The following is a 288,358-nucleotide window of genomic DNA, read 5'->3' as shown; positions in this document are numbered from 1 at the left end:
ACGGAAGCTTCTGATTGTGGATCAGCGTCACCGGAAACACTGACGCACCAACAACCGCTTTAGTGAGTAAATTATGGTCTTTCAGAACACTTCTCTATTATAAATGCAATCACTCCAAACTCAAATGTACTACATATGGCATTGAAATGTGTAAAGCAATATGATTTGTAATTCACTTTAAATGGCAGCACTGAATTATTTCCAAGCATTGAACTTATTTTCCAAAATCATTTCCACTGCACACTATGTTGCTTATAAAACGAGAGTCTGTCTGTGTGAGTTCTTCTTGCTGATCAGGAGAAAGGAATGTAAAGCCACGCTGGGGTAAATCCAATCCTGTGTTTATGTTTCTTAAAGATACACTCCCTGGTACAACACCCAAGAGACGCTCGAATCCCCAAAAGTTCCTCTCAGCTCATTGTTGATCTTCTAAAATTCAGTTCAGCGTCAGCAGTGAGCTGAGAGGACGTTCTGGTAATCAGACTGAACCGTGCTTTAGTTTCCAGACCTGACATGTAGATGTGGTGCTGATTCAGCAGATTGAGCCCAATTTGGACTCCAAACTGGCAACCGCTAACTTTAAAAGTGAACGTTTGATCCACATTTACACCAGTGCTGTGTTCCAGATGTTGCACTTGTGTTCCAGATGTTGTACTTGTGTTCCAGATGTTGTACTTATGTTCCAGATGTTGCACTTGTGTTCCAGACGTTGTACTTGTGTTCCAGATGTTGTACTTGTGTTCCAGATGTTGCACTTGTGTTCCAGACGTTGTACTTGTGTTCCAGATGTTGTACTTGTACTTGTGTTCCAGATGTTGTACTTGTTCTTGTGTTCCAGATGTTGTACTTGTGTTCCAGATGTTGTTCTTGTGTACCACCTCTCTCTACTCTGAGTCCATCAGTGTGTTCTCTCTGTCAGTACAGAACCATCAGAACACTACAAGTTCCAGGATGAATCACTCAGAACGCTCCAGAACAAGAAGTGTGAAACTCTGGACACTTTCCACCCTAAACGGTCGCCATCTTGGCTCCGTAGAGGAAGGGGGCGGGGCCACCGAGGTAAAGGATTTTCAAATTAAAAGCGTGTGAGGAAGCTGCAGCTGTTCCTGAACACAAAGTGTTTCTTTTCCACTGCTGCTGCTGGACAGAAGAATCAGTGTGTTTATTGAGTGTGTTAAACAAAAACATGTTGATTTCTGGGTAAAATAATTAAAGCTGCAGATATTTTGGAGGCTGATGTGGTCACATGATGAGGTCATTTCCTGTCAGTGCAGAACCGCACTGTGTGATTTGAAACATTTCGACTCTGTCTAAACTCCTGCTCTACACAGCAAGAGTCCGAACATGGAAGAGAACTATTAGTTTGTGTACTAAAGGAAGTACGTCATCTGGAACACAGAACAGAGGAGTCTTTTTTTGTTATATTTAATTTAAGGTGGTGGTGACACCTGATTAACTGTCTGGACTTCAACAATCTGACTGTTGGGACGACCAAATGGATTTGTGGCAGATAGGAAATGTTGGTTGGTTGTTTATTTTAGTGTTCCTGAAGTATTTAGTATGTTGAGGCTACGGTCTGTGATTGACATAAATCCATCCCACCATTTACTCCACATCCTCCAGCCATCTGTTGCTCCATCTTTTGGTTTTTATTCCTGCTTTCTGTTCCAACAGGATGACACACTGTAAACGTGTTTCTATACAGCACGGCTGCTTTTTCAAGATTAGATCCCAAAACAATCAGCTTTTGATTAATCAGCTGTTGGTAAAAAGGAAACTGGAGATGTGGGTGGAGATTCATACATTTGACACCAAGACATTTTGGAATTTAGACGAAGCTATTGGGTAATAAAACTAAAATCAGGGAGTGTACCTTGTCACGTTTTTATTACCATTAACACTTTGCTGATTTTTAACCAGAAAGAAAGTAATGATCATTGCAGCACTTTAAATAAAAAATCCTTTAAGGTCAATAAGATTGATGGCCAATGTACTTGCCAGTATGCTTATTTCACAGTTTGCACTTGATGACAATCTTACCCAGCAAGGTCAACACCATGCACATTGACAGTACGAGAAGTAAATGGTAGAAATGCTGACTGTAGTAAGAAAGCTATCTGCAGTCAAATGAGGTGTCTTTTTTCCCATGAAACCACAAAAACCTTTGCTCACCTGAGGTGTATCCGTTTCCATTCTTCAGTCATTTTTGTAAAAAAAAAAAAAAAAAAAAAAGCAGAACGGAGAAAGGGAGGCAAAAAAAAAAAAAAAAAAAAAGACCAACAACTATTTTTGCAGTGTTGAACTGGGCCAACAAACAGAATCATTCTCCTTCAGCATGTACGGACAGACCTGTGGACCTTCCTTCGAGACCGGCAGCAGAATGATTGCATAGTCTGATAGCGGAGAGGCTTGAGTCACCGTCTCCTCCACTGTTGGAGCTTCACACACCGTCAAACTTATGTTTTAAATAGTCTTTCATAACCTTTGCAATCGGTAGATCCTCCAAGTATTTCAAGCTTTGCAGGCCAATACAGTGACGGACTTTTATTCGACACAAGTCCTGTAGAGTCCGAGGCTGTCCTGAAAGATGAACACAAACACATGTTATTATTATCGTCTGGAAAGGAGCTCATCGCTGCGGCCTGACTGATACGTTGGTGGGATGATTTACTTTCTGCAGAGAAGTCAGTGTTTGCTGGACGATTAGTTACAACAGATTAAAGTAGTGCAAAGCCAAAGATAACACTTGTTGTGTTGTCAGTATCCCTACAGCAGGGGATCCCAACCAGCAGCTGCTGCTGCTGCTGCTGGAAAAAAAAAGCTTGTCGAGAGCAAAGTTTTGAGGGAAGTGAAACCAAAACCATGAGTTCAAAGCAGCTAAAAGATTTTTGAGTCGAGGTCAGTGATGATTTTATCTCTGTATGTGACCCTTATGTCAATTTATACCAGGAGTCACAACCAGTAGCTACCGGAGAGCTCACGAGCTACCGGTTGAGTATGCGTGTTGAGTATGTGTTTGTTATTGTTCACATTAAAGAAGCTTATTCAGCGGGTTTGGTGGAGCTCAGCTATGTGAATAAATGTTACAGTGTACAATTAAAATGTCAGTTTAATTTTTGTGAAAGTAGTTTTAGAGACTTCTTCTCTATAGCAAAGTTGGTTTCTACTGGAGAAAATATCCCAGTAGAGCCGTTTGTCAATATCCTGCTGAAAGCTGTTTAGCAAGTTACAGATTTTACATGTTTTGTTTGTAACTTTCTAAGTAATAATTTTACATGTAAACAGCTCAAATCAGAGCAAAGCGGTTAAATCACGCATTAAATTATGGGCATGATTTTGTCAGACGGTCTCGTGGTTTTAAATTCAAAGACTTGGTGCAGAGCAGCAGCTGAGAAATGACTGCTGGATAAAATGTAGTGTTCTTGTGCTGCATTTCAGTCACTACTTCCTTCAGAGACAATAAACTGCCAAAACACAGAAATACAATACTTTGAAACCATTGGAAGACAGAAAAACATACCATTGCAGCCCAAATAATGATAATAATTAAGAGATGCCCTGCTATCTTCTCAAAAACATCTGGACAATACAGATGCCAGATGTTCAGTGCCGGCCCACCGAGCCTCCTGAACTCAGAAGAAAAAGGAAAATGATTTCCATCGCATTCAAAAAGCCAAATTCAAGAGCGGATTTGTTGCGATGGTAGAAATCCATTTAGCCTCCAATTGGCCCGGTTCTGCTCCTCATCATCACCAGCACTGTGTTGATGCACACAAATTACAATATGGCACAAATCACTACATACCAGGTTATTATCATTTGTTCAATATTTTACAAGCTGCATTTAGTCTCTGCCGTACGTAAAAAAAGAAAAAGAAAAAAAAGATTGTACTATCTATCGCAGCTCTCCCGCAAGGGCGTCACAACGCAGTTCTTTGGTGGAAGTTAAACATTTCCGTGAGCCAAAGTGTCTTCTGGATTTAACATACTGTAAATATTATTAAAAAATATACACCGAGTTCACAAGAAAACAAACAACTGCAAGATGTAAAGGAATACCAGAAGTACACCGCCGTTAATAATGAGTTTTTAATGAGACTGCAGCCTGTCTGTGTTGGAAAAGCAAAAGCAAAACCCTTGTGAGGTTCCTCTTTCATTGTACGCTTTCCCAACGGCAGGAATCAGTTCCCAAAATCACTCAGCATCCACTCTGTTATCAGATGTATGCAAACGACTGAGGAAAATCCCGCATCACTCCAGGAAGTGATGTGTTATCAGGGTGATGTAGGTAAAGTGACTTCTCTCCCTCCTCCACAGGAAACACTGAGATATGACGACTCCTTCAGAACACAGTTTACCGTTTCCATGAACTCTGTGATGTTTGAAAATAAACGTGTTATCGCTCATCTTCTGTGTTCTGAGACGGCAGCACAACGTTCAGACCTGAATATCTCAAAGCGTTTTCCTAACTTTAAAAAACACTTGGGTCTTCTGTGAAATAGTTCAGAAGTACTGAGGATGATGAATGTTTCATAATGGCTGAAACACAGCGAGCTCTATTAACTTTGTCTGAAGGCAACAGCACAAAGTAGGATCTAAAAACAACAAACACAAAACAGATAGAAAAGAACAACATTGAGACAAAAAATAAATAAATCAGGGAAATCAGAAAGTTAAAAAAAAACAAAAAAAACTGCACGCTTGACTTCAAAATGTTTTTGTTGGGTTTTGAATCCACGAGGAAGAAAACACAGCACACAATGGAAAATGTGCAAAAACTCAGACTTTGATTTCTTACCTTACACACATACTTTAATGCACGTGTTATTGAATAAGAAAATATACATTTAAACTAATTCATTAAACTGAGTTGTTGATAAAACAGCTAATTAAAAAAAAAAGTATGTATATTTTGATAAGTGTGTTATAAATACTGGTCAGTGGATCAGAATCACAGCAAAGTGGGATGAATGTTGGTGGTTATCATCACACGTACACGTGATTAATACCAGTATTACATACAAGCTGCACTTCCTGCCTGCCAGACTGAACAATGGGCGCCACACACACACACTCACTCACTCACTCACTCACTCACTCACACACACACACACACACACACACACACACACACACACACACACACACACACACACACTCACTCACTCACTCACTCACACCCCCACACCCCCCCACACCCCTCCCCCCACACACACACTCTCACACACACACACACACACACACACACACACACACACACACACACACACACACACACACACACACACACACACACACACACTCACTCACTCACTCATGTAGCAGTGTGTGTGACTGTGTGTGATTGTGTGTGTGTGTGTGTGTGTGTGTGTGAGAGATTAAGGTTCAGATAGGATAATTCTGGCTGCACCGTCTCAGACCTCCAGTATGCTGAAAATTATCGTGGGAAATCTTTAAAACACTTCTACGGTATATTTAATTGAGAAAACAATTAGCAGATTACTTCATAAAGAAAATATCTTATTATTAGATGCAGCTAGACATAAAAACAATTCGCCTTAACTAACTTTAACAGTAAAATGCTGCTTTCACATGAATGCATTATATTCATTTTTTAAAAGCGAAGCAAAAAAAAAATCCAACATGATTGTAAAGTGTTGATCAACCAAAAAAAACAACACCCTTCTGTTTCATTCCTTTAAGGGTCATTTGGGCGATTATAATAATAATAACAACAATAATAATAACAACAGTGAAATGCCATTCACCATGATATTTTCTGAACAGGTTGTAATTCTGTGAATAAACAGATACCATTACAAACTGAAGGTCAGTGAGATTTCATTAGTTAGTTGCAGGAAGAAAAAAAACAACCTTAAAGTTGGGAGCTGTCAGAGATGTTATGAATTTATGAATAACTGACAAAGATTTATTCCAGATGTCGTACCACGTGTGTGACGGACTTTCCCTCGATGCTTCGACAGATCGCTCGTGTTTCTGCCCGTACATGCAAAAGACAAAGAGCACTTCTCTCTGCTATTGTCTCTAAGAGCAGGGCCTGTGTGTGTGTGTGTGTGTGTGTGTGTGTGTGTGTGTGTGTGTGTGTGTGTGTGTGTGTGTGTGTGTGTGTGTGTGTGTGTGTGTGTGTGTGTGTGTGTGCGCGCGCGCCTCTTCCTTTGCACACAGGTGCTGAGAAATAGATTTCTCTTCTGGATTGGCAAAAAATACATCAGACAAAAGTCCTGATCAGAAACGGGAGTTTGCGAGATCAAATATGCAGAAAATAAATTTACTGCAGCAATAATAAATACAAAATCGATATTTCTCCAGTGCTGACAGCAGAACCGAGACCAGAGCGGATCGATATTTGGCTCTTCAGTGATTTATCTCTGGTTTCCTCCCCATGAAGGAGTTCAGATGAACTTAGGACACTAAAATGCCCAAAAACTCTGAACTGCAGAAGCGAGCGCTGGTTAAAGCACCATAGTAACGGTCACGCATCAGCCTGAGCAGTGACATCACGCCCCCCCCCCCCCACACACACACACACACACACACACACACACGTCGAGCGGGCTGCAGTTAGCTGAAGCTCGGTGCCGCTCTGACGGACGGGCATAAAAAAACAACTCCAAACTCAAGAAGGAGCTTTTCACTCTGAGCTGCAAGCTATCGTGATCGACCTCCAACCTTTCTTCACTTCTTAAAAACCAAAAGAATACAAATAATGTACAAACTTGACTTCTGCACAGGACGCTGCATCATACCACAAACTTGGAGTGTAAAAAAAAGCATTTGAAGGTGACACTTTCTCCGCGTGGTGTGAGAGCGTCTGAGCTTTTTGGTTTTTGCCTGAAGTTGTAATCTTTGTACCTCCGACGTGGGAAAAAGCTGCGGAGCAGCAGTGATGGCTGCAGCGGCAGAAAGGAGCCGGCTGCTTGTCAGTCTGTTTTACATGAGCCCTTTCATAGCACATGAGTTAATCCAGGAGGCAGCGGTGTAATCAATAACCCGGCAGATATGTGATCTGGCTGAAGGTTTCTGGAGTCTCTGAAAGGGCTCGTCTGAGTCAGCGCGCCGCTCTTTGATATCTTTGATATCAAAGTTCAAGGGGCAGCGGAGGAATGTGGCCATTGTTCCCTCCGGATCGTACTGCTTCAGGTAACGTGCGCTCTTGTTCCTCCAACCCGGGATTGTTTCCGTGACTGAACACCGGTCATTATAACCTGGTGTTGGCAAGCAGCCATCGTTCACTCTATACGTTTCGGAAAAATTGTTCTCCTCTCAACTTACGATTAAAAAAAACCCCTCTTTTTCGTGCTTTAAGTTTCGACCCCCCCGCCCACTTCCTGTTAGCAAACACACGCAGATACAGCTTTCGGCACATTTAGAATAAAAGCTGCGAGACGTGCTCGGATGGAGGAGCGCTGAAGTGAGACTTACGCGTGACCTCCTGCAGGAAGTCCAGACACGGCCGGCTGACCCCGGACATGCTGACGGACACGGCGACCGGTGTCTGGCCCTCGTAGTTCCTGGTGTTGGTGTCGGCGCCGTACATGTAGAGCATCTGGGCGCACAGCACGTCGTCCCTCAGGGCGGACAGGTGCAGGGGGGTCTGGCCATCTTCGAGGCGTCCCAGGTTGGTGTCCGCCCCCCGCTGCAGGAACATGCGGCAGTACGAGTGGTTGCCTTTGATGACGGCGTAGCGCAGCAGGAAGCCGTTCTGGATGTCGATGTTGGCGCTGTGGTCCAGGAGGATCCGCACGCAGCTGGAGCGCTCGCGGATGATGGCGAGCTGCAGCGGCGTCGTGCCCTTGTCGCTCAGCGGGTCCACCTCGGCCCGGAACTCCAGGAGGAGGCGCACGAAGGAGTCCCGGCCGTAGTGGGCGGCCACGTGCAGCGGCGTCCAGCCGTCGTTGCTCTTGGCGTTGATGATGTCGCTGCGGTACTCCGACTCCAACATCAGCCGGGCGATGCGCGCCCGGCCGTGCATGGCGGCGTAGTGGAGCGCCGTGAAGCCGCCGATGAAGTCCTTCACTGTGGGGTCAGCTGGAGAGGAGCGGGGAGGGGACGAGAAAGGAGGGTCAAACACACCACCTTCCTCACTGGTACATCGGAAAGGTCCTCAGATACAGTTCAAATTAAAGGGTTTTTACACGAGATGTAAACAAGACGAGGAAAACTTAAATATTTCATGTGTCAACGACGGGCGTCGAGAGGTCGATAACAAAACCTCTACACAGATAAACGACGCACGGACCGTTACAGGAGAAACCTGGATTTTAAATTAGAACCGATTACTGTATGATAAAGAAATTGATATTTGAAGAAGTGCATGTTTCAGCCAGAACTTTGTGGCAAATGATAAATATTTATGAAGCAACGATTAGTGCGTTGACAGCCATCTATCAATTACCTCCCTGTAACTTTACAGCTGTTCGCTTCAACAATGTGGATTTGATGTGAAAGTTGTCTGATGCAATATGTTCATAGTCTTTTTGACTGCATCTCAGAGAAACCCCCATTTTTAATTTTGATGTTTGGACCTCACGAAAATGACATTTAGTGACACGATCGTGACTAATTGTGGTGATTTGTAGTGATAATTTAAGGTTTTTTTCTCACTTAAAAATGCTTTTCACATACAAACATACACAGACTTAGGAAAAGATAAGATATTTGTAAGTGTTTAAAGGATATTTGTCTGAATGTAAATGTAATGGGTCCGTATAGTGTGACATTTAGCAGCTTTCAGCCAACATGGGCTGAATGAATGTCTTCCAGTAAAATAGCGCCCTCTGGTGTTGAGAAAGAAAACCTTTTCATGGCATAATTCTAACATGAAAAACCAACTTCAGCAGCAACACATGAAAAACTAAAAACCCAGCCGAAACCTCGGTGCTGACCTCCGTGCTCCAGAAACACCCGAACGCATCGCTCTTTGCCTTTGGCAGCGGAGAAGTGGAGCAGCGTCCAGCCGTTGGCGTCTCGGATCTTGGGGGAGTATCCCTGCTCCAGCATCCTCCGGACCGTGCAGACGTCCCCCGCCGCCACCGCAGCCTGGATCTGCAGCTCCTCGTGGAGCTCAGGGTTCCTTCTGCAGTGATGGTTCAGCATCCTGTCACATGTCAGAAGAGGAAAGGTTCATCTGTACCTAACGTCTGTCAGGACTGTGTTGGAGGGCTTGGGGGGAACATGCAGCATGCCTGCTTTCAAGTTTCTGACTTACTCATAGCACCTGACACTCTCCATTCATCCCAAGCTGTATTTTTATTTTGTGCGTGTGTGTGTATTTATTCATTGGTCTTACTTCTTTTTTTTAATTCTATTTATCCATCTTATATTGTATTTGTAGTTTTTTCTTATTGTGTGCACCTTTTTTATTCCCCCCCCCCCTAACTTTGTATTTATGCTGCTGTAACGACTACATTTCCCCACTGTGGGATTAATAAGGTCTAAAGTCTCTCCAAGGGGTTTGTGACCCGATCGGACTCTCTGCTCTGAAAGTGGACCACCAGTTTAAATAACATGCATGTTTGCTTGTTGAGTTTTTTAAGTCAAATTTGAGCCAGCACTTTTAAGAAGGACCCTTAAATTTGGTTCTTAAAGAATTGTCCCTTGAGTTGGTATGTGGGCCTAAACGGGCCTGAGCAGGCCTTTTCTAAAGGAACATCTACCGGCGACAGTAAATTCTAGCAGAACCCCGATCCTCTCTTTGGGCTACGAGCCTACGAGCCTCTGGAGCACAACATTTCTAATCCAGATTAAGATTTGAGAGACAAAGTCAAAAACTATTGAGGCACAGTGTTGAGTGAGTTTCCGTGGAGACGATGTTGAGTCTCTGAGCTTCAGCACCAATTTCCATCAGCAAAGACCTGTCAGGGATCAGCTGCTCATATTCAGCCTGTCATTTTCACCTTGTTGTGTGTATGCCGACGGAAAAAACATAACAGTATTTATGAACTGATATGTATAAAGTAATGTGCGATGAAGCTGTCCGCACCCTCACACACATCCTTTATCACAATGGTAAGTAGGAGATCTGTTACAGGATGACAGATGTAATCGTAAAGTATTGGTTTGGAAATCTCTCAATTTCTAAAAATCTACAGTGACGTGTAAATTTCGATCCATTTCATGCTTAATTCTGTAAACACAATTTCGAAAGAAATCTTTAGGTGTGACTCGCACCACGTACGACCTCCCAGCCACCCATGCTGGTTCGTGCTGATATCTGCGTACCAAGCGTGATAATGTTACAGGAAAATCTGAACACAGGAGCGTCACCGTTGAAGTTGTCGTAGGATGTCAGATAGCCGTGTTGAAGTTTTGACTGTTTGACGTTTTAGGAGCGATGAACTCTCATCACCCCCCTCGGTGACCTTTGAACTATGAGGAAGCCTCATAATCTGTTGTGAAGTCTGTTTCCATACAAGTGCTACAATATGAGTTACCATGGTTGTAATAATGATGATTAAGTTTTATAGTTTTATATATAAATGAGTGGTATGGGAGCAGGAAACCCTCCCAACACCTTCTTCTGTCCTGCTGTTGGACAGAACCAAGTACAAGTCACGACACTTCACTTTCTGGGGATACCCTCCAGCTTTAAGGGTACTTCTTGTGTTCATGGGGACCTGTGAGAGTAATTGAGTTTACATCTGGCCAGCGGTGCACAATAATGATGCATAATTTACTGACCAATGGTAAATGAAGAAAGCGGCTCCAGCTTTCAGTTTTTTCAGTGAAGCTGACAATAGAGCTGCATAAAATGAAAATATAGAACAATGTTGGAAGGTTTTGTTAAGTTAACATGACTTGTGTTGTGATTTTGGCTTTAAATGAATTAAAATAATTTGAATTTATCATTTACTCTAGTTCAAATTTTAACAGTTAAAAGAGAATGTCAGTTCATATTTTTAACATAAATAACATTGTAGAAGATTTAATCTAAAATATAGACTTTCTCCTTACAAGTTACAGACATTGTTTATATGCAAACTACGACACAATCTACACAATACTTGAAAAAAAACAAAAAAACTGCTCGTATATTAAAACATTATTTTCAAAACATTTGAGTGCCTAAACTACCTAAAACTTAATGGGATTATAAAAAATAGTTACTAGTTGTAATTGTCATTGACATTCTTGATCATATCATAACCAGACATCAAAGTACAACTGCAATATAAATTTGTGTTAAAAGGACATTTTACTGCTTGTGAATTACAGCCAAAGTTGAATTTTTTTTGGCACATGAACACACTGCTGACTGATTTGATGTCACAGTGAGTCGCTGCATTATGGTAGTTCATTAATGGTTGTTATAAATTGACATCTTCTCTTTGATAGATATTCAGTAACCCCCTTTGCAGGATTTAAAACTGAAATAAAATGGTTTCGACACCTCAGAAAATGTAATTAAACAAATTTGATTTGACATTTTCTCATGTGCTCACGTCCACAAGCTGCCAAAGTTTACGACCAGAGACTTTAAACATGGCCGGTACTCTCTGACGTGTTAACATGACCAGCATATAAACACCCGGCGAACAATAAACAGACCCACGGTGCACCGGGACATTCAAAATGTTCACATAAAATTGGGGATTCATCTTTTGTCAGTTCTGCTCCAAAGCTGTTGAACAAACTACCTGTTAGATATCAGGGAAGCTGCTCATAAAGAAAATAAACTTGCTGCTTCTTCTTCTAATTATTATTATTATTATATCCAAAACCTAAAGAACAGATGCCGTTTCAACCGCTTCAACTTAGGATTTAGAATTTTGAATAACGTAAAAGGGAAATTGAATATTTAAATTTCTCTTGTTTACCACTCTCAGGTAAAAGTCAGTATGACAAAATAAAATAAAAATAAAAATAATAATAATAATAATAATAATAATAATAACAATATTTTTTTTTAAAGTACCTTTTGACCAGCTGAAGAGATGGACTTCTCTTAGTCATATCGGAGCTGGACCTGTAGATGCACAATCAGGAGGGTTGACAGGAGGACAAGACAGCTACTCTACCTGCAAAACACACACACACACACACACACACACACACACACACACACACACACTAGCATTTTTAAACAGTCAGCAAAACTTAAATATTTAAAATACTCTAGTAAAGTCCAACATGATGATGAATGTGTCCTAGATGTCCTCCTACTACTCAGTATAAACACACCACTATTAATTAACTTAAATGAGGAATACAAATGTCAAACTTCAAGCTTAAAATGAGCTTGTAGTTTAAACCCAAACTGATGAAGCTTTGCAAATAACCAGAAAACTTAGCAACGATTCAGGTCAGCACATTAAACACGAGTTGTTGTTTTTTAGTGTCACCGGCTGATGAAAAAAACAAGAGACAATGGAGTGGCTAGATTGGCTAATAAAACCGACAATGCAAACCGTGCACAGGTAAACAAGTCAAATAACAAACAGAAAGCCAAAGTATGAAGGCCGTTGGTGTCACACGGAGCAGAAAATGTGAGGAACACGAGACTCGGAGAGGAAAACCTGTGATTTGAGGCTGGATTTCTCTCCGGCTGTTAGCTGAGGCTGCTTAGCCAGCAAGCTAACAAACTCACTAGCAACTAGCTCGCTATGTTGTGTGAGGGGGTTTTTCCTTGTTTTTTTTCTTCCCCTTGGTATTTGAGGAGTTGTGTACAACGAAACCACAATACACCCGAGTGCATCAACGTCAAAGTTAGATATACATATTTAGCGAGAAATACAGCAGCTTTAATGACTATAAAACAAAGACTTACTTGTCAGACGTTGAAGTTAGCCAATCAGCTTCCAGACGGCCAGCCGAGGAGTCAGAGCTGCATGTTTTCTGTCCGTTTCTACTCAAACCCGAAACTTCACACCGATGTTTAATGTCTCTCAAACTTCCCTACTCACCCTCGTGGGTAACGCCGAGCTTCATTTCGCTGTTCAACAATCAACCTTTGACAACAAAGTCTCTGGAAGTAGCTACTCTTGTGACCCCAACAGCAAAAACAATGAGACTTCCGTCTCCAGCTTTTCAGAATAAAAGCATCCCCCGTTGACAACTCCAAACTGACCATAAAACTGTCTGTTTGCAAAAAAACACACCAAAACGGAATACATTCAGTGTTGATGCTAACAAAACATTTCATTTAAATGCTAAATGAATTAAGGACAGTCTCATATTACTACATGGTGAACTAAACTATTGTTTACACAGGAAGGCTAATAAAATGTCTTTAACTAAGAAGTATTCTTAGATGGGAGTTTTTCCTTCCCTCTGTTTTTTAACAGAGTTTTAAAGAGGAGTTTTTCCCTCCCAGTTTATGTGGGAATCGTTGGGTTTCTCTGTATAATGTTGTAAAGTTCTGCTGTCAGGACTTTAATGTGTTAAGTGCCATGAAATTACCTTTTGTTGTGATGTGGCACTATGTAAATACAATTGAATTGAATTGAATTAGAGGAAATAAAACCCAGTAGGAGAGTACAGATTAGCTAGGCGACACATATCCCAGTCCAGCAGGTATTACAGATACTATGGATATTTAGCACCCAGCGTAAATATATTCCTACAACTAGGAAAGAGAGCTCAGTGAGGAACATTTAAAATATTGGTTAGATCAAGCAAGAACAACAGGAACATTTATGATGAAAATCTACAATATAAAGCTCCAATTGTTACAAAAAGAGCAGATAGGTCAGTGGGGAAAATATATAATCTAGGTTTCTTAACTTCTTAACTGTTGAAGAAAATGTTCTGTGTCCAGAGGTGGATGTGCTGCCATGTTTTCTGGAAGATGTGATAAAAGCTGTACGCTAAAAGCATTCAATAGGTGTATCATTGTAAATTGGTCAGCTGTTACAGACAAGAGTAAAGCACTTCACCAAATACAGAAATGCAATTTTCCCAGGATTAAGCTTCCTTGTCCAACTTTACTTTGTGCTTCACAAGTTCCACTATCTTTACACCGTTAGTATATCCATTTACCTTTTAAATTTAGCCTTACATAATCCCAGAAAAAAAAACGTATATAACATATAAAAGATTAAGGTGCTAAAACATGACTGACAATCCAAATAACAAAACAAAAATATTGATAAAGTCTGTGCCAACATGAATATGCATAAATACAAAAAAATACTACATAATTTAAAGAAGTGTCAGCACAGCATCTCAAAGCTGGTAAAGTATTTATGAATATTGTGTAATGTGAATGTTTAAAGTGATTAATTTGTAAGATATCAAAATTCCATCGGACAGTTTCTCCTCTTTCACAGAATTTCTCAGCGTTTACAAACCTGAATGAAAGTTATCCATGAGGACAGAAGTAAGAAGAATTGGTCTGTAATGGTAGATGATATATTTCCAGACGGTGGGTATTATTTCAGCAGGTTTCAGCAGCTCCTCAGTTGGCTGAACGGTTGTGAGTGTCAAAGTGGCATAAAGAGTGTTTGGGGGTCTGTTCTATTTGGTACATTTTAATCTTTAAAAAAAAAAAAAAAAAAAAAAAAAAAATTCCTGAAAGGCTCCTTTGTTATTCACTCATCTTTAAAACTATATGTGATGCTTGTTTAGGCAGTTTGGTAAATGTTGTCTCATGAGATGACTTGAGTGGTGATTTGGTGCTAAATGAAAAATATTCTTGGGAATTAAGTTGAATATCTACAGTGACTGGTTGCTCAGGTTAACAGGTATCAGGGAAGTGGAAACCTTATTTCATGCGTCTGTACCAAAACACCGCGGTTTGACATCAACAGGTTCACTATAAATTCAGATGTCATTTCCAAAATTCACAAAATAATGGTATTCTGAATCGGGTAGAAACAGTTTAATAAACTGCACTGGGTAAATCATTGCTATAAATTATATTTTGAATTTATCCAAAACTATGCATTTTAAAATTGTTCTTTTACTTATAATATCCCTCAGAAAATGTACAAGTTAAATAAACAACAATTTGAAGATTTAAATGAGATGTTTGGGGTATATTTCATCGTCCTCCATAAAAGCTCCATAGAAGCTCCATAATATCCTCAAAACTGACAGAACATCTACTGGACAAGTTGAAGTCAGTCCGCGCTTTATTCTGAAGGCTGATGTGGGACACGTCTGTTTTATTTGGCTCAGTCAGTATCTTGATTTTAAATTTGTGACCAATTTGTTGCAGTGCTGCGGGTCTGTAGGAGCCGGTAGGTTGGCGGTGGGGAGCCGCTGGACTGTGAACGGGCAGGAGGTGGCAGAAGGAAATGAGATGGGGATTGAATTTGGTGGCAGGAGAGGTGAGGAGAGGCAAACACGCACAAAAAAAACAACGCCAACAAAGTTCACACCAAATACAGAAGACACTGATGGTGAAGAAGGAACATCAACAATATGACGGTCGAGAGGAGCATACATGTTAAACTTCAGATGGTGCAAACTTCAGTGAGTTGATCCTGATAAAACTGATAAAATAAATCAATAATCAAACTGATGGGTAAGATAAAAAAAAAAAAAAAGACAAAGTATTGCGGACTGGGTCACTATTAGTGATCTGTACAGAGTTCAGCAAAGGAAGGCGATGAGACTGAATAAAATGGATGAGCACAGGTACAGCAGGTCAAGATCTCTCTAGGCATCACATAATGCTGAAGCAGCTAAAAAAGTGTCACGCAAGAAAGTGACAATGTGTGCAGAGAAAAAAAAAAAAAGGTGCTGCCACCGTGTGAAGGATGTCAGAGTTAAAGATGATACACTGGTTGTGAATGTGCAAAAACATTGTATTCTTTATGGTTGATTTAATAAACTGATCTGCACAAATGGTCAACAAGACAGGGGAAAAAAAAATCAGATTATTGTAAAGTCAGCGTGTGTGTGAAAGGGGAGGAAGTGGAAGAGATGCTGAGAGGAACCTCCTAACTGTCACAACCCGCTTCAGGTCGTTTGTTGGTTTACTTTTCTTCCTGTTTTATCTTGGTTTTCTAAAGAGCCACCTTCCTTTCTGGAGTCTTGACTTCCTGCCCTCGTCTGTGATGACTTATCTCTGCCCTGATTGTTTCCACCTGCATCCAACTGTCTTCCCGCCTGCTCGTGTATCTTAGTCAGCCTGCTTAATGAGTTTCTCCGGTCGTTAGATTGTGTTTTGTGTAATTGTTGTTCCTCAGCCTGACTTTCTGGTTTCAACCGTTGCCTTTTGAACCGTCTGCTCTACGTCGTACTGTGTGAACACCCGGAGTAAATATATCATATCATGACAGTAACAGTCATTGGGGAGGTGGTTCATCTTATCTTATGTACAATTCGTGGAATCTCTGTTTACAACCTGTTTTTATTTACATTTTACACAGCATGAATGATGAAATGATGTACAATAGCCTGATTATTGTGGCAAAACAATTTATCAACAGATGCAGAATCATTGATGTCAGTGCAATATTTGTAACCTTCATAAATGAGATATTAAACTTATACACATTTTATTTTGTAAATTAAAAAAAAAAGGCTGGAAATAGCTCTGTTTGTTGTACACTACCTACACCGTCTACCAACTGGCTTTGTGTTTGCCAGATTTTGTTGATGTATAAAGAAGTCAGCTGAAATGGGCCACTTTTTGGTAAATGATTCATACGACCATCTTATAAGCTATGCATTAGATCAAATGATGTAGAAATTGGCATGGGTCTCTTGAATATCTATTTGTTAAAAAAAAAATGGGAAAAAGATCAATTGATTTGGAACCATGAGTCGGAGTATCAGCAGTTGCCCTTTTGAGCTGACACAACGGTCTGATAAAATGGGCCACAATCAAAACAGTACAACAGTCATTTAAGATGAAATCTTTTTCTTTCTAACAGTTAGTTGACTCTAATTATTGTCTCTGCTGTGTGGTTTCATACTGTAGTAACAATACTGCAAATGCAGTTCATTCAGTAAAAAGTTGAACAAATATTTATTTGAAAAATGCATTTTAAAATGAACTATTTATGTTTTATTGGTGTAGCTTGGTCTTTACATCTTATCCGAATACTTCAACTTCAACTTCTTTAATGTCAATCCACCATGTGACATGCAGACATACAGGTGGATCACACACACACACACACACACACGCACGCACGCACGCACGCACACACACACACACACACACACACACACACACACACAAACCTCAGGTTGAAGTATTGGATCTGAACTATTGTTACATGTCAACCAGTGTTGTGGCAACATTACAAGATCAGTGATGGTGATAGGCTGTCAAATTTTAAAGCACTATGAGGCTCCAACTTTATTTTACCACAAATAAAGGTTTGGGGGGGAAAAGATAAGTACAACAGTTACAGGCAGAAAGGACGTGAGCTGGTAAAACTACCGAAGGAAGAAAGAAAGACTGGATGTAATATTAAAGAGTTTGTTTGGTAAAGTTTTACAGAAAAGTTCTCCAGTTCTAATGAAATATTTGAAGAAGATAGGCATAAGGGGAAAATATTTAGTTTCAATGTTTCCCCCTGCTTATAGACTGTCATATATTCCAGTCCAGCAGGTGGCGGTAAATGTCTTATAAGCTGGTTGCCATCTGAAGAAGACAAGGCGTCACAAGGCAGTTCCACATTGTCAACACGGAGCTCGTGCAGGAGGTAGCAGCGACCAGCCCACCGATGGAGCCGTTATTTAACCGTGTGACAGATGTGTACAGATGTTTTCTCTCGGGATCGTGTCCCGACCAAAGTGCTGCGAATGTAGCGCGTGTGATGTTTTCCGCGGTGCGCGGCCCGGTGCGCGGTGAGCGTTCTCCCGCAGAGAGAGCGGAGCTGACCTGCGTCGCTTTGACTCTGGTGGAGAAGATAACCTGCAGCCTCCAGTCTCACAGGCTGCCGCCACCAGCGGCCTCGTACTACGAGGAAGCCCAGAGGCTGCTGTGTGAGGAGATGGATCTCATGCCGCAGCTTGTAAGTGCAAAACAGAAAGTAAGCGTAATACGTGCTTTAAGCAGTGACGTCATAAACATGCCGCCACTCCGCAGGTCCACCACTTCCAGTCCGAGGACCAGATTATCTCCCATCTGGCTGCAAAGAGCGCATCAACGTGTGTTTTCTACCATCTCCACAAATCTGTGAGTACTCAGGCCGTCAGTCCTGATTTTAGAAGCATACTTCTGTTAGATACGTGTCCAAATATCCATTTCTTGTGTCTAAAATGACGGGTTTAAATAGCTCACTGTCAATCAAATTTAGATTCATTGTCATTTATTGTCAATATACCGGACAAGTGAAATGTTTTTCGTATTATTGCACCATATAAGACAAAAACAAAATTATAATGAAGAAGATGATTTAAAACTATAACACAAGAAGCTCTAATACCTCACAGTCTTGATAGCCTTGTCCAAAAGATACTGTCTGTTTTTAGAAACGTTCATGTGAATTTACTGTTGCGTAGTATTCTTGTGAATTTACAGGGAAGTATGAGCTCTGTACGCCACAACATGCCCATCTAGTTCCATTATAAGCGATGTATCGTGAGTAAGAGCGTGCGAAGAGCTGGAACTAATTCTGCCCTACAAAAACTGACACGGAGAGAAAGATGAAATTCAAACAGAGAGATGGTTTACAGAGGGAAATCAAACATATTAAATTAGGCAGATCAGCAGTGATTACTGCACTACTCCAACATTTTATGCATCTGTGTTTTCATGCCTTGGTTTCTCAGGGAGTGGTCAGTCCCGTCTGGCAGGAGAAGTGTGTGGAAACATTTCACGGCTCCTGTCCTGGTCCTGAGTTGGACGCCTGTCTGTGGTCGCTGACACAAGTCATGAAGAAACTTCTTAAAGGAGCTCATCGAGGTAAAACCTGCTCGCTTTGTGTGCATTTTTAAACTTGGTGTTAGTTCAACTCAGATCTTAGTGACGGACTGACGGTGTGAACCCATAATAAGAGTTTTAGTCACAGCGGGATTTCATGTTGATCAGACAGCAGAAGTTCAAATCATGTTTTTAGTCTCTTCCTGTTTCAAGTAAAGTTCTCTTCCAAAAAAAACTAGACCACGTCAGTCACTTCCAACTTTATAAAATCTGCTACAATAAGAGAAACACAGCTGATGTTACATCTTATGTTAGGTCTTTAAAATAACAATAATTCAACTCAAAACATACACATATATTTCAACAAAGATACCTTTTGAGGTTTTTTTTTTTTTTTTTTTAGCAACACACAATTGTGGATGAATTTGTTTACAATTGAAAAAGAACATTTTATTCCTCCTGAAAAGTGAAGGCAAAAAAAGCTATTTTCTCATGTATCTAAATGTAACTGCTGGATGAGAACAGGATGAAAGTGAAGTAACCTATTAAAACTGTATTGTACAAAATGATTTGAATGCCAGCGAGGTAACTCATCAAAGCAGAGCAGCCTTGCAGGAAGATATTTATTTTGTCGTTGTGTCGAATCTCTCATTTTACATGCTTGTTTTTTTTCTTCCATTAGACATCCTTCAGAAACTTCTGGAAGCTTTTGACTGCAGCTTAAGTGCTTTATGTTTAAGATTCCTCCCCGAAGAGAAGGAAGAAGCACGGCGGTCTCCGGTGGACTTCACCAGCAGCCGACTCTGGGGAGCAACGTCCTGCCTCCTGCTGGATCTGCTGGAGGTGCTGACGGCAGCCGGTTTGATGTGTGGCGGAGGTTTGAGGATCCATGTTCACTCTTCGGCCCTCCTGAAGACCGTCAGCTGCTCCTCGCAGTATTTTGTCAAAAAGCAAGCGGTGCTGCTCCTGAAGAGGGCACTGCTCCAGAAGGTCGGAGAGGACTGGGCTTTAGGAGAAGCGCTGTCCGGCCAGCGGACTCGTGAGAACCAGAGCTATGACATGAGCCTGCTGACTCGGAGCGTGTTGACGGCGGTGGCTAATGACTGGTTACAGACCGTTCAGGTGGAGCAGGACGCTTTCTTTGGAGGGACCAGACAAACCCGGGGGGAGGACAGTCCCGAACCGGACTGTGTGATGCTGAGAGCGGTCAGCTTGATTCTGCTCAAGTCCGTCGAGTTTCACATCCAAACAGCCCGTGCAACAGGTGAGAATCCTCAATGAGAAACACAAAGCTGGTGCACAGTGCCTCTCACACTGAGCTGAAGAAAAAAAACAGGTGCTCATAAATCAGGTAAATAACATTAACATTATTTTCAGCTCGACCGCAACAGCGGGGCGGAGCTATAAAGAGTGTCTGTCACTGAGTGACTGAGAGATGAAAGTAACTCTGCAATTTGACTGATTGCTGCGACCCTCCAGTTTCACACAGGGTGCAACCATATATGAGGTTTTGACCAAGAATAGTGTTTCTTTCAGGAGGGCCAGGGGCGACGCATCGAAAGGAAACACTGGATTTTCCTGTTTAATCATATAACAGGACATTTTATTTGACACTTTTCAAACCAGTTTGGCCACACGGGAGTTGCATGCAATGCACTCGAAGCACATCTGTGTAATTGTAGATACAGAAAAATAACCACCACCATCACTTGAACACATAAAGAAGTGCATACAGAAAAAAGTGTGCACATCCTGTTGAATTGAAACTGTTGTGATAGAAAACATGTCTTTATTTGTTATTGTCCACATAAAAGAAGTTGATTCAGCTGGTTTGGGTGGAGGTCAGCTATGTGAATAAATGTTACTAAACATGAGGAGCTCTCAGAAGACAAAAGGTTGGACATCGTACGTGTTGTAACTGATCCTGAGTCGGTGCTTGAAAACAATGAGAACTTTAAAGTGATTAAATGTTGAGCAGTTTTGATCAAAGCAGCCTTGTTTTATATATATATTCATTTATTTTCTTACATTTTGGAACAGATCAAAAGGAAAACACGGCTCTTGCACTCATCAGGTAGCCAGAGACTCCAAATGAATGATGTGTAAACACGGATAAATTTACCATCTGCTGCTCCGACAGCTCACGGCGGAGCTTTTTAATAAGAGCCGATTCCTCATGCAGTGTGATCGGTCTAATTAACTGTAATGACGGTGCGTTTTCGGTAACCTCCGACATCCCAGTTGTGAGCGTTCACATGAGAACAACCTGTTCTGTCTGCTGTCTCAATACTGAAAAGTGACAAACAACCCGTGTCAACCACCACAGCGAACAAATGGCGTTTACAAGGTCTTTATTATTTTGTACAGTACATTTCTACGTTGTTCATCAATATAATAACTCTTATTGTTTAACAGCGCGATGACCTAAACTGACCATGAAGGGATTTATGTTTGGCTCTGAGCAGTTAACTTCCTTTCACCACCAACATTTCCATCTCGAGTGACGTCGTGTCAGACTTCAGTTTGAGATGTGTTTCAGGTGATTTCTCCCACTCGGAGAGCAGAACTTTCCCACTTGCTCATGAACGCACCATTTGATGCAGAGGAGAAGTTTAAATCCAAGGGGACACATTCAATCGACGATGCTGCTGTATAATTTTTGGGTCTCGTGATCAATGATCTTGATGATTTAAAATTTTCAAACACTTGTGCAAAATGCCAAACTAGAAATAATACAGCATAAAAGCTCCTTTCCTGTGTGAGTCGAGTGGCCGTGCTGACACCTGTTTATCCTCTCACAGCAGGAGGGCACAGTGCCGCCGAGGTTTCTGGGTATCTCCAGAGGTTATGGGGCTTCCTGAGTGTCCAGCTGCCGGAGGTCACTCACCGCTGCTGCTGGATCAGCCTTCTGTTTGCAGAACAGGACGATGACATGATGGAGGCTGCCCGAGCATTGCTCGCTATATTCCTTAATCACAGGTACAACAGACATATGTGTCATTTATTTTATTGACATGATAATGAAATACAGGTAATAGGGAAAAAGTGTTTGGTTTGATTCCTGAAGGCTGTTATTATTTTTCCCTCCAGAGATCATAAAAAAACTCTTCATGATATGCAGTAGATTCGATTGTGTTTTTAATGAACTGATAGAGTTTGTAAAGTTACCTGCTCGTCTCCTGCAGACTGTGTTCGCGGTTAGATGATGTCACCGTGTCGGAGGCCGCCTGCGCGTCCGGCTGCAACCCCCACTGCCACTTCGTGCTGCTGCTTCAGAGCGTCTCCTTCGACCACAGCATCCTCCTCGACTTCCTCATCTCTTCGGAAACCTGCTTCCTGGAGTACTTTGTGCGCTACCTGAAGTATCTCGGGACCGACTGGCGGGGATTCGCTGCAGCGTGCGACAACGCGACACAGCGTGCGACACTCGCTGCCTCGGGTGGTGCCGATAGGTCCAAACTGACAAATAGAGGTGAGCGACACAAAGGTGACGTCATTTCCTGTGTTCGGCCCGCTGATGTTAATCCTACCATGGAAAGGATGACTGCGGAGCTTCGCCTCGTGGATTACGATAGTTCTGATGAGTCCGATCCAGAGGACATGGAGGTTTCTGAGGTCGAACCGGGACCGTCCGTATGTGACAGAAGTAGATTTAGTGCCTTTGATGTGAAACGGGAGACTTTCGGACCACCAATATCTACGACGCAGAAACTATGCGAGTCATCAAAACCTTCTCTGAGTGATTCAAACTCCTCCCTGGAAAGAAGAGCAGAAGGTTTGTCGGTGTTACGTGAGGAGACATCATGTGCGAGCATGGCGCCGCCGTCAGGGAAGGTGACATGTGAAACGTCAGCGGTCCTGTGTTTGTCCGAGCTCAGCAAGGTGGTGACGAGGCTGCAGACGAAGGAACTCTTCCCGTACAACGCTTCTTCACTCCTAAAGCTCCTCGCTCAAGTAGAGAGCTGTTACCAGCAGTCACATCCGTTACACTCCAATAAATGACAAATATGATAAAGATGTGTTTTGTTATGTGGCATGTGTATAAAAAAACTCTGGCAATATTTAGGACATTTTAATCTTTTACACCTGTAGGTGTTTAATACCTACAAATGAAAGCACAGAGAGACAACAATGAGCAAAACTATGGGAGACAAAGCAGGTCAGCACATCACATGAGGTCCCCGCAGCAGCCTCAGCCCATAACAGCAGAACTAAGGTTTAACTGAGCTTTATCAAAAATGGAAGATTTTCAGTCTGATGTTATGAGTAGAGCATGTGTCAGCATCACAAATCAAACTGGGAGCCTGAAAACTAAAGCTCCGCCTCCCATTCTGCTTTTGGAAACTCTGGGATGGTGTGGTTCTATAAGATCTGTCAGGACGATGTGGTTCTATAAGATCTCTGTCAGGACGATGTGGTTCTATAAGATCTCTATCAGGATGATGTGGTTCTATAAGATCTCTATCAGGACGATGTGGTTCTATAAGATCTGTCAGGATGATGTGGTTCTATAAGATCTCTATCAGGATGATGTGGTTCTATAAGATCTCTATCAGGATCATGTGGTTCTATAAGATCTCTATCAGGATGATGTGGTTCTATAAGATCTCTGTCAGGACGATGTGGTTCTATAAGATCTGTCAGGATGATGTGGTTCTATAAGATCTCTATCAGGATGATGTGGTTCTATAAGATCTGTCAGGACGATGTGGTTCTATAAGATCTCTGAGATAAGATGGAACCTGGTCATGAAGAACTTTGTAAGTCAGCAGGAGAATTTTAAATTCTATTCTTGATTTAACAGGAAATCGATGAAGAGAAGCTAAAACTGGAGAAATATGATCTCTAAATCCCGTCAGTACTCTTGCTGCAGCATTTTGGATCAGCTGCAGGTTTTTAATGAATAATTTGAACATCCTAACAACAAGGAATTACAATAATCCAGCCTGGAAGTAACAAACACATGAATGAGTTTTTCTAAGTGTCTTTCAGACGATCTTCAAGTTTTACTAACTGATTAGTTTCATCTGGTTTTATAGAAAGATATAGCTGAGTGTCATCTGCATAACAATGGAAGTTGATGTAGTGCTTCCTGATGACATCTCCTAATGGAAGCATGTACAAAGTAAAAAGTATTGGGCCTAACACTGAGCCTTGTGGAACTCCATAACTAACTCTTGTTTGTCTGGAAGATTCATTGTTGACATGAACAAACTGGAATCTATCTGATAAGTAGGATTTGAACCAGTCTAATGCAGTTCCTTTAATCCTCGTAACATCTTCTAATCTCTGTAATAAGATCGTATGATCAATCGTGTCAAAAGCAGCACTGAGGTCCAGAAGAACAAGTACAGAGACGAGTCCATTATCTGAGGCTAATAAAAGGTTCTTAGTAACTTTCACCAGAGCTGTTTCTGTGCTATGATGAACTCTAAAGCCTGACTGAAAATCTTCAAACAGATCATTCCTTTGTAAATGATCACAAAGTTGATTTGCAACAACTTTTTCAAGGATTTTGGAAATAAACGTCAGGTTGGAAATTGGTCTGTAGTTTCCAAAAACAGCTGATCAAGAGTCGACTTTTTAAGTAAAGGTTTAATTACAGCCACTTTAAAAGCCTGCGGTACATAGCTGGTTGAAAATGATGAATTGATCTAATCTAATATGGAAGTGCTAGTTGGGGCGAAAACATCCTTGAGCAGTCTTGTTGGGACGGGATCTAAGAGGCAGGCTGATGATTTAGATGAAGTCTATATTAGTGAGCTCAACAGCACAGAACTAGCCTGAATATAAATCTGGTCCCGCGGACAAAGTTTTCCCTGATAGTAACAATTTTATTAGTAAAGAAGCTCAAGAAGTCATTACTGTTGCGAGCTAATGAGGCTCATTAGAGCTGCGACTCTGACAAGAAACCTGTGCTTGTTCTTGTTTTCCCCAATAAGGATGAATAATATGCAGTTCTGGCCTCACACAGGACTTTCTTATACGTTATGAGACTATCCTTCGAGGCCAGGTGAAGCTCTTTTAAATGGTGGAACACCACTTTCTTTCATTGCTGCTTTAAGGAGCGTGTCTGAATTGTGCCGAGGAGACGGCCTCCTCTGGTTCATCACCGTCTTCTTCAGAGAGGCTGCAGTGTTGGCGACGAGGTAATCCCCTCGTGTTGAGGTAGTAATGAAACTGCTTCGTTAAAATTAGGCCACAGCATTATCAGACAGACATCTACTGTAAAGGATTTGTATCCCAAATGCTGTCGTCCAATATTCAAAATTCAAATGTTATTAAAAAAAATGGTCCAAAAAAAAAAAAAAGTTTTGAGGAAATACTAATAAATGTTCAATTTCTCTGCCGTTTGTCAGATGGAGGGTGTGATTATAACAGTGAGGGGGTTTATTAACATCGAGATCGAGTGTTAAAGTCACTCACTATCATCACTTTATCTGAACTCGGCACTAAATCAGATAAAGAGTCAGAATTCAGTTAGGAACTCGGAGTAAAGGGGATGTGGGCGATAAACAACAACAAAGACTATCGGTTTTTGTGTTTTCCAGTTTGGGTGTGAGAGACTAACAGTCAGTTATCAAATCACTTACTAAGAGAGATTTTGACGAGAGATCTGATATATAATAGTCTGCATTTATTTGTCTGTTTTTTGTTCTATTAAATTAGTAGCATACATTTAAACATGTCATCACTGGTCAACTTGGGCAGCGGTCGAGAGAAAACTTTGAGGTCCAACATTGTTCTGCACCAATTCCACCTCCGATGTGAATAACAATCTCATTGTGTTTCTGTTCAATCTTCGTCATCAGTTTCAAATTGGATGGCGCGTCGCCCACTCTGACCGCAGAAATGCATTTGACTTTGGTCACCGGAGACAATTACCTCTCAACGGTGTGTAAAACAGCACATTTTATTGTGACCGGTCCGAGGAACACTATGTGCAATGATCAGGCTGTTTAATCAGCCACCGGTCAGGTGACCAGATTCTCCAGGCGAACGTGAGATGCTCACTGAGATGGATTTTAACAAATTTGTGAATTTTTTTTTAGCAAAATGTACATAAAAGAAGTTTTAGATCTTTTTCTTAAACTCGTGGAAAATAGGAGCGAAAACAGAAGTGTTGCACTTATATTTTTGTTGAGTGTCAATTGCTAAATTTGCTCTTCTAATTTTCACACTGGTCTCCTATTTGATGCCAATTTCCTGTTTTTACTTTCAGAGACATTCATCACATCGTCAGAAATATTCATCACTTGGTTTGTTATAACAGCACTCCAGTTATATTTTTCTCCGTAAGTGTGGAGTATTGAATTCCTACACGAATGTATGAATGTCTCCTCTTTCATAATGCAAAATTTAATATATCTTTTTCGAGGAGTTTTAAGGTTTTTTTTTTTTTTTAATATTATCTGAAGCTATCTTATGATGACAGCAGGTGGCAGCAGAGTTCTTATGACGTGAGGATGTTTCCTCAGTCCATTCCTATTGACTGGCCTTGGTTTTCCCCAAATTCATGTTCTTATTGCTCTTATTGAGAATAATGACACCGGGACTTCATTGGAGGACATCGCAGGTTATGTTTTTATGGCTTGAGAGAATCTCATTAGTTTCCACCTGATATGATCCTGATATGTACTTGTAAGATGAGACAGACAAAACCATTGATGGCTTCACTGAAAACAAGAATGTATGTTGATGATCAGCAGACAGATTTGTGGATCTCATTTGTGGACCTTTAAATTTGAAAAATTCTGGTCCGGTTCTGTTTGATTCTGAGAAGAACTTTCCAGGTACCTTTCCATGTTGCTGTCATGTTAATCATTCATTAAGATTTCCATCAAAGGGCTTTATTGATTTAACGAGACGTTGAGTACCTGTACACTGTTTGCTGTGTCAGTACACACACACACACACACACACACACACACACACACACACACACACACACACACACACACACACACACACACACACCCTAAACCACATACAGATGGAGCTCTTTGTAAACCTGCTTTAAGCTGATGTCAGTTTATAAGTAAAGTAGCGTAAATGTTATCAGCCTGGTGGAAATGACAGGATCATAAATTATGAGTTGAAAAGGCAAAAAATATCTTATGAAAGTGGTTGTTTGCTTGTTTGCATCAGAACATTTGAAGTATCTTTGCTTTAAAAGCTGAACATACTAAGGGAAGTTTATCAGCTAAATAACAGTTTAATAGTCAGTTTATGAGTAAAAACATTTTTTATGCTGTTTGCTTATATACTTCTTTCCTATTAAAGAAATGCATTTTGTACATTTTGCATTGTTTATAAAATTCAACATGAATTACCAGTTGCCTCTGTTCATGGGAGGTTCTTCTCTGAACTTTATCAGGAACACAGTACAAACAAGGTTATTAGATCTCCTGAGGGTGTGTTGTGACAATCCACTTTCCTCCCTCTACTTCCTGGATGGAAGAAAAAAACCAACCTTTCCCAGGTAATTGTGTCTGAGTTGGGTGTGACTCTAAAGAATGTCAAACAAAGACAGTGGCTGGTTGGTTGGTGGAGGGGGGAAGGAGGGAGGGAGGAGGTTGAGGGGGGCGGAGGGGGGGGGGGCATAGGGGACTTTACTGTTTCTTTTTTTCCCCACAGCAAACACAAGCAGTCAGCTGGTGTGGAAGCAACTGCCCCGACCTGCTCGTTGTGGTTGACCGTGGAAAGGTAAGGCTTTGTTTTAGTGTGACCTTGGAGCGTGAAAGCCCGTCTGCCTGTTGTTGGTCACAATCTGAGTGACAGGTCAACGTTCTTTTTATTTCTATTCTGTGGAAAAAAAAATTGTGCTGCCTGTCGGCCTGAAGGGGGCAGCTGTTTGATCCAAAGGCATCCTAAAGTCCGTGATGTTTGCTTTGTCATGGCTGATTTAGGTTGAATGAACTCTGTTCTCAGGATGAGCAACACAACATTTCCGGCCAGATCCAAATTGTTGCGGTCTGCCCACCATGAAATCAAAATGTTTGCGTTAAGATGAGCTGTTTAAGATGTTTGACACGTTCAAAAATGTGCGAGCTGGGAAACCTTTGGAGGGCCCGCGGCTACGTAAAGGTAGAAGGGCAGGTACTGTGACTGGAGACAAGTCTCCGTTAGTGTCACTGGAAGGACAATGTAAACAGCTAACGGACAAGTCCAGGAGGAGTTTGGACCGTTCGCTTGGATGAAAAACAGGCCTTTGAGCTTTCTGTAGAGGGGACTTCATGGTTTTTATTCTTCTTTAGTTTAAAGTTATTCTAATGTTTCAATTTAAGACTTTCCACAATATTGTGCTTTTACTCTGCATCTTAAAGTTTTATGTTAAGTTGTTGAAGTTATTGTCAGCGATTAAAGAGTGAATCCTCCGTGGGTTTCACTGGGAATACTGAGATTGTAATGTGGTAGGAAAAAGCCCTCCATCGGTTTGGGGATCATAATGCACAGTCTCCTCAACAGTGTGCTGGTGTCACATGAAAGGTTGCAAAAATCTGTTGTGATTATAAACATAATGCAGCTGTGTTTATGCCACTAGTGAAGCTGTCAACAAAGCATGTTTCAGCAGTGAGAAGTTGATGTGTCAGCCATATAAACACTGACATGAACTGGAGGAGTGAAAAAGATGATGCTGACACTTTCTCATAATTTCATAATTTCTCTATCAGAACAGAAAAGGAGCCCCAACATCCAAACTGAAGTAAAAAAAAACTAAAACATTTTTTTGATGCATCTCAAATATATCAGCCTGGATATTGTGTTGTGTCTGTTTTTGAGTCATGTTAACTGTAATGAGCCCACCATTGTAGTTATTAGTAGATAACTAGAGCATCATTTACAAAAAAGATAATTCTGGCACAGTATTCCCTTATATATTAACTATATTTACAGGTTGCATATATTAACTTACATATAATATTCACAAGTCCCAGCTCAGTAAACTATGCCTGCTAATAAAGCTTTCTCTGCAGGATGTGATGCGGTTCTGTTTTTACTCCAGAAACATGTTTCACTGTTCAGGAACACCAGTTTTACACTTTTACTTTGCTTGGTTGGCTAGTTTGCTTGGAAATGGTGTGATTGTTTCGTTTTCAGTGTGTATAATTTTGCAGAAAGAACAATACAGAAGATGATTGGACTCCAGACAAACGAACCAACAACGACAGATTGAGTCGAACCCCAAAAGCTCTCAGCTGTTATTCTGTTCATTGTCGGCTTTTGCAGTGTTTTCCTCTCGTTGCCTCGTTCTCATCGTCTCTCTCTCTTTCTGTGTGTTTGAGCGAGAGAGAGGGCTGTTGAAAAAAGGTGTGTGAGTGATCTGAGAATAAGGGAGGGGATCAATAAGTCAATATTTGCTTAGTAGGTGGACCTTCATGTATACACGACAGTAACTGTAACATCGGTGCCTGCAGTCGGCTTGTTTCAGGCTCTTTATGAAATTTGACATCTTTGTTATTAAAAAAAAAAAGCACCCGCTTGTTTTTTGGGGTTCAACACAATCTCTCATTGTTTGTTTGTCTGGATTCCAGTTTTCTGCTGTATTGATCTGCCTGTGAGTGTGAAAAAGAAAAAGTCACAACTTATAACTAGCAAACTAAACTGACTGAAGTCATTGGTCTTCGTTAAAGTGTAGACAAGTTTAAAGAAATCCACCACACAAAACATTTCTCAGTATTTTAATTAGTTTGAATTAACCAAAAGGTAATTAATTAATCTATTATGTAGGTAATTATAACCGTAGAAATGAGTGATTTCTGTGTATCCGTGTGCATTTAGGATTTAGTGTCTGCTCATCCAGAGAATACAACAATCTCTGTTTGTCAGGATGTCAGCAGATACCTAACATGCTCTTTAATTGCTGAGTCAGCAGAATGGCCAGATATTTCATCTTTGGCATCAGAGTTACCTATTTTACGTCTGGTGTATCCAAAACCTTTGGTTAAGTCACTTTCTGTTCTTGTAGATGCTTTTTTTTTTCTGAACAGCACTTAAATCTGGCACCGATAAGTTCATATTACTGGTGAAACCAACGTCCAAGACAACATTTAGAGGAATTTCCAGATGGAATTGAGCCAAAGTGACAAACAGACTGTTTCCTTGAAGATCAGCTTGTTACCTTTTTGTTGTGAACCGTCAGTCATATCATCTTCCTCTACTTCCACATCTTACAGACAGTGTTACATGTCTGTTGTTAGTTGCTATAATGTTATCCCCACTTATGTTTTCACAACCTTCGTCAGGGAGGAGGGATGTTGGACGCCCTGCATGAGTTGTTCTGGTGGGACAGATTGTGGCTTCCCGGAGACCTGACGTGGGCCGACCTGGAGGACAAGGAGGGTCGGGTCTACGCCAGAGCGTCCCACCTCTACATCACTGTCCCCTATGCCTTTGTCTTTCTGCTCATCAGATACCTGTTTGAAAGGTACACAGCAAATTCACGTCTTTGGAATAAACTCTCTGAGTTCAAATCAACTGTTTTTGCTTTGTTACATGTGAGACCATCAAATTCACTCTGAAGCAGAGTGGAAGGAACTCTTTTCTAGAAGTTGATCTTTTAACTCTTTTCTAGAAGTTGATCTGTTAACTCTTTTCTAGAAATTGATCTTTTTAAAAAAAAAAAAAAACTTTTCTGGAAGTTGATCTTTTAACTCTTTTCTGGAAGTTGATATTGTAACTCTTTTCTAGAAGTTGATCTTTTAACTCTTTTCTAGAAGTTGATATTGTAACTCTTTTCTAGAAGTTGATCTTTTAACTCTTCTAAAAGTTTATATTTTACCTTTTTTCAAGAAGTTGATCTTTTAACTCTTTTCTAGAAGTTGATCTTTGAACTCTTTTCTAGAAGTTGATCTGTTAACTCTTTTCTAGAAATTGATCTTTTTTTTAAAAACTCTTTTCTGGAAGTTGATCTTTTAACTCTTTACTGGAAGTTGATCTTTTAACTCTTTTCTAGAAGTTGGTATTGTAACTCTTTTCTAGAAGTTGATCTTTTAACTCTTCTAAAAGTTTATATTTTACATTCTTTCTAGAAGTTGATATTTTAACTCTTTTCTAGAAGTTGATATTTTAACTCTTCTAAAAGTTGATATTTTACCTTTTTTCTAGAAGTTGATCTTTTAACTCTTTTCTAGAAGTTGATCTTTCAACTCTTTTCTAGAAGTTGATCTTTCAACTCTTTTCTAGAAGTTGATCTGTTAACTCTTTTCTGGAAGTTGATCTTTTAACTCTTTTCTAGAAGTTGATCTTTCAACTCTTTTCTAGAAGTTGATCTTTTAACTCTTTTCTGGAAGTTGATCTTTTAACTCTTTTCTAGAAGTTGGTATTGTAACTCTTTTCTAGAAGTTGATCTTTTAACTCTTCTAAAAGTTTATATTTTACATTCTTTCTAGAAGTTGATATTTTAACTCTTTTCTAGAAGTTGATATTTTAACTCTTCTAAAAGTTGATATTTTACCTTTTTTCTATAAGTTGATCTTTTAACTCTTTTCTAGAAGTTGATCTTTCAACTCTTTTCTAGAAGTTGATCTATTAACTCTTTTCTATAAGTTGATCTGTTAACTCTTTTCTAGAAGTTGATCTTTCAACTCTTTTCTAGAAGTTGATCTATTAACTCTTTTCTAGAAGTTGATCTATTAACTCTTTTCTAGAAGTTGATCTATTAACTCTTTTCTAGAAGTTGATCTTTTAACTCTTTTCAGGAGTTGAACTTGAACTCTTTGGCAGTTAAAACTCGACTCCCATGAAGAGTAAATTTACTTTAACCTTGAGTTGCTTGAATGTGAAACTCTTTCATAATGTTAACAGTCAACACTTAAAAGTGTGAATTATTTGACATTCATGGAGTTAAAATTGCATCACACTAAAAAGGTTTTAGGTAAAACTGACTACAAGATAACAACATATTCGTCACAAATATATATTTGACAATTATTGTGGTTTGCTGCAGCTGTATCAGCAGGAGGGGAATATACTTATTGCTTTGCAAAGGACAGATACCTTTTTGATATATATATATATATATATATATATATATAAAACATTCAATAGCTCACCTCCAAATCCATCACACATCAATAACACCGTTGCACTGTTGTTTGTTTGTTTGTTTAATTCGTTACACTGTTGTGTAATTTAATTTAATATTATTCTATTTGTATTTGTATATAATGTGCATTTTTTATATTTAGTAGTTTTTACTATCTCTATTTTTTATTCTGTCATTTGTATTGCTTTTCCCTGTATATGCTGCTGTAGCAAAACAATGTCCCTTTCAGTTTGAGATTGAAAACCTTTTTTGGCCTGATGCACACTACTGTATAAATAAATAAATAAAGCCATCCATCCATCCATCCATCCATCCATCCATCCATCCATCCATCCATCCATCCATCCATCCATCCATCCATCCATCCATCCATCCATCCATCCATCATCCATCCATCCATCCATCCATCCATCCATCCATCCATCCATCCATCCATCCATCCATCCATCCATCCATCCATCCATCCATCCATCATCCATCCATCCATCCATCCATCCATCCATCCATCCATCCATCCATCCATCCATCCATCCATCCATCCATCCATCCATCCATCCATCCATCATCCACCATCCATCATCCATCCATCATCCACCATCCATCAGCCACCATCCATCCATCCATCCATCCATCCATCATCCATCCATCCATCCATCCATCCATCCATCCATCCATCCATCCATCCATCCATCCATCCATCCATCCATAAGGAGGACTATTCCAGATATTCCCACCAACCGTGACGTCACCCACTGATTTCGGAAGTTCTGTTTTCGAGCCTCGAGTTCTTTCTTGTTTTGGAGTCAGAAGTGACCGTCGTTAGACGAAGCCAGGAGGAGCGAGTTGGCGGCAGCGAGACGTGATTCACCCGTTAGTGTCACAAGTTTATTCTTGTTTAGTTTTGTCTTATTCCTTTTTTCCAGTTCTTATTGTTTAGTTGTCTTTCTGTGTTTTCCTTGTCATTCGGTTGACATCTCGTATTCTTTTAAAGTTCTCATGTTCATTTCCTTGTGTCTTTTTTCTGTTGTTTTTACCTCGTCTCTTTCCTCCTCTGTGATTGTCTCCACCTGTGTTTAATTATCTTCCTGCCCTCCTGTATATGAAGTCTGCGTCATCCGTGGTGTCCGCTCCTTGTTCATGTGAATTCCTTGTATTTTGTGAGTCCTGGTGTATTTACCCGAGTTTGTTTTCTACATCCTCCTTTTGTCTTTCCCTCTCGGAGGGCCTCCGTTCGTGTACCAGCCTCACGGACAGATGGAGCTTCCGTCCTTTATAATCACGTCCTTCCTGGATCTTTACCTGATTTTGACTTTCTAAGATTGAACTTTATAGTGCTGTTTGTGCTTTGCCTGGTCCGGACAGTAAAGAATTATTCCTGAACTGTTTTGTGTTGAATTGTGCAACTGAGTCCCATTCTTAAACATATGACAAGTGGTTTGTGAGCTGCCATCGAGAGTTTGCCGTTTCGGTCTTTGCCATCTTTCTGTTTTTGGAGCCAGAAATGTCCATATTTGGATGAGCTGGGGAGGAGTGAGCGGTGGATCTGATTAACACTATGCCCCGCCCACCTATAGTGGAAACTTGACTTGGAGGTACTGCCTGGCTATAAGTTCTGCCTTCCTTCTGATCCCAGTTAGAGTAGCCTGTTGGTCCGGTCCAATTATAATTCACTGCCTGAAGCTGCGGCTGGATAATCTATCCTTGTTCTATGACTAGTATGCAACACACCACAGGAAGATCTCAGTTGAACACCTTAAAGATTACACATCCATTTCAGGTTTGATTGCAGATTCGTTCTTATCTTTTAGGAAAGTCACGCTGTGATGAAACTGATAACTTATCCTGTACTTATTTAGTATGTTTTATGTAAATGAATGTGTGCTCTCTATAATGGCATCTTATCCATGATTTGCTGCATGTCCTCCACTGGGTGTCTTCACTGTGTTCCAGATGGATTGCGACACCGTTTGCAGTCTCTGTTGGAATCAAGCAGACTGTCCTTCAGAAAGCAGAAGACGTTCCCATCCTGGAACTCTACTACACCACTCGATGTAGAAATCCTGCTCAAGTAAACAAAGACACACTCAAATGAGTCCCACAAATTAATGTGATCGTTGAGATGTCATCATGTTGATCTGTGTTGTTTTTAGGTCAGACAAATTGGTTGGAGCTACAACTTTGGCCATCTGACAAATCCAAAAATAATATAATAATCATATCGCTTCACACACTTGAAGGAGGTAGACATCTGGAGCATCTTTAGCCAACAGCATTTTAAAATGATCCTATCTAGCCACAGACCTTCAATTGTGTAATAGTGATAGATAACATCAGTAACATGATATTTGTATGTCTTGAAATGATGCTAAATGGTATTACATTTCACATTTTTCAATGACACCAAAACCTCAAAAACTCAACAGCCACATCATATCGCCTCTTTCCAAATTATTCTCCTGGTTACTTTGGTTAAATCACAAACCTCATTGTTGACAGTATTCAAAACCATTTTTTTTTTCCATTAAACATCGAGGGTCCGTTTCTGAGAAGGAGGCCCGAGGATGTTCCTGACATACACACTCATTTTAATCAATCTAAGATTCAGATTAAATGAATCAAAGAAGTTAAAGTTAATGCAAGCAAATACAGTAAAATACAGAATGTGTGTGTATGTGTGTTCTGTGTTGTGTGTGTGTGCGTGCGTGTGCGCGTGCGTGCGTGTGCGTGCGTGTGTGTGTGTGTGTGTGTGCGTGTGTGCGTGCGTGTGTGTGCGTGTGTGCGTGTGTGTGTGTGTGTGTGTGTTCAGGCTGACATTGATGGGCTGTCCAAGAAAAGCAGTTTGTCAGTGAGACAAGTGGAGCGCTGGTTCAGAAGAAGACGCAGACACGACCGTCCCGGAGTGCTGAAGAAGTTCAGAGAGGCCAGGTCACTACTCTGTGTGTGTGTGTGTGTGTGTGTGTGTGTGTGTGTGTGTGTGTGTGTGTGTGTGTGTGTGTGTGTGTGTGTGTGTGTGTGTGTGTGTGTGTGTGTGTGTGTGTGTGTGTGTGTGTGTGTGTCTGCGAGTGTGTGTTTGTGATAGTAATATTTGTAGAATACCTCCAGCAGCCAGAGTCTGTACACGTCTCCTCTCTGCTTCCCACAGTTGGAGGTTTGTCTTCTATCTGTGTGCGTTTGGAGGAGGAGTGGTCGCACTGTATGATGTGAGTGGCTTCTAATAATCTGAACATGAGTCCATCTCAGCCAGAGTCAGAAGCTTTTATTGTAAAAAGTAACCGAAGACACGCGTGGTTAATTTTGTCACTTTAAAGCCACTTGGCTTGTTTCTGTCACTCTTCATGTTTTATGACGGTTGTTCTGTTCACCATTCTTCTACTTCTGCATTCCTAACAAAAAGTGAAAACCCCTTTTTTTTTTTTTTTTTTACAGAAAGAGTGGCTTCATGACACTAAGGAAGTCTGGACAGATTTTCCAAAGCAGGTTTGTTGTTTACTGTCGTTATACCCGATAATCTTCATGTCAGCACCAGGAAATGTAATTCAGTACCGTTCGTGTTTTTAGTTGAACTCATTCCACGAGGTCTACGAGCTCCTCCAACAGTCCCAGCTTTGATCATGGAGTCAGTGCAGCATCTCTGTCATACTTTTACATCTTTCTCCTGCTTTCTTTAATTCATTTGAATGTGAAAAAACCATCCACAGATAGTGAAACAGTAGTCACGGCCCCCGCAAGCATTTTAAAACAGCTTTTGCAGAAATTGCTTTCCAATAACACTTCAGTCTGCAGCAAATGAAAGTTGGATATTAAAGTGAAAAAACACAAATCGCCTTGGAGAAATTTGAGATGTGTGTGTGTGTGTGTGTGTGTGTGTGTGTGTGTGTGTTTGGCTGCTTTCTAAAGCCACAAATATTGTTGTTGGTTAATTGAGCGGGTGAAAATACAAACACAATATCTTCCCCAAATAGGAAGTAAGAGTGTTCTCTGCAGCAGCGACACCACATCACAGATCACTGCTGAGGTTTATTTACAGCCAATCAGCAGGAGCGATGAGAGGACAGGGGAAGCAATCAAACATTCTGTACTCTGAATCATCATCTTACATTGTGTAAGAAGTGACGTCCGCATCAGAGACTGACATTGTATCAGTCTCTGGTGCGGACGTCACTTCAGAATCAGTTGTCAGTCAGAAACTGATTCTGTGAGTGACTTATTTTGTAAAACTCACTTATTAACACAATTGCTTTTCAGGGTGTTTTTTTGCAAGTATAAATAATGTCAATAGATCTCACATCAAACTACAGTTTTTGCATGAACCACTTGAGTTTTTAGCTTCACATGTGGCCAAATGGACAAATGTGCCTTTTATAATGAATTATCAAGTCTTGAGTACCAACATAAGTTTCGCATCACCAAATAGTAGAAGTATTTGTCTAAATAAACAACACACAACAGCCTTGTCCTTTTAATAAAGCTTGATAATTGTCACTTTATTTAGAAACAGAACTGTGCTCTAGTTTTTATGAGTGGTAGGAAAGTGAATGTGACTCGTGTACTGGCTGCAGTCTGCTGTGTGGGAGATGACATGGCAGAGTGAACAATAAGCACTTCTACAGTTCCTGAAGGACAAAAGAGCAGAGCCTTGTGGGAAAAACCTTTTGTTTGTGAGACTGAGATGAACTAAAGTTTCATGTTACATGCTGTCCTTCTCTCTCTCTCTCTCTCTCTCTCTCTCTCTCTGTGTGTGTGTGTTGTGTGTGTGTGTGTGTGTGTGTCTGCAGTCCATGCTGGAGTCTCAGTACTGGTACTACATCCTGGAGATGAGCTTTTATGAAAGTCTTCTCTTTAGTGTCGCCTTTGATGTGAAGAGGAAGGTGAGTACTTGTTGTCAAAGTCAGAAACTTCCACCTACTTCAATCTCCTATGCTCCTCATGTTTACACCTTTCTGCTTGTTTTCGTTTTTTTTTTAATTTCGTTCTTATGTAGTTTGTTGAGCGTTTTCTCAGAATAAGTATGAAGTTGAGAACCTTCTATTGTTATTTAAGTCTGTTATTTTGAATTTAAAACAACTTCAGTGCAAAATAGTTAGAAACGCATGTAACGCGTATGTAAGGTGACATTTAACTGTCACATTATCCCAGATATAAACAACTCATTTAGTGAGTTGGGATGGTCCCTCCTCGCCTATACGAACCAGACCCAGATCCATGGTGTTTATGTGGGTCTGGTTCCGCTCCATAGAGAACTGTTTGCCGTCGTTCCATCGTAGGCGTCGACCTCTGGTTCATTTAACCAAAACGGGCCGACACTCTGCCACCGCTGCAACTACCGACGGCCCGTGTCCACCAAAGTATTTTTTCCTGAGTACAGAATGTTTATGAAATTGTTTTAATGAACGCTAGCTACATGACGAGGTGCTGACCGTTTATTCTGCGCTTAACGTTCGGTGTTTTTTTTCCGGTCAGCAAAAGTTGGAAAGTTTCAGCACTGCAATCGACACTGTCACCAGCCGTCCAATCACAGTGAAGGAGGGGCGGGACAAACGCGGTTAAACACCGACACTGGTCTCTGATTGGTCCGCCCTTCAGAGAGGATGTGTGAATAGTCACTGTCACCTCACATCTTTCCCATTCTTGTGAATGTGATATCTCGGGAATGCCTTGAAGAAATTTCATTTTTCATGAACGCCTCGAGGGAATTTCTTAAGATTTTACACTGAGATTCATTTGGACTCAAGGATGAACTGAGTAAAATCTGGTGGTCAAAACATGTCTGTGGCCTTACTTAACTTAAATTTAATAATTAATTAATTTCACACAAATATCTAATATGATTAAATGGTTATCATTCTTCTCTGTCTATTATTCTAAACCATAATTGAGGAGAAGAAGAAGGGGAGATTGTGACAATATTTCCCATTTATGACAGACACTGAATTAGGTTATTACCATCTACAAAATGTGGTGAATGTTTAGATCTTCTGTGATGTCAAGATTGAAGTTTTATGTAAAGCTTCCATGTTTTAGAACTTATTGTTTCTTTGCAGCAACACCTACATGAGTTTGGACAAACATGCATGTAAACTACAATTTGAGCGTAACCTGCTGGGCGGGAATTCTAGTTTGAGGCTATTTTACCTTAATAATTGGAAGTGAGCAGAGTCTGTGCGGCTTTTTTTTCATCTTTATTCTCCATCACACGTCCAGCAACAGCACTCTCTCATTGTTTATTGCTTATTTGTGTGAAAGTTACGCGTTTTTAATTTTTTTTTAAATTTTTTTACTTGTTTTCCTTTTTTAGGACTTTAAGGAGCAAATCATCCACCACTTGGCCACTCTGGTCCTCTTATCATTTTCCTGGTGTGTCAACTACATCCGTGTAGGAACGCTGGTCATGCTGGTCCACGATGCTTCGGATGTCTTACTGGAGGTCAGTTAACAGCCATAAGTTGCTTTAAACAACTCTATCACCTGACAGCATGTTGATACTGGGTGACTTGGCAACGACTCCGCCAACAATTTTAATATATTTTTTTTCTTCCTACGCTATCAGTGAATAAAAGCTATAATACAGGTACGGTGAGGCTGTTTAAACCCCTCGTTAAGGTCAAATAAAGAGCTATGATTTGTTCTAAATATTAACTTTTGGTAACTGGGGAATATACTGTAACTGGACACCAACCACACTTCTAAATTACTGCACCATGTATTAACAGTGAAGACAGAAACACCGAGGCTCATAAAGACAGCTTGGCGCTGTGGTTACCAATCAATAAAAATCAGTATGTTGTTAGTGAGAACAATGCAACTTTAATATTATATATTTGCTTAAATGTGGATATTCAATTTAATTCGTTCTCAGAGAAGAATTGTTGAAGGAGAAATTTATAGCCTGACTGTAAAAGACAGCAGCTGATATCGTGGAGTGCATATACTCCATGTACATATACAGTGGGTACGGAAAGTATTCAGACCCCTTTAAATTTGTCACTCTTTGTTTCATTGCAGCCATTTGCTAAAATCAAAAAAGTTCATTTTATTTCTCATTAATGTACACTCAGCACCCCATCTTGACAGAAAAAAACAGAAATGTAGAAATTTGTGCAAATTTATTAAAAAAGAAAAACTGAAATATCACATGGTCATAAGTATTCAGACCCTTTGCTCAGTATTGAGTAGAAGCACCCTTTTGAGCTCGTACAGCCATGAGTCTTCTTGGGAATGATGCAGCAAGCTTTTCACACCTGGATTTGGGGATCCTCTGCCATTCTTCCTTGCAGATCCTCTCCAGTTCCGTCAGGTTGGATGGTGAACGTTGGTGGACAGCCATTTTCAGGTCTCTCCAGAGATGCTCAATTGGGTTTAGGTCAGGGCTCTGGCTGGGCCAGTCAAGAATGGTCACAGAGTTGTTCCGAAGCCACTCCTTTGTTATTTTAGCTGTGTGCTTAGGGTCATTGTCTTGTTGGAAGGTGAACCTTCGGCCCAGTCTGAGGTCCAGAGCACTCTGGAAGAGGTTTTCTTCCAGGATATCTCTGTACTCGGCCGCATTCATCTTTCCTTCAATTGCAACCGGTCGTCCTGTCCCTGCAGCTGAAAAACACCCCCATAGCATGATGCTGCCACCACCATGTTTCACTGTTGGGATTGTATTGGGCAGGTGATGAGCAGTGCCTGGTTTTCTCCACACATACCGCTTAGAATTAACGCCAAAAAGTTCAATCTTGGTCTCATCAGACCAGAGAATCTTATTTCTGATAGTCTGGGAGTCCTTCATGTGTTTTTTAGCAAACTCTATGCGGGCTTTCATATGTCTTGCACTGAGGAGAGGCTTCCGTCGGGCCACTCTGCCATAAAGCCCCGACTGGTGGAGGGCTGCAGTGATAGTTGACTTTGTGGAACTTTCTCCCATCTCCCTACTGCATCTCTGGAGCTCAGCCACAGTGATCTTTGGGTTCTTCTTTACCTCTCTCACCAAGGCTCTTCTCCCACGATTGCTCAGTTTGGCCGGACGGCCAGGTCTAGGAAGAGTTCTGGTCGTCCCGAACTTCTTCCATTTAAGGATTATGGAGGCCACTGTGCTCTTAGGAACCTTGAGTGCTGCAGAAATGATTTTGTAACCTTGGCCAGATCTGTGCCTTGCCACAATTCTGTCTCTGAGCTCCTTGGACAGTTCCTTCGACCTCATGATTCTCATTTGCTCTGACATGCACTGTGAGCTGTAAGGTCTTATATAGACAGGTGTGTGCCTTTCCTAATCAAGTCCAATCAGTTTAATTAAACACAGCTGGACTCCAATGAAGGAGTAGAACCATCTCAAGGAGGATCAGAAGAAATGGACAGCATGTGAGTTAAATATGAGTGTCACAGCAAAGGGTCTGAATACTTATGACCATGTGATATTTCAGTTTTTCTTTTTTAATAAATTTGCACAAATTTCTACATTTCTGTTTTTTTCTGTCAAGATGGGGTGCTGAGTGTACATTAATGAGAAATAAAATGAACTTTTTTGATTTTAGCAAATGGCTGCAATGAAACAAAGAGTGAAAGATTTAAAGGGGTCTGAATACTTTCCGTACCCACTGTAAGTACATATATCTTTCTCTCCTGGTTTCAAAGCTTATTACTTTTTTTTTTTTTTTTTTAACTCTGAGCAGCACTTGTCAACCAGTTCCTGTTCAGATAGATGCTGTTTTGCAATACAAACAACAGAGATTCTGAGGTACAGTACATATATTTTAAGATTTATAAAACAGAAAAGAGAGATAAACATGGATCCTTTATCCATTTTGAATGCAGCTGGCCAATGATAATCCTTTTAAAAGATCACAGACAGGTTAGTCAGCGGGCACGATGCGTCGCTTTGTCCAAAATCACTCTATATTTACTATATACGTCGATGCATTTACTGTTTACCATCATATTAGTGTCTGAAATGATCAACAAATAGATAAATAACTAAATGTATTCAATCATTTTGCTATTGTGCCCTCAAACATGGTATAATGACATGAACAAACGTTCTCCATTCACAATGCTGACCAGTAGATCACTTAGATCTTATAGTGGTCGTTAAAACTTACTTCACTCTACTCCAGTCTGTCTCGAGTCAAATAGTATTATATTATTATTAGTAGTGTTAATATTTGTAGTGGTAGGACAATAAGTGCATATGTGGCAACATCAGCATCAAAAAGGGGTTGACTCCTGTGTTACCAGCCAGTATTGAGGCTTTATTTCACGTGTTTATTCATGTAAATGTTTACACTCACTCGTTCCTGCTTTGGCACTAGATTTAGATGTTTTATGTAAATTGTGGTGTCCAGTAACGACGTAGTTAAACCACCTGCCTGGTTTACATTACACCATGATACCATCTGTGTTCTTTAAGAGTGGTTGATTAACAATACGAATCTTTTTCTTTCAGTCTGCCAAACTGTTCAACTACGCCAAATGGGAGAAAACCTGCCAGACTCTTTTTGTTTTGTTCGCCATCATGTTTATGGTAACACGGCTGATCATCTTTCCATGTTGGTAAGCTGATAAATGTGTGTGTGTGTGTGTGTGTGTGTGTGTGTGTGTGTGTGTGTGTGTGTGTGTGTGTGTGTGTGTGTGTGTGTGTGTGTTTGAATGTATTCATGTTTATGCATAGGTATGCTAAATGGCAATAGGGTCCAAAATCTGCCATTAGATTATGTTTTTACATTAATTTCTTTTTAGATTTGTATATGTTAAATTAGTTTCTTTTGAATGTATTACTTATTTTTGTCACTCATCACATATTGAAGAAGCCATATTTAATGATTGTTAGTTCACCTGTTTATATAAGTGAAGACATCCATTTAAACCTTCATTTGATTTGACTAAATTGACCAACAATGAGTTCACAAATACATTCTGCTGTTTGTACACGTCAATGTGACTGGAGTCCCTAAAACCAGTAGCACCAATACTGTTCATGTTAATATGCTTCTGGCTAGAAACACAATGGTTTATTGTTACTCTACTGGTGAATGGAGTGGAAACTATTTTTGTAATTTTTGTTTTATTGTATTTTGAATGGGTGGGGGAGCATCTCTGCGGCTGTGGCTGCCTGATGTTCCTCCACAACTGTTTTGGAAGAGACACCAGTAAAATAAGCCCCTCCTCTGTTTTCCTCAGTCACTGTGGTTTCATTATTGCCACACTATGAGCTGCAATCAACCATCGTCCACTGATGCAGCAGTTTTTCCACAGCCTCCCTCTCCCTGCTGCTGCCACTGCTACTCACCTCTGTGTTACTGTGGATGATGTCATCATCACAAATGATGTCTTCTCCCTCTGCATTTACTTTTTGGAAAAACTTTCAGTGTGTCCCGGTGGTCGAGGCATTTAGACCAACTAATCGCAACTCTCATGACTACACAACTTTCAATCTTAATACAGATTCAACACAAAGTAACTATTAAAACCTTCACATAGGATGAGGATCAGGTTTTAAGACAGATTGAACCAATAAATGGAGTATTTTTTTAGAGACTAGTGCTGTGTTCCTGATGATATACTTCCATGCTCTTCCATGTCAGGACTCTTACTGTGTAGTGCAGGAGTTTTGACAGACTAGTGTTGTTTCAAATCATACAGACAGGAAATGACCTCATCATGTGAACATAGTAGCCTCCAAAATATCTGCAGCTTTAATTATTTTACCCAGAAATCAACATGTTTTTGTGTCCTCTGTTTAACACTCAATAAACACACTGATTCTTCTGTCCAGCAGCAGCAGTGGAAAAGACACACTTTGTGTTCAGGAACAGCTGCAGCTTCCTCACACGCTTTTAATTTGAAAATCCTTTACGTCGGTGGCCCCGCCCCCTTCCTCTACGGAGCCAAGATGACGACCGTTTAGGGTGGAAAGTGTTCAGAGTTTCACACTTCTTGTTCTGGAGCGTTCTGAGTGATTCATCCTGGAACTTATAGTGTTCTGATGGTTCTGTACTGACAGAGAGAACACACTGATGGACTCAGAGTAGAGAGAGGTAGTACACAAGTACAACATCTGGAACACAAGTACAACATCTGGAACACAAGAACAACATCTGGAACACAAGTACAACATCTGGAACACAAGAACGACATCTGGAACACAAGAACAACATCTGGAACACAATAACAACATCTGGAACACAATATCTGGAACACAAGTACAACATCTGGAACACAAGTACAACATCTGGAACACAAGTACAACATCTGGAACACAAGTACAACATCTGGAACACAAGAACGACATCTGGAACACAAGAACAACATCTGGAACACAATAACAACATCTGGAACACGAGAACAACATCTGGAACACAAGTACAACATCTGGAACACAAGAACAACATCTGGAACACAAGTACAACATCTGGAACACAACAACGACATCTGGAACACAAGAACAACATCTGGAACACAAGAACAACATCTGGAACACAAGTACAACATCTGGAACACAAGAACAACATCTGGAACACAAGTACAACATCTGGAACACAAGTAGAACACCTGGAACACAAGAACAACATCTGGAACACAAGTAAAACATGAACACGAGTACAACATCTGGAACACAGCATCTATCTATAAGCGTTATTTAAAGGAAACCAGACTTGATTGAGCTTCTCGACGGCGTTTGATCTCCTTTCATTCCAGATGTTTCTTCAGTTCTAACTGAACTTTGGGGGGGTCGTTGAACTTTTTTAATTTCAGTGTGCGAACCTGATTATTCACACGAATGCTGAACGTCAACGATTCACATATCAAGGAGTCGTTAACACGACTCTTGTGCCAAGCGTGGGACCGAAGGAGCCTTTCAGATGAGAAGTGAAACCCATTCGAGAACCTCTGGATTATATAAAGCTGAGAGAGAAGATGATCAGCATGAGAAAATACTCTTTGTTTTGTCTGACAGTATATCTATATATAAAGATATAGATATCTATATATATAGATATACTGTATTTATAGATATAGTATCAGAGCCTCCTTTATAGTCCACACTTTCAATAAATGTTGTAAACACCGTTAACACTGTTCTCTTGGTACCAATAAAACGACAATGATGATGATAATCTCAGGACACGAGCTGGAGATATTTACACCTTGTTTCTGTTTTCCTTTTTTCCAGGCTGATCCACTGTACCTGGGTTTACCCTATTCTCTTCTACCCAGCCTTCTTCGGCTACTACTTCTTCAACGCCATGCTGGTGATCCTTCTCTGCCTCCACGTATTCTGGGCCTACCTCATTCTCTGCATGATCAAGAAGTTCATGTTCGGCACAGTAAGTCTGCTCAGTCAACGATCGTCTGTCCATGTTGGTCTGTTGTGAAATAAAGCAGATCATGAATATAATCCCAACACCTGGTTGTGTCTGTTTGGATGCAGTCTGTCTCTTTTTCCATGAGCTGCTCTGTAAACAGCAACTTAGCTACTCAGTGCAGAAAACTTAACGTTAATATAACACACATACACTTTTTTTTTACTAACAGCAAATACATCTTTGTGATAACGTGAGTAGAAAGGCTGTGAACAAGTGAAATAAAGAAATAACTGTATTGTTTTATTGTGAGCCTGCAGCTCATTGTTGTCTGTAGCAGCTCAGGTTTCAAATCCATCTCCAGGTGGACATTTTGGTTCCCTCTGCCTTCGGCTGCCGGCTACACCCCCTGCTGGTTGCATTTTCTGAACACCTCCGTTCTCCCATCACGTCTGCTTTCATTCTTTACATTTACTGTATCTCTTCCTCTGCTTGTGCCACAGTTAACCAGAGACGAGAGAAGTGACAACGAAGAGGAGGAGGGTGAAGAGAGCAGCTCAACAGAGGATGAAGGTGAACGGCGACACAAGCTGGTCAAGGGACCGGCAGCTGATGGGAAGGACGACAAAAACGGCTGCTTCGGATGTTTGTCTCCGCCTGAGAACATCTGCTGGTCAAAGACTGTCTACTGACTCTTTTATTATTTCATCAGAAACTGGAACACAAACTAACCCAGTAAAGCCTTTGCTGTTCTTACAGCACTATGAACTCCTGACATCTACAGGCAGAGGGACCCGGAGATGTTTTTTGGCTCTTCCTCTGTTGTCAGTGGCAGCGCTTCACTCGACAGCTCCGCTGGCCAAAAGAAACGAGCTAAACAAAAAGCACAAACCCTACTGTGTGCTCATAATCCCATTTCATTTCTGAGGAACATTCCCTCATCAGTAGTCCTCTCCATATGATTGTGATCTGGAGATGGATAGGAGGGGGATCGTGTTGCTGTTTCCACCTCAATGCTCCATGGAAATTTGTATAAAAGTCTATATTTTAAACCACTCGGCCCAACTGTGGCTTTTCCTGACAAATCATCCATTTAGAGAAGAAATCTACCATGAAATATTGCACACATTTTAAATAGCTTTCTATTTCCCATCTACGGTGTCTACCAAATGGTTCTACAACTGCTCAGGTTGCATGGATCCACTGGTGGAACACATTCAACTCCGTTTCCAAAAAAGTTGGAACGCTGTGTAAAATATAAATAAAAGCAGAATGTGAGGATTTGCAAATTATGTAAACTCATAAAGACAACATATAAATTGTTGAAAGTGAGAAATTGTTTTTATATATACTATTAGACAATGTATATGGTGGTTTATGAAGCTCCCACTGGCTGAACACCACATTGACCACAAGGTCTGTCAGGCTCTCTGGCTCAGGCCTGTTCAACCCAGTATCACGGTAAAGCGTGAAATAGACACGTCACTCCACTTCAGCAAAACGTGAGATAGCCACGTGTGCGTGCGTGACAATTTCACATTTTGAAAGCGTGTAACTTAAACGCAAGTAAATGTCATGTGACGTGGGATGATGTGACCAAGGAAGCAGGAGGGGTGACATTAGTAACAGACTAATGGGTTGGCCTGTCACATATTCCAAGAGTAAATACAAAAGTATACTGTACTTCTGTTTTTCAGCTCCAGTGTGTTGGAACAGCCTCCGAGTTGACTTGTTATACACACCCACAATCAAACAGAGCCGCCCAGCAGCTTACCACTGCCGTCCAAAAAGCACAGCAGAGGATCAACTGTTCAACCTGCTGCAAACTGACATGACACAGCTCGGTTAACCTGCACTTCAAGTAACGGTGAAAAGGGAACACTGTGCAGATAGGAAATGCCAGAGCACAGCAGGCCTGAAGCAATAACAGATTTGTTTCACGGACACACCGGTAAATATCTTGTTTTCACACATGCGCTGGGTTGGTTTGAGATGGACTGCACCTCCAAAACAGACAAAGGCAGCCGGCAGCCGCAGGAGACGGAGACAAAACACTGCAGTCACATCGGGTCGGCCGGTTTCCAGAAGCCTTCGGCCTGTACAGGAAGACGCTTTAATAAATCCTAATTTAATCAAACGTTATCAGACCCAGATGTCGGTTTAAACACAGTCTGCCAGTGTCTTCATTATGACAGGGGCGACGCCCTGAACTTGCAAAGTTGTTATTGCCTATGTGGCATGATGTCAGTGCAAGTAGGAATCAAGTGAGACAGAGATGGAACCGGTGTGCATTGTGCTCTGATCAGTGATCGATTCTGCTAAAGGCCCGGCTCATTTCAAATGAACTCACTGCCAGTTGGGCTAAACGGGCCGGTGATGGTTCTTCATGAAGGCCAAGAGCTAGCCTCGCTGCGCTGACTGTGGCTAACAGTTTCAGTTTTCCACGCTGTCTGGTACTTGCCTCGTATTAGGCTCCGCCCCTAACTTGGTGAAGTATTGTAATGTAATTACAGTCTACTCTGGGTTTTTGCTTTGATGATACAGTACACAGCTGATTGCAGATCGCCCCCCTGTATATTTTAGATGCATCGACAGGTAACGCACGCCACGCCTCAGCGTTTGCACAGCTAGTCTGAGGGGTGGTTAATCGCGTTTGTCCCGCCCCTCTCTCACTGTGATGGACGGCTGGTAACCGTGACCAGCACAGTGCTAATATTTTTCAACTCTCGTTGAGCGTTCAGTGCAGAATAAACACTCAGCACCTCGTCAAGCTGCAGGCGTTCATCACAAGGAAAAAGCGCCTCGGTGGAAATGGTAGGTAGCTGCAGTGGTGGCAGTCTCGTTGGCCTGTTTCGGTGCGAGCTGATTGGTTAAATTGACCCCGAGGTCTACGCCCAGTAGGATGGAACAACTGCAAACAATTCCCTATGAAGGGTGACCGGACCCATATGTTCACTGAGTGAAATTGGGTTCTGGTGTGCACCAGGCACCAAGCCAAACATCCCCACACAGAATTAAACTGGCATTTCCCTCGGAGTCTGCTTAACTGAAGATATCTAGCGAGGTGGCTAACGTGAAGTGGTCAGACAGCGGAAAACACAAACCTCCCCCTAAACTAACCCTGAGCCGTAACTACAACTACTCGTGGGTGTGTCATGTATCAACCATGAGGATTTGCAGGTGGACCTACTTGTAAAAACGACATGAAGAAGAACAAAATGTGCTGCTGAGGTCACATGATTTGCTTTCATCGGCAAGGCTCTGCCCTTTTGTCTGCAACCAGGTCCCTCTCACTGTTTTGCATTTTTTTACCGAAAAACCTCGACACAGAACACTAAGTTTTTAGACAGCAAAGATTACGACAAAAATAGTAGAAATAACTTTCAAAGAAGTTTGCCTTGGGGATTTTTTTGTGATATGGACAATACCCAGGTATGATGATCTTAGTATTTCAGTCATTTCAACCCAAACCAATGTTTCCCCGACCATAACGTCGTCCTTGTTTTATCCCAAACCACGAACATTTCATAAACCTAACCAAGCTGGTCTGGTGCTCAGACCTAACCAGCATTTAAACATGGCATTGTCAGATCGGGAGATATCATCAACAGAAATGTTTAATGGATTTGGAAGGTAAGTTAGACATTATACATTATTACAATAAGGGTGTTAGAGCAGAACATGCTTCTTTGTGTGAAGAAACGACACATTTTTGTGGTTTAGTCTGAAGGATTCGTTACAGATGAGCCATGTGGTCGGTTGAACGTCACAGATTCACTGTGACGTGTCAGAAGTTTAGAGGCACACATTTTTAGCAACGTTATCAATAGATGATAGAATAGAATAGATCAATCAAGTGATGATATGAACTTTCCAAATAAAAGCAAAAAAAACCCCCAAAAAACTAGCCAACATCACCAACGCTGTGCCAAAGAATGATTTGAAGTGGATGTTACTGGTAAAACAAACTGATGATGTGATTGATCCTGAGTGTTTGATCTGTCCTTGGGAGGAAGTTAAGGAAGTCTGAGTAGAGACTTGTAGGAAGTTCTTTTATTTGGATAAATACATCCTTTCTGCTTTTTTCCTTCAATAAATGTCCAGCAAGTTTTATGAAGTGTCATAATTTTGACATGTAGCAAACGGTACGGTCGAACCGTTTGTGTTCTTTTTATTCTACAGCAATAAAATATTCAGAACATTTAACTGGACTCACTTCAGTTTAATTGAGTCCTTATTAATGTTAAATCTAATAGCAGTTCCATAACATTATTAAAATATTATACATGGCATGAACGATTACTCATAGATTCATATAGAGCTTCTTTGGCTGTAATTCCCTTGTTGACCACTGCATGGCGCTCACAAGGCGCTTCACTGTGTCAAGTTATGGAAATATCAGAAGACATCCACAGGTGCCACATCGAACTGAAACAGTCTGTGCATTAATGTTGATGTCCTCTTACATAATACATTTTTGAGAATGTGTCAGCGTATCATAGATATTGTTTTATTATTTTTGTATACAAATATCAGAATAACCAAGGATACATCTGGAGGCCCATGTAAAAAAAGACCCCCCTCATACTCATTTGTTGTATTATAACTATTCTAAACCTTCCATTATTTTGATTAATATAATTAAATATATATCCCCACATATATATAAATATATATATAAATATATGTAGTGAATTTAATGGGTTATAAACGACTCAGAAATAGACACAAATTCTTGAATATGAGGCCGATTTATTAATACTGCTCTTACAGTAATAAAACGAGAGTTAAAAGGGTCATTACAAATTTGTTGTGGACTTGCATGAACTTGGAGGACACTGGGGAGACATATTTAAAAAATGGGGAAACAACTAACTATAATCATTCTCTTTATGTGTTATCTCTTCCAGGAAACAGATTCATTTTGGGTTTATTTACTTGGTACACTTAAAGGAAAAAAAAGTGAGGCATAACATTTACCAATACAGGGGTGCTGCTTGACTTTAAGTTTTGAGTAATTGCGAACTTTAAATATAACAAGATATGATGAGTGTTTTGTCAAAGATGGAACAACTTGAACAATTACTGTCAAAGTCTTACCTTAAATTCATGTGTCTCTCTGAAACGTACACCAACAACTCAAACAAATATAACTCATTTATTCCAAAGTAGAACTTAGAGCTCTTTCAGAAGGAAAAAAAAAAGGCCAAACTAAATAAAAAAGTAAAATAACTATTAAAACATTGTGAGCAGGCCTGTTAGGATTTAATCACTACAATTCAGTAACTTCTATCTGCCTTAAAAGCAGAATAGAAAACAGACTTGGTTTAATTGCACTTTATGGCACTTGAGGAAAAGACCTATCACTCATATTACAAACCGGTCACTGGATGAAAGCATATTTCATAGCTTGCTGAGGACTGTCATTTTAACCTCTATATACAAATCAGGTGATAGGCAAGACATAAGCAACTACATAAGCCAATCAGCAATCTACCCAACATTGTTGAAAAGGTTGTTGCTGAACAACTTGTAGTTCAACTAAATAAAGAAAATCTACTCATCCCATGCAATTCAGGTTTAGAACAAACGCTGGAACTGCTTGTTACATCCTTGGAGGGGTGTTGGGTCTCATATTTCTTGACCTAAGCAGGCGTTTTCATACAGTAAATCACTCCATACTCCTCTCTAAGCTGTCAAAATTCAAGCTTTCTGTTAATTTTCTAAATTGGATTCAGTCGTACCGATTTAACAGCTCTCAGCAGTCAGCATTGTGCATTCAGAAAGAAGATAAAAGATCAGCAGTAAAAGCCTGTTAGGGGTGCTGTAAGGTTCTGTAGGACTGTTGTTGTTCAGCCATCTGTGTGTGATGGTGTGGAGCGTCTGTATGCATGATGTATGCATAACAATGTCTTATATGTGCTTAGAAGAGATGGTGAATAACTTGCTGCCAACGTGTCAATAACGATGGAAAAAGTTGCAAAATGGCTCATATTGTCACAACTCACCCTGAATATTGAGAAAACAGTGACCACGAAACACAAAATCCATTTTTCAAAATATTTATGTGGATGGGAATAACATTAAAAAAGTGTTGATAATATTCAATAATTAGGCATTATTGTAGACTCCACTACATTCAAAAAGTATATTTAAAAAAGATTTGAAACACATTGAAATATATCAGATCTGATTTTAGACATATTAGAAATTCGTTAACAGTTGAAGCCTCTAATACATATTTGAATCCAATGTGTTTTTTCTTATCTTTATTTTTGCATATCATGTTGGTCTCAGATGAGCAGGACTGTCTTAAAAGCTTTTAGGTTACTTCAAAAACAAGCCGTGAAAGTTCTGGGCAAGAACTCTTGACGGTGTCATCTTCATGATATACTCATCATTAAATGTTAAGCTTTGATAACTTCATTCTGTTTTCAGATGTCAGTTAAAGTGGGTAACGGATGCATCATTAATAATGCTGCTTTGTTCTGAGCTAATGAGCCCGGAGGTCTGCTTTAATAAGAGATTTTAGCATCCCCCAAAAAGACTGCCTTTGCTTCATTTTTCTTTTAAAGCTGTTAATGAATGGAATAAGCTCCCAGTCAGTTGAAAAACCTGCACACATTTCCATATCTTTCCCTGTGAAGTAAAAAATGGATTTTACATAACCAGATTTGTTAGCATTAATTATACATTTGACAACTTGTTTTTATAACTTTGGATATATGTGTCTTTTTTAAGTATGTGTGTGTGCATGTACACCTGTGTGGTGGGCTGTTCGTCCATTTGCTGTAGATATTTTATTATTTCCTCTCACCTGTCCAGGGACTAATGTCAATTTCCTCTTTTTGAGATTAATATGTTGTGCAAATGGTCCCTGTTATGCATATATTTATTAAACTATACTAAACTAAATTAACCCTCTGATGCACAACATATTTTAAACATATTTATTGCACATGTGTGAAAAATGACCCGTGTTTATTTTTAAAATGATAGGTATAATCTGTCTTTGTATTTTTTTTAAGCCAAACGACGTCATCACGCAGGAGTTTTGTTTTAAAATAATTTAAAATCAATCATTTTATCCAATACAGAAAATTTTAACAACTTTGCATCAGCACAATGTAGCATAACTAACAATAAACATATTACTACCACTGCTATTTAATTTAAAACATTTATTTTCCCCTCTCAGGTTTAGGTGACTGAAATGTTCCTATTTCTCATCTCCTCTGTGCCTCACACTCACCTGTGTGAGCAAGAATGTAAAAATGTCATCAGGACACACACTCTGTGTGTTTGTCCCTTTGTTTCCTGGGTTCTGTCATTGCCCTGTTTGTTGTTGTCTGCCATGTGCTTTATGTTTTGGTCTGTGTGTGGAGGGTGTGGATTCATCCACTGCCCGCCTCCAGTCACCTCCCACCTCCAGTCCTCCTGTCTGGCACAGATGCTGTCAATCCTGCAGCCTGCCGACTGGTGCTGCTGCTGACTGTAAGTTGACAGTCATTGATTGTCACCTGCCAGTCTCCTGTCCCATAAAATTATAACATTTACATTAGTCATTAAGATTAATTAGACCCTCAGTGACTATTGGATTACTCAAACCACCATGAATGAATAAAATGGGAGATAATTAATCTGATCTGAATATTGAAACATTCCTTCCCTACATCTTAAAATAGCAATAGATGTTACGATGTGATTCCTTTTGACCACCATACAAGCGTGATAACATAAATTCAAATTTAAAGGAATAAACAACAGCAATATACTCTTTAAACAAGGCAACATTAAAATGTCAATAAGACAGGTATGACACCAGCTGTTCACACTAGTCCTCAAAAATACAGAATTTTACTTCTTTAAAAACACATGTGGTGTGCTGTATAAATAAAATAATAATGACCAAAAATCTAAATTTTCTTTTTCTTTATGAATTTATACAATTGGCTGCCATGAAATTTTGAGAACTATCCACACGGCAACAGTGACGTCGCCACCTTGCTCGTTTGGAGCGGTTTGGAGCAGGAAGTGACCATATTTGGATGAGCTGGGGGAGGAGCCAGCGGTGGATCTGACCCATCTGATTGGAAACCTGATAATATGTTGGAGCCGACCTCTAGTGGCCCTCGGTGGTATTGCAGAGTAAGACACTTCTGCATCTGCCTAATTTTTTAGACCTGAAGCTACGAACACTTTTATATCCAGTCGGTGAACTATCTGAAGTTTACATGAATCATGTGATGGCACGCATCAAAACAGCTGATTCTACACTGGCGGCGACTTAGCGTGTGCTCGCATGTGTGACACGCAACCCCGTGACACTTCATGCCATGGTCTTATTTCCAGTGTCGCCGTGCATGAAAAAAACATTTTCCCCAGAGAAAAGGCAAATTTGTACTTCTCGCTGCCTAATTTATCTTTTACTCTGTTGCCATGGCAACGTGACTTCCTCACCTCTTACTGTTGCAGCATAACCGTGGATGAGGACGGACTAGCTGTTGAAAGTTGAGACATATCCTGAATTGTAGGACCCACAATGCGCTGTGGAAAGTTAGTACATTTACTCAAGTACTGTACTAAAGTATAATTTTGAGGTATATGTATTTCCACTTGATGTTGATTGTATTTCATAAATATTTGGCTTTCTACTCCACTACATTTATTTGACTGCTTTAGTTGCTTTTTAGACGGAGATCGAACACAATGATGGCGTTCCAACATTGTTTGTCTTCTAACATCCTTACAAAACAGCTTCAGTTGGTGTCACGTTTGAGATAAGTTGTTAACAGCTCCACCAAATTTTCCACGAAACTTCTCACATGGTTTCATTTAATTTTTTTTTCAAATGATCCAACATGTCAGCAAAAATCAAAGATGAAAGAAAAAGTCTAGAGACTGAAAACAGATTTGTGTGTCTGAACTTTCAGTGTCAGATTTTTTGATGCAGAACTTTGACATGTAATGGAGTCATTTTTCAAAACTGGTAATTTTTACTCGACCTGAATACTTCTTTAACCACTGCCTTATAGTCATAACCAATTCATGCAGAACCCTGACCTTAACCAAACCGCATTAGATTCAAGCTTTAGTCCAGATAACTATTGGTCTCTTGTAAAGGCTGGTGTTTTTATACTGGGAAAAGTCCCAATGACTTAACAAAAACTCTTATATACACACACACACACACACACACACACACACACACACACACACACACACACACACACACACACACACACACACACACACACACACACACACACACACGCTTTGAAGCTAATTATCTGCACTCTTTTCCTCCACTTGAAACCACGTGTAGGGTTTCAACCCCCGGCACTGACGGAGAGCTTCACTGACCAATGAGAGGGCAGACGTTTCTTGGGTTTTCTCGGGTCAGAGTGTACCGGGACCAATGGGACGCGAGAAGAGGCCGGCCCGCGCTGTGTAGGCGTGTCCTGAGCTACAAAGCCAGTCCAGCCTGGTACCGCAACTTCTCCTACTTTAGGAAAAGTTCAGCTGGCCGAGCGCTGCGTTACAAAGCGCTTTAGTTTCCTCAAACTAAAAGCCACGAAGCTCTTCCAGTTCTTCCACCCTGCTTTGCCTTATCATGCGTAACAGCCATGTTACCCATCTGCTCCTCTGTCTTCTCTGCGTCGGACTGACTGGTAAGAATTGGATCTCTTACGCATGAGCTCTGAGTTGTGTACGTCTGGTTCTCTTACATAGGTCAACTAAAGAAACCCGCTTCCTCCGTTAAACTGCTGAATATGTGACTACAGATGAGTTAAAGCTCGTCGGCTGTCGACCTCCTCCGACAGTTACTGTATTTATACTCCGAAATGACTTTCACTGTGTTTAAGAGTTGCAGGGCTGCAGATTTTTTTTGGGGGGGAAAGCACAAGTTGAGGTCTGAAGTTGAACGTGGCTGTGTGAGTTGTGGAGCATTAGAGCAGACGGTTAGTCAGCTCAGCCACTGAGGGATAGAAGGCTATTTTTACCCATCGTGCTCGCTGTTTGATGGAAAGTGTCTCTGCCCAACAGCCCAGGCTGAGCTGGAGACAGATGCCGTGTTCCCCCGGCTGCTGTCCGGCCAGGAGGCGCACCTGTCCCCCGACCACACTCCGCGCACGCTGAGGCGCCGCGGTCAGCGCTCCGTGGACGCCTCGAGGGAAGCGCACTCCGGCCCGGACAACATCATTCTGTCTCTGCCCGCCTTTGGAAGCGACCTGTACTTAAATCTAACGCGAGACAGTACGTTTCTGTCGAGGGATTTTGTTGTGGAGGAGAGGCACAAGGACCACAGTGCAGCCGTCAGCCGCTTATCCATGAAGCAGCTCTGCTTCTACTCCGGCTTCATCGTCAACCACACGGACTCTCTGGCATCAGTGAGCACCTGTGGCGGTCTGGTAAATCCATTTTCATTTTTTTTTCGGACTTGTTGATAGATCTCATGTTTGAGGTTTGTTCCATTTCATAGATCCAAAAGGCAGGTTGGATTACAGCTGTTTGGCCCCGTGAGAATCTGCAGCTGCTGAAGTGTCTCCTAACATTATTTTCAGCTCTTGCCTCATCAGCCATAGTTGCTAATTTCTTTAAACTCGTTGACTTGCCAGTGTCAGTTCATAGTCCCACTATGCAGCCCAAATCAGTGCTTAATCTTAGATTGTGGAGATACAAGTGGCAGAGAAAATGTGTTTAATATAATGCAGAAATACATGTACAGTATTTCATATTTTAAAACAAGAAGTTATTTTAACAATCTTAAGGCTGCTTTAAAAGAGGAATGACAGTGTGTTCAGGGTCTGACAGGATATTTTAAAAGTTACTGGCTTTTTGCTGCTTTCATCTGCATCTCACAATCTCCTCAGCAAATACAAGTTCAGTGAGAAACTAACTATGTCAAGGATTTTAACTACTATTTCCACAGAAAAAAAAAGGTCTTTAATGATTGTTGTTGCATGTTAAATTGTCCACAGTTTTCCATCTGCATTTGGTTGTGACGGATGAACGAGGTGATTTCTGCAGCCTTAAAGTTGTCGTTCTTATGGAAAATAAAAAATGGGACAATGGATTTTACAATTCACTGCAAAAAACGTGCCATGGTACATTTTAAAAATGAAGTTTTATCCTAAAACACAGAGGAAAATACAAGTTTACCCACTGTGAGCAATAAAGGTCCACATTATCTGTGCCAATTTGATTATTGTGATAATTATGTACATTGAGTGTGCAGGTAGGGTTTGGGCTCAATCATGGACTCCTCAGCAGAAACGGGCTTGAAGTCAGCTCTTAAAGACAACTGTGCTCCTTTTATTTGCTCTATATATCCTCAGTGACAGTTTAAGCATTCGGCTGACCCACAATGAATGAGCAGGTCACTGCCCAGCTGTGTACAGACGCTGTGAGACACATGGTGGGTTTATGTGAAAAAATGTTGGCGGCTGCATCCGTCCAACCTGCAGTCTGTCCAGACGAGGACGCGTCAGTGTGAGGGCCTCAAAAACATGTTCAGGGTTAACATATAGAAAAGAGAAGTTGGTGGCATCCCAGTTTCAAGGTATTTAGTAATTCAATAAGCAGATAGTATCTACTAATATTATGTTTACAGTTCACTGTGATGGCATGTGTATGTTGGTCATGTAGAAACAAGAAATGTCAATAGACCAATGTCAAGGATGCTCCATGGGTAATGGTCTTTATATTACATAATTTGTCCAGTAGAGAGCACTGATATTTTTACATTGTAAAACATACTGCTAACTACATTTATCTTTGAAAATTAAATTTAAAGAAACGGTGTGTATGATGTAGTGGCGTCTACCAGTGAGGTTGCAGATTGCAACCACCTCCAACTGTGTAGTGAAATCTACACAGGTCTCCAACCTTTATTTCCTCTGAGAACGATCTACTGGTTGGAGACCCCTGATCTATGGGGACTAAAGCCAGCAAATATTGAAATCAAATGTTTCCTTTGCATAAAACGCATCCTTAGTAGACCGTTGCCTCTGCAACACCGTGCACTGCTCAGTGATGCTGTGTAGCAGGATGAATATTTGTTCAGCACCTTTCTGAAATCCTGCTCAGTCTTTCCTAAGTTTGTTGTCAATCTCATCTGATAATCGTTGTATTATAATTCTGTCATGGATTTTTCTGGAAATAGACCAAAAAAAAAAATCAGTTGTTGCATTTGCTGAGGGCAACTTTCTGAGGGATCCTCACAATGAAGCAGAGTCGTCCGATATCTTCCACATCGATGTTTTGCTGAAGGTTTCTGCCTGCTAAGCTTCTATTTCTGCTGCGGATGTAAAAAGGTCTGTGACCGGCACATCAGTGTTTCCACAGATGATATCGGTGATCTTGTATAACTTCCCTTGCTCCTCTCCTTTGGCTTCATCTTCTATTTTAAAAAGTCTTCCATGTAAGCCCCCTTACCTTCCTCTTCTACTGTACTTTGTACCTCTCCTGCAGCCTTTCTGGCTCAACTTTCATGACCGTTGTCGTCTGTTTTCAACGGCTTGCTAATCTATGTTTGGCGTGTGCCATTTCTGATTCATTTCCAGTTGTTGGTGACATTGTCGGAGTATTTTTGTTCATGGTTTTCTTCAATGTCTGCCAGAGCTTGGAATCTGTTCTCCAGCTGAAGGACAAAAAACATTTTTCAATCTGGGTTCAAGTACTCTTTCCATATCAGGTTGTTGGTATCCTATCGCTCTTTACTCTGTTCTCCTCAGTTTATATTTCAGTGTTGCTGTTACCAGGTTGTGGTCACTGCTGGCGTCGGGTCTCCGTCTCACTACGGCATCCCAGGGAGATTGTCTGTAGATACCACAGATCATCAGTTGGTTTGTACTGGTTCCGGTCTCTTCCATTGGGGGAACACCAGGTCGGTTTGGGTTCCTTCAATAATAAAGTCATACAGTTGGTGGTACAGAGATCCTGCTGTCGTTCATGGTGCCGGAGCTCCGTCTTGTTATCGGACTTTTGTCGTCTTTTTGCATTTAGGCCATCAATCACCATTTTCAAGTCGTGTTGTGGTGTCTCTTCTAACTCAGTTTAAATTTGTTTATAGAATGTGTCTTTTCTTTCTTAATCCTCATTGTTTATTGGCACTGGATGATCATGATGGTGGTGATGTGGTTCCCTCTCATTTTTACCTTCATGAGTCGGCTGTTGATAGATTCCCATTGCACCAGACCTTTTTCAGAACCCCCCCCCCTCCCTCATGATGTTGGTTATCATCCCGACCTGAGTACACTACTGTTACCCCTTTGTCTCTTCTTGATCCTTTCCATCTTCTCTTACTAGCGGCAAGCATGTGCAGGTTATAGCGCCTCATTTTAGATGTTACTTGGTCCAAGTTTCCAGGTAACACGCATGTTTCAGACTCTCCAGAAACCAACCATTTGAAGTTCAGGACTTCCGTCTTCACATCAACACTGAAATTTATCTGCGTATTTTTCGCATGTCTCTGGAAGCCTTTCCCAGCCTTTCAGTGGGTCACAGGTCATCTGACCTGTAATGAGGGAAAAGCGGCACCTGTCATCCTGTGAAGTTTAGACGACCCTACTGGGAGACTGGGCTCCCGCTGGCATGTCTCTTGGAGTCCCTGAAGGTTGACCAGCTCCTTGATATCTTCTAGTGCTTTGGAAGGAAAAACTGGGAAGCACTCCAATTCAAATGAATAAAACCACAAATAGAGAATGTATAAGGAAGCTGTGTTCGGCATAAATTGAATCAAAATAATGTCTTGGTTAGAACTGCACACAGTTATCAACAGATGAAGTCTTTCATTTGATTGAAGTCTGAAATATGAAGGCTCAAGCAGTCAGGAAATAAACTGGACAGTATTGCAGTGACTTGCATTCATTAACTGGAGACTGACCCTAACTACCGTTAACCCTTGAACCAACCTTAAAGTTAATCTAAAACCCAAACCTTAAACTTCTGAAATTTTTTCATTGACACTTTGCTGACTTTAGCTTTTCTTTTCCAGATAGCTACAGGAATATTTATTTTATTTTAAAGAGACAGTCTTTTTTATTTTTTTTTAATTATTATTGTGATGTGCTAACCGTGTCATGGTCACTGACACTTGAAATAAGTGAAAAGCCAGTAAATCCCATACTCAACCACGTCTCACCAAAAATGTATAGTGCCTGTGACACTTAACTCCATATGGTACCTGCTATCTGTAACACTATCCAGTCACACCCGCTGTCCTTTACCCTGCAAGAGTGTCAGCCAGACTGTCTCTACAAACGCACACGCACACACACACACACACACACACACACACACACACACACACACACACACACACACACACACACACACACACACACACACACACACACACACACACACACACGGTTCATTTCTCCTTGTTGTGTTGGTTTATTGGAGTTGTTAGATCAGCGGCTTGTCTTTGGGAAACGCTCACACCATGCAAAGCCTCCCATTACGAGGGTCTTTGCATCAGTGGACAAATTGGATTGAATTGAGTCTTCTTTAAAGGATCTGGCACGCTGCTGATACGCTGAGGGAACCGGTGGCAAAATGCATTAATACAGATAGTTATGTTAAATAAAAGCTACCCTGATATGAATAGTATTTTCAAACTTCTGACAATTCATTGGTTTCTGGCATCATCTTAATACCTAAACTTTGAAGGAATACTTGTTGTATATCCAACAAAACAACAGCATCTGGGATTTGTTGAAATGACCTAATGTTTTACAGACAGCCTTGACAGTCACGTGAATTAATGCTACCTGTCTGAAGCAAAGTGGATATTAAGCCAAATCCTGACTGAACTTTTACGACAGTGGTGGCAGGCCAGAAAACATTCCTCTGAATAACTGTTGTTGAATAATAATAACTGTCGAAGAAGATGTCGTCCTGAAAGGGCCATCGGTTTAGAAGTTGGCAATATGGGTTCCCTACAAAGTCATATAGGCTCAATGCAGAGATTGGTGCAGGCTGTAATTATCCTAATTTAGCCCAAGTAGGAAAACCTGGTTAACTTTGTCCAATGAGACACCATAAATTACCCAACAACAAAATTGTATTTGCAAGAACTCGTATATTTACGAGTTCTTCCAAAGCTGTTTTATGCCAAATCTCAATCAGGAGTTGAGGTGTAAATTATGTTTTCAGCCCTCATTTTTGTCAGTAAAATAACACTCAAGTTTAAATGTCAAGACTGACCTGATTGTACAGAAGAGCAGTTTCACATCCTAGATGTCATGTTGTAGTTGCATGACTGCTGTCCATCTTTCTCCACTGTACATTTCTAAAATTAGTTATCTTAAAGCCATTAAACCTCCCCCACAGCATCAGATAACCCAAACCCCTGCAGCAATAGTTCAAACTTGGCCTAATACCAGATATGAACATAAACTGGAACGGAAGTTTATTTATCTGTGTGGAGAAACTGGGTTATTCCAGCAGCAGAAATGTTACAGCAGAGCACATAGTTATGCTCAGCATGAAAATATATTGAACGCATTTTAAAAGCTAAAACTAGAATTGATTTCTAACATGATTCACTGTAACGTTTGTGAGATTAAATCAAAGCTGAGGATGGAACGAGTGGAAACCAGCAGTGATGTCGCTCGTTGGTTTGTAACAGTTCAGATTCCAGTTCACCATCTTTGCTAGTTTGGAGCGGTTTGGAGCAGGAAGTGACCATATTTGGACGAGCTGGAGGAGGAGCCAGCGGTGGATCTGACCGATCTGATCGGAAACCTGACGATACTACGTCCCGCCCACCGATAGCTGTAACCTGACTGCACCGCAGGCCTGTCAATCAAACAGACACGCCCCCAAAAACAGGTCTTCTTGAATCTTCTTTTCTAATGAATGAGGGATTATTTTCAGATGGACCTCCAGAAAACTAATAAGAAGGAGTGACTTTAGCTAACAACACCGAGATAACTGATGGACACATTTGATTCACTTTGGATTTGATGAGAGAAGTTGAATGGGAGTCTATGGAGCCGGAGGCTTTTTGGAGCCGACCTCTAGTGGCACTCGCTGGTATTGCAGCTGAAGACACTTCTGCATCAGAACCATTTTTTCCGAGCCGAAAGCAACGAACACTTTTATATCCAGTCTGTGTTTTATATCCAGTCTGGAGGGGATTTAAAACCCCAGCTGTCTCTGCACAGTTTGTGATCTGCTTCTCTCCAGCTTGTGTCTATGAATCGTGTTATATCTTCATGTTCGTGGAGCTGTCGAAGTGCTTTCTTCCCTCCTCAGGTCCACATTATGTTCGCTAACAGCGTTTGTTAGCTCTGAGGTTCGACTGGCAGCTGAATGCACAAACGTTGGAGCAGACTCAGTCGTTGCTGTAGTCAAAGCTGGCCTCTTTATAGTGGCTGCACTTGGACCGCTGCCTCTGTTAACTCTGTAAGTTAATATAAGTTAAAGAGTAGCATAAGGTTATTAAGCATTTAATCATTCATGTTAGCTCAGTTTCTGTGCTCGTGGCCTTTATAGTCTCTTTAGGTTTCGCAGACACGGCTGCTGCTGTTTAAACAACTATGTACTAATTTTTTCCCGCTCCATTATATTTGAAATGGTTCCAGTTGTCGAACAGTTTTGTTTTTTTCTGACCAGGCTGCCCGTTACCATCATATGCTTTTCCCATCATTGTCTCACATTGGCCGAGCTCCTCCAGCAAGAGGGTGCAGCTCGTTCGACCTTCAGCTCTGTTGGTGTTACGCTGCTGCAGTGCAAAGTCACTGGCAGGAACTGAGGCGTGTCGGAGCATAAGCTGAACCTGTTGTAAAACACTAGAAACAAGTTGCTTTCTACTCAATTTAACTGCCTCACAAACTAACAAAAACATTCATAAATCAAGGGTGTCTACAAATCTATCAATTGGGTGGGACTTGAATAAACAACAAAAAAAGCCTAGCTCTGTAAATGAACTAGCTGGTTCGATGCCAGCGATGTGCCAAAGCCTGTTTCCCCATCAGTGTGTTTTCCCGAACATTAGCCTAAACCCCACTGTGCTGCAGACTAAAGGCTTAACTACTGCAAAAATAAGAAGTGAGAATCTGGTGCACACACATGTTAAAGCAGAGAAATGTTTATGTAGCTTTGTTGTGTGTCTTTTGTGGTTAACTATAATTTATTACCATCATGTTGCGTCGCTGGGAAACACGGAGAAACTGAAGAAGAACCTGAACTTATGAGAGACAGTCTTTAAAAAAAAAAATATTATTGTGATGTGCTAACTGAAATATGAAATATGGCTGCAAACCAATTCTGGCAACAAGAAATAATCCAGCAGTATGACTGATTCTGGACAAAGTGCTGCAAATGAGCATTTATTTCTTCAGAGGAAATTCTCACTGATTAAACTCTTAACATTAGCTGATATTTTGTACTAAAGTGATGTAGACGTTGCTGCCTTTTGTCAGATCACTGTTTGTATTCCACAGGCCAGTAAAGGCCTGTAACATCGGGCTGTGTGTGGTCTTTCAGATGTGGTTGCTTTTATTCATATTTTATCTTTGCTCAACTTTAGCAGCTGCAGTAACATCATCTGTATTTTCAGCTCTTCGTAAACTACAAAACTGTAGTACATATTTTTTAAAATTAAGTAGCTGTCTGCAGTTTATTTACTCTATTTATGAGCTGTGTTTCTGACTGAATTATTCAACAAAGCACCAACCCCCCTTTTGTTGGGCAGTTTTTCCCTTTACAGCAGCAGAAGGTTTTTTGAGGTGGAATTTTTTTCTGAATGGCAGCTTTTGTGTTCGAGTCCATATGTTAAAGTGTTCTTTTGTCTTTGTTTCATTAATTTAATGTCAAATATTGGTCCACTGATGTATTAGTCGAACTTGTAACAAGACGTTGGCTGTTTTGCCTTTTATACCTCCATGCTATAAAATGTTATAGCTGCACAGCTCTATGGATGGCAGTGTGGGTCAAAACCTCGTCACCTGTTGGATGGGTTGCTCTGAAATGTAGCACATATTGTCTTTTCATGGTGCCAAGAGGGTGAATCCCATTGAGTTAGTCAATGTCTTTTTTTTCTCTGGCACCACCAGCAGTTCAAGTTATAACTTATAATATCAAATATTTAAAACTCTACTCAAAGGATTCAGCAAATGTGTTGGCACAACTATTAATATCGCCCAGATGATGAATCCTGTTGCTTCAGCTCCACTGTGAGGTTGACCTTCTGGAATTTTGATAGAAATATCTCCCTCAACTATTGGATGAGTTCAGGTGAAATTTGTTGAGACATATAAAATAAACACATGATGAACTGTAATAACTTAAGTAAATTGTTCTGTGGTGATGATTTTTGTTTTAAGTGAAATATTGTCTCAATTATTAGTTGACATGGGGTTCAGACATTCATGTTACCCTGACGAACTGTAATGACTTTGGCAAACCCCTGACTTCATCTCGCTCCATCTTCAGGTCAGAATTGAACAATACTTTGGTTTATGACATCACAAAACTCACGACAGTCCAATCAGCTCGATGACATTATAGATGTACTTTTTGTTAACTACTACCAATCCAATATTTAATGTATGTTTCCATGGTAATTGGAGCACGTTGGCATGCTGATACTGGCTTTGTTTTCTTCTCTGCTCTGAAGTTGTCTCCTGACTGGATTTGGCTCAACCAGTTGGATGTTTGACATTTTAGAACCACTCAAATTGCCGTCCAAATTTGGAGGTATGTGCCCAAGCTGCTCTGCGAGCCTCAGTTGCCACGGGTTACCCTTAAAACCATTTTCTGCACAGATGTTTATGCATATGTATTGCATAATTCCAGTGTCTCCCTTTCTCAAGAAGACACTAAAATAAGAACCATATGTGTACAGTGTAGGAAATTCAGGTTACAAACACTGATTTACTATCATGAAATAGGACTATTTAGTTTGTGAGAAAGGGGGTGTTTATTAAATAGTTAATAAGTACAGTATACTTCAAATTATCTTTATCTTACTCAAATCTCTGACAAGTTTTTGGGTGTATTTAAAGGAGCGTTCTCATGTTGCTTTTCCACCAAGAGTCCAGTAAATCCTGTGTGCTTGCAACTTGCATAACTGATAGCCAGTTCAAAATTAATGCAAGTGGCATTGCATCATTTTTAAATTAGGGATATTTGAATGCTCATGAGTTACGAATAGTCGAAATTTGCTCAAAATGCGTCATGCAGCATGATGGAACACATTCACACTTTTTTTTTTGTTAAAGTTTCTTAATTTATGGATTTTTAAAATTGTGAATATGTATCATGATGATTTTACTTGTCGAGGTGAAGGTTTGACTGCATCTCCATTCAGCTTTCACAAAGTGTCCCATTCCCAAGTTTAGATGTCGGAAAACTCGAGAGGGAATCCAAATACTTATCACATGAATGAGAAACTTGTCAGAGTTTTGATAGTTAACTTGGTATTCGTAAAGAAAAAGCTGGTAGCAAAGTAGTGACGATTTTAAAAATAAAATGTCAGGCAGCAAATATAAAGATGAAAAGTTCCAACCAGAAGATAATTACATTTTCTATGGAATGACAGTCGTCCCACGTTAATTTGAGCCAGACTATACTGAGGAGTAAATGATGCCAGGCAAACCGAGTGAAAAGGGACTGGAGAGCTTTCACTTCCACTGCATCATCAGGTCAAGAAAATTCATCACAAGAGCAGACTATTTGGCAAAAAAAAAAAAAGAACATTTCATCACAGGATCTGCAGGTAACATCTGCAACTGTTAGTGTCAAAGTATATGAAATTAAAATCAGAGAGAGAGAGAGAGAGATTGGACAAATTTGTTCTGTTTAGAAGGTTTGCCAGGAAAAAGTTATTGCTGTCCAAAAGGCACATTGCAGCAAAACTACTTTTGGCCAATGAGCATATAGGAAAAAAAAACAGGATTTTTTTTTTTTTTTTTAAATAATGTGCTCTGGACAGACAGATTAAAGATAGAGTTGTTTGGCCCCGACTAAACAAAGCTTTTCAGAAGGAGACCCTGATGCATATGGTGAAGCATGGTGGTAATGTTCTGGTTTTTAACTGCATTGATTTCATCATGTCTCGTGGTTTTCATATTGTAATTGTTATAACCATTGCAATTATTGCACATTTTAAGTATGGGATGTCTGAATGTGGAGGTTTTTCAGTTATTTAAAAGTATTTTTGATGGAAAGTCATTTGATGGAAATCACTTTTCAAGTTGCCCAACGTCTGGACGTTGATACACAGAGACTTCAAAAAGAGATGATTCCTCCGTCCTGTTAGGGTAGAGCAGAGGAGAGCGATGAGTCCGCTGTATTACCTCCTATCTGACGCCGCCCCTCTCCAAAGGTGCCGGGGATCCTTGTAGTCTTCTTCTGTTCAGTCTGTCTGCCCAGTCCGTTCTCTCCCCCCGGCTGCTCAGCTCTGTGAACATATACTCACTCCCCCCAATTAGCTTATGGGCAGCAGGTGTGCCTAGTGGCTGCAGCACCTGCACTGGATAGTAGATTCCCTCTTATCACCTCCTCCAATCTGAGCTTGGGTATCCGCCTCCTGTGCTGTGTCTACCAGGCTTTTCCCCCTGGTTTGCCACAGTTGTTTTTAGCTGTACATATGTACGTTGAGAGAGCAAGTTACAACCGGAGTCAAATTCCTTGTATGAGTAAACATACCTGGCCAATAAAGCTGAGTCTGATTTTGACGTGACTTTAACATAAGGATTAATATTAGACATTCTCTGTGTTTTTCGAGAATGCCTTGAATTCAGGAAAAGACGCCGATTATTCAGTAACCGAGGGTTTCACTATCACTTTATCCACGTCTACGAGCAAATGATCCACAATAAAACATCTGTATTGTTTTTAGAACTCCACACCAGGTTGACGCCGATCAGGTCTTCAAAAACAAAACGAACAAAATTTGACCACGTTCACTTCACAGATGGGTCAGTTTCCATTTAAGATCGTTTGAACTAATGTTACACTTATACAACATATTTGTTGTGTGAACATTTTTAATGTAGGCATTGTTAAATAGGACTGAACTATTGATCCGCCACTAAGTAAGAAAAACTCTTCAGTATCTGTTTGTTGTGGTTCTGTTCTGTCCCGAGTGGGTGTTACTGTGAAGTTCGCAGTTCGGATTCAAAGGATGATTGATGGTCGAAGTATTCTGATCTCTTGGGGTTGTATGGAGCAGTATGTATGCAGCTCGTGGAGCTTTTAGACTCTTTGGTCTCAGACACACCAGATGTGGAGTGAGAAAAAAGGGACCACTCCGGATAGTGCTGAGTCACCACAAACGTGTACAGTGTCTTGTCGGATGGCACACAGACTCATCTGTTTCTTTACAACCTATTTTTTTTATGTGGTTTGAGTTTGTTGTCGGTTCTTTGTTTATACTGACAGGTAATGTTGCTTACTATGTTTTTCTTTTATTTATTAGACTCCAGCCTGTAAAATCCAACTTCCTGCACCCTGCATGGAATTCCTGAAAAAGTTTTACCAGACAGCGATTGTCCAGAGGTGGAAGCATTGAGCTTTACTTTACATGCCACAGAATGAATCACTGTTTCATACAAATGTGTTATCAATCGTGGCTGTGTGCTCATAAATTGTGCATTGTGGGATTTTCCTTTGAGGTTACATACATGCTGCTCGACCCTTTCGACTGGCGGCGCTTTTAAGGCTGAATGCAGCATCAGAGGAAGATCTGCTGACTCTTCTCGGGGTATATCAAGAAGTACTGACACTTTTTGTTTGTCTTTCAGCTACAAAATCACATTTCTATTAGTGTCATGTTATTTTATGAAACTAAGAAGGGATGAGACCTTGAATACATAATTCAGGCATGGTATTGTGTTGTACTGTTGGTCTCTCATGTTTTGGAAGATACACAGTCATTGAAGTTAAGTTCTTAAAGTGAAATTAAGACCTAGCTGTGAGTAAAACTATTTTTCAGGTCACATTTATTGTCTTGTTTTTAAAAAGATTTTTCTGGGGGGTCATTTTGCCTTTAATTTGTAGCTGCTGTAGAGATAGACAGGAAATGTGGCAAATTAAGCATTGAATTAAAAGCAGCAAAGGTCCAGATGGCCAGAAGTGGAACCAGACTCTACTGCAGGGGGGAATTTTGGCCCATGTGGTGTGTGCTCTTACAACTCAACCACTGGATTGGATTTAGAGTTTTATAGTATGTGTAAAACCCATTGACTGTGTATAAAAGTAGACGTAGCTTCCGGATATGAAAAATGAGCTGCGATACCAGCGAGTGCCACTAGAGGTCGGCTCCAAAAAGCCTCCGGCTCCATAGACTCCCATTCAACTTCTCTCATCAAATCCAAAGTGAATAAAATGTGTCCATCAGTTATCTCGGTGTTGTTAGCTAAAGTCACTCCTTCTTCTTAGTTTTCTGGAGGTCCATCTGAAAATAATCCCTCATTCATTAGAAAAGAAGATTCAAGAAGACCTGGTTTTGGGGGGCGTGTCTGTTTGATTGACAGGCCTGCGGTGCAGTCAGGTTACAGCTATCGGTGAGCGGGACGTAGTATCGTCAGGTTTCCGATCAGATCGGTCAGATCCACCGCTGGCTCCTCCCTTAGTTTGCCCAAATATGGTCACTTCCTGCTCCAAACCAAAACTCCAAACTCCTCCAGCCAAATTCCGAACTGGAAGCTTCATAACGGCCATTCACAAACCGATGACGTCATTGCTGGTTGCCGCTTGGTGAAACACAAACTGTTACACTTAAACTATGGCAGTTTGCATACTATGCATTTTTTTTTGCTGAACCACTGCTATTATGGGATGAAGATATTTTCGTGTTTGAAGAACCTCATTGTGTCCTGCCTTGTTGAATTCTGTGTTTACACAACTTTTAGCATTTACAGCTTACAGAAGTCGTGTTTCTAAGGCTCTATCTCCATCTTAGTCTCCATCTTAGTCGTCATAAAAACGTTTATTCACACAACACTTAAAAATCCTGTTGTGCTTCATATTCAAGTGGAATGTAGAAATAAGAACAGAAGTGCTGTTGGCATATGCAAATGATTTACTGTATTTCTTTTGGTAGTAATTGAAAGTAATAACTTAAAGCTGTGACGGCACGTTAAAATGAGGCTCGAATGCACAACTTCGTCTCGTTTTGTTAAACGCTTTTGTTGACTCAGCGCTTCCCTCCCTGTGTGTCTCTGTGTTTATGGATGTGATGTTTGGGTTTTATGTGCATATAAAGCAGACAAGTAAGATTTGATGACGTGTATTCACTCCAGATTCATTCTAATGCCAGGCTTGTGATGACATCACCCGAGTTGCAGGTGTTAACAGGGCCGCAGTGAGTGGAGTATTACAGTCATAACTATTCAGTCTCCGTCTGCTGTTGATCAGTAAAAACATTAAAATGACTTTCATAAATCATTTTTGGTAGCGGGTGTCAACCCATTATTGCTTTGTTTATTTTTGTAAAAAAAAAATTCTATAACCAAAGATTGTTTTTTAACATAAGTCTGGATGTTTCTGTAGGAACTTTCTGTTGTCCCAGATAACAGCGGGGATCCTTGTTAAGTTGCCAAGAAGTGATTTTCATGGACATTCCACGAATCCTGAGCGTGTCTTCTCTGCATTCATGGCTGGAGTCTTTATGCATGTGGCGAAGAATGACAAACACAAACACACACACACACACACACACACACACACACACACACACACACACACACACACACACACACACACACACACACACACACACACACACACACACTGCAAAAAACAAAATCTTACGGTCGGTTGATTCATCTGAGCTGAAATGGGATTATTTTTTGTCCATCAAATACAGTAATGGTCATTCATTCAAATTCATAACATTTTCTTTATGCGCTTAGTTTGTACATTATGTAAATTATACAGTGTAAGCTGCCATTCATAGCTTTCATTCCTTTTTCATCATGTGTTTTAATCTTTGGCGTCGCTGTGTTCCAGGCATCAGTTGTGAAACAATGTGATTATCACTATAACATATTTTTTTCCAGTTCTTCTGTAAGTAAGAACTCTTTGACTTTGCATCTCATATGCGTCACATTGCATAACAAAAGTAATATTCACTTTCACAGCTGAAACAAATTATAGCAAAATGTGGTTGCAGCTCCAAGATCTCAGAAAGCGATCAAAAGCCTTGTAATCATTTCTGCAGTTCAAAATTGTACGCTGGCTTCGTGTGCATTCAGTGCCAAACAGGTCACTCTCAAATTTAGTATTTAATGTATATTGAATAATTGTGTTGTAACTGCTAGTAACATTACATTTAAACACTCTCTATTCACCATCTACCAAACTGATCAAATTCTTTGCTCTAAGACCAAAGTTTCCTTTTGCACACATCTCTGCACAGACCGGGCTCGTCCAGATCGGGGAGGACAGCCTCTTCATCCAGCCGGTGGGTGAACACGACCCCTCGCGGTCCTTCTCCGGGCTGGAGCACCAGCTGACGCGACACCGACGCGCCGCCAAGACCAACTCTGCTGATGAGCCCGACTACTGTGGGACCATACAAGGTGAGTGACAGTCGGAAAGAGTGGATGGCAGCGATTTTATTTTGAAAGGACACGTTTCCCATGACATGCAGTAAAAACGTCCAAAACTAATGTTGTGACATCAGTAATTCAGTCAGACAACTTATAACTGAAATATTTACTACAGCAGCAGAACACAGTTAAAGTTTGGCATCAAGGCTCTCTGGCCTCATCACTGCCCAGAAATGTGATTACACAGAGATATTGAGGAGTGATGAGAAAATATCTTGAATCCCCCGGAGCCTTAGATGATGATAGAGAATGAGGCATGTCACATGGTGCAGTATGGAGCATCTCGCGTTGACTGCCCGAACTATCTTGCAAGCATCACTCCCTGTCAGTCAGACAACTCATGATCGAAATGAGTATTACAGCATTTAAATAACCCGATAGATAGATAGATAGATAGATACTTTATTAATCCCTCAAAGGGACATTTTTATTGTTTTGTTTCTAACTAAGGATGGTCTTGTTCGACAGTTTATCTTGCCGTTTTATTTTGTTATTCTTTCTTTGAGTTTCCATGGTCTTGTTTCCTGTTTTATTTTGCCGCTCTTATTTTGAAATAGCACTCGCTTGGTTTTCCTGTCGCGCAGAACGGAAAGAACAGTGAATGTATGTTAAAGCGGGAAATTGCCGATTGAGAGTGTTGATGTAGGAATTTCCAAATGGAAAAGAAAGAAGACGCAGTAGTATCAGTCATCCCGAAGATAATTTGTGTTCCTTGACAAGATATATTGGGAATATTGTGTACGTAAAGTTAAATCAGAAAAGGTGAGATGATGCTGAGGGTTCAAGGACAGCCTTAACCGTGACACCAATTTATGCACCACATTGAGAGACAGTCTTGTATCATTGCCTGAAGGTCGCAGCTTTTAGAGGTCATTGAGTTTGACCTGTCAATAAATGTGTTAATTGTTATGATAAACCGCAGGTTTATTTCCAACCAGTCTTACTGTCTGACTGCAGATTCTGGTGTTCAGAGATCTCAATAATGACTTAAGTGACTACAATATTCTGAAACTCCTATAGTCCTTGCCTTCTGTGTAATGTGGGTAATGCTCTGATGCAATGACTGTAAGAGTTTTATTGAACCTGTGGACAGCTGCCCTGCTTTTATTTTTTGTGATTATAATTCAAACATTAGGATACAGAAATCAGGAGGTGCACGGCCGGCTGAAACAACACCGAAACACAATGTGTGCAGGCAGTCATGATGTCACTTTTGGCGTGTGTTACCATGTGTAAGGTTGGCAACGGCAACAACCTCCGTTTCACACGCCTGAAAACATACATACAGTACTTTGCATGTGAGTTAGTTTGGTTAAATATTTTGGCTGAGAGAGAACTTCCTCCATATGGGTCAAATTACTGTGGACGGGAATCAGGGTGATTTTTCAGAATCTGGGGAATGTTCTTCACACTCACCTCAAAAACCCTGAAACTTCTTCCACTCTGCAGCGATGTGAATGAACTGGTGTCTGCGTCTCTGCCCTCCCTGCTGAAATGGGCCCGTGGAACATCTTAGGGAGGCCGTGCTAATAAATCATGGGTTTCAGGGCAGCATTTACTGCTACCTGTCATTCTTTGATGTTCGTTCAGCTCCGGTGTGCTGTAAGACCGGCTGTGTGGAATGCAGATGTTTCCTTATTTAATGTGGATCTCCTTTCTGCAAACTTCTTGTTGGAACCTGCTGAGACTGTTGCCATTAACGCTACCGAGCACAGAGCGACCCTTCCATCTGCACGTTTAGGTCAATAATGTGCATATTTTCCTAACCCTTGGCATCTCTGTGCCAAGATTAGACATTTTTCTAGTGAGAGGAATTTACAGTCAGGATTTAAATTTTTTTCAAAACAAAGAAAGCAAATCTGCTGCGAATGGAGCTACAGCAGTTTTTTGTTGTTGTTTTTTTTGTTGCAGAACTCACCTGAAAATAGGATCCACACTGTTCTGAAAGTGGAGTCAGTGAGTAAAGCCAGAAACCGGAATTAAAAACTTTACTAACTTCTCAGTAGATAACTTTTAGTTTTATTGGAACTTCTCTGAGGTAAACCACACAATATTCATCTAGAAACGAGCCAAAAATAACCAAAATGTAAATGGAAAGTTAGCTGACAGATGGTGGTGCTCTGTGTGAATATCCTGTCTGGATGTTAATGCAGGTGCAAATGAAGCAGAACACATTGTGAAAGTTAATTCAATCAGTGCAGCCTCACCACATTCTTTAGAATAAAAAAACCCCCATCAGCCTACGTTTGTGCTTTTTTGTGCTTTTTTCATTGTAGTATGTTAAAATGATTTCCAATGTGCTCAATAGATTAGCAGTAGCATTAGCATAGTTGGTAAGTCATGTGACCTTCACTGTACCAATCGTAGCAGTCGCTCTTCCCCTTCACCTGGGATTCACCTTGTTGATCTAAAAGTCACTCAGCGCTGCCGACCTCATGAGCGCATGATCACAATGCCAACGTACTTTAGATAATGAAAATACAAGAAATAAGACTGGAGTCACCAGATATCGTTATGCACATAAGATATTCAGACACAGATCACAGGTGGAGTGTCAAAGTGTTAAATTTCCCTTTTAATGTCCAGCTTCTTCTGCAGTGGAGCAGTTCAGTGGTCGTCAGATCAGGTGTCTGTTGGCAGATCGGGCTTCGTCTGGCAGTCTGTTGTAAAATAAAGTGGAAGTAGTGTTCTGACAAACAACTCCTGATTCGGGGTTTTGTTGGGTTTTCCGGAGGTCTTCGGTGCTGTAGTAGAGGTGGTGGTTGGTGGGCAAGTATCTGAATAAAAACCTGTGCAGGTTTACATTATGGTGGACTGATATCATTACACTTGTTAGAGAATCCACTGTGTGCCATGAAAATTATAACAACAGAACAATCTTTTTTTTTTTTTAACGATTATTTAAAAAAACAGGATTCGAGTAGATTTATAGTTATATATGACAAATATCGTGTTTCTACAGCAGTAACAGTAATGTTTACAATAATAAACTCAATGATATCTCAAAAATATTCCTGACATAAACTTACTGATTAAAGTTTAGGAAGAATGAGGAACATAGAATTGGGCATCATGCCTGATTGTTATGATGGTATTAAAAACCCTCTTTAATAAGAAAAAAACCAATACATTTGCAGGTCCTTTATGATCAATGTGGAAACATGTTATTTGTGTCTGACTGTATGCAGTACACTACCTGATCTTATTTACAGCCTGTATCGCTGCAATAGTGTACATGAGCCATAAGAAAACTACATTTAACATCTCCGACCTTACAGACTTTAAAGAACTGAGAAAAAAGCAACTCATTTCGCTGTATGTCTGAAGGAAATGTGAAACTATTTGCTGATGTGTCTCGTGGACTTTGGCGCACTTGCTCGAATTGCAGCAGATTGTTTCAGACAACTGTTCTTTGTGGACATTCGGGGTAACTGTGAGGGAGGAGCAGGATGTTTTTGCAAAGGAGCAGCATAGCTAGTGGGGAAATGAAAAATCACCATTAAACTGGTGTTATCATTGTCAGGCCGCAGACAATTAAAACTCCTTGAAGACATTCCCCACGTTTCCCCCATGCAGTCATTACCCAGAGCAGCCTGACCTTGAGAACTGAGCTGCACCCCCAAAGTTACATAACTTCAGCCAAGCTCGAGACCACCGGCACTTTTGACAACTTGTAATTCTTTCCATATGTTCATAACTGGGGCATACACAATAACTGAGACCTCCTCTTTAGAAGGAAAGAAGAAAAAGCAGCAGATCTGCACCTCCTCCGTCTGCTTGTTTTCAGCAAATATGGACAATGTTTAAACAGGGTTTTTCATGTTTTCATCCAACACTTTCCTAAACAACTTGCATTTTTACACTCATTCTTGTGTATTGGAAGGATTGGATTTCTGCAGATGTTGAATTAGTTTTAAGATTTCTCTGTAAAAAAGTGAGGTAAAGAAATGCTTATCAGGAGTCAGGGAAGTTAGTCGGCTGAAGTCCAGCAGTGGGTGGAAAGAGACAGTTTGCAGAATATCAATAGTACCCCAAACAAGGTGGCGAGAGGAGCTGTGAGGTTCGAGCTGCAGCCAAGTCTCCCCGGGCCGACCAGAGCAAGGTGTGGCAGTCGGGGAACACAGATTTGCTCGGGGTGTTTGGAGAGCGACAGCAGAGGCCAAGAGAAATTTAAAAGATGTTATTTTATTATTTTGGTGCTGATAGATTCAGGGTGCAAATGAAAAGAAAGGCCCGGGTTCAAGAGAGGAAATAGAGAGGTCACTTTAGGACAGCAGGCAGCTAAAGAAGCAGCAGGGGGAGGCAACACGGGAGGAAGAACTTCAAAATCTGATTAGCAGCACTCAAGAGGGCAGAATATCTAAGGAGGAAGGAAAGGATGAGGGCTTCCCTATTTAGAGACACATTTAGCTTTATTGAGAAGAATCTGTATGAAGCAGCGTCACTTAAAAGAAGACAACAATAGAGAGTGCACTGAGAACCAAGATGTATCAGCCGTCATTAGTGTTTGTGGAGAGACGGCCATTCAAAACAGGCAGCAGTAAAAACCCATTCCATCATCTCTCTTTTTCCTTTGTGCAATAACGTTGACTCGTGTAGAAGGACATTCATCTCGTAGTCACACTATATACTCAGTAGAGTATAAAGCTAATGAGCAGAATCTTAAAGTTGACAAAGCAAGTACCCACTTTATATACTGTTTTTCTCACATTAGTGGAGATGTGATTTGTGAACAATGTTAATTACTTCAGGCCTGAGCAGAAGCAGCGGCACTCCAGTCACTGTATGAGGCAATGTTCTCCCACAAAGTGCTGAGTGGGCACAGTAATTGTTTACCGGTGGTGCTGCTGTTGGTTTCACAGTTCAAAGCACTGTTATTTGTCTCAGTGTGACCCAAACACCCCCCCACTCTTTTCTTAATATGAGGTTTGTCCTCTGCAAACATATAATCAAGTGAAAATCCCCCCATGGAAACTGTTGACTTTTTCAACATATTTGAACAAGCAAGCACTTGATCTTCTTGGAACAGCTCCTATTAATATAGGTGATTTGCTCAAATAAAGGACATGGAATTGACATTTTATTAATTCAAACACATTTAAAAGGATGAGAGACATAGAAAGAGTAAGTATGCATATTTTCACACCTTTAAATCCATGAAGTTAAAATCAGCGCTTCAAAGGATACTAAGGATTAGAGCCTCATTAAGAAGTGAGAAGTCGAACTGGTCTTTTATGAACCTCTGACTTTTAAAGGTCTGGTGGTCTTTTTGTTACTGAATGTATGATGTTATCTGAAGAGCTTTTTAAGGGCTTCCAAACAATGGTTGTGTGGCCTGGGGAGGGATTTTAAAAAGCTTTCCAAAGTATTTCAAATCTTTCACTGTGGGGAAAATGATTTACAAGTTGTGCAGATTTCAAACAAACCACCTGTTTGTCCAGGAGTGGCCGCCCCAACTAACTCAGCCCAAAAGCAGATGGTTTGATGGAAAAATAAATCAAATAGAGTCCCAAAATTTCATCACAGGATTCCTCAGGTAACGTTTACAACTTTTGGTGTCGAAGGGCATGCACCTACGATCATAGAGCGGCGCGGAAATGTATTTTTCAACAGAAGAAGCACATCAGCAAATCTACCAAGGAATGGCTCAGAAGTGCTGCGGCAAAGTCTGGATGTGAATCCCATGGAAATGGACAGTAAATGCAAAAAAAACAAAACACAAAAAAACCCCATCTTGCAGAATAAAATATTGCAAGCCGCTGTCGGAGACTGCGGGAAAAATATGCAAAACATAAAAAAGGTAATTTTTTTTTTCTCGTCAAAGATTAATACTAGCCTATGAAGCAAATAGTACTTTTCTAGTGTTCTACAGAAGAATTTTACACCTATTGATATCTATAAAGTTGATGGTTAATCTTTTCACGGTTTTGTGCCATGAGGGAAAAATCAGTTCTCTTCTGTCTTCTTACAATATAAAAGTGCACTAATTATGTAATAGGTGTTATATTTAATATTATATTGCATTGACCAAAAAAAAAAAAAAAGAAGTTTTTTCCAAACACCTAAAATGACCTATCTTTACATTTTCCAAAAAGGCTTTCTGGTGTAATGTTTTTTTTTTTTTTTTTGTCTTCAGTGGATGGTTTTTACTATTACTCAAACCCTCACCGACTTGGACTGGATACTCTCGGACACCTCCAAATTTGTTTTGTTTTGGTTTGCTTATATTTTGTCAAAAACAGCCCACACATAACACACTTTTCCAAATAGCTAGAAGAAACAAAGTGAAAAGAACAAAAATATATTAAAGTACAACAGCAATAATACAAAACAAAATACAGCAGCGAAAAAAGCATTACGCAAGATTAAAACAGAAAAAGGTGAAGCACGTTATTTCCAATGGTCACTTCCTTGTTATGTTGATATCCCTTCCTACTTCCAATAGAACTGACTGTCTAGTTTTAAGGAAAAATCCAAACTATCAGAAACCTGGTGGTCAACCGATCCAATGGTGCCCTCCACATTCCTTTCTCTGTTGGAAGAAATGCTTTCTGTTGATCTGATAATCTAACATGGTTGCTCTTGGGAGTGAAGAGTCACCACTCTTCTTTTATATTATCTAACATTTGCCAGTTTGAATCTTCACCTGGTTCCCATGCGGACATTGGTGGTCACTGGTCAACCGTGGTCAACCGTTAACCTGAAGGTGTATAATGAGACAACACTCACAAAACTTTGGAAAGACAATGAACAACGACCTATTTTGTCATTGTTGACTTCATTACAGCCATTTCCAATTTAATTTTAAAATCCAGGAGAATGGTTGCGTTCATTCTAGAATAACCAGTCCAAGGAATAAGCCGACTTTATGGCTGTCAAGGACCTGATGTTCCCCAGACTTGTATAATGGAGTCCTCTATTGGGTCATGCTTTTTTTTTTTCTGTCTATTAAGTTGAGTAATATTTTTTTTTTCTCTCAGATAAAGTAATGGAAAGAATGTTAACAGATTTGTTTTTTTCTCAAACCTGATTTATTTGCCTATGACCCTAAAAACACAGTGATCAGCTCTGCTTTGCTGGTTTGCTGGGAGTAAATATACGTTTTTTTTGTTATGTTATTTTCCGTTATTATACAATCAGACTATAAAAAAAATCGTATCAACCAGTAATATGCTATATTTGCAGCCTCAAATCTGTCAGAACAGAGTGACTCAAATTCTTGGTTGGGCGTTTGTGTCTTGGGTAAATCCATAATGCAATATTAAACAGAGTTCTCCTTCTCGTGTAGTATTGTCAAAGGCTTGCCAGAGTTTCCCTGAGGACAAAACATCTATCAGTCACATTTGTGCACTCTACACTCCAGCAAAGTGGCTAAACAGACATGAGATGGGCCAAACAATACAGCGCTCCTGCCAAGCATGAACCCGGCCTCACAGAGGTGGCCGCTGAGTTCTTTAAGTAAGCAGTCTCACACTGATGCTGGAGCCCCCAGCGTGCTAAATACATAGTGGAATGTTTAAACCGCTAAGCCGATTTAATGTCCACAGTAATACTGATGATGAGGAGGAGGATAAAAAGGAAAACAGATGCACTAGAGAACCGTAATTCGGTATAAGTTTGGTATTCCAAGAGCTCATTGTTGTAACGAGTGGAGTATTGATTGATTCATTTAATTTATGGATTACTGAGTAATGGCAATAGATTACATTATATAGTATGGTTTGTTATTGATAGAAATGTTTTGATATCTATCCTAATGTGATACCTGGGTTCACAATCATAGAGTGGGTGTGAAAGTGGGCTTCGCCTTCGGATCTGAAGAATGAGACAATGCAGAAGTGCCATAAAGCTCGATTACCACAGAGTGCTCCTGGGGTCGCTTCCAAAAATCCACCATCTTCATAGACTCCCATTTAAATTCTCTCATTAAATAAAAAGTTATTATGGTGTTGTTAGCTAAAGTCTCTCCCTATTAGTTTTCTGTCAGTCCATCTTAAAAATAATCTCATTATTAATTAGATTTAGGCCTCAAAACACGTCTGTTTGATTGACAGGTCTGTGATCAGGTTTCGGCCATAGGTGGGCGGGGAATAGTATCCTCGGGTTTCCAATCAGATCGAGTCAGGTCATTCCTGGTTCCCAACTGTTCCGAGCTGTCAGGCTAGGGATGGCTGAGAAGTCCAAGTCGAGGTTTCATAACTGGCAGTTCACAAACCAATGGGCGACGTAGCCGTTGGTTGGCAATTGGTTCTCCATGTGAACCCGTGTTTCTTTTTAAATTTCATAAAATAAGCCAAATTTCTTCTTTTGAGCTAACTTCTTCCCATTGTGAACCCTCACCATATCGAATCAAAGTCAGAATTTGTGTCATTTACCCACCTCTTTTAAATGGCCACACATGAAGGTGAAAATCTCCTATAATCGAGAAGGGTGAGGTGTAATAATATGTTGCTCTTTTTTGTAATCTCAGTATGACCACCAGTGACCTACAGAATGTTCTTTGTTGTCAACATGGCAAAGAGCACGCTGGGACTACATTTAGACTTGCGCATGATGAACGCAGTTGTGTCTGGGAATGCATGGCTACGCTGCTGCAGCTGGCGCAGTCTGTGGAATCAGCTGCCACGGCGACAGCTGGAGGGCTAATGTCCCTGTTAGGGTTAACGTCGGCAGCTCACCCAATGGTGCGACTGGGGCCGCTGCATATGCGAAACCTGCAACGGTGCATTTCCGCGGCTAAAACTACAAGTTACAGCGGTTCCTCTTTACATGACCGGGATTACATTAGTACACTCAGGTGTTCATGAACGTTCCCTTTCTGGGATTGGCCGGGTGCTCGGCCAGAACCCGGGTGTCACGTCAACTTACATGAACCGTGTGTCGTCGGAGGGTGTTCCACCGCACCGCAGGTACGTCGTGATGAGGTTGGACAGCAGCGCAGTCGTAGCCTACCTCAAGTACCTCACCCGGCAGTACGGCGTCACAGATCTGGACATGGGCAGGTTGTCATCTTAGTTTTGCTAAGGTCCTGCCCCGCCCTGGGAATCCTCTTATGTGGGGGGCCGGCAGGATGTCCAGGAGGGACCCGCTCCCGGATGAAAGGAGCATTTCCTCAGACATATCTGCCCTGATGTGGCAGCGCTTTAGTCGGCCGGGTGTCGACCGGTTCGCGAGCAGGGAGAAGGCCTCGTGCCCCCTCTGATTTTTCCCTAAGGGCAAGCGATGCTCCGTCTCTGAGGTTGGATGTGCTTTGCTCACTCCGAGTGACCCCCTGGGCTGCCTTAAGCATTCCTGAGCTATTATGCCATCTGATAATTACAGTGTGCAATGGAGGTGACTGAACGGAAGGCTCTGGAAAACATGGAGGAGGGGTTGTCGGCTGTTCATTAACAAGTCTTGATGGGATACGAGGAGAATCTCCGCTCCGTCTACAAATTGTATGCTGCATGTTGGGGAGTGTACATTATTATATCAGCCAAATTATTTACCAACACAGATTATGGCGGCAATAATAACTACTGCTTGTATTCCATGACAAGCTAACTCTCACTCTGCCCTGACAATATTGCTCAACAACATCATGACGTAGGTGTTATATTAAATATCCAGAAGCAGATGTAATAGCGGTTTGTGATTTCAACAAAGCAAATCAGAGATGAGTGTCTTAACATTTTTAGCAACATTGTACATGGCCAACAAGAGGTGTTGATATCTTTGATTAGGGTTACACCCCTTTATACAGATGTTAGCCATCTGTATAAAGCTTTTGCTAAGGCAAGTACTATGCTTTGTTTTGTTTTATGAAATGTAAATAAAAACAGACTGTGCTGATTTGAAAATCATGTAAACTCATATTTAATTGAAAATGGAACAAAGACAACATATCAGATGTTGAAACTGAGAAGTTTTATTGTTTTATGAACAATTTATGCTCATTTTGAATTTGATTTATAAAAAGTTGGGACTGGGGCACGTTTACAAGTGCGTTGCATCACCTCTTCATTGAACAACATTTGGGAACGGAGGAGACCAGTTTTCTGGAGTTTTGAAAGTGAAATGTTGTCCCATTCTTGCCTGATATAGGCTTTCAGCTGCGCAACAGTTCAGTTTCTCCTTTGTTGTATTTTTTTGCTTTATAATGTGTCAAATCTTGATCAATGGGTGACAGGTTGGAACTGCAGGAGGCCAGTTTATCAGCCAGACTCTTCTACTGTCGAGCATTAATGCTGGCTTTTGAACCGTGCGCTAATAACAAGCTGGATGGTCCTTCTCCTCTTTAACCTGGAGGATGCAGCGTCCATGATTTCCAAACAGAATCTCAGATTGTGATCCATCAGACCTCAGGACAGTTGTCCACTTCACCTCAGTCCATCTTCAATGATCTCGGTCCAGAGAAGGCGGCGGTGTTTCTGGATCATGTTTCTATCTGGTTTCTTCTTTGGAGAGTTTTAACCTGCATTTGTGGACGCAGCGATGAACTGTGTTCACAGACGATGGTTTTCACAAGTGTTTCTGAGCCCATGCAGTGATTTCCACTCCAGAATAGTGTGTTTTTAATGCAGTGCTGCCTGAGGGCCCGAAGATCACCACCATCCAATATTGGTTTCCAGCCTTGTCCCTTGTGTTCAGATATTTCTCCAGATTCTCTGAATCTTTTAATGATATTATGAACCGTAGACGATGAAATCCACTAATTCTTTGCAATATTAGATTGAGAAACATTATCCATAGATAGAGAGTCTCCTTCTCTGGGATACTGTTTTTATGCTTTACCATGTTGCTTGCCTGTTACCAATTAACCTAATTTGTTGTGAGATGTTCCACCAGGTGTTTTTAGTACTGCACAACTTTTATAGTCTTTTACCAACTGCCCTGTACCAACTTTTTTGAAACGTGTTGCTGGCATCAAATTTAAAATGAGCACATATTTTTCATCTTTCATCAGTTTCATCTTGTTATATGAGGTGTTTGTTCTATTTTCTATCGGCCTTTCGCGTACAGAGATTTCTCCAGATTCTCTGAATCTTTTCATTATTTTATGTACCGTACATGATGAAATCCCCAAATTATTTGTAATTTTACATCGAGATACATTATTCTTAAGTTGTTGTCTTACACAGACTGCTTGTTTGGGATGCAATTTTTAAACCCAACATGTTACTGACCTGTTGCCAGTTAATGTAATTAGGTGTGAAATCTTTGACCAGATGTTTCTTTTTGCGTTACACAGCACAACTCCATACTTTTGTTGACAATGTCCCTACTTTTTTTTAAATGTGTTGCTGGCATGGAATTTTAAATGAACATATATTTACAAAAACAACAATAACATTTCACAGTTTAAACTTTTGATATGTTGTCTTAGTTCTATTTTCAATGAAATATGGGTTTACATGATTTGCAAAACATCATATTCTGTTTTTATTTACATTTTACACATCTTCCAAACTTCTGTGGAAATGGAGTTGTAGAAAATGTAACAACCCCTGCAAATTGGACATGTTTTAAGACTTTGGAAATATTTTCTAAAATATATGCTTTCAGAGACATATATATTCATAGCAAATTTTAAAAAAAAGAAGTCCTGATTAACTTGGCACAATATAAATCCGGGTTAATTCTGTATCATTCTGCCCAGCTCATTGCACTTCAGCATCAAATATCGGCTTTAGTTAAGCTGAATTGACTGTTAGAAAGATTTAGGATCAACATGCTTGCACACGTGCGTGAAAAAGGTTACTCAGTCATGTTTTTAAACAATATTTAAACATTTGCCTATTAACAGGTGACACTTAAACAAAGGACCCATTAAAATTAACATTTTGTGGTCATTTTTATAATTTGATAAATTTGATCATCGGAATAAACAGAAATGGATCAATAGATACATTTAAAAAAAATTTAGGATTTGGTTGCCCTTATGGATGTACTGCTGCAAAAGGCTGCCGGTTCTTTTTACTTGATCGATTGCTCGCCGTTCTCCTGATACAGCGTTTACTTGAACGAACAATCGCTTCCGACGTATTATAAACGATTTAAACAGTTGGTTTTCCTTGTGCTTTTCAAGTACATTACCTTTTCCTATCGGTACTGTTTCACTGAAGCTGAAGTGTTTGCTTATTCAAATGTCGTAAAAAGAATAAAAGTCAACAGTTTCTATAGAAGGTAGTTATTATTTTACATGTCTGTACGTCAGGGCTCAGTGTGTCTAACCTTGGTTTTTCCTTTATGTCCGGTTCCTGTTTGTGGCAGGGAAGAAGAAAGAGAAGAGGTCAAAAGTGGTTGAGGAGCAGCGCGGTAAGAGAAATGCCATTCGCCTGCATGAAGCGTACACCGTGGAGACGGTGGTGGTGGCCGACTCGGACATGGTGCAGTACCACAGCGCCGAGGCAGCGCAGAGGTTCCTGCTCACCGTCATGAACATGGTAAGAATTCCAGAAACAAATATAAAGTCAAACATGAACTGTTTTTTTTCTACACAGAATTGCGACACTCCTGAAGCGTTGTTGGTGGTGGGAAGTGATTTTATCTTTATATTGTCACGATCTGAGCATTTAGTACATCTTGACATAAATGTGTTCTGAGGATTATTCAGACTAACGGGGACACTGGGAAGAGATGGTAATGCAGAATTTACTAAATGTCATTTTTCATTGCTGTAACACCACGAGAGAAGTATAAGACCTGGACAAGAGCAGCCAAATAACAGATTATATGAAATCACACTAGCAGCATTTTCACTTAAATGTCTTCCAGAGATCCACCAGTATGACTGTAACATGGCATGTTGACATTCATTTACGAATGAGTCTATCTTTCGTCAAACACAGTTTCCATTTTTTTCTTCTTTTGAAGTCATTTTGGGAAATGCTGATTTGATCTCACTCTGCATGGATGGTTATGTACCCCCCTCCCCCGCCTCCACACACACACACACACACACACACACACACACACACACACACACACACACACACACACACACACACACACACACACACACACACACACACACTCACACAGTCCATTTTTCCACTGCAGCACAAAGCTTGATCCTCTCACACCTGCTAGAATAATTAAATAATCCGAGCTTGAATTGACGTGATCAGGTTGCACATGACGGTTTAGATTATGAATGTTTGTTTATTTACTTATTTATACACGTGACGTACATGTTCATCTGCATATAAGGCAGGGGAGGAGATCTGTGCTGCGCTCCAAATGATCTTCTTCACTCAGTACACTCACATTAAAGTATTCTTACATGTTAGTACACTTTTTTGGGTAGTGTGTAAATGTTGACGGTGAAATAACTACAACATTTGAATGCTTCCAACATATCTGCCGGCTTTGATTTTTGTAACCAAAACTGAACTCTATATAAACATAAACATACTACTGGCTTCTATCTAACAGCTGTATAATGATACTTGATGAAAAATAAATACTTATGTGTGGCGTTCTGCAACAGCTGCGGTGTCCTCGGCCGGCGTAGTTTGAAAACACTTCCCTCCCTTTCTGTCATGCAGCCATGATCGCGACTGGCGAGGATGAAATATGTCTACAGTTTCATACTCAGTTCACTTTGAATGGACCATCCAGGTACTTAGAGTGCACTGAATGTTTCCATACTTGACGGTGTGAATGCACTTGTACAAAATACTAAGTGTTACTCTGTGACTTGGAAAGCAGCACTGATCACAGGTGGTCAAAGGGCTTTCCCCATGGATGCTTTCAAATTAACCTATGACACTAAAATGTCCCAAAAACTCAAATAATGCTTGTAGCAAGCTTGGTGCTACCGGGGTCTCTCCTGGACACAGATGACATGCTCAGCCGTACGTTCAGGTGTAAAAATGCTTTTATTTGCCCGGCCCATACACCATGCACTCGTGTAACCACTTCCTCTCCTGGTCCTCCTTCTCCCTGCTCCCTTTATAGGGGAGAGCTCATTAGTCCACATCCAGCTCAGCTGTGCTCATCAGTCCGTATTCGGCTCAGCTGTGCTCATTACACCTGCCCGGCACTGTTCCCTGAACCACTCCTCCCACTCTCTACCCCCTGCAGCTGAGCTAACCACACCCCACCACCACAATGCACTCAGGGAACTCCAAAAATATGTTCAGAGTCATTGTTCAAAGGGAAATGTCTCCACTTACAGTTTTAGTGTTGGATGATCAACTTTAACCATAACACAGAGCACACACTTGATTGCTCTGCTGTCAACTGTCTTTCGTTACACATGTCTTCCCGTACGAGTGCAAACTTTAGTGTTGTTCTGCCTCTTGCAGGTCTACAACATGTTCCACCACCGGAGTCTGGGAGTGAGGATCAACATCCGAGTCACCAAGCTAGTGTTGCTTCACAGCCGGCCAGTAAGTTTCACCTTCTCTGATCGCTCAGAAACTTTCTAACAGCCCTAAAAACCTGAGCAGCAGAGCCTGGCCACACCCAGTATATGTGTGTGTGTGTGTGTGTGTGTGTGTGTGTGTGTGTGTGTGTGTGTGTGTGTGTGTGTGTGTGTGTGTGTGTGTGTGTGTGTGTGTGTGTGAGAGAGTGTGAGAGTGTGAGTGTGAGTGTGTGAGTGAGAAGAAGGTCATGGACCTCCCAGAGGAGACTTCCTTTTCCCCTTTAAAGTTATGGACTGCAAAATGAACACTCCCTGCTCAAGTTTTTCAAGGTTAATGGAGTAACTGGGTAATAGATGACTTTAGCATCTATTTTCACATTTTTTAAATTTATTTTTAAGCTTTTGAATAATTTTGTGACTTGTGAACAATGTAAGTTTATTGCTAAACAAGGCATCATGAAAAGACATCAGAGAGGATGAGGTTAACTTTCTGTCTCTGTTCTGCAGGAGAAGCTGAAGGTGGGCCATCATGGAGAGAGATCTCTGGAGAGCTTCTGTCATTGGCAGTATCAGGAGTTTGGAGGGCCTCGTTACCTCGGTACCAACCATGTTCCTGGTGGAAGGGACGACATCCCACCAGTGGACACTGCTGTGCTGGTCACCAGGTATGTAACCAGCACTCGCTCAGATAATTACATCATGAATGTGATCTCAGCCCTCTTGCCTGGACAGCTGCTTTAAATTTAACGGAGAGATGCTATGCAGTAGAAAAATTAACTGTGCAAGAGGGTTTTCCATTTTAGAAATTTCCACATTTTCCAGAATTTCAGAAACTAGACAAGGTAAACAAAAAAATAAACAAAGAAACAAAAAAATAAACCCAAGGAAACAAAATCTAAACCCTTAGGAAACTTTGGTAAAACTGGCTTCAGGTAGACGGTCTGTCTTTAGTCACTACACCTGCTTTATATTCTGCCAGTTCAACTTGCAGGTTAATGTCTCTTACTATCTGTAGAGTTTAACAGCACCACGCGGGATTTTTTGTTTTCCCTGATAATATTTCTGTTGCTTATTAAATGGATGTGAGTTGAGTAGGTGGTCCTTTGCTGCTCAGACCACCTCTGAAGGTGATCTGAGCTGATCTGTTCCTAAAGTGTCCTCTAAAGCTTTTTTCAGACTGCAGGCAAATCAGATATTTGTTTTCTGAAATCAGATCTTTAGGACAGACTGTCCGCATCGTTATTTAGAAGTGAGCAGACCAGATTTGTCTGTCCAGACACCACCAACCTATCTGCATGGGTTGCTGTTGTAACAAAGCATTTCAAGTTGACTGTAACCTGGTTAGTTACGTCCATGTAACGGTATCGATATTCAGCGATGCGTAGCTTTCCTTTCGTGCACATGAATCATATGCTGCAAAGCCCCAACAGTTTCCCAAAGAAAACCGTGTGATTAATTGCACAATCCTCATCAATTCTGTCCCTGATTGTTGGGGGATAAAAAGATTCTCTTTTTGGGCGCCTGTGGCTCAGATGGTGAGCGGGTTGCCGGTTCGATCCCCGGCTCCTCCCGTCCACATGCCGAAGTGTCCTCGGGCAAGACACTGAACCCCAAGTTGTTCCTGATGGCGAACCACTGGTGTGCGAATGTGTGCGTGAATGTATTCCTGATGGCGAGCACCTTGCATGGCAGCTCCGCTCCAGTAGTGTGTGAATGTGAGTGTGAAACAGTGTAAAGTGCTTTGAGACCGCTGAGGTGATAAAGCGCTCTACAGGTTCAGACCGTTTACCATTTACCATTTTCTCGGACTCATTCCCGATAGCCTCGGGCCTTTCATCACGCTCCGTCTGTAAATGTGCACTTCAAAGGATGTGATCCCTGAACTGGGATCGCCGCTCCTCCCCTCCAATCCCTGACCTGCTCGTGACTCGTTCCGGTCTCGTGCCTCATCGCTCTCTCTTCGGTCTGTCAGGAGGGCCGATTGGTTCTTCAACTTCATGCATCAGACCCAACACGGCAGCGTCTGGTGCAACATGACACGTCTCATGTGGGATTAGCCATTATTACCTGCTGTAACTGCGGCTGGGAGAGGGCGGGGGGGCAGTGCGGGTGAACAGAATCCTTTTGTTTTTAAATGAGTGCTCATGTCTGCTGTCAGATCCTATCCTGTCTCCTCCTGCTCCGAGGAGAGAGTGGAGGGTTTGTGTACAGTGGCCTTTTGTTCTGGAGGTGGTTTGTTATAAACCGGATCTTTTCCCCACAACCTTCACATCTGTCAGAAGTCTTCCCTTCAGAGAATAGGAGCAGTCAGCATCAAGCTGCTGGAGGGGAGGGGAGGCGTTCGGTGTGAGGGAGGTGGCGTGCAGGTGAATTAAAGCGTGTCACAGAGAGCGCTCAGGTTTCTTGAGGCCTGGTACCGAGCAGCTCGTACAGAGTCACACACCTGCAGCACGTCTCCGAGAGATCGTGGACCGCCTCGGAGGAGATAACAGGATATTAGATGTTTGCATCTGGATGACTTCATGTCACTCTCAGAGAATGTAATGTAGCCGGCTGCACGATGTTGGAGCTGTGCTGCATGAATAGACTTTTAGAACAGAATACCTTCTGATTAGATCTCATCATTGAGAAAAAGTACATTTACAATGATTTATTAGATAATAGTCATATTACAAAGAACAAACAAAGACATGATAATGTTTGCTAATTATTACTAATGCTATAAATGTTATTGTATCATTAGATATCGTTGTAACTGTTAACTCATGTTTAATTACCATTTAAGTCAACATTTATTAATGATGATTATGAAGTGTTAACATTTTTGATCATGTATTTATTCAATCAATGAAGTGTTGTCAGAGCAGCAATGATACAGCCCCTTTATTAAGATATAGATACAATTTTACAATAATTCCACTTTTCACACCAGTTAATGGTTCCAGCCACACAAAAATATATTGAGAACTTTCGGATTTGGACTGCTATCTGATTTTGATGACATCACCATCGGCTCTTGTGTATTTTTCACTTCATTTTTCACTGTTTCACCATTCAAAGTGTCATTAACAGGTCTGAACAAGCACTATGGTCACTTTTTCTGTAACATCTGACAATGTTACTACACTGGACTTTGTAACATGAACTTTCCATACAAAACAAGTGTCAATAACTGCAGTCAGACTGATGGCAGTGTTTTCACGACTATTATAACACCTGGTTGCAGCAACCAAGCACTTATTTGTAGCACCTAAGCCACTATACATGCACTGGAAGGTTTTTTTTGTTTTTTTTAGTCCACAGAGGATGTCCTTGGCTGTTCACGGTGTTGGAAGATGAAGACTTTTGACCACAGACGTCAGAACGATAGTCCTGTAGTCATTCGGTCCTACAATGGAGGGTTTCTTGGGGAACGGATTGATGGTGAAGTGTTTGAAGTCGGACAGACTTCACACGGCTCCACAGACCTGACGAAGATGTACGTGAAGGGTGGAGCCAGTTGCTCAGCATGGCGTTAAGACGGGAGGCGGAGTCACTGGCGCTTTACTGGGTTTCTGTCTCTGGAAGAGGTGGTTAACACCCGCTTCATACATCCTGAGTGTAGATTCAGTCTTGTGGGGGGGTTACCAGAGGTGTGAGGGGGGCTGTTGTCACTGGGCTGGGATGGATGGTGGGTGTGAATTTGTTCCTCTCAAACCGGCAGTAGAAGACTTTCAGGTCGTCAACCAAATGTTTGTTTGCCTCAGCAGGGGGATAGTCCCCTGTAGAGTTGTTATCTCGTAGGCCTCTCTGCCCTGATGCAGGTTCACCAGCTGAAAAAAAGAGATATAACAGTATGAAAACTTCATGACAGTTATAGTGACCAGAACTGTTATCTATATTATCGTGCTGTTGTTAAAATGTGCTGGAAATGTTCAAGAAGTACTGATACGCACACTGAAATCATTTCACCAACTTTTATGTTGAAAACAATATATGAATCTCAAAGTTAGGTAAAAACTATACTGTTCTATTTATACATACTAGGTACATTGAAATCTTCATTTGGAACTTTATTTTAATTTGATCGACATTTATCTCCATTCTGAAGTCTCCAAATGGTGCTTCGAGCAAAGCTAAAAGTTATCCTGCAGTAGTTGATGGTGGTCGTGAAGATGGCTTGTGAGTTTTGAAGTGTTGTCCCCTTTGACTTTCTGATCATGCGATATCTTATCTTGACTGACAGCCCAAAGTCAGTGATGTAGAAGACACGAACAGCACATGAGCATCATCAGGAGAGAGAGAATACATTCATTCTTCACGGATAAGATGTAGGACAATGTAATTTGATAGGAAACATAACAGCGCTCATTCCCATAAAACTTAGAAACTGTTTAGCTGCATAATATTTATGATTGGTAGTCGTTGTGGATTTTACAGCACTTACCAATAAGGACAATAAGCATGAGCTCGTCAAATACCGCGGTGAGCCAAGACAAAGAATGTACGGACCAAACTTAGTCCGTTGGCCCCAAATTGGGCTGCGTTGAACGAGACTGTCCCATTGCTCAACACATTGTCTGTAATGGTAGTTTTGTTTTTATTTGCTTGAAACGAGACGACTAAGAAGAGACTCACATTTTTCAGTTTTTTTTAATCAGGTGTCTCAAAGTAAGCTCTTACTGGTAACAATTCCCAGATCAATGTATTCTTGGTACTTTTGGGACGACATGAAAAGAATTTCATCAATTCTCTTAATTATTTGAAATGACTCCGGTCTTAAGAGGAGTCCTAACCGGTGAAAAGAAGCCAATAGATGGAGATCAGTGCACATTTAAAAAAAAAAAAAAAAAAAGTGTTCCCCAAAATGAATATCCTCTAAACTTTATAGTTAGAGGGAAATGCAGCTTTGAAACGGATTTCAGTTTGTTCCAACCGGTAGTTTTTGCAGTACTAAATCAAACTTTGATTATTCTTACAGCAGTACGGATGCTGCAAACACAGTATCCAGTCTTCCTTAGCTGCAAGTCGTTGCCAAGCCTCTACCTGTGCCAGACTGGCCGTAATAGCAGTGATGACGGGGTCAACTATGGGTCACTGATCCTGCAAGCACAGAGGTTACTGGAGGACATGCATCTTAGAAAGGTGGTACGGAGTGAGACATCAGTTGAATTTATATCAATGCGGCAGGAAAAGTCCCCATTTTTCCCTTTGGTGTGTGAGAGAAAGAATTGAAATGCTCTTTAGAGACTCAACCTCTGATTATGCTGCAGTGCTCAGATACTTCCTCTATATACACAAATGTCATTCCAGCTCACTGTTGTGAATTCAAAACAAATGTTTTTGCATTTGAAGTGCAGTTCACACCTACATTTCAGAACATCAGCAGTGTGCTTGGAGGAAATTGTGGGATTTGGTGGCACTGTTTGCTATGATAAGAAAAATAACTGGGGAATGTACTTTACTTGTTATTTGTGGATTTATTCAGCCCTGTTTGTGTACCCGTGAGTACCATGTGTGTTCTAGAGATAGAGTATTGGACCATGTGTGAATCGTGATAATATTTGGACTGAAACAGTGTTATGCACCATATCCTAAAGTACCAACCAGGTAAAGGAAACTCCAAACAAACCAAGCAGTTTGACTCTGTAGTCCAATGGACCTTGAACTTGTTAAGGATATTTGCAACTGTAGTCACAGAACACCAAACTGCTTGGAGATGGTGTCATACTGTACCTTCAACATGCTTGTCAATAGTTTTTTTCTGATCGTCTGACTTGTTTTCTCTGGTCCATGTTCAGTGTGGTGCACACGGTGATACCAAACATCAGTGACCACTTTTCTCCGTTTAAATAGGCTGAATGAGTGATTACAGGATAGAAGAAGTGTGATACCAAAGACAACAGTTGTAATATTGATAATAATATAATTTTTGTATGAACAAATCTGAGGCTACAAGACACAACAATTGAACCTTTTTTACAATTCTTTGCTCCGCTCCACTCTGTACATACTAAAGGCAGGTATACGTGAGGAAAGCTTTACTCCTTCTAACAAATTAATTTATGACTACTTTTGGTACTGGGCAGTGCGTGATAGTTGGTCACAGTTGTGCATTTTATTTGATCATTTTCTTCTGCATTTGTCCATTTATTCAAAAAAATATTTTCCCACTAAATACAGGGTTGTACTATTGTGATAAGGAATATTTTGGAGATATACATTTCAGCCCACTTCTGTCATGTGTGCCAGGTTTCATGAGTTTTCGAGCTTCCCTTTCTCCTCAACAGCAAATTCCTGTGTCATGGCCAAACATCAATGGTCTTCGATGCAAGCTGACAGGCTTCTCAGTAGAGCATCATCACGGTCTGAAGGTGTTACTGACTCTGGTTTGTGGTGGATCTGATCAATCTGCTGGAAGAAAAATGTTTCGTCAGTTAATTTTCACTTTCAAAATTCATTTAGCAGACTGACTTTTTCTTTAGCAGTCCATCTCTGGTCCTTCTAAAAGTCAATATCAATAAAAACAATGCATAAATATCGGATAACATCACGTCAAACACGGATGCCGACGACCAGGTCTTGTAGATGTCTGGCTCCCAGATGCCAATGTGCAGCTGTTCGCACCTAACTGAGCTCTCCCACATGTGGGTGAGAACCTCTCTTCCTCCGCTGTCACAGTAGTGCTACAACACTCAGGGTTGTAAAAACCTGCTGCTTTGAATGTTGGAGACTCTAAACGTTTTTCCTCCTAAACTGGCCGTTCCCCATTGCTGTTTCACAAGTTTAAATGGGTCACTACTTTTTACTTTACTTTAAACCGATGCGGTGTGAAAGCCCAACTAACTGAATCAGTGTAACAAAAACATGAACGTTTGTTCGGCGCTCGGTTGGACTTTTAGGTGTTTGGCTACATTAAAAGATCCCCACAAGACATGTCTCAAAACATCATTTCAAAAGTTGAACTGCTGGATGTAATGTAATATGTTTACGTCACCATAATTTAGTAACCTTTTGTTTGGGAGCTTTTGATGCAACCAACTTCTTGTCATGGTGCAATCATGAAGTAAACAGCTCACGGGCCTCATTTATAAAACATTGCGTAAGATCCATAGTAAAAGTGTTCGTACGGGAAAAAAATATTCCGATTTATAAAAACAGGTTCACACACTAAATTTTCCCTTTATAAATCACAATTTACAGGAAAACGTGCGCAGCCAGATCAGCCTCATAGCCCAACCATAACTGGTTGAAAAGCACATTACGAAGGTTGATGCATGTAAAATTGGCCATGTGGCCAAAAAAAACCTATGAACAAAATATGACACTTACAATTAAAAGTTTTTCATGGAATAGTTATGGCTCACGAGCACAAGTAACACCGCTGGTTTGAATGTAAATGATAATGTAGATCTAGGCTCATCTAACATGTCATATGAAGTGAAAATAAACATGGAGAGGCATTGTTATGCGTATAATGATACCTCTCACTTTTAATTTCTACAATCTGGCTTCAAGCAATCACCTCACCATCTGTGTCACCAATTTTTCCTGGTTTAAAAATATTCATATTCATGTGTCAGAGTTTGCTTACAGGTCATTTTCTTGTCAACTTAGTTTTTATATAGCCTGACTGGTGCATGAGGAGTGGTGTACGCAACCGTTATAAATGAGGCCCCCAGGTTATCTGACAATTTACACTACACACGCGACACTGCAGAAAGTTTATTGACCCCTTTTATGATTTTAATATTTGCTATTGATAAATCATTGAGTGTCCTTTGTAGAGCGTTATAACAAAATATTTGTAACAATCATTATTGTGACTGATGGAATTAAATGGGTTCATTTGAGGTGTTTGCAGAAACGAGCTGACGTTCGCACCATGGGTGCATGTTGACCAAAATGAAATGGGAACCAGGGTACTTGTTGTAATGGCCCCCTTACATACTTTCAGGTGCACATGTAAGGGCATTGCTAAGGTACCCTGGGAACGGTTTACAGTTTACATTGGATGGACACAGTTTTCTCTGTTTTGAGATTTCACTATGGCACCACAGCCATTCTTATTTTTCATGGAAAGAAACATCTCAGTATGACAGACAGATGCATTTTTAAGAGTTTAATCAATGCTAGGTGAGGGACTTTAAAAGACAGTAAATAATGAATGCACGTGTTCTGACCCTGGTACGTAAGTATAAGAGTATCACTTCATCAACGTTTTTAATGTGACCCAAATGGAACCGTAAGCAGCGAGGGGATTCAACTTTTCTCTGTTGCTCTATTTTATGTTTTCATTTTTCACACAACAAAGGCTTGTGTTTTCCAACAAATTGAAATACCATGAATGTTTTCCGGGGGAGACCGCTGGCTTTTGGAAGAGATGTGAAACTGTTTCATTTCAAACAAGTCAGTGCTGTAAACTCTTTTTTTCTCTCTTTCAGGACAGATTTCTGTGTACATAAAGATGAGCCCTGTGATACTGTGGGTGAGTACCATTAAGTGTCTTTCACTCTCACTCTCTCTCTCTCTCTCTCACTGTGTTTGAAAGATCTGCATGGACCTGCATTGTTGGGATTGTGTTGCTTTGCGTACCAGTGAGACAAATAATACAAACTGGGGAGTTCGAAAGTCCATCACACCAAAACGCAGCAGTGGTTTGTAATACTTTTGGATTTTGTGTTTTCCACCTTGTTTATGCTACAAAGTGACCTCAACAGGAATGTCCACTTAGATATTTAACTGAACAACAATAGTATGATTTCGGATGTTTGAGGAAGTTGATTTGTTTCTTTCTTATTGGCTCAAACCAAATAGCTTTCATTATACCCTCAGAGTAGCATGCAAAAGGAGTCAGAGGGTGGAGGGTTTGTGGTGGGTCCAAATACATATTTTCTTTTTTGTTTTATGTTCTCCACTTTGTAGAATCAACATCTGAGTGTTTTATCTCAAAACAAGTCTAGTTCTTTGGATTATTGTATTCTCCTTGATAATGGTGATGTAATATATAAACCACTCAGCACAAGACATGGAAAAAAAAGAGGAAAGTTAAAGCTGTTTACTTTTAAAAGTTCAAAAGTTTTAAAGTAAATATCCTACATATTGCTCATATAATGAGGTCCTGGACTAAACCTATATATTGCTGCAGCAACGTGAAAAGTTAAATCAGTGGAGGTCAGAAAACACTTAAGAAATGGTGATTGAATTAGTTTTTAATCCTCTATAGTAAATGCTCAGAAGCCTGGATGTGAAGTGGGATTCTGAGTTAGCGAGGTACCCTCAGGTTTAACCCTTCGTTTTCTGGGTTACGATGGTGGTTTACTACTAACCAGGATACATCGCCATGGTAACTTATGTGTGCACACCTAATCTGCTCTGGAGCAGGTTATGTTCAAGATAACAGATCAAAACATAAAAATGTCGCCTGCTGTTCAGTCAATTCCCTTTGAAAATGTCTACACCAATCATAGAAGATCCCACGGAGCTGGTTGCGTGGACAGTGGGAGAGTCTCCGTAGACGGTAAGAGGGTTCAATATTCACCATGTATTCCCACAGTCCTCTGTTTTGACATTTGCAGACAGAAAGAGAAAAAGGATGAAGGGACTGAAAGGTGACTCGGTGGTCTGCAGTGCCCTTCTGGTAAACTTATCGTTTTAGGTTTTTTCAAACAAACGCCACTTTTTGTTCTTGTTAAAACTGAATAAAGTGATTAATACAAATTCATGGGTGTCCACTGGGACAACAAGCTGACCTGGAAATCAAACATTGACAGTTATTATGGAAAAGGCCAGCCATGCTTTTTTTTTTTTTTTTTTTTTCCTTTTGAGGGAAATGAAGAGCTTTACCATGTGTAGCTCGACAGTTTTATGACTGAGTTGTGTCCGTATACTGTTTTGGCAGCGTATAGGAGGCTGATGATATAAGGCTGAAGAAGAATCAGTTCTGCAGTCTGGAATCTACAGAATGTGTGTGTGTGTGTGTGTTATATTCAGATGAACCATACCTACTTCTGAAAACTGGATCTTCCAAAGCAGTGTTTTCCTTTAAGACATTGCAGCGCTGCGTTTAGCCACACTCCCAGATTTTTGTTGGTTGACCATGGACGAGTATGTCGGAGCCCTCCGTTTCAGACTCCGTGGTCCTGTTCAAATGAAGGACAGAGTTGTATTAATGTCAGTCTGAACTTGGCCTGATACTGAATATTATGTGCATAGTATGCAAACAATACCAACATATTTCCTTTTATTTTCCGACACAGTTGTTGCAACTTGAAGCACTTGTTTGAGGTTTAGATTTGATTTCAAATTGAAGAAGAAGACCAGCATGTTGATGTTTTCAAAGTTTAATCAAAACCACCAAACTTTATTAACCCAGACCAACAGTTTTAGCAGCATAAAGCCATCACATGTCCTGGATAGGAAAAGTCAGTTAGTGAATCTAATACATGCAGCAATTATGTTTTCTCAAAAAAATATGCACACAGTCAAAATGAATTATTAGTACACTCTTAAATGAAATGTTACAATTGATTCAGTTATGTCAACCGGTCCCTCAGACTGGGTTTAGTAAATAGGAAAAATGGTATTCAATGGTATATGACACATATTTACGTAACACTCTTACATTGAATTTAGTCAAGTTACATTACTTTTACTTAACTCGACATTCCGTTTTAGTTTGTAGGATTTTGTTGATCATACAATGGAACTCGCAAGTTTATAAATCCTTAAACTTTCTTCATTTCTGTATGACTATAAGTTTAAGTATCATCAGATTTTCGCTCCTCACAAAAGTAGATAAAGAGAACAAATTTAACAAATGAGACAAACATTATTATACTTGGTCATATATTCATTGAGATAAAATATCTAATATTACAGTTATTAGCACAAGTATGTAAACTTTGGCTTTCAGTATCCGGAGTGACCCCTTAACTGTCAATCAGGCCTGCACATTGGCTTGGAGGAATTTTCTCCCATCCTCCGTACAGAAGAGTTTGAGCTCTGGGATAGATGTAGCCTTCTTTATATCAACTGCTTGGTTCTAGTCCTTCCACAACATTTGTATTGGATTAAGGTCTGAAGTTTGACTTGGCCATAACCCTAATTATTCTTTAATCATCCACTGGTAGAACAGCATCTGGTGCTGAAGCTCGTTGTCTTGCCGCACGACCCGCTTTCTCCTGACATAGATCTTCTAACATTTTCCTTTTTAATTTATCTGTGTGGAGTTTGCATGTTCTCCTTGTGCCTGCTTGGCTTTTCTCCGGCCTCCTCCCACGGTCCAAAGACATGCGTGTTAGGTTAACTGATGATCATAAGTTAGCCATAGGTATGATTGTCTTTCTTTCTGCGTTGGCCGTGTGATTGGCTGGGGATTTGTTGAAGGTGGAACCCGCCTTTGGTCAAAGTCAGCTGACAACTGTAGATTCCCAGGGTTCAGGACAAAAATAGATAATGGATGTATGGTATTATTTTGGAGTCATTGTTTCATCTTTTTAAGCCATTCAGGCCCAGATACAGCAAAACAAGCCCGACCCATGATTCTACCACCACCATGCTCCACAGGTGGGATCAGTTTCTTATGCTGTAATGCAGTTTTTGTTTTCATTTGATAACACTTCTCATTCAACCCCAAAGGTTATATTTTGATTTCAACAGTCTTGGCCTTGTCCATGTGATCTTGCATGAACTGCAGAAGGGCAGCAGTGTTCATTTTGGAGAGCGGTGGCCTTCTCTCTCCCATAGTTTGTGCTTTATCCCTGTTGTCTTCTCTCTCCTTGTATCTTCCTGCCGGTTCTCTGGCTCCAGAGCTGCATGTTTCTAATCTGCGGTCACTGGCCCCAGAAACCTGCGCAGTGTTAATTGTTGCCTCCCTACAGTGTTCTTTTCTCTTATTGCGCCACCCTCACCCCAACTGCTCAGGACAGACGTCCGCCTACCTCTGAGGCTGGCTCTCGCAAAGGTTTCTGTCTAACATCCAGTTCCTGACGCTGCTGCTTTAGTCTCCAGGAGCTGGTGTGTGTGAGAGAGGCCGTTGGGCGCTGCCAGTATATTCAGGAACACCTGTACGCCAGGCCTCCCCCATAGTAACACAAATGTGTCTTTTGTTCACATCGTTTTATTCATTCAAATGTTGTGAACCTCAGGCTCTGCCAGGGGTTTTGTGATGTCAGGGACTGTCTGTGTCATGCTGGCTTAGACCATTACTCAAGCAAAGTCACCTGCAAACACAAATGTGTCATTCTGAAATATTGGTTGAATCTGATGGTGTCCTGCCTGAACTGTAAATGGTGTTTTCCTAATTCATAACTGCACGGTTCTAGGTGTGTTTATTATACCTTCTTTTGCTACATATCTTTTCTCAACTACATCCCCCCCCCTCCCACCCCCGTGGTTACATGCCAGATACATTCCTGTCATAGTTTAGTACTTGGTCCAAGGCAAAATGTCGAAACCTTCACTGTACAGTGTATGTTTTTTCTGGCTGATTCCAACTGCCTACCTGCACACAAAAAAGGGAAATGACAAAAAGTATTGCTTCAAAAGACAACAAGAAGAGCAACACAAACTCGGAGAAAGTAGTTAAAACTTATAATTTGAAGAATAATTTTTTAATGTGTTGTCGGGTGTTTTCATCATAGTTTCCCATTTATAGTGGCAGAGTTTGGACTTTTCAGAAACTTTCAGTACAGTGCAGATCAAAGTCAAGTGCACCTTGCTCAGGGCATGCCAGAAGCACAGTGATGGCATATAACTAACTGGATATGGGCTGAGGTCAGCAACAATACACAGGACCAACATGAAATCAAAGTAGAGTTTAAAACGATTTCTAGTTTTTTGCATGTTGTATTTGTTTATTTAAAATTTTCTGAAGTTCATTTTATGTTAGAGTTGACCATACATCCACACATCTATCATTTATATGTACATTCTGTAGGTTTACTAGCAGAAATGTTTTGGGTAACTGATGGACAATGACCACCGACATGCCTGACAAAGGCTGTGAGACAAAAACACAATCATGTAAAGTTGCAGGTTACAGTTTGTCAGATAATCTGACCATATACACATCTTCAAATCTCTCCAGGTACAGAGTATTTGGTGCCCTTGGAAATTTAAATCTCAATGTTTTTGTTTCCATTATGAAATAAATTCGTAATGATGGATCCGCTGGTTGATGTGGTAGGGTCATAAAGTTAAATGGTCTTTCAACAGACCATAAGTGTTGTTAGCTAAATAAAAAAAAGGCCTTTCTACGAGAGGTGAATAAAACTCACTGGACAGACGGGCTTTAATTCGGCTATATATCTTAGTCTTTCCCGATATAGCACTACTTCCCAGACATCACGTATTATCAGCATGTGCATAGCTATGAGATAATGGAAGTAGATGTAGACAGAAGCAGTGCTGTGTTGTGGGCATTGTTCCAGCTCCTGGCCATGCCTGGCCCTGCACAGCTCTGCCCGACCATAATACTCTCAATCTGCTAATCTTCCTTCACAATGCGAACACTCCTGCTCTTTGTGCAAGCAGGCCCAAAGTGTGTGACCTAGTTTGAGCCTCACTATAATCACAGAACTCATAAAAGGTCCTACTTAAAAAAAACGCTGCCACTCATGTTTCATCTCCCTGTTTCTCCTCTCCAGGTCGCCTCAAGCTTTTTCACGTCAAACACACACACACACACACACACACACACACACACACACACACACACACACACACACACACACACACACACACACACACACACACACACACACACACATGGGACACACACACACACACACACACACGGGACACACACACACACACACACACACACACACACACACACACACACACACACACACACACACACACACACACACACACACACACACACACACACACACACACACACACACACACACACACACACACACAAAGGATCTAAACCTTCTTTTGCTGTGTCATAGTTCACTTTACACCTCCTACACCTACCGTACCTCCAACAAGTCCAATTTAAAAGCAGTATATCCTACAGGTCTCCAGAATGACATTACTGTGGTTCTCTGGATGTGTGTGGTTTGGTGTGCCAGTGGGGGTTTAGTGTGCCAGTGGGGTCACTTTACGGTGAACAAGTATTTGCATGTTTTTGCGGAAGCACGCGTGTGTGTATGTGTTTGTGAGAAAGTGAACAAAGCATCTCTTCCAGACTGACTCAGGTCTGTGTTGTCAGCAGTGGGAGTTTGGACCGCTCAGGATTCAGTGGCTCAATGAAAGGCCTCGCATGTAGTAACGGCTAATTAACACAAAATAAATGGCTTCCCAAAGCTGCTTGTGGCCAGCACAGTGCTGTAAATCCAGAGGCCTGATGAGGCTTTGTAGCTCTTTTGAGGCTGTCTTGCTCGATGTGCCGCCAGCTATGTGAGCCAACACATCACTGTTTGATCAGCCAGCTAGCCCCCAGCGGCAGGGCAAAATCTAGCTCTGATAACCACAGCACTGTGGATCACAGGTCTTTGTCTGGGGGCTTTAGCATCAGAAGTGCTGGCTTCAACGGATCTTTGATGCTGCAAAAAAGCTTATCCACACATCTGACCTCACTGCGGAGTTTCAACAGTCAGCCTGGTTGTATTCACATGGGCTTTATGGGTCCGGCATGGTAAGAGTTTGCTCAGGCCTTAGCATCCAGTTCTATTTAAAAAGAATCGGACCAGCCAATGAGGTCCTCATTTTATGGACCAAACATGACCGGTCTTTCATTCCAGTGAACGTTGCTCACTCAGCAATGCAAACAAAAAGTTCTGTTTGTGTGTTCATATAGTGCCCATAACACATGAGCATTAGTGTCTGATTGTTTACAGATATTGACGACATACAAGTAATTTGTGGATAGTGAATAAGTGGCTTTTAACACTCTGAACCTTAAATGTTTACTGTTTACTTCAGAAGAAACAAATATGTTGCACACCACTATATGTTAAATATGTTGCTCACTGACAAAGTGCTGAATTTTTTTTATGCTGCACAAAAGTTGTATGTTTGAAGTGATAAAACTTACATACAGACAAAACCAACCATATTTGGCTCCTGATTGCGGAACCATTGAAATGATTTAGCTTATTCCATGACTGTGTATTATTAATAAGGATTTACAAGCAAAAATGGGTTGTGTCAGCCTGTTTGCAAGGGGTCATAACTCATGGAAGAAAAAAAAAAAGACCTTGGAGGGTCAGGCATGCAAACGGAGTTGCCGAGACCCCAAAATCCAGTCAAAGCAGTAGAGCTGACTGTGGAATACAAAAAAAAATACTAATATAACGTTTATTATCAAGAGAACCTGGTTCATGAACAGCAGCTAGAACATTTTAGGACATGTCACTCAAAATGGAAAATGACAGGGTGATCACAAAGTTCTGAAACTGCTCGTGTTGCGCATGAACGCTGCGGAACACGGTGACGTTCATGCAGCACAGAGACGCTGTAACCTTCGTGAGTAAGTATTCCAAGTTTAATCACTTCATCAACATCAACACTGGAGTTCAACATGCTTTTGTATGCAGCTGTCCGGCTGCATCTGCAATTGTTTACGCGCCTGGAAGTTGAGCAGTGAGTGCACAACAGAGGTTATGACAAAACAGAGGGAAGTAGCAAGGAGCTAAATCCAGTGAGTCGGGGTGGTGGGGAGCGATGGTTGTGTTGTCTTTTTAATGTGCATTGTCGTGTTGGAGAAACTAAGTGACATCACGCCACAGTTCAAGACATTTGCGTAGAATCTTTTCTCTCAGATGTCTCAGTATGTCGACAGTCTCTCCCTAGAATGAATTTCAAAGGAAACCCAGCTGGCTCTGCACCTGATCTGATGCGCCTTTTCCGGTTTTGGAAAGTGATGTTCCGCCCTTTGGAAATTCGAATGTCTCTCAAAACACCTCTCCGGGCTCATTGCTTCATTGCCGTAGGCTACCTGAAGCGTCTTAAGGGTCTTTGTTGCCGATTTCCAGAGTTTGACGCAAAATTTGATGCGTGTCCTCCGTCATGTCTATGGAGAAATCGCAGACGTGTTCGACCAGAGCTCACAAAAATGTGTGTAACTCAGGAACAGTGATTAACAGTGATTAAAGTTGTAGAACTTACTCATGGTGGTTATAGCTTCCTCCTGCTCCGTGCACGTTAAGGTGCTACTCACTGCTCATGTGCAACAGCAGCAGTCTCTGACTTTTTGATCTGCCCTCATAAATCTTGTGAAGCACTGTTCCTTGACACAATCTCTCTCATTTAATATCTGTATGTGTTATTACCACACTTTTATTTTTGCTTAGTACATAAACAGCTCTTTGAACGACAGTGCAAATATAACCTCTTTGCATTTGAAGCTAAAAAAAACATGTCTGACTGGCTTTATTTGAATAGAAACATCAAGGATGCTTTCCTATAATTTCCTCAAGTCATATACATTATACTCATAATTCCAGTTTCTGACTAAATGGTAAATGGTCAGCACTTATGTAGTGCCTTTTCAACTTAGCAGTATCAAAGCATTTCAAAATGTTTCCCATTCACCCTTGCACACACACACCAATGGTGACAGAGCTGACGTGCGAGGTGCTCAAGTGTCATCAGGAACAACTTGGGGTTTAGTGTCTTGCCCAAGGAAGCTTTGGCTTGCACGGCAAAATACATGCATGCATGAAACGGGGATTGAACTGCCAGCGTTGACATTCAGGGGCAACCCGCTCTACCATCTGAGCCACAGCCGCACACACAAGGCATGCATGGTTGTAAAACACCAAACCAGTAAAAGGGAAAAAAAACCCAGGTCCAATTCCAGTCGAGTAAATGTTTTCATCACCGCCAAAGACCTAAAGTCTGAGTCCAAGCCAGTCCAAAACCACCACGTTTGGATTTTACTAAATGGATCCCTTCTGAATGACATCATTTTGAGAAGCAAAATGCCATTTCTTGAGAAAATAAAATGACCGAGCCAGATGGCAAAACAAAGTGCATCGTAAAAATGATTGCATAATAAAATAAAACGGTCAATATGTGTTTATGTCTGTGTGTATATTGTCAATATGCACACAATATAGACACAATATACACACACATTGGTGTGTTTACTGCAACACACCAACCTATGTTACATGTGTCTGTAATGTAACACAGATTGATGTGTTGCAGTGAACTAATTGGTAGAAATGGACCTTTTACTGATGTTGAACTGAGAAGCATCATCTCGTTGGTCGTGTTAATTGAGGTTACGTTAGGGTTAGGTATGAAATGGTTATGCTTAAATTTAAAGTTCCAGTTTGGGTGAAGCGGTCCACCGTGACTGTCAATCCTTTGCCCTAACAAGGATAGTTTCGCAAACGTGTGTGCACTGACACAGGAAGGTCTATAATTTCCACCTTGGAGCACACCTGAGTGGGGGCTGATTGATTGTTGTTGGGAAACATTTTTGGCCACTCATGTATACTCAAGCCGTCCTCCTTTCAAACGTATGTTTGCTGGCGGTACTTGACTCCCAGTCATCGATGGTTTTGAAACCCACACATATTACCAAATTATTGTGCAGGTGCCATTTTTGTTCTTTTCCTGCAGTCAGCTAGTCTGGCTCTGCCCCCTATTGCTCACAGCATCAGTCTTCACTGTGATGATAGTCTAGAAACCTTGTTTGCATTAGAGTTTGCTCGGTCAACCAGTAAGTGAACACTGGGTGTCGCAAAGCGCAATGACATTGAAGTCAAGCCTTTGTTTCTGAATGTAGTTGGAACGAGCTATGGGGATGAAAGATGGAGGCCGAGTTAGAGAAATTAAAAGATGTAATTTACCAAGACGGTGCTGAAAGATTCAGGGTACACATTAATATAAAGACACTGGTTTAAAACCAGGGGACAGAAAGAAACAGAGCAGATAGTTAAGGAGAGGAGGCAGCTAAAGAAGCAGTAGAAGAAGGAAACACAGGAGGGAAAGACAGTTAATTGAGTTGTTGCTGCAAGAACATAGACATTTATTAGCAGTCCTTAGTAGGGCTAAAGTATACAGGGAAGAGCTCGAGGAATACATAAGATATGAGAAGATAGAGAGAGAAGCCTCCCATCTATTAGGTGAGACAGAACATATGATAGACGTTAGACCACCAATATGTAGTGAAGTACAGGCAGTTTTAAGGTGTGTAAAAGCTTCATGGCTGGTATATAAAAGTGCACCTGATGTTCTTAAGTTCATGTGGAGGCTCTTTAGGATAGTATGGAAAAAAACAAACAGGTGATACCAAGGGCATGGCGCATGGCAGAGTGTGTACTTATTCCCAGAAAGAAAACGTTGGTAGATTTAAGTCGGTTTAGGCCGATATGCTCTGTTAAATGTAGAAGGAAAGATTTTCTTTTGTGGCACAGAGACTGGCAGGTGACCCAGAGAGGAAAAATATGTTTGATACTTTGGTACAAAAAAAGCTGTAATTCCAGGTTTTGCAGGTTGCATAGAACAATTTAGTGTAATTTGGCATCAGATTCAAACAGTTAGGCGAGAGAACAGTTGTGTTGTTAGATCTAGAGAACGTGTTTGGCTCAGTGCCACGTAGCCCTATCTGGAGTGCGTTTGACTTTTTTTTTTGTGCCAGGTGAGACAGGTAAGATAGTAGTAGAAGTACTTTTGGGACATCAGGGTTTGTTTCACCACAGATGGTGAAGGAGAATCTAAAGTGGGCTAGGTCAAGGATTAAGTCAAGTAAGTTACACAGCATCCCGCTGGGGAAAGGAAAGATAAAAAGGATTGTACTTCTTGTCCGTGAGGAAGAAAATCTCTCTGCTTGATAAGCTAGTGTAGAGTTGAGAAAGATGGTACAGCGAGAAATGTTGCTAAAGGTTTAGAGAAGACACAGAAGTCAGTACTTCTGGGAAAGCTGCGATGCCTTCTGTTTAGGGTGTTCCTGTGGCTATTGGAAGTGTATAAATGTTCAGTTTATAAGATAGAAAGGCTGGAGAGACTCAACAGTTCACATCATAGGAAGTGGTTGGGATCATCCTGCAATTACCATTGTCAAGCCTAACAGATGAATCTAAGTGCAGTAAGAGAAGAGTTGCAGTTGGTAGAAAGCAGAGATGAGATTGTGAGGAAGTTGTCACCAGCGCAAATGACAGGAAGAAGTGGAATACGAGGCAATATGCAGCTCAGGTGTCAGAGGCAGCTCTAAGGCTGGTGGTCTGAGCAGAGAGGAGGAAGCTGGTGATGGATCAGGTGGGTCATGAGGAAGAGGCGGACAGATGCATTAGGGCAGCTGCTCAGGGAAAGCAGAGACTGTGGGGAAGCTAGGGAAGTTTAGAGAAGAGAAGTTTAGTTGGAAGGACCTGTGGTGCATGGAAGGCGAGCTGTGTAAGCTTTCTGCTGGGAGCAACGTATGACGTGCTTCCATCGCCACAGGACCTCAAGCGGTGGGGGGAAGACCCAACCTGTCCATTATGTTCAGCGGTAAGATTAGCTAAAAGTTTTATTTATCTGAGAAAAGGGGTGCTTAGTGTACAGTGGAGCATTAAGGGGTAATGGCATTGCTGTTGCATATTCAAGTATCATCTCCAAAGCTATGCGGCTGCCAGTGCTATTCATTTAAGTCCACGTTGGGGCGACAAGGACATCCAAATCTGGACCACGTAATGAAGCCAGTGGTTGAGGTTTCTGAGAATTGAGACAACAGTAACACTTAAGTCCTGCTTGGGGTCCTGGAGCCAATGAGACTCATCAACATATCAAATACATACTTAACATACAATTTCAGAGGGCTGCAGTAGCCGCTAAAATTTCACCTGTTTTATATTGTTGTCAGTTTAGGTGTACTGAGGTAAAAAAGAGCACGCAACCCAGCCTTAGTCAAACCTTACTACACAACTGTACCTGTTATTTATTACATTCACTGTCATGTTATCCTTTGTTTTACAGGTATCGCCTATTTGGGTGGTGTCTGCAGCACCAAGAGGAAGTGTGTGTTGGCAGAGGATAATGGACTCAATTTGGCCTTCACCATTGCTCACGAGCTGGGACACAAGTAGGTCACGTTTTACACAGGTGCATTTCAATACTGTAATACCGTTTGTAATAATGCTGTATAAGTGTACTCTGCATTGTGTGCAGGAAGTGCAGCGTTACCGAACTTAAACTTCCTCCCAACTGAGATAAGACTAACATCAATATCTGATGGAAAAAGCTTGTTTAAGTTTGACATCAAATGCAAAGTTCCACATGCAAGTCAGCAGCACAACGTCTTGTTAGAGACTACGCCTGATGTGGAGTCTGCAGACATCCAGCTCAGTTGATTATTTCTCCACTTTGTGTGGCAGTAAAATGTATGATAAAGCTGGAAACATACAGTCTATACAAAATACCCTCGTTGACAGCATAAGTTGCACAGAGCTTAATCCCATTTTCCCCTGGAAATCGTGCCAAAAGTGTACGAACCTTTGCAGTAGCTTTGTGGCTGTTCCAAGCTCCACAGGAGTTGGGACTGTTTTCATCGAGCAGCGCTGTTCCCACTTTTGGGGCCTGGAAAGGCAACAGGTTGGCACACACTCTTGTTTTACTGCTGTCCATGTACACGGCCATTATAGCAGTTGTGTTACATAAGCGCACACTGGCTCATCTACACACATCACAAGGAATTATTTTCCTGTGTGTCAAGTAGTTATTCAAGAACTAAGGTACTTGTATAAACTCTGAGTCTGAGTCTGAGTTTAATGGAACCATGTTTCACACCACTGCATGCTGTAGATTATATGGAATGAAAACTGGAATATACAAAATGGTTTATACACTTCATGTATACATATACATGCTTCCAGGGTAATGTTTGTCATAATCACTGTGAGTTCAGTGTTTTAGCATATGTGAACATTGGTTTATGACTAAATACTTGCAAAACTAAGGACATTCCCATGAGCCTCAGCTGTACTTGTGTTGACTGCCAAAGTGATTGCATTTCATTTTGTGGGTAACATAAATGTTTGTAGGAAATTTCATGGGAACACACCCAAAATATGTTATAAGATATTTGACTCTGAACCAAAGTGGTTGGATCAACTGTCTAAATGACATTTCCAGCACATTTAACTCCAAAAATTCAAGGTGCTTCACATTAAATCTACTAGTGCACTTAGACACGGCAGACATCTGCCACAGCCCATAGTAAACTTTTCTATGATATGCAAATCTTCAACTGCAACCACTTCATGTCTGGATATATTTCCAAAACTATTTCAATAGTGTCCAAGTCTGCTTGTGCCTATCTGAAGCCTCACATCTCAGAAGTTGTAGTGGTTCTGTCTCCATAGCGACTGCTTGCTGCCTTAAGTTTGAACAAGTATACGTGAATCCTAGAAGATTACTGTACCATCTACTGGATTTTTCAATGAAATTCAATTCAGTGTTAGTTACATTGTCCCAAATCACGATACAAGTAATCTCAGGGCGCTTTGCATAGAACTTGCAATATTGTAGAGAAGGTTTTTCTAACCTTTAACCATCCAAATTCTTCTCGGATTTTCTCGGACTCCTTCTTGGTTAAATTTCGCAGCAAGTATTCGTTCCCGAGAGATGCAGCACGTATCCTATGAAACTTTCCACCAATGGCAGTGACTCATCTGTGTGACGAAGCTTTGCAGAAAAAATCGACTTTGAAGTTGCATCAAATTTAATCGTCGCTACATTGCATGAAGCGCTGCGTCCGTCTCCACATGGTGATGAAATAATTCCCGAAGTCCCACTCGCTTCACAATGTAACGTGTATCCAATAAGCAGTACAACTTACCCTTTCTGATGATGCCTGTGGTTTCTCTGTATGACAAGGCTATTTCAGCTAAGCCGTTTTTTAAAAACCACTGCCGACTTCCGTCTTGTCTCCAACACAGAGCTGACATGACGGGATGTCATGTTGTATTAAAAAAAAACCCACAAACAATAATACAATATTTCTGGGCCTACCTGACAGCTGAGTCAGTAGCACATGTATTAGTGTCATGTATTAGTGTTCGTCCCTGGTTTGGGCCCCTTTTTTCTGTCGGGCACTAAGCATACATTTTTTTAATTGTTGAGTCATACACTGTCCCATAAACATGGTTTATATATCATCAGATTCTACACAATTATAAAATGACATCTCTACTGACAATATTTTCTGGTGAGATGCATGTAAAAACTTCATAAGTAAAAATTTCACGAGTTGAATTTTTTATCCTCGATATAAAGGCCAAAATAAAAAATAAAAGAATTATAAAATAAGGAAATATTTGGATAGCTCAGACTCTTCTGAAATAAATAAAAACTAAATATAGCATGAGGTGTTAGCCCCTATAATGACCAAGATACGAGCTGAAATGTTAAGGGACAGAAATCACCCTGAAGATAGCCAATAGGGTTCAAAGAAGAAATCTTACAGAAGCAGACACAGAGGGAGGTAGCCATCTTCTGTTTAGGTCTACACGTCCTCCATTCTGTCACCCAGCTGTTCTGGCACATTACATAAAAAGATTCAAATGACTGTTATATATCTGATTTACTGGAAGGCCTCGGCAGTAATTGTTTTAAGCCCTGATTTGATTGAGCTGATGGTTATAAATGACCTCAGGTATTCAGGAAAATTGTTGCATATGTTGAGAGCATAGAAACTAAAAGCTGCTTCACGTTGCTTGATTTTGATTGTGTGAACACTGAGTAAACCCGGCCCAAAGGGCTCTTCAGTGGGAGTATTCCACTCACAGCTGCACCTAAAAATAGAAATGCGTGAGCTGGAAAAGTAATTTAGCATTGTATGCAAGTGAAGTTTACAATACCAAAATCTTTGGTTACAAACATAACGTATCTGTCATGTAATGTAACACCTATAAAGTCACGTGACTGACGGATGAAGTCATCCTTGGTCTGCCAAATGGAACTTCAACTTCATGTATCCGTTTCAAATCAAAAGCCATCGTTTCTGATTAACATCATTTCATACACAGTCCAGCCATTAACCTGGTTGAATCTTTTAATATTAAACGGCGATCGTTTCGTCTAGTAGTCATGGACTGATGTGTGATTTTGGCGACATGTACTATTGCATGGTGTGCTTCCCTTAGTACACGGATGGGGGCACACACACACACACACACACACACACACACACACACACACACACAGAGAGAGAGAGAAACACACAGAAAAAAAACCCCTGTGCTAACAATACATTTGTTAAAATGCAATGTCAGCATTTTTTTTTAAGTACTTCAAGGTTTATGTTTAAAAAAAACAACGTGTAACTGAAGTGCTGATATTTAACAAGGAACAAAGTTGGAATATTTTATCACAAAGGTTATAGCTTCTCCATTCTCAGTGCTTCACACGGTTCATGCCCAATAGAAGCGTTCTCCAAAACCTTTTCTTCACCGTCCTGATGAATCCCAAATTTCTGACCTCTGTAGTACTTTTGCAGGAAAAAATACAGACGCAGACAGTCTGAGTTTGTGGGTGCCTGGAAACCTTTCCCTGCTCATGTACTTATATGCTGCCACACATACAGTGCATCCGGAAAGTATTCGCAGCGCTTCACTTTTTCCACATTTTGTTATGTTACAGCTTTATTCCAAAATGGATTAAATTCATTTTTTTCCCCTCAAAATTCTACACACAATATCCCATAATGACAAAGTGAAAAAAGTTTGTTTAAAATGTTTGCAAATCTATTAAAAAATAAAGAACGAAAATATAACACTATAATTTGACACTAAGTATTCACAGCCTTTGCTCAATACTTTGTTGAAGCACCTTTGGCAGAAATTACAGCCTCAAGTCTTTTTGAGTATGATGCTATAAGCTTGGCTCCTATTCTTGGGCAGTTTCTCCCGTTCTTCTTTGCAGGACCTCTCAAGCTTCATCAGGTTGGATGGGGAGCGTCGGTGCTCAGCCATTTTCAGATCTCTCCAGAGATGTTTAATCGGGTTCAAGTCTGGGCTCTGCCTGGGCCTCTCAAAGACATTCACAGAGTTGTCCCGAAGCCATTCCTTTGTTATCTTGGCTGTGTGCTTCGGGTCGTTGTCCTGTTGGAAGATGAACCTTCGCCTCAGTCTGAGGTCCAGAGCGCTCTGGAGAAGGTTTTCATCAAGGATGTCTCTGTACATTGCTGCATTCATCTTTCCCTCCATCCTGACTAGTCTCCCAGTTCCTGCCACTGAAAAACATCCCCACAGCATGATGCTGCCACCACCATGCTTCACCGTAGAGATGGTATTGGCCAGGTGATGAGCGGTGCCTGGTTTCCTCCAAACATGACGCTTGGCATTCAGGCCAAAGAGTTCAATCTTTGATTCATCAGACCAGAGAATTTAGTTTCTCCTGGTCTGACAGTCCTTCAGGTGCCTTTTGGTAAACTCCAGGTGGGCTGTCATGTGTCTTTTACTGAGGAGTGGCTTCCGTCTAGCCACTCGACCATACAGGCCTGCTTGGTGGAGTGCTGCAGAGGTGGTTGTCCTTCTGGAAGGTTCTCCTCTCTTCACAGAGCAACGTTGGAGCTCTGTCAGAGTGACCACCGGGTTCTTGGTCACCTCCCTGACTAAGGCCCTTCTCCCCCGATCGCTCAGTTTGGCCTGGCGGCCGACTCCAGGAAGAGTCCTGGTGGTTCAAACTTCTTCCATTTACAGATGATGGAGGTCATTGTGCTCATTGGGACCTTCAATGCTGCAGACATTTTTCTGTACCCTTCCCCAGATCTGAGCCTCCATACAATCCTGTCTCGGAGGTCTACAGACAATTCTTTGGACTTCATGGCTTGGTTTGTGCTCTGACATGCTCTGTCAACTGTGGGACCTTATATAGACGGTGTGTGTCTTTCCAAATCATGTCCAATCAACTGAATTTACCAGGTGGACTCCAATCAAGTTGTAGAAACATCTCAAGGATGATCAGTGGAAACAGGATGCACCTGAGCTCAATTTTGAGTGTCATGGCAAAGGCTGTGAATACTTATGTACATGTGATTTTATCATTTTTTATTTTTCATAGATTTGTAAAAATTTCAAAAAAACATTTTTCATGTTATCATTATGGGGTATTGTGTGTAGAATTTTGAGGGAAAAATTAATTTAATCCATTTTGGAATAAAGCTGTAACATAACGAAATGTGGAAAAAGTGAAGCGCTGTGAATACTTTCCGGTGGCAGCATATAAGTACTGTGCGGTTGCCATGGTGCACTCACTTTTACATAAGAAATCAATGAAATATACAACATCCTCAGCTTTAAATCATTTTTACTTTCTGATGTGTCAGCGAAATCCCTCACACTGATACATATTTGTTACCATCGTTACAGTATTATCTACTATCCCCTTTAAAGATTGCTCCCGTGGCAGCCCCCATAATCAGATAAATGTCATTGGTTGTTTAGGTTTTGAATGCAGAAGAAGAATTAACTTAGTATTAGGACAGTATATTTATGAGACTCAGGCACAAGGATTTAAGACAAATAAAAGGACTTGTATATAAATGTTACAATAATGTCCAGGACATATGGGGCAAATCAAACATGAGGGGAAAGGCAGAGTCCAAAACACGAGGAAAAACAGTCATCATGGTATCACCTTGATGTGGTGATTATTTTGACTTGCTGATTTAATAATCTGGCATCTGGGAGAGACTGAAGGGAGGTGTGTATATAGGTGATCATCAAGGGACAACAGCTGGGCCTGATTGGAAATATGAGACTAGGTGAGGTGGGTGTGGCAGGAAGGAAGTGAAAGGCAAGGAGAGAGACTTTGCTCATCAGAACACTACAAGTTCCAGGATGAAGCACTCAGAACACTCCAAAACAAGAAGTGTGAAACGCTGAACACTTTCCACCCTAAACGGTCGTCATCTTGGCTCCGTAGAGGAAGGGGGCGGGGCCACCGACGTAAAGCATTTTCAAATTAAAAGCGCCTGAGGAAGCTGCAGCTGTTCCTGAACACAAAGTGTTTCTTTTCCACTGCTGCTGCTGGACAGAATAATCAGTGTGTTTATTGAGTGTGTTAAACAAAAACATGTTGATTTCTGGGTACAATAATTAAAGCTGCAGATATTTTGGAGGCTGATGTGTTCGCATGATGAGGTCATTTCCTGTCAGTGCAGAACAGCGGTGTGTGATTTGAGTCCTGACATGGAAGAGCAGTTTGTTAGTGTACTGAGGGAAGTACTCATCTGGAACACAGAACAGATGAGACACAGAACTGAGGATCTCTGTTGGACACAGGAAGTGACACAGGGACTGACAAGGAGAGAAAGAGACTCACAGATAGATAGAGGGAGTGACAGCAATAGAAAACCAGAAAAGGGGACAAGGATAGACCAAGATCGTCACACTATGTGCTGAAAACCAAAGCAGGACTGATTGCTGTTAGTCTGACGTTCAGGAATGAGGTATGAATTATTGGCATGGTTGTGAATATTGGCATGATCGCTGCTAGATCTGTATTTGGTTACATTCCTCGCCACATTTGCTGATTATTAGTTAGGATATACAGTTGGACAGCTCTCAAATCGATCCCCTCCGCTTTGAAAGCACTTCACTATTCTTTTCAGTGAAAGAAGCCAAATATGAATCCTGAAACGGATTCTCAGGAAAAAGAGTCTGCACTTGTAATTTATTAGTTTCTGAGTCTGTGCCTGGAGTTCAGACTAGATTGTTGTTTTTAATTTGCAAATGTAGGTCAGAGCTTTGGATGGAAACGTACACACACATGGTAACTTCGCTTAAATGAAGTCTTCCCTGTTTCAGCACAGGCTCCTTCCTCTGTTCATCTTATTGTGTCTCTCACACAGACGTGAATTGGATGTACACAGAGATCCTTCCTCTGCCTCTTCCACTCTATCACAGTACCTTTCAGGTGTGTAACTGTAGGATGGGCTGCTGATTGAAGGGGATTCACTGCAAACTGTGTGCTTCCATCTTGTTTCTGTTGTTTTGCCACAAATTGTGAAATTAAAATGATGATTTTTTTTTTTTTTTTACAATTATCTTCATGTTTTCTCACAGTACAGTACACTTCGCATCACTTGCTGCTTTCGCACAGAATTCAAATGTACAGAATAAGTACAAATGAAGCACATGATGTAAAAGCTTGCAGTCACGTGTACATATCCCATCGAGATTGTTGACTGTTTCATCATATTTTCAGAAGCAAACATTTGATCCTCTCTGAAACAGTCCCATGTTGTATACATTTCTTTTTTGATCATAAAACACATCTCGTTGCTTCAGAAAGAATGTGAAAGCGTAAAAAACAGTCCATGGAGAATTGCACACAGCATGTATTCAGTAACCATTTGGACATGCTGTTTGGACATAACGAGCGCACGGTCATGTCATAAGTCATGACTCAGCACTGTTGTGTTTAGCAAAGAGAGAGGACCCAAAAGCAGCACACAAAACCCACAGGATCAAAGGTGAACAGGGAATTTATGGGGATGCTGGCGAGGGATGATGAGTGGAAGCTGGCCAGGCTGGCAGAGTGAGTGGCTGGAGACGGGAGACCGAAGGCGGGAGGCGGGTGTGAAGAACTCTGGTGGAGTGAAACTGCAGTGAGAGCTGGCAAATGGTCGGCGTGAGAGAAAACTGGTGGAGTGAGGCTGGCAGAGTTGACTATAGAATGCAGGAGATGAGGCAGACGAGACTGAGAAGGCTGAGACCCTCGACACAGGGAAACAAGTGTCAGGGTAAGCATGAGGAAGAATAATGTTGGGCGTTTTCAAGCCGAATGTCTGGACTAGAGGTCTGAACCGAGGCTTGTGTTTTTGTTACATTGTTTAGATTTGATCCAGTGTGTGTACAATTTACAACCCCATTTCCCAAGAAGTTGGGACGCTGTGTAAAATGTAAATAAAAACAGAATGCAAGGACTTACAAAGCACTAAATCCTATATTTAATTGGAAATAGACCAAAATAGACCAAATCTTGAAACGTCTTATTGTTTTATGAAAATATTTTATTTTTTATTTTTTTTTATTTTAGACATCTCAAAAAAGTTAGGACAGGATTAACAAAAGACTGGAAAAGCTGTGTATTGCCTAAAGAAACACCTGGTGGAACATCTCACAACTAATTGTTACCTGGCAACAGATCAGTAACATGATTGGGTATAAAAATATCAGAGAGGCGGAGTCTCTCAGCAGTAAAGATGGGGAGAGGTTCACCACTCTGTGAAAGACTGTGTGGGAAAATAGTGAAACAATCTAAAAAATAATGTTCCTCAACGTAAAACGACAAAGAATTAGTGGATTTCATCGTCTACGGTTCATAATATCATTAAAAGATTCACAGAATCTGGAGAAATCTCTGAACACAAAGGACAAGGCTGGAAAGCAATATTGGATGGTGGTGATCTTCGGGCCCTCAGGCAGCACTGCATTAAAAACACACTATTCTGGAGTGGAAATCACTGCATGGGCTCAGGAACACTTTAGAAAAACATTGTCTGTGAACTGTGTGATGGACTGGCGATCTATCCAGGGTGTACCCTGCCTTCAAACAATGTGAGCTGGAATAGGCTCGAGCCCCCCCGTGATCCTGTTCAGGATAAAGCGGGTATAGATAATGGATGGATGGATGTCTGTGAACACAGTTCATTGCTGCGTCCACAAATGCAGGTTAAAACTCTCCAAAAAATTTCCCCTCAGGGATTAATAAAGTATATACCTACCTACCTACCTACCAAAGAAGAAACCAGATAGAAACATGATCCAGAAACACCGCCGCCTTCTCTGGACCGAGATCATTGAAGATGGACTGAGGTGAAGTGGACAACTGTCCTGAGGTCTGATGGATCACAATCTGAGATTCTGTTTGGAGATCATGGACGCTGCATCCTCCAGGTTAAAGAGGAGAGGGACCATCCAGCTTGTTATTAACACTTACTCAAAAAGCCAGCTGTGAGTACAGGGATGCATTAGTGCACATGGCATGGGTAACTTGCACATCTGGAAGGAAGCATTAGTGCTAAATAATTAATATTTTATATATATACACACAGCTCTGGAAAAAATGAAGAGACCACTCTAAATTTTTCTTAAATCAGCATCTCTACGTGTACGGCAGCCTTTCCATTCTAGTGTCTGTTGAATTCCAATACAAGCACACCTGATTCTACTTAATGAGGTACTGATTAGTTGATCACCTGAACCAAATCTTATTTAATGAAGAAAAGTATAAAAACCAGTGCTGTGGTCATCATGATCCTCTTGCAATAGAACCAGCTAGATGGCAGAAACAGTGCTAGTAGAACCTCAAAAGTAATTGGAATAAAATAAGTGACTATTGACCAAAAGAGTTCAAAAGAAAACATTTGAATGAGGGAAAGACAGGTTCAATTCTGGGATACAGTGAGCGTCAGGTTGCTCTAAATGACAATATTTTTATTTGAAATTTGGGAGAAATGTTGTCAGTAGTTTATAGAATAAAACAAACATTTTCATTTTACTCAAACACATACCAATAAATATTTAAAAAAAATTAGGAGACCACTTCAAAATGATCAGTTTCTCTGGCTTTAGGAGACCACTTCAAAATGATCAGTTTCTCTGGCTTTAGGAGACCACTTCAAAATTATCAGTTTCTCTGGCTTTAGGAGACCACTTCAAAATTATCAGTTTCTCTGGCTTTAGGAGACCACTTCAAAATTATGAGACCACTTCAAAATGATCAGTTTCTCTGGCTTTAGCCAGTTCGCTTTAGCCAGAGAAACTGATAATTTTGAAGTGGTCTCCTAATTTTTTTCCAGAGCTGTATATATTTATATATTAGGTTAGGTTAGGTAGTTACTTTATTAATCCCAGAGGGGACATTTTTTTTGCTACAGCAGCATACAGAAGCAATAAGATAATAATAGAACAATAGAAAAGCAATAAAATAGCAGTAAAAAAATATAAAATGCACAGTATATACAGTACAGTATATATCTATATATATTATATACAAACAACCAAGAAACACAGTCAACAGTGTTATTGTTATGTGATGGATTTTGCCAGAGGTGAGTTATTGTACAGTCTTATTGCGGTGGGCAGGAATGATCTCCTGTATCTGTCCTTGTGACAGCGGAGCTGGAGGAATCTTTTAGAGAAAGTGCTCCTCTGTCCCTGCAGCAGGTGGTGGAGAGGGTGGTCAGGGTTATCCAATATGGATAATATTTTGGTCAGCGTCCTCCTCTCCACCACCTTTTCCAGACTATCCAGATTGTAGCCGATGATGGAACCAGTTTATTAAGTCTGTTGGTGTCACCGGCTCCAATGCTGCTCCCCCAGCAGACCACAACGAAGTACAATGCACTGGCCACAACAGACTGGTAGAACATCTCCAACATCTTGCTGCACACATTGAAGGATCGAAGTTTCCTCAAGAAAAATATATAAATAAAATGTCACTCAATGGAAAACTACTTGGGTATCTGTTCCGATGTCAGGACTGTGTAGATGGGGGGAGGACAACCATCTCTACTTCTACTGCTCTTTGACACCGTGTCTATGTGTTCATGTCTCGTCCTCAGCATGGGAATGAGCCATGATGACGACCACGCCACCTGCACTGGCCACTCCCATATTATGTCTGGTGAATGGGTGAAGGGACGAAACCCCAGCGACCTGTCCTGGTCCTCCTGCAGCCGTGACGATCTGGAGAACTTTCTCAGGTGAGAAGCAGCTAGAATCTTGAAGAAGTTTTTTGTACCCTTCCACTGGAAGATGAACATTACTTCATTGTCAATCTCTGCTTTCCATTTCTGTTGTGAGCACTGATGTGCGGAAGTACCGTGTTTGCTCAGCATTTGCAAATGGGTCTTGAGATTTTGTTCTGATAAATAATGTCAAATCACAAGAATTTCCACTTTCCTTCAAGGTTGTTTATGGAACTTCAAAGTGTTAAAAATGATCTCCTTCCACTGGTCCCTGGTATTTTTAACGGTTCATTGACAAGCTGAAAACCTGGAACTACTATGACTAAAATGGATGGAGCATTTGTTGTGCTTCATTTCTGCTGCTGTTGGGGTTGCAGTTTTCTGACCACCTAGCCTTTGTTTCAGTGGAGTTATTTGTTTTCTATTTAACCCTTAGAATCCCTTTGGATACAAATTCTCTCCAAATTCCTGACCCTTCTTTTCAGTTGAATAGAATCTGTACGCAAGGGACAAGGCCCAGAACCAATATATGATGGTTGTGATCCTCACTGAATTAAAAATGGACATAATTCTGTAGTGGAAATCATAGTTTGGGTAAAGAAACACCTGAAAACCATCGTCTGTGAACAAAGTTCATCGCTCCATCCACAAATGCAGGTTAAAACTCTACCATGTAAAGAAGAAACCAGATAGAAACATGATCCAGAAACAGCAACAACTTCTCTGGACCTGAGATCATTGAAGATGGACTGAGGTGAAGTGGACAACTGTCCTGAGGTCTGATGGATCACAATCTGAGATTCTGTTTGGAAATCATGGACACTGCATCCTCTAGGTTAAAGAGGAGAGGGACCATCCAGCTTGTTATCAGCTCAGTTCTAAAGCCAGCATCTGTGATGGTACAGGGATGCATTAGTGCACATGGCATGGGTAGCTTGAACATCTGGAAGGAAGCATTAATGCTGAATGATATATTCAGGTGTTGGAGCAACATATGCTGCCATCCAGACAACGTCTCTTTCAGGGAAGGTCTTGTTTATTTCAGCAGAACAACGTCCAACCACATTCTGCACATATTCCAACAGCATGGTTCCGTAGTAGAAGAGTCCGCTGATAAACTGGCCTCCTGCAGTCCAGACCTGTCAAACATTGACAACATGTGACGTATAATGAAACAAAAAATATAACAAAGGAGATCCTGGAACAGCTTAAATCATTTATCAGGCAAGCATGGGACAACATTGCACTTACAAAACTACAGAAACTGGTCTTCTCAGTTTCAAAACTTTTACAGAGTGTTGTTAAAAGAAGAGGTGATGCAGCACAGCGGTAAATATTACCCTGTCCCAATTTGTTTGAGATGTGTTGCTGGCATCAAATTCTAAATAAACAACTAGAACTACAGGACTCATAAGATGGGCTTGGCAAGCCTTGGCTAAAACTAAATCTACATAAAGTACATTGATTTTAAGACAGATATTTATACTACTTGACATACTCCTGACAGGTGCATATTACTGCTCCCAGTTTTAATGTACTATTGTTTTACCTATCCTTCCTTAACATGAACTGCTCACTGAACCATCCAGAGGTGCATCATAAAAAATACATTCACTCAAGTACTGTATTTAAGAAACACAACTTGTATTTCCATTTTATATTAGTCTTTTGATAAAACTGTACTATCTACAAACAGGACTTATTGTACATTGTAGTCAGCTACATGTTGGATTCAAACACATGACAACATAATAGAATACAACGCAATTTTCTTAGATAAATGACAAAAACATATATGAAATAGTTAAAATAGGTTTGACTGTACTCTCGTGGGCCTTAAACTTCTTTATAATATTTGCAACTGTCGTCTCAGGAACAGAAACTTATAGTCTTTAACTTCAACGTACTCATCTATAATTTCTTTCTGCTTTGCTTTCTCTGGTCCATGTTTGCTACCATGCACACGATGGTACCAAACAGCAGAGTGACCACTTTTCTATATTCAAATAGGCTGATGACAGATCACGAGATGGACGAATTATGTGACACTAATTAAGATACAACAGTTAGTAAAAAAAAGTCATAATATTTATAATCTAATCTCAACAAATCTGTCCAGGCCTTTATAGAATGGTCAATGGGTAATAGGCAATAATTTGTCTTTTTACTTTTTTTATTCATTTTCTTTGCTTTACTTTCCAAAAACAGGCAGGTGTACATCAGACAACTGCTTTTAATATCATCACTTTTCAGGAGGAAGGAAGCATTCTTTTAACTAAAATAAATTATTAATAAAAATGATCCACAACCGTAGGTAATATAAATAAGAACATCATTATACAGTATATGTAAATGTAGATAAAGTCTACTTGTCTACCTTGATGAAGTCCAGCCCAGATAGTGTTGTACTCTATCTTAATCTATAAACTGCATTTTTGCAGAATAAAATAGGAGCATTCTGCCAGAAGATAATCCATCTCATACCCGTGAAATGTACACCATGAACAGAGAAATCAAACATCCATGTCTTTGCTTTTCATTCTCATGCTGTATGTTGTTTGATGTCACCATCAATGCTCGTCTACATCTGCTCTCAAAGTAACAACTAAAATTGTTCAAATGATTCTGCGGTAGATGGATTCAGATTTCACAAAGTAAATAAAACAATTCACTGTGAATCATTTTTCATTCTCTTTCAAACAGATCCAAAGCCAGTGCCTGCCTCCTGCACACAGACCCCAGGAGTCGGTACCAGATCCGGCTGCCTCCCAAGCTGCCAGGCATGCATTACAGTGTGGACGAACAGTGTCAGATCCTCTTTGGTACCAACGCTACGTTCTGCAATGACATGGAGGTACAACACAATTCATTCTTCATTCATCATTCAAATTTGACATATAATTCAGCTTTCAACATAACACATTTTTTTTTATATATGTAACCCACCCTAAAACCAGACTATCAATGTAGATTCCATTTGAATCAGAGTAGAGTTACGAAAACAAGAGTAGGGACGTATTTGCTTGCATGGAAAAATGCTTACGATATACATTTGAAAGAAAACATCATTAAACTACCTTCAGAAAACTTTCCAGAGTCACCAAAACCAAATCAGACAGCTGCGTTGGCATGTTACTGGTGTTTATTCAGTCTCTTGTCCAGGGTCCTTGCTGCTTCGCTGATGTAGTGATGAAGCGCTACTCACTGCTGTCACCTATGATGTCATGATGCCATCCACCAACAGTCTTCCCCTCCAGGGGGTCCCGTCTTTAGAGTTTACCAGCAGAGAGCTCAGGGTGTTGAACGGTTTCTGGTAGGCGCTGCCAACCTGTGACGAAGACTCATTTTACACCCTCTGACAGTCAGTCATAGAACAGACTTCTCATGTTTATTGAGCTCCCTATTAAATTAATAGAGTACATTCTGATCCATTATAGTAGAGTTCCAACATTAACTCTTTGTACCCACGGGTCTTGAGTGCACCATGAACCTGAGAACCCACCGGGCAGCTCCACCTTCCTCTCTCTGGTCTCTGGTCCGTACTGTCAAGATGTGTTCCGTCGTATAAGGAGGACAATATAAGTCAATAAGTTGTCACAAAAAAACTCAAGAGAATGTATTTGTGGCTTCCACTACATTTATTAGTAATTTGTCACTTTTTAATTTGTCAACAGCATGTATTCATTAAACTACAGAAGTATGCGACAGCTCTGCGTGGATAGATTTAATCTGTGAGAGATTCCCCTGATAGCACAAATTCCATTTGGTTTTGGTTTTTGAATATATACTGATGTGAACAGGCTCTAAGACAGTAACAAAATGTTGGGTGTATCTCTCAGTACAGTACCGCCAATACTACATGTTATTCTATACAGTACTATGCATTTTTTATTTGATATATCCACCATGAGTTTTGAATAGATATTTGATCCCCCGGGCCATCGATGCAAAAGTCAATGAAAAGGTGTTCTGTAATTATTCACAGAGGATTATTTTTCTGTTGGCGTGTTGTTGCGCTATCTGCCACTCTAAAGTCCTTCATATGTGTTCTTTTGGATTAAAGCCCAGAGATATTTGGCCAGTTCAAATAATTCTGACTTTTCCTTCGTTAAAAGCTCTTGTGTGATTGTCACTGTGGGCTTTAGATCATTATGTTGGAATTTACTGTTTTGCCAATCGTCCTCATAGTCATATTTTCATTCAGAGTTAGGATTTTTTTTACTCAGACAGCCTCATATCAGCACACTCAACCAAAGACAGGAGCTCGACCTTGAGGATATGAAGCGTGAGACAGGATGAAAAGAAAACCAGATTAAAAAAAAAAGACAGAGAGAGTAAATCAATTATGCATGCAATAGTTTATCAAGTGACTTTAAATGAATTACATCACAGCTGTCTGGGAATGGGTGAGAGGAGCTTTATAGGAGGCACACAAGCTCAGGTAATTACAGTTGTATGATTATGTATGTAAAGGAGGCTTTTAACAAACATTTTTATTCAGAGCAAAAAGATCTCAGTTCATTTGATCTGCTCTTTCAGGACCCACAGGGATGGAAATGTATACACATAAACATATGTGTATATACACATCTACACGTAATGCTTAGCAGGGGATTTTGTTTTAGGCTGTTGTGCAGCATGTAGCACGCATGTTATTATAAATTGTTATTGTATGTATTACTTCTGTATTATGCTAGTTTGGGCAGAAGGGCTCGAGGCGATGGGTTCATATTTGCATTCTGTGTCGTCCTCAGTTTTTGTTGTAAAACTGCTTGAGATTCCAGTAATAAGACCTTCGTGACTGAAGCCTAATATTAAGTATGTTGCTGCAGTGTGGATACACCTGGTAGTGGCCTAATATATAGCCTCAGCAAAGGAAACACAAGCATTCGAAGCTTCAAGCCTGTCATTTCATTGGGAAACACAGAAGTAATCTTTCAACCTAACAGAAGTGTGTCTGAGCGTTGCGGTTGCCTCTCTGCAGGCCGGTACGTTTAGCCTGGTGCCTCCGGTTTAAACCTTTCAAAACTTGACATTTTAATTTTTTTTACTTTAGAAAAAAGATGACTTTTATTTTCAATAGTATTGTAGTAGAGGCAGGTTTTAAATTCAAATTTTCCTTTGTTTAATAAGTAAATAATGTTTTCATAGTGTTGTTGCACAGATTGATTCACTCAGCAGAATCCTTCACTTTCCTGGTAGGCCTTCGATGTGAAACAAGTAGTTTTGAGTTTAATTTACAGATTAAAAGGACAAAACAGAAGACATTACATCAATTTTTTTTTCCAGTATGAAAAGACACCGTTGTATTGGAGGAGTTATTTGGTCATGAATGATTGTAATGCTATTTTTTGCCACCTTACGAGCAGTATTTATGTGATTATATGTGGTGTCCTCTGTTTGTGTGTGTGGGTGTATCAGCACCTCATGTGTGCTGGACTGTGGTGTTTAGTCGAGGGAGATGCATCCTGCAAGACCAAACTGGATCCTCCTCTGGATGGAACCGAGTGTGGAGCAGACAAGGTAGAGCTGGGTCACTCACACAACCAGCTTTTATTCATATACTCAGATTTTGAACTGAATAATGAGTGTAATTTGTATTTGAAATGTTTACAAATTGTGTGTGTGTGTGTGTGTGTGTGTGTGTGTGTGTGTGTGTGTGTGTGTGTGTGTGTGTGTGTGTGTGTGTGTGTGTGTGTGTGTGTGTGTGTGTGTGTGTGTGTGTGTGTGTGTGTGTGTGTGTGTGTGTGTCAGTGGTGCAGGGCGGGCGAGTGTGTCAGTAAAACTCCCATCCCTCAGCATGTGGACGGTGACTGGAGTCCATGGAGCCAGTGGAGCATGTGCAGCAGGACCTGCGGTACCGGAGTCCAGTTCAGACAGAGGAAATGTGACAACCCTCCGTATGTCACCTGTCGGGGGGTGTTATGTGTCTGTGTGTGTTTTTGTGTGTGCACTTGCGTATCTATCTAACAGAGGACCATAACATTATTACTCATCATCATTCACCAACTTGGCAATGCCAAGCAAAGATGGGACATTTTGCAGTCGTGGCATTATTGCAACCATTGAAGTTTATCGTTTTTGTCAAATGAGACTACAGACTAAGTGTTTTTTATAATTCTAAGTAACAGTAGCTACTTTAGTTGGGTGACTGCAACGATGAGGCTATTTTTATGCACGGCAGAACGATATCAATGCGTCCTCACCGCGGCCGGGGTGTGTGCAAATCTGGACTTTTAGCTGTCCACTGGTGATCCGATCATCCCGGCGTGACTTCAATCTTTAATCCCGAGGTTGCTCCTTCAATCTGTCTTCATGTGTTTCATACAGCAAACTGTTCCAAACATGCAACATGCTGTTTTCCACCCAGGAGGAGATGCCTCATGTTTCTTTAGCTGACTTTTTTTTTTTTTTTTTTTTCCCCCAACTACACAATTGGGATTTACTCCAGAGCAGATATTTTTCTTTGGCCCCTCTCCTCGCCCCAAATGCCCCACACATGGCATATCACAAACTAATTAGTATTTCCCAGTGTGCTTTTTTCCTGTTTTGCTTTTGAAAATAAAGCACCCACATTAAAAAGGTCTTTAATATTATATTATTATATATATATATTATATTATAAGAATATAAAAGTTAATGCTTCCCTTTGCTCCGAGCACGTCTACAGGAGCAGTGTTGGAACTTTGATCAACTCTCGTATTTTATATGATTAAAATCTAGATATATTAAATAACATGTTGTTTTTGATGTTACATTTGTTTATATGATATCTATGATATTAGTGCATGCAGCCAAGTAACAGGTGACCCCAGTAAGGAAATGCACTTAAAACAAAACAAACTGATTTATTCAGAATATCTGGTTAGTGGTGAAATGTTTAAGTGTGTGTGTGTGTGTGTGTGTGTGTGTGTGTGTGTGTGTGTGTGTGTGTGTGTGTGTGTGTGTGTGTGTGTGTGTAGGCCTGGTCCAGGTGGTCGCCACTGCCCAAAGACCAGTGTGGAGCACAAGGCATGTGAAGGTCTTCCATGTCCCAAGGGGGCGCCGAGCTTCAGAGACCTGCAGTGTTTGTCCTACGACCGACACGCCAGCAAGAAGAAGGGAACCATGCTGACTGCTATTATTAATGATGGTGAGACGCACACAGACACACACACCTTTACTGAAGTGATGTCCTTCAGAGACAGAGACGGAGAGAGAAGGACGGACAGACAGACAGTATTATTACTGTGCTGCTGGATTTTATAGCTTGTCTGATTTTGTAGTTTTTTCTTTGTTTTTTGGCTTCTTTTTATGGTTTTTAAGAGATTTATGTCATTTAATAGTTTTATAGAAAATACTTATCTTGTTACCCAACTATACCAGATCACTACTCTCAGTATTTAGGAATCTGAATTTATATCTTTGTGTCTGTATCTGGTTTTATTGGTTGTAATTTTTGCTTTTATAATTTATCTTGATATTATTAACAAACAACATTACATTTTAACATGTATGTTTATTTTTGTGGCTTTCCATTATACCAACAAATTGATTTTGTGTCCCTCTGTGTGTGTGTGTGTGTGTGTGTGTGTGTGTGTGTGTGTGTGTGTGTGTGTGTGTGTGTGTGTGTGTGTGTGTGTGTGTGTGTGTGTGCGTCGTTATGTGTGTTTATGAGCAGAGAAGCCGTGTGTGTTGTTCTGCAGCCCGGTGGGTCGAGATGTTCCCGTCCTGATGTCTGACAGAGTGATGGATGGGACTCCCTGTGGACCGTATGAAAGCGACCTGTGTGTTAATGGGAGGTGTCAGGTACACATGCACACACCATCAGAGCTGTGATATAAAATGCTACACAGCAAATAGGACAGCCGACATACGGGGCTGCAGATGTTCACCTCATCCTTCCACCTGCAGCCAGAGGGGTCAAACAGACGCCAGAACAAACACAAAGTGAATATAAAAATAGCATATTTCAAAAACATAATTGGCTTGCTCTTATATCTTTTAAGTACAACAAGGCTTTTGTGCTTCAGTCAGTTTATGTTATAGGATGATATCAGTAAAAAAAACAAAACAATGAAATGTAATTTATGTCTCATAAGAAAAGAAGTAGATAGTACGTCTGCGGTTGGGTTTCTGGACACAGTTTCACCTCCTAACTGAACTTGTCGAAACTCTTCTCCATGATTGCAGAGCTCTTCTAGATACATTTAGAAAATATGGACATGTGTCCCAGTGGAAAAGCAATATATGAAGGCAAACAATGAAAATACAGAAGAAAAAAAAAAATCCAAATGACAAATTTAGAACACAATGAAGAAGTCCAAGCACTCAATCTTCGCTCTGTTTTGTTTCTGATACCAACTAGCCCCAGATTTGTATCTGTGCTTGTGTTTTTGTGTTAAAGAAACATTTGTCATGAATAGAGTCAAATTCTTAATTCTAGTTGTACTCCCCATTTTCAGTGCGTTAGTTGCTAAATCGGAAGCAACACATGGATTTTTGGAGAAGGACATTGTGTTGCCGTAAATTGTCAGCCGACAGCAGGTTTGTATGAACTTTCTACATCAGGGCAGGAAATTGTCACCCGCCGCCCTCTAAATTCATTTAATTTTGTCGAGTGGCAGGTGATTTTGTTGAATTTCCCACCCATGGCAGGAGGTAAATAGAAGTAGCATAAACAAACAAATATTGAAATTGTGATCGAGCAATTTGTAATATTCCACAACACAGATTTAGTGTTTCCCCTTCCGTTGTCTTTGTCATCGTCAGTCCTCCGCATTTTCCTTCCTCTTCTTGGAGTTTTACTGACGGTTGCCAAACAACAAATTGGTGCATTGTGTTGGTCGTCATCTGTTTATTTGTTTTTGTGCTCCTACATTTGCATTTATAGAAGAGCCAATTTCTCTGAAATGATCCTTGACTGGTCTGAAGTCTTTGTCGTCGGCTAGACTTTCTGAAGCCTGAAAACGCAGCTCAGAAGAGTTGGAGAAGTCTTCTGCTGCCTCAGACTACTTTGAATAACAAAATGCTGAAAGGTTATTATTGAATTGTTGCTGAATGACGCTGAAAATAAACCACCCGCCCACATGAGGTCATCGATGTGCGCTGTACAACCAGTGTGCATCGCTCAGGTCAAACATGCCTCTTTGTTTTAAAACAGCACAACCTCCTCACCCAGCTTCCCTCAGCAGCAGCAGGCGTCTACGACTGGCCGGCTTTCTCCTCCAATCAGGAGACGCTCACACGCAACACCTGGCTTCAACACGCGTCCCCACATCTGTCTCCAGTGACCACTTGTGATTGGACCTCACGTCTCCTCTTTGTATTTAGATAAACGCAATTGAATGAGACCTCCATGCTCATTTTAATATGCTGTCAGTAAGAGTACTTAAGACTTATTCACATCTGTAACTTATTACTGTCAGTTATTCTTCAGGCGTGACCCGATCACATCGGTTCAGGTTCAGATTATTTAATTATTCAAGCGGGTTTGGGAGGGTCGGGCTCTGTGCTGTGATGGATAAATAAACGGTGGAAGCAGGCGGGGGCTCTTCCACCGTTGTGGCTCTGATGTGTGTCAGAAATTAGACGAGGTAAACTAAAAAGAATTAAAAAAAAAAAAAGAACCTGGAGGGGTTTTGGTTAAACAAACACCAGGTAGACAGATCGTTTTTTTCAAATCTCCCGTACTTTCTGTACAGTTGCTGCACTCCGCAGGATCACGCAGGGTATTTTTTCTATTGGATATTTCTGTTTATGCTGAGGACGTCCGTGGAGAGGGTGGTCCTTCGGTGTGGCCCCGGATGCATTTGCATTCGCTCTACTGAAAGAATGTGGCCATGTGCGTCCCAGACTCCCTCCAAATGTTGTCCGATGTGATGCGTCACACCTGAACTCGGAGCCGTCGACCTGTGATCGGATCACCCGGGACACATGTTAGCAGCAGGGGGGAACAGGGCTGAAGTGGAAATCAGAAAATGCAAATATAGGTCCTGTTTTGTGGAAAGAAAAAAAGGACAAAACAATGTTGTTCTGCTAAATGTCCATTCACTTATTTTGAAAGGCACTAGCAGTATTTTTTCCTGTTCAGTTTAGAGGACTTGCTTTTACAGTGACATCAGATATCAGAAAAATGTATTAACATACAGTAGGTGCAGAAATCTGTCATATTATTTGCACACTAACTCTTATTGAACATTACTTTTTATACGAGGAGGTATCATACATCTAAAAAATTGCAAGGAAAGTAGTAACTATTTATATTGTAAAGGGACAACGATAACAGGAAATGATGTTCCATTGAATCAGTAGTCGTTGTAGTGGAGCCAGATTGCAGCGCTCAGTTTACGAACCAACCTGGTGATCAGAGAATCACCTTCATAGATAAAAGTCCCGTCATGTATCCCAGTGCAGAACTGTGAAGGAGGATTTCTCTGCGGGGATAAATAAACCTACCTCATGCAGTCTGTGTGACCAGCGGTGGAGTGCTCCCCCAGAGAGGGTTGAGGAGTTTATTTGGATACGATGTCCCGACAACAGTCAGTCTTTTGTGTTTATTTGCGAATGTTTGATGCTGGTATAGTTGGGAGGAATTCCCCTTCCTTCTGGCTGAGGCAGGGGAAAGAGAACGAGTGTGAGAGAGAGGGAGAGTGAGAGAGACTCGTCCAGAAAGTCAAATATGGATGCAATTATGACGCACATGTGCTCACAAAATACTTACTTACACCAAGACTGAGTAGAGCTGAAGCACACATTACATTAATGCGTGCTTTTCACATGTATTCTCAATTTAATTGACTTTATTGGCATGACCTAACATCATCATTGCCGTAATTAAAAAAAAAAAAAACTCTCAGGACTTTGAAGTAAAGTAACAGAAAGTTTTGTGTCTGGAAAAAAAATGTCATTCAGAAAAAACATGTATGAACAATGAATCTGAAAGTTAACTGTAGCAGCAGGAAATTAAAAATCTGAACTCTGGCCAAAAGTTTGCAAAAATAAACATACAAAACAAAATGTGTAAAGTTATGAATTGAAAGGTTCTGTTTAGTGTTAGACGTTCTTTCTATAAAGCTGTCAGGCAGTTTTATTAAGAATCTTGAGCCTATTAGTGACACAAACAAACACTTTTAAGGGACTTACATCGACGGGGACCAAAAGTATTCCATCTCCTAGACTCAAAATTATGGGGAAATAGGGACCAGGTTGAAAAAAAATACCAAAGTTTCCCTTTAACATGCACTGCATGTCTGAATGTGTTGTCTTCAATGCATTATTGCCCGAGGGACAGTCGGGTCAGTCCAAGTTTACTAAACATTTTCTCTTTAATATCAAATGGAACTTTGTCTGTCTGAACTTTTTGTTATACAGGTACATACAGTATATATGAAGAGTCAATTAAATGCCCATCGTACAAACCCATATGATATATAACCAATAAATCATCTCAATCCAGGGAAATAAACTGATCACCCTCCTTGATCATAGAAATGTCCTCATTTCATGTTTGTATAATTTGTATTAAGTTATTTTACTGAGACTGAGCTGCACACAAAGAGAAGGCGGCAGATACTGAGACTTCAGGGGGAGGAGGACGCGGCATGGATGTTTTTCTGAGCCTGCCATGTGAGACTAAGGCATGCTATGAAAACACTGGCAAGGAAAGAGAAAAAAGAAAGAAGAAAAGAGAGTGGGGAAGCAGACAGGAAAAGCAGGGAGGAATATATTCAGTGAAGCTATGAAAATAGACTGTCTGGCTGGGAAGGACCCTGGAAGTCTGATGGAGCTGCACAGACGCCCCATATGGCCCCTCTCATTAAGCAACGTGTGCATCATGCATTACTTTCTCTTGTTCTTCATGTGTCGCTGCATCTTTCTGGCCGAAGGTTCTCGAGTCAGAACCAGTTGCTGATTTAGTGCACCAATAATAGGTCGGTATTTTCTTTTTGTGGGATCAGACCTTTTTGTTGTACTTCTTCAGTCCTTACGTAAGGAATTGCCCCATAATAGTCAGCTTGAGAGCCAGTATTTGTTTGTACACTGTCCTCTGGCCACTGCTTTGCTCGTGGCATGCTGCTCCCCCACTCAAAACATCTGACCCGGTTTGGCTCACTTTTGGACCTACGTAAAACTATCACCAGTGGATGTATTAAAAATGTTCTTAGAGCTCAATCAGAACAGGATTGTGGTTATTTTATTTGGTTCTTCCAAAAGCGAACTACTCCAAGATGATCGTTAAAGTCTATTAAGCCAGCAGCTAACATTTGGGTACGCTCTTTTACTGTAACTTGACTTTCAGTAAGTCAGTTGAAGTCAAAGAAATATTGCAATAACTTCTCTGGGTAATGTAGCTGAATAAGTAAATGCCTATTTAGATGGTTGTAATAGTAATGATTGTAATGCTTCTTCAGCAGCAGCTGCTGTTGCTGCACTTTTGCATCTACTTTTATATCTCTTTTATAAACTTCCTCTTTCTCTTTAAACCTATCTATGATGTGTCTTAGTCTCGGGGACACTTAGATGTTCTGTACATGATGAATCTGTGCTGGGCTTTGCAGTAACTCTTGAATTCCCACACATAATTCAACAGTAACTGTGTTTGGCTTATTGTTTTTTTTTACTTTGTGGGTTACACACTTACAGAACTGGAGTTGGATACCAGCTTGCTGCTTCTTCTCCTCATCTCATTGCTGAACCAGAGACTTCTGCTGTGCAATTGCATCACGTCAACTTTCTTTCATTGACTCTGATAGCGACTGGTGATCTGTGTGATCTTGAAAAGGAACAGATTACTGATAGCTAATACAAAAGTAAATGAATGGCTTCAGTTGTCAGAAATTCCAACCGCCAGCTGAACATCTCCTCAGCTGCACTTTTTATAAATAAATTTATCACTCATTTATCGATAACCGCTATCAGAAAAACGGACTTCTTGATGACTGAATGTATCAGCCAGTCATTTCTTCCACTCTTTTATATTTGCAGATGTAGGTCAACATCTGCGCAGAATCAGCAAACTAAAAGCTGGTGCATCCTTAAGTTTTAACACCACCTTCTGATGGTCAGCTGAACTACATATGACAATAGGACAAGTTTTTATTCAGCATAAAGCATTTTTTCTTTTAAGTAAATTACACATGTACACATGTAGACATGTACATATGTCTTAAAACAGATGCCCATAGTAACCAATTATACAAACACACACATAATGTCAGTGTGCACGGCTGATGTGACTCACCAGTTGCTTATTTTACTGTTGTTTCTTTATTGTTTTGTTGTGGGCAGAAAATTGGCTGCGACGGCATCATTGGCTCTTTAGCCAAGGAGGACCGCTGTGGTGTTTGTAATGGAGATGGACGCTCCTGTAAAATAGTGAGAGGAGACTTCAACCACACCAAGGGAATGGGTGAGTGTGTGTGAGTGTTTGTGTGTGTGAGAGTGTGTGTGAGTGTGAGTGTGTGTGTGTGTTTGTTTTAGTATCTGACTTGTATGCTCCATGTCTGCTGATGTATGCAGGTTTTCTTTGCAAAACAGGTATAAAAAGCTATTTAATTTTGATGATATGTATTTCTCCAGGTTGAGTATTGATTTGATTAGGATTCCTACAATATGTTAGAGGCGTTAAATGCAAAGAATATTCCATTATTGGAATTACTGGTCCAATTTCCTTACTCCTAGTTTTTCTTTGTTAAAGTGCGAGTTAAGTTAAGTCCTGTCTCGTAGTACCACTTTGTACGTTAAGAGGCGTCAGTCTGCCCTCAGTTTCAGCAGTTTGGTCCAGTTATATGTATCCTTGCCCGGCTGTTAAGGAGGAGTTGACTTTAATAAATCGTAAAGTGATGAGAATCTTATCTTATCTTAGTTTTTAGCGAGAACACAGTAGCCATCCCAAAACCATATGTAGACGCCTGTTGAAATGTCTTTCGGTACAGTTTGTATCGTCATTAGCTGCATTAAAGATAGTGTTGCTCTGATTTAGTCATGTAGGAGGTGAAATCCAAACCTTCAGAGGCTGTTGTGAGAGGCGCAGCACATTGAACAGAGGGACACAATAACTTTCATTAACAAGTGCTCCAAGTTACGCCACTTGATCAACATCGGCACGTCCGTCACACGTTTTTTTGCCCACTGGTATGTGTTGCTGTTGAGGCGTGGGGTGATATTATGAGAGGACAGGACAGCTAGCTGGTTAGCAGAAGACGTCAGCGAAATACATAAGTGTCTTTGACATAACCTCAAAGCTGCTGTTTCTTCACAGTCTGTAGATAATTCAAATAATTGTTTCTCCTTTTTGGTGTAATTAACAAATGAAGTCCACCGCCCTCTGCCAACTGACTTCTCTAACACTTCACGAGGGATTGTTAGTTGTACTCAAATTCTTTAACCAGGTGGATTTTGAACACCAATATATGCAGCTCTGCAAGGTATATGTCATTTGTCTTGAAAGCCTCACACATTTTTGTCAAAGTCTTTTAAAGAGAAAATATTAGAAAATAAGAACTTTTGGTTTCAGTCAATGTAGATGGAGCTTCTCTCCAGCTTGAAGTTCTGTAGGCGGCTTTCACTGATATGCTCACCTGCATATTTCTCAGGTGATAGCGAAACAAATTAGGAATATTTTACATATCACTTTGTGTCTACAGTTTGTACCAGCAGGAACTGATACAATACTTACATCACTGGATGTTAGTTAAACGGAAATCTTTGAATGGGAAATATGACTGATATCCAGTCTTTCTTTAGTTGAATTTGAGTGTTCACTGCATTACAATCTGCTAAAATGAAACAGTACGGTTCAGTACAGTATTTGAGTAATATCTCAGACATGACTTTACACCCATTTTTCTACACAAGGCATAATAATGCATATTAATGGATTTATACTGTCAGAAAATTGCACACGATTTAAAGCCCCTGGTTGGACTGGATATCAGGCAGAATTAAAGCACAACCAACTGCACATCATCGCGCTCTTTGCACATCAATATTTTGAATTATGTTTTGGGAATGTTGCAGTAGTCAGTGTTACAATAGTCAATGTAAATGCAAATGTAATGAGAGTAGAAAATAATAACAGGAATGGAAGCGATGGTGTATATTATTGTGTTCACATGCTCATACACATGCTTGCTGTGGTCCACAGGACATGTGACCTTCATTACATTTCCTTGTCTTGTCCTCCAGTTACCACTAGAGAGTGTAAGAGGGTATCTACCTGTGTGATGGCTAAACCCAGAGCTGTCCCCAAATGTTTCACATGTAAGGTGCATGCACTGTATTTGTGTGTGTGTGTGTGTGTGTGTGTGTGTGTGTGTGTGTGTGTGTGTGTGTGTGTGTGTGTGTGTGTGTGTGTGTGTGTGTGTGTGTGTGTGTGTGTGTGTGTGTGTGTGTGTGTGTGTGTGTGTTGCCTGCACTGCTTGGAGTGTTTTACTGTAAGTAGATGAGAGATGCATATTTTTGGGCTCTCCTGGGACATGTAGTCTGAATTCTAAAAAAGAAAAAGCTTGGTTACAGTTACATAACCAGATGTCTGACCCTGTTACCCCATAACCTAGCCATGAGGTATGCCAGGGACGCATTCCTTTCATCCAAGCTGTTTCCCTCAATCTGTTAGAGGCACCAGTCATCTGCCGTAAAACGCTGGCCTCACACTCCTAAATCCCCACCCAGTGCACACATCTGGTTCTGCTGCCAGCTTAGAAGTTTGACATTTACAGAACTGTATAAAACATTATACTTTTGAGTTTGACATTTTCCTCTTCATCATCAAATGTGCTGCTCATAAACCCAGGTGAGCCCATGCCAGTTTGTCTCTAACAAATGGGGGACTGAAAGGGTGGTGGAGGGTTGATGGATGCAGCTGGTTGGCTTTCAGGAAGGAGTGGTATGGTTGTTCATCATGGATACAAGCGGCCCAAACCATCAGAAAAGATCCGTACAGGATCAGTTTCAGCCTGGGCTCACAAAATTTTGTGTCATGAACGCTACATCTTGAAATGCAAATATCACGTGTCCACATGAAAACACATTGTTTTTCTTCACCATGAAAAGATTAAATAAAGAGACTTTACAACAAACAGACAGTAGACTCACATTGGTTGTGAGTGGTTGATTGTAGGGTAACGAATGTATCCAATAAAGACACCAAGACTCAACAAACTCTTTTAGCTCATTTCTCACCAAAACGTTTCCTATTTACATATAAACCCGTTTCCAAAAAAGTTGGGACGCTGTGTAAAGTGTAAATAAAAATAGAATCTGATGATCTTCAAATTATGTAAACTTATATTGAAATAAAAATAGGCCCAAGAAAACATATAAAATGCTGAAACTGATACATTTTATTGTTATATGAAAAATATATGCTTATTTTGAATTTGATGCCAGCAAAAAGTTTCAAAAAATTGGGACAAGGCAAGCAAAACTGAAAAAGGTGTGTAAAGCTAAAAAAAAAGAAAAAAACTCTTGGTGGAATATCCCACAATTAATTAGCTGAATTGTTAACAGGTCAGTAACATTATTGGGTATAAAAAGAGCATTTCAGAGTCAGAGTCTCAGCAGTGAAGATGGGGAGAGGTTCACCACTATGTGAAAGACTGTATGGGAAAATAGTGCAACAATTTAAGAATAATGTTCCTCAATATAAAATTTCAAAGAATTTGGTGATTTAATCAAATTATGAAAAAATTCTGAAATTCCAGAGAAAACTCGGTACTCAAGGGACAAGGCCGAAAACCAATATTGGATGGCCGTGAACTCCAGGTTTCCAGGTGGCCATTAAAAACACAATTCTGCTGTGGAAATAATTGCACTGGCTCAGGAACACTTCCGAAAAACTTTTTTTTTTTTTTAATGGTTTGTTGCTGTATCTACAAATGCAGTTTAAAACTCTATCACGTGAAGAAGAAACCATTTATAAATATCATCTAAAAAAGCTGCCACTTTAACTGGGCCCGAACTGTTCAGCTGCTGAAATCCTATATCAGGCAAAAGTGGGACAACATTTCACTTTTAAAACTCCAGCAACTGGTCTCTTCAATTCCCAAACATTTACAGGCTGTTGTAGAAAGGTTAATGAAAAGGACAATATGCAAATCATCGCATTTTTATTTACATTTTATAAAGCATCCTAAATTTTGTGGAAAAACCAGTTGTATCAAAAATATCCCAAAAATTCCCTTGGACTCATATTTACAATGATCTCTTTATGCTTTACTAAAAGGAAGAGTAGGTATATTTGGGAAATTTTGTGTTACTCTCTAACATGGTCTAAATGTGGACACCTATCCAATATTATGGTGACCCATAAAAATAAAACATATACCAAAACAAAAATGCAAATGTTAAGAAAATGCAAAACCCTACCAATGCACTGTGGCTTGAAATGGGATGTTACATCTTGCTACACTGAGATTGCACAATACACTTTAAACAAATATTTTAACTTTAAATGTTAACTGTAGATACTTAGTGAAAAACCTGAAATGTCACGAAAAACTGCACAGTATGTGGCGGCGTTCAGCTTAGCTCCCCACAAAGACACCTGAACTTCCCTACACCCTTCAAAAGTTTGAGTTTGTTTGGTCTTGAAATAATTATAATGAAAATGATCATTGCTTGTTCAACAATGACTGAAAAATTATGTTTACCTGACTTTTCTGAGACCTTGTCCACAACTTACGCAATATTGCCATGAATTATTAGTTAAAACATAATATTTAGCCTGTGGTTACTGTAAATTTTTGCCACCCCACCCAGGAGTCCAAAAAAATACTAAATATAATATAAAATATATATAGATAATTAATAATAGACAATAAATAATAACATGATTAAATACATAAGATGTTGTAGAAGCCCATATATGTTTAGTAAGAATGTAACAAATTACACAATGGCTGAGTCACATAATTAAGACCACAACTGTGAGAGGACATTTTCAGGGCAAACAGCACACTTAAACATCAAAACACATTAATATCATCTGATCTTTTGGATAATACACGGTGGATGATGATAGTACACACCCACATCCACCCAACACAATTCATTTGCATTTCACCCTTTGGGTTCATTTGACAAAATTTGTGCTGTTGTCTTGTTTGTGTGTCTGTGTTGTATGTCTCCTAAAACGGGCTCTCGGTTACTGTCGGGGGCGACTGTGTCCTCACAGTGTGGGACTGGGTGTTGTGTGTTTAAAGGGTTGTAAGGTTCAAGGACTGACTGGTAAGTATGGCATCATGTTGGGCGCCTGAGACATGAAATGCTCTTCTGTACAATAATGTTGGGCTTGATGGTGTTCTGGGTATTAAAACAAATCAGTCCGTTCAAATCCTACTTGTTTTGTTAAACTTTGACTATATAATATGTGAATGTAATCATATTGCCATGCAACTCATTCTACTGATACATTATCAGTCTAATGTCTTAATATTTTCTAGCTATTATAAATAGTTTTCAACCTGAATTTTTGTTGTTTTGGCCATTATTCTTCATCAGTGACAATGACATTTTACTAGACTGCTCTTAAAAGCAGCCTAAGTCTACGTTTAACAGACAAAAAATGATAACTATTGTCTGTCAGAAAAAAAGGCAGAAGTAGGGCGACGTTGTTAAAGATGGAGAAAACCCCGATGGACGGAGGGGACATAGGAGAAACTTTTCACTTTCCATGTCCTGCAAATAATTAAAATATTATTTTAACCTTGACAACAAATGTTCTTTAAACTCTAATGAAATAGTTATTTTACCCCAAATCACAAGTATGTGAGTAAACTAAGCAAGTCTTCACCAAATGTGTGTCAGATTTGAAATCTGCCGTGTTGGCTTTTTGTTCCTATAGATTCCTCAGTTGTAAAAAGCTTAAATAAAATGTTATCATAGCCAATGAGAATAATGACCAAAATGAAAATGATATGACTTCTAAACTAAGTAACACAAAATAATGGTTCCTTTTAAAATGTAATTTTAGGTCATTCAAAGTAACAAGTATAAAAGGAGTACACAGTGTGTGGAGCAGGGCTGGTGGCTGGTTGTGGGACAGAGAAATAGGGCAGCAATACACATGGCTGATGAAGGGAGTCATGAAGGGAGTGTGTTATTGTGCTGAACATTACCATCAAAGGTTGAAAAAACTCATACTGAGGTGATTTCAGGTTGAACTAAGATGAGACAGAGACGCTGATGAGGAGCCACATGAGCCAAGAGATGGGAACCTAAAAATGCTAAAAGCTGGCAGACTAAAATGGGTGAATATTAAAATAAGCTAGCAATCTGACTCATAAATTGTGGCATTCAAATGATGGTAAAGTGGCAGGAAGGGTAACAGTGACGTATACCAACAAAACATTTCCTTCACCATTACACCACCACCAGTAGCTTCGACGATCAACCCCAACATATCCATCAAATCATGCTGTTGATGCCAAATTCTGATCCTACAGAAATCAAGATTTATCAGACCAGGCTATGTTTTTCAAGTTTGCAACTGTCTTATTTTGGACAGTTGAAGGAAGCCTCAGATTTCTAGTTCTTGTCTGACAGGAGTGGAAGTTGAACACAGTGTGGTCTTCATCTGTTGTTCAAGATATTTTCTGAGAAGCGTTCCTGCTCACCACAGTTGTAAAGAGTTGTTATCTGAGTTACCGTAGTCTGTCTGTCAGCTGAAATCAGCCTCCTCTGACCATCTCTGCAGAAATGGATATATTTTTGTGTTTTGCACCAATCGTGCAAACTCTAGAGAATGTTGTCATTAGCTGCAGCCCATTTGGCACCAGTAATCATGCCAGGTCAAAGACATTGAGATCTCCATTCTGATGTCTGTTTATTTGCAAGATTTTATGCACTTATTGCACTGGTTTTCTGAATAAAGTGCTCAGAAAATATGTCAAAAACCGATGTGAATGTTAATGAAAGGGCAAAAAAAAAATTAAATAGAATGGTCTTTTAATGACTCCACCGTGCTTAAACACTAAAATGAAAGAAAATCTTGTATTAACGCAGCTCTGTAATACAGTATATCTAATTGTACAAGGGAGTGAATTGAGTTGTGCCGTGGATAGAGCATCTCTGAGACAGCAGTCACCAGCCCATCCCCGTCGCCCCCCCTCAGCCGGCCTCTGGATGGGGTTTCACTCTGTGTTTCTGTCTGTCCGTCAGGCTACATCGAGGCCGTGGTTATCCCTGCAGGAGCGAGGAGGATCAAAGTGGTGGAGGACAAACCTTCGCACAGCTTTCTGGGTAATGATGCTGGTGTTTTACAGGATGTTGTTAAGGTTCTCAGCAATGATCAACATGCTGATGAATATCAACCTGGATGGATGGATGGAGGATGGAGGGATAATAGAACAATAAGCTACTATGTTAATCACATGTCCTACACACAATATTTACTCTATGTAACTCAGAGCATTTAGTGTCTGTTTTACTCACAGTGTGTAGATGTTAGATGGTCAGTTGTTTGGGCTTCTTTTGTTTATGTTTTGTGACTGAGCAGTTTGAAGAGGGAGGAAGAGGCAACTGTTGTGATCACTCCAGAGGGATTTTTTTCTTTTGGATTTTCCCTTTTAAAAAGTCGTTTTAGAATTTAACACATAGTCTCTGACCCATCCATCCAAACAACAGCTCTTTACATTCACCTGTGCAGCATCTCTTTTCCTGTCGCAGAGGTGTAGGATTTATTACAGAAGTGCTGAGCATGCTGTAGAGTAGACAACGTGAACTTAATAATAAGTGAGTAAATAAGTAAAGGATTTTTATTAAAAGGACAACAAGAAAGTAACGTGTGAAATCAGTCTAGTTAGAATACGTCACACAACAGGTAGAACAGAACTGAGCTCTAACTTCCTGTGTCTTCCTTACAGCCCTGAAAGATTCCAGTAAGCGGTCCATCAACAGTGACTGGAAGATCGAACTTCCAGGAGAGTTTGAGCTGGCCGGGACGACGGTGCGCTACGTTAGAAGGGGCCTGTGGGAGAAAATGTCTGCTAAGGGACCCACGAAGACTCCCTTACACCTGATGGTCAGTCGGCAGGAGTTCACACGAGCACGCCGTAATTCATGTTAACTCTATGAGGCCAAGATAAACCGTTGCTGTTGTTGCTGCTCTTTGCACACCGTCTGTACTCCGCCAAAGAATATTTGTAGCCTTGAATAGCTTGATTCGTCTTTTCATGATCTTCCATTCATATAAAATCAATAACATAGTTTGAACCAGCATCTTCAGTATTTAATATCTCGCTATTTCATGAATAGATTGTGAGATAATTTACAGGTTTGCTAGATTTAAAAGGCTTTGAAAGATATAAAGTTAAGACTCGGCCAATAAAACCCTGATTTTAATATAAAAATCTACTTTTCAAATGTGAAAACAGTTTTTTCAGTTTTATTTGTAAACTGAACACTGTAAGACTATTTACCTGAGATGAAAAATGTTATGATGTGGTGCTATAAAGATAAAATTACTTTAAAATCAACTTAATTGAATACTTTTGGGTTTTGGACTGTTGCTTCGACTAAAAAAAACAACAAAAAAACGATGTCCTTGTGTTGAGAACACGTGATCTGCATTTATTTCCCTATCCAACCCAATTTTCTGATATTTAATATCCATAATGTTTGGACATAATTTGATCCTCTTTTAGTTTTGGTTTATTAAGTTTTCCTATCCAGAGAGAATGAAAAGCTCATAATGAAGAATTATTTTTCTGCTGAAATACTGTATCTCTACAGTTTGCATCCCGTGCATAGAGGGAGACATAACTGAGCAGCTGATTACACTATCGGGCATAGCTGAGAGTCAGTGGTCTGTACTGTAATGGAAAGTAATGAATCTCATGTCAGGGATGTCCGTTTATAACAGTATCATATTCATTGGGCTTTTATGTCTCTTGGGAACACAGCTCACGAAGCTAATGTGTGAGAGCATGTCTGAAAATAGTACGCTGGATGGATGTCAACACACTGCCAACGAGCCTCTCATTACGAGGTCTTCTGAATCCAAAAAAAAGACAGAGACAAAGAGACATTACCTGGCACTGACAGTTTAATGAGAAGAGTGCCAAGGCTACTGCAGGCCAAATCCAAAGCTTAAACCAAGAAGGCCTGTGAACTGACCAGGCTGTCGGTGATCCAGCAAATTCAAAAGGATGGATGTTAATCAGGAAATATAGATTTGTATGCTTGTGTATTTACAGTAAGTACATTGGGAAGTAATACAAGCCACAAAGACAGGATTTTGCTTGGTTATAAGAACAATTACAAAGGCTGATAAAAGAATGTATTAAGAGAACTATGAATAATTTACACAATTAAACTCTATTACCTTCATCCCTCAATGCTAGCACAGTTTGTACTCACTAAAACCCTGTCAATGTTTTCTGAGAGTGTATTAAAGGACAGTGTTTGTCATGCATGTCTGCCTTAATACGATACTCACATGGCATTGTGTACTGTTCATGTAGTTGAGCTATTGGTCACTCAAACCCTTTTTTTCTGTCCAGGACAAAATCCAAATTCGTTGTTCTGTGCAAAAGTTTAAAAAAACGCTCAGCCAATCTTGGTTAAGTTTTCCAAAATGTTGTCTTTTTACGACGAAAATCTGTTCCTCAAGAGCCAATATATTCCAGATCGGAAATAAAACACAAACATGAAGATTTTTTTTGGGGTACTATATTGGGTATCGTGCATACATTTGTTCATTTATGCATTATTTTATCATTTTCTAGATATACCCTGACCCTCCATTACAACAGTTCTGCCACATATTCTACCTTTACACAGCTTATATTGGTGTGTTTTTGTTGAAACTCGCTGTAGTTACTGGTGTTTTGTACTGAACTGTGTTTCCAACATTCTTCCCCCCTCATGTATTGTAATGTTTTGGGCAGAATATTAGAAACACATCTTAATATAATGCGGTCCAGGTCAACACCACTGACTCAACTCAATGATAAACAAACTTCTAAACTAAGACCTCTCTGACAGTTAATCAGAATTGAATTTGACTGTCTTGTTCAATATTATGTGTGAGCCGTTCTGTCGGATTGAATTAAATATTCCAGGAGTACCTTTTAAAATGGCCACTGAGTGTGTGGCCATCTCCCCCTGCGGTGATGTAATATTTCAGTGGTAAAAACAACTATAGAATTGGCTAGGTTTCCTATTGCCAGCAGATAACCGGTAAATAAACCCAGTGAAGGTTGGTAAGATGTATGCACATATTCTTTAACCTCCTGTGTGTTGTGCTTCCAGGTGCTGCTGTTTCATGACCAAAGCTACGGGATCCACTACGAGTACACGGTGTCTCTGAACACGACTCAGGACAGGAGCAGCGAGGAGCAGAGGGAACCGGAGTATCTCTACATCTGGACACACAGCAGCTGGCAGGACTGTACGGTCCAATGTGGCGGAGGTGAGATCTCTTTATTATTTGGTTGGTAAAAGTAATGTTAAAAAAAAAAAAAAAAACAGGACATTCAGAAATGTGAACTTAATAATTCATGTTAGAGCCTGAAATAGTTTGATTGAAATAAAAACAGTGAATTCTTGTCCTGGTTAATTAATCAGTTCAACCTCAGTACCCAATACCCAGTATTGTGGTTTGTGAATAAAATACATTTAAATATTTAACCATCAAATAGTATTGAGAAATATACTTGACAAAATGATTTCTATATATACCACCATATTGCTGTGATGTTGTAACTCTTATTGTAACTTTACATTTGGCAGTGAATTATTTATTACATGACTAGAATCAAGTCCAGGTGCCATTTCAGTGTTGTATGTAAGAGAGCACTAAATGTATTGAGAGGAACCCTAATTGACTGCATTCCCCTTTCACTATTGGTTATAACTTTATAAAACAGCAATTAGTAACCGACAATTAAAAGTCTTTAAACAACTGATACTGCCAAACGGCATGTTGGGTACACTAGCTAGCTAGCCAGGTAGTTTAACAGCTGGGTGAGGCACCGTCACAATAGTACAGTCAAGAACAGAAAAGAGAGATGGAGAATGAAGACAGAGAGTCAGGAGTTGCACCAAAAGAACTGGTGCCCAAGACAGGAGTCTGCTGGTTTCAAGTTTTTGGGCTTTAAAAGTGTGCATGCAGTCGTCTTTTGATTCAAGACCATCAACCAGTGTCACCAGTGAAAAAGTGAAGCCAAAGGGTCAGACATCGCTGAAAGAGACATCTTCTCAAAGCACTGACAAAAAAAGGGAAACGATCACATTATGACTATTGAAACTGTCAGAGAAAAAGTTGGTGGAGATAATTGACCTGCTGTGTGCACATTTGGGGCTGAACACAGAAATATACAAGTTTGAAGTAGTAGATGTGAGTAGATGACTAGTTTGAAAAAGCTTCCAACTGAATTGCTAATTTGTTTATTATACTTTATATATTTTAATGCCTCAAACATAGGAAATACATTTACATTATCTGATTAGATATCTCCATTCTGTTTTCTCAAATGGAGATGACTTAATAAATAAGTTTGTCATCTCCTCATACAAAGATCAGGCTCTTGTCTTAAAAAGGCAAAATGCAAATGCCAACATTATATTAAAAACAAGCATTGTTTTCTGTGTTAGGGCAGTTGTGATCAGTTTGATGATACTTAATATGATGCCAGCTCTGAATTTAAAACATCTAAATGGGATCTCAAGCAGGCAAAAGAAATATAATCCACAATTAAAAGAGATAAACTGAGCTGCCGGTTCACCCCAGCTGCGTCACTGACTACTAATCCAGAGGCACCGGACCTCCTCTGCTGGATGAAATGGTGATATTGTTTTCCTTCATTCCAGTTCCAATCATCACACAGAGGATTTGTTGTATCCAACACCTTTATTGTTTGCAATTGTTGATTTTGTTCAAAAGTGTGACCCATAAGATGATTCAGACGATCCTTTCCATCACAGGCATCAATATAGTATTTAAAAAAAGCAAAAGGTGGTCGAGCCAAGCAGAGTAACTCGACTCAGAGGGAGGTGACTGAGAACCAAAAGGCCACTGTGACAGAGCAGAGATGGGAGAACCTTAACCTGAATACTGCTCACCTCTCCACTGTTCCCTGTGGTTATAGTCTGGAAACTCTGTTCACATGAATAGGTAGCACTTTAGTAGCGCTTAAAATGGCACTTACTTTTAGCACTTTGTAGTTTGGCTTTCTTAAAGAAATTGTATTTTCTTGATTCTTGTTGTTCTGGGTTTTGTACCCTCATGGTTGAAATGCACTTATTGTAAGTCGCTTTGGATAAAAGCGTCAGCTAAATGAAATGTAATGTAATTAAGGTTTGCGTAGTCAGAGACCAGTGGGACCGGCGGAGTGCAATGACGTTGAAGTAGTAGTGTTTCTGCACACAACATACAGTATGTTGTGGTCAATTCTGTTAAAGGCTGCTCCAGTAGTTTTCAAATTAACGTTTAGGAGGCAACGACTGGAAACAACCCTGAATGGAAGCTCCATTTAAATGGAGAAACGTGGTCACTCCGCTGTTTGGTACCCTCACACAGGAGAACGCAAAGGAGAGAGTCAGGAAAGATCAGAAAGGAAACTTTAGACGACAATATTAAAGAGAAAGGTTATATCGTGATATCCAGGCAGCTTAATGTTTCTGTGACTACAATTGCAAATAAAACAAAGAATGTATGGTCCATGGGACGTCTCCATGGACGTGGTTACAAGGGAAACTCTTCCCCAGATTAAAACAAAGGATGTTAAACAAATGCCAAGAACAACTTCCACACAGGTACAAGCTGACCTCCAAGGTGATCGCTCCGCCTGTCGATGTTTGAGTGACCGAGGGCTCCATGGTAGAATACCCTGTAGAAAAAAACATTGAAAAAAAATGTGCAATTTGCTGAGATGCATATTAGAAAAGCCACAGTGCTTCTGGTGGAGCGTCATTTAGACAGAATAGACAAAACAGGAACTTTTTTTGGCATTACACATCAGCTCTCTGTTGACAGATAGAAAATGACACTTCGAGGAAAAGGACGCCACACCTACTGTGAAACGTAGACGAGGCGCAGTTGTGTGTGGAGATTGCTTCGCTGTGTCTGGCACAGGTTTCCACGAATCTTTGCTGGGATTAGCCGAGCCAATGATCAACAGCATATTAGACACAGCAGGCTTTCCTCTGTGCAACGTACACACAGAGCACAGTGCAGTGCTAATTGTCAGGCACCCCACTGCTGCTTTCCCGAGCAGGTCCTCTTATCCTCATACTGCTTTTGTAATATTGGTAATCCAGTGCTCAAAATATTTGAGATAACGTGTATGTGAGAAGAACACTTTGAAGTTGCAGTCTAGTGCTTTTATCCAAGGAGACGAAGTCAGGTGCTTCTGGATTAGTACTTAGTGAAGCAGCGAGGGGTAAGACCACCACTGCACAGCCGAAGTCTTTTTAATGGTGGACTGAGTTTTTCTGATTTTAATCTCTGTGGACAGATATCTGCATGCAGAATCTGTAGGCAAAGGATTTTGGCACAGGAAGCTTTCTGGTCTTTGTTTTTAGTCCATTTGTAGCCTGAGTGGTGTTGACCAATCAAGTGGGCTTGTGGTCAAGCAAACGAGGTGTAATGCATAATTGCAACATCCTTTTGCCATTGAGGTTTCGGTCTCATTCGATGTATTGCTGTGGTTTTAAACTGTCAACTGATTGTAAACTGTCCACTTGTTAAACAATCCGATCATAGATGTCGTCTCTCAACTCCAACTTGATTTTTCCATCTCACGTTGCTCATCGGACTGAAAACAAAGACCGGCGCACTGAAGAGAATATCAGTCAGCTGTACTGGAACTCAGAGACTGATAGCCAGTGAGCTCTGAGATCAATCTGCTTGAGGTTAGAACACATGGAAGTACATATCTGATCACATCCTGTAAAAGCACAACTGACTTAATATGGAAACCGGAGGTGCAGTTACTTGTTCGGAAAGTCTCTATAAGAAGAAACACACAGAGACTTAAAGCATGCACACAAAAGATGTCCTTCATTTTCTAAAGCTGAGCCCGACTGTTGGTTCTTCCTATAAGCGACATAAGCGGCTGATTGTGTCGCAAATGTCAAGGCGGTGGAAAGAATCCATGAGTGGGTGGTCGTCACATAGTGCAGTGTAGCGTACGTGGAGGGAATTATGCATCCCACATCTGAGAGGAAAGATGACTGACTGATGGACAGATATTATTATTTAAATTATTATTAGCTCAAATTATATAATCAGAAAGTCCAAGCCTTCAAGTGCTTAAAGCAGAATAATGAGAAAAGAAGAGGAGGAAAAGAAAGCTTAATATAGAAGTATATCATCTTATGTTAACAGTAAATAGTAGTTACTCACTGACCAAGCCTCCCGGTTGGTCAGTGAGTACAAAAATCTGTCACAGGATGCCAAGGCGGAGCCTCGAGGGATTTTTAATTAAGTTTTTAAGTTATTAAAACTTGGATGCTTAAAACACATCTTCAACTTGACAGCACAAAACTTCTATACAATCACCACTGTGTCAAGATGGACATCAAAGATAAGTTTTCCCAATTTAGTTTCTGGAAAAATGTGAAATACAGTCACAATGTCCACTTCTGTTCCTGTTATTATGGAATCTTGATCACGAGAAGGGGATGATGGAGAGGTCACCATGGCGACCATGACCATCACAGCAACCATGACCACCAGAATGTATTTAGTTCAACCCTCAGTCCAAGTCGACGTGTGCCAAATTTGAAGAAATTCCCACAAAGCGACTTTAAGGTATCTTGTTTACAATAATGGGACAGAAGTTAAGTTACCATGACAACTGACCACCAAAATGTTATCATTCCATTCTTGGGACAAAAGTAAACATTTGCGCTAAATTTGAAGAAGTTTCCTTGAGTTGTTCGGATGAATTACCTGAAAACATAGAACAAACCCGTCACTTCCATTTGGAGCTGCTCCTTCCTACAACGTAAGGCATTGTTCAGAACTTTTGCTGACATATATCAGTGATAATACGCTTTCTCCATAAATATTGCATCTATCCTTCTGTGCAGCTATATGTTTTTTTCTTGTAATAGGCTAATAACTACACACATTACAGAAGTCTAGATGCTCTTGGGAAACATTTGCAGAAGCCGCCTATAGCTGCTGAAGAAGGGTACATCTGAACTCCCATGTACTGTACAGTACACCACTCAGGGAGACAAAACTTCAGCCAATTATTTGTGGTCCCTGGGTTATTGATATCGTAGCATTATTCTTCAATGTTACAGTTACATCTTGCTACTAATTCAATATAGGTCATAGTCAAATTAATCAAAGTTTATTTGTAGTTTATTTGTACTATGCTACTTTAGACACTAAGCAGTATACTGAAACAAAGGACTCAATGCTGTGGTGGAACAGTATTGATGGACTGTATGTTTTAGTGCAGTTGTAGGTGAAGAAGATGCAGCACTGAATCAAGCACTCCAGCTCCCTCCAGTGAAAAGTGATCATTTCTTCATTTATTTTCATTATTCATTGTAATTTATTTAATCTTTAGTCTTTAAAACGTTATTTACTTGCTTGACAAGTATTTTTTATTCATTAGATTAGAATATATATATAATTTTGTCTTTTAACCACTGATGTTTGTTGTATTTGCTGTGATGAGACAGTTTTAGTGGGATAATGTGATGGCATTGGTGTTGGTGTGTTCAGTGGGAGGAGGGGGCTCCAAACCCAAATCTACTCTGGAGCACCAAAATGTCTGCAGACTGCCTTGCTGAGCATTCAGCGTCCCTTCAACAGTCCTGTAAGGCAATGTGTTCAGAATCCATGTTCAGGTCTATGGTCACAATTTACAGTGTTTTTCACTCGGCTCTTAAAATCCTCCGCACCAAAAAATTATTGTATAACTAAAACTTAAACGCACAGCCATATTTCCCCTCTCCTCTATCCATCTATATGAATGTACTGTATGTTTCATAAATTAAATTGTTCACTAAATATTTGTGAATGAATTCTTGGATGCAGCATCTCGTTCAAGGGGTCGCAGGGTGTAAATTGTACCTCAACAGATTTAAGTGGATTCGTGTTCCTTAATTTCAAAACATAATGCTATAAAATGCATGGATCCTATCCAACCCTGTGCTTTCGGAAGTGTGTACATCACACACACTCACAGAGTATAATAGAAAGTATGAAACACATTTACTTTTTACTTTAATTACCCTCCTGAAACACCCACACTCCACCCTGTCAGCCAGTCCACCTCTCCAGTGAACTACACTGCTCAAAAAAATAAAGGGAACACTTAAACAACGCAATGTAACTCCAAGTCAATCCCACTTCTGGGAAATCAAGCTGTCCAGTTAGGAAGCAACACTGGTTGTGAATCAATTTCACCTGCTGTTGTACAAATGGAACAGACAACAGGTGGAAATGAGGCAATTATCAAGACAACCCTATAAAGGAACGGTTCTGCAGGTGGTGACCACAGACCGTTTCTCTGTCCTCGTCCTTTCTGGATAATTGTTGGTCCCTTTTGCATTTTGCCAGTGTCCTCACCACTAGAGGGAGCATGAGGTGTCTCCAACCCACAGAAGTTGTTCAGGTAGTGCAGCTCATCCAGGATGGCACATCAATGCACGCTGTGGCAAGAAGGTTTGCTTGTCTGTCAGCACAGTGTCAAGAGGACGGAGGACATACCGGGAGACGGGCCGGTCCACCAGGAGACGTGGAGGGGGCCGTAGGAGGACAACAACCCGGCAGCGGGACCGCTATCTGCTCCTTTGTGCAAGGAGGAACAGGAGGAGCACTGCCAGAGTCCTACAAAATGACCTCCAGCAGGCCACTAATGTGCATGTTTCTGCTCAAACTGTCAGAAACAGACTCCATGAGGACGGTACGAGGGCCCGACGTCCACAAGTAGGGTCTGTGCTTACAGCCCGACACCGTGCGGGGAGACCGGACTTTACCGGAGAACACCGAGATCGGCAGCTTCTCCGTCGGCGCCCTGCGGTCTTCACGGACGAGAGCAGGTTCACACTGAGCACATGTGACAGACGTGACGGAGTCTGGAGACGCCGTGGAGAACGTTCTGCTGCCTGCAACATCCTCCAGCGGGACCGGTTCGGCGGCGGGTCAGCGACGGTCTGGGGAGGCGTTTCTTCGGAGGGCAGCGCAGCCCTCCGTGTGCTAGCCAGAGGTACCCTGACTGCCATTAGGTCCCGGGATGAGATCCTCAGACCCGTTGAAGACCATCTGCTGGTGCAGCGGGTCCTGGGTTCTTCTGATGCAGGACAATGCTCGGCCTCATGTGGCTGGAGTGTGTCAGCAGTTCCTGCACGATGAAGGCATCGATGCTACGGACCGGCCTGCCCGTCCCCCAGACCTCTGGGACATCGTGTCTCGTTCCATCCGCCGACGCCATGTCGCACCACAGACTGTCCAGGAGCGGACCGATGCTTTGATCCAGGTCTGGGAGGAGATCCCTCAGGAGAACATCCGTGGTCTCATCAGGAGCATGCCCAGGCGTTGTAGGGAGTGATACAGGCATGTAGAGGCCACACACACTACTGAGCTTCATTTGGACTTGTCTTCAGGAATCTCCACAGAAGTTGGATCAACCTGTGATCTGATTTTTACACTTTTATTTGGAGTATGATTCTGAATCCAGACCTCCATGGGATAATGATTTTGATTTCCATTGATCATTCTTATGTTATCTTGTTCACAACACATTCCACTATGTAATGAATAAAGATTTTCAACTGGAATATTTCATTCATTGAGATCCAGGATGTGTTGTTTAAGTGTTCCCTTTATTTTTTTGAGCAGTGTATATTAGTCCCCCAGCACGGATAATTGCGCACAGAGGATCAGTTAATTACAGGTATGAACTCTAAAGGCTGAATGTCTCACTCTTTCTGGTCCTGTTTCAGAGTCCTTCAGAACAGGTGAGGCAGTGAGTGACGTGTATAAACTGTGTGTGTGTACACAGGTGAGAGGAGGACGGTGGTTTCCTGTATGAGGATAGCTAATAAAACCATGGAGGTGATCAACGATAGCTACTGCCAACCTGAGAACAGGCCACACCCCCAAGTACGACTCTGCAACTCTCACCCCTGCCAGTACCGGTGAGAAGCACACAAACACACACTCAACGGGGGTTTTTGTAACTGGCAGACATATAACAATGTTATATAACTATAGGTTGGATGTCAATCATCAGTCTCGGTCATGTCCATCACTTTCTAGCTTCTTTTCAGTTGAGTTTCATAACTCCATGTAAGAGTCCTTAAAATGTCTTATAGACTTCTTATACACTTATGCTCTTAAAATGTTCAGATTAGAAGGATCATAAACTTTTAACTTCACATCACGGTGATCATTTATCTCGTCCGCCACACTAGACATTATTTCTGGTATGTGCTGCATCATTAAACCTTCTAGCCAGCCTGCTTACTCGTTTATGGAAATGGGAAATTGCAATTTCACTGACAATTAGCTGGTGAATAATTATTACGGGTGGTCGTTAAAGCCAGTGCCTGGAGATGCTTACAGAGAAAAGTATGTGTTGTGTCAAAAGTGTTTCAAGCTTGGGACGATGGGAATCAAAGCAGTGGAATCACACGTGGACAGCAGGAAGCACATCGAGTAGTTGAAAGTCCACCAACAGGCTCCAACTTCACATTTCCACCCTACCACAAGCAAGTGTGACATGGGTATAAGAATTTAAGTAACAGCACGAAGGGATAATTTACAGGAAGACCCACTCAAGACAATTATAAAAAGGGGTGTTGAAGTTGCACACACACACACACACACACACACACACACACACACACACACACACACACACACACACACACACACACACACACACACACACACACACACACACACACACACACACACATAAACATGCACGTTACAAACACAGCAAACAAAACATAACCCTCCAAGGACAAAAAGTGGTCACTTTGGCATACTAGGACCCTCTTCCTGGATCCAGTTCTAGTCTTGAACATTAGAGTGGATAGATGAAAATTGTGTGTATTTTTGACTTTTGGGGGACTACATACAGCTGGATCACTTGAACTAAGGCAACGTATAATCTTTAAATACGCTTCTCTGCTAAAGTTTATTATTGCATCTGCTGTTTTAGGCTATCCAGACTGCTAAATAGGTAGCACTTTAGTAGTGCTTAAAATGGCACTTACTTATAGCACTTTGTAGTTTGGCTTTCTTGAAGAAATTGTATTTTCTTGATTCTTGTTGTTCTGGGTTTTGTACCCTCATGGTTGAAATGCACTTATTGTAAGTCGCTTTGGATAAAAGCGTCAGCTAAATGAAATGTAAAAAATTCAAAATACCATTAATATAAATGTTAGAAACTAACACATTCATAAAGGTAAAATATTGACAAAATAGCAGTCACCACTGCAAAACAAGAACAAAAGAAATGAATCATTACCCAATGATTTAAACCAACCTCAATACCAGGTATTAAAAGAGGGTTTCATAGAATATGACCTGAGCAGTCATAAGCACTCACCTCTCTAACAGTCATAAACTCCCGAGAGGATGTGCTGGCAGTCAACTGAAAACGTAGCCTACAGCATTTAAACAATTATCCAACCTCTAAGCCACATAAAGGAACTTAATGCCCACAAGTACAACACACAAGAGCAGCTCAAATTAACTCAGGAATCAGTGGTGGTGTCCAACTTATCCGAGAGTATCCGAGTTACACCTGATGGGATTTGAGCAGCTTTACTACACAAGGACGTTACCGTGAACGTTATTCAATGGGAAAGCCACAACCAACATGGCCATCCTCTGACCTCCGAACAGTTTGTGTGTCTACGCTGACGCTCAGAGAGCAGCTGATCTGGGTGCTCATGATGGTGACAACTCGAGACTCATACACGTCGAACGGTGGGATTGAAGACGTGTTTCCAGACTCTGGTTTTGTGCAGAGAATTAAATGTGGATTTACACGCGACAGGACGACACCAGACGTGTGGCTGAATTTGGATCGGCCCATTTATTGAAAAATAGCGTATGCTCCATATCGACACGTGTTTGTAATCGTGTTTGACAAGATCCTGAACCCGACAACTTAAACCGAGCAACTGGACCTGAATGTGCATTGTTGGTTAAATAACCAATAATGAGTCAATATTCTCTGGATCACTGTTCAAATGGCCGTGCAACCCCTCAGGACCTACTTCAGCATGTCAAAGTAAGTCTGCTATCAATCAGTCTATTTATTAACCTACCTCTTATATCTATTAGTGTGCTATATAGGCAAGCTGTACTGATGTGTTAAGCAAAAAAGACATCTATGGTTATAAGTTATAAGTACGTAAAGTGTAAAGTAAAACACTAATTGTCTACTTATGTAGATGACTCATATGTGAAATAGTATTCATTCTTTTTTATTCTACCCATTAAAACATTATTCTGAGGAACTATGTCAGAGATTACATGTGTTGACTGTTGTAAAGATTTTAATTCCCAGGAGTTATACAATTTCCATCACCATGAATGGACGAGAGTGAAGTGGAGGTTTTTTGAACTGGTCCAGCAGTAACATGACGAGGCGTTTGGAGGCGCTCAGCCAGCAGAGAAGTTGCTGTGGGTTCCATAAACTTCACGAAGCCTTCGTAAGTGTCTTCAGCGTCTGGCTGCTGGAGAAGGTGCTCAGTGTGTCGCATAAAATCTTCCATAACTGCTAGAGGAGATGGATTTCTGCACTTTGACCAAGACATCTGATTCCCTACCGTCGCTGGATTGGAAAAGAGACGTATGTGGGGACAGTGACTCAGAATATACGTCTGAACTCCAGAACATCATCCTATGACTCTTGCAGAGTCGTGGAAGAACCTTCTGACGATGGCCAGGTTTAACTTCTTCATGGCTGTCTCCAGGACCTTCGCCACATTTTTGACTAAAAATCAGACAGATGCCATTCATCTGCAAACATCTGGCTGTGCTTGTAAAGGTAAGGAATCACATGCCACGGATATAATGATGATATTTCCATTTGAATTCAATAACTCTCTTCCATTCCTTATAAGTATAGCACTACATCTGACACATTTTTTATTTGTATTTTTATTGATGTACTGGACATATGCATGCGTATGTTCTCAGAGCCTGATGAAGAGGTTGATTAAGACCGATATCCTTAATGACATCACTGCACCAACAAGAAAGCAAGAGGTTTGCCTGAAGGACATGGAAATCGGCTTGGGAGCAAAAGCAGATCTAAAAGTATTACAGCACATATTAATATCAAACAATGGTTAGGGAAGAGTAAATATATTCATATATTTTTTATATGAAATATTTGGTCTGTGTCACAGTCCCTCTTTGACCCATCCTGTTAGGAAGTAGAGTTGCCTCAGCAGCAGCGTAGACGAGCTCAGTATGTTTGGGTTGAGAGGGAACCGCATGGACTGTCAGAAAATACAAGACAAGATTCCACTGAAGAACAACTGATGATATGTCTGGACCCAACGAACATGTTCACAGATGCTGACTTGTACCAGGAAAATATCAAATGAGGTCTCGCAGGATGTACATGGTCACATAATACAGCAGTGAGGTTTGTCTGTTTTAGAATATTTTTTCATTATATTTATTGATTAATTGTTATTTATTTTGTGTTAATCTGGTTTACAACAGGTGATATGATCGTCCAGCAATTTGGAAACTTCTTTTCTCTGGAGACAAAAGCTGAATTCTTCTCTTCTTTAAAAACCCAAGACTGGATGTTTTCCCGTATGGACAACCAAACCTGAGCCCTGCATCAGATTACTGTGTGACTATGCTGACTGTGTGTCTGTCTGTGGAGGGTGTGGGGGAGGTCATTTCAAAGTACTTCTGATGAACGACCACATTGCAGCTGCATCTTTAGCAAAGTATCAGCTACAACTGGACAAGAAATGTTACAGAGGACCTCCGTGAGCGGCTCATACAGACGAGAATGCAAAGTCAGGTAGCAAACAGTGTGGAGAACGATGCAGACAAACTGAGCAAGCAGAATGTAAATCAGACCCACTCGTGCCCCAGCAAATCAGCAAGTCCAATACACTCAGGAAGCAATATAAAAAAAAACATCCCAGAAGTGGAAGAGGTTGAGACAGAGATAGAAAATACATCAGCTGCATCCTTACCTTTCTACGTCCCTGTTTCAAGTGTTCACATTCCACATGACAATTGTCCATTTACATTGTTATGATTTCTGAGGCAAGCCTATAATAGAAATGAAAAGTTTCATTAGCCACGGACAGATATCAAGCTGCGATGGTAAACCAACCTCTGAAGGAATGTGGTACAGTGGCTTCTTTGCAGCTCAGAAATTGCTGGAATTGTTTTTGTTTCCACTTTTTCCCATCAAAACTACCATATTACTTTATTTGAAGAGCATTTTTTTTCAGGGATCTTAATTTGAGACCAAGGCCACAGACTGTATTCCATTCCACATTGAAGGATCTGATAAAAGCACCTTGGTTTGGTTTGCACACAACTTAAATATTATGAACATATTGTAACAATGAATATGATTTAGGACATGAATTAAAAAAAAAAGTTTTCTTTTTCCTGTTAAACACAATCAAAATTGTTCAACACAACCAATTATTGTCATGTTGCCTGACTGTTTATTTTGAACTCGTATCAATGTGTTTACTTGGTGTGTTTCCATTAAAGTGGCATGAAGATGGTCTTAAAAAGACTACATTTAAATTGTTTAAGCCTAAAGACATATTATATAAATCCTTACATCATTTTAAAGGCATATTTTGGGCTGTTTTCTTGTCTCTCCAGATCTTTAATTGAATAATCCTCAAAACTTACATTTCAAGAAGTGCTTTGTTTACATTTTGCTCAGTTTACGCTCAGTTTACGCTCCTTTTATTTACAGGCTTGTTGCATGATCAATGTTTTGGGTAGTCCTGACATATATACTTATTTTCTCAATCATTGGCATGATTTTTTTATGCAAGAGTTATTGAAGTTGGTCCTCTCTGTCCAAAATATGCACTTTGCTGTCCTCAAATGAGTCTCCCTTGTCCTATGGCTTGAAAGAGGAAGGAAATAAGGCAGTCCATGTCCCTACTTAAATGATCATGACAAAACAGACGAGGTGATCAATGACACGCCTATCAGTCACTTGCAATGATGTAATGAGATCCTTCCAAAGGCAACTAAACACCCATTCACACACTGGATTGTGACCCTAAGGACTCGCATGACGGCCGGCTGGGTCAGCAACTAACATGTGACCTCAAGGTGTTAACCACAAGGACGTAAATACAAGGAAGAAGCCCTACTCAGACCGATCCTAGCTCCTATAGTCAGTAGCTCTTCAAACCACATCAAAACTTCCAGGATCCAAGAAAAATCCAAATGACTTAGATGAAAACACGATATCGGATGGTGGCACTTCTTCACATGCAGTTCTGCTCTGAATGCAATAATTACTGTGAGAAAGCAACTGCTACAGGACCACTTCAACAGAAGCAACTTCACCACTAACCACATACATGCTGAACGGGCAGAGAGGGAAAGGACAACAAAAGGAGCAACATGGTCCATTGTCCTTGATCTCAAGCAGGAGTTGGTTCCTCAGATCCTCTGTAGCTGGACTGAAGTCCTGGATGTCAAACCTACACAAACAGGCGTTCAGCTCGGTGCCCAGTGCTGCCTCCTCCATCCCTCCTCTCTGCAGTTCTCTTGGCTGCCTCATTCCCTGCTGTAGATTAACAGTTTGAAACATGGCTTCCACCCGCTCCTTATAACACATTCACTTGAGCTGTCTACCTCTCTGATGGGAGCCTTCCTTCTGCTCTGTGCCCTGTAGCGAAGGCTTGAGGCTCGGTCTTTGTGGGTATCAGCATACTCTCATGATATTGGATGTAAGTGGTCCCCAGTGTGACAGACTGTTCGAGGTAGTGGTCCTGGGTGAAAACCTGCCAGCCTGTACAGGCGGAGCAGCCCTGCAGGCTCTGGGCTGCCTCACTGGACCACACTTGACCTGTTCTCCGTTTCACCTCCTCTCGTGTCAGGTTTTGTCTGGATGTGGGCGGCAGATGAACCGCAAAGTGGTCTGAGTTGCCTTCAGGTGGCCTTCAGGTGGTTTCCTTTGGGCTCGGTAGGCCTCCTTTATGTCGCTGCTTCTCTCCTCTTGTGTTACATGAATCTGTTTTCGGGTGTTAAAGCCCCCCGGGATAAAATACCAGGGTCTGCAGTTTCTAGGTTTTCAATACATTGATCGATTGTATGAGAAGCTCTTGTTGTATTAACAGATGGTGGAATATAAACAGTGGTAGGTAAAATGAGACTTAAGGGCAGGGAAATGGACAATAGTTCCAGCTTTTGTGTGCAAATGTGGTCTTTAACATTCAAAGAAGATCACCAGAGTTCATTAATGAAGAAACAAACTCCACCTCGTGGTCGTCTCTAAGACAGCCAGGTCTCCGTGAAACACAGTATGCACCTTGAATTCTTTATGGAGTAGGATGTTGGTGTTTAATTCATCGATTCTGTCTGGCAGTAATGTGACATTTGCTAGGACATCTGCGGTGGTAGAACATCCAGGTCTATTTTTCCTGACTGTTGTTTGAACTTAAGGAGCTGCTCTCTGGTGTCGGAGACGGCTTTCTTTCCCCTCGTTTCCTCATGTGGGCAACGGCGCTGCACTCTTGTGAAAAGATCCTTTGCCCCGACGAAAAGAAAGTAAAAGTGGTTCATTTGTACAATCCATTTAAACTTGTGCTGCTTCCTTTATATGACTTCTTGAAGTAGAACTATCAAACCATCAAGTGATCGAACAAAGGAACAAACAATGCACACTATAGATTGACTGCCATATCATATACAGTCGATGGTGCTACTCCACTCCTCTCATATTGGCCGAGATTCACTTATTGTCATCATTTGTCACACAAAGTGTGAATGTAATTTAACACTTAAATTTAAATTAAATTTTAAATACTAAAAAATGTCCCCTCTGGGATTAATAAAGTAAATACCTGCCTACCCACCTTAATCATTTCCCCGTTCAGATCAAAGCAAAGTCCTGCAGGTTATAAAATGTCTTGACCTGTAAACACTTGTTTTTGTTCCACAGGTGGGTGACAGGCGACTGGGGACCCTGCTCCGTCACATGTAGTAAAGGCCTGCAGCAGAGAGAGGTGGTTTGTGTTTACCACCTACAGAACGGCTCGCTCATTCACACCAGAGACCTGTACTGCCAAGGAGGAAAACCTCCTGTCCTGCAGGGCTGCGAGGGCCGCCTCTGCCTCACAGTGTGGGAGGCGTCCGAATGGTCCAAGGTACGTCACGCATTATGTTAGAGCAGCGCTTTCATCACATGACACTCAAGTAAAAGAATATATGTAAATGAATTTTACTCTGCTAAGCATGTGTAAAAATGCCTTTAGATAAAAGATGAAAAGTAGGTCGGTTAAGATATATAAATGTTACTGTCTTACATTTAAAAAAAAAAAAGAGGGAGGATCTATATATATAAATATTTGTTTGCCTGCATGCAACTGATTTTCATTATTTTGTGAATGCACCACTGCCTTTCTCTGTGTTACTAAAATTAACCCAAAAAAGAGGATAAAACTTAACAATGACACCATGACCAGTGCAGCAAACATTAATCACAACATTAATAAAACAGAAAACAGAATAAAGTGTCATGAAGTACTAAATTCTACAGTGGTTGTCGTTGGAGAATCCACTATATGCATTTTAGTCAGACCAGGCATTCACCTGTTGGTCACATAACATTGTGAGGGATCATAATTATAAGAATAATTTAAGAAATAGATGCAACCTTTTTTTTAATTGTGCCAGAGTACATATTCCCTTAATTATAATGATTTAATCCTCAAGTTTATTCTATATTTTTGAGTGTTTCTAGCTGCTGTTCCTGACCTCGTACATTTGGAACATGTATCAGCTGAGTGGCACCTATATGAAAGTCTACCCTCCAGTGGCAGCAGCTATAGCTGCAGCTTTTCCCCTGCTGCACCGACTTATTTGTTCTTTTTGTTTTACAGTTACTCTAAAATGCACATGACTTGAAAAATAGTAAACTACATTGTTTATTGTTGAAATAAAAGGTATTTTTGTTAAACTGCAAATGCGCAAGTACACAAAGACAAACACCATTTGATGACGGATGAGAGTTCATCTTATTTGTCTGCTGCACACTGTGTAGATGTCATGCAAAAAGCATTAAAGATTGATTTTCTAAGTTAATGTCTTTTCTAAGGGTGCAACTTTTTTTCCTATGACTAAATCGACACCTCAGATTTACAGACATTTAATTTTTTTTTATTTTAATTTAATTTTTTATTTGACTTGCACACTAATATTATATCCAACTACCCTTAAGAGGAGAGACCATTTTAACTTTGTGTTTTTTTTCTATCACTTTGTGCAGTGTTCCTCAAGCTGTGGTCAAGGTGTTCGCAGGCGGACGGTGTCGTGTACAAACCCTAAAGGTCTGTGTGATCCTTTGTCCCAGCCAACTCAAGAGGAGTCCTGTGAGGACCACTCCAAGTGTTATGAGTGGAAGACTGGAGACTGGTCCAAGGTACGATTATCTGCAGACCTCATGAATAGTGTACAGCTGGGACTAACCGTGGGCAGATGAAACATGTTGGGAGGCATTGTTAACACACGCAGCATTCATTAACCAGCAAAAAGGGAAAACAAACCAAAAGAGGGAAGAAGTCTGTAACTTGCTTGATTTATTTTCAGCAATATAATTTAGTTTATTCTGCCTAGTGTGATAACATTGCTCACGTCTAAGTAATATCTGAAAGAATATAGAAACAGTCACAGTTGAAGAAGCTCGATGATCAGACAGGTTTGTCGCCCACTCTTCTGGCTGGCAATGCTGCTTTTTCTTGCTTCCTTTTGTGAGAGTCTGGGTGTGTTGTCAGAGCCTCTTGCTGCACCGAAGAGGTGGGAGGCAGCTGAGGGGACAAAAGCTCTGCTCTCTCATTAAATCAGCCTCGACATGTCCCCATGATCTCCACAACCTGTTAGCTTCCTTCCTGTTTCCACCTTTTTAACCTTGTTGAGCATACATAAGTTTGTCTTTAAATCACTAAATCCTCACACGTCTCCACACTGTTTTTTCCTTCTTAGTTGAAGAAACTAAACTCACATTTGAATAATTTCTTCCAGCATCCTCTCGTTATCCCTTTAAGGGTGTTTTAGCATTTAGTTGCAGCCCGTCCTCTCCACTTAATCATCCGACTTAAATATTTTTTTCATTTCATATTTCTTAATGTGAGTTTTTCCTGTTAGAAAGGCACATTTTGTTCTCCACATCCTAGATGGCACAAGGCTGCAGGTGGTGACAGTTCACTTCAGTAGGCATAAGAAGCATGTTCTGGGTCACTGGACATGCTGTTTAATGTTTTAGTTAGATATTTCTGTGCACTGATGTGGCTACAGTAGTTTGCTCTGGAACACATCTATGACCGTCTGGGTGGGTCACCAGTATACCGCCTGTCTGTGTTGAATTTACACATCACATGTTTTACATGAAGTCTGGGCATTGAGTTAGGGAGGTATATCTTTGATTAGGTAGGTAGCCAGGGGGAAAGCATAATCCACATAAGGTTGCTTCTACATACCAGTTTATATTATCCATCCATCTGTGTACTCCTCAATGTGAGGAGAAGAGACACTGCATATTACATCCTCCCCCTTTATGTCCCAATGTTAAGATACTTCATTCTAATTTGTATCTGGAGACTAACAGTATTCAATTCTAACAATAATCTGTATTCTGTGTTGTGAGCTGCCTAATCATCCCGACACTGTGCCTTGCTCCACGGAGATTCAGCTCTGCACCTTTATTCCTTCAATACAAGAATTCTTTTAATTGTATCAGCCTTGAAAATGCTTTATAGATAGGAATCCTTGTTGTGGCGGTTCCAGATGTTCTTGTTCTTCTCTCCGTCGTGGTGAAAAGTAAAGATTTCTCAGGGAAGCAAGAACAAACCTTAAGAAAGGGCCCCATGAGATCCTCTAACAGTGCATTGTAGTTAGAGCCAATTAGGATGAGGAGTGCCTTGCTCCAGGGTACCTTGACAGCAGTGGAGAGAAAAATTATACACAATATTTTAAATGAGTTATTCTTCTTGTGTTAAACAACACCTAATACTATTTTAGTCTCTCAGTAGATTTAACATGTGATCATCAGTTCTTTGACCTGCGGCTCTCCTTCAGAGCGCTACTTTCTATTTGTGCTTCTCCTCTTGTCATTGCTTCCTGTGCCTGTAGCGAAACGGCTCAACTCAATTTAAAGTAAAATGATGCTTGGCAAATGAGTTGTGAGATACCCTGTGAGCTCCATTACACCCGTGGTATTATAGCATTGTTAGGTTTTAATGATATTTTGTGACGCAGAAAGTTACATCTAACATCGCTGAAGTAGCAGCTCAACACGGGCGTGTCGGGCTTGATCACTTCTGCCATTGCTTCAGTGATTATGGTGATTCATCTGCATCCATTAGGTAGAAGAAATAAATGGACTATGATAGAATAAACCTTTTAGAAATACCTAAATCCTGTCTGGTAATCTTAAAGATTATACAATTTTTAATTGTGAAAATGGCTATGGCTATTTAAATTTTGCGAATCTTCATCATTCTGTGTTGATTTGGTTGCAATTGCAAAATACAATTACATTTTGGCAGTTTGTGTCATTTTAGTAATTCATAATAATAATTCAGCTACTATTATTTGGAAAATAATGTGTAATATCATAAATTAAAAAAAAAAAATCTAAATTATTAGGTTAATATTAAAGATATATAACAAAATGAGATGAAGTGTTTGGGAGAAATGTTTAACAATACACAAGGACAAAATGATGGCCAACAGTTACAAAATTAAATAATAATTGACAACATTCTGCAATTGACCGAAAACTGTGCGTGCGAACAATATCGTAAGGAGTTTAGGGCACTAGGTGAACTACAAATATGGGTCATTCATTTGGTCACATAAAACAAAATGTTGCTTCAATCGGGATGTCCCCCATGAAATCGGAAGCACATTTCACTGAATTGCAAGTAATAAGAAGTCTAAACAAAAGTAAAGGAAATAATTAATATTTCCAGAATAAGAGACCAGCAGCTTTCTCAAACAAGAATTTCGAGAGTCTGTGTTTAAATAAGAAGTGGGTAAATTCACAACCAGCAGTGCACATGCTTTGTCCTATTTTTCACGGATATAAATAAGAAGTGAAATTTGGTCTGTCTGCATCATTACTGTGAGAGTGAAGAGACTGATGATTGGTGAGATAGTGGGAAGACAGAGATACCACAGACGACCTTTGAGGGTGTTGAGCAGATTTTGAAACTATGAGCACAGATCCCACTCGTACCTGGTGTAGATCTGACCACAAACCCAGATAGCCTCCAGATTTGGTCTGCCCAAAGGAAAGCATTTTGATGGCATTTACACCTGCATTTAATTGCTTAAACACTCAGATACGAAATACAGGTCAATAATAGTGAGATTGGATTTAACTTACATATAGTTTTAATGTGGCCAAATAATACTCCCAAAATTCGATCAAAATGCAAAATAAATGTGGGTTGTTTGCAGGAAACTGTTCGGGTCTCGGTTGTAGAAACTGATCAAGTTGACTTACGGTACAATGAATAATATCCAGGGAACAACGGGAGCCGTTATCAGAGTTGTTAGGTAAATGAAGCATTCTGTTTTGGTCTCTGCGTGTTTGAAGGCAGGTTGAGGTTGAGTTTCAGCTGACTGCACCATTTAACTGCATTAATGAAGGACGTGGCGCATGTTGTCTGGCTCTGTCACTTCTGTTGCTGCTGTTTCTCGTGTCATAAGCCACAGTTGTTTTGGCACTTTAACGCCAGTCTGTGCTCATTAGTTGTTGCTGAAATGTGCTTCCTTGATGCTGGAGCCAGAGAATGATCAAAGTGGGTTCAACAAAATTTGACAATTATGAAACTCAACTCACCTTTACTCTATGAACCCTTCCGGTGATCTGCTCATTGATCAGCTGAGCAGAGGCACTGCAGCCTGAACCAAACTCTCCTTCACCTCCTGCTCTTAAACTGGACTGGTACATTTTAACCCACAGGAGTGAGCTATGCTAGAAAGGAACCAGTTCATTCAACGTATGGTCAGACCACGTTGGAAGTAATGGGTTTCGGGTCATTCTGCTTTGACAATGAATCGCCCTGGATGAAGCCTTGTCAGATGAATATGTGCTGCTGAATGTGCTGTACACTCCATTAACCTTGTAGTACAGATCACCAGTCAGGACTGTGTGGTGGAGGGTTCCAGGTACATATACAGGTAATGCAATGCCGTTAATATTTAGAGAGTCACAGTATGAGCAGTGAAAACTGATACCTTTCGTTGGATGTTTCAGTGCTCGTCATCTTGTGGGAAGGGCCTGCAGTCACGAGTGGTCCAATGTATGCACAAAGTGACTGGTCGTCATGGAAATGACTGCCCTGTGATGCTGAGACCGCCGACCTACCGACCCTGTCACCACGGCACCTGCAATGAGAAAATTAATGTGAACACCATCACCTCCCCCAGGCTAGGTGAGACACTCATCACAACTGCAATTTACAGCTTTAGAGAATGAAAAATGCCAGGTATACTGTGAAGAGTACTGATCATAACTAAAGCATTCACATGTAGCTTTCAACAGCCAAAGCACTCAGGGTAGCATTTTATTTATACACCTTCATGACCATGATGTAATACCTGTCGTGAACATGAAGGAGTCTTTATGAATATTTATGACTGTTGTCAGTACGTGTCATTCAGTCAATTATGTCACTTTTAATGCAAAGCTGGCATTGTTTGGGATGTCTTTATTAACTTGACATTGACAAAGACATTATAATATGTCAATGTATTTGCTATGACTTCACTTAAATTGAAAATGTGCCACTTTTTATGTGGATGTCCAATCAGTGTTGGTGGTACATGGAGTCAATTGAAGCAATAAATTCCTCAATAAATTCTGCTTACCACAGTGTCTGTGCAAAAGCTGATGTTCTTCCAGCACCAGCTCCAACATATTATGTGTATAGTGGAGTAGGCGGTGGTTGGAAGAACTACAGACTGATTTAGGTGCATGGGCAGATAGGGGGCGCTCTAGATGCGGCACCAAACCAAAACCTTGGTCTCTTTTCCAAGATTGAAAATGTCATCCCAAAATATGAGTGCAGAGGATCTTCTGGACGAGGATACATTTTACAGTGTTTTGACTAACTTGGATATTCAGCCATATTTGTTTGAGCCAGAGTTGTACGGCCAAAGAGATGCAGCAGAGAGTCCGACACTATGGCTACATTGGCCTTGCAAGAGGATGCGGCTGGCGGGGACCATCCAGAAACTGACAGCGACCAGTCCGGACGAGAATGGAATGACACTGTGACATTTACACACAAAAAGTTTGGGCAATTTACACACGGCAGCTTAGGCCATTTAATTCATGATTGAAAAGTAAATGATTCACACTCAAAGCTCCCAATGCAGTTTATTCATTAACACCACAACATCAGTGATGTTTGGAGCACAGTGCTCTTCACCAGTGTTGTTAATAAATTAATTGTATCGGGAGCTTTAAGTGCGCATAATTTACTTTTGCTCACTCCTCAACAGCACTTGATTTCATTTTATTGGATGAGCGTTCTTTGTTCACTTTGACATTTATTTCATGCCAGAGTTTGGCATCTATAAGACACAGGTTTTTGTCTTATATCATTGAACCACTTCCCACACTTGGCAGCGGTTTTAATAATACCAGGAAAATAGAGGCATTTATTATATTAGTAACCTCTTCCAAAATCCAGTTCAACATCATCGGCCTGGGGAGGCCGACTCATAGTAGCACACATTTCGGTGTTTACAAGCCTGAACCTCCCAAACAGGTATGTCAGTTTCCTAATTTGAAGAAATTTCCTCAAGGCGTTGCTGAGATATTGGATTCATGAGAATGGAATGGGCAGACATGAGGTCACAGGACAGATGTGAGGTTACAGCGACCAGAGCTCATTCAGTTCATCCAAGGGTCCTGGTAAACAATGGCACTAAATTTAAAAAGAGGTCCCACAAGGCTTTCCTGAAATATCACTTTCATGAGCATGCGTCAACGTGAGGTGACAGTGGCCTTGGCCTTGGACCACCAATATCTTATCTGGTCATCACTGGTGGTTTTAAAGACATTTCCTCAAGGCGTCTTTGAGATATTGTGTTCACAAGAACATGAAGGACAGATGAGAGGGACTTGATGGTCACAAACACCCTGACCTTTAACCTTTGATCCCAAAAATAGAATCAGTCGATCCCTGGTATACTGAGTGAATCTTTTTGCCAAGTTTGAAGACATTCCCTCAAGGCTTTCGTAAGATATCGCTTTCACAAGACAGGAACGGGACGGACAGACGGACGGACAACCCAAAAACATAATGCCTTCGGCTACGGCTATCGTGGCGGCCTAAATAATACCATGAAACTGTGAAACAGAAGTGATGTCATCAAACCCACTTTGTCACACGGTAGCAAAATGCTAGAAATTGAACAAGTTTAGGAATCCCGACATGTCTCCAATGAATACTCACTTGCTTGCCTCTCTCTTAACTCCCGCCCCTCCCGCCACCCCCAATCCACAGCTGCTCTGACCTACAAGTGCATGGGGGACCAGTGGACGGTATACTGTCGCGTGATCCGAGAGAAGAACCTCTGTCAGGACATGAGGTGGTACCAGCGCTGCTGTGAAACCTGTCGGGACTTTTATGCCAAGAAAATACTGCACTAGAGCTAATGACCAAATGCACCTACTTTCCACCTTTGTAAATGTTTTAATGTTGATAAATGTTGTAAAAAAAAAAACCCAAAAAAATAATTTCTATTAATGATGTAACTTTTTGTATTTAAAAGAGAAAATGGCAAGTACACGGAAGTGTACTTTTGAAATGAGCTCATTAAGTTTGACTTAAAAAGAAGACTTGAATATGTCCAATATTTCTTTTGCTGTACACCAAAAACATGGGGAGTTTTATTGCACAGAACAATTGAAAAAGCATGTGCTTGATTTTTAAAGTATACTTTTGTGTCAAGTCTATCCGACAGTATACAGGATTATGAGTTAGCCGGAGCTTTCCCCTCTCCTGTCCCCCTTAATTTTGCTTTCCTTTGAATCGTTTACTTTGTTGTACTGTATTATGGCTAATTGTAGCAATTTCATATAATTGGGTTTTTTTGTAAGTAAAAATATGATACTTAAGTATTAGGTGTACTGTAAAAATGTGTATGTATAATCAGGAGCCATGGTAAAATACTCTAGGATTACATTGAATCAACTCTGCTAATCATTGGGGACCCACTGATCCACTGGTCTGTTTGAAGGCAGTGAATAGCTAATGTAGCGGAAAACACAGCATAACATAACATAACATACATTTGATCATTTATGGTTGTTTTGTTTTCTTTCAGTTGAAGTTCAGCTGATGGATTTAAAAAGTTCTCTTCGACAAAATTACTTTCTTTAATATTCACCACTGTGATTAACGGTGCATTTCAGTGCACTTTGTATTGTGCAGTTCCAGATAGGAGTTGGTGGGAGTCAGTATGAGAAGAGAATCACATAAATAGTACACCCTCTACTCAGCAGTGATAGCCGACACCTTGTTTATCAGTGCTTGTCTTCTTCGGCAAAGTTTGGCTTTCTTAAATCAAGCTGTGACAACCGTGAACGCAGCCATGACCATGAACCTTATTGGTAGCAGAGCTGCTTCTTCCTTTCGATCCTATTTTCATACCCGGCACATCGTGGGCACGTTGCCGATTGAGGCGCAGTGGCATTTTTTGTGCAGTCCAAGGGGCTTTTTTCCACATTAGTAACAAGTTGCAATTTTCGTTTATCAGCATAAACCCGGTGTGCAGTGCAATGTTGACGTGAACTTGTGTCTGGACCTTGGCCAGCTCAAACCGAGTCTAAATGCGGCGCAGTCGCCAATATTTTCATGTCTTTTGTGGGCAAGAGCGCTTATGAACAGACCTAAAACAAAATAAATGTTAATGTAACATTCTGATTCAGTTAATCATATAAAATAGTGCATACTCTTGTCGATTGAATTGGATGTAAAACAGGCAGTTGGCGCCCGTCATGACAAAGTAGCTAATCTCAGCCATGTAAGATAAAAGGCACTTGAGTTAACTACAAAGGTATTGCAATTAAATCACACATTAAGGGACAACAATTCATAAGCCTTTTCATGTACTCATCTGGTTAAGTAATCTCAGACCACCGAGTGTGACACTGCGTCATTTACGCACACAACGTGAATGCAATTTACACACGGCAGCTTAAGCCACTTAATTAATGATTGGAAAGTAAATTATTCACACTCAAAGCTCCCAATGTAGTTTATTTATTAACACCACAACATCAGTGACGTTTGGAGCACATTGCTCTTTACCAGTGTTGTAAATAAATGAATCGCATCGGGAGTTGTATGTGCGCATAATTTACTTCTGCTCACTTCTCAACAGCATCTGATTTTGATATACTGGATGAGTGTTCTTTGTTTACTTTGACATTTATTTCATGCCAGAGTTTGGTATTTATAAGATGCAGGTTTTTGTCTTGTATCATTGAACCGCTTCCCACACTTGGCAGCGGTTTTCATGATACCAGGAAAATAGAGGCATTTATGATATTAGTTACCTCGTCCCAATCCAATTTAACATCATCAGCCTGTGGAGGCCGACTGAGCACTGCGCCTGCGCTGAGCATAGGTGGATGAAAATAGGGCCCGAGGTCTTAACGCAAAGCTACAGCATATAAACAAACATTAATTATATTTTAAAGGGATTTAAGCAAATCAAATCTCAACTTTTTCATTCATTTTTCTTTTCAATGTCTTGCATCTGGATAAAGTCCAGGTGCAAAACTTTATCAAGTAGACAGTATTGGTTCCACTGTCTGGATCACCAAACTGATAATTCGTCTTTGTTTTCTCGGATACATGCAAACTATGTTACGTTACTCCAGTCCTGAATGGGGTGGTAATGCACCTGAAGCTATTTGGTAACTTTGAAAAACCACAAGAATAACATCATCTGCACTTCAGCATTTTTAACCTGATTCTGATGGGTGATGTCTGCTTCTCTGTCTCTTAACTCAGCTCAACATAACAGGGCTGTTTGAAAAGCTGTGAAAGCAGCAGAAAAGACACTGAGTGAGAATCACTGTCCGAGAGAACTAAATCTGATCAACACTGTGGTCATAGTGTTACATATACTATTGACATGATAATGCTTTTAAAGCATTTCAAGAGCAAAGCAACTGGATTACTATCCGATTGAGCCGACCTCATCTGTAGGTGGTCCAATCTCAGGCAGGTGTAAATGGCATCTGTAAAGTGTGACCAATTACTTTAAGAGCAACTTTGCAGCAGCCGTTGATCTTATTATTTTTTAACTCCAGTTATTTAACTTATCACCAAAATCATTATAGGTTCTTTTCTGAGGCACCAAACTCTTTCCATTTTGCTGGAAGATTGTCCAGCTCTTTCTGAGTTAGCCACCAGTCGCAATCAGCAGCAGGAATCTGCTTACAGATGCAACAGAGACACCGCTGCTCAGTTTGGTGTTTAGTTAGTCTTTAAAATAAAAATGGTCTTGTTGGAAAGTCACCTAAAGCCGCCTCCTTCTGCTGGTTTAAGCTGCCAGTCAAAAAGCTTTAGATAATATTTCCCCAATATGAGGATCTCAACAACAAAAGGTCAACTATCACTAGAAGCAGACGCACATGTCATTATCCAGAAAACATAACCCAATATAACTATTTTTTAATAGTCAGACATTAAATACTTAATCAGTAAATAAAGATCTAAAAATATCATCACCCTGATAACCTTTTCTACATGGTCATGGATGCATATTTGTGTGTGATTGTGTGTGCATGCATGTTTAACGTGTGTCAACACAAAAGCCTCAGTCTTTTCCGAGGGGTTGAATGGTGCTATTTTACGACCCGTTTCACTATTGTGGAATTCAGCTTATTGTCAATAACGCTCCTATTGTCATTGTTACAGTTAACAGTTATCTGTTTTTATTTTGTTGTTGGATTATTTAACAACTTTGCCTTAAATTTATTTTATTTTATTGTATTTGTTTGATGTAGTGCAAATATGCTTAATTATTCCTGTACTGTACTTTCTTAGTTGCACGAACACCATGTTTGGTACATAAACTGCCACTACATATATTTTATGGTGCTTATTTGGAACTGAGTAGATAATCTGTTTTTACAGGGATTTAATATTCTGTTTTCTGAGAGGTCACACTATATTCCAACTGTTATCCACTGTGTCCAATATTCATGAGACTAGCAAGAACCTGAGTGATTGGATCAAATTTGGTACTATTTCAAATCTACTGAATATTCATTTTCTTTCTCGTTCTCTATTTTGTTTAATAATGCAATTTTACATTGAAAAACAATCCTGTATCAAACTCTATTAAGGTGTGTGGATTTACCATTAAACCAGAATGCAGACTGCTCTCCTCCTCTTCCTGTCCTCAGCACACTGGCATACACTGTAGAAATATTAAGCACAACATATGTTCTCGTAATTTAGTTTAAATGTAGTTATGCATTAATGTATTTTCTCCACATTTCTAGGCAGTTAATCAGATGAAAATGATGACATTCAGCTGTAAGTTTCAGGGAAGCCGAGCAAGTGGACCCTGAGTTTAGCTTTGGTTTTTTTTCTGACGATTATTTCCAAGGTTGAGCACAAATCTTCCAACTGAACATTTCTTTATTGGTTTCCAAGCACACTGGTGAGTCGTTTTATACTCTGTATGAATGATTTGTACATGCAGAAACATCAACAACAGATGCTTTATATCACACCAAGGTTTTAGTTGTGTGCAAACATATAGTTAAATGTAATTATAACTGTTACATATATGTAATATATCCTAAAACTGTGTTCAGCTTTGTTATTAGGTGTGTCATTTATTGCTTAGCAACATAACCCATCTCATCCGAAGGTGTTAAGCACTGCTGTGTTTTCACACCTTGCTGGGCAGCTCAGCGATACACACAAGATGCTGCAGGTACCAAAATCCACATTAGGTTTAGGTAAACATCACGGTTTGGCTTAAATGTGATATCAAAACTACTTAGCAAGGTTTAGGGAAAGATTCCATCAGTTGCGGATGCCAAAGGGCACCTTGTGCATATCTTTGACAAATGTGCAGTATTTGACACCCTGGGAATAAACCCAGGCCTGGCAGCACCAGGCTCTAAGCTTTAAGCTTCCTTAAAATCCTAAACTCACACAAGCAACTGCTTCAAATAAGCATCCTCATCTAAATGTCATGGCCAGCTCATTAGTGCACATTAATGAGCAATTTCTACACTTCCTTTTCAGAGGCAGATTGTTTTCATAGAAATTATATTAATCAATTGTCTGCAATACACAACCCATTAATAAGCATACTATGTGTGTTATTCTCCCTTAAAGGTTTGATTTGTGAGAATGAAATTACCCTCTTTAATAACGTCTTGAACTGAGACACTGTGTAAAATGTAAATAGAAACAACAATATAATTTGCAAATCATGTAAACCCATATTTAATTTAAAAGAGACCAGTGACAAGAACAGTTGATTTGCTGTTTTTTGTCTTTTTTCAAATAAATATGGGTTTACAGGGTTTGCAAACAACTTCATTCTGTTTTTTTTATTATATTTTACATGGCGTGTCAACTCTTTGGGGAACATGGTTGTACATTACTGGTTGATAGTAAGTCATTAGCATTGAACACTGTGCCTCATCAGATGCTCTGACTGACAGGGTTGGTCAGGTTGGTTTGCTTTAGTCATGAGGAGTGATGGTGCAAATAATCAGGGCAGACCACACAATCTGATGGGCGTATTTAAGTGTCACATCAGCTCTCAAGAGTTTCTACAGTTTGGTCAAATTTACACATTTTTGTCCTGCAGTTAGTTAGTAGTTGTTTTTGTTTTTTTTCAAAACTATTGATTGTAAAGTTAGATTGTATTTTAATAATAATTAAAGTAATTGCGCCCCAGAAGTACTTAGACAAGTAATTGTGATCAGTTAAGCCTGTAGTTTTTGTTAAAGCTTACTTATTTGTGTTGTCATTAGATGCACTAAAGATCTGTTTTGAATTATCCAAACAAGTCGCCTGCTTTGTCTGCTACATAAAATGATCTCAGTTAATAGCTAGATGATCCTTTTAAACACAGTCGTTTAAATGTGAAGGTCTTCTGTATTCAAATAAATATCTGTTGTCAGACAATGGGACAAGTATTAAAAATAATTGTTGGTGGACTGCTATTTTGAGGCAGCACAGAGCGATTTACTGAAAAATGTCTTTATTCAGCTGTATTTTCTGCTGTTATAAGGGCACATTATTAAGTTATTAATAACTGCAATGGGAACACGCCCTAAAAGCACTTGTGCCATTAGACCATACACCTATACTCTTAAAATGTAGCTGTATATGTTAACTAGCAGTCACTTTTATATTTATATTTAAAATAATTACTCAAAGAAAGTTTGAAGCGACAGCATATCTTTCTTTCATATATCTTTTCTCTCATGTGACACACAGGAGATGCAGAGAGCCAGAGTGCCTTTCATTTAGGGAGATTTTGTACAATAGGTGCTTACTAGGTAGCACTTCGATTAATCTAGCGCAAACCCTGATCGATCCGTGACGCACAAATGGACTTTCTCCAAATCGCAGTTGCATATGACTGAAGTTATCTTCTTCTTGAAGTTATCTTTCAATGCAAGCATGAATGGATGTTTTGAGACTACATTTCACACTGCAATCAAAACTCTCATTTTATAAGTGAAAATATATGAACTTCTCATCTCCCCCAAATGGAGTTTTTCTCTTTACCCACTTCCACTTCCACTTCCTACCTCACTGTCTTTTGAGTTTCATGCTGTGACAGTTTCTCATCCGGTCCAATTAAACATTGTTGTTCTCTACTGTCCTCCAGGTCCTTTGGGAGATTTCTTGGGAGATTAGACATCCTCCTGTCAAACTTCCTAGAAAATGGTCCTCCACTTGTCCTTCTGGGTGACTTTAACATCCAGACAGAGAAGTCATCTGACCTTTTGCTCTTACTGTCCTCCTTTGCTGTCTCCCTCAGTCCTTCCCCTCCTAATCACAAAGCCGGTAGCCACCTGGACTATATTTCACCAGAAACTGCTCCACATCTAACCTCACAGTAACTCCACTTCATGTCTCTGACCACTTCTTTATCTCTTACTCTCTCAAACTGACAACCTGACCACATCAACAGACTCTGGACCTGTCCGTTACAACATTCACTCCCTCTCTCCCTCTTCTCTCCCTCCTCTCCCTCCTCTCTCCCTCCTCTCCCTCCTCTCTCCCTCCTCTATCCCTCCTCTCCCTCCTCTCCCTCCCCTCCCTCCTCTCTCCCTCCTCTCTGGTCTCCTCTGTTTGATCTGCCCTCCCTTCAACTGACTCTTTCTCACTCATGCATCCTAACTCAGCCACAGAAACTCTCCTTTCTACTCTGTCTTCCTCTCTTGATTGTCTCTGTCCTCCTCCATGTCCTCCAGTCCTCCCCAGCTCTGTGGTTGTCTGACTCGGTGCTCCCAGAGAGCCACTATGAGAGCAGCAGAAAGGAAATGGAGAAAATCTAACCACCCTGACGACCTGCTCACTTATCAATCTCTCCTCTCCTCTTTCTTGTGTCTCAATTTATGCAGCCAAAAGCTCTTTCTACCTAACCAGAATTCAATCCTCATTTTCCAATCCCAAAAAGCTATTCTCCATCTTCTCCAACCTCCTTGACCCACCCTCCTCCCTCCACCCTTCTACCAAGCCACTTTGTCAACTACTTTACTAAAAAGATAGATGACATACGCTCCTTATTTTCAAACCCAGCTTCCATAACAACTTCATTTTCATCCCCTTCGCTTTCCTGTTTCACCCCCCCCCGTCTCCCAATCAAGTTGTTACCTTGGTAACCTCCACCTCCCCAACCACCTGCCCCCCCTGACCCCATCCCATCTCACATTCTCCAGTCTATTGCTCCAGACCTTCTTCCTTTTCTCTCCATCTCATCACCACTTCTCTGTCAACGGTCTGTTTCCTGAACTCTCTGAAGGAGAGAGTGAACCCTCTCCTGAAGAAACCCCCCCTCAACCCGTCTGAAGTAAACAACTACAGACCGTCTCTCTTCTTCCCTTTCTTTCTAAAACTCTGGAGCGAGCTATCTTTAACCAACTCTCCTCCTATCTCCACCATAATAACCTTCTTGACCACCAGTCTGGTTTCAACAGACCACTCAACAGAGACGGTCCTCCTTCTGTCTCTGAGCAGCTTCACACTGCTAGAGCAGCCTCTCTGTCCTCTGTCCTGATCCTTCTAGACCTTCTGCTGCATTGGACACAGTGAACCACCAGATCCTTCTTTCCTCCTTCAGGACCTCGGTGTCTCAGGCTCGGCTCTCTCCCTGTTCTCATCCTACCTCAACGACCTCACCTACCGGGTAACTTGGAGAGGATCTGTGTCTGAACCTTGTCCTCTCACTACTGGTGTCCCTCAAGGCTCCGTCCCGGGTCCCCTCCTCTTCTCTCTGTACACCGACTCTCTCGGCTCTGTCATTCACTCGCATGGCTTTTCCTACCACATGCTGCACAACATCAGGAGAATATGTCCACTTCTCACTCAGAAGGTGGCGCAGGTTCTGGTCCAGGTTCTGGTCCAGGTTCTGGTCCAGGTTCTGGTCATCTCACGTCTGGACTACTATAACTCCCTCCTGGCAGGTCTACCTGTTAGTGCCATCCGACCTCTGCAGCTCGTCCAGAATGCAGCAGCTCAATTGGTCTTTAACCTCCTAAATTCACTTCCACTACTCCGCTCCTCCTCCTCCTCCTCCTCTTCCTCCTCCTCTGCTCCCTTCACTGGTTACCAGTAGCCACCCGCATCCGTTTCAAAACATTGGTACTTGTGTACCGTGCTGCGAACAGATCGGGTCCAGTCTACATCCAGGACATGGTCCAACCTTACATCCCAGCCTGCTCCCTCCGCTCTGCATCTACCAATCAGCTTGTCGCTCCCTCGCTGCGAGCTAAACACTCTACAAAATCACGACTGTTTGCTGTCCTGGCTACTAAATGGTGGAATGAGCTCCCCAACGACATCAGCACAGCAGAAACTCTGAACATCTTCCGCTGCAAACTAAAAACACAACTCTTCAGACTTTACCTTGAACAGTAGAACTTTAGTAGTGCTTAAAATGGCACTTACTGGTAGCACTTTGTAGTTTGGCTTTCTGGATGAAATTGCATTTTCTTGATTCTTGTTGTTCTGAATTTGTACCCTCATGGTTGAAATGAACTTATTGTAAGTCGCTTTGGATAAAAGCGTCAGCTAAATGAATTGTAATGTAATATAATGAACTGACAATACAATTATCTGGAAGCACATGATCCTTCACAGGTCTGTTGGTTTCAGTCTCAGACTTGCTAGCCTCTGTCGTTAGTCAAAACCTTTTGCTTGCAAGTTCATCAGACATAATGAGAGGGATTTACACTGATGGATGAGACAAGAGTTTCTACTAATGGATTTGATACACAGCAAAGCTATACACAAACAAATTCCCTCACTCCCACTGTAAACACTTGACAGGAGAGAACTGTATATTGAGCTCCATGGAGCTCTGCTGACAGAGCTTTTATTGTTGAAATGCTAAATTTACTATACCACCATTTTCACTATGTAATAGTTCCTATTCATATATTTAATGAGTGATAACCAGATTGAAGACATGGTGTACTATTTAAAGAAACGGTTAGTTTGAAATATCTCTAGAACCCAGTTATTTCTATTTCAGATCTGTTGAGGTAATTTTAGAATAATCTTTGTAGGAGAAGCAATAATGTATCTCTTCATGCTTTCTCTGATTTACTCTTTGACATACCAAAGACATGCAGGTATACATGACACAATTGCTTTAAATTTGATCACTTTTCAGGAGGTATGAAGATTATTTTTTTAAATTATTATTATTATCATCAACTTCATCCCTTACTGTAAAAGGTTGTGGGCTTAAAAATGTGTTTATCATTAATTACTTTACATTTTAATTGAGAATTCAAAATCAGAAAATGAAAAACACATTTGTTTTTTCATTATTCATTAATGAATCTAACAAACAAAAACAAATAACATGTTTTTCATTCTTTTAATTTTGATTATACAATAGTTGCAACAACTCTTTGTAGGTATGCCAACATAAACATTCAAAACTAATGGTTACATTTAAAATAGCTAAAGACCTGTATCCATGGGGATATTCTGTATGTTGTGTTGTTTGTGTTGTTTGCATGAATATTTTGGTTGAAGTTCGGTTTTCTATCATCTCCTTGCCATCTGATCCTCATTAGGCAAACAGCCCGGTGGCAAGTCTCCATACCACACCACAGTCCATTCCTCTCATTGTACACACACACACACACACACACACACACACACACACACACACACACACACACACACACACACACACACACACACACACACACACACACACACAAGTTTACCTGTACTTCTGTCAGGGTCTAAACTTGGTAGTACTCAACAGTACTGTGGCTACAAAAACAGTTTTGTTTTTTTACATTCCTCTTCATTATGAATTAATGCACTTAATGTCTAAACTGTACTGACATGTCGAGGGGAAATGAATGAACACTCAGCCTTATATTTATAGTGGTGAATGACAACTAAACAACTCAGCTCGGGGTTGATTTCAGTTAAATTGGAACAAGCACAGACAGAAACCAAAGAAAAATATTTAAAGGATCCGTTATTAGTCTTTGTCCATTAAAGCCTCCTGTTATATAAGAAAAAATCTGCCTTCTTGTTGTTCAGCAGTCATTTCTGAGGACAAATGATCATGTGGGCGTGACACAGGTCTGTGAACTACAAATACTACTTTGAAAAATGACTCTTCCTGTCAGTCACTGGACTGTTTTCTATTGCAACATGCTTCTTTCAGTGCCGTGGTAAGTGTGACTTCTGTTAACTGTGTTTAGTTTCATAAAATGGAAAAAGATCCAGGTGGACATTTAGGGATAAAACAGGGAGGGAGTCTTTAAGTTCAAAACTTTGGAGCTTGCTTACCTTCTGAGGTCATCTGGAGGACAAGAGCATTTGTTTTGAGGCCTGTGTGTGTGTGTGTGTGTGTGTGTGTGTGTGTGTGTGTGTGTGTGTGTGTGTGTGTGTGTGTGTGTGTGTGTGTGTGTGTGTGTGTGTGTGTGTGTGTGTGTGTGTGTGTGTGTGTGTGTGTGTGTGTGTGTGTGTGCGCATGTAAAAGAAAGACAGAGGCGAAGGTGGACGGTTTTAATTGCCAGAGCTACATTCATTTTGATTTGTTTTTCTTCTTGTAGATAATTGTTGTGCTGCAGAGCTGCTAAACTGAGGAGGACCGTTAATCATTCCTCCCGAACGGTGGACTATCGCAGGGTGAGCTCGCTGTCCAGATGGCACCTTACAAAACATGTGTGTGTGCTTTCAACCATGTTTGTGTGTCAACGTGAATTTGTGCGAGCCTTGACAAAAGATCGAGGCTGCTGAGGTCTTCATGCTGCCAGAATGCTTCATCCCAAAACAGCTTTTGCAGTCACATATGTGTTCTTTCACCTCTATGTTTTTAATATCCCTGGTCACATGAAACACAGCTGCCGCCTGTTGCTTTGCCATCTTGTGGTCATTTAAAAAAAAATACAGGAATTAAATACATATTTATGATGAACTGATAAACAAAACCTAGAAATAAAAGCAATGAACACGGAACCCAGTTACAATGTTTCTACCGTCAGGATATTTTCACCAGCAAAGGCAACACCACAACAATGTTTACAGGTTTAATGAGGAGAGGAAGCATTGGATGACTGAGGGGAATAATGGAAGTGAGGATGAGGATGAATGTGGTCGTCATTTGATTAGCCTGGTCTGGGATGTCTTCACATTGGGTAGCGGGGAAAGAAGACGGAGTGGAGTTTCTGTCTCAGGTGATGGTTTCCACAAGGTGACTATATACCTCCAAAAAGTAAAGATCAGATGGAGCTGATGTGCTGATGGGCTTGAAGTCGTCGATATTTTTGCAAATGTAAGAGCAATATGTCTGAAATGATCAACAAGAACTTATGCTTTAGTTTTATCTTGTTTCTTGTTTTATTTGGAAATACTCACCTCTCCTCTCGTTTCAGACACCTTCGTGCCTCGTGTTTCCCACCTTTGTGATCGTTTGCCCCGCCCTGATTGTCTCCCCCTGCATCCAACTGTTTCCCCGCCCTCATGTGTAAACATATCTGTGTCTTTCCCCTCCGTCTTCACCAGTTCGTTGTATTTTCCACACGGTTTCCTAGTTCTGTGACTTTTATTGTGAAGGACCTGTGTTTTTGGATCTCAAAAACATGCACTTCAGGTCAGGTTACCTGGCGCCGCGGTCGTGGCAGCCTGCTGCAGCATCTCCCCCCTGAGAGCCCCCCTGCTGTAGTGAAGAAATTTCCCCTCGGGGATTAATAAAGTGTATAAAATCTAAATCTAAAAAAAAAAAAAAAAAAAAAAAAAAAAAAAAATTTTGACACCTGCCCCTCTGTACCTCTGCTCGGTTGGATCATTAACTCATGTTGTTTTTTTTTTTTTAACTTTTTGGACTGTTCTTTGATCCCGAATCTGGAAACTGCTTTTGTACCTCTGAACCTGCTCAACATCAGTAAAGACTTCTGAAGACATCTGTGAGTCGTGCTACTGAGTCCTCCTTTGGGAGCCTCTGTGACATGTCTGGCTTTTGTGCAAACTGCTCCAATGCAGAAGGAATGTGTAGAATAATGTTCTGCAAATACGCCACACATGCAAACAATTTGTTTGGTAAACCAGAAGCTGGTGGCCATTTTTGGTTTCACTAAGAAGAGGTAAAGGACAGTTAGTGGGAAAATATGCCTTCAAACAGCTCCAGCCAGGTAAGCTGAGCGTGTGCGCAGGCTGTCGAGCTGTCCAGATTGGTCCCTTGCAAAGCATTTAAAAGGTTTTCTAACAGCAGAGCCAGTTGAATATGATAAGACTGGTATGGGATAGATGTCCAATTTTTGGGCCAAGAGAACTGAACTCTCAGGGCCACTTGGAAATGAACCATCTCCCCCTAAAGTAACCACCAAAGCCAGTGGAAGAAGTTGGATGTTGTCAGGTTTTGTAATATAGTTGTTGTAGAGAAGATGAATGCCTTTTTGGGAAGACAAGAAGTGTTGCCAGAAACAAATGTCTATTTTGCCCACATCGTCTAGTGTGACTAGTGTGTTAGAAAGTTGGATTGAAAGGGTTTTCTTGGGTGTTCATGTGTATAGCAAGTTTGAGGTGACCAAGAAGGGCCTGTTGCTTCTGCTTTGAGCGTCTTACTACGAGCAGATAGTTTGACAGAGGTAGTTTGACACGCAGAAATTATGGGGGCAGTTCAGGCTTATCCAAAACTATGGCGTCATAAAACTATGAAGCAAAAGGCATGAAGGAGAAGTTGGGTGGTGACCATGGATCACCAGTGACCTGAAGGAGAAGCTCAGGGAGTACAAGGACCCCTGACGAGCCAGGTTAGGAGACAGCTGGAGAGACTCCACCAACGCAAGGCTGCAGGACCTGACGGCATCAGGGGGAAGGTGGACACGTCCACCGTCTCCTGGATCACTGACTTCCTGACAGGCAGACCACAGTTTGTCCGTCTGGGCAGTGTTCTGTCTGATACGGTGGTCAGTGGTACTGGAGCTCCTCAGGGAACTGTTCTGTCTCCTTCCTGTTCACCTTCTACACCACTGACTTCCAGAACAACTCAGAGTCAAGACATCTGCAGAAGTTCTCTGATGACTCTGCAGTGGTAGGATGTATAAGGGATGGACGGGAGGAGGAGTCAGTGGACGGTGTGTAAGGGATGGACGGGAGGATGAGTCAGTGGATGGTGTATAAGGGATGGACGGGAGGAGGAGTCAGTGGACGGTGTATAAGGGATGGACGGGAGGAGGAGTCAGTGGTTGGTGTATAAGGGATGGACGGGAGGAGGAGTCAGTGGATGGTGTATAAGGGATGGACGGGAGGAGGAGTCAGTGGACAGTGTATAAGGGATGGACGGGAGGAGGAGTCAGTGGACGGTGTATAAGGGATGGACGGGAGGAGGAGTCAGTGGATGGTGTATAAGGGATGGACGGGAGGAGGAGTCAGTGGACGGTGTATAAGGGATGGACGGGAGGAGGAGTCAGTGGACGGTGTATAAGGGATGGACGGGAGGAGGAGTCAGTGGACGGTGTATAAGGGATGGACGGGAGGAGGAGTCAGTGGCCGGTGTATAAGGGATGGACGGGAGGAGGAGTCAGTGGACGGTGTATAAGGGATGGACATGAGGAGGAGTCAGTGGACGGTGTATAAGGGATGGACGGGAGGAGGAGTCAGTGGACGGTGTATAAGGGATGGACGGGAGGAGGAGTACAGGACAGTAGTGGAGGACTTTGTGGAGTGGGCGGGTAGAAATCACCTCCTCCTGAACGTGACCAAGACCAGAGAGATGGTGGTCGACTTCAGGAGGAAGACGACGGCTCCACAACCGCTGAGAGTTCTGGGAGAGGAGGTGGACATGGTGGAGGAGTACAAGTACCTGGTGTCTCCATGACAACAAACTGAACTGGAAGACCAACATCAACACTGTCTACAAGAAGGTGATGAGTCGACTCTTTTTCTTGAAGAAACTTCGATCCTTCAATGTGTGCAGCAAGATGTTGGAGATGTTCTACCAGTCTGTTGTGGCCAGTGAACTGTACTTCACTGTGGTCTGCTGGGGAGGAGAGGGGGGGAGGTAGGAGGGGGGGGGTGAGCATTGGAGCCGGAGACACCAACAGACTTAACCCTCGTGTTGTCCTTGGATCAAAATGACCCGTAGCTGTGTTCAACCAAGTTCTATTTTATTTTCATGTTTTTTGGGATCATTGGTGACAAGGAAGCTGTGAGGGTTTCTTTAAAGAATGATGACCAATGATCCCAAAAAATATAAAAATATAGAAATAAAATAGAACTTGGTTGAACACAGCTGCGGGTCATTTTGACCCAAGGACAACACAAGGGTTAACAAACTGGTGAAGAAGGCCGGCTCCATCATTGGCTGCAAACTGGACAGCCTGGAAAAGGTGTTCCTTTCCATCACACAACAATAACACTGTTGCACTGTTGTGTGTTTGTTTAATTCGTTGTACTGTTATTTAGTTTAGTTTAATTTAATATTATTCAATTTTTTTTGTATATAATGTATATAATGTGCATTTAATTTTTTTTATATTTAATATTTTTTACTACCTCTATTTTTTATTCTGTAATTGTTATTGCTTTACCCTGTACCTGTATATGTTGCTGTAGCAAAAAAAAAAAAAAAAAATCCCTTTGTGGGATTAATAAAGTATCTCTCTCTCTCTCTCTCTCTCTCTCTCTCTATGAGGAAGTGATAGAGAAGACACATGAGTCTGTCCCTTTGAGGTAACCATGAAAGGCTGCTCGTGTACCCAAGGTGTACGGAAACCTGAGCATCTGTAAGTGATGCCAAGGAGCCCCGTCTGTGCCTGTATGAGACACAGAAGTCTGTGAAAAAACATCAGTACTTGATGCACTGGGAATGACAATGTGTCATTGAAACCATGAGTAGGTCGACTGTCTCTCTATTAGGGTGATTTTATGGAGTTGAGTTGCACTTGACAGGTGTGAGGTGCTTTGCTTGTCGGTCCATTGGTGAGTTTGGGTTTTGGGGGGGGGGCAGCTATTTTCTACGTTTACACCACAGAAGGATCAGGTGTGCAGATGGATAAAGTTGATGCACAACATTTTGCTTCCCTGATAGAGGATTGGCAGTTTGTCAGCGGCTTTGTGAATGGGAACATTACCCGAGTGACATATGTCAATGATTGGGGATGATGTGAGGGGAAGATAAGCGTCTAATTACCAGGGTTTTGTGGGAGGACGGGTTTGAGCAAAAGGGGGTTGATGACTGCATGTTGTAGCTGGGTGTGAGGGAGCTCCACATTGCTCACAGGAGAAAGATGTGTAAGCTGCCAAAATGCAGCAGTTAAGTTCTGAATAAAAGGCGCCCCTGTTTTTAACTCTTGTTAACGCCGTGCTGCCTGGGTTGAGGAAAGGACAGTGTAGCTGTAAAGCCTGCAAAATGATTGAGAGGTAATTGGTCGTGGAGCTCAGACCTTTGATCGGGATACTGCTGTTCATGGCTGAAGGGAGGATCATGGGATGAAAGAGTGTGTGTACATTGGGATTTTGTGAAGCCTGCAAAGACAAGAGTAAAAATAATTAAATGGAGACCTGAGAAAGGTCAGAAACAGAGGGAGTAGAGAAAAAGGGATGTACAACTTAGCCCCCGCTGTGCTAATGATGCTCGCCATCCCCCCTGGAGAAAGAGGTGGCACAATGACAATCCTGGAGGTGGATGGCTGAGGTTCGGATGCTGGAAGCGCAGGAGCTTCGGAGTTTGTTTTCATTGGAGTGGTGGTGGATGCAGAGAAAAGTTGAGACAACCTCAATCATCATTCTCTTCAGAGAAGACTGAAGACAAGCAACGGTCTAGTCTCTGATGTTAGTTTCATGATATGGAGGTGGCCGATGAGTTGAACCCGCGGGACAAGTGCACCGTGGAGGGCCTCTGGGTGTTGGTTGTGAGGGAGGCAGCTGATGAGGAGACTGTTGGATGTCAGCAGCAATCGAGGGCTCTGAGCCTCATAAACAGATGAGAGAGTTTGCGATGGAGTTGGAGGGATATCGTAAGATGGCCTTGGATGGGGTCCCGGTGAGGCCGAAGAATGTGGACCACAGACTGCAAGTGATGGTTAGCTGTGGTCTGACTCCTGGAGGAATAACTCCAGGACAGAGAATTACAATTATCAAATTGTGAAAATAAACGATCAATTTATCAGAACAATATTCTTGTCGAACAATTACTTCAAAATCTCTGTCAACATCCAAAATATTGTGTCGTTAACTTAAAACAAGTTTATTAATGCAATGCAAACTATGACAAGATTATTGATCATAAGTAAGACTTAGTTGGCCAAAACGTATCAACTCAACATCCATTTACATTAACCAAATGTTGGCTGTTTTAGATACTCCAATGAATGAAAGTTAGCCTTATGTTGAAAATGAACTATTTCCAAAGATTGTGATTTAGTCCTCCTGAATTAGAGACAGAACCTTGTAAACATTGTATTCTCATTATCTTGTAGTAAAGACAGATTATTTGCTCAGAGGCTGGTGTGGTTGTGTTGACTCTTTCTAATTATACACAAGGGAGCAAAAACACTGGTCTACTTAAAACAGCTGGTCAGCTAAATTCACGTGTCTTTCAATGCCCCCTCCCTCGCTGGTGCATCAGCACTTTACTGAAGCTACAATCATAAACTGCTCTCTTATTGCTTTGGCAGTCTCTGCCTCAATCCTCCTGCCTTATCCCAGCCACTATCGGTCATCCTAACAAGTGGTGTGAAGAAGCTGGGGCATGCACCGCAGGAAGGAGCTGAGCATGAAGAGAGGAAGAGGGAGAGAAAAACATGACCAACAGGAAGAGCCAGATGGTGGAGCGAGGCCATCAGCTGACCAGGGGGCCACAGCAGCCAGCAACCCGGGGGACAAGACTCAAGAGCTGGCAACTCTGATGAAGTCACTCATCCGGTCTCAGGCAACCAGGGACCAGCAGATGGAGAAAGATGGCTCCCTTCAAGAGCACCAGTGGGTCGAGATGAGTGGGCCGTTCGCCTCATCCTCTTATTTCTTAATGGACATCGAGGATTCCAAAAAGGTGAAAGCAGCAACTTTGGAAAAGTATCAAATCACAGAAGAAACCTACCACGATTGGTTCAGGGACTTTATATTCAGAAATACTGTATCAGAGACCATGATTCTTGAACAGTTCCTGAGGATGGTGCATCCAGAGTTTGAGGTAAAAAAAACAACTGCTCAACTGGCTGAAGTCTTCATGCCGGCTAGCAGAGGGACCAAGAACGCCGTCTTTGTCCAAAAAAGTAAGTCCACTGCTCCTCAATCTCTGCCTCAAACCTCCTGCTTTATTCCAGCTACTATCGGCCATCTTAACAGAGGCCATCCTTTTAATACACTTAAGAGAAAGATTCTCTTGAGACTACTATATTATTTGGGAGTCTGGCAGGTCACCAAGGTGTATAACAACTTATTATGTACAACAGAAAACAAGTATTGTGTTGGAACGTACAAGGAGAGTTAAGAGTCTACTAATGGAGCTCATATTTTATATGACTCACTGGTTAGTTTAGTCTTGTTTTGCAAACATAAACTTCACACATCATTGAAAAGGATGTCTTTCTAAAATAGGATGGACGGATTGATTCATGAAAATAACAGCAACTTTAGTGTTTATTGCTATTTTTATCATTTTCAATATATTTTTGTTTCCTCTTTTGTTCCTCGGCCTCTCAGAAACTTTCTTCTCATCTCATTTATAATAAGTGAGAAAATGAAATGTGCTTCAGGGCACACAAGACAGCAGTCACTTAAACATTAAAATGTTCATTAACAATAATACTGGAGGCTCTCTGCTCCATATTAATCCTTGGGATAAAGAAACAGAGCAGAACAGGGAGGGCAGTTAATGTAATTACTCAAAGTAGAATGTGTTCTTTAACTTTTCTGACTCTGACGTGATCGTCACTGTGGCCAGAAATGTATTCAAGCAAGGGAAAATCAAAAAGAGGACACATATTTCAAAAAAGTCCGTTTTGTTGGTATTTATTTGCAGAAAGCTAAGAGACATGTAAACTCTGATATCATGACTGGATGGGTATCTCAAATACATAAAGATAAAATATGATGAAAGACAGCCAAACTAGCACATGATGTTATCTTGCAAGAGTATTTAGAGATTTCACACAATATCATTGTTGCACTGTTGTTTGTTTGTTTTGTTTAAATTGTTGCACTGCTGTTTATTTTATTTTATTTTAGTTAAATGTAATATTATCCACCCATCTGTCCGTCCGTCCGTCCCTCTATCTATCTATCTATCTATCTATCTATCTATCTATCTATCTATCTATCTATCTATCTATCTATCTATCTATCTATCTATCTATCTATCTATCTATCTATCTATCTATCTATCTATCTATCTATCTATCTATCTATCTATCTATCTATCTATCTATCTATCTATCTATCTATCTATCTATCTATCTATCTATCTATCTATCTATCTATCTATCTATCTATCTATCTATCTATCTATCTATCTATCTATCTATCTATCTATCTATCTATCTATCTATCTATCTATCTATCTATCTATCTATCTATCTATCTATCTATCTATCTATCTATCTAGCTATCCAGCTATCTATCTAGCTATCCAGCTATCTAGCTATCTAATAGTAAAGGCCCTGGATGAGCAATGCTGCTGTTTGTCATGATATAAATGAAGCTGCGATGACTTCATCTTGTTTTCCTGTTTGCTGTATATGAGGAGAGACAGACTATATCATTGTCATTCGTTCCGTATTTTCCTCGGTTTCTAACTCTCATGTTTTTCCGGCCGCTTGCATCCCTTCATCTTCTCTGGCCTTTGACTCACCTGCTTCCACTGCTCAGTGTGTTCAGTATCTACAGTTTACCACTCGTCTCTCTGGTTTGGTCTCTCGCCCTGTTCTCTTTGTGTACTTTGCTTTTTGTACTTTGTTTTCACAGCAGAAAACTGAAGCTGTGAGCAATAGTCTGGTGGAGTCAGGCTACCAAAACATCCCCAGAACATAAAAACAGCATAAGAACATTTAAAATATAAAACAAGTAATAAACAGCATATTATTAGTGCCTTCACTCATCCCCTGAAGTACAGTGATTGTCACACAAATTGAATAAGATTTTATAAAGCTAAAAGTTAATGGCTTACAAAATGTCTTTTTCTGTTATCTGCATATTTATTTATCCATTTAGAATTACATGTATCTGGTTGTTGCCAGTTTTTACCACCAGCTATATATATTTATAAACTACTCAGAGATCACAGTATTGTTTTTATGTCATTCATGTGGGCAGCAGTCAGACACGTGACAGGAACCCATCGTCATGTTCAATAATTTAGTAGGTGTGAAAGGTCAAAAGGGGAAAGCTGATATTTTTACAGTGTCCAGCGGTAGGTGTAGTTACGTCATTCTAAGTGGAAACAAAGAACCGCATCGATCACATAGAATTACCTAGGCTATGACCGGAAATGAGACGCCTTGCCTTCACAATAAAAGCGCATACCTAAAACGATAATAAACTGTTTCTACAGCACTTTTCAAAACATTTAAAACGTGCTTAGTTAAGCCAGGATGAATAATAATGACTGATGTGTTTCACAACTAACCTGGTATTCTTTTGAGTTAATTATTACATGTGTGTTGCCTATTTATTTGTCAGTAATGTGTGGTTACAGCGAACCAACCCAGTTTACTCAAATAGAAAACGATTTAAGCCGTGTGTTGAGGCTTGGTTATAAATCACACTGCCAGGTAACAATGGCTATACACTAGATATGTAATTTCCTGAAAGATTTAGGCTATACATGTGATACAAAATTTAGGACAAGGAGTTCAATTTACTTCAATTAAATGAGGATTTTTCAAGTAAGGTTGACCTAAAATCAAGTCCTAATAAAAGACCCAGGTTTGAATATAGTGCTCACTGGCAGTGCTGGAAAATGACTTGAATGTCTTTATTTATTTTTATTTTTTTTACGAGCTGCTCCTTTATACTTACATCCCTAACTCATTTCAGAGGTCAGTTATTAGCCTTCTCACTAAAAATAAATACTAACTAATTTAAATGTATTATTATTGTTATTATGCTACAAATATAGATTATTATGTTGATGAAAAATACAAATCCAATACCAAACCAACATCAGGCTCGGTCCACAAAATAATCAGCAACAGTTTGAAATAATTATTTTTACTTTTAACTTGGTATTTGTTTGTTGTGATATTATTACAATTGTTTACCAGGTATGAATACTTTTTCCATCTTAAAATTAATAAATTCTGGATTTTCAGGAACGTTCCTATAAGCCTTTTCTGTTTAAAGCGGAAGTGGTCGTGTTAGTGTTCATTCTTTTTAGTTTGACAGCTGGTTTACAGCACAGCATGCAGTTTCAGTACCGGGCAGCTCCTCCGTCACAGCATCACAAGCTCGGAGTCCAGGAGGGAGAGGAAGACGTAGGTTAGTGGAGAAATGTGCCAGGACTGTCTAAGAGATCTGTGTTTACCATCAGAGCCAGCCGGGACACTACATCTCATTTTACCAGCATTTACCTGCGCGCATGCATGTCAGGTTGTTCTGCGCGCACGGTGTGCTTCTTCTAGATACATAATAGAACGGCTTCAAGCTGTAAAACCTCTTTGGATGCGTGTGTCGGAGCGCTGCGCGCTGCGGATTCCCATTCAGATGATCCTTGATTGCTCCGAGTTTATTTCCTCTGTTGTCGTGTCTCTGATGAGAGACATGCTGTGTTGCACCGAGTTGATCAGATCATTGTTCACTCTGCCGCCAGCCGCTCAGCGGAAAGTGGTGGTTTGCAAATAGGACTGAAAGCAGACCGAGATGTGTGCGCGCCCTGCTGTGTCAGAGGCTCTGCAGCTACTGTTACTGTCGGAATGCAAGTGGCCAACTGGTCAGGATGAATCTCCGCGCGGAAGCTTTTTCATTGCGATTATCCTCCTCGTTTCGACTCTTGTCTAATTAAACCAGCAAAGTATGAATCATTGTGGATTTGTCTTCGTTGTCACTGCCTCCTCTTGGTCTTTTGGATTCTCTTATTTGTCTTCAGTCGGGGCAAGAAAACACAGATTAGCATTTAATGGACATTTAGTTGTGTTGTTTCCAGGTGCCAGGCTTCCCCTGAGGTAAGACCCCATCTGTAGGCCTGCTCCTGCCTCTCAGCAGCCATGGAGCCTTTACCAGATTATTCTCTGTTCCTTGTCCGGGTTCTGGAGGAGCTGGACACCAAGCGCAGCACCATGTCCTACCAGGACCTGTGCAAGTCTCTGTGTGCGCGCTTTGACCTCGTGCACTTGGCCAAGCTCCGCAGCCTGCTCTTCTACACGGCCTGCCTGGACCCTGCCTTCCCAGCCACCCTCTTCAAGGACAAGATGCGCAGCTCGATGGAGGACCCGCAGTCCAAGAAGCTCATGGTGGCGGCAGACATCGTCACCATGTTCAACTTGATCCAAATGAACGGCGGAAAAGCCAAAGACAAGCTCCCCATAGTGCACAGAGCCAAGTTTCACAAGAACCAGTCGGTGGAGATGGGCCGCTCTGACAATGAGGCCTATAAGTATCAGGAATGTGACAAGAGGGTTGGCTACGAGCATGTGGATCACTCCAGGGATGGACACCATCATCACCACCATCACCACCACCCCCAGCAGCATCCTGTGGCTAAGGCTGCTCCTCCCTGTCCCAAACCATCCGAGTGCAATAACTGCCAACAGTTCATTCCCACCTCAGACCCCAACTTCCTCCTGGGCGTCAGCAAAGACCTGAAATGTAGAGCAGCTTCTCTGGACAAGCTGCATCATCTGCCCCAGTACTCCAGCGGAAGTCCTCCGTCACCGCCGTGTGAAATGCAGAGCACCTACTTCCCCATGGACATAGACAGCGAGTCCACCACCGACCAGGAGTCCCTGCAGCACATCGGCCACACGGAGCCCTTCTCCATTCACTCCTGCATCCAGAAGAGGAACATTTTCAAGGAGGACTTTCACAACTTTGTGGCCTTCTCACCACGGGTTAGTGTTTTTAGGCTGCTGTTTAAAGAATTAAGAGAGAGAGGGCTGCTTTGATTTAACGGTAATGTCACTCTGCTGTTGGCGGCTTTTGCAGCTAAAGAAATGATCGTGTTAAAAGTGTGTCAACCTAAAGGAAACACCTGTTTTGTTGAAGAATATAAAATATAGAAATGGAAAAATATATGAAGGTGCCAATTTAAAAAAAAAAATGTATGCAGCTCAATGCACCAATTAGTGTAAAGTATGGACATTTTGCCTCCTCCAACCAAACACAGCTTTTTGAGAGTGAAACATTTTGTTGTGATTTGGGGCTATATCAATAAAATTGAATGGAATTGAATTGAATTGTTTGACCAACTAATATGATATTTATGCTTAATGAATGACTGAAAACAGCCATCAAACTTTCAACTGATTATTTTGAGAACTATTTGTTTCACCAGTTTACCAGAGTTGATGGCAATTAGGGTTTCAGAAATATAAAATAGAAACATATTATTGAAATATCAATACCTCTGATTCTTTAAAGTAAAATAATACAATTAAGAGAAATAGTTAATTTAAATACTTTATACGTTTGATTTTCCTTTTTGGAAGTAAAATCCGTATTTCTAATTAATCAAAATCTACAGCTATTAGATAAATGTAATGGAGTATTAATACAATATTAAGCAACATAAAATGGAAAATTCAGGTGACTATTTAAAAATGAATGTAAGTACAGAACTTGTGTACTTTAATATCCCCTCATCGCACAAAAATACTGGAATATGGTCTTTCCTGCATTTAATAGACTGAAAAGCAAGTGAGAGCATTTCAGTGTTTGTACAGTTTCTCACCAGTTATTCATTCTGAAGATATATGTCAAAATACATCCTCTAACCTGTATTTAATGTCACATGTAAATTCAGTATTAACATTTAAAAGGACCCCGACAGAGCCTGCTGTGTACACAGCTCGCATTAGCTGACGGTCCAGCTATTATGTACCACATACGAGGGAAGACATGATATAATATATGTTTCTGACATTTTATTTAATGAGTTATAGATGCCATAATGCATTATCGGAACAATGACCTCCCGCCTCTTATATTCTGAAGGTCACAGGTCCATAATGGTCTGACTAAGTGCTCCTTCAAATCAGAACCAGTTCTTCGGTTTAGCCTATTTGCATTTTCTTGAACATATAATTCCCGTAGACCTCTTGCTGTTTTTTTGTGATATTTTTTATTATAAAATGGTACGATCCCATAGTTGATAGTAGTGGACCACCTCTGCTGCATTTGCGGCATTATTGTGTTTTAATGCTGACTCGGTCCTTTTTCTGGGTTACTGTCGTAGGTCGTCCCTCCTGAAGGCAAACAGGGCAACAAGGTTGCTGACGGCTACCACAGGAGGGAGCTGCACAAGCCTGCTACCTTCTTCAACCACAGCTTCGAACTGCCTTACAGTAACCCCTACTTTGAACCGACACTCAACTCCCCCCTTCAGGACAGACGGCGGGTGAAGCACGAGAGCCTGGACGACCTACAGGCCTCCACGTACTTCGGTCCGACCACGGTCTCCGAGTGCGTCAGCAAAAGGAAGCACAGCAGCAAAGCAGGGAAGCAGCCAGCGTGGCCGGTGAAGAGCTTCAGTCTCAACACGGAGGAAGGGCCACCAGAATTCGAGAGGCCTTTTCTGAACAGCAAACAGCTCAAAGAAAACCACCATTGCAACATCGGCATCATCAGCACCGACACTGAGAAGCATTTTCACTGCCCAAATGAAAAGATAGTAGCTTCTCCGGGCTTCGGAAAGAAGACTAATGGAATCAAAAACAAGGACGTTGCACTGATGGCAAGTGGATCTGCAGGTTTGGACAAAAGAGAAGCAGCCAAAAGGTTCAGGGACAAAAATATGAAGAGTGCATCCTTTCAGGGAGTGGACAGCTCCTCGAGCGTTGGGACTCAAACAGAGCAAGCTGAGCAGAAGAAGATGAAAGAGTACGCGTCCAAATACGGTGACAGAGAACGACATGCCTTCAAGCACTCTGATGACGACCCTGAGATTGTTAGTGATGACATAAGTGACATTTTTCGTTTTCTGGATGATATGAGTGTTTGTGACTCTCTGGGCATCGTCCAGTCATCGTGTTACAATAGCAATGGATCTCTTTCTCAGGCAACGCTGAAGTCTGCAGGCGACAGCTCCCCTGAATGCAGCACGGTCAAACTGGCCAAGTCCAAGCTGGATCGCCTGTTCCACTCACTGGAAAACACAGATGACGAGCTCAAGTCGAGTGTTTGCAAGCTGGTGACGAGGATCGGTGAGATCGAGAAGAAGCTGGAGTCTCTGTCGGGGGTTCGCAGTGAGATCTCCCAGGTACTTTCCAAGCTCAACAAGCTGGATGAGAAGATCCAGGAGCCGGAGGCCAATGAGAGACCAGGGGAGACGACATCGGCATCCGGGTCCAACGCTACCCCGGACAAGGCCCGCCTCCACCCGCATCCGCACTCCACCGCCACCCTCTCGCCTCATGTTTTCCAGTGCCACACCACCGGTCATAACGCCAAAACGGACGACGGGCACACGGAGGAATGGTGCTGCTCGGACGGGAGTAACAGCGACAGCCACAGGATAATGGCTCTGAAGAAGAGCATGCTCATGAGAAGGTCGTCCCGCTCGCTCAATGAGGAGATCAGTGCCACTGAGTCAAACGTCGCCAGCATCACCAACTCGCCGCGGGACTGGAGGACCGTGTCCTACTCCTGCCACCCCGGAGAGGAGGGCAAGGACAGCGACAGAGACCGAGACCGAGACGGCAAGGACAGACATCGAAAAGCCAAAGAGGTAAAGACCCTGATTTTTTATTTGCATGTTAATGAGACAGAAACACATGACATGTAGAGCATACTGTAGATGGATTACATCACGTAACAGAAGCATCACATGTATGGAAACACAAAGATAAAGAAATAAAGTGAAAAAAACCCGTTTCCGTTCTATATTATCTGTGAAAACCCCAAGAATTTATTTAAAGTCTTGGAATTATGTTGTCTTATATGCAGTCAGTCAAGTTATTAGAGCAGTAGGTTGACCTTTAAAGCTGTCATTGTTGACCTTCTTATGTTTAACTATAATTTTTTCTTTGCATCCTGCCTTTTGTGAAGATAATTAATATCCTTATTGATGGTGAACTATTTGGATTTTTGCTAAACTGGGGTCCCTGTCAGAGCCCATTATTATTAAAACATCATTCTTTGCTGTGTTTTTTCCACCTCAGCCTGCTAGTGTTGCTGCTCTGCTCTGCTTTACATCCGATGTACATGCGGTACAGAGTTTTAGTTGTGAATCTACAGCGTTTCATACACTCAGCTCCTGGTTGGTAAAATGCACTCATGAAGTTACTGTTAAGCTCCACCTACAATATTCTCCTACTTAAATCTCATTCACATCATATCCATAATTCAGACTCCTACGTTTTGAACGACATTGTGCCAATCGTACTCTACTACATCTAATATGTCACTATGCCATATGCATCTATATACACATTTGATCAACTTTGCTGCTCTGCTGTTGTGTACATGTGCTGTAAGTATCATTTCAGACTTGTTGACTTGGTGTCAATGAACCTTTGCTAAGCAAATGGTTTCTTGCAGCGATACCTAACCAGACTATGTAAGTGAAAAAGATAATTATGTCGCTTAAATAAAACTAAAATATATGAGATGTCGAAGGCAGTTGGTTTGCATACATCATCAGTTGGGTACAAGCAGCAACAAATAATTTAGATGGAGAAGAAAACCCCTTTTGTGACTGCAAAGTAAGCAAGTTAATAATTCTTACCTGAACTGTCCTTATTCAATCAAAAAAAGAATTCACGAGCAGAACCTCTAATCTACAAGGTAAATCTAAACTAATCTAAAACCGGTAATCCTCAAAAACAGAAAGGTTAGGTTGCAGTTTGAAAATCCAGAATCGAGAAGTGAGTAAAGCTTTATGGACTGATGGAAGAAAGATTAACCTCTGTCAAAATGATGGAAAGAAGAAAGTGGAGGAAGAAAAAAGGAACAGCTCATTCCCCAAAGCATAGCACCTCATCAATCAACCGTGGTGCTGATTCTGTTATGAATTGGGGATATGTACGCTTGCCACTGGCATTTATTAATGATTCCACTGCTAACAAATGCATCAGAACTTGTTAAAGGACGTTTCTCATTCAGCAGGAAAATGATCGTAAACAAACAAAGAGATGCAGATGAAGGTGGAATATCCTCACTGGAATTCATGTGTAATTTTGATTGCGTAGCCTGAAAGTTAGTGACCCTACAACAAGTAAGAACTGAGTGTGACTGCAGTGAAGTCCTACGACAGCATAGACGTGAAGATTTCACGTGTATCTTTTCAACACCTAAATATTTGTGTTGAAAGGTCTTTATTTCCTACACAGTTCTTTATATACTGATTTAAACCTTCCCAAGTTAAAGCTGAGACTTGGTACTTTAATGCAGCATGCATTCATTTATTTAAAGCAGAATGTGCTGAATCACAGAGCCCACAAAACAAATAATGTGTCTGTCCAAACACTCGGTCTTTATACACTACAGTCATCACTTATTAGGAATGCCATGTCGGAAACAACATTGGAGGGCTTATCGTAGTGAAATAAACATTTGATTTACAGGCACCAGCTCTGGTGGACATTACTGCAGTCAGCATGCCAGTTGCACGTTTTCTCAAAACTTGTGACATTTGCAGCATTTTGACCTGAACTTTAAAAACTTGGTGAATAAAATATAAGCAAAATAAACCTTTTGTGTGCATAGAAGAAGTCTCAGATTTTTTTTACCTTGAAATGCAAACACAAAAGTGTTCAGTTTTAATTTTTTTGGAGTGTATATTCTTATGTATTTTATGTCAGGGACCCAAACACAAGTATTTAATCTGTACAAACAAGAGTGAATGTACAGTGTTGCAGTTATGGGGATGGGATATTCTTCATGAATGCGACCCCATCGTACCCACCTTCAAATCAATGCTGAAGGAGTCCAAAGCAGGCTAAATAATGCCGGTCGGTTTTATTCCACGGCCGTGTGACGGATGCTACACAGGTAATTAAGAGGTGTGCTAATCAAGCAAAAGACTGCATCGAGACAGCTCAAGGTCAGCACCCATTTCAGATAACGTCCACTCCATTTAGCTCCCTGCAGAAAGGTCACTGGGAATTGCTAGTATGTTTAACATTTGCTGAGACATCCTGACATTTGAACACAATGTTTTAAAGCCGGCAGGCAGACAGCGGGGCTGTGCAGAGAGTCCAACATGGAATAAAGTATTGGCTAGTTTAAAAAAAAAAAAAGGACTGGATCAGGTAACACATTGAATGCTGTACTTATTTACCATCTTTCTAAGGGTGAGATGTTCAGATCCATATTGATATCACATCTGTGTGTTCAAAAAAAGGAGGTAGTCAGGACATGCCATAGCTAGAATTATGCAATATGGATCATGGTAATTTAGCACCGTAAATACAACTTCACCCCAAGTTAATCATATACTGTGTATCACATGTCGTGTGCGCAGCCTGCTTCTCTCTGCCCCCGCCGTAACAAGATCTGCAATTTCTTCACCGCCTCATATATTCATAGTGAAAGAGGAGGACAACATCTAATAATACACACAAACCTTTTATAATGGTCCCATGCCTCCGCCATAAAATGGAATTTTTTTTTACATTTGATATAAATGCCAGATTTTCATGAATTAGAATGTTTTGTTAATGTTCCATTCATTACATTTGCTATTCAGTGATACCTCTTACATATATTAAACCTTTCATGATAACTTCTAATTCTAATGTGGCAGACATGTTTGATCAAATTTAATAGCATAAATAATAGAGGTTTTCAGGAAAACTACTCTCAACATACAGGATACAGTCAAGTGAAATAACATACATCACTTAAATGTTTTGGACTTTTATTATATTTGGACAAGCAAACATTCACTCCTCTTTGAAACTGAAAAAGCCATTTCATAACCCCTTATTTCTTCTTTCTTTGGTGGATTTGGTGTCGTGTTATTTCCTGCACAAATCGTGATTACATTTTGGGATTCTTGGGGAGGTTGTCTGGTATCAAACTTTCTGGTCTTGGGCTGAATTTGGGCAGCCAGTCTGGGACAGATTGTCATCTTAAAGATCACTTGTGCAATTTCCCTTGCAGCATAATGATTTATTTAAAGGAGGTTCTAATCATCGGCACCTAAGCTGAAACCCTTTATTCTAATTTTATGTAAAGGTGTGATACATCTCGGGGTGTCCTTAACATAAGAGGGATTGACTTGAAATTTTAGACACGGTCTCCATCAATTTTCTCTATATTAAAGCCTCATACACTATTAAAATCTGCCATGATGGATCCTTTGCTATTTAATTTTTAATTTTGTAATTTGTGAATTTAACCGACGATCCAATTGCATGAATCTAATCTAAATTTGATGTCTTGTTTGGTTTTCAAGATATTCCCAGATAACATTCACAAGGGGCGGGGCTTAGCAGAACATAATCTGTCTGTAACTCATTAATGATTAGCCCAATAATTATAATTCTTGGTAGATATCTTCAGACTGTATTTAGAAAAAGGCCTACCAAAGCATTTCGAGCTTGCCCCCTAGCTAATATGCTGCTAATATGAAAAGTGGATCCGTCGTTATTGGCAACAGAGATTTGTACGAGATATCTGTACGAGATCTAGGGTCATGACTCAGTCGATTCATAAAATGTGGTAACGACAGATCAAGTGGGCGTGGCTTATTACAACAAATAAAAATGCCTAGACATTTAAAACTTCAAAAAAATCTAAATAAGTCACCTGTCCGTCCTACCAAGCAGAGTTTTTTTCCCAGCACATCCAAAAATGTTGCCTCAGTGCAGCATATGGTTAATGCAAAGGTCCATTACTCTGTAATTTTCTAAATATGCTAAATAAATGACCAGTTCTTTCTTTCAAGTCTTCATTCAAATGGCACCAAAATTGGCACAATATTTTGCATATAGATATCTCATGCTTTCAATGGGGTTGAATTTGGTAAATCGAACCCCATCAAGACAAAGACCCTTCATCATTAACGCTATAGTGTCAAAAAAAGAGTCAAAAGTCAAAAAGTGACAAATTTGAAAACTTGATTGATATCTATGTTCAACCAGCTCTTTGCTGCTTATGGCTTTAGTTTAGCCAAATGAGCTTCCCGCTTTTTTTGGGCTTGAAGCACAAATTGCAGCTATATTTGATTGAATTAAGAAAAGGACATCTGTCTGATCTTGGGGTTCTTGGAGACGTGTTTAGCATCAAACAGTGTTCTCGGGCTAAATTTGCAGTCAGTCCTTGACAAACTGGCAGTCGTGCTGGAAATCGCATATTTGGAGTGAAGAAGTCAAAGGAGACTGAAACAGTAATGTTTATTGACAGAATTCAATCTAGGAGATACAGAGTGACAAGTGTAAAGATGTCTCCCAGAATGAAGTATATTTCTAGATAAGAAGAGACGTCTGCCTCATTATTGAAACTCGGTTCACCTTGGAAGACGAGACTGTCTCCGTCTATAGCCGTAACAGACCGTACCTTATGGCAACAGAGTTCAAGAGGACATCGTGACCTCATGAGCGAGAGAGACCAGCTTGATGAGACAGGGAGGTCCAGTGATGAATGAAAATTCCTTCATAGCTGTCTGTTGAAATCTATTAAATATTTAGATGATTGTCTTTACTGTGGAATCATTTATTTTAAATAATTTCGAGATATTTTTAAAGGTCCCATTTTTTTTTATACTTCTCTGGTATTATATTTGCAGCTTTAATATCCATAAGAAAATATGTTTTTCTGGTCAAAGTACAATAAACCATCTCACTACAGTTTAATATCATGTTTCTTAACCTTTTCTCGGGGGGGGGGGTTGCCTTTCACTGTATTTATAGAGTACATGGACCTTTAATCAAAGGAGGAATGGAAATATGAATGTATGCTTTCCATATTGATTTTTGAAGGCCTTCTTCTGTTAAAGTGTCAGCAGTAGGTATTTTTAGTTCTTCTGAAAAACTTTTCTGTGATTTTGATTTGTTTATTTGGATAATTAATTGTAGATGTGTAAAAGAACATTCAGAGAAGCATGTATGACGACAGCTCTGCCTCCTGGTTTTATCTCTGGATTGTCATCTCTTCGGGGATCTAATAGTCTGCCTGACTTGAGAGCTCCACCATTTAAAGTTGGACAGATGCCAAAACCCCAGAATGTGTTCCAGTCATCCATGCAGCCGTTGCAGGACACAGCCTCCAAGCCAGCTGTTGAATGGTGACACTCAGTTGTACATGCCATCACTGCTCAGATTAGGCCAAGAAAACATGACATCGTTTTAGCAAAGTTACACACCAGTTCAATTTTAGTAACCTCTGATTATTGTGTGAGGGTGTTTTTAACAGGTGTGAATAATGCACTGCAAACCCTGGCTGACCAGATAACCAGCTCTAAATACGAACGTATGGACTCACTTTTTAATGTCCACGGGGACTTTAGCAGAGCAAAGTTAAAACACAAACTACCATCATAGATAGATAGATAGATAGATAGATAGATAGATAGATAGATAGATAGATAGATAGATAGATAGATAGATAGATAGATAGATAGATAGATAGATAGATAGATAGATAGATAGATAGATAGATAGATAGATAGATAGATAGATAGATAGATAGATAGATATACTTTATTGATCCCACAAGTGGATTTTTTTTTTTGGTATAAGCTGCAGTGATAATAACACTGCTACACAATCCTTAAAGATGATTCAGACGAAGACACCGAGGCCAAGTAGGATGTTAATATACTTGGCCAATAAATCTTACTCTGATTCTGATCTATAGGAGTGATAACTTATCTTGCTAGCTCACAGCTTTAATATTCCGTATATAATTTGAATCTCCTTTTCAGTCGCCTCTGTAAAGCTTTCTCAGGGTGGCAACAGAAGATGGAAAAAACAAAAGGAAAAACCTGGATAATGATGGGTGAGGCTCAGCTGCTACAGTCAGCTCCTCTGCCAACAGACTGTAGCATCAACAAGCCCACCAGCTGTAACGCCAAGATGAGCCTGCTATTTAGAGCACTCTCACAACCACAGTCTGGCCTGTTCCTTTCCCACTGAATCAGGAGATTTAATCCTTGTTCTTTTTGTACGTACGACTGGTTCCAATTCAGACAACCTCTAAATTTGAATATGCTTTATTTGTAAAAACAACAATACATCCTCCAGGTTTCCTGTCACAAATGCTTTCACTTTGTCACAGTTGTTTTTCATGAAGTTGTTGAGGGAGAATACATTTTTAGTGGAGGAATTCACAACAAGCTAATTTGAATCCTCATTAGCATTTCAGCATCTTACATACCTGTATATCTATTCACTTTTTCAGTTTTAGCCAAAGAGATTGAAATTCTGAAGTCTGTCATTATTCAGCCTAAAAACGTGCAGGATCTGTTCCGTTTGTGTTATTTTAATATTCTTAGTAGAACATTGATTAATGTTAATTGGGGTTATTTCCAACCTTACTGTTGGTTCTAGGCTACATGTAAAGGTGGGTTCATTCATTTTAGATAGATAGATAGATAGATAGATAGATAGATAGATAGATAGATAGATAGATAGATAGATAGATAGATAGATAGATAGATAGATAGATAGATAGATAGATAGATAGATAGATAGATAGATAGATAGATAGATAGATAGATACTTTATTAATCCCACAAGGGGACATTTTTACAAAGCAAAATTGACTGATTTTCTAAATGCAATATGGAATTAGCATGGGGATGACAATTAGCATAAACTGAGAAAGCTGCATATTTGGACGAGCAAACAGGTGATCCTCTTTGATACGACGCCTTCAAATGGAGGTTATACTTGTACACAACAAGGAAAAAGCTTTTCCAATTATTTATTCAACAAAATATATTGTTAGGTTAATTAATCGATTGATATTCCATTGTGCAAAAAACAGGTAAAAAGTTCAAAAGTCAGCAAAAAGCACAATAATAATAATAATTCTCCACCAGTCTTGCCGACATTTTTTACTACTCCTACATGTAATATTCTGTCAGTTGGAGGATATTGGAGGGTTTTCTTGGATGTACTATTTTCAAGGGGGAGATTTGAATTGGGATTCAGTTGTGGGCTTTGACTAGGCCTTTCCATCATCCTCCATTTCCTGTATGCGAGTCATTCCTTGGTGGATTTGCTCGTGTTCTTAGGATGCATAGCATGTTAAGAGGTACATTTCCCCTTCAACTTCAATGTGAGATGGCCCCAAACCTTCTTCACGCAGTCTTTGATATGATGCAACGGTAATTGTTGAATCAGTCCCTGAGGCTGCGAAGCATCCTCAATCATTTCCACCATCATGCTTCACAGTTAATTTGAGCTTCTTTGGCTGGAAAGCTGTCTTTGGTGTCGACCGTCACTGTTGCCCAACAGCTCTATGTTTGATTTGTCTGTCCAGAGCACATTAATCCTAAAGGCCTACTCTTTGGAAAACTGGTTTCGCTCAAATTTTCTTTTTGGGACAGCAAAGGCTTTTCCCCAGCTCTCCCCCACATAGGCCAGACACGTGCCATCTCTTTCTGACTGAAGAAGCATGTAATTTGACACCAACAGGTACAAGAAATTCTTCACAGATCCTGTGATGAAGTTTTATTTATGTCTTTTTACGTCAAACGTTCTTCTCTCAAGCTGCTTGAGCAGCCAGCTCTGGACAAATTGGTAATCAATTGAAATCAATCCCAATTGTAGTTATTTTTCTTCACATTGGAATCGTTTATTTTTTTCCCCCGGCAGCCGAGGCCGAAAGCATGTTCTCGAGTTGTCTTTCCATTAATTCTCATTAACACGATATCCGACAGAATTGCCTTCTGGGAATTTTTCCTAATTTGGTACAAATGTTGACGTGGACTCGAGGATGAGCTTATTAAATGTTGGTGGTCAAAGGTCAAGGTCACTGTGACCTCATGTCTGTCCCGTTCTTGTGGACGCTATGTCTCAGAAATTTCTTCAAATTTGACACAACCATTCACGTGGCCTCAAGGATGAAAGTAAGTATTTAAGATCGAAGGCCAGATCAGGAGCGTAACCAAGTCGGTCTTCTACGACATCTGCAGAGTTGTGCGCTGTGAGTTCCTCTCCCAGGCTCTGACTGTCAACATCACTTTGAACGAACTGTGGCACAATAGCACTCGGGATCTTCAACGATGCTCTTGACAATGCGCCTGTAAGCCTAATCTTAAAGGTAGAGCGGGTGTCTGCCTCCTAAACTCAAACTGAAAGCCGGTTCCACAGGAGAAAAGCGTGAAAGCTTCAGGCTGCCTCCCATTCTACTTTTGGAAACTATAAGCCTGCTCACTGAGAGCAAAGCCCTCTATTGGGAAGGCATTATGAGGTCTTTAAGGTATGATGGAGCTTGGTCATTAAGAGCTTTCAGAGGAGAAGGATTTTAAATTCTATTCGTCATTTTACTGGGAGACGAAAAATATGATTTCTCCTCCTAAATCCTGTCAGTTCTCTCTCTACAGCAGTTTGGATAGACTTGTTTTCAGAGAGTTATTTGGATATCCTGGAAAATAAGAAATTACAATAGTCTGGCCTAAAGGTAAAAAAATGCATGGAGTAGTTTTTCAGCTTTGCTCTGAGACAGGATGTCCCTAATTTTGACGATTCTGTGCAGATGAAAGAGTCCTGGAGAGAGAATGTCGCCATGGATCTCATAAATAAGAGGGTGTTCCTGCATATATGAAGGACAAAGCCTGTTCACATGCACATGCACTGCGGTTATATGACTGTCATCCTGATATTTATCATATTAAAGAATGTAGAAGAATTCACCTGAGTATACACAAATTAAATGAGTGAGTTTCAAATTATTATCCTATCACTGACAGTGAGAGTCTGTATAGTGTGAGAATTACAATAAATGCACATTTTAGACATTATTAAGTAGACTGGATGTCCGAAATTATGAGCTACAATAAATATCCTCCTCCTTCTAACTGCTGGTGTCCTGGATGACTGCAAAGGCCACCTGCATATGGCCCTGTGAATTCAGCAGGTTGACCGGTTTGAGTGGCCGATAAGCAGCTGAGGATGTTTTTAGTGCTGAACAGATGAATGTTCATGAGTCATGCATGTTGTGCTTCGTCCAGCTACCGTAACACACAGCAGTTCCCTGAAGAATCCTCTGCACAGCTATCCAATTAACACAAGCTGCTGACTGCAACCTCAGAGTTACTTTAGCTTTCCTCTTCACACACACATTCACATCACCTTTATCGACAGTGGAGACAAACGCACATCTGCATTTGATTGGTATTAATAGACGCTCCTTATAAATGCTGTGAGATCAATGCAATCAATACTTAATTTCAGGAGGGTTTTTTTTTTTACTTTTTGTGTTGGTGCTCAGGTTAGGCAGTGATAATTCATGTGGAGGAGGGTGCTATTAAGAATAACAGCTCCCTTGGAAATTGGTTTAATCTATGTTGCATAAGCAGTGCCCTTTATATTGGATAAGGGAAATTAGATCACAAAAGGCTTTTTCTTTTTAAAGAATTCATGGTGTAAATATTTTTTTATTTTACTGTATACATACACCACTCTTATAAAACTCTTAAAGATCACAAATGTATATGTGTACCATGTGGCTACTCTCACTTTAAAGCATCGATCTGTAGAAATGCTCAAACGTGAACATGGCCTGTATGCAGCTCAACACGCAGCATGTCAGTGTTCAGCCCTCAGCTTAACGCGAGTAACATAACAAGCTAAAATAGTTGCAACAGAGGAACCCAAAATGCCAACAAAGGGGCAATGAAACACAGAAAGTGTTTTAACCACAGCAAAACAAACAGGGACAAACTACTTAACTCCCCAGTGAGCCACAAAACAGGAGAAAAATGGGAATCAAAATTAATGTTGGCACAAGAGAGAGGTGTCTTTCAACAAGAGGCCAGATGAAAGTCAGTGGAACAGATCATTTAATGAAGCCTTGATCTTCTCACCCCCCCTTCAACTCTTGTGCTGTTTTCCACTGTGCCAGTGTACTGTGTCAGTGCTCAGTGCAAACTGAGGACATTTCTGAGTACTCAAACCTGTCAGGAAAATAACAACATATGATACACAGGTTAAGATGAAAATAATTTCAGGTCTTCATCAACCTGTAGGAAAACTAGTCATAACGAACTGTAAAGTGTAGCTTAACCTGCTGTATATGCTGGACAGAACAACTGATGACAAAAACCTGCCCATCTGCTAAGAATATTTAATTTGCATCTTATTTTTGAAAAATTAAGTTACTTGTCGTTTTGCAGTTCATATGATCATTATAGCAGGCTCTGTTCAGACAGTGAACTCAAAAATCTGCACAGTAGCAGCATACTTTCCCCAGGCAGTACACCCGCGATCTGATGATATTAAAAATTTAAAAATAACTCTGTGCTCTGTAATACATCCGGTGCTCCTTGTCATTGATATTAAGTTATTATTTTAGCTGAGGCTGAAGTTTGAAAAGTCTTTGAATGCACAAAAGTCCTGGTTGATCTTCTCTTGTTGAATTAAAGTAAGGGCGAACTCTGTAATTGGAGCCAATGATGAAGAAGAAAGTGCACTGATGACGTCCTTTTTTCTTTTCCAGGCAGAGCGAGAGCGTCAATACGAGCTTCCCCAGCCGCAACGTCCCCCGAAACCACCGAAGGAGTCCTACCTGATCGAACAGGTTTTCTCACCACACCCCTTCACCCCCTCCGTCAAGGCCCACGTGAAAGGCAGCCCCCTGTACACCGACCTGAGGCTCACCAGCCTGTCAGACGGGAAGCGTGGCCAGCCGTCCTGGACCATCGAGGAGTATAAACGCAATTCAGGAGAGAAGGGAAAGCAGCTTACAGCTCTGGACCTGCAGGTACTGAACTCAGCACACTTCCAGCTAAATGACGGTGAACGTAGTATCACAGCTCTGTAACTTACTGTAGATATTCAAACAGCTTTTAACTGTGACTGTTTTCTTCTTTCAATGCTGTCACTCTCTGAGCATTTAAAATAACCCAGATGAAGTCTGATCAGAGGATGTGATGAAAGTTACCTGCAGTGAAATTAAACTGCCTGTCAGTAAAATGCTCTGATCAGGCTCTTTGAAGGGGATGCCTGAACTGGGCTGTTGTCAAAACCACTTTAGTGCAGTCTGAGACAAGTGTGGTAAAATAAAAAGTGCATAAATGCATAAAAATTGCACAGGTGTCATTATCCAAAATATTTCATCCAGCCACATTTTTGCTAGTTGTTATTATTCCTTATATTGATATGGGTCCTTACAAGATCCCTACCGAACAAGCTTCCAGTGGAAGTGATGAAGATTGATATCTACAGTCCTTGTTCTGTCAAGAAACTAAAGTCAACCGCAAGATTTCAGGAAAGTAAAGTCAACAGCAACTGGACATGTCTCTGCAGTCTTGATGACACTTTGTAGTGTCACTGATAAATAATGAAACATCCCCAGAAGTCTGTCTCGAAGAAGAGTACGAAATATTCTGTCTGTACTTCAGCACATTGGGGCTGAAGATGAGGGCAGCTTTTTATTAAACAATTGGTGGTTTTGAATTAGTCAAGTCTGACATGAACAGCCAGCCATGATGAGCTAAACAATGAAAACTTGATTTAACTATATTTTCTGGTTCGCTGTGGCAATTTTGAGTGTTTCTTTTTGACTCACTATAAAAACTGAGAATTTTGGTTCATTGTAAAGCCCATCTTGTATTTTACTACTGTATCACTTATACACATACCCACTCATACCAATGTAAATGCCATCCTGGTAATGATTGCCATGTGTGAGCTGCAGCGGCTCGTAGATACGGTGCTTCTCCCTTTACATGAGTGACACAGAGGCCCATTATGATGGTCACCGTTCAGCCTTCAGAGTCACAAGACACTCAGAAATCGATTTCTTCTGCCTGACAACTCCGGGTGTGGCTGAGATGCATCTAAGCCCCATTACTACATTTTCAGATGCCCCTATGGGTTTCCTTAATGGCTTCAGAGGAGCTTTCCCTTACTGTATCTATTGACCAAAAAAAGGCTTTTAGAGATTTGTTTTTGTTTAGAGATTATTGTGACACAGCTGTATAACATTTTTCAGTTCTCAGCAAAATTCATCTCAATTTTGAAATCAAATTAATTTAAAATTTCACTTATCCAACTAGGTATTGTTTTTACAAGAGCATCACATACGATCCACAACGCAGCGGGGAACATTGCTTTAATCCCAGAATGTTGCTCAGTCGCCCTAAAGAATCCATCACATCCATTTACAACGGGCCCCAGTTTAATGCACAAGCAGCACTTCATCTGTTTGGTATTTTCCTGACCTTGAAGTCTGTTTTGCCTGTCTCTGGGGTGTTTTCGTGTCCAGCACAGAGAGCACAGTGTGCAGGAGCACAGGTGCACAGGAGCGGTGCCATAAGGTGGGGGGTTATTTCATATGAGGCCGTGAAAAAACAGAATAGAGCTAAGAATAGACCTCTCAGAAGAATCATATCTGAGTCTGACACAGGAGCAAAAAATGACTAGCCTGGTGTGGCCAGATGCAAATTCACAGCATGAATATCTGGGCCTGACCAGCCTCCATAGGGAATCAGTTCCAGTCGTTGCATCCTAATCGGCATAGACCTCGGCTTGATTTGAAAACTATTGGAGCAGCCTTTAACCAACCAGCATTAACCATCAGAGGTGCATATATTCTCCCTACCACCACTGCAACTGCATTTAAAAACAAAAGATTGAGTTCAACTTTATGGTTGGTTGCTAATTTGTCCAACCTTCAGAGTGGCTGTGCAGACATAAATACAAACAGAATAATCACAGCGAGGAAAACTGATGAGGCTGTGAGCAATAGTCTGGTGGAGCTAAAGGTTCGGAGCAACTGCACAGCAATAAAAGATGCATTTAAATCGGCATAGAAAAAACATAGCTTTTCTATTCAATTTGGGGAACATCTTCAAATCTTCTACCTAATGTGAGATATTTATGTACTATCTGTTGTGCACAGCTGCTTTACTGTGTATAAAAACCTTCTCCTTCGGTTCATGAGGTGCCTGCAGTCATCTGAAGGCAGCATATGTTGATAAATGTGCACCTTCCATTTTTCGAAGGGCCGTGCCAGAGGGCTGTGCTGTTACACACAGTACAGCAACCCACGCTCACCTTAATTCAATTACCTCATTATATAAGATTGAAAAAAATAAGTAAATAAATAACCACACACACTAATATACATCACCTCCACCGCAAGAAATTGCGATTGAAATTCAGCCATTTATATTCATTGAAGAACCTTTCTTTTATTATTATTGTTATTATTTGTTTCTATCATTGTAGAAATTACTTTAAAAAAACACGTAATCTGCCTTTGGCTACAGATTTGTGAGCTATGGTCAGATTGTGCCTCTTTAGACAAGAAGCCAATTGTTCATTTGCTTAGCTATTGTTGTCATGCTGACAAAAGTGTTATAAAGGCACACAGTAGTCGCACACTTTTTGTGCCTAAAATGTTTGCACATCATTGTACATGAAACAGAAACTCAGGACCTAAAGCTCAACTTCTGTAGTTTAGTTTAATCCTCAGGAGAATTAAAATAACAATTAAAAAGCCCTATAATCCCAAGACTATAACCTTTATATTTGCTGTATGAGACTAGAGGTTTTCCTGCGGCCTGCATCCATTTGGTCACATCTCCCAAAGACATTTATTATTCTGAAATTAAAAGTTAGAAACTGCCTGTTATTCTCCAAATTATCACGCCGCCTCAACTCTTGGAAAGTTTTGGAACAGCTTATGTGTGCCGAGGGTCAGAGACAACCCTGGTGCCCGGTGGGAAAATTTGAATAATTGATAAAGGTATCCACACTGTGATTAATTGAAGATGGATTTTCAAGTAGTGTGAGTGGGAGACACAAAACACAAAAAACACAAGTCTATGAAAAACATAGAGGGTTGTTTTCAACCACCCAAAATTATTAACATACCAAAGTACTGCAAACTCACAAATGAAGATGAAGCCTTAATAAGTAAGTATTTGTTCACACTGCAGGCAAATCTGATTTTTTTCCCCCCTCAAATCAGATCTTTGGGGCCGACTGTCCGCACTGTTATTTGCAAGTGAACAGATCTGACTTTGTTTTAGTCCTTCTCTTCAGGGCTGGTTGAGACGCTCTCTGGTAATTCATGTTTCTTTTACAAACATGGGAGTCTGTGTTAGGATATTTTAGGCAAGTCCACTCAAACACTGAGCAGGACATTCATAATAACATGCCAGTGTTGATAATCTTGTCTCTACTGTCAGAGGGGAGAACAAGGGAGAGACGAGCAGAGTAATTGGCGTAACAGTCAAATCGCAGGATACTAAAAATAACACCAAAACCTGGGAAGCTTTGAACTGGATTTCTCTCTGATAACACCAAGTTCAAACACTGAAGCAGCTCCCAACTCACTACAACCATATTTACAAGTCACCGTGTTTTCTGTTCAGGAGCTTAATTATGTGTTGTGTATTGTTTCAATAACTTTATGATAAATCTGAACATTGGACTGATGGGTTGCACCTTTTAATTCTGCTTCTCTTTACCACTGGCAGTAATAATGATGTAAGGTGATATATACATTAATGGCTACAAACATGATCACACACAGTTCACCTTTCTATTTGGAGGGGACTTTTATCAATATGATCTGACAGTAAATGGGATATTGATGATAGCCAGACAGATTGGGTTATGCTGCCTGTCCATTTTGACAACACACTGAAGGTGTGCTTAAGTTGGACCCTCACAAAGATGTAATTACGATGTATCTGTGTCAGTAATGGAAACGTTCAGCTCCCGAAGAACCAACACAGAAACCTGGCCGGTCTCCTTCACGATCATTGATTTCAGATTTTCTGGTGATCAGTTTGGAGAGACAGCAGTTAACCTCGGCTTTCTGTCAAAGACTCATCTGAATGGATGAAAGGACAGAGCTGCTGTATGACGTGAGCTAGCTGCGCTTCTGCTAGCTTCTGTAACTAAGTAGAATAGAGGACTGACCCCACTGTGGGGGTCCAGCCAAAAGATTCAAACAACAACAATGCAATTAGCATTATTACCAGCATCGCATTTATGGCACAATATAAAGACTGAAGAAGAGACCTATTTCATTTCCAGATTGTCAGCATTTAGATTTGCATGTAAAATAGTCAAACTTTGACAGAATAAAAATAATTTCATTAAAAGCAACATTGCAAAAATTTCAATTCTGCTTTTATTGTATAAATCCCATGATGTATGATGCAGTATGTAAAATATGACGACGTCCAAAAATGTGAATTCGGTTGAAAAATAGTCTTCTTGTGGTCTCAGTATATTTGAGCGGCTGCATTCATGTTTTGAACTCCACACACAAACCAGATAACAATAAGTTTCCTCAGAAAACTTCCAACAGGCCTCCTACATTGAGATTTCTGTGTTTTAAAGGGGATGAATGTAGTACATCTGATTGTCCATGATTGCCACGACCTCCAATTTTTCCACTCATAGTGTATGATAATCAAGGTGTAATTGGGATTTGAGAGGAGGGGGAAGCTTTCGCCCAATGATTTTGAGGGTTTAGGTATTTCCAGGATTACACTCTACAGTTTACATCTTACACCTAACAATCAAAGTGGCCAAACACCACCATTTAATTTTCATTTTGTTGTATGTATTTATCCATCCATCACTTATCCTGAACAGGGTGATGGGGGGGAGGGGGGGGCAGTAGCCTATCCCAGATGACTTTGGGTGAAGGCAGCGTACACTATGGACAGTTCACCACTTCATCACAGGGCCTTCAAAGAAAGACAGAAAACCAGTCTCGCTCATAGTTATGTCTAATCATACTTATATTGGCCTGTTCTGGGTGTATTCTTGCCCAATTTATAATCTAGGCCTAAACTGGCCGACCGCCAGGAACAAATCGATCCTGCTCAGTCGAGCACCATCAAATCCAAATATGGTTTCCGCTGAAGAATCAGAATACTTGAAGATATAAATAAATACATCATTTTTGGTGAAGGTGGGGTTAATGTCATGTCTTTGGACTGTTTGAGGAGACAGGAGCACCTGGAGAAACCCACCCAGAATGATCTCCATAGAACCAGCTTGTTCAAACATTATAGCTGTGAGGCAACAGTGCCAATCACTTCACCACGGGGCCACCCCTTTTTTTATTCATTCAATTATTTAATCATTTTTCAAATATTCAGATTCTTCAGAGGAAACGATATTGTGATATTTGTTCCGAATGATTTCACTGTAGAAACCTGGAATCTGTGTCCAACAGCTGTTTCCTCTTTCTCACTTCATGGAGGTGATTAGTTTCCCATGAAAATGTTTTACATTAGCATGGTAGCATGGTTATTATGAGTGTGTTAGCCCAACAACCACCACCTTGTTAACCATTATCAGGTTCTTCATGACTGCTAAGAACTAAAAGCAAACTTTGGAAATCAACATTTATCCATTTAATTTAAAGTGTATCATCTCACAGTGAGCATTACAGCCTCTCTGAGCTGATCGGGTACCTGTAGATGATCTACTTTCAGACAGCAGGTGACTGCAGGTGATGGCTGGAAGGTGCAGCCATGCAGCTATCGGGCTCCATTGAATCCTAACAGACCGTACACCACTAGATAGTTGATGCTTTCCAGTCAGTTATTTAACTGCTGGTGAAAAGGTCTGAAATGTATGTAAAATTTGCTTATTTTAGTGGCTCCTGAAAGTACCATAAGTCTTTTTTGCTGTCTATAATAATAATAATAATAATGATAATAAACATTATTTGTTTTCATACAAGATATGCAGCTCAAAGTGCTTTACAGCAAGATAATTACATGCAGTGTTTCACATAATAACAGATATAAAGGAACATTTAAAAATACAGAAAAGAAATGAAATGCATAAGAAAAAAATAAAGTCTGTACTCCTCATAGCCTTTGTGAAAAAGTACTGATTACGATGCGATAGCGTTTCATTGGGTCTCTCTCACTCTCTTCCTCTCTGTGGCTCTAATCCCACCGCTGCACCTAAAACACTTGTTTACACCTCCAGTAGTAGTTTGGTCAATGAATTAGTCCTGTTTCATTCAGCAGGCTCCACTCTGCAAAGCTCCCAGACAGACACTGTTACCTGGAGGACTGTATGATACATCGCCCACACTCCTCACAGGGCCTCCGCAGGAAACAAACATTCAGGGATCACAGTCAGTCTCATATTGATTGTTCTCCTGCTGTCCATGTCTGCAAGTATTCTGGGGATAAAAAAGATGTGATGTCATAAGGGAGATGGCCAGCAGGGTCGTTCGAGAGGTCATCATTATTGATGAAAGAGTCTTGACATTCAAAGTATGGGGGGCTTTTGTTTCAGAACATTTGATTTAGTTTTATGGTCTCATAAAACACTACACACAGACTTAAGCACAATCCAAACTACACAGATTCAATGGAGTTATGTCTGCACGAAGCTAAATTGCAGTGACCTCAAACCAAAAGAGTGGTGAAGGAATTATTCAGATCCTTTACTTTAGTAAAAGTACCAATGCTGCAGTTTAAAATACTCAAATGCAAAAGTCCTGCGTGAAAAATCCTATTGAATTAAAAGTACACAGTGTTCCCAGATATTTTTTTAATTATTAAAGTAGAGTGCTAGTTTGGTCCCTATGACTCATGTATTATATTTGACATCTTTAGATCATTAATACTGAACTATCCGTGTGTAAGTAGGATGTTAATATTGTATCTGCTGCAGTTGGAGCTACTTTGAACTGCTTCATGGAAATACTAAAGTACCTCAAGTACCTCAGCATTTTACTGAAGTATGTCAATGTTTTACTAATTCATTCAGTAAGTGTTTTTATATTTAAGAATTCCACCATGTCGAGTGCAGCTTTATTAACAGCAAAACCCAGAATACTTTTAATGATTGCAGTTTTGAATGTTGAATGTTAAAGGTTATTTATTAATAACCTCTCCAGTAGTTCTCTCCTTCACACAGTGTACTACAACTGTAAGGGTGTCAGTACATCATCAATAAACCACTATTGAAATATGATTTATTGAAGAAATGACAGTTTGACTTTTACATTTTGGCAATTAGACTCTGAGGATGAGAAGCCGCTTCACGGAGCGATGTCCCCAGTGGATGTAGGAGATAGGACGGGACCCCCGGAGCCGAGATACTGAAGGTGGTGGAGCCGAGTGTGCAGATTTCAATCACAACCAAAGACGTCTTCAGGAAACTTAGCATAAGAACGAAGCAAGTCAACAATTCCCACACGAGAGACAGCTGGAAGGAAAACCTGTCAGATCCAGGCGGTCATCTGTCTCGATTGAAACCTGACGCAGGAGGTGGTGATGGGAAGGAGGAGGGATGTGCATCAGCAAGTCTGAAAGACAGAATGACAGAATTACAATGATATTTAAAGAAGAAAAGACGAGAAACTGACTGGCTCAGAAACACGGGCAAAAGGTTCATCAAGAAAGTAAAGTGACGACAAGAAAGTGAATTGACAGCGTGGAAAAGTGGAAGTAATGAAAATAGAGCAGCAGAAAATGCACATTTCCCCCACAGAGGAAGGAAGATTAAACGAGAGATCCTCCTCATTGAACTGGTCTATAAGCTTCATTTCACACCAACAATCGTCAGTGATGCAGCTCACGTGTGACACACTGCTTTACAGCCTGCTAGCAAATAACTCTACACCAGTTGTTATTGAGATCAGATTCATATTTGGACGTTGGTATTGGTCATATCTCGTGTAGAAACGTACAGTACAAATACTGTAAAATATAGTAATATAATACAATATAGTTATATAATATATTCTTATTATATACCTACTGAAATATGTCTCCCTGTTTTTTGACGACAGCTGATTGACGCATCATGTACGCAGGAGAAAAGGTCTGGAGATTCTACACCAACGCATGTAACCCGGGGCAAGAGCTGCAGGAAGTAGATGTGCTGTGATGATGTGAGATGATTCTCTATCTGTGTTGAGGCTGTAGGGTTTAACCAGTCTCATTACCATAAACAACATAAATCCAAGTGCAGCTTTCAACCAATGGGGCGAGTAAGACAACTCTGCAGTGCCTTTGTAATTGTTGTGATGGAGTTTGATGCCAACAATATGACCGTGTGAGTCATGCTCCATCTTAGTTGCACCTTGTGAACCCTGAGACCTATTTTACCTGCGATGAATCATCTGTTTATTGTTGTGTGCCTCCCAACTGTTGACAGAAAATTGAAGACAATCCTCAGAGTTATGATTAAGAGTAGTCACGCACAGTTCATATTTCTATCTACTAGTTTATAATCGATCTACTAGTTTTTAATGTATTATTTATTTGTAGCATGCTGCTTAAAGCTCTGTCTTTACAAGTCAGTTAAAATATCAATATACGGTTCATTGGAAGCCGTACGATAAAGAATGTCTCTCCTGCACTACTTTCAGTCAAGCTATTACAGAGCAGATTTGAAAAACAAAATCAATATCTTTGTTGCAGGGCCAGGGTTTCTGTTGGTATCAACTCCAAGTTCTCACAACAGCAAGGCTTCAGTGAATGTTTCTCATTCATCTGCCAAAAGAACTAAATAGTAGCGACACTTCATTTACTTGGAGGTGGTATGATCCTAAATTCAGTCAGCACATGGACATCCTGGTGGCCTGCTGATGGTAAAATGTCCGTTTGTTGCATGTTGTCCTACGTCAAGTGTACCATGTAGACTGGTGCACAGGGAGCATTAATGCTGGTGTTGTATGCTGGTGAAGTTAGGAAGGTTCTGCATCATATGTTATCCTGGGTTGTATTAGGGGTCAGTCATGGCCAGATCTAGCTTGGCTGCACCGACTGTGGCTCACAGCTTCAGTTTTCTTCGCTGTGAGTAACTGTCTGGGTACTCGGCCACAGCCACTCTGAAGGGCGGACCAATCAGCGACCAGTATCGGTGGTTAACCGTGTTTGTCCCGGCCCTCCTTCACTGTGGTTGGACGGCTGGTGACTGTGATAAGGGCAACTCTCAGTGACTGGAAAGAAAATGCTGAACGCTCCGCACAGAATAAAAACTCAGCACTTTGTCAACCTGCTGACGTTCCAACAGCCTCTCCCTGAAAGAGGAGTTTTTCCCTCCCAGCTTATGTGGGAATTGTTGAATTGTTGGATTTCTCTGTATAATGTTGTAAAGTCTTGCTGTAAGGACTTTAATGTGTTAAGTGCCATGAAATAACCTATGTTGTGATTTGGCGCTATATAAATAAAATTGAATTGAATTGAATTGAATTGAATTGGCGTTCATTAAATGTAATCTTTAAAAATACACTGTGCTCAGGGAAAAAAAACTTTGGTGGTAGGTAGTTGCAGCGGTGGCAGAGTGTCGGCCGGTTTCGGCGCGAGCTATATTGGTTAAAATTAACCCGAGGTCTACGCCCAGGAGGAAGGAACGTTTGCAAATAATTGTTTATGGAGTATCCCTAGACCCATATATTCACTGGGGGAAATTGGCTTCTGGTTCGCACCAGGCAAGGCCAGACCACAAGCTGCATATAAAAGTGGACGTAGCTTCCGGCTCTAAAAAATGAGGCTGATGCGGGAGTGCTTTAAGTTGCAATACCACCGAGTGCCACTAGAGGTCGGCTCCAAAAAGCCTCCGGCTCCATGGACTCCCATTCAACTTCTCTCATCAAATACAAAGTGAATAAAGTGTGTCCAGTAGTTTGGGCCAACACACGCAACGGAAACAGTCTTGAAACTTCATCACCACTTTTATGTGTTCTCACTATTTCTGCATTCTGATGGATACTGAAAATCTGAAAATAAAGTTCCAATTCAAATAATAATCCAATAATCTTTACAGCAGCAGAAATAGTGTCACTACTCTTCTGATATCGTTTTTTTTTTTTTTTTAATTTTTTTTAACATAAACTGTTTTTGCTCTTAAATAAATTCAGTTTCTTCTACTCTGCTAGATTTCCTTAACTTTTCACACTCACGTCTAAAATTTTAAGTCTCCTCAAATTTGGAGGGGTGATGCCCTTTGGAAGGCTTTTAATCTGAAATCTGAATCAGGAAGAATTTACTTTAATTGCAGCCAATGATGCATTAATGCTGTAGAAATGTATGTTATACTGAGTTTATCAAAGTGTGTTTGGAGACATCCCCCAGAATGTGAGAACATACAGTCAGCAGAATTCAGTATAAAATATAAAATATAGCCATAAAATAAGAAAATAAAGCAAAATAAATGCTTGTGTTTAGTATATGCATGTTTTAAAAAAAAAGGTCTCGTTCTCTCTACTGTCTTCTAACATTAAATAAAGTGCACAATTTTAGAATTTCCAATGTGCTCTCAGAGGAAAAAGCTCAGTTGATGGATTTCACAAGCAATTAGATTAGATTTTAGATTAGATTAGATTTAGACTTTATTGATCCCACAGTGGGGAAATTCGGTCGTCACAGCAACATAGAAACACAAAAAAGGTGCACACAATAAGAAAAAAATCTACAAATACGTATACATAAAATAAGATAGATAAAAAAGAATGATTTTAGAAAATAAATAAGAGCAATGAATAAATACACACATTGTGACTATATACACAAAAGCAAATTAAATCAAATTACAATAAATAAATACAGCTTGGATATCTTGATGAATTGAAAGTGTCCGGTGCTATGAAATGAAATGCGGTGCAACGTTATTTTATGGTGCTGTTGAACAGTCTGACAGTTGTTAGAACAAACTACCTGCGTTAGCGCTCCTTCCTGCACTGAAGGTGCTGCTTAAAGCTCCTACAGTGTCATGGAGGGGTGAGATCCATGTCAGTGAAAAACAAGCTGCACTTCCAAACCAATGCATATTTACAATACTGAACAGAGCAGTAAATACCATCTCAACATGCTTCTAAACCTTTTAAGCTTAATGCTTGAAACTCAAGAAAACAACTCTGTGCCCTTTGTTGTTCTTGGCATTTACTGTAGTTGAGGAAATGGTACTTGAGGAAATGGAACAAAAGTATGCAAATGAGGCATGAAGAGATGGACAAGGAGGCTGAAAAGTCCAGAACATCTAAAGAAGACCCTTGATCTGTGTTTTAATCCTGGTGTCAAAACACAAGTTCCTGATCACGTCACGGTCAAATACGGAACTTTTCTCAGACATGTGCGTCATCCTGCTTCTCGCCTCTGTTTGTTTCCTCAGACCCAGGAGTCCCTGAATCCCAACAACCTGGAGTACTGGATGGAGGACGTCTACACGCCCGGCTACGACTCGCTGCTCAAGAGGAAAGAGGCCGAATTCAGGAGGGCGAAGGCGTGTAAGATCGGCGCTCTGATCGCAGCCGCTACCTGCACCGTCATCCTGGTCATCGTTGTTCCAATCTGCACCATGAAGTCGTGAAAGTAGCGAGACGGCTCGGTCCCGGTTTCACTTTTGTCTTTGTGGAGCTGGTAAGTGTGCAGCACATCCACCGACAGTATAAACATGTTGGGACTCATTTGGAGGTTTTTTGTTTTAATGCAGTATTAACTTCTGGTGGTACTTCATGCTAATGTAAAAATGATTATGTTAGCCATTGTATGAATTCAGCAAGTGCATAATATATATTGTATATCTCTATGTTAAACAGTTATAGTTAATTGTAGTGTTATAAACTGTCGGACAGTTGGAAGGTTTGATTTATTCGTCCGTCTTAAACAACCGCGGCGGATGATAACAGAACTAGATTGGATTTATTATTTTAGCCAACATATAATAACAACGTATATATTTTTATTTTTCATATAATTACTGTACAGTGTATTTTGATCAAAGTTATTTTTGATGAATTATCTGTTTTAATGTGAGACTTTATCAATAACAAAAAGCATTTTGAGTAATGAAATTTGTGCTACACATTTTTCTAACTAGATGAATATAAGTACTTTAATGGAAGTAGAGGAATACTTGTACACATAATGCAGAGCTAGTAGTACAGCCAAAATGAATGTATTGATAATGTTAGCCTGCTCACTGGGAAATGAATGACTTGAGAATTAACTTGAATGTTGACCCCTGTCCTCTTCTTTCTCACATGTAACCACCCAGCAGCACATATCTGCCCCCTTAATGAAACAGTGGCTTTCTTCATTTCTTTGCTTGTGTTTGCTTCATTAATACTTGAAGTTCTGCATCACTGTTGGAGCTGACGAGGCTCACCTGAGAGGATTTTTATGAGCTTAGCACTATTGATTGAACCACTTTCCTACACTGCAGAAAAAGAATGTCCCTCTCGGTGGCTTTGTCCATTCATTCATTGCTGCCGTCTCCTTAGATACATTCAATTACAAACATTTCAATAGCGCAACTAGCTAACCCATTACCAAGTTTATTTCACAACCTAGAAACCTTCAGTTTATCCTCCTTATAGAATTTATTCCGTTTCACAATAATTGAGCACCAACATACAGACAATTCTGATTTGACAGATCGTTAGCATTAAATACAAATATAATTGATTTAGATTTCACATTTAATGTCGTACAGTACATCTCCAGCATAATCAATTATGCCAATTAGCTTATGGTTTTTCATTTATTTGCTGACCTTGGAAAGCACTTTGTGCTTATTGATTGAAAGTGCTCTATAAATAAAAGTATTATTATTATTAATCACTAAAGCTTCTGGTTAAACTCCTGTATAATTTGGTAATATGTTATTATAACTACACAAATGTATGAAGGTATAATTCAGGTCAATACAACACCTCCACTAACCAGAGCCTGCACAATCACCATCAAGTGTAAAGATACATGCAGGCTGCTGATAAAACGGCATCTTTTGTGGCCGTCATGAGGCAGCCGACGCTTTTTATTTCCCCCAGTTGCTTTTGTTAGAGTACAACCTTTCTCACTCTGTACAAAATAATATATCTGCAGTATTGAGTTCCTGCAGTTGACGTAACAGCTGCCATACTCGAATGGAGATGATATATTAGTCCAAGTGGTGCTAGCATGTAAACATAATGACTGTGGATATTTTAAAATGTTCTCTATACAGGTCATATGTTGAGTGAAAATAATTCACAACTCAAAGAAGTGCAAAATCCAAATCCATGTATTGCTTTCAATAAGTATAATTTATAGATTGTAAGAAATTAAAAGCCCTCCGGTTTCAGATTAATCTGAAAAACGAACAAACTATTGTTGTTGTTGTTGTTGTTTTTTTGTTTAGACCCACAGAGCTCACATGACTTATCAGTATTCACGTTCTGTGTATGCATACACTCCCAACAGAACCCTTACTGTGTGACCGCCCCGTGTTGCTTTACTTTTGTTATTGATCAGGATATCAGTTTGCTTTCTCCTTCTTGGTCACTGAATATATATTTCTGGTTGAAATGATTAAGTTTAAACCGTATTCATATACGCCCTGCAATGAAGAGAGAGGGAACCCGGCTGCAAGCAGAAAACCGCTGTTTTGTGTTTCTCTTTGGATCAACTTCAGCACAGAAAATGTGAGCTGCAGCACACAGGACGAGTCTGTAAATACTTTCAGATGTGAGGCACAATGTGGGAGCAGGTTTCAACTGGAACATTACTATAATAAAAACGTTGTTCTGACTGTTATTGGATCTGTGTTTTTCATGTTGCCGTATTACACGGGACACCTGACAGTACTTCAACACTGAGGGAGGACATTTTTAACATGGGGAAAGGATCCAAGTTGTCAGCTCAGTGTGCTTTCTCCAGCGCTGTCACACACTATCTTTATTCACCTTCTTAGCTCAGATCAGGTGACAAATTGACTGTGTGGATATATGGGTATGCCCCATAAGTAATTGTTTCCAGTCGTTGCATCCTACTGGGCTTAGATATCAGGTTCATTTTCAAACTGGGAGCGAGCAGGGTTTCCACACCGTAATCACAGTGAAGACTGATGTTGGGAGTGATAGTCTAAATATACAATCTTGAATAGTTTTTTAAAATATGCAACTTTCTTCTTCTTGTTTATTATAGGAGATTATAAGAGACATAGACCCCATTAAAACATTTTTCACGGTTTTTATGTAACTTGTGTAACTGTGTGGTACGTGCCAATGCTGGAAAAGGTGCCCTTATACTGCAATTGTGTCTGAGGATCTCCCCTGTCTTCCCAGGTCGACCTTGTTTACCAGAGCCTTGACGTAGCCTGAAGCAGACCTGGTACGCTAGGTGTGGCTGACCTGCTTATACCTGTTTATGGATGAGCTGATGTAGCTCTTTTCCCCCAGCGTTATTGTCCCAAGGTCTTCGAATGATACCAACACCTGACCAACACCACTAATCTTACTGTGATTGGGAACTCCATTCCAGCCCTCACTGCAATGCCTGCTGAGGATACTTTGGTGTACATTTTTTTCACTGAAGGCATTCATGGTTAATAGTGAACGATCGACTTTCTGCTAAATGTATTCTAAAAATAGTCTAATTAGACTTTTTTACTATGCTTTGTTGCAAATGTGGAAGTGTAGAGAGAAGTCCAGAAGGCTCAATTCTAACATCAGTGTATCACTGTCGAGGGTTAGAAATAAGTTTAATTCACTTCAACTGATACCACATTGGTTGTTTTCATTTAGCAACAAAAATGCACACTGTAAACAAATGTTAAGTTACCAGAACTCAAAAAAATGAATGCAAATAATTGCCTCAAAATGTTTAAGTCCATTTTGTTTTAATTTAAGTTTTCACAAACTAATTATATTGAGCTTCTGGGTTTACAGGGCAGTTAAGCTCCATCTTCAAGCTAAACCAGGAAATTACAGCTCCTTTATTTTTAAATAAGACATATTTAGGTTAAACTTGTTACTTTCTGGTCCTGCTGTGTCTACATTTGGCTAGCTGAATGATCCCAATAGGCTAAATACTGACACACAAAGTGGGACACAGAGACTGCACAGAGATTGTAAGGAGATTTGTCAAAGCAATGCTATCTGTAAAGTGTTTTATTTGCATGATAATCAGAGAATTAAAGGTCATTAACATAAAAAAACTTAAATTAGCACATGATTACAAGATAAGATTAGAAAGTAATTAATGATATAGAAACCGACTTGAATAAAAAAATAAAAATAAAAAAAAAGGATATCGATTGCGATACAACAGGCTGCAGAAACACATTGCCTGAAAATGTGCTGGGCTCATTACAGAGATACATTGGCCATCAATTATGCATTTCACTTTGACTGACAGAACTGTTCAGCTGCCATAAGACAATTGTTAGAAAATGTCACGTTTGCCTGAAAGTGTGTTTTCAGCTCTTGGCAGTTTTGTCATGTTGCTGTTTCTCTGATGGTGCATTCTGCTTATTTTCCTCACTGTCAACCCCAAAGTGTGGTAAGAGTAATGAATGCAGCTTTTTGATGCTCCACACAGCAAGCTGGATAGAAAGGAGAAGGACAAACCGTACTTCTGTCCTTGCAACACCTGCCAGATACCAGTCATGTCCCAAATTTCACAAAACTGTGGAGCAGATACTGATTACAATGTCAAAGCCAAAGAGTTGAGACTCGGATTTTACCTCTGGTGCTATCACATGTGCAATGCATTACAGTTTTATTATAGATGGCATCATTGTGGAGTTAATAATGAGAACTGCTGCACGTTCTTATTAGAGAACACAGGTTCGAAAATTCCAGTACGGGAGATGTGATTCTAAAAAAATATGACAAACTTTATTCACAATAAATGTGAAAGAAAGAAAGACAAAAAAAAAAAAAAATCAATTAAAACATTATTTACTGCAACTGATACATCACCTTAAGTTATCAGAGGGTGACGTCACCATCTAATAGGACTGCTAGGAGCAGGGCTGGGGCTTACCAGCCAGAAGATTTTCCTGTACTATAAACCCCGTGAAGACCTGCCACCATCCGGACGACACCCTAAGTGCTCGTATGCCACAGATCGCGAGATGAAACAACGGTTGGCAGCCCTGCAGTGCCTGTCAAGCAAGAGATAACCTAAATTAATCAGTGGGCTGAGTACAATGGCCACACTTTCACCACCTGCACATACCACTCATCCAGGAACAAAAAGAAATAAAGAAAAGCACAGCCAACAAATACACAAGTATAAGCCCCAAAAAAAAGATAATTCACAACAGAAAGAAAATATGCACAAGTACTATGGCCCGACCAGTTCAGTGACCAATAGGGTTGCCGCGTCACAAGTGGCTTCAATTCAGCTGGGCCAGGAAGACAGCACCGCACAGCCCAACAGTGGTAATGCAATGCACTAATGCAATAAAATATAAACCTAAAAAACAGGCTGGAAACAAAGAACCATGACAGATATAACACCAATGACAGACGGTTCCAACATGCAGCGCAGACATCATAAAAGTGCCTAACTTTGCTATTAAAACAGACCGATCACCGGGAAAGCATGCCGTACAGCCACGCCACGCCACTAACATCGACCAGCCTGCCTACATAAAGCAGCTACCGGCGCCGCCTCGCAATTAAAGTGGCATTGAATCCAGCCGTGACTCTTCCACACACAGAAGGGAGGGAGAGAGACCCACTTCACTACAATATACCCTCCGATTTTGCGTCGTTGTCCTGACTTCGGACCAAACAGGAGATGGCTAATGCCAAGACCGGAAAAGGTCAGACTGAGCATTTGACACTAACCTAGGAGATCCTTAGGCTCCATTATTACAGTGGCTAGTCAACGAGGGAGATGGTGGACATTTGAATTCTGGCCAGCTGCACGGCTGACTGGCTAGAGCTGGGTCGACTCATCGAGGGCAGGGAACGAGCCAACAAGCCAGATGCCCCTTGCGGCACAGGTGTATCAGGCACAACCTGTGCTTTCACAGGGGTTTCAATAGGGGGCATTGTGGAAAAATGGGAACTTGGTTCTGCCATTACAGGTCCCGAAGGGGTTTCAGGGACCAACAGCCATAGAGTGCATCACTAGGAGAATCAGCATCCAATCCTACAGCGGCTGGTGGAGATGGTGCTCTAGGGGAAGGAGCAGAGGCTTCTGACCTGACATTGGGGGGAGGCCTCAGTACCTGGTGGACCACAGGACTACATATGTCCGGGATCTTGTAGCGACACAACCAACAAACCAACTGGCCCACCTGCAAAGGCGCATCGTGGACCCGTTGATCATGCCGCTCTTTCCGGCGACCAGAAGCAAGGGCACTCTCAAAAAACAATTAAAGCCTGGCCTGGTGCTCCACAACTCAGTCCTGCACCTCCCTTGGAACAGGGTCCTGGACCCGACCTAGGAGAAAATCTATGGGAAGTCTGGGTTCCCAAACAAACATTAAGAAGAATGGGGACTCACCAGTGCTCTGATGAGTTGTCGTGTTATAACAGAACAGCACATGCAGAAGACAGAAGGCCCAGTCCCGTTTCCCCGAAGTTGACAATGTGCATAGAAGATTGTGGAGCGTTCTGTTGAACCGCTCATACTGTCCGTTGCTAGCATGGTGGTATGGCGCAGTACGAGATTTTGTTATCTCGTACAAGCAACTGAACTGGTGGAGCTCACAAAGCTCCTACCTTTGTCAGAGGAAATGCGGCTCAAAACACCAAACATGAAAAAGCACTCGATGAGCAAGATCACAGATTTCAAGATTGTAGGTAAGATGAGCTGCAAAATCGTCTCTAACGATTGACACTGCTGATCACCAAACATCCATTGCATCAACCTCTGACAGGTGCTGGGGGTGTTACACAACCCAAGACTAAAACGGGTGCAAAAGGCCGTTTTGGGTTTATCTCGCTCAGAGACTGGGACCTAGTCGTATCCACTGGCCAGGTCTAAAGTGGAAAACCAGCGGGTGCCAGAAGGAGCATTGAGGCTCTCCTCAATGCGAGGTAGGGGAAAAGCGTCCTTCGTCGCTTTGCTGTTGAGCAGACGGTAATCTTCACACATACCCATCCTTCTTTCTGACTAGGACAATCGGGGAAGGGTAAGAGCTACTGCTTTCCCTAATCACCTGAGCCTCATTACCGTTTCATACTCTGATGGAGGGATGCATCGATATCTCTGCCGTGGGGATGTCTTCAAGCAAAGGGATGTTGTGAGAACTGAGGTTGGTACAGCCCAGGTCACCATCGTGAGCAGAGAAGACAGAGCGGTATTTCTGAAGCAGAGACTGAACCTCTGTCTGTTCTTGTGCAGTCAGTGCAGACATGTCTACTGCTCCCCGCACTGAACTAGCTGTCAACTGAGAAGACCACTGGAATGTAAGCGGTAACGTTGACGACCTGGACAAGACATGGGGAAACAAGCAGCCCAGCTGGTAGACCAGACTCCGGTGGCTCGAAGAGTGTGGCCTGACCTGAAAGCTGCTCAGGACAAGTGCTGGTGACCAACTGCTGGAGGACCTCAAGGATTGGACTGGGAGCCTGTGCCACAGCTGGCAGGTCAAAGTAAGAAAGGCCATGTTGCCCAAATAGTTCTCGATAGCATCTACTGATAACATTCATCCCCAAGATCCCATGGACAGAAAAGTCGGCACCCGGAGGGTCTTTCACCACCAAGATCCCACAACTGAGAAACATCTTTTCCACATCACGCCACATCTAGCTCCAGATAGCCAATGTATGTGATGGCAAGACCGTTGGCAGCCTGAAGCAGTAACCAACGACAAGACTGAAGCCAATCATGGCTCCACGATGCAAACTGCTCTGAAAAGCCATGGCACCTTCCCCTTAGCCCATAGACCCCCCATCTGAGCTCGGCAGCTCAGTGGGCTTCAGCTTCCCAGCTGATTAAAGGAGTAGGATGGCCTGGTTCCATTAGAGGATGGACCAGAAAATAAATTTGCACGAGCACAAGGGGGAACTTGCTCCCCATTGCACACCTGAACAAAATGACCTGACTGCTGGCACAGTAACTATGTATTTGGCTCTGAGCACCTTTAAAGTGAAGATGAGCTGTAGCTCACTGCTGTGCCTGAATGCATCCTGTATAGACACAGAGCACTGAAGCTGCTCTGCTGGTGCTGTTCATGCTGCACCTTCTGTGTCACACTCACGACAGCCAAACATCATCTTTTCTAATCTGTTGTTGGTAGTATTTTGCCATGTAATTATGATACAACAATATGAACAAATCCTATTTCGATAATGACAGGCCAATCCCACCCACTGTCCCAAACTGGCAGAGAGCCTTGCAATTTTGTGGGTGAAAGTAAAAACAGCAGAAATAATTATCGCTTGGCATCATTCCTTGGCAGAATTTACCAATGCATACACAAATATTTTCACTGCACTCAGATATTGTAGTCTAGTAGTATCTGAATTAACAGAGATTCAATACATTTACTACTATTTTAGTATGGAGTCCCTTAATAGTTAGTATAGAACCCTTTTTAAATTTCCACTCAGAAACAAATCCCCACATAAAGTGATTAGGGCACAAAAACTGTTAGAATAAAGTAGGCTTACAGTTTTCAAACTTTGTCATTGAAAATTGATAGAGAGGCAGAGCTTTTTATATCTCACTTTGAGGTGATACAGTGGGCAGTCACAGATAACTTTCAGTAGCTCTGGAGGTCCTTCCGTTCTGAATACGAAAAGCTATGAAGGACAATTCTTTGACAATTCCTCGCTGTTTGTGTTCTTAAAGGTGCAGAATTACTGCTCTTTTGAAGTGTCGGTGGGATGTTATATTATTGCTGCGGAGATAGTATGGAGATATTATTATATGGAGAGGTTGTTTAAATGGTTCATGAAAAAGGACTTGCTCTTTTGCATCATATTGTGATGTAGTGTTGCCGCTAACACAAGCAGCATGTGTTGCACAGTGCTCGCACAAAGTTACAATTTTATCCACCACTTTTTTCCATTATTGTTATAACATTAAACCCACAATGCTCCCATACAGCAGACTGAAATGATGCTAGTGGATGTTTTACTTGGGTTATCAGTGAGAGCCTTTTTTTTTTGTAAAAGTTATTTGAATATTTTCTCTGCAAATGCCTATTTCAAATAAACCAAACAATACTGACATGCCCCAAACCGTGACCAGAGAACTGAACAGGGCAGAGTATTTACTTGAACCATTACTCATGTATATTCCTGCATCTACAATATTGAATGCCTCAGACATCATTGACTATTTTTTTATTGGAAAATCTATTACATCAGCAGTCAATGTTTCTGTTATTATTACTGATCAGCATGATAAAACATGTTGATGTTTTGGTTGTTTCCATCATGTCTGCAGCATCTGGTGGGACAGGCTTAACACTTTAGGAAGCACACTGTGCACTCACAACACACAATGAAGGATGAACTGTAGTCATGCATAGAGGTTTGGCCCCGCTGATTTCATATTCAGTGAACCCTCGTTTTTCGCGGGGGTTACGTTCCAAATAGAAACCGTGATAGGCGAAATCCGTGAAGTAGTACCTTTATTTTACAATTGAAATAGATAGAACTGGACATTAAATATATCTACGTTACATATAGTCGTAATGTGATTTCAATGCAAGATGCAAATCCGTGAAGCAGCGAGACCGTGAAAGGTGAACCGCGTTATAGCGAGGGTTCACTGTATATGATATTAAAGCCAGACTTGTTTTATTTCCAGTTTTGCTGTATTTGTTGTCCTATAATGTCCAGACCCTCTGTTAGAATATAAGGACACCAAAGTTAATATTGGAAATTTGATTTGAAGACGAGGTGAAAAACAAATATATTGCCGGATATGAAGGAAATGCTAGAGGGCTTTTAACTTGAAATGGATGTATAATGTTGAGGAATTTGACCTTCCAGTGGTGACTTTATCTGTCAGTCACACTGCATTTGAGCGACCAAACGTGTGGCGTAACTTTGATCCGTCACTCACCCACTCTGTGACAGACATTTGCATTTTGTACGACTGGCCTCACATATACTGAGGGAGAACAAAAAAGTGAGTGTACTGAAACAAACCCATGATCTCAACCACACACTCTGACTGCTAATGATGCTGCGTGCTGCACTGGAGCCCAGGGATTTAAGTGGCTCACCCACCCACCTCCAAACCAATGATGGCAGCTCAAATGAACACAACAGGTTTCCTGTTTTTAATGTTACCAACCTTGGGAACCTCGGCTTGATGAGAAATTCAAGCCTTTTGTTTATGATTTGCTAATCACATAATGGACTTAAGTAGTAATGTCCTGGGCATCATTTTACAAGGTACACACACTCTGAACAAAGGTTCATCAAAGTGTGATTGAATAACATACTTAAACCTGTCTCCAGTACACAAAGGAAAATCATATTAAGTAAAAACAGTTTACTGTGTTTACATAGAGATTGGGATATTTCATCATTACTATTATTCTTCTTCCATTGCGTTCTTTAAAGTTGAGCCGGATAAACAGAAACTCACAAACAGACTAATGGACAACAGAAAAACCACAATGGCAAAGTGAAACCGAGTATCCATAAGGTACAGTTCTTTGCGGTTCTGTGACTGCATATAAAGTGGTGTCGGTTAGTGTTAGCCCTGTGAAAGACTGGTTACTAGTTCCACGATGTGCATCTACTCTGACCCAGTGCATTCTGGGACAGGCCTCAGCCTTGTGTGTAGAAAGATGTCTAGAATGTATAGATCTTTATATACATTCTTGTATAGAATGAAACGATGGATGGGTGCGTGGGTGGGTGGGTGGATGGATGGATGGATAGAATGTGTTGTTCACTCATTTCCATAATGAAATATTGAATATATTTCATGGGTTAATCCTTTGCTGTCCTTCATTTGAACCATTAGATACATTTAGAAACATGCAACCCCCTCATCTATTGAAGCAATTTTATATCTGCCAGTAGAGAGCTTTTAGGTCATGAGAGGATCTCCCCTTTTTTAGGGGATTCGTGGAAAATATCGATTCACATTAAAGAAGCAATTCTTCTGCGATTCTGAATCAATTCCTAAAAAACAAAAACTGATTTTTGTGACATTTTTAATAATATTACTACAACATCCATCTTTCAAACTTCAATTAAAAAGTTAATAATGGTGTGCTGCAAGCATCTTACTTCCTTCTGGTTGTTGTTGTATCAGGTTCAGCCTTTTTTTCCTTTTAATAACTCTTGTGTACCTACAGACCCCAGAAAGAATGGCAGAAGCTGTGAACATTCTTTTAACAATAAACAATAAATGTCAGGGCACCACATACAGTATGCATATTGGTATGGTTCCATGACTTGTGATGAGTTATTGAACATGCAGTAATCTATCAGGGGTATGAAATCTTCATGAAATATTGATGGAAACATTCTGAAGAGGCTCACAAAAACACTCCTTGAGTAATATGAGATACATTCTATTTTTTTTTTTAACAAGTACATTTTGTGTATGTTTCCCTATTTGCTTTTTATCAGGGTTCAAAGATCTCAAGATTTCCGTCAGTGAGTACAATTTCATCTTAACTGACAGAAATGACAGCGAGATCTCCAAATGTTGTGATTCCATGATTTCCTACTTGAAGTTACCAGTCCTACCTTGTGTTTCCTGTTTAGTATCACCTCCAAATTTAAATTAGAAGTGACGAGATACACTGCTATTGATCTGCATGGCTTTGTCTTTGGCTCAAAGGAAACACAGACCTGATATTCAGGTCAATATAAATATGTAAAAAAATAAAACAAAACAAAACAACAACAACTTAGAGTGAAAGAGAAAGAGATAATGTGTGTGTGTGTGTGTGTGTGTGTGTGTGTGTGTGTGTGTGTGTGTGTGTGTGTGTGTGTGTGTGTGTGTGTGTGTGTGTGTGTGTGTGTGTGTGTGTGTGTGTGTGTGTGTGTGTGTGTGTGTGTGAAAGAGAGAGACATACAGACAGTGGAGACTAAATCATTGGCCAAATGTAGCCTGAGTATAAAACAATTGAGTAGAGAAGAAATAATCTCTTCATTTTTTTAATTTTATTTGTATTTTTATATCCCTCTTATAATGTGGGAGTTTATTAAATACCATCTTTGTAGTATGCTGGTAATCCACTAACAGGTGTATGTAGGTCTGATGTGTACGATGGTACTGAACACCGAGGATCCATGTTTGGTGCATCATCAACTCACCTGTCCACTCATGTTCATCAGATGGCCCAACACCAATCTCTCAGAGGACCTCATGACCAGAGATGTGAGGGTGACGTGCCTCAAGATGTTCTGTAATGGAGGATTCTGGGGGATTAGGATGATAGTGAAGCATTTAAAGCAGGAGGGGACTTCACACAGCTTCAGTAATCCGTCGAGGCTCTGTTTGAAGACATGGGGCCAGATGGTCAACGCGGGCTTGGTGCTTTTCTGATCTTCACAGGTTCAGAGTCAAGGTTGGGAGTCAGTGGGGAGAAGGGAGGGAGGGGATTGCACTGGGTACCTGGGTATGAAGTTGGAGCAGGTGAAAGCTGTGAATGTGGGCTTGTTGCCATCCATTTGGAGGGTTGCCATGATGTGAGGGGAGGATTTACTGGAACTGAAATGCCCCAAAGCGTTCTCCACACTGATGCCAGGACCCTGAACACCTTTTCAGGGTAGCTGCTCTGATCTTCTTTAATTATGGCATATATGTACAGATTTATTTCTCACTTATGTAAGTTCCTTCCTTGTCAGACTGCTTCATCAGCCGGCTGTACATAGCGATAAAAGTTATTTTATCTCCTTTTGGTGGAAATTAGGTTGTAGCTTGCTGTCTACCATATTAAGGTAGATAAGTGGTATCATTTGTTTTTTGACAGTGTTTCTGTTATGAGTCAATGATCCAGAAAGTTCGGATCTGTCAGCATATCTCCAACTTTGCCGTCAGGAAATTCCGACATGGCAATGCATCCTTAGCTTTTATGTCCCGTGAAGTGCTTGTTAGCCTGAAGTTTAATAATGTTGATTCCTGCTGTGAGCGGTTTGGATGGTACAACATTTATGGTGTCTGTTAGTGAATTACGTTTCGATTGTAATACTTGAATAATGTCAAGGTCATTTCTGATTTCTAGTACCATAAAAGCATTTTTTTTATATTCAAAGTGGACATGTTGCATTAACACAATTTTGACAGTAAGAGGTAAAAACCAAGCGGCAACCAACATTGATGTCACCCATTAGTTTGTGAACGGTCGTTATGAAGCCCGAGTTTGGAAGTTTGGCCGTCGCCATCTTTGCTAGTTCGGAGCGGTTTGAAGCAGGAAGTGACCATATTTCGACAAGCTGGGGGAGGAGCCAGCGGTGGATCTGACCGATCTGATCGGAAACCTGACGATACTACGTCCCGCCCACCGATAGCTGTAACCTGACTGCACCACAGGCCTGTCAATCAAACAGACACGCCCCCAAAAACAGGTCTTCTTGAATCTTCTTTTCTAATGAATGAGGGATTATTTTCAGATGGACCTCCAGAAAACTAAGAAGAAGGAGTGACTTTAGCTAACAACACCGAGATAACTGATGGACACATTTTATTCACTTTGGATTTGATGAGAGAAGTTGAATGGGAGTCTATGGAGCCGGAGGCTTTTTGGAGCCGACCTCTACTGGCACTCGCTGGTATTGCAGCTGAAGGCACTTCTGCATCAGAACCATTTTTCAGACCTGGAAGCTACGAACACTTTTATATACAGTCCCCCTCCCCCTTTTAGATTGAACCTACTTACAGGGAATCATTATTTGGTCAGTTAGTCTTGGAAGCTCTGCTAAGGAAGCTTAAGAGTATGTCGCCTTTGTACCACCTGGAGCACTACGGAGAAAACCCTCCAGAGAGCTGCTCCACATGTACTTCTTTTATCCAAACCAGCAGACTGTGTCACGCGTCGTCTTAGACAGACTTGTGTGGGATCTCCAGAATTTCTTTAACTCTGGGGAAATCAGTGATGCTCCAAAACTCCTCTCACTCTAAGACAAAATGTCTCATCTGAAGCCCTCTGAAGCAATTCATCAGCGCAGATGGTTCAATTGCTATATTACCGGCGGCATGTATGATAGAGCAGTGTACCCTTCTATTTCTCAGTCTATCTTTTATTCTTTCTTAATCTCCTCCACCCTGTTTGCTCTGTTTGTGGCGGTATTCAATTTAAATGCACCATGCTGTGTAATGTCTGTGCACCGCTGGCATCTCTATTCAGGTTCTTGCAATGCTACACCAGTCAGCGGATGACGGTGCTCCATCTTTATTCATGCGTCTTGCCACCAATTTGGCCCTCCTGTGGCGCCGCCACACACTCTCTCTTCTCACTTCTCCTCCCACTGCCTGTTATGTGTTGGAATCAAAAGGTCGCGACCTTTCCAAATCATTAAGACTTCCTGTGAGCCTGTTTTTATGGCTCATCAGACGGCAATACAAGAGATCACTTTCCCTCTCACCACACTTAATAGAGTGGTTATGTTTCCTGGCTGCAGGAGATTCCTTTGTTAAAGCTCCGATGAGTAAAGTCAAAATGAACAGTTATCCTTGAGAGGCCAGAAGTCCTCAGAGACATTTTCCTTTCAAAGTTAATTAATGGAGCATGTTGGTGTTAAAGTCATCTGTGTTGCTTCATTAATCCTTTCAGGCTCTTCATTTGCAAAAAGTAAATCATCGTAGAACCAAACAAGACGTTAAGTTAAACACATGGAAATTAAAAAGTAGCTGCACTTTTATTTTAGATGTTTGTTCAAGGACAATTCGAGTTGTGTACATCACTCCTCTGACACCATCACATGTTTGAAGACCAGAGCTCCTAAAGCAGTCTGAACATTTTGTGTTTCCAGTTTTTTGCCATTTTGTGTGTTTTTTGCACCAGATTGTAACAAGTAGGAAAACAGGAACAGATGATTGGCCACACTTTTTTTTGTGTGTGAAGCTGTGAACTCTACTCAATCTTATCTTTATTTTACACAGTGATGGAACAAGTATTCCGATCTGTGATTTAAGTAAAACTACTCGCACCAGATTGTGAAAATACTCCACAAGTAAAAATTCCTGCATTTAAAATCGTGCACAAGCAAATGTATATCTATAGTATTATCAGCAACATTTACTTAAAGTATCAAAAGTCAAAGTATAGCATTCAGGTCATTCTCCCTGTCGGTGTTTTATAATAGGTAGGTAGGTAGGTATATACTTTATTAATCCCCGAGGGGAAATTTTTTTTAATACATGATGTTTTTGGATTAATTATATTGCTACATTTTACTCCTGTATTTAATTAAGGTTGTGCAACTTTGAACTATATTAAATAGCGTTGGATAATTGAATTACAGTAATGCATCATATCCTGTAAGATTATCATGTTTAGCATTACTATCCGTTCTCTAAAAAGTCAATAATCTCAGAAAAGGTCTTATTTTTAGTTTTGTGATGTGGCATTTCCCAACTCGTGAGTTTATCAATGAGACTTTTTGGCTTTTGATTTACATGTTTTTCACTCGACAGAAAGTTGTAAAAAATAATTTATCTAAAAAGTAACTAGTATATAGGTATATTCTAGTATCTGAGGATATCGGACAAATTTATCGGAATAAAAAGTTGCATCTGAGATGTAGTAGAAGTATAAACTCAAGTAACCTACAAGTACCTCAAATTTGTACTTAGGCGCAGTTGTTAGTTACATAATTTGTTTTTATATATCTTGATATCTAAATATATATATATATATATATATATATATATATATATGTATAAGCAGCCTGCTTGCATGGCAGAGTAAAGAGATGCCACTGAGAAACACCATATTTATCCATCGTATATCAACACAATGGCAGAAATATCCCTGGATGATCTGCTTAGAGGAATTTGACGTCGGCACAGTAACTTTTCATGGGCAAAAAGGGAAGTTAGACATTTCATGTTTAAATCATTGGACTGTATATAGTAGTTGTGTTGGAGGTGTCTGTTTTCACTTTAATTGCTTATGATGAATTTAATTGGTTTCTTAAGAGCTGCTTTTGGGGTTTTATGAATATTAAACAATCGAGTAGGTTAAACAGTATGTGCATCGTCGTTTTTTTTATACCACTTTCCATCTGTTTGTAGTTATTCCTGCTCATCATAAGTTCCTGTAAAGCTGCCGATTTTTCCACACTCAAGCCTGCAGACTTTTTAAACAAGTACAATCTAAGATATTTCACAAACTGTCTGTATAAATCAGTGCTGAATGACAAAAGTAACAACAAATGGTGCAAAAAAGAAGCTTTACTTGTGATAAATTATGATATTAGGCTACTTAGTTTATGTATAACTAAAATGAGATGGTCTTTGAAGAAATCTTTCCTGCTCCTGCCTTCCCTAACACTGTAACATGTTCTGTAGTTAACTAATGCAGCCTCTCCATCCAACCAAATGATCCTTTAACCACTCCCAGTGCTTCCTCCAGAGACGCTGTCTGCATCATTACTAAATTATTCACAACACTGCATGTACAACATATGGACAGTGCAGAAAATGTTTTCTCACCATTGCTCAGTCCTACTTTCCAATGCTGTTGGTCACATTTCATTAGGAGCTGTTCACGAGTCTGCTGCTAGTTATAATAAATCCACCCAGTCTTTCTGCAGCTAACTGTGGAGTTGGGTGCTCGTTAGGAATTGAATAGCGGGTGAAAGTGTATGTGTGTGTGTGTGTGTATGTGTGTGTGTGTGTGTGTGTGTGTGTGTGTGTGTGTGTGTGTGTGTGTGTGTGTGTGTGTGTGTGTGTGTGTGTGTGTGTGTGTGTGTGTGTGTGTGTGTGTGTGTGTGTGTGTGTGTGTGTGTGTGTAACAATTAATGAATCTGAAGCAGCCTGGACAGTTGTTAAGAACCAAGATTGGAAATCAGTCCCTCATAAATCATCCCACTGTTTCATGTGACAGCCGCTGGACGCCTGTTGGCCCACATTACACTCACTCACACAACCTTAGACCTCAGCTGTTATTACTAAACTCAGGAAAAAGGGTAAACAAATTACACAATAAAAGTTGCCTCAAAACTATCTGAACTCTTCATTTAACTGCAACAGATTTACTTTGAATCAATTTGACGGGAATCAGTCATATGTTGTACAAGCAGGAGGGAAAAAACTGTTTGTTACAGATGATCATACAGACAATAGATGGAACCCCAGTTTATTATATTCAGACATAAAGACTCTGCTATACATCCGACCGACACATCAGGGAACTGTGGCTCACAACACGTCCTTTTGGGGGAAAACCATCAAAACATGCCACAGACTTTGTGGTACAAAACTAAACTATTAGAAAACCACCAGGGTTAAAATAAGTGTATAAATGTCCACTCTACCTGCAATAGAACACACACGATAGATCAAAAAGTTTCATTTGATGCCTCTTCGTCCCTTCACTCTCCCGACATCGAGCTGTAATCGCCGATGAAATAGCAACAACAATAGTAGACTCAGCGTTTTTAACTTTATTGTTGGTGCAACTCACTACACAGCAACTCTTCAGCATAGCATTATCACTTAAAACCGGTTCGTTTAAAGTAGTAGTCAGTCTACCGTTGCCGTGTATGCAGTAAGCATGAATGTTTCCCAGTAAGTGCCGTGGTGATGAGGTTCTACGTTGGATGACGCTTGGCAGGTCTGACGAATCGTCAAAACACAGGCAGCAACATGCAGTAATAGTAATAGTAACATGTTGTTACTGTAAAAGTCAAATACAGTTCGAGTACTGTAAATCTGAAGTTACTGTAAAAACTCTCTTAGATGTCTAATAGTGGACAAACAAACAAATAGATTCTTTTAAAATCTTGTGTGAGAATAACTGTTGGTTTGATGGTAACTGTTGGTCTGCTGCTTTAAAATGTTCTTTCATCCTTCATTTTTTTCTCATTTTGTTTGAATCTATTTGAATGCCTTTCAGTCTTAGATGCTTGTTGCCATTTTTAGTTTTGCTCATTTTATCTAGGATATTTTAGTACGTATTTACTACATTTTCTTTTGGTTGATTGTTTTGTTCTTGATGTTATTTTCAAAATAATAATAATAAGGTTTTGTTTACCAAACCTACTGTAGTTAGAAAGTGCCGTCTTAAAAACTGCCTTTATTTATTTTCATGCACTTTTTTTAAGCGGAGTCTTGTTTGTTTGTGTGCGATGCATTTTGTTTCTTTAGTCATTCTTAATTCTTCGGAATTAGAGAAATTGAGAAAATTCCCAGTTTCAGTTGGTAATAAACATGTTTTCATTTTAGACATCTTGGGTTAGGGAAAAATTTACAACACAATCAAATGTGCAAAGTGAAGGCATTTAAATACTTTCTGAAGTGACTAGAGGTAAAGAAAAAAAAAAAAAAAAAAAAAAAAAGTTGAAGGTTGAATCTCTGAAAAATGTACATTCATTTTTGCAGTACAAGCTCACATTGTCTGAAGTCTTCAGTAACATCATCAGGATGATGATGATGATGATGATGAGGATGATGATGAGGTATCTGCTGCTGCTCTACTCTGTAGCTGTTTCTGAAACTACGTGGCATGTTTCCTGATTTCCAGGGCAAATTTGATAGATTCTGTATGTCATATGACATGATGCTGATTCATTTATTACTGATTAATGTGTTGCCCGGTGTAAAAATGCTCAAAGCTATAAATCCGTCTGACTGCCTTCAATCTCACAACTGCTGAAATGAGTCTGAACCATTCTTAAACTGTGTTAACTGCGGCCACCTTTCTTTACAAAGAACTTAGCAGTTGTTTTCTCCTTAGTTAGTTTTCTTTCTTCTTTTTTTTGCTATCCCAGTTTGCCTCTCTGTGGAAAGACATGACTAAAACAATGTAGATTTATCTGCTCCAGTGACAGCTGTCACTCAGCTGTGTTTGGTTTAGAGAAGACTCCTTGTGCAGGGCGAACTAAACCCCTCTGAGCCTTTTGCACGCGGTAAGAGGAGGCTCAGACAGCCTTAACTATTGTTTTCCTTTATGTATTATCAGCCTTTTAACAGATTTATTTATAACACTAAATACTTGCAAACAAAACAAAGCTTTTCAAGACCCCCTCCACTGTTTTTTTTTTTTTTCTTATCCTTGTCCTTAAGACAAACAAAAAAAAAAGATACAAGGACATACCCATATGTTTCCAGAAATTGTTCCACCCTGTTTCTGCCTTCCCGCCAACCAGCTACAATAATTACATCGAGCCAGAGCAAACTCAGAGGGAATCTTGGCTGAGAAAGGAAGAAGCTGTATGAGTTTTCCATTTCAAGGTCAGCCAGTAAGGTCTGAGTGAAAATCGAGTCAGCCCTGCTGAGGAGTGCCGTTGAGGGAAGAGCGCAGGCAATCCTTTGAGTACTGGCTGCTTCATAATGAAACACTATGTGCCTTTGAGGCCTATTTCAGCTGGGAACCAGCCGAGCTCAGCAGCAGAGGTCTTACACTGAGGGATTTTCTGCATGACTGTCTGTATTCTTATACAGGTCTAGGTGTAGGTATACAGCAGAGTGCATTTCTGGTCCTGAATGAGATGACTGTGCGTCCACTGTCGCCCCCAAATAATCATATCAGATACTTTGCAAGAATGTCCTCAGCCATGCATGAAATGGAGACATGACTGACGGCCAATGACAAAGCAGTAAAACTGAAAGGTGGTGCAGTTTTGATATTTTATAACTGAAATAATGTTCAGCAGATGAGAAAATCAAAGCAGTCTGAGGCTTTTTCAGAGTGCCGAGCAGCACTTTGCTACTTCGAAGGCAGCAGTAGGCTGTCACGATGTCCAGCTATGGATTATACTCCCTGCTTTCTGCAGAATGTGCTTTTCTATTGTGCTTTGGACATGGAAATGAGTACAGCATAAATAATTGAATTTGAAGTAGATTCATCAAAATCTTTATTTTCTTTATGTAGTTTTACAAATTTTACTTTTTGTATTTGATTACTCAGAAGTGTAACAGTAGGTATTGTACACTTTTGGGGTATTTTAATTACGAGTTAAAAAATGAGGGTTTCAATAAATATAAATAGCTTCTACAAAAATGTGCAGAGATTGTTGTTGCAGTGCATTCTCTGTACAGATCCTTAGAGCCTCCCAGCTGCTACCAAAAAAGCATAATGTCAAAAGTTTTGCTGGTTAAAAAAAAACAGGCATCAAATCATGTTTAATTCACTCACAGAGGACACTCTTTTTGATTGCTGGTGTATATTTACATGTGCGTAGATCAAACAGTTAGTATTAGTCGAGGAGTCTAAAGACTCTCTTCCAGAGAGAATGTCAACATCAAATGAACATGAAGTTTGTGATGTCATTAAAGGGGCAGTCATGGTTGATAAATATGTCCTCACGCACAAGGTCATTTTTGAGCGTTGTCTGACCATTAATAAGCCTTTTGAGAATAAATGGTTTTGGCTGGGCTGTCTGCGGATGGCAGAAGTTTAGGTGCCTTAGAGCTTGAGGTTATAGCTGGTCGGGTGGATTTGAAGGGAAAGGACAATTTGATTTCACTGTAAGAAAAAGGGGCATATTGTCATAAAGTGCCACATGTTAAAAAAGAAAAATACAAAGCTAATAGCTTCAGTAAACAAACGTGTGATGTCCAGTGATCTGGTAGACTTTGCTCATTTCATTAAGAAAGGTGTTGTCTTGTTTCCTGCTCGCATTATTTAGGTCCCTGTGAAGATCCTGCAGGACTCTTTTATTCTAAAAGGAGTTTAGCCGTTCAGTAATGAATCTGCTGTGGGTACCGATGTCCCAGTGACTTGGCATGCAATACATGAAACACAAAGCTGGGGGAAGGATGCTGGCTATGCCTGAAGTGATACTGATCCTTGTTAAACAGTCTCCACATTTTTTTTTTTCGTGATCCTGGTGATAGTCACTCGTTTTCTCCATGTGATAGGAGCACAATCACTCTCTCTGAGACAGAACATCTGTCCCTTTCTCATACACGGTTAATTGTTGAGCACAAAAAAAAAAAAAGATGCGAGTATGTCTTCTTTGTTTGAAGCTGTAGTTCTTGGTGAGAAAGTTCAAACTTGGTCGATGAGTTATTTTGTGTGGGATGGTTTGCTCATGCATAAATAGAATCCATTAAGCACCTCTACTGACCTATATTTTACTTTCATGTCCAAATTGAAAAGAAGTCATCAATCTGGCATATGATAAACCTCTTGCCTGTTTCTTGGTTATTATAAAATATGTACCATCGCATTTGGCAGCCAGGCTCGTCATACCTGTCAGATAGCAGAGAAATCAAATCCAACCATTCCTCCTTCTCCACTGTTTCCAGTTCCAGTGGTGCCTGTGAGTCATTTTTTGTTGACTGCATGGATTTACTCCCACGTACAAAAGCAACGTGTGACATGTGTCTACTTAATTCCCCGATGTGTTTAATGTGTGTAAGATCATCAATCCTGTTATTGTAAAGGCCCCGATAAAGTTTGCATGTTCTCCCTGTGCTTGCGTGGGTTCTCTCCGGGTTCTCCGGCTTCCTCCCATCATCCAAAAACATGCACCTCAGGTCAGGTTACCTGGCGCTGCGCTAGTGGCAGCCTGTTGCAGCATCTCCCCCCTGAGAGCCCCCTGCTGTAGTGAAGACATTTCCCCTCGGGGATTAATAAAGTGTATAAAATCAAAAATCAAAGTATTTTTTCATTGTTTAACTTGGCAAAAGTCATGCAAACGGCACATGGCTCAAACATTATGTCGCCTGTGTTTGCTCAGGGGAGGAAGAATCTGCCATTCTGTGGAACATGTGTAGGGAGGCTGTGGCTCAGACGGTAGAGTGGGTTGAACACTAATCAGAAGGTTGGTGGTTCAATCCCCAGCTCCTCCTGTCCACATGCCTTAGTGTCCTTGAGCAAGACACCGAACCCTAAGTTGCTCCTGATGGTGTACCATCAGTGTGTGAATGTTCTCCTGATGGCAGCACCTTGCATGGTGATCTGTCTCATTAGTGTGTGAATGGATGAATGGGAAGACCATGTTAAAGTGCTTTGAGACCGAAAGGTGATAAAGCACTATACAAGTACAGACCATTTAACATTGCATACGACCCTGAGAGTCAGGCTTAAAAACTGTGTAGCATGTATGGCTTTAAGTTTGAAAAGACTGAGAGGAGGGGTTCACTTGTAGATGTGTACTATAACAGAAGCAGTGCAGGAATCTCTGGGGTTTGGGGCATCACAGTTAGTATTTGGCCATATAGTATGTCGCCCATTAAAACAGTTGAGGGAGAAGTGGTTGTGTGATCAAAAGTTGCACGACTCTGTGAATAACTCCGGAGACAAACTACGCCCACATGAGATAGCCAGGGAATATTTGAAGAAGCCAGAATGAACAGACGATTTGATGCTCAAAGCAGAGAACTCTTTGCCTGGTAACAAGGTTTTAGTGTTGCTGTGAATTTATTTTGACAATAATGTACTAAATATGTAATAGTGCATGACCAGTGACTAGCGCAATATAGAAGTGCAAAATAAGAGTTTAATGGGATGTGTATACTCATGTTATAGAATCAACTGTACAAATCGTCAGGGAAAACCAAAGGAGGTTTGCTGGTCTCTGTGTCTGTCTTCCAAGAGATCCTCTCGCTATACTCCCACTGAGCTCCACAAAATCTTCCACCATTTTCCTGGAGAATTGATTGGTTTTATACATTTTGATCTGTCATCTCTGACATACTGCTTCACAGCTGGCTAGGTCTTCAGCATAAATTACCATGGCGACGTATACCGGTAAGAACACTTATAACCCTTAAAAGCCAGAGAGAAACCTGAAGTTACCTCGCCAATACAGCCCTGTGGTTTCACAGCTTTATTTCTGTTTGGCTTAGTTCTGGTGTAGATTTAGCTTAGAAGGACGACACCAGATCCTTTGATACTTTGTGGGTTGGTGTGACTGACTTCCTTTGTTTTGTTAATTTGGGCTTCTTCAGCCTTCTGGTTGTGCTTATTTTATGATTAGTAAGAAACAAGAGATTGTTTTTGCTGCAACTACTTGACTCTTTGTTATGTTGGAGCTCTTTGTAGAAAACTTTTTGGAGATCATAACACAAAAGACTTTAAGAGAGCTAATAATTGTGAAATTGTGTGTTGAACTGAACATTTAGATTCAGTATATTTACAACTCATAGGTTAAATCAACATCCTAGCTAAGACAGTGGCATCCTTTTTCTCCTACATTGGAAAGAACTATATTTTCTTACGGTCAACATATTGCATTTAAAAACAAAAAACATCAATATCCTGTGTGGAAAAACTCATCCTTATCCTTCATTTGAATGGTGGCAGTCCAGCAGCACAGCAGGGTTGTCAACAGATGAGGCTCCAGCAAATTAGATAGGGTCATCTGTCAAAGAAGCTCAGCTCAGCACCCTGCAACAAATTTACTGCCATCCAGCAAAGAGCTGTGTTGGACAGTCGCAGACATGCAAGCCCACAGTGGATTAACTTTCTACTTCCTTAGCGGAGATGGCGACGATGCTGTGTACTATTTGTTATCATAATGGCATTTGGTTAAACCAATGTTTTGGAATTGACTTTCAAGAACAGTGATTTACAGGTAATCATCAGACGATGAGGCTTTTATGATCGCCAAGAGAAATTGGGAAACTGCAACAGGAAACGGTAATAAAAAAAAGAGACAGAAGAGATGAACATAGATAACATAGATCTTCCAGTTCATGACTGGAAAATAAGTTGTGATACTTACAGCTTAACTCCTACAGAAGTCTTATTTTACAGACAGCTGTGTTGATTAAAACTGAGAGGTCAAATGAAAAATGCTTGTCCTGGATTTAAATCAATTTTTTTATATGTGAGGGTGACATGGCCAAGATCTTTAACAACCTTTTTTATGGATTTCCTTCAGTTTAACTTGTTGCAATCATGTAAAGCTGTATCCTAGAGTGTACCAGTACACTGTAATAACCATGTTGGGTGAGGTAACGAGTGCAAACAAACAGCAGTGGCCAAACCTAATCAGCTTCAGGTCAAGATAGATGGCAGGGAAGTACAACTTTATAACTTGGCAATAATCTACTTATTAAACAAACCCAATCTTTCTATTGTTAAAGTCCATCACAGTTTACAGACTTCTAATTCTTCAACTTTTGACCTACTGTACTGACACATAGTCACACAGTTTTTTTTCTTCAGTGTGTTGTGGATGACTAGTTGATAATGTGAGTGGGAAAGAAAGAAAACAAGGCACACAAGCAGATGTACTCCTTCATTTTTCAACAGTAAGTAAATATGACAATGGAAGTAAGTCTGATATTGTAATTTGGGAATTAGGTACATCATTTTGCATTTATGCGTATTATCCCTTTATTGATAACCAAAATGTGTTTCTCTGCTGATCCCTAAACTCTACCATTTTCATGTAAATGAGCAGTTAAGCAGTACTTGAGTTATGAATCATTGTAAAATGCTTCTGAAAGTACGGAGGCCAAATAATGACGTTCATCTCCTTCACTTGACAGAAATGACACCTTATTTGTTGCCTCTTTCTCCATTTTCTGTCTTTTTCTCAAATTAAACTATGAAGACACATCTTATTGAAAAGCTATTTCTGTTCCAGCTCCTCTGCTCTGCCACTTAAATTCACTTGTTTGGGAAAGGGTGTCATTCTTCCTACAGACAATTTTCATATCATTCACAGAAAGAACTGTGGGCTTAAGAGTGGTGCAAAATAAAGATAAGAACGTGGCAAATATTGGATATTTAAACAACAGATCCAGCGAGACGAGTACTTCAGCAATATGTAATTGTAATCTCTCAAACTATTCTATTCATTTGTTACTTCCAGATTATTATTATTATTATTATTATTATCCCTTATCATGAGGATGTCCCAATAACTCTTTGAAAAGCTTCCAGTTAAACGAAAATCCTGCAGCAAGAGTACTGATAGGTACGAGAAAGGAGACAGATTGCCTTCATTGGCTCTGTAAAATGCAGAATAGAATTTAAAATCCTTCTCTTTACATTTTAAGACCATATTCACCAAAGATCTCATGCTCTTGGTTTAGTTATGTTTCCCAGAGTTTCCAAATGTAGAATGGGAGAGAGCCTTTAGCTTTCAGGCTCCTCTCCTGGAGAACCAGCTCCCAGTTTGGGTTCGGGAGGCAGGCACCCTATTTTTCAGATTAAGTTTACAACTTTCTGTTTTGTCAAAGTTTCGGGCTGCCTCGGATGACCCCGAACCATCCCTTAATTATGCTTCTGGAGAAAACCAGTATCACGACAAAGCGTAAAATAGACACGCCCGGTCCACTACAACAAAACGTGAGATAGCCACGCTTTGGCCTTTCTCGGCGTGACAGTTTCACGTTTCGTAAGCGTGCAATTTACACGCACGTAAAAATAACGCAACGAAGGATCATGTGACCAAGTACAAAGGACATCTTTCGGCGGTATTAGGAGGCAGGAGGGGAGGTCTGGTGTCCTGAATCAGATACCGCCATGTGGGAGGCTGAGATTTGAATTCAGGAGGTAACAATGTTGTTTCCTAACCCCAACCATGTTTTTTGTCACAAACCTCAACCATGTGGTGATTTCCTAACCCTGGTCATGTGTTTTTCCTAAAAGTTTGATTTTCCTGTAAATCACATGACTGTATGCATGCAGGAGGTTTCATTTTTATCCACTAGAAGAAAACATGAAACTGTCACGCCGAGACAGACCAACCGACAGACTGTTTCCCATTTTGCCGTGATACCGGCTTGTCTTTAGGCCTTGTAGGCTGCTTGAGGACCTGCATGATGCACTGAGTACCTCTCTCTGCTCCTTTCTCTTTCACTTTGTATGCTTTTATATGCCACTGTTGAATGTCATAGTTTGTGTCTTCTCTCTCCCGTAGTTTGTGTTCACCTTTTCTCTCCACTTTCCTCTCACCCCAGCCGGTCGAGGCAGATGGCTGCTCACCCTGAGTCTGGGAGGTTTCCTCCTGTTAAAAGGGAGTTTTTCATCTGCACTGTTGCCATATGCTTGCTCAATGGGAAATTGTCAGGTGTTACTCCCCAATACTGAAAGGTCTTGACCTTACTTTGGAAAGTGCCCTGAGATGACAAATACTATATTTTGGTGCCTCTTGATTTTTATATCCAAATCTAAACATAATATTCATTGAGCCCAGGAAACTGAGCTGTACAGGAAAAAGCAATAACTTGAGTATGCAGTATGGTATGGTACATATAGCATCCACAGCACCTATTAAATCAAGGTTTTTTTCATTGTTTTGACCATTATCCACATTGTAGAACAATACTGAAGACATCAAAACTATTAAATTACATGTTTGGATTCATTTAGTGAGAATAAAAGTGAAAACAAAGCAAATATACATAGATAACTTTGGCTTTGATTAAAACATTGCACACTCCCGGCATTTTCTCCTCTAGCTTCATGTGATCGTCATCTGAAATATTTTTCCAACAGTCTCGATGGAGTTCCTTAACTCTGTGGTCCAATTCACTGTAAACCATCTCCTTTCAGTTTGGGTTGGGTTACTGGTGTCATGGTTTTGGACTTTCTGCCCTTTCAGTTATTCAGTTAATTTCCCCGTATCACTCCTCCACCCACCAGAGGTCCACAGTCTCTCTCCTGTCTGCCACACCCGCCTCACCTGCACTGAGTTCCCCAATCTGACCCACCTGCAATCAACACAATCACTCCCAGTCTGACGCTGGGTTCAAACGGGGTCGTATTTATCATGTTCATCCATATGAACATCGTGGTATTCACGATGTCTGAATTTTTGTGACGTGTTTGCTGACGTTTACGGAAATGTCAGAGGCCATGGAAGTTCATTTTTCGTTGGATGTTAAGCTAATATATTATCATTTCAGTCATGTAGAGTTTCTCTTCATAACTTATATAATAGCCTACGTCTAAGGAAAATGTTGATCTTCCCAACAGCCTCATCTTTTCCCTCTGTGTCTTTGCATATGCTGCATTACGTTAAGCCTCTGTGGCTTATAAAGGCAATTGAAGGGTTTTTCTTGCAAGTGATGTTATAGAAACAAATCCTGAGATTCTAATTCATGACAGTAACCTGATGACTCAATGCAACATTGAGTTAGATGAGTTCCATCCATCCATCCATTATCTACACCCACATTATCCTGAACAGGGTTGCAGGGTGGGTGGAGCCTATCCCAGCTAGCTTTGGGTGAAGGCGGGGAACACCCAGCACAAGTGGTCAGTTCATCACAGGGTGAGGTGAGTTCGAACACTGAGTCACACTGTGAGAAACCGTCCTCCTGCCAGGATGAAATCGCATCTTAATAGAGTGTGTGTTCCTGTTCAAATAATTTTAATCAAATGTCAGCTGCATCATTTCGTAGCACTTTTGTCCTCTCGTTTCCTTGTAACATGCAGCAATATCAGTAATTATATTATGGTAAAACTGTAGTGGAAAATGGTCTCACAATGTGACTGTTTTTTGTGCCGTTTCTGTCAAACTGACCACACGTCCTCCCTGCTGACGAAGGATTTGTGGCACCGAATTAATTAACAAATAGTTGTTATGTTTGTCAAATAATCAGTAACCCTTTTTCTGCCTATCACAAATGAATTGAGAAAACAGTCACATGTTTAATTGCAATTACTCAATTATACGCTTGAATGTATTGTTTCTTTCAACATAACATTTTACAACGTTACAATTATACTGAAATGAACGACCTTTAACCTCAGTTAAACCTGGGCTGTTCCAAAGGACATACTTCCCTCAGTACACTCACATGTGGTACTCTTACATGTTAGTACACTGACTTGTTGAATTTCAACAGGGTTGTATTGTCTCATGTCGCACACTGCCGTCCTGCACTTACTGGAAGTAACCGTAGCATTTGAGTACATCACCGGCCAACATGTCTGCCGGCTTTCAGTAAATTACACAGAAATGAATGTGTTTTTGTTTCCTCTGTTTAATGCACACAATGAACCAACTTTCAGTACACTGCATGTTGCCATACTTGACAGTGTAAATGCACTTATGCACAAAAAAAATAGCATGTTTAGCAGACAGATCCTCTTCAGCTCATATACCAATGTGAGGTTATCCTAAATCCATCAAATAAACACACAACTTTTATGATTAACCACAAAACAGGACACCACATGTTTTTACAAATGAAGATCCCCAAAGCTTTCATATAAAAACGATGCCCCAGGCAATACTGACACCTCTAAATATTCCACTTTAAAATAAGACCAGGCTCAACCGATGGTGAAACTTTTGCATTACCAGGGCTATTTCACACAGAGAGGGGGGCCTTCACTGATTACCCCCTGGAGGGGAAGATCCTACCAAATGTTCACACAAAGAACAGACCACATTCAGAACAAATCTCTTTCAAATGACCACATCGCCATCTAGTGATGCTCATGGGTATTGCCCTAGGGACCGACTTCAGGGACAAAATGAGCCAAAAATGAAGTTCCCCTGCGTTCCAGTATCCAGACTACTACACTATTTAGTTTGCCAGGAAAAGATTTGGTGTGTCCTAGTACATAGTATGTTTAATGAAGTATGCCAAAAGTACCAGGATGTTCTACTACATGGGGTCGTATTTTGCAGTTTGCAGGCCAGATCAACTGAGCCACAGAAGAGAAGAAGAATTGCATCATTTATATTTTTATTTTAAATATCACGCGATGGATCACGACGGATACACTATTTGTTTTTTTGTTTCACATTGGTTGGATAACCCTTGTGTAAGTTGAGGATGTAAATAATGTTCATTATGAAATCCATGCTTATATATTCTTTGCTCAACAGAAATAACCAAGTAGTGATGAATGGTGGTCTTTTAATTTTCACCAAATTAAATGTAATTAAATAACCCAGACTTTTAAGGAACATTTCCTCTAACAGAGCAGAATTGGACCGAGGAGGTGTTTAATTTGACACCAACACGCCTCCAATCTCAAACTGATTGTGGAATAATGGAATCTCATTATTTTGGATGAAGTTTTTTATTTTCTTTATTCCAAAGCTAAGTTTCAAGCAAGGCAAAAGAATCAACGTGACTGAAGTGAATCATTGATGTTAATTGCTAATTTTTTCCCCTATTTTTTGTCGTTCAGTCATTCACTTTCAATGCTTTGTGTCAAGTTGTTTCGCGGTGCCAGCGAAGCTTCCTGGTAAAAGTAACCCAGCGAGGACAAGTTTAGTCACTTCTCAACCAATCAGAAGCAACATCGGAGGATTTTCTATTTACAGAAAAGGACAACACAATTTCTCAAAGCCTCTACTGGTGTTTTCTGTTAAATTCACTTTGTTCCCTTTGTCTTAAATTGTTCGGCCTATCAAAGCATCTCCCCACACACACTGTAATTACAGACATGTGCATGAAGCTAATATTATTCTGTCAGTTTTACTGGCTTGCTTCTAAACTAAAGTATATTCAAGCAGCCCAGTACACACCAACACGGAAACAAACAAGCGGTAACCATTCAAACGGTTGTTTTAAAGCCTTGTTTGTATTCAGGAACCTTCATCACTACCGTTGTGAGAGGAAGACGGAAACTGTGACACCACTTCATCAGTTCAGCAGGAGAGATCTGAAAGCACAGATTGAACACCAGAAACACACAACATCCCCTTCTGTGATCACAACTGGTCTCAGCGCAGTGGAAGAGGTCATCAACCAGATCACATGACCAGAGAAAGATGGAGGAGGACATTCACGTGATGCCAGAGATCTTTTTTTTTTAAATATTATATCCTTCAGACATACAACACCACACAAACCTTCTCATTAAGAATTATCTTCAGCCACAAGAAGAACCGGGAGTCCAAGACGAGATGGTGAGATGGTGTGGTCGCCTCAGAGCTCCACATCCTGGAGTCAGTCTGAGATTACATGAAGAGACAGAAGAGCTGCGACGACCTAAAGCCACAGAAACACTGACAAGTTTTCCAACATGTTTAGAAAAACCTACCAAGAAAACACCCGGATGAACGGTGTGCAGCTTTTTTCTGTTTACTGCACTTTGTTCTTAATTCATAAATACAAATTGTTCATGGTATGATTTGTGCAAGAATCCTCACTTTCAGAATTTTTTTCCCCCAAAATGCCTTAAACCTTTGCAGGTATTTCTGTATTTTCATCACAACAAAGACAATAACTGTATTCACTGATGGTGACTATAAAAAGTGATTCTTTTAAATTCACGGTGAATTATGACTTAACAGCTGCTATCGCTCAAGAAACCGGAGTTATTTGATTTATCAAGTCTTGTGCTGTGTTCCAGATGTTGTTCTTGTGTTCCAGATGTTGTATAGCCTGAACACCGATTGCAACGGAGAACCACAACGTCTTCTTTAAAGAATGAAGAGCAATTTTTTTCCTTTTTTACAAGACAGTTTCAACCAACAAGTCTGTTCCATCAAATATGTAAAGGACATGAACACATTAGCTTTGACTTCCTGACTATTTGCCACTTAAAAATAGAAATAGAAATTGATCTTTGAGTGCTAAATGTTACAGTCGGTAATATGCAACATACAGCACATCTGACAAAAATTTACTTTTGATTCGATCTTCCTTCAAAACCATGATAAGTGGCGCACAGTGGAGGCGATCGTGGTCTGAGGCCTGACTGGTGCAGCAGGTTGTCGCGCCAGCTGGTGCAGTTACAAAATGATACATTACCACAATCTCACAAATATTAATGATGCAAAGCTAACCCCCGCAGCTACAGACACATTCATGACTCTCCTGGTTGACTCAATCACCGGTCGCTGAGATGGATCACAGAAGCTGAAATGTCATGTGAGTACTGACTGTCACAGCCAGGACAGTGACATGATATTTAACAACATACTGATATGAAGAACGTGTTTGTCATGTGGAAGAACTACATCACTCAGTGGTCATATCTAAAGAATGAGCCTTTGCTTTTCTGTGGATGCATGGCAAAACTAAAATGTGTCGGAGCGTGGATCCAAAAAAAAAGGATGCAGCCATCTGGATATACTTTTGTAGTGAAACTTGAACTAGAAAAACAAAACATTTTGGATTTCGGGAGGGCTCAATCATCAGAAGAGAAACAAAGATTCCATGTGGTTTCTTCAAAAATAAAATCAGAGAAGAACGAGACAGAATAATTAAACCTATTGAATTAATCTTAGCTGTTTCCTCAGCTACTCTTTGACGGTGGAAAGACTGATTTTACATTATAAACTGATGTTTATTGTAAATGTATTCTTCATTTCAGTCATTTAGTTGTTAATAACACTGGCCTTTTAACAGTTCTTCAGGGCAACATTGGCGTGACCTTTGCCCTTTGAGACATGTATGTCTTTGTGTTCATATGATGGTACTGAAACATGTCTGTCAAGTCTGAATAAGCCCCCTGGTGACTGTTCTGAGTCATGATGACAGTCTCTCTAGTTGGGACTTTGCAGGTCCACATGCCAACAACATTTTGCCAGAATGGCTGGAAAAAAACAAGGACAACACAAACTAAAGGCTCATAGATTATGTAAAAAAATACACCGTGTAAAAGTCACCCATGTCTTAGCATGACAAAGCAGCAGTGTTTAATATTCCATGTCTGAAAAGGAATATAAAGAGCTGAACGCTGGCGTAAAACATGACGATTCCGTACCTTCAACACAAATATTAATTTAAATTAGTAGCTTAATGGCAGGAAAGAGATGGAATTAATCAAATTAATGAGTAGTCAGTCTTTATATTATAATTTCAACTGGTTTCTCCTTATGCACCAAGTCAAAATGACTTCACTGATAAGCTGTACTGGTATTAAATGGAAAGACCATTTCAAACTGCGAGCTGACTTTGGTATGTAACACCAGCATTGAGTTCATCCACCATCACTAGTGATCGACAAGCTACTTCTCATCCTCAAACAGGACTTCGTCTATGAGCACATCGTTGTGGTCGACAGGGATTTCCTGGCACAGCTGCTCTTTGAAGGCCAAGGCGACGGTGTAGGGCTTTCCTCTGGGGTGTCTGCTGCAACGCTCCAAGTAGGTGTCGTAGAAACCCTTCCCTCGACCCAGCCGCCGCCCAAACCGGTCAAAGCCGAGGCCTGGCATCAAGATCAGGTCCAGACCTCCTTTATAGTGAGAGCAGACGGTCCAATCAGTGTCAAAGGTCTGAATTAATCTGTAAATATGGAGGATTTATTAACAAAAACATGTCCATGGTCATGTGATTTACAATTAATTTTGGAGGGTAAATCTTACACTTCTGAAGTTAAGACTTGTATATAATTAGATACAATTATGAAAAAGAAAAATAATGAAGCATTTAATGCACACAATATTAGATTACTGGATGACAAAAAAAATGGTATGTCAAAAAACTTGTACGTGAATTACTAAAGGCTGAAACTAAAGTTGTGTTCCTTCTATTAAGGCATCCAAGTGTGCTTTTGGCTAATTAACCACTAAGTTCTTAAAAAGCTCAGCTATACTCAACTTTTACTGAGTCATGGAGGAATTTGTTGGTACCCTTCCATGAAAAAAGAAGAAATCCACAGTTTCCCCTGAAATCATTTGAAACTGAAAAAAGTAATCTATTGTTTATTCTATATTAAATCAAAAATAAATCAGAAGTTGCGTTACATTTTTCATTCAACAGCATATTTAAACAATAAAACAAATGAAAATGGGAAATGATGGGTCCTTATATTTTGTCACACAACCTTTAGAGACAATTACTGTAAGCAAGAGGTTTCTGCATCCGTGAGACTTCAACAGGTGCCAGCAGGTAGTTCGGTCCTCTCTCACACCAGCTGTCAGGTTTAAAGATTAAAGGATTCAGATCAGGACACTTCAGAACAGTCCAATGTTTTGTTCTTCTTGATTTCAGCTGTGTTTTGACTCGTTGTCCTGTTGGAGGACTGAGACGGAGCTTTCTGACACCGGGCAGCACGTTTCGCTGCAGAACGACGCGACGCTCCGGAGATTTCCTGCCGTGTAGAGATTGAAGGCACAACGTGTCACACGCAGCAAAGCAGCTTTGAAACAGAACCGAACCTCCTTTATGTTTTAGATTCTCTCGTTTCATTCTTGGAAATACAGTGAACCCTCGCTATAACGCGGTTCACCTTTCACGGTCTCGCTGCTTCACGGATTTGCATCGTGCATTGAAATCACATTACGACTATATGTAACGTAGATATATTTAATGTCCAGTTCTATCTATTTCAATTGTAAAATAAAGGTTACTACTTCACGGATTTCGCCTATCACGGTTTCTATTTGGAACGTAACCCCCGCGAAAAACCAGGGTTCACTGTACTTAATATCTTCATTTGTGAACACAGAGCCAACGTGACGTGCCAAAAAGCTCCGATTTGGCGTCATCTGACATCAGCTCACCACTGTTGCACAACCCTGTTTCCCAAAAAGTGAGCTGATGTGTAAAAGTGAAAATAAAAACATAATCATTCGCAAATCATGTAAACTCGTATTTAATTGCATATAGAGTTACATTCAGCTCCGATCCTTTGTTTCACCTCAACACAGGCGTCATAAACGGAGAGCTAATAATTGTTTGTTGTATGATTCATGTTTTAATCTACAATTATATTTTTATATTCCTCATTTTTTATAATATTTTATATACATATAATAATAAAATATTTGTATATATATTTTATTTTTGATAAAATGAAATTAATTTCTTGAAGTGTTTCTGAGATTGTAACCAGTGTTGAGGCTGTCTGTCAGTGTTTGGGCCGTTCGCTCCTGGAGATCCAGACGAGGGGCAGGGGACCGGGACCTGCGGGGGACCGGGACCTGCGGGTGACCGGGACCTGCGGGTGACCGGGACCTGCGGGGGACCGGGACCTGCGGGTGACCGGGACCTGCGGGTGACCGGGACCTGTGTGCAGGTGAACAGTGCAGGTAGGGAGGTGCTGCAGGATGTTACAGGCCGCGAGCTGCCGGTTCTTTTCACATCATCGGTGTTGCGCTGTTCTCCTGATACGTGCATCTTTTTTAATTCTTTATTTCTCATCCTTACTCTGCTGTTCGCTTCCTGCTGCAGCACTTCCCCTTCAGACCTACTGAAGTTGTTCTTGGAGTTTGTTGCTTCATTGTCTTTTGGCATTATTTCCATTTTCTCTTAACTTCTCTCCCAGTTTCTGTGACTCTGCATGGACACAGTCCTTCAGTCTCATGTCCTTTTATGGTCATCGGTGTGGAAACAAATGCAGTCCACAGAGAAGACGAAGAAGCGTTTCACTATTTCATGAACTTTCAAGACATGCCGAGCAATAACCTGGGATCAACATGGACCTATTTTGATCTTAGAACAGTGAATCTTGGTGGAAGAGGAGGAGTCAGCGTTTCTGGTTGATTCCATCGTTATGTGTTTGCTTACCTGCAGCCAGCGCTTCCTCTCGTCTCTGGTCGTCTACAGAAGGCTGTCGGATGTTCCAAGATGTCAGAGGCAGCGTCTCCATGTCTTGTAGGCTGTTGAGCTTCAACATGTCCATGTGGCTGCTGCCGCTGCTCTCATATCTGGGGATGAAGCAGCTTTTCCCCCATTTAAACATGTCTTGGAGGATTTCCCGAGTGCACACTTCATCACCCATGCTGAGAAACACGGCGATCCGCTGAGAGGACACATACTTTGGGTGCTTGAACAGCTAAAAGAAAAAACAAAACAAAGGAAAGAAAGTTAGAAAGGGTGACAGAGCCGAGGAGCGCCGATATTAATATATAAATAAATAAATAATCTGATTTGATCAAGAGTCTGGATCTTTACATTCTCATGACTGATTACAAAATAACATCTTAGTTTAGATTAGATAGAACTTAGATTAGTTGAATAAGTCGTCTCACAGGTGATTAATATGCAATCAGTCACAGCCCAAAACACTACAAACAGAATAGAGACTGTTGTGGTAGTTTTCAGTGCGTGATATATATATATATATATATATATATATATATATCCACAGTTGAAATCTGGCCTTGGATTTCTGTTTGCATGTAAAACCATTCTCTGTCTGCCCTCGTTTCCTGTCTGCCTCCAAAAATGAGAACAGAAAGACATAACTGAGCGGTGGTGCCATTTGGACTTTGAATTGTGTCCCTATTGATCGCAACTGAAACAAGTCATAAAATGTCCACTCCTACTAGCCACCAATAACTGCATAACATCTTTTCAAATAAGAAAAGAACAAGAAAAATACATCCAGGCAATCAAAACTGACCTTAATAAACTAACTGCAATTGCAGACTTTACATCCAAGTATAAAGGGATTAAAAAGCCAAATTAGTACAATGCTTCTCTTTTAGTTCAACGTGGAACCAGATTCTGCTCGTTTCTTCTGAATACATGATTTTCCCCCATAAAAGGTTACGAAATAGAAAATCTAATCTAATCTTAACCCTAACACAGCAGCTTTCCCTCAAAACTCTTATCAGTTAAATAAATGCTGTGTGTGAGTACGTTACAAGTAATAGTTTCTATCATCACTACAATTAAAATTTGACCGGGCAGAAAACCTGAGCAGAGATTACTCACAGAACAAAGCACAGTATTGTCGGTCAAATATAGAATCAAGTCCCAATTTGTCATATACTGGAAATATGCTTTTGTTGTCCCATCATCTTAACCTTAAACCATCCAACATCAACAATATCAAACTTCTTCACACTGTTGTATTTGAGCATAAATATATGCTGTTATTCCATAAAACGCATTGCTATAATTAACTAGTATTGATACCATATCTAGATGCTTGTGAGTTAGTGAACAGACAGTCAAGGCAGCTGTGTGATATCTGCACCATGTCTGCAGACTATAAAGGAGCAGGTTGCATGTACAGTTATCTCAGCCAGACTGCATTCAAAAAATGTCAAAACTTAATTGTTAATTTGGTTATCAGCTTTTGCACAAACCCTCCGACGGGAAGTTGGTCAAACGCCTCAATGATTCATTAATTATTTTTAGTTGATTCTTAAATGCTAGAATCAATCAACCAGCTGTCAACTGAATAATACAGCAACAGCAAATCTGGATTACTGTTTCATTTCCAACTAGATTTACATCAAATAGAAAAACTGAACTGAAGGACTCAAAAACATTGAAGTATTTGTACTATTACCAGGCGTTTTATTGAAGAATGACAATATTGTCCTCCAATGTGGGCTGGCAGAAGACGTGTTTTTAGTCAGAGCTAGAAAGCAGCCGTGAACGAGCAGTGCCAGTTTCCAGTCAGTGTTCACGTACCATCTGTGAAACGACGAGCGACTGTCGCCGCTTCTCGTCGTCACTCAACGCTGCAACGCGCCGCTTCACTTCTTTCCTCATCGCTTGCTTCGCTGCTTGCAGGGCGGCCATTCCTCTGCTGCCTTCAAATCCTGCCAAGTACAAATAGATGATTCAAGTAGCAGTTCAGCGAAGTGTGCAAGTGTTTGTCTGGGAATTGATTTCGACATCTATTTTGCTTCGTGCAACTTTCCACAAGTTAAACATTAACGCGCGTATTACCACGTGACAGGCGTTGAGAGCACTGCAAACACAATAACGCCACAAATGACCGTGCAGCTCAGACGTGACAGGAAATACTTCGACGTCTTTCAAACTGCGCGAGTGTCTGCTTCAAATAATGCTGTCAAACTCGCTCCCAGCCTGCCACACTGCTCCACGGTGCGTGTATACACTGGGCATTACGGTAACGGCGCGGAGGAAATGATTTCAAAATAAAAGCAAGGTTCCGGTGAACGTGACGTGAACAAGAGGCTCGTTTGAGAGGACTTCCAGGCTCGCCTGGAAAGCAGACGAGAGTCGGGCACTTCACAGCAGCCCTCTGTCTGAACCTTCTTCTTTTAATTTTTATTTTTTTAAATAAACTTGATTTAGAATTTAGAAACGATGACAATCTCGTTCCTGGACATTGCATTCGAATATCATCTGCTTTCATGCCACACCTCCTAATACACAAAACAATGTTCATATCTCACAAATGCATGTCAAAATGGAGAAACATTATAGACAAGGGAGAACAGAGAAAACAATTTGTAGGGAAAAACAACAAATAAACAAAAATAAACAACTAAGGGGTAAAACAAGGGGTTAAATTAAGTTCATGTTTAAGTCAATTCTACACTGGAGGGGAATTATCAAATTAACATTTGTGTACATAGTATTTTGTTATGATTATAATGTTAACAATAAATTACATTTTTGTCCTTCAAAGTTAATCCTAATGGTATACTTGGATCTTAACCACGTTTGTAAGGATCTCCATGGATTGATTCACAAGTGTAAAATAGGTGTTCAGTTGTTTCCATTTTAGTGCTATTATCTACCTCAAATTTAAATCTTGCTTTGAGGAGTAAATTTCATTTGAGGTTTTGAAATGTAATTCTCTATATTTAGGAGAAATTGGAAATTTGAGGAATTTTGCTCTTATAGCCGGTACTTTGGTTTTCTCATAGTTTTCGAAATGAAGTGAGCTCCTAGGTAAAATAGGGATCTTAAGGCTGAACCTGAACCAGTCTATGAACAGGAAGTCAGAGAAAAACTCACATCCGGATTGAGCTGATCCTGATAATAAAATGTTCTCAAACTCGGATATCAGTTTGTATACAGTCACTAATTGTTTGGCAGAAAAAAAACATTGTTTACATACCACATTATTCAAAGGCTGCACCTCATTCAAATGACCCATGGACTAATCCAGGATTTGAACCAGGACCTCTAACACCAAAAGCAAGAATCATACCCCTAGACCAATGAGCCACATAAGAACAAATAAAACTTGCATTTTGGCATCCTTTGCGAGAGCACCTGATTCCTGTCAAAATATTAATACTGTGTTAAGTACTCTTTTTCAAACTGATGACATCGCTTGACTTTTCCCGAGACTGGAATCATGCATTTCTCGTCAGGGCTCTTCATGAAGAAAACAGCATTAGTTTATGAGCAGAAAGTGTAAACTTCTATGGGCAATGGCTGCCATTATGTACGGTGTCTTTTCCTCAGGGATGGGAGTAAACAACCATTTTTTTGCATACCCCAATATTAAAAGGCTGCACCTCATTCACAGTACCCTTGGGCTCGTCTGGGATTTGAACCCAGGGCCTCTTGCACCCGAAGAGAGAATCATACTTCTAGAACAAACACCCACAAAACGCTACTCCTCCTGAGACATGAATGTGACAATCCTTTGCTAACTTCTCAGAAGAGGGAAGCCACCTTCACCCTAAACAATTCCACATCTAACTCTTTTATTTTCAAGTGCACGTTTGTGAAGAATGTTCATCGTTTACAAGACAAGGGTGTATTAAGTACTTTTTTTTCAAACTGATGATATCACTTGAGTTTTACCGAGACTGGAGTCATGCATTTGTCATGAGGGCTCATCCAGGATTTGAAACCAGGACCTCTCACCCTAATCGAGAATCATACCCCGAGACCAACGAGCCACAAAACTTGCATTTAGGCAAACTTTTCAAGATTAGCTGGCACATGTCGAGATTTAAGAACTGCACAACTAAATACACTAACACGAAAGAGTAACATATGTGAGTGTACCCCCCTCCCCTTATGCCCCCCCCTGGTGAATTGCGTAGAGCCCTCAATCTCAAAGGGCTCTTCCTCCATCGACACCTTGACCCCCCCCTTCCCCCCTCTCTCTGTGACGACTGGCCAGGTTAGGAGACAGCTGGAGAGACTCCACCAGCGCAAGGCTGCAGGGCCTGACGGCATCAGCCCCGGGGTCCTGAAGACCTGCGCCGTCCAGCTGGCTGAGGTCCTACAACACCTCTTCAACCTGAGCCTGAAGCAGGAGGAAGTCCCGGTGCTGTGGAAGACGTCCTGTCTGGTTCCTGTACCGAAGAAGACGACTCCATCTGGCCTCAACGACTACCGACCGGTTGCCCTCACATCTCATGTGATGAAGGTGCTGGAGAGGCTGGTCTTGGCCCACCTCAGGCCGCTGGTGAAATCTTCTCTGGACCCGCTGCAATTTGCGTACCAGCCTCATGTGGGAGTGGACGACGCCATCATCTACCTGCTGCAATGAGCTCAGTCTCACCTGGATGGAACCGGTGACTCTGTGAGAATCACTTTCTTTGATTTCTCCAGTGCATTCAACACCATCCAACCACTGCTACTGAGTGAGAAGCTGCGGGTGGTGGGGATGGACACGTCCACCGTCTCCTGGATCACTGACTACCTGACAGGCAGACCACAGTTTGTCTGTCTGGGCAGTGTGCTGTCTGATACGGTGGTCAGTGGTATTGGAGCTCCTCAGGGAACTGTTCTGTCTCCTTCCTGTTCGCCTTCTACACAACTGACTTCCAGTACAACTCAGAGTCCTGCCATCTGCAGAAGTTCTCTGATGACTCTGCCGTGGTGGGATGTATAAGGGATGGACGGGAGGATGAGTACAGGGCAGTAGTGGAGGACTTTGTGAAGTGGGCGGGAAGAAATCACCTGCTCCTGAACGTGGCCAAGACCAGAGAGATGGTGGTCAACTTCAGGAGGAAGACGACGGCTCCACAACCGCTGAGAGTTCTGGGAGAGGAGGTGGACATGGTTGAGGAGTACAAGTACCTGGTGTCTCCATGACAACAGACTGAACTGGAAGACCAACATCAACGCTGTCTACAAGAAGTCGACTCCTTTTCTTGAGGAAACTTCGATCCTTCAATGTGTGCAGCAAGAAGTTGGAGATGTTCTACCAGTCTGTTGTGGTCAGTGCATTGTACTTCGCTGTGGTCTGCTGGGGGAGCAGCATTGGAGCCAGTGACAACACAGGCCTTTTTTCTTTCTCACTGGTTGGACCCAGTTTCCTAATAGTCTTACATTATAGCAGGCACTGCACCTTTCTGACTTTTGCCAGCCTGAGTGATATCACAAGACAGATTATTTTGCAACTGCCAAAGATGGATGAAGAAAACAGTATTTGTCTATGGGCAGAAAGTGTAAACTTCAATGGGCAATGGCTGCCATTGCATATGTTGTCTTTTCCTCAGGAGTGGGAGTAAACCTCCATTTTTTGCATACCCCAATATTCAAAGGTTGTAGGTCATACACAATACCCTTGGGCTCGTCTGGGAGTTGAACCCAGGATTTGAACCCAGGACCTCTCGCACCCAAAGCAAGAACCAACGAGCCACGAAAGTCTACTACTCCTGAGACAACAACGTGAAAAACATTTTCTAACTTCTCAGAAGAGAGAAGCCACCTTCACCCTAAACTAATCTAACTAATTCATTTTCTAGCTGACATTGGTGAAGCATGTTCATCGTTCGCAAGATCATGGTGTATTAAGTTCTCTTTTTTAAACTCATGACATCACTTGAGTTTTCCCGAGACTGAAATCATGCATTAGTCATCAGGGCTCCTCATGAAAAAAAAACCCATTAATCTATGAGCAGAAAGTGTAAACTGCAGTTTGCAATGGCTAGTATTACATACTTTGTCTTTTCCTCAGTGATAGGAGTAAATAACGATTTTTTTTTTGCATGGCCCAACATTCAAAGGAGGGAGCTCAGTCACAGTACCGTGGGCTCGTCCGGGATTTGAACCCTGGACCTCTCACACCCGAAGTGAGAATCATACCCCTACACCAACGAGCCATGAAATTTTGCAGTTCGGTATCCTTTTTGAGAGGACCTCGCACATGTCAAGATTTAAGTACTAAACAAGTAAATATACTAACACGAAAGAGTACCATATGTGAGGGTACCTAAGGATGTATGGTATACGGACACAGCCCTTTGCTCTTTATCAGTGGTTGGATCCAGTTTCCTCATAGTCTTGCATTATAGCAGGCACTGCACCTTTCTGATGTTTGCCAGCCTGAATGATATCACAAGACAGATTATTTTTCAACTGCAAAATAGGGATGAAGAAAACAGTATTTGTCTATGAGGCGAAAGTGTAAACTTCAATGGGCAATGGCTGCCATTGCATATGTTGTCTTTTCATCAGGAGTGGGAGTAAACCTCCATTTTTTGCATACCCAATTTTCAAAGGTTGTAGGTCATACACAATACCCTTGGGCTCGTCCGGGATTTGAACCCGGGACCTCTCACACCCGAAGCGAGAATCATACCCCTAGACCAACGAGCCACAAAGTTTTGTGGTTCAGTATCCTTTTTCAGAGGACCTGGCAAATGTCGAGATTTAAGTACTAAACAAGTAAATACGCTAACACGAAAGAGTAACATATGTGAGTGCACCCAAGGATGTACCGTATACGGACACAGGCCTTTTTTCTTTCTCCCTGGTTGGACCCAGTTTCCTAATAGTCTTACATTATAGCAGGCACTGCACCTTTCTGACTTTTGCCAGCCTGAGTGATATCACAAGACAGATTATTTTGCAACTGCCAAAGATGGATGAAGAAAACAGTATTTGTCTATGGGCAGAAAGTGTAAACTTCAATGGGCAATGGCTGCCATTGCATATGTTGTCTTTTCCTCAGGAGTGGGAGTAAACCTCCATTTTTTGCATACCCAATTTTCAAAGGTTGTAGGTCATACACAATACCCTTGGGCTCGTCCGGGATTTGAACCCGGGACCTCTCACACCCTAAGCGAGAATCATACCCCTAGACCAACGAGCCACAAAGTTTTGTGGTTCAGTATCCTTTTTGAGAGGACCTGGCAAATGTCGAGATTTAAGTACTAAACAAGTAAATACGCTAACACGAAAGAGTAACATATGTGAGTGTACCCAAGGATGTACCGTATACGGACACAGGCCTTTTTTCTTTCTCACTGGTTGGACCCAGTTTCCTAATAGTCTTACATTATAGCAGGCACTGCACCTTTCTGACTTTTGCCAGCCTGAGTGATATCACAAGACAGATTATTTTGCAACTGCCAAAGATGGATGAAGAAAACAGTATTTGTCTATGGGCAGAAAGTGTAAACTTCAATGGGCAATGGCTGCCATTGCATATGTTGTCTTTTCCTCAGGAGTGGGAGTAAACCTCCATTTTTTGCATACCCCAATTTTTTAGCATACCCCAAACATTCAAAGGAACCAACGAGCCAGGTCATACACAACAACGTACCTAACTTGAGCTCGTCCTAACTAATTCATTTTCTAGGATTTGAACCCGGGACCTCTCTCACACCCCCGAACTGCATGAGAATCATGACCCCTAGACCAAATGGCGAGCCAGTGAAAGTTTTGTTTTTTTTGCATGTTCAAAGGTATCCTTTTTTTGAACCCTGAGAGGAGAATCCTCACCAACGAGCATGAAATTTTGCAGTGTATCCTTTTTGAAGATTGTCAAGATTTAAGTACTAAACAAGTAAATATACTAACATGAAAGAGTACTATATGTGAGGGTACCTAAGGATGTATGGTATACGGAGAGAGGCCTTTTCTCTTTCTCACTGGTTGGATCCAGTTTCCTCATAGTCTTGCATTATAGAAGGCACTGCACCTTTCTGATGTTTGCCAGCCTGAATGATATCACAAAACAGATTATTTTGCCCAATGAGCCACAAAATGCTACTCCTCCTGAGACATGAATGTGAGAATACTTTGCTAACTTCTCAAGACTGAAGCCACCTTCGCCTTAAACAATTCCACCTGTAACTCTTTCATTTTCAACAGCACTTGTAAAATAAGTTTTATTTCTAAAATCCTTGAAAAAGTTGTTGCAAATCAACTTTGTGATCATTTACAAAGGAATGATCTGTTTGAAGATGTTCAGTCTTTAGAGTTCATCATAGCACAGAAACAGCTCTGGTGAAAGTTACTAAGAACCTTTTATTAGCCTCAGATAATGGACTCGTCTCTGTGCTTGTTCTTCTGGACCTCAGTGCTGCTTTTGACACGATTGATCATACGATCTTATTACAGAGATTAGAAGATGTTACGATAATTAAAGGAACTGCATTAGACTGGTTCAAATCCTATTTATCAGATAGATTCCAGTTTGTCCATGTCAACAATGAGTCTTCCAGATAAACAAGAGTTAGTTATGGAGTTCCACAAGGCTCAGTGTTAGGCCCAATACTTTTTACTAGGATGTTCAAATTATTCATTAAAAAACCTGCAGTTGATCCAAAATACTGCAGCAAGAGTACTGACGGGATTTAGAGATCATATTTCTCCTGTTCTCATCGATTTCCTGTTAAATCAAGAATATAATTTATTATATATATATAATAAAATTCTCTTGCTGACTTTTTCAGTTTGCAGGCTCCTCTCTTGTGGAACAGGCTCCCAGTTTGTGTTCGAGGGGCAGAAACCCTCTCTAGCTTTAAGGTTCGACTTAAAATTTTCCTTTTTGATAAAGTTAATAATTAGACATGTTCTGCTGTTATAGGCCGAGGCTGCTGGGGCACCTCGTTATACACTGAGCTTCTTTCCTCTCACTCTTTAACTCTCTACAACTCATATTTTACCAACATCTCATTAACTTCATGTATTTTTCTCTCCCATAGTTTCTTCTTATTATGTGTTGTCTCCATTCAGTTCCTTCGCTCGCTTAGTTTCTGTTCTTTCTTTTGCAGATGTCCCGTCATGGAGCTGCATGTCTCTGCTCTGCGATTGTCGACCGACCAACAGTTCATGTCTTGTATCTCTATGCTGTCCTTTTCTCTCTTTGCTCTCCTCTCACCCCAACCAGTCGAGGCAGATGCTCCGCCCACCTCTGAGCCTGGTTCTGTTAGCAGATGGCTCCGCCCACCTCTGAGCCTGGTTCTGTTAACAGATGGTCTGCCCACCTCTGAGCCTGGTTCTGTTAGCAGATGGCTCCGCCCATGTCTGAGCCTGGTTCTGTTAACAGATGCTCCGCTCACCTCTGAGCCTGGTTCTGTCAGAGGTTTCTTCCTGTTAAAGGGAGTTTTTTCTTCCTTCTGTTGGAGGTTTTTTGTGCATATTTTACTCTGTTTAGTATTTGAGCCATAGCATTCTTATGGCATTCTTGGAAACAATTCAAAAAGCAACTGCTGTGGTTGTTATGGTGTTCAGCTTGCCATGACAATGACCAAAATCTCACCACGTCTTTGCTGTCCAGAAACCTGCTTGCTGTGAAAGACCAGGGTTTCACAAAGGACTGCATGGCAGCGGAAGGAAAGGGGTAGGTCAATTCAACTCTAAAACTTCTGGAACAAAAAATGATTTTGGCAAAATCAAACTCTGTTCAAAAGTCCACTGCATCAGATAAATGGTTGCCAGGTTATTACATAGAACAAGTGAAAAGTGAAGATTTGTTTTTATAAAGTTAGATTAATCAGCACATTGTGACTATTATTGATTCAAATTGTCTGACAAACTCACTGAAAAGATTTTATGCGCATGTTTTATGTATGTTTGTAAATTATAAATACTTTAAATTTCCCAGGTTACAGTACATATACACTCACGACCACTTTATTAGGTACACCTTGCTAGTACCGGTTGGACCCTTTTGCCTTCAGAACTCCCTTAATTCTTGGTGTCGTAGATTCAACAAGCTGCTGGAAACATTCCTCAGAGATTTTGCTCCATATTCACATGATAGCATCACGCAGTTGCTGTAGATTTGTCGGCTGCACATCTGTGAGGTGAATCTCCCGTTCCACCACATCTCAAAGCTTCTATTGGATGGAGATGTGGTGGCCGTGGAGGCCGTTGGAGTCCAGTGAACTCATCGTCATGTTCCAGAAACCAGTTTGAGATGATTTGATCTTTGTGACGTGGTGCGTTATCCTGCTAGAAGCAGCCATCAGAAGATGGTCCACTGAGGACATAAAGGGACGGACACGGTCAGCAGCAATACTCAGGTAGGCTGTGGTGTTTAAATGATGCTCAGCTGGTACGAAGGACCCAAAGTGGGCCAAGAAAATATCCCCCCCACCACCATACCACCACCACCAGCCTGAACCGCTGATACCAGGCAGGATGGATCCACGCTTTTATGTTGTTGACGCCAAACTCTGACGACCATCTGAATGTGGCAGCAGAAATCCAGACTCATCAGACGGAGACGTTACTCCGATCTTCTCCTGTCCAATGAGCCGGTGTGAATCCAGCCTCAGTTTGCTGTTGTTAGCTGACAGGAGGACCCGGTGGTCTTCTGCTGCTGGAGTCCGTCTGCTTCAAGCTTCCACGTGTTGTTCAGATCTTCTGCATACCTCGGTTGGAACGAGTGCTTATTGGACATACTGTCCTTTCTATCATCTCCAACCAGTCTGGCTGTTTTCCTCTGACCTCTAAAAAAAAAAAAAAAAATAAATAAAAATGTCCCCTCGGGGATTAATAAAGTATATACCTACCTACCTACCTACCTACCTACCTCTAACCTCTGGCATCAACGAGGCATCTTCGCCCAGAGAACTGCAGCTCACTGGATATTTTCTCTTTGTCGGACCGTTCTCTGTAAAGCTAGAGATGGTTGCGCGTGAAAATCCCAGTAGATCATCAGTTTGTGAAATACTCAGACCAGCCCGTCCGGCTCCAACAAGCTTCCCATGTTCAAAGTCACTTAAATCACCTTTCTTCCCTGTTCTGATGCTCCATTTGAACTGCAGCAGGTTTTCTGCATTGAGTTGCTGCCATGTGATTGGCTGATTAGATATTAGTGTTAACGAGCACTGCAACAGGTGTACCTAATAAAGTGGTCGGTGAGTGTATGTGCTCAGGGAGCTCTGTGGCTCAGTCGGTAGAGTGGGTTGCACACTAATCAGAAGGTTGGTGGCTCAGTCCCCAGCCCCTCCCGTCCACATGCCCAAGCGTCCTTGAGCAAGACACCAAACCCTAAAATTGCTCCTGATGATGTACCATCGGTGTGTTGTAAGTCACTTTGGATAAAACCGTCAGCTACATGAGATGTAATGTAATGCTTCATAGGAAGTTACAGGTCTGTCTTTAATAGTAAACTGAAGTTGGGATAGCTCCTTGATAGAAATTAAACAAAAAGCATTGCTCCTTATTTTATTCTCTAACACATTATACAAGTATATAATAACCATAATTTACCAAAAGCAGGTGTTTATTGTGCAGCATGACTTGTTGCCAGCTGTCAGGTCGGACTTCCTCCCTCCACCCTACCAGCTGTTTACTGAAGACAGTAAGAAATGGTTGATGTACCATTCAGCCAATGAGAAGAGGGATAAGGGGGCGGTATGATCAGCAACCAACCAATCGCAGCTTGCTGTGTGTCTCTGCCTTTGTAGATCGATGCTCATGCTGCCGGATGTTATCTGTGTCGAAACGAGGAAAAGGAGGTGCTGACAAGGAATTTGGGGCAACAAATTAGGTAGGTCAAAGAAGTTTTATTAGAACATGTACGAAACACTTTTGGAGAGATTTTCACGAGTGAAATTTCTATTTTGTTCTGTCCTGCACGTGCCTTATGTGGAGATGCTTTTATCAGAACAAAAGGGTGCCGTTGAATCAGGAAATAATAGGCTGACTGCTTTTGACAGGGCTCATTTCTTAGTTTCCCCGTAACTACCACAGTTGTAGTTGTCTGTAAGGTCATTAAGGATGAGAATTGATCTTGTCAATTGGTGTTTGGGTCAACAGTTTATCGGCTGTAAGCCGTTGTTAGCTTCGCGGTGTTTTGTCCTACTCAGCTGGAGCAGGCTTGTACCAGAGCTTCTCCAACGGTTTGGTGGTTGTGTCAAGTTGTGATTCATTTCACTATTCATATGGATGACGCTTTCTCCACGCCTCTGAAACTAGTCAAATTACACGGCTTTATTTGTACTCGTCTCTCAGCACACGTGTTATTAACCGGTATTAACGTGGACACTCAGTGAGTATGGTTGGTTTTTAAATGTATTGACGTGGCTTTGCGTGCGGCGACGTGGACCGACTGCTCACGAAGACTTTGATTTCCTCTCAACCTGTTGTCAGTTTATGACCGAGAGAAACTTTCCGTCTTGTGATAAGAGTCTGACTCAGTCCCACTGCTGCTTCTGCTGAGTTGGTTGTCAAGGCTCACAAAGTTTTGAATGAAAGTTCATAAAGGCTGTTGCAGGTCAGTCCGTTCCAGACAGGCCCTCGATGCTGACATGATTACTTAAGTAATCCATCTGACTTACTCTTTTAATACTAGTTTCAATAAATGTAAAGAAAACAGTGAAAAATGTCATACATTCTTTAGATTCAACCTAAAATGAGGACTTTCTGCTTTTCACATCTCAAGATTAAATATTCATATTTTAATATTGTATATAACTCTCATTTGTTCACTTCAGTCACGCTGCATTTAAAAGTCCCCCTGCAATCTGTAAATATGTCCCGAGAGCTTAGAGTCATGTATTCATGATGCTGTAAGAATGAGTCACTGGACTAGACCTCAAACTGTAAACAAATAATTATTGTTGAAGGACAAATGCTCTTCATTCATTTCAGCATTTTCTGTTTTTCTCTGTTATATTTCACCAGTAAACTGAATATTTGGGGATTTTAAGTGTTGGTTGGACACAATTACAACATTTAAAGATGCGATTTTGGACTTTGAGAAATTGCAGTGATCATTTAAAAACATAAAATAAATACTTGCTAATCGTGGGGAAAAAAATAAACTCCTACATGAGAACAGAGGAAAAATGATTTCTGGGTTAAACTGTTGAATGAATAATGGAGGATCTTTGGTACTCCATTTATTCCCGGACGAACTGTCCTCGGTTGAATCAGGCCAGAGTCAGTTGGCTGATATTCATATTTCTCTTAAGCCCTCTGAGTCCCATGTTGGGACAGTCTGTGGAGCAGAAGTGAGGAAGGCTCACGGCAGGCATAAGATAGAGTACACATGTTGTAGTACTATCAGTTATTGTACAAACACTCAGAGAAACTGGGTTACACAGGTAATCAGAGAGCACGTTTACATGCACTAAAGTTACTGTAACTCCCTGCAGTCAGTCATCAAAGTTATTTCCTACCCCTGACCAGTTTTGAATGTGCTTTATTAAATATAATTTATTACTTAAGTACTTACTCACTTGAGACTGAGATTTTTAAAGGACTTTAAGGGACCTCACCAGTAAATACAAAAGCCCCATAAATAGTCTACTGTATAATTCAGCTTTGCTTTCTCCTTCACAGTGGGACTATCTGTTGTTATTCCTCTAACAGTACTCACCTGCAACACTTCTCCCCCCCACAGGAGGGACATGGCCCAGGAGACCAACCCCAGCCAGGCCCCGCTGCTCTGCTCCACCGGCTGCGGTTTCTACGGCAACCCCAGGAATAACGGCATGTGTTCAATGTGCTACAAAGACTTCCTTCAAAGACAGAACAGTGGTGGACGTGTCAGCCCACCAGGTGAGACTTCAAAAAAAGCAACAAGCAGGTTATAAAGCCCGTCTGAGCACTAACACACACTCATTATATGCTTTATTAATATGCTGCTGAAGAGCACTTTTGTAAATATCATGCGCAGTTTACGAATCTAATAAAACCACATTTGTCTACACTGTGTAGTTGCTGATAGTCAGGCAAGCATTTTGTGTTGGTACCCATCCTAAAAGACCAACTTTTATATTTTTTGGAACAATGCTGAACAATATATTGTGCAGTAATTTAGAGAGAACGGAGTCGATCACTTTATTTCAACTTTGAAATTGCATATAACTTAAAACTTATTTAGCTCGTATTATTTACATTGTTCATTCAAGATTGGTACTTTTATATTTGATTATTATTCAGTATGTCAATGTTTGTCTTTTCAGTCGATAATATATTTAACAGCATATAAAGTTAAGGCAGGTACTAACTGCTAACTTAGTTAACTAATTCACAAATCTTGTTTGACTTCTCAGTTTGTTGTGATGTCCAGGTGTTAATAATACTGTTAATACTGTTTACATCAGTATGTTTACAGGTCTCGGGGAGTACTTTTTAAAATCATTTAACTATAACTATATAATATCTCTGTTTCTGCTGCGTCGATCGTGATCTATGTTTTCACTGTTCATTGTGAGCTCCACAATGTTTTAGGAGTTCACTGCTAATTCAGTGAGATACTCTTTAAACTATGATTTTATAGCAGGTGAGGCTAAGGCTATCAATCGGTTAGCTGAAATCTCTATAAAATGTCAAGGTATCATATTTCATGTTGTATATGACCAACATTCATCCGTTTTTTTGAAGTGCAAAGTGAGAGAAAAGAGAGTGTCTGGCCTCGACACTTGGAAAATGACTGAAGCAATTCACTCATAATCAAAACTCAATCAAGACTACTTATTTCCGTTACAGAGACGATGCTGTTTTTAAGCATTTGGCAAATTCAGTATGAATGGACGTGGATACTTTTCTACAGATACAAACGTAGAGAATTCTTGAAGAAGTTCAGTGCAAAAGAAATTAGTGTATTTCCCAAGCGGCAACCATCAGTGATGTCATCAAGCATCAGTGATGTCATCATCCATCAGTGATGTCATCAAGCATCAGTGATGTCATCGTTGGTTTGTGAACGTTATGAAGCCTCCAGTTCAGATTCTGTCCGTCACCATCTTTGCTAGTTCGGAAGCTACGAACACTTTTATATCCAGTCTGTGGTATTAACAAAGTACACTTGCATTTCAGGTTCGTCTTTGACTGACAGCAGCTTTGGAGAATCCCTCCTCGCACAGTGCTCTGACAGCATTACAGCCACTTCACCAGCAGCCACAGAGTCTGGACACTGCAGGTACCGCTGTCACACTCACACCAGGCAAAAACATGTGCTGTCTTTACTGGCCAAAATAATGAATGTTTTTATAGAAATATGTCTGATTTGTTAGTAATGCACACAGTGTGTCTGATGAGAGAGGACCCAGAGCTATTGAAGGTGGAGGAGTGGTAATGACTGTTACTGTTTGTCTGATGAAATGTCCAATACTCAGCTCAAAGCTCAATTTAACACTGTGTTTGTCCATGATTGGCTGATCAGTTTGTTTCCTTTTATTCTGTAAGTGGTAAAACATTATTTCAATGTTATTTATTTGTAGTTACTTTTCTTTATCTTTTGTCTCTTATTAGTGGAACAACAACAACAACAACAACACCCTCAGCAGCCTCGACAGAAGAGAATACCTCAGGAGCAAAGACCATTCTGACCGCCGACCATTTACAAAGTAGGATTTGTTCTGTTTCTTCATCCTGTTTCACTGTTTGTTCGCAGGATGCAGACGGATAGCAGAAATCACAGGTCACAGTTTGAAAGGGTTAGTTCTTTATGGATAATACTAAAGTTACAATCTCGAAGATCTCCGTTTGCTTTTCTTTTGTGGCACCGATGCTGAAAAGCAATAATTGCAGTTATGTTTTGGGAATGGATTTCCCAGAGATCCAAAAAATGTCACCTGACAAGTAACTAGAGGAAAACACATCATATTCCACTGAAGACGTGTGCGCCGCCATTTATTTCCGTCCTCTTCACGGCTTCATCTCCCACCAGGACCGTTTGTCTGCCCGTTTTATCGTCCTTCCTCATTTGGTCATGTTTCCTTGATCTTTGTGTTAAACGGCTTCTTTGATGGAAAATAGCCTTAACAGTGCAACACTTCTCATTTTCCCCAAGAATGTCACCACAGACACTCAACTTATTCAGTTTGTAATACTGCAAATGCAACGTCCTTCCTGAGTGAGCCAGGATATCATGTCAAGGGCTCGCTGACATACAACACATTCCTGATATACTGGGTTTGTGTAAAACCTTGGAAGCAGTCGTGACCACATACTGTGTAACATGTATTGTCTGGTTTAATACAACATCTGACAGAATCCAGTGTTTCCCTGAGGAGGGAGTTATAGCAGCAGAGGTGACAAGTGTGTTTGCAAATTATTTTCTTTTTACACGCGTTCATAAAAGTTTGTTGTGTGCTTGCAAAGCACACATTGGCAGAATATTTCTATGTGTTTGCTGCCACCAGAAGGGTTCTCGAGACTTCAGTAAATACAGTATGCGTGTGCACAGTAATGAGCTCACGATTTAGGAAAAAAATACTCTTTCGTGCCCTTTATTTGTCATGTATTGGAGAACACTGACATGTAGCCGTACGAGCTGCTGCTCCCTCACGCTGTCATTAATCCATCCCTTCAGGTTCATGCTCAGCGGTTAGAGCTGCAGCAGTAGGCAGTGAGCAGGAATGGCAGTGTTCAGCAGGTAGCTCAGAGACGGTGTCCTCGCCGCAGGGGACGGTGCCGAGGAGCCGTCCCCCTGTGGAACCGTGCTCTCGTAAAGACAAGAGGAGGAAGCTGGAGGATCCTGATGAAAGTATAGCTGTGATGAGAGGTGAGGAGGATGAGGTAGTTGAGGAAGGAAGCCAGGGATTTGATTTGTTTTCCTCCATAGTCCAGAGACAAGAAAGGCTTGATTTTTAACATAAAACCATACAACAAATAACTGAGTAATTGATAGATGACCTTTTTGTAGTGTGCTGTTAGTCTAATCACTGATCGCAGGGTTTCTCCATCAGCATCAGGGTCTGAAGTGTCGGCGGACTCGTCTGTGAACACGGAGGAGAAGCCCAAAGCCAAGAAGAACCGCTGCTTCACCTGCCGCAAGAAAGTTGGTCTGACGGGTACGAACACGAACACCTGCCGGTTACAGCTAACATTGAAAACAGTCCGACCTCAGGGTCTATACACGGCTTCAGAGCCATTTAACAGGAGTTTAACCACCAACTGAAACTCAGTGATTCACTGCCCTTTGTTTTCAAAAGTTGTTGTGCCATTTTGAAGTTTAGCAAAAGTAAAAAAACAACAACTGCTTTTCAAAGTATATGAGTGGCGCCCATGGATGACAGCAGCTGGGTTCAAATAGGTTTGAAATTGAGGCGCTGTTATTCACCAGGGAGCAAGAAAGTACTTCAGAATAAACGTGCTGTCTCAGAAAATTGCTCATCTAAAAAAAGAAAAATAGGACATTTTGTGCTGGGAATCACCAGTTTGGAACCACTGATGTAAACAATACAGCGTGCTGATTAGAAATGCTGTAACCATCCTGAATTAATCAAGATGGGGATCGTGAGCCTCGTTCAAATATTTCAATAGAGTTTACTTGACTGGTCAGAGGATGATAGGAAGGAAGGGCTTTGGTTCATATGTGCTGTCCGCAGTGATTCAACAATAGACACTAATTAGCACAATAAGAAGAGATTTTACTATTTTAATAGCTCGCTAATAGCGTGCAATAAATGCTTTGAGCGAGTGCTTAAAGCTGAGTGTTTCCTCAGGTGCGGTGTTAATGTTAACACTTTGTGTTGCAGGTTTTGACTGCAGATGTGGGAATGTGTTCTGCTCCGTGCACCGATACTCGGACGTCCACAGCTGCACCTTCGACTACAAAGCTGACGCTGCAGAGAAGATCAGGAAAGCAAACCCTGCGTGTGTTGGAGAGAAAATCCAGAAGATATAAAACCGGTCTGAGTGGAAAATAAAACTTGAACATCAACCCCTTTTGTTCCCAGACTCTTGATTAGTTTTTGATCTTTAAAACAAGCCATATTATTACTTTGATGATTAAAAACTGTGAGATTAACCGGCAACTTTGTATAATTGTACCTTGATTGTTATGGATTTTTAAAGCGCTGACTATTTGGGGTTTTTGGTTTGTGAATGGAACTTATTGGTGATCAAAAATGCAAAATGAAAGACATGTTCTGACTTCTCAAAGGGCTGCCCTCTTTATGCACAATCTCAAAGAATGCATGTCAACTCACCTGTGACTTTTACTTCTTCGTATGTAACCTCACAACATCACCGAATGTACTTGGTTTTAACGTTCTCAATAAGAAACAGCTTTTTGCATGATTCCGTCATTTAATGTGTGATCTTTAGAGAGAGCGTGTGTGTGTGTGTGTGTGTGTGTGTGTGTGTGTGTGTGTGTGTGTGTGATCATGAAAGGCATGTGTGAGTTTACAGAGTAAGAATATAATTCATATATAGGCACATGAAAATAAGGGCCAACAGGTATTGTGGTGTATTTATGTTTATTGGCTGTTGATTTTTAATAAAAAAAAATATTTAGGTCAGTTCAGTTTTTGTTTCTTGTTTTTAATTTTATTTCTGCTACTCTGAAGTTTAAATTCTGAACATTTATCATGCAAAGGAGGAAAGAAATGCACAATGACTGGTGTCCAGATAAAATACATGTATGTATGTATTTGATTGTTTTGAAACGTCTTAATCTGATTTGCAAAAACATTAGAAAGAGGCTGAGATGGTCACAGTTCATCCTCGTGGCTTAGTTTTGTCATCTCTGTATCTTCCTGTCTCTTTAGTCTGTTCTCATTGTTTAGTTGTTCACTCCGTTATGTCTGTCTTTCCTTTAAGGGTTTCGTGTTCATTTCCTGTTTTATTTTGGTAACTCTCCTTGTGTCTTGTTCCTGTCCTCTTTACTTCCTGTCCCCGTCTCCCTGTGTCTGATTGTTTCCAGCTGTGTGTAATTTTTTTTTATTTTATTTTTTTATACACTTTATTAAGTCTTTTATTATGTCTTCGCTACAGCAGGGAGGCTCTCAGGGGGGAGCTGCTGCAGCAGGCTGCCACTAGCACGGCGCCAGGTAACCTGACCTGAGGTGCATGTTTTTGGATGATGGGAGGAAGCCGGAGAACCCGGAGAGAACCCACGCAAGCACAGGGAGAACATGCAAACTCCGCACAGAAAGGCCCAGGACCGGATTCGAACCCGGAACCTTTTTTGCTGTGAGGCGACAGTGCCAACCACTGCACCACCGTGCCGCCCTTTTTATTATTAATAATTAATAATTATAATTATCCCCTGACCTCCTGTGTATGAAGTTTGCCTGCTCCTTACCTTCTTTGTCAGACCGTTGTCACGGTTACCCCCTAGTTGCTTGTCTGTGCTCTTTGTTTTAATTTATGTATTTTTTTTGTAAGTTTTGATGTTTGACCTGAGTTTTTTCCCTTCTGGAAGTTGTTTTCCTTTCACTGTTTCTGGGATCAAGGACTTGTCCTTTCTGAGCTTTCTGAACAATCCTTCTATCAACTTTTGCCGTTTAGTTTGAGGGAACAAGTAAAGGAGTTTAAGCTTTAAAAGAGTTTCACCCCTTTAAAACGAGACCGAGACATCACGGGCCTCCAGAACAGCGACGATGTTCCTCGTCGTAGGTTTCCTAAATGTTTGAACATCTGCTGGAGGGATGAGCACCGGTTTTCAAAAACATGATGATGGTGGAGCGCGTAGCTCCCAAATCTCCCATCAATGTAAAGCATGCACTCCCTTGGCCAACATGTTGATTTTTAAAATGAAAGCAAATACAGTGAACCCTCGTTTTTCGCGGGGGTTACGTTCCAAATAGAAACCGTGATAGGCGAAATCCGTGAAGTAGTAACCTTTATTTTACAATTGAAATAGATAGAACTGGACATTAAATATATCTACGTTACATATAGTCCTAATGTGATTTCAATGCACGATGCAAATCCGTGAAGCAGCGAGACCGTGAAAAGTGAACCGCGTTATAGCGAGGGTTCACTGTACAATAATCCCACACCACAGTTATAAAAGGTTTCATTTGTGTCGACTGAAAATTGGAGAAAATCTCTTGTCTAATCACGTTTGTCCTGCGCGTCTGTCATCTCGTTGGTTCCCAGCAGGTCGTCTTCGTGTGTTGTTCAGCCCGATTGTGTTATGATGTCCATCTGTTCTCCTTGTTATTTTAATCGCCCTGAATTCGCTGTAATTTCTTTTTAATGTATTACAGAATTTACAGAAATATTGGTTCATAATTAATTCTAGTTCAGTACTAATATCCAGTATGAGGAACTACGCTCCCTGGTGTCTGACTGATTAGTCCTGAGGTCTTTGGATTGAATGTCTGTGTAACAAACACAGAAGTCCTGCAGTACAGTTCAGAGTTGAATCGACACATGTTTAGTCTCATATGTTCAGTTATCACAGACAGTCGGCATGTCCACATACTTTCAGCACATGATGAAACCTCATGCAGTTACGGTTTGAAAGGAAAGTTCCCTCAGAAGAGTCTCACATAGCCGACTTCAAGAATCTGAGAAGTGTACTCGCAAAACAGTTTTTTTGGCACACAGAATATTTTCACTCTGAATTCATGTGAATGTTAAGAAAAAAAACCACCTCGGTTCGTCCTTTACATGCTGTCGTCTATGTTATCTGCAGTCTCACTGAATGTCTTCCTCAGTTTGTTGATTTCATTCTCAGAAGGTTTGCAGCAAATCTTCATTTCTGTTTGTGACACAGGAGCACTTAATGAGGTGGTTAATCCACATTAAATGTATTCACATGTATTTTCAAATCATTCATTTCTTTTCCATCAAACATTTTGCTCATGTTTTGCCCACACTTCATTTTGACTTAGTTTGTCTTTTATATTCCACCTTTTGTAAAACATTGTACTCATCCTCTGCTCTTAAATTTCTTTATCTCTCTCAAACGGTTTCGAGCCTTCATCTTCCTGACACATTGAAATGTTTTGAACTACTGAGACGGCCTTTGCATTAAATTTTTTAGAAACTGTCCTTTTCTCCTCAACTTTTCCTGACAACAGATGAGGCCCATCAGCAGCTCCACTACAGTTTTGCTTAGTCATTTACAGGCTGGTTTGCGTTAACTTCCAGAGGTCTGGACTGGGGTGGATGCTGTAGGCAGCATTTGATTGGCTGTGCAGCGGGAGGCGGGCCGTCCAAAGTTAAACATCTGGAAGAGCTTACTGCTCAGCCATTCAGTTACTCTGTAAGGTTCAGTGCAACATCCTACCATTGCAAAAGAAACGATGTCCTTCATCAGAGTCGATGCAACTTCGGATTTCTCCTTCCACAACCTTCCTTATGGAATATTCTCCACACCTGATAATGTAAGTGCCGTTTACGTTGTACTATTGTTTTCAAATGGGTATTTACATTACATTTTATTTAGCTGACCCTTTTATCCAAAGAGTCTTACAACACACCGATGGTACACCATCGGGAGCAATTTTAGGGTTCAGTGTCTTGCTCAAGGACACTTGGGCGTGTGAACAGGAGGAGAAGGGGATCGAACCACCAACCTTCCGATTGGTGTGCCGACTGAGCTACAGCCTCCCATGATATCACAGAACGGTTCATTGACAGATGCACAAGTCTTGCAAAACCAGAACCATTCAGGAAGTTCTGGTTTTCAAAATAAAACCTTTAAATCATTTTGTAACTTTGGTTTGCTGACGACAGGTGTGTATGTCAGCTGTGAGTGCACTCGTCCTGGCCTTTTCCATTCTCATCAGAAAGACTAAAGCCAGGACACATGCTACACCCAAACAAACAGCATTAACAGAATGCAACAAAATAAAAATTAGGAGGGCGACAGGAGAGCTAAAAAAAAAAAAAAAAAAAAATGCAATAACTGCAAATTCAAAATATATTTCAAAAATATGAATTTAAAAAATACTCTTCCAAAAATGATACATATTCTTCTGGAAGGAAAATTGACTTAAGGTCTGATGAACTTTTTATGAATTCAAAATAGTGGAAGTAATGTGTATTTTACGTGTATGTGTTTCCCACAGTCCAAACATCGCATTGGTGTTGCTATTGGAGACCAGATATTGGACCTCAGTGTGATAAAGTCTTTGTTTCGAGGACCTGTGATTTCCAAACATCAGGATGTGTTTGACCAGGTAAGATCAAAGAGGCACTGTGACCCAGGTTATCTGTTTAGTCTGATATTGATCACACTTCCTGTGCAATGTCATAATAGGAAACTAGTACTACAGGTATGTTCTTTTATCACACTAGTAGTACCATAGGTTAATAATAGTACTCTTTAAATGTAGGTCCAGTGAATTCAACCTTTGTGTCCGTCATTTTAAGTACATTTATGACTTATTTCCAGAGGGTCTCCTGGGTTTTAGTGATGAGGTGTGACAGGGGCACACCTGTCTATCACCTGGCAGATGATCTGACTGTAATGTTTGAGAACATTATTGATTCAAATCTTGGCAAAGCAGCCCCGACGGTGGCAAAAAAATAAATTCAAAAAATGAGCATGATTTTTCTGAATTACAGGACAACTCAGATATTTTCAATATGTGTGCTGACTTTTGTTTTTAGCTTTCATTAGAATGAATCGGCTGCCATCTTTTTATCCAGTAACTTGTATGTTCACAGATCAATGAAGTTTAAAGTGCTCTATAGGTTCTGATATTTTTACAAAAGCTACCTTTGCACAGGATAATTTGCACATTGTAAAGACATGGTTTGTGGTGCAGGCCACCATTATTCATTAGTTTTGCATTGTAGAAATATGCCACCGATTGTAGGGAAGACTACCTGAAGTATTGTATTTTAATTGATATCTGTGTCCCCTTCCAAGCCCACACTCAATGCTTTCATGGCTCTGGGTTATGAGGCCTGGAGGGAGGCCAGGAGGACCTTGAAAATGTTGCTGTCAGCCAATGAGAGCACACTGAGAGATGATGTCAGCCTTCGGAGCAGGTCAGTCTGTGTAAAGTCTGGAGATGCAGAAGCAACTGAGACCACATCTTCATCAGAGTACTGCTTTGTGTGGTTATAGCTACGATTTGACTAATCACACGTTTCCTGAACTACATACCGTTCAGGATTCATACATTTTTATCGTAACTTATCTTAGCTTCGCTTAGCTTTATCTTACTTCTATGGGAGTCAACAGGATATAAATCTAACTAAATAAAAAAACATTTCAGATTTAAGTCTTTCTGTCTCATCATCAACAAACTATTTGGACAGTAAAGGCTGTAGAGCTGCAGATGATCTGACTGAAATAATTAAAGACAAATCAATACCTCGGTCTATCTGATTTAAATATTCAATTGATAAATTACTATAAACTAATAATAAGTGTGTCAAGTTTTTTCTTTTCTAATGGAGAGGCCACAAACAATAGTACAATCAAGTATTATACATGTGTGTTTATTCGAAGCCCGGTTTAAAACAAAGAAAGAGTGGACACAGAGTTGTGCAAAACAACATTTCTTCCATGTCTCATAATTATTGTGATAAGCAAAGTGATTTTACCAATCTATGCAAGTGCCTGTTGTTCAAATATTTAACTTGAGGAAAAACGAATACATTTGTTTGTAACAAAATTTTAGTATTTTAATTAGTTTATTCGAAAGTAAAAACTTTACTTGGATGCAGTTGTAAGTATTAGTTTTTTCAAAAGTGAAAAATGTAGTTGTGAAATATGGTGTATGATCTTTATATTAAATCATCTTTTTACTTTAGATTAAACCAAAATGTTTGTCTTGGGTAAAAGAAACATTTTAAGTTTTACCAATTCATAAATATAATTTGAGAAAAACTAATACATTTAGCTGTAAAAAAAAAAGAAGAAGTTAATTTTGAAGTTGGTCCAAAGTATAATTTTTTTTAAGTTAAGTAAAAAAAAGTTTTGTAATGCCCTCTGAGCCATACAAAATAAATATCTTGGAGATAAAGTCATTGGATATGACCATGAAATATTTTGGAAAATATTTTTTTTACACAGGAAACACAGTTTTACAGTTTTTAATCTCCTAAAGGCTTCATCTATTCACTGTCTAACTCTCAGTCCTTTTTTCTTCATCCATATTTCAATCAAGTTTGTCTTTTTGTCTTCGTCTCTGCAGAGCATTTGTCCATCAGAGTGCAGCCACCATGCACCTTCCTGCCGACATCGGTGAGCCTCCCCTTCGCTCTGAGGGGTGAAACTCCTGTTATCAGAGCTGTTTGTTTAATCAAATGATATTCCCCCGGCAGACCACAGGGTTGATGTGACCTCCCCTTTGGCCTCACCTTTTAAAACTGATGTCTTATCACACTTCCTGAACAATGCATCCACCAATGGGGCTGTTATTATGCACTTGCAGAAAAAAAAGTTCTCAAAAGCATAAATTACTGTCTTGTTGAAAGAGCAAATGGCCAAACAGAAACTATTTACAGTAATTTGGAAGGACACTGAAGCATTAAGATTTCACTGGAACCAGGAATAACAATCCCAGACTGAATGAACAGAAGTATGTAGACGGGGGTGTCCACATACTTTTGTCTTTGTGGTGTTAGTTTTCTGTCATTGTCAGGTTTTTAATTGTAGTTAACGTAATTTAAGTCACTAATAATGAATATTTATGCAATGTTTCTAATTTTTTTGTGAAAGGCCAAAAGACAGTTTCTTATTAATTTGCTTTAATTTTCTAAGATGTCATGTATATGCAGGAAATATAATTTACATAGTCAATTAGTTAATGTACATCAGCACCAGGGGGCAGTGTTTAACAAAGTATTACCTTTATGTTCCTGGCGATTTGGCTCATTCAGTCAGGTTTCATTAATAAAGGACAGGTACAGACAGTCGAGGTGAATGTTTCTGCCTCCTCCACATCTGATCTCCTCTCTGTTCCTCAGGCGATTACACCGACTTCTACTCCTCCAGAGATCACGCCACCAACGTTGGCATCATGTTCCGGGGAAAGGAGAACGCACTGATGCCAAACTGGTAAACTATGAATAAGACCAGCAGCAAACACCGACAGCTCTTGATAGAATAAACAAAATGCTTCACACGTTTGCACTGTTGGGGCGGATATGGAAAGACAGTGTATGTTAAAGGAGCCCTGCAACGTCCCTCTAATTGATTTGAGCTTCAGAGCATCCGAGTGCGATTAAACACTGCAGCAGAGCTGTGGGAGCATCCGACAGACCGCCTCACAGGGCGGGCAGCCTTCATTCATTCTCGGGCTCTCGTGGGGAGAATACTGAGGTGGCCGTGGCATCTCTTTCTCCCTCTGAGTCTGACACGCTGCTCCTTGGTGAAGCAGATGATTGACAGGCTGCTCTGCCGGCTGTCAGAGTGTCTCATGTCAAACGTCAAGGATCAGGAGAGTTTCTAGTAATAGTTCTTGGACGATGGACCGCATGTTTTACACAGATAAGGAGACCATTCTGTTCATCTATATATCTATCGAGCAGTGTTTTAGTTTTTAAATTTTTTTTTTTTTTAACATTTTATTCATCGGACCTCGATTTAAGACCTAACTGGAAATGGTCCAACGGAAAACCAGCACAAATCTATGTGCATGCATTGATTTTAAAGAATGGATCTATTTATGGTCAGTTATAACTGGTGTGAAACTTATAAACTATCTGATAAAACCCACAATCCAGAGAAGGACAGTCACTGTGCCTGAAATCATCCCATTTATACTCTGTCGTACACAACATTTAATATCAGCAGGTTATTATTGATTCCTGCCTCAGTGTATTCTTTGAAACTACAGAAACTGCCACCAAAGTAATAAAAGAGTAAATATAGCTTCATGTTGTTGACAGTTAAGGACCCATATAACCAATCATTTTATAATAACGTGTAAAGTTACTGTAAAAAACAAAACAATGTACTGATGTGAATAGCGAAAGAATTTCCCCTCGGGGATTAATAGAGTACAATAAAAAAAAAGAAGTAAAAAAATAAAGAAAGCTTGTAGTGATGAACTGACATGAAATGACCACGGTGTCTGCAGCTCTTGGTTTTGGCCACAGCAGGTCGCTGCTCGCCGTGAAACCGCTCAAAACCAGCGTACACCTGCTCCTCACCAAATAACAGACAGACAGCAGTTTTAACCGCGAAGGAGGCAGACGTTGACCTCAGGAGCTGGTTGGAATTTAGAGCAGACTTAAAAGAGAGTAAATATCGAACTTGCATTCAACTTGTGTCCAGAAACACGACTGCAGTGTTGCAGAATAACTGCTGGATGTGTAATGAAGCAACTGTTTGCTAACGGGTTGACCATATTAACTTCTGATAAGAAATATTATTTTGACTAAAATATTAATGGCAGACACTTAACCATTTGGCCAGATGGGCGATTGAAAATGAATAACATGAAAGTAGGCTACTGATCTTTGGGAATACGAAGTAAGCTACCGAATGTTGAGGACGTTCCAACACTGCCCAAAGAGATTATTTCATAAAGAGCATGACTTGGGGAAAAGAGATAGTGGCCGAGCGACTGGCTGACGGGTGAAGCTTGATGAGGCCATTCGTGTGTTAGAGGGCAATTAAAACATCCACAGACGGTTCCTGTTGTGGAAAGGAGAACAACACTGTATTATGCAATGAGTAGGAGGAAGCAATAACAGTTTGAGAGTTAGCATATTGCTGGATCAACATCAACACTTGTATTACACATGTTTTTGTGAACAGTAGGACGTGTGCACTTTGACCTTGGACTTTGACCTTCAGCAGGCAGCACACGTCAAGGTTTGTGTCAAATTCGGGGAAATCGGCAGCAGAGATGCTTGAAATGCTTCAAAAAGCCTGCGACAATGGAGAAATAAGACCGGTGAGGTGTTTTAGGGTTTTCTTTGACATTCACGGGGTTGTGAACCGATAATTCTTCCACCAGGGTCAGACAGTCAACACACAGCTGGACCGTGAGGCTCTGAGCGGTCTGAGAGGAAACATTCAGCCGTGGACCTGAACTGTGGTTCACACGGTTGAGTTTCAGCTTGAGTGGGTCGTCCACCTACTGTCGGGTTGGCGTTTCAATCCCTGTTTTCTCCTGTCTGCACGCCGCAGTCGCATTGGTGTGTGTGATTGTGTTTGTATGTGAATTGGAGGCCAATTGTAAAGACCGCTAAGGTGAAAAGGCACCATATAAGTGCCATTTACAATTTACGTTGTAAGATATGTTTAATAACACATCTTCAGCGGTTAACCTGTCTTTTTTTTTCTTTTCTGTTGCTGTTGTTGTTGGTTGACCTACCTGTCTTACTGTCAGATATTTTTGACTCATGCTCGATCCCCAGGCTTCTTACAATACATTTCTCAATGCTAAATCAGCGTAAGAACACTTAACTTCTGCGGTCACCTGGTTCAGTGTGTTCAGTGTTAAGTCCTTTTAGTTTTCAATCAATTACTGAAAACAGATTAAGAATTCCTTTTTGTCCTTTCGACGGTTGAAAGAGCTCATTAACAGCTTTCATTTGATTGACGTGTCTCCATTCCAACCAAAATGTCACTTCCAGCTCCTGTTCTCAGCTCTCCTATTGGCCTTCTTCTTCTTTTATGATTGAAAAACATCCTTTTTGTTCAAGTTTCTCACCTTCATCCAGCGGCACTTTATCAAAGAGGATCAAATGTTCGCTTCTCCAAATATGTAATAAAACGACAGTTTACATGAGATGTACTTACTTTTTCACGTGACTGTTTTTGTATCCATTCTTATTATTGACTTGCACTTATGCAGCATATCTGTGCACATTGTCACTGACCCTCTACAGTGTTTATATACAGTACATGTAGGTATACCATAACATAAATACTTCTGTAATAATATAGCGCCACAGTTCAGTAAAATCATTTTTCGAATCAGTGTGCACAATTTGCAGACTGACAGACTGACGGGCTCGTCAGCTGGTGCACAAACTGAACTATATTTTTGCAGTGCGTCCGTGTTGTGTTAACTTGGGTATTGTGTGATGCAGGTTGAGGCTTCCTGTGGGATATCACGGGCGAGCATCATCCGTGGTTGTTTCTGGGACCCCCATCCGCCGCCCCTCCGGCCAGATGAGGCCTGACCAGAGTAAGAACCTTATGTTCACCACTGCTGAGTCATAATATTCACATCACTGACATGTTGTTACTCAATCTGAAAATGTACTCGCCACGTAGAAGTAAATGTTTCATGATAGCTAAATCCTGAGCGGAGCAGACAGCTGTTTTAGTGAAAAGCTTCTGATTAACACACATCACACCGTCTGCTCACCACTGAAAAGCAAACAGACACAGTTAGAGACATGCAGGTGGAAATAATGTCCAGTATTTTGAGTTGGGGAAGACCAAACCAGAGCTAAAAGCAGAGTCACTGACTTACTTTCTGTCATAGTTATATTTTCTGTCTGTATATGTAGTGTATGTTCCTACATCCATTTGTATCTTCTCATATTACCACAAAGCCAACCAGGAGTCAGGTAGTATTCCAGCAGTCCAGTAGGAAACTCCAGACAGTTGATCCCATCATGCTCTTAATATTATAATATGTCATTCTCGTGTTAACTAGTTTATTGTCCGCAGATGTGAATCGCAGTGATGTGACTGAGCAGATTTTGTTCCGCAGACTTTAACCTGTGTTTGCGTTTTTCTTTCTCCCAGTGCAACCTCCAGTGTTCGGCCCGTCTAAACAGTTGGACATTGAGCTGGAAATGGTGATTACAGTGTTTACTTAATCGAGCAACCCGTGTGTTTGTAATGTTTGAATAGATTATGAAGTAACTGCATTTCAACATCCAGGTTGCCTGAGTTGTCCTCAGTCTGTGATATTCATTACTATAAAAGAGCGTACATCATTATGTCACTGCTGTCATATTGAACTCTGCTTCTGTCATATGATTAGGCCTTCTTTGTTGGAGGAGGGAACCAGCTTGGGGAGCACATTCCCATCAACAAAGCCCATGAACATATCTTCGGCATGGTGCTCATGAACGACTGGAGCGGTAAGAGTGTCTGAACACCAAACCACACCAACATCGTCCTGGCTGTCCATGCTTGGAGATGGTTTCAGAGCCCCACCACACATTCTTATGTGATATATTTCTCAATCGTTGAAATAATTCCTAGAAAATATGAAATGACAGAAATTCCCAGAAAAACAGATCTTTAACATACGACAAAATTAAAGCTCCAGAATTTATGAGTTTTCTAAACATTAACAGTGATTGGAAAAGACAGTTGTTAAATTAAAGGAAGTTTGAGCCTCAACAACAACTTTCAGCAAAAGAGTGAACATTGAAAGTGCTTAAATATGGATGTAGATAGTTTAACACTTTACTAAATGTGTATTTCAGAGCCGATGCCAGTAAAGTTTGTTGTGCTGTCTGAACTGATACTGACGGCTTGCTGCCAAATCAACGGCACTAATTAACAGTGGCATTTCACTTAGAAGCACACTTGTTCCTTAATTTAGCTCTGCATTATAGACGTTACTCCAGTCACTTCAGATTCAGTCAGCTGCAATAGGCTTTAGATTAAATGACAGTCGCTCCTCATCCGAACATAAGCGTGAATATGTATTATTGATTCAGCTGGAAACCTCTGGAGAGGACGTGCTGTTACTCTCTGTCATTCCCTTTAATACCGTCCCCCCTCTGCCAAACAGGAAGCAGTATGACTGAGAGAAAAGCAAGTAGATTATAATCAGCATTTCAAAAAAAATATATGAATTGAAAATGTGTGAACGTGAGGATTTATACTTCATCTATACCCTTTCCTCACAGTCACCTGTCAGACCAGCCTCGCTTTAATATGCCCGAACTCTGTAATCTTCTGTGCTGCTACAGCCGGACTGCCTGTGATTTAGGAGCCTATTTACACAGTGCAGCGAGAGGTATTTGAACACAACTACTACTTTTGTTTTTTCTTTTATTGGTCCTTCGGCAGAGACCACATTAGCTCTGTGTGTATAAAGCACAGCAGCAGATATTACTTCTTTATGACCCGCTGCAGAGGGAAGTGTGAGGAACAATACAACAGTGGCCTTCTCATTAGGGACTGAGTTTACAGCTCTGGGCTGCTCTACGCAGGTCTACACGGTGCAGACAGTGTAAATATGATTTTGTTTCTTTTTGTGAACGAGAACTGTACTTTTTTTGTTGTTGAAATAACATAAACAACACGAACTTCACGAGCAATACAATAGAGGTGGAAATGTCAAATCGCTTTGTGCTTTTGAATTAGAGGAGTTGAATCATTTAACAAAATGAAACATCTTTGCTTACTGGAGCTTCATTGGGTCGGGCCTTGCGCTGCGGTGGGTAAATGAACTGTTTGAGGGGCTGGCAGAATCACGCAGGATCTTTTGTCTGGTAACAGAGAGGAAGAAAATGTACAAAACCTGGTGACACAGAGAGCTGCATTCAGTATTTCTATTGTTGTTGGCCCACAACGTGTTTGCGTTCCCACTGCTGAGAGAATGTAATGAAAAGTGTCCCAGACGACCTCTGAATGAGGTCTGATGGACTCTGAGAGCCTCCTCGGTGCTTCCTGAGTGTGTTCACACCTGTTCCGTCAGGTGAGCTGAGCACAAGGGACAGATGATGATGATGATGATGATGATGATAAACGTGACACCCTCACTGGTTCAGTACAAAATGTGGTAGTCACTATGTGGTTCATTCACATTTCTCCAAAGCCAAGCAGTCACAGTAGTCATGTTCAAAATGCATTTCAGTATTAATGTCACGAAGCATATTGTCAGTGTTTAGAGGCAGTGAGTGAATGAATCACTGTGATGAGGTCCTTCTGATGGCTTCAGGTTCAATCGGAGGGCCACAATGTTTCTCGCTGCCCCATTATGTTCATTACAGTATGAAAACGAGCACTCGACTGGTCCCAACTCTCCAAGACAGAGTTAGTATATTATGATGATGTCTGGCTTTTGCAGTCCTTCGATGGTCTTTTAATGAGGCAGTAATGTGCTGTGTATCACAGCAGCCCTCTCAGCCACCAGTGAGCGGCGCTCCACCGCTGAAAGCTGCTGATTCGGTCAGTGACAATAACAAAGCCTTCAAAACGGACGACTCAAGAGGAATGAAGACAAATTCACTGTCCCCTCACAGTGCTCTTACAATTTATGACTGTCTGTTCACAGTCTCACTGACATATGTGAAGAGAATGTAAACATTTATATAGGAGAGGGACAATTAAATCATTGAAGTGCCTACTACAAATAGAGAAAGTCATAAAGGCAGTGAGCTGACACTGTAATGTTAATTACAAGGAAATCACTAACTAATGCTGCATCAGCAACAAAAAAAAGGAAAATAGAATCAAAACCTTTGAATTTAACCTAAAATCACCCTCAAAATATAGTAAATAAGGATATTATTCAGCCTGTATGTTATGCATTTGAAATTATCTCTGGCAAATTATGCAACACATTCTCCAAAGTAATGTCTCAATGAGATGCCGTCACACTGCTGCACGCTGAATTCTGCACAGCCGGCCCAGTTTCATTTTTTTTTTCTTCTTCTCACTATAGCACAGTGTTAGACATTTTTCAGTCTGTGACGTTTCTGCTGAATGTGCAGCTTGAAAGCGAACTGACATTGCTTTCATTTTGTACTTGACTGCTGATGGTCTCCGGAGATCCGTCTGAGCAGAGTTCACCGAAGGCTCTCTGTGAATATTTGCCGTAAAAAAAACAACCTACCGTACAGCTGCATGCTAATTTAAATGCTCTTCTTTGTTCTTTCCCGTCAGTGGTGCACAATAGTTTAATTGAAAAGTAATTTCTTCAAGGCTCTCAGCCAATGAGCTGTGTCTCTCCATGATGATAGAAGAAGATACTGAGAGCAGACATTAAAGCAGTGGAAGATTATGGGACTGTTGCCTCATTAGCTTCCAAGTGGAGAACCCTATGGGAGCACAGGGTGCAGGGAGATACTGCTATTACTGTGCATTTCAAGTATGCTGTTAATACTACTGCAGTTTATAGAGCATTTCGGAAGCCCCGCCTCCACCACTGCATCCACCTGAAGGCTCGGACCCTCGTGGATAAGTTATTATGTTTATTTCCCACTTGGTGCGGCTGAGCTTGGTGCTTCCTTCTAGAAAGTGACATCGTCAGGGTTTTACGTTTTTACAGCTGTTCCCACACCCCCTCTGTGAAGTACATCAGTGGCAAATCCACTTCTTTATAAGTATGTAAGAGGGTCGATCAGAAGGTTCAGAGACTCTTCCTGTTGTACAGCATGGTGACGTGCACGGAGCACAGATGCTTCTTCAGTAAGTATTTTGAGTTTTATCGCCTGATCAAAATTAACACCTGAGTTACACGTGCTTTTGTCAGCAGCGGTCCGGGTGCGTCTGATGTTTTACACACTTGAAACTTGAGCAGAAGGCGCTCATCACAGCTTGTGACAAATTATTGGGGAACAGAAAGAAGTAATGAAATACCAATCTGGCGAGTCGGGGTGGAGGGGAACAATGATTGTGTTGTTGTTGGCGAGAAACTTGTGCGTTTTCAAATTGCTGTGAGATGGTGCGTTGTCATGGAGGAGAACCCTGTTGCCATGACGCCACAGTTCAGGTGGTTTGGAGTGAATGTTTTCGCCTCAGAACGTCACAGTGGAACTCGGCGTTGACAGTCTGACGCCGGTGGACGATGTCACGGTGCAAAAAGACAACCGAGCTGGTGGCTCCTGACCTGATGCACCTTTTGTGGTTTTGGACGGTGAAGTTCCACCGATTGGAAACACAGAAATCATTCAAAACACCTCTCCAGGCTCAATGCGTCATTGCCGTACACTTCCTGAAGCATTTCAATTATTTTTCAAAATATTGTATGCGTGTCCACTGGTCATGTCAGCAGAGAAATCGCAGCCACACCTGGACCGCTGCTCACAGAAGCATGTGTAACTCAGGTGCTGATTTTGAGCGATGAAACTTGGAGTACTTTCTCACGAAGGTTACAATGTCACTGACTTCATGTTTTTTCAGTGTAAACAAACAAAACCTGCTCAGAGTTGGCATGTAGTATGCAGTTGTTGCACATCTCTGCAGTCCAATCAGACTGAAGTCACAGAAACGAGAACTTGACTTAAGACTTGAAAAAGCCATCAACAGAGTTTAGGCTTTTATTGAAGAAAATCTTGGAACAAATTAGACTCATACATTAATCGTGAGACCTGTTTATTGAAATGACTTGAGTTCGTCTACGTAAATACACCATTAATTTGATTTAAGAATGTATTTATCGAAGGGTATTTGTACTTTTTCCACCATTGTTTGTGTTTTCTGTCATTTAAGACTAAAATAGTTTCCACTGAAAGAGGAGGAAGTCTTATAGATGTGATTTTTGGCACCAAGTTGGAACATTACATTCTGTTTTAAGTAGAAATATGATTTGATTTTTGCAGGTCAAACCGTTATGATGTTGGTTATAAATATGAGCAAACAAAACACACATTGTTATCATTTAAAAATATAAAATAAACTGTTAAGTTTGCGTGTTTGTTTGGAGGAGTATCTCTCCGATGCCAACCGGTTTGCGGTAACACAGATGGTGCCTGCAGGGCTCATTGAGCAGAAGTGACTCTGACCGACGGGCTCTTCTTTGTTCTGAGAAATGATCTGTCAGAGATTATTTTTCTGCAGATGCAACAGTGAGCTTATGAGAGAGAGGAGCAGCAGTAACTGTGTCACATGATTTCACCCCGAACATGTTGACTTTGAACCGAAAATGTTCTTCAGATGATTACCAGTCACAGAGCAGCGACTCGTATCATCATCGTCATCACGTCCTCTGCTTGGTCTTTTTTTGGTGACTATTGTCGTGGATTTTCTCTATATCTGATTGTTGGTATGACATAAAGTCGTCAATCTTTTGTTGTTGTCATTATAGGAACCATTTTTAATTAAAGTAGAATTAGGCACCTTGTGATCCTGCCAATGCAATTTGAGCCAAGTGCTTATTAATCCAGGAAGTTTGATGTACGTGTGAGTGTATTTATTGTCTGCAAACTAGAATTATTGAACTTTCATTTAAATTAAATTTGGCTATAAAATAACATGAACAGTAAAAAAAAAATGGTGACACATATAAGCCTTTTAAAAAAAAAATCGAATTCACTAAAACACTTTCGCAATGTTATTCAAGATAACTTTTTCTTCTGTTCAGCTGGGAATCATGAAGTGCTGTTCTGTATGTTGCAAAGCAAAGGACACTTTTTGATGAAGATGTGTGTTTACAATAATGACCTTTCAGAGGTTGTACAACCTTCCTGAGGCAAATTTGGATATTAAACATATGTGCCAACAAAGTTTGTCAAAAACACTGTGCTCATCTCTTCTTTGTCCACAGGAAGAGATCTTAAAGAAACTAAATTGCCCGACTTTTTTTATCATTGTGTAATCCTTTGTATCTGAAGGTTAGGACCAGACTCATATCCTGCGTACTTATGCACCGTGTTTCTTCTCAGCCAGGGACATCCAGGCGTGGGAGTATGTTCCTCTGGGACCTTTCCTGGGGAAGAGCTTTGGGACCACCATCTCACCGTGGGTCGTCCCGATGGAGGCACTGTTACCTTTTGCAGAACCTAACACCATCCAGGTGAATATAAAAGTCACACGTTTCATCAACAAGGAGAAGTGTCCAGTCTGGGTCTCGGAGTCCAATACAGGCCTCATTTCACAAAGGAGAATTTTGTAACGAGTTAATGGTGAAGAACTGCTTCGTGTAACTGCTGCAGGCCTCGTTTCGTGTTTGTGTTTTCAGAATAGGTTGCCAGATTTGTACATTTGAAACCTGTGAACATGAACTCGCTCTCAACAATTCCTAATAATTCATTTACTGTAGCCTATATATTCATTTGCCATGTATTAACTAAATGCCTATGTATAATTTGTTTCCAACAGAACTTCTGAAGAGACCTGTTATTAGTTTTTTCATGACTAAAATCATATTTTAACAAACCATATGGTTGTTTTAAAGACAGTATAATCTTCAGTGACTGTCTTGCTGCTGCAAAAAGTTTTGAACCATTTTTTTTGCCCAAACAAAAGCACATGATTTATCACTAGCCATGGCCAGTTGGGTCAAAACATGCTGACATGTAGTTTACTTGGTAGGTGTAGTTTACATCTAGAAGTACTTTGTGACTTTAGCCTTTAATCTCTAGCAGCCTGATGTTTCAGTGGTAAGACGTTAGTAGGAACATTAAAACAGTTCTTAAACAAATACAAATTGAGACCGAGAGTAAAAACGAACTTCTTGAGAAAGAATTTCTAACAGCAAATAATATATTTACACTAATTAAGAAATGTAAAATTGTGATATCAGAATGGTTTGTTCATTTCTGTATGGTTTTCTGTGGTCATCTTGTCTTTACCTTTTCATATGGCGTTAACAGATACGAGTCCAAGATGGATAGCAATTAAGAAAACACAGCAGGATGAGTGTGTCACACCGTAAAAATTAAAAGTACTGATTTATAAACCAAAAGGAATTTGAGTAAAGATGAAATTTTGCTGCTTTAAAGCTACATAAAGAAATAGATTTAACATAAAAAGTTGCAAAAGTACATGTAAGAGTAAACAAGTCTGAGATGAGAATCTAATGAACTGAAATGAAAAAAGCTTTAAGATCTGGAGGACAACATGGGCTTTCTTCTGATGCCACCTTTAATAGCAATCCTTAAATGTCTTGTCTAACGAGTATTAAAGATTTAAGAATAGAGAAGATGTTTTGTCTCATTTTGGTCTACTGTCATGAACATTGGAGCGCCTGTGACCTGGAGGTTTTTACTTCTCTTCCAACAGGATCCAGAACCACTGCCGTACCTGCAACACCAAGATTCTTACACCTTCAACATCAATCTGTTTGTGTCACTAAAAGGTACTGAACACAAAGTGACTGTCATCAAATCAACTGTACAACTTCGCCCCTGTTAGCATCAGCTTTACATTTTCATGTTGTAGCTGCTCAAGGTACAGCTAATTTCTAACTGCCATTAACTGTTAGGTAGTTTAATTTACTATCCAACGTCAAATAGAGAACATGCCAGAACAATGAATGTGAGAACACATGTTTTTCAATTATAATGATGTCTGAGTTATTATGTCATGTGTCTTATTCATGGAAACCTGCTGGTAAATGAACAGAAACACAAATTGGCCAATCACAGCACATTGCTCATGAATGCTGTTGACATCCAAACAATGTAGTCATCAATAACTCCGCATTAGTTTGTGGCTCCTTAACTAACGTGGTAACAATGATAATGGCACAACTTTTTTTTGCAAACACTTGATCACGATCATGATTAATGAATCATGAATAATCATGCATGATGTACTTGCCTTAGTTAATGTTATAATGAATGTGTTGTTCATGCATGAGATCATGAATGAAAGACTTTGAACTCAAGTTACTTCCTGATCATTTGGGAGGTATTAATGCATGAAGTAATGCTTAAGTCATGCATTCATTCCTGATAATTCATGTACAGTTACCTAGTGTTACTAGAAAATATAAATCTGTAGAGTGAGTAGTACACACAGCTTTAACTTTACAGTATAAAAAAGTACAATATTTCTGAATGTGAAAAGTCTTGGAGAAGAGGTAACAGAAAATGGAAACACTCCAGCATATTACAAGCACCACAAAAATACTGGATGTAATGAGTTTGTCTACAGCTGAATAATACTGTACATGTCCTGTACAGCAGCCTTATTTCTGCTTTCACTATAACCCACTGCTGCGTGCCAGGAGTACTGCAGTAGGTTATGAAGTGATTGTCTGCATCACTGTAAGTACATTTTTCTTTTCGCCCTTAAAGGACGGAGCATGGCCGAGGCGGCAAACATCTGCAAGTCAAACTTCAAGGTAAGAATCTCGTGTTCTGAGCCAGAGCCCCAATAACAAGCACACTATGTTATGTGGGTAGGTTAAACAGTACAGAAGTTGTTAACGAACATTGTGATCACTACTGGAAATATAATGTACATAATACATGCAGGACACTAAATCAATACACACATATGGCTCAGCTGGGTTGTCTATTAATTGCAAGGTTAGGTAGGTAGGTAGGTATTTACTTTATTAATCCCCGAGGGGACATTTTTTAAACTCCGAATCGGAACCGAACCGGAGGTTGACGGCTCAACCTCCGGTTCCTCCTGTCCACATGCCGAAGAGTTTCCTTGTGCAGGACACTGGACCTCTCCAGACGAGCACCTTCCATGGCAGCTCTGTTGTGTGTGTGTGTGTGTGTGTGTGTGTGTGTGTGTGTGTGTGTGTGTGTGTGTGTGTGTGTGTGTGTGTGTGTGTGTGTGTGTGTGTGTGTGTGTGTGTGTGTGAGTGTGCGTGTGCGTGCGTGTGTGTGTGTGTGTGTGAGTGTGAGAATGGGAAACATGCTAAGTACGTGCAGACAACACAAAAAACCTGCAATAATTAAATAGCAATAGATAATGTTAGTGGCATTAGGAAGATAAAGATTTTGGAAAATAAAAAGTACAAAAAAACACAATACTCCAAGCTGATTAAGACAAAGTAATGTTTTTATTTTATATTTTTTTTACATTTAATCTGATTGTTTAATAATAACCTTTACATCAGTTAAAATATTAACAATTCTTGAAATTCTGAAGAGATATTATGCTATTGTGCTAATATAAGATTTTTGGCTCATTAATTCTGTGACATTTTATGTCCCACTAGTTTCAATTGTGTGTATTCTCCATCGTTAAACTGATTCATTGGAAGAGCAATTTATATCAAACTCTCTGCTCCTCTGTCCCTCAGGCTGTAAGTGCGTACTCACGTGGGTTTAAAGAAAAATGTGATATTTCCTTCTTGCCTTTGATTTTGATACAGTCACTATTTTCTTTAGCTCTGCAGGTTCTTGTATCACAACTACACCTTCTTTGTCAACTTATTATAACAGTTCCTGCTCAATGGTTACAACATCTCTTGAGGCTCCATGTGACGCAGACTCACTTGGTGCTCTCAGCCATCACTAGCCTGCAGAGGATGGTCTGACCGGCCTCCTGATTTATGAAAATAATGAACTGGTATGAAAAAAATTGTATAAAGTCTGTCTCCCCACTTTCTTTCTTTCTCCTTTTTATTCTCCGTCTCTCTTAAGTACATGTACTGGACCATGAAGCAGCAGCTCGCCCATCACACGGTCAATGGCTGCAACGTCCGACCCGGAGACCTGCTGGCTTCAGGTACCATCAGTGGACCTGTGAGTGTCTGCATGCACAGTATACTCCATTCTTGATGAAAAATAAATAGGAGCTTTTGTTAATTATATATATTTGTATGAGAATAATTCTATTAAAACTCCCCCGAGTCACTTCAGTAAAGGAGGGCCTCACATTTTTTACTTCCGTTTCTTTTTCTTTATTTTATAAATGACTATTTAGATGTTTACAAATTCTTGCTTTCACATAAACACACATTTTTTTCATCTGTAAATCACTTTTCCCATCTGTCAGATCTGACTCTCTGGCCTGGTTTATCTACACAGGATCCACAGAGTTTTGGTTCCATGCTTGAGCTGTCATGGAGAGGATCTAAGACCGTTGATCTCGGAGGAGGAGAAACTAGAACCTTCTTGAAGGATGGAGATGAAGTCACCATCACAGGTTAGACTGGTGATATGTTTTCATATTTCTGGTGTCAGATCTCCACTATGATTCAATAAGGAGAGATCATTTGGAGGTTTATGACAGTATACTGAAGCAGCAACCGAGAAAAGTTGAACACATCTTTCATTTGACCATTTAATTTTCCATTTCCATTTGAATTCAAATGTCTGGTCTCCAAACCCACAGAGAACGCAGAAATCTCCATGATACCATCAGGGATTCCCTTTGTCCCTCAGAGGTAGTCTGGTGCGAACCAGTCCCAATGTTACTGCATGTATATGGGTCTGTTCGCCCTCCGTAGTGAATCGTTTGCAGTCGTTGGCCGTAGACCTTCAGTTAATTTCAACCAATCGGCATGTGCTGAAAGCGGTATGCGTTCTTTTTCCTGGCTACAGCATATTTTTAAATAGTTTTAATGAATGCCAGCAGCTTTACGAGGTGCAGAGTGTTTATTCTGCGCTGAGCGCTGAAACATTCAGTGTTTATTTTCCAGTTGTCTCAAGTTGAAAAATGTTAACACTCTGTGCTCGTCACTGTCACCAGCCGTCCAATCACAATGAAGGAGGGGCGGGACAAACACTTGTTATTGTACACTTGTTGCCGATTGGTCCGCCCTTCAGAGTGGCTGTGCAAACGCTAATAATAGAAGAGTTTTTTTTCTTAGACTTTCCCCCTCAAGCCCAGAAGACATTACAACGTTGTATTTCCAGGTCGTGTACTGATAGTGATTATAGTGATTATAGTCTGTAAACACTGTTCACAATAACGTTTGAATGGACATCTTAAAGGGCCGACCAATCAGTGATCAGTATGTGTGGCCCATTAGGATGCAACGGCTGGAAATACTTCCTTATGATCTGTGAGCAAACCCATATATTCATGCAGAACATTTGTATCTGGGAACACGTCTATTAATAAGCTACACAGAAATGATTGTTTCATAACATCTGTTCTCAGGACAGAGCTGAACATCGAGCTCCATCACAGCTGTCAGGATCTTTTTATTTCAAAGTTAGATTTAATATGTTGACCAATCAGTGACCAGTGTCAGTCGATATGTGTGGAAAACATCAACCTTTTTTTTTCTTCTTAATGTTATTGCAGCAGTGGGAGAGTTTTGGTGCATATGGTGGTCAATGCCAATCGGTTAAAGCTGCTCCAATATATTCAAATTGAACCGAGTTCTACCTCATTAGGATGCAACGGCGGCTGGAAGGGATTCCCAGTGGAGTGTAGCCAGACCTAGATATTTATGAAAATAAGATCATCAGAAGGTCTGAAAGACAGAAAGACCGAGTTAGGGTGACATTGAAAGCAAAGGACAAGAAACTGATCCACTTAATTCCAGACACAAAGATCATCAGGCAAGTAAAGTGAAGTCATGACTATCGAGCAGCAGGGCAGGAAAAGCACGTTCACCCACAGAAGGAAAAACAATGAAACATAATTCTGATCACGTCCATGATGTCCATAATCAGATTTTAACTACACTAATATTGTACGTCTTCCTCCATCTAGGTTACTGTGAAGGAGATGGATTCAGAGTGGGCTTCGGACCCTGCCTGGGCTCCATCCTTCCTGCCCTGCAGCACTGAAACTCAACAAGCTGTCGTTGTTTATGTGGGAATCCTTCTGTGGAACATGAATACTGAAACACACAAACATCTAAAGCTACAGCTCGACACACACACACACACACACACACACACACACACACACACACACACACACACACACACACACACACACACACACACACAAAATACTCACACACACACGTCTTTCTTGTGACACCAGCAGTCGTTAATAATTGACGAGCTTTTCTCTGATTCACTTGGTCGCCTCAGAGCTCTGCAGAGTTGTACTGTGACCTTGTTACTGAAATCCTCTGAAATATTCATCTATCAGAGGGATTCTCCCACATCATGTCACCGTGTTACTGCCGTACCGCGATCAGTGTTACTGATGTTTTGCGAGTCCTGGCTCCCAGTTTATAATGAAATCCACCATTTTTAATATCATTGTGTCCATGTGTTTGTTTCACTTTGCCAATCAAATGTCTGGGTTAACGTGACATTCATTTAGAAGATTTTCATTTTTTCCAGTATCAGCAAATCCCATGAAAACCAACAAAAGTCCATTCTAGTACTGTCTGCACATCCAGAGAATGCCGTATCTTACTACTGATGAGCTCCAGTGTTGTCTCCACACGGTTTATTTTTACTCAATCCAACATACACCGTCGTGTTGCAGGAAATATTCACTACAGCAACAAACGTGAAATCTGAAGTTAAAAATAGTCCCCAACAAATGTTATCTGTTTTCTCTCAAGCTCAATAAAGGGAGGCGGATGTTTATATGTAGGAATCCATGCATATATACATCCATTTATCATCATTTCAAATTTTTTTATTCTTTTTGACAAAAGAACAAAAAGAAGTGAAGTGAGCTAAAGTAAAAAAAATAAAAATTGCACAAAGACCTGCTGCATAATATCTCCACTACAGACCAGAAACTGGCAAATGACCTTCTCACCTAAATGTAGTGTTCCACCTGAAGAGCACCGTCTTTGATAGGTTCCTTTTAGCGCAAACGAGTTTGACCTTTCTCTACATAGTCACTCATCTATGAGAGTATCTACACTTCAAACTGCACCAGACTATCACTGTCTTACTGTGGTTGATGAGTCTGCTTGGATCTTTCGCAGTGTTTCCAAATCTCTAAAATCTCTGCATTATTGATACCGATGTGCTGTAGTGCACTTTTGGCAACCGTCTGCCAAAATCTCTGTCAGAAAGTGACTTTCTATTCAGTTTTAGTCAACTTTGCACAATACACTTTTTAAATGTAATTTGTTTTGAACTATATGAGCTCTATTTTCATCTGTCTATGCACTGGTCTGTTCTGAATGCTGGGAGCACATGCAGGTGTGGCCAACGTGTTTAGTGATTTGGTGAACACAAACACAAGTGCGTGGTGCAGTGGTACAGGACGAAGAATAGACAATTAAAAGGTGTGTCACAGCTGACTTCAATCATGGCCAATCAGATCAGCTCCTCTCATCCCCTTCAAAACCGCTGTAGTGCAGGTACAAAAATACTACAATAATAATATACTCAATTCAGATTTAGATAAAGGCATTTAGTCATTGCACCCAGGTTTAATTAATTGTTATCATCATATTATCAAAGCAGTAAAACAATATGAGTCATCTGGAGGCTGAACTCAGAGAGACAAGCTTGTCCTGGAGTTTTGGTCTGTTGCTGCTGATCCAGTGGAACAGCTTTCTGTTCTTGGCTCCCCGTCCGTGATGTCACCTGCTCGACCCGTTCCGGTTCCAGTACCAGTGTCACCTCCGTCACCACTGGAGCTCCACATGCTGTCCCTGATCATCCTGGGAACAGAACCCAAAGCCCTGGCCAGCTCTACATGTTGTGTATAATTGTACTATATGAATGAGCTGACTTCAGTACTTCAGTACTCTGAGTGAGATTTGTATTGCCGCATTAGCTCTGTGAAATGACAGCTGTGTGTGTGTGTGTGTGTGTGTGTGTGTGTGTGTGTGTGTGTGTGTGTGTGTGTGTGTGTGTGTGTGTGTGTGTGTGTGTGTGTGTGTGTGTGTGTGTGTGTGTGTGTGTGTGTGTGTGTGTGTGTGTGTGTCAAATGCATCTGTGCAGCTGTGTTTGCATACATGTCTCTCGGGAGTCAGGAAAACATCTGGAACCGCAGCGAGAGCATCATTTTAATGAGCACTAAAACTACTGGCACATCTGGGATTCAAACCAGCAGATCTATTCCCACATGATGGATGCATAATCCATCAGGGAACTGATCTGAAAAGAGAATGTTTGGACATCGATTATCTTATATTACTTTTATGATCTGGTGTATGTTATGTTGCTATTAATGAACAGGATAGACATCTATTCAAATGTATAGATTGCATTATAGATAATCAAATGCTTCCCCCCCAAAAAAAAGCTTTGGTTGAGCTCTGCACTTTATGTGAGGTTGTAAGGTTTTGCCAGATTTACTCTTTATTTGTCGGCCCTTTTCATTTCTCTTTATCAATGAAGTCTCTTCTCTTTGTTTTTGGTGGGATTTGTTTGCTTCTCTGTCAACAGGATTATTATTTTCATGGGCATGTGCCAAGAAACAAAACCAAAAAAATATTTGAGCCAGATCTGAATGACAGCCTGGATCCATAAGTTATTTTTCATTTTCATCAACCATGTGAAGATAGGCATATGGCCCACTCAATGCCAGTCCAATAGCTGGTAGTAAGGTTCAATGAAGGAAATACATAGGCATACATAATTACAGTCCACATTCACGGGCACCAGAAATCCTCTGGCATAAACACGTAGTGCTCAAACTCAATACACCAAGCAGTTGTTATGGAGCACTCAGGCACAGCGGTTTCATAGAGGGAACTGCAACCACTACAATTGTAAAATTGCTCCAGTTGTGGTGTATCACAGAAAAGTGGACGGTTGGTTTTTGCCGAGGTCTGCACTTTCCGAGTGCCCTTCACGTTTTTTTTCACATTCTCCTCCAATTCTTTTATGAAAAAAAAAAACGAGTTATTTTCTGCACACAGGACAAAGAGAGAGAAAAACAATGTGTTTGCCTTTAGTTGGTGAACACACACACACACACACACACACACACACACACACACACACACACACACACACACACACACACACACACACACACACTGTGTGCGTCCTTTTTCTGTGAGCCTTTAGTCTGAGCTTATCGAATTCCTGCAGCTTCAAACAGCAGCAGGATCCATATGAACATCTCCACAGCACATTAATGCAGGTGGTACAACAGCGGTAATTTTGTTAATTATTTATGATAAATATCCGTGACACAGAAGATCGATGAGAAAGACAAATGACAATGTTTAGCCTACTTTTCTTCACATCCTCTCACACATCAGTTTATAAGCTAGTCTGGCTCGCCTGCCTATTGCTCACAGTTTCAGTCTCAGCTGTGATTATTGTCTGAAAACTCTGTGTTGACATTTGAACAGCCACACTAATATATACAGCCACACCTAAAACTGGAAACGACTTCTTATAAACCGTGAGCCGACCCACAAATTCACACAGTAAATGTAGATCTGGAACACTTGTTTGCTTGTATATTGGTTTCAGCACGGTTTGTTTTTATTTGCATTATATGGTCTGAGCATGTGGTGTTTTATAATCTACATTCTTATCAGGCATGTTCATGGCCACTCTGCTCTGAGATCCCACTGAGGCTCTTAATCATGGATCCCCTGCAGCTGCACAACTTCTGCTTTGTTTGAGGGACAGATGAAGAACCAATCATCAGTGCTGACATGGCAGGGGGGCAGGACCTCCCCGCCCACAGGTGGACATCAATTAGTGGAGCGGGTCTATAAAGGAGGGGCACGACAGGATGTCATAGGAGCTGCAGACAAGAGGAGGCAGTGAAAGAAGACAACAGTTGGCTGTGTCGCTGGTGAGAGAGGACCGGTGGTCAGGGGAAGCTAAGAGAGGACCGGTGGTCAGGGGAAGTTAAGAGAGGACCGGTGGTCAGGGGAAGCTAAGAGAGGACCGGTGGTCAAGCCGGTGGTCAGGGGAGAGAGGACCGGTGGTCAGGGGAAGTTAAGAGAGGACCGGTGGTCAGGGGAAGTTAAGAGAGGACCGGTGGTCAGGGGAAGTTAAGAGAGGACCGGTGGTCAGGGGAAGTTAAGAGAGGACCGGTGGTCAGGGGAAGTTAAGAGAGGACCGGTGGTCACCGGTGGTCAGGGGAGAGAGGACCGGTGGTCAGGGGAAGAGAGGACCGGTGGTAAGAGAGGACCGGTGGTCAGGGGAAGTTAAGAGAGGACCGGTGGTCAGGGGAAGTTAAGAGGACCGGTGGTCAGGGGAAGTTAAGAGAGGACCGGTGGTCAAGAGAGGACCGGTGGTCAGGGGTTAAGAGGACCGGTGGTCAAGAAGAGGGACCGGTGGTCAGGGGAAGTTAAGAGAGGACCGGTGGTCAGGGGAAGCTAAGAGAGGACCGGTGGTCAGGGGAAGCTAAGAGAGGACCGGTGGTCAGGGGAAGTTAAGAGAGGACCGGTGGTCAGGGGAAGTTAAGAGAGGACCGGTGGTCAGGGAAGATAAGAGAGGACCGGTGGTCAGGGAAGTTAAGAGAGGACCGGTGGTCAGGGGAAGGTGGTAAGAGAGGACCGGTGGTCAGGGGAAGAGGACCGGTAAGAGAGGACCGGTGGTCAGGGGAAGTTAAGAGAGGACCGGTGGTCAGGGAAGGAGAGGACCGGTGGTCAGGGGAAGCTTAAGAGAGGACCGGTGGTCAGGGGAAGCTAAGAGAGGACCGGTGGTCAGGGGAAGTTAAGAGAGGACCGGTGGTCAGGGGAAGCTAAGAGAGGACCGGTGGTCAGGGGAAGTTAAGAGAGGACCGGTGGTCAGGGGAAGTTAAGAGAGGACCGGTGGTCAGGGGAAGAGAGGACCGGTGGTAAGAGAGGACCGGTGGTCAGGGAAGTTAAGAAGAGAGGACCGGTGGTCAGGGGAAGCTAAGAGAGGACCGGTGGTCAGAGGGGAAGTTAAGAGAGGACCAGTGGTTTACTAAGTGAAAAACCTTGCTAAATCGGTCAATTTGGTGGTCTAAAGGTCCAGTCTAGTGGACTATGGAGCTGCATTCAAGCTGTCCAGTCTGACACGTAGCCATGATTTGGATCCCCCACCTTTGAAGCTAAACAGCACTCTTACCAATGCAGTGGTCAAGAACTTTATGAAAATTAGTTCACAATGTCCTGGTGCTGCATAATATGAAATATTATTTGTGTGTGTTATTGATGGAGCAGGTGGATTTCCCACTGTGAAGCTGGCTCCCTGCTGAATATCAAGGTTGAAAGAGCCGGAGAGCCAGAGGAGCGTGTACGAGGGAAGAGTCAGAGATTAAATAAAACTCGCTTAATTGGTGAAATGTCAAAAGTTGAAGATCAGCCAACTGATTCTGGGTCGCTCTCTCTGCTTGCAAGTGTCTTTTTTGTGGCGAGCTTCTTTCGGTTTTTTTTTTGTCGTTCTAATGTTATTTATATTTTACACAGCATCCCAACTTTTGGGGAATTGGGGTGGTAGAATATGCTCAAAAACAATGTGATATTTTGACAATTTGAAGGAAGGAAATAAGGAAGGAAGAATCCCCAGAGATAAACTTTGGAAGGAAGAATGGAAGAAAGAAAAAGAAGCTGGGCCCAGAAAAGCAACTTGCAAAGTTTAAAAAAAAAAGTTGCATAACAGCAATAATGACACACCAGTGAAGCCGGCTCTAAAACTGGAAAATAATAAGGCATAATATAGCAAGCTGTTTAAGGAGAAAGGCGGCAGATGAAGAAGATGAAGAAGAGAGCTTCTGCCTCATCGGTGTGTAGTCGTTCTCAAACAGCTGCTTTGTGTGCGGTGCAACAACTGGGCTCTCGATGCTCCGACCTCAGGCCAGTTCATTCATGTGCCAGGACTGAACTTGTTCTTCTTCTGCTGGGAAAAAAAATAGCAACATCTGCTGTGTTAAATGATCCGATTTAAAAAGTTGAACTTAAAAATCTGTACTTGCAATATAAATATCTTTTCAGGTTATGATTTTCGAAATCCCCAAGTGGGCCATACTGAATGGCAGCATGTCTCTGTAGCTCTTTGTAGCGTTTTTTTTTTTTTTTATTGTTGGTAAAATGTATTTTTTTCTTGCGTTACACCGTATTATTCTTTGTTATACTATGTCAGTTGACAATGAGCAATATTTTTGTGTACACAAGGGACGATCTCTTTAACATACCAGGGATGCAGGGCTGGAGGTAAACTCAGCTGGGTAACGTGAACTCTCTCAGCTGTTGTTCTTCCCTGATCCCCGTGTTTCCAGCTTTCCCTTTTTCCTCGTGTCTTTCTGTTTGTTTGATGTTGTCCGTCTCCTCGGCGCTGAGCTCCTCCTCCTCCTGCAGATTCCACATTCCCTCCACCTGCCGCTGACGACCTGCCACACACCTGGATGTTGTCTCCTCATCAGCCGTCCTCTGCTTAAATACTCTGCAGTTGCTCAGCATCAGATTATTCGGTCTCCGTGCTGGTAACTACTTTGGATCGGCTGCTTAGATTGTCCGAGTTAATTCTGTTTTTGTTTTTTTTAACTCCGTCTGACCCACGTTCTCCTTCGTGCCCAGCAATCCTGCCCGCCAGCTGTCTGGTTCTGTTCAGCTCTGTTTCTGGAGGATCTCGTTGAGCTCGGCTTCACCCTGTCACTCCGCCTCCTCCCTGCCACCCCGACCCGGTCACTCACCTCATCAGCTCAGTAAACTCCCCGGCTAACCACCTCAAACAGTTCCATTGTCAATACAATCATCACTTAGCTATACTTGACCATAACCAGCTTGTGTCCTGCATCACGGTCCAGTCTTGTGCCTTTGCTTTATAGGAGGCCCTTTTGAAAAGTCACCGGGTATTAATGAGCAGAACTGGAGCGCCACAAGGAACTGGGCTCGAGCCATTCCTGTTCACATTGTACACATAAGCCTCAAAGTAAAGCTCTGCCACATCCAGAAATATTCTGATGACACTGCGATTGTGGTGTGGATCAGACGAGGGCCTTAAACCAAAAAATGTCTCCTTCTGAACACCTCGAAGACGCCGGACATAGTTGTAGATTTTATTTGCTTTACATGTTCTCTAATTGCTTGGTGTTTGGGTCTGGATTGGAAGACACAGTTGT

At 40.8% G+C, this 288,358-nt stretch overlaps 8 protein-coding genes and 2 non-coding genes across 14 annotated transcripts in view; 6 read left to right on the top strand and 4 right to left on the bottom strand.

Annotated features, from left to right (window-relative positions):
• asb7 (ankyrin repeat and SOCS box containing 7) overlaps positions 1-12,999 on the bottom strand; it is a 15,299-nt gene extending 2,300 nt beyond the window's left edge. The window contains exons 1-5 of one of the 2 annotated variants that reach the window (XM_069711463.1): positions 12,788-12,999; positions 11,936-12,038; positions 8,907-9,118; positions 7,444-8,049; positions 1-2,580 (exon numbers count right to left, since the gene is read on the bottom strand). The exon at positions 1-2,580 is cut by the window's left edge and continues 2,300 nt beyond it. In XM_069711463.1, coding sequence (XP_069567564.1) covers positions 2,441-2,580; positions 7,444-8,049; positions 8,907-9,118; positions 11,936-11,973 — 996 coding nt within the window. In that variant the 5' untranslated portion in view covers positions 11,974-12,038; positions 12,788-12,999 and the 3' untranslated portion in view covers positions 1-2,440. The remainder of the gene's footprint in view (positions 2,581-7,443; positions 8,050-8,906; positions 9,119-11,935; positions 12,039-12,787) is intronic. The other variant, XM_069711464.1, reaches the window with a different exon arrangement.
• A 4,601-nt stretch (positions 13,000-17,600) lies between these two features.
• On the top strand, positions 17,601-22,804 carry lins1 (lines homolog 1). Of its 2 annotated transcripts, none has more exons than XM_069711475.1 (6): positions 17,601-17,936; positions 18,011-18,100; positions 18,697-18,829; positions 19,470-20,051; positions 21,592-21,766; positions 21,973-22,804. In XM_069711475.1, exons 1-6 carry the CDS (start codon positions 17,646-17,648, stop codon positions 22,787-22,789), a joined length of 2,088 nt encoding a protein of 695 aa, XP_069567576.1. In that variant the 5' UTR covers positions 17,601-17,645; the 3' UTR covers positions 22,790-22,804. The 2 variants fall into 2 exon arrangements, with proteins under 2 accessions (XP_069567576.1, XP_069567575.1); XM_069711474.1 differs by having other exon boundaries at positions 21,589-21,766.
• Positions 22,805-27,442: 4,638 nt separating this feature from the next.
• Positions 27,443-46,248, top strand: cers3a (ceramide synthase 3a). The gene is made up of 11 exons (XM_069711477.1): positions 27,443-27,493; positions 30,034-30,215; positions 33,786-33,903; positions 34,642-34,760; positions 34,978-35,035; positions 35,262-35,312; positions 36,611-36,703; positions 38,131-38,259; positions 41,254-41,360; positions 43,981-44,134; positions 44,614-46,248. Exons 2-11 carry the CDS (start codon positions 30,043-30,045, stop codon positions 44,800-44,802), a joined length of 1,191 nt encoding a protein of 396 aa, XP_069567578.1. The 5' UTR covers positions 27,443-27,493; positions 30,034-30,042; the 3' UTR covers positions 44,803-46,248.
• A 7,395-nt stretch (positions 46,249-53,643) lies between these two features.
• On the top strand, positions 53,644-163,225 carry adamts17 (ADAM metallopeptidase with thrombospondin type 1 motif, 17). Its single transcript, XM_069711442.1, has 24 exons — positions 53,644-53,781; positions 54,158-54,522; positions 68,490-68,652; positions 80,935-81,107; positions 82,974-83,057; positions 83,540-83,697; positions 91,456-91,499; positions 102,932-103,037; positions 113,529-113,669; positions 116,358-116,508; positions 119,076-119,177; positions 119,409-119,554; positions 120,617-120,786; positions 121,315-121,442; positions 126,924-127,044; positions 128,823-128,897; positions 133,797-133,877; positions 134,501-134,658; positions 136,890-137,049; positions 144,608-144,743; positions 151,751-151,955; positions 153,077-153,229; positions 157,070-157,247; positions 159,330-163,225. Exons 1-24 carry the CDS (start codon positions 53,724-53,726, stop codon positions 159,473-159,475), a joined length of 3,402 nt encoding a protein of 1,133 aa, XP_069567543.1. The 5' UTR covers positions 53,644-53,723; the 3' UTR covers positions 159,476-163,225.
• Positions 163,226-179,935: 16,710 nt separating this feature from the next.
• On the top strand, positions 179,936-209,316 carry minar1 (membrane integral NOTCH2 associated receptor 1). 2 transcript variants are annotated; one of them, XM_069711443.1, is made up of 4 exons: positions 179,936-181,570; positions 182,914-184,404; positions 195,288-195,551; positions 206,912-209,316. In XM_069711443.1, exons 1-4 carry the CDS (start codon positions 180,728-180,730, stop codon positions 207,107-207,109), a joined length of 2,796 nt encoding a protein of 931 aa, XP_069567544.1. In that variant the 5' UTR covers positions 179,936-180,727; the 3' UTR covers positions 207,110-209,316. The 2 variants fall into 2 exon arrangements, with proteins under 2 accessions (XP_069567544.1, XP_069567545.1); XM_069711444.1 differs by lacking the exon at positions 206,912-209,316 and adding an exon at positions 202,811-204,990.
• Positions 209,317-238,106: 28,790 nt separating this feature from the next.
• mthfs (5,10-methenyltetrahydrofolate synthetase (5-formyltetrahydrofolate cyclo-ligase)) lies at positions 238,107-243,223 on the bottom strand. The gene is made up of 4 exons (XM_069711478.1): positions 243,073-243,223; positions 242,812-242,942; positions 240,952-241,219; positions 238,107-238,675 (listed from the first exon to the last, which is right to left on the bottom strand). Exons 2-4 carry the CDS (start codon positions 242,920-242,922, stop codon positions 238,449-238,451), a joined length of 606 nt encoding a protein of 201 aa, XP_069567579.1. The 5' UTR covers positions 242,923-242,942; positions 243,073-243,223; the 3' UTR covers positions 238,107-238,448.
• Positions 243,224-247,596: 4,373 nt separating this feature from the next.
• Positions 247,597-247,668, bottom strand: trnap-cgg (transfer RNA proline (anticodon CGG)). Its single transcript has one exon. It is a non-coding gene; the product is annotated as a tRNA-Pro (tRNA).
• A 424-nt stretch (positions 247,669-248,092) lies between these two features.
• trnap-agg (transfer RNA proline (anticodon AGG)) lies at positions 248,093-248,164 on the bottom strand. The gene has a single exon. It is a non-coding gene; the product is annotated as a tRNA-Pro (tRNA).
• A 4,563-nt stretch (positions 248,165-252,727) lies between these two features.
• Positions 252,728-259,510, top strand: zfand6 (zinc finger, AN1-type domain 6). 2 transcript variants are annotated; one of them, XM_069711480.1, is made up of 6 exons: positions 252,728-252,802; positions 254,660-254,817; positions 256,081-256,168; positions 256,516-256,610; positions 257,955-258,059; positions 258,747-259,510. In XM_069711480.1, exons 2-6 carry the CDS (start codon positions 254,667-254,669, stop codon positions 258,893-258,895), a joined length of 588 nt encoding a protein of 195 aa, XP_069567581.1. In that variant the 5' UTR covers positions 252,728-252,802; positions 254,660-254,666; the 3' UTR covers positions 258,896-259,510. The 2 variants fall into 2 exon arrangements, with proteins under 2 accessions (XP_069567581.1, XP_069567580.1); XM_069711479.1 differs by having other exon boundaries at positions 256,081-256,183.
• Positions 259,511-262,216: 2,706 nt separating this feature from the next.
• fah (fumarylacetoacetate hydrolase (fumarylacetoacetase)) lies at positions 262,217-281,347 on the top strand. The gene is made up of 14 exons (XM_069711449.1): positions 262,217-262,331; positions 263,019-263,129; positions 263,825-263,946; positions 265,101-265,150; positions 265,876-265,966; positions 268,957-269,054; positions 269,624-269,676; positions 269,865-269,964; positions 275,449-275,579; positions 276,788-276,863; positions 277,807-277,853; positions 279,115-279,216; positions 279,502-279,619; positions 281,141-281,347. Exons 1-14 carry the CDS (start codon positions 262,251-262,253, stop codon positions 281,215-281,217), a joined length of 1,257 nt encoding a protein of 418 aa, XP_069567550.1. The 5' UTR covers positions 262,217-262,250; the 3' UTR covers positions 281,218-281,347.
• Positions 281,348-288,358: the final 7,011 nt, after the last annotated feature.

The sequence above is a fragment of the Brachyistius frenatus genome, unplaced genomic scaffold (assembly GCF_029030835.1).
Source record: "Brachyistius frenatus isolate BFR_SWC_R1_liver_20210118 unplaced genomic scaffold, ASM2903083v1 Contig_100, whole genome shotgun sequence".
In the NCBI taxonomy this organism is placed as follows: domain Eukaryota; kingdom Metazoa; phylum Chordata; class Actinopteri; family Embiotocidae; genus Brachyistius; species Brachyistius frenatus.
Note: the sequence above shows the minus strand (reverse complement) of the source record. Positions and strands in the feature narration are given on the sequence as shown.

What these genes read in the sequence shown, in the direction of transcription:
- lins1 (XM_069711474.1), top strand. Translation starts at nt 17,646, where the DNA reads ATGGAGCCGTTATTTAACCGTGTGACAGATGTGTACAGATGTTTTCTC. An exon ending in TGGATCTCATGCCGCAGCTT is followed by an intron (nt 17,937 to 18,010) that starts GTAAGTGCAAAA and finishes GCCACTCCGCAG; the next exon opens with GTCCACCACTTCCAGTCCGA. An exon ending in TCTTAAAGGAGCTCATCGAG is followed by an intron (nt 18,830 to 19,469) that starts GTAAAACCTGCT and finishes TTCTTCCATTAG; the next exon opens with ACATCCTTCAGAAACTTCTG.
- cers3a (XM_069711477.1), top strand. Translation starts at nt 30,043, where the DNA reads ATGTTGGACGCCCTGCATGAGTTGTTCTGGTGGGACAGATTGTGGCTT. An exon ending in CCTTTGATGTGAAGAGGAAG is followed by an intron (nt 36,704 to 38,130) that starts GTGAGTACTTGT and finishes TTCCTTTTTTAG; the next exon opens with GACTTTAAGGAGCAAATCAT. An exon ending in CTGATCATCTTTCCATGTTG is followed by an intron (nt 41,361 to 43,980) that starts GTAAGCTGATAA and finishes CCTTTTTTCCAG; the next exon opens with GCTGATCCACTGTACCTGGG.
- adamts17 (XM_069711442.1), top strand. Translation starts at nt 53,724, where the DNA reads ATGCGTAACAGCCATGTTACCCATCTGCTCCTCTGTCTTCTCTGCGTC. An exon ending in TCTCTGCGTCGGACTGACTG is followed by an intron (nt 53,782 to 54,157) that starts GTAAGAATTGGA and finishes TCTGCCCAACAG; the next exon opens with CCCAGGCTGAGCTGGAGACA. An exon ending in AGGCGTCCGAATGGTCCAAG is followed by an intron (nt 151,956 to 153,076) that starts GTACGTCACGCA and finishes CACTTTGTGCAG; the next exon opens with TGTTCCTCAAGCTGTGGTCA.
- minar1 (XM_069711443.1), top strand. Translation starts at nt 180,728, where the DNA reads ATGGAGCCTTTACCAGATTATTCTCTGTTCCTTGTCCGGGTTCTGGAG. An exon ending in TTGTGGCCTTCTCACCACGG is followed by an intron (nt 181,571 to 182,913) that starts GTTAGTGTTTTT and finishes TTACTGTCGTAG; the next exon opens with GTCGTCCCTCCTGAAGGCAA. An exon ending in TTACAGCTCTGGACCTGCAG is followed by an intron (nt 195,552 to 206,911) that starts GTACTGAACTCA and finishes TTGTTTCCTCAG; the next exon opens with ACCCAGGAGTCCCTGAATCC.
- mthfs (XM_069711478.1), bottom strand. Translation starts at nt 242,922, where the DNA reads ATGGCCGCCCTGCAAGCAGCGAAGCAAGCGATGAGGAAAGAAGTGAAG. An exon ending in CGCTCGTCGTTTCACAGATG is followed by an intron (nt 241,220 to 242,811) that starts GTACGTGAACAC and finishes TTTTTCTTTTAG; the next exon opens with CTGTTCAAGCACCCAAAGTA. An exon ending in AGAGGAAGCGCTGGCTGCAG is followed by an intron (nt 238,676 to 240,951) that starts GTAAGCAAACAC and finishes CTCACTATAAAG; the next exon opens with GAGGTCTGGACCTGATCTTG.
- zfand6 (XM_069711479.1), top strand. Translation starts at nt 254,667, where the DNA reads ATGGCCCAGGAGACCAACCCCAGCCAGGCCCCGCTGCTCTGCTCCACC. An exon ending in TGGACGTGTCAGCCCACCAG is followed by an intron (nt 254,818 to 256,080) that starts GTGAGACTTCAA and finishes CTTGCATTTCAG; the next exon opens with GTTCGTCTTTGACTGACAGC. An exon ending in CAAGAAAGTTGGTCTGACGG is followed by an intron (nt 258,060 to 258,746) that starts GTACGAACACGA and finishes TTTGTGTTGCAG; the next exon opens with GTTTTGACTGCAGATGTGGG.
- fah (XM_069711449.1), top strand. Translation starts at nt 262,251, where the DNA reads ATGTCCTTCATCAGAGTCGATGCAACTTCGGATTTCTCCTTCCACAAC. An exon ending in AACGCACTGATGCCAAACTG is followed by an intron (nt 265,967 to 268,956) that starts GTAAACTATGAA and finishes TGTGTGATGCAG; the next exon opens with GTTGAGGCTTCCTGTGGGAT. An exon ending in CAGAACCTAACACCATCCAG is followed by an intron (nt 275,580 to 276,787) that starts GTGAATATAAAA and finishes CTCTTCCAACAG; the next exon opens with GATCCAGAACCACTGCCGTA.